The following is a 286,648-nucleotide window of genomic DNA, read 5'->3' as shown; positions in this document are numbered from 1 at the left end:
ATGGGTCTATATTTTACATCAGATAAAACAGTCTTCATCAATCTCGTGCCCTCCGAATGCTTTGAATTACAACTTGCACCACAGTTCTGCCTTCTTGCTAGGATTCAAGAATCCTACTTTGCCTTGGCACTGGTCCAGATCCCTCACGGCCTTTCCTGATCCAAATAGCATGAGAACTGGATGTCATTAACATGCTGGTGGCACCTTCTCCCCAAAGTTCTAATGACTGTTCCCAGTGGCTTCATATAGATATGAAACTGCATTGGGGGGTGAGGAATGCCCTGCAGCAGCCCATAGCATAACTGCCAGGAGGCCCCAAAGCACTCTCCCAGTTCTGCTTTTTGGACTCAGGCCCATAGCTAGGACCAGAACCACTGTAACACAGTGACCTCGGTTCCCATTCTACAGAACCATTCCAGGAAGATGCCATGGTCAATGGAATCAAAGGCTGCATAGCACTCAAGAAGCAGGAGCAAGGTTGCGCTCTCCCTGTCTCGCAATCTGCAAAAGTCACCCATCAGTGCAACCAAGGACATCTCAGACTCGTGGCCAGGGCTGAACCCAGATTGGGATGTGTCAGGGTTTGTTGTGACTACTCTTGAGTAACGACCGTCCACATGCTTGTCTTTCAGACGTTTTTATTGGTGCACATTATTTTCAGTGTAACAGATTGCTCATTTCATGTCTACCCGCTTGAGTCAGATTCCTGCACTAAACTCTTCCGCGTTTTCGACCAGCATAAAAGCCTCGGAACTGAGAAGTGCCTCCCTTTCCTTCTCTTTCTCAGTTCCGGTGTTGGAGGTACGGGTCTTCTGTCTGCCCTATTCCTGTCCACTCTTTCCGCCTCCCTCTCTTCCTGCCTATGGAGCAGGGGCTCTCCAGTGCTGCCAGAGCCTTGGCACTCCCTCTCCGCTTCCTGACTCACCGCTTCAGACCCCTCGCTCTCATGACTGCTTGGAGACGGGCTGCTTCTGATGGGGGGGGGTTTCCTCTGTAATCCCTCCCCCTTACAGGATGGATCTAAAATAATCCCCCTTCTTCACCTCTTGTACTTTATCCTAGCTCACATCCGTTATTGGGGTGGGGGGGGAAGCAAGGGAAGTTCCAACTCCCCCCCCCATGCTTCCCCTTTTGATGGAAACAACACACCCCCGTCCGCCCACTTTAGAAATGAACAGCACAGCAGGCACCTGGCTAAGCGAACACATCTGCTAACATTATGACTAGTTTGATCCTAACTGAGATTCATTAGCTATAAATTTTCTCACGCATGAAGCACATTGATCTGTAAATCTGTTTAATTACAGCTAAAGTGAGGGGTACTAAGCTACAGTGAGGGGGGGGAGTGTATTTGATTCCCTGGCAAATTTGCCCGTTTGCCCTCTGACAAAGAAATGAGAAGTCCATAATTTTAATGGTAGGTTTATTGTAGCTGTGAGAGACAGAATAACAACAGGAAAACCCCCAGAAACCCAGAAGACAAAAGTCAGAGATTGATGTGCATTATAATGAGTGAAGTAAGTATTTGACCCCTTTGCAAAAGATGACTTAGTACATGGTGGCAAAACCATTGTTGGCAATAACAGATATCAGACGTTTCTTGTAGGTAGCCACCAGGTTTGCACACATCTTGGGAGGTATTTTGTCCCACTCCTCTTTGCAAATCCTCTCCAAGTCAGTAAGATTTCGAGGCTGATGTGTAAGCTACTCAAACGTTCAGCTCCCTCCACAGATTTTCTATGGGATTAAGGTCTGGAGACTGGCTAGGCCACTCCAGGACCTTAATGTGCTTCTTCTTGAGCCACTCCATTGTTGCCTTGGCCATGTGTTTTGGGTCATTGCCATGCTGGAATACCATCCTCGATAGATGTATTTTCAAAGCACTGGCTGAGGGAAGGAGTTGCTCACCCAAGATTTGACGATACATGGTCCCGTCTGTCATCCCTTCGATGCGGTGAAGGTGTACTGTCCCCTTAGCAGAAAAACACCCCCAAAGCATACTATGTCCCCCTCCATGTTTGACGGTGGGGATGCTGTTCTTGGGGTCGTAGGCAGCATTCCTCCTCCTCCAAGCACGGCGAGTTAAGTTGATGCCAAAGAGCTCGATTTTGGTCTCATCTGACCACAACACTTTCACCCAGTTCTGCTCTGGGTCATTCAGATGTGCATTGGCAAACTGCAGACAGGCCTTTACATGTGCTGTCTTGAGCAAGGGGACCTTGCGGGCCCTGCAAGATCTCAGTCCTTCACGGCGTAGTGCAGGGGTCCCCAGACTTACCGGCGTTTGGGCCGGTTCCCACCGCGCCGATCGTGCGGCGGGCGGGGGAGTGCGGGCCCGTGCGCGCTTACTGGCGCGGCGGCGCGCTTCCAGGGTGGGAAAAGCGCCGAAAATCCGTTGTGCGCATGCGTATGGGCCTCCCCCGACCCGAAAGTGCACCAAAAATGACCTCTTCCGGGTCGGGAGAGGCCCATACGCATGCGCACAACGGATTTTCGGCGCTTTTTTCCCGACCCGGAAGAGCGCTGCCACGCTGCGCGCCGTAAGAGTGGGCGGCGGGCGGCGGGGGTCGTCGCGGGCCGGATTGGCAGGCCAATTGGGCTGCATCCGGGCCCCGGGCCGTAGTCTGGGGACCCCTGGCGTAGTGTGTTACCAACTGTTTTCATGGTGACTAATGTCCCAGCTGCCCTGAGATCATTGACAAGTACCCCCGTGTAGTTCTGGGCTGCTTCATCACCATTCTCCTGTTCATTGCAACTCCACGAGATGAGATCTTGCATGGAGATGGAGCCCCAGACCGAGGGAGGTTGACAGTTATTTTGTGTTTCTTCCATTTGTGAATTATTGCACCAGCTGTGTCACCTTCTCACCAAGCTGCTTGGCAATAGTCTTGTAGCTCAGTCCAGCCTTGTGCAGGTCTACAATCTTGTCCCTGACATCCTTAGAGAGCTCTTTGGTCTTGGTCATAGTGGCTAGTTTGGAATCTGCTGGATTGATTGCTTCTGTCGATAGGTGTCTTTTGTACGGGTACTGTAACGAGGTGGGATTACAGGTAAGACCTGTAAGTACGCTTACAGCAGGTGCTTCTAATCTCCCTTACAGCAGGTGCTTCTAATCTCAGCTCGTTACATACAGTGAAGATACCAGGTTGCCTGACATCTGGCTGCTTGATAGGGGATCAGATACGTATTTCACTCATTATAATGTACATCAATCTCTGACTTTTGTCTTCTGGGTTTCTGGGGGTTTTCCTGTTGTTATTCTGCCTCTCACAGCTACAATAAACCTACCATTAAAATTATGGAGTGGTCATTTCTTTGTTAGAGGGCAAACGGGCAGGTTTGGCAGGGGATCAAATACAGTGGTACCTCGGTTTAAGTACACAATTGGTTCCAGAAGTGTACTTAACCTGAAGCGAACGTTCCCATTGAAAGTAATGGAAAGTGGATTAATCCGTTCCAGACGGGTCCACGGAGTACTTAAACTGAAGCGTACTTAACCTGAAGCGAACTTTCCCATTGAAAGTAATGGAAAGTGGATTAATCCATTCCAGACGGGTCCACGGAGTACTCAACCTGAAGCGTACTTAACCCGAAGTATGAGTGTAATTGGTTCTGGAAGTCCGTACTTAACCTGAAGTGTACTTAACCTGAAGTGAACTTTCCCATTGAAAGTAATGGAAAGTGGATTAATCCGTTCCACACGGGTCTGCAGAGTACTTAAACTGAAAGTACTCAAACCGATGCGGACTTAAACAGAGGTATGACTTTTCCCTCACTGTAGATGGACCCGTGGTCTGTGCTGATAGAAGGAGCTTCTTATGCTCCTCCAACCAGATTCTGAGATAGCTTTCACCATTCAATTGATTACTGTTGTCAAGAGAATGATGTAATGGGTAGATCTTTGAGTAACCTTTTCAGGATCGGAACTGTCAGGTTGTTAATTATATTAACTGTCCTGTTTTACATAATTTCACGCTGTGGTCAGATGAGACGTGGTTCTTTGCTAAGGGTGTGTGTCTCCTAGACTAACCTTAGACTTTCTTACCAGTATAATTAGATGGGCCTCGTCTCATCTTGGATGGGCTACACATGACTTGTGTCATGCCAGAGGCTCATCTATACCATGTGTCATACGATCAACCTGTGCCACCTCATTATTGGTATCCCTTCTAGGCATTATCGTAGTCCCACAGATGTATAGCCCACTTTCCACCTAAATATAATATATTAACCATGTCATTTCTCAACACACTTCTCCATATCATGCCGTTGTGTCTTAACCCTCACTATTTTTACCATGTTTAAATTAAAGTATGGTTTAACGCGAATGAGCAATTTGCTATTATTGTACACTGCTCTAAAGTCCCCACAGTGCTTCTCCTCTGACTCCTTTCTTCAGCATATTGGGAAGAAACAAATCAGAGGCTGGCTTGCTGTTACTTGCAAACCAGCACTCATAGTTTCTTCATTTGCTCACAGACCTATGATGGTTAGTCAACATCCTTGGCTTACCTCCATGGTTTGTAAAGAGGCAGCACCGGTTCACACAAAATGGCAAGCCAACCTCTCGTTTGTTTACTCTTCGGCGAAGTGAAGTAAGAAGTGTTGCTCATTCATATTAAACCATAGTTTAATTTAAACAAAGGCTTTAAGCAGGGCTTGTGAGCACAGTGCCCATGGGTGAGATGGTGCTCTAGAGATCTTCCCCTGGTGCCCACAAAGCCTCTGAACCCCACTCACCCCACTCATTTTCCCCCTAGTCATGAGGTGTAAGCGCTGTTGCCTTTTTCTCCCTTGAAAAGTACATAGAGCTGGAGGAGGAAGTTTGAAGAGTGATAGTCTTTCTCACGTCCTCTTTCAGGTCTACGGCTCCGATTAATTCCACTGGGTATGATTTTTACCCAGATCCCTTGGAAAAGCAAAGGTTTTTTTGTGTGCACTTTCTTTCTGTCTCCTATGGGCGAAGGGCTGGATCAAAGGAGGGAAAGGAGAAGGGAACAAAGTGGGTGGTTCCTACAGCACTTGCTCAAAAATGCAAAGGCCTAAAAACGTTGGTGACTCCAGTTTTAAAGTGATGTGTAAATCAGGCTGTAGAGTTCAAGTAATATATTTTATTTAGGCAGGTTCTTAAGATGTTGGAAGTTGAGCGGTTTACATTTTTCTTGCGTAATGCTTCCAATTTCTGTGCAGGTGCCTCCTCCCCCACTTCGAGACCCCTCTTGCACCACCACTGGAGAAGAAGGCAGCTCTACAACTTCGGCTTCATGTGAGAAGTTCGTTTCTGTGACCAAAGCCAGCAACACAGACAACCATGTTCCTAGTTTGAAAAGGAAGAGGATTGGTAAGTGGTTGCCTTTTCCTGTTGTGCAAAATAGGCACTGGAGTAATTTCACCTCAGAATCTAAAAGGGCAAGGTGTGCTGAGGTCGTAAAATGTCAGCAAAATGAGCTAGGGAAAGTTGAAACACTGAATATTTGTCTGAAGGCAGTTCTGGCTTGGGGGGAGGGCAAAAAAGCCAAGGCTTGAGAATTGCTGCTGTTAGATAAGACATCTCATGTAGATAGAAGCTTGTAACACGTATGGGTGTTTTCCAGGGCTTGCTACTATCTATGGAACTACATAGGAGTACTTTTAGGAGTACTTTTTACCATCTTCATTTTGTTCAGCAGCAGACCTGGCCTGAATTACACATGCCTTGGTTAAATCTTGGCTATATTAGAGCAAAACTCTTTCGTTGGGCTGCCTCTAAAGACAGTATTTATATCTCACCTTTTAGATTAAAACCCTCACAAGGCAGCTTACAGCAGCCATTAAAGTAGCAACAACTAAAACATGAAGCCAGATAAAGGCACCAGTGAAAAGCAAACTGGAATTATAAAGTTAATTTAGGAACCTTCTTTAATGCCACCAACGAAGGGCCCATAAACAACTCCTAGCGGAGGGAATTCCACAACAGTAGGGCCACCACTGAAAAGACCCTATCCCTTGTACGTGCTAAACTGATGCTATTTAGTGATAGGCTAGAAAGAAGGCCCTTTGAGGCCAATCTCAGGACCCAGTCAGGTATAATATGGGCACAGATTTTCCTTCAGGTAGTCCTATGCCAAATTAAAACAAAATAATTTAAAACAAATCAGAAGTAAATGAGATATCTGGAGCCAAACATAGGAACAGACCATACCAAAATAAAACATAATAAATTAATATCACAAAGTATTAATACCCAAGTAACACAAATGGGTTTACATACTTATGTACTTTATTAGCATTTGAGATCAGTTCCAGCTTAATTATTACTTCCCCCACAGCTGTGGTTTGCTTAAAGGAAGTCAGTATGAACCCACAAAAAATGTTAATCACTTGTGTTCTTACAAAAGGTGGTTTCCATATATTTAAGACAAGCATCAGCATTTATACATTTATACTAAATGCACCAGAATGATTTGAATAGGGAGAGCCTCTAGATTTACCATATTTAACAATGCTCAAAAGTCCTCTATGCAGTCTATTTCATATATTATTCAGCTGTCTCTTTTGAAAACTTCTGCAGGAACATAATCTTTACCCTAATAACAAAACTTTCCCTAAAACTTAATACATACATGCTTTGCTTTTTAGTCCCAGATTTTTGTTTCATTTCCGTGTCCATGGATGGAGAGGGCATCTTTCTGACACTTTTGTGGACTGAATCTTGCTGCCAAGTCCCTCAAACTTCTGCTTTATTGTTTGTTTGTTTAACTTTCAGACTGCCCTTCATCCTAAAGGATCCCAGGGTGGTGCACAAATAAATAAATACATAATAATAATAATAATATAACAACAATGATAATAAACACTTTTGAATATCCCTTAACTGCCCGGTTGATCACTGCACTCTGAAAGTGGGGACTTCCTGCACTTACCATCTTATCAGGAAATCCCTTCTGCACAATTTGGGAATCTGCTCATTAGTGTTATGACATCTGCACTTTGGAATTCCCTCCCCTTGATGATGATGATGATGACTATTATTATTTTCAACTTATACACTGCCCTATACCCGAAGGTCTCAGGGCGGTTCACAACAAGACAACTTATAAAGTCTAACCAAAAGCAGTAACCCAATAAACCGCCCCCCCAAAAAAAATCCACATTCTAAAAGGTTGTTGGATGAATATATTAGGCACCCTCTCTGTTGTTGTTTTCAGTGTCTACTGAAAACCTTCCTCTTTCAATAAGCTTTTAAAGTGGGGGTATTTCCTAGTCTGCAGCTGTATTGGAATTGTTTGTAAGATCTTTTTATTGTTTGCTTGTGGCCCACATGCTCAGAACATTTTGGCCCCAGCTGAATTTGAAAATAGACTTTTCGCTGGTCATGCTTTTAAAGTGGAGGATGCTTACCTTCCAAGGGCAGAAGTTGGTATAAATTTTAGGATTCTTCTCATTTTATTCCAAACATCTAAACTGGATATACTCTTCTTTTTACTACTACTCCTGTCTCAAACTGATCTAACTCTGAGCAGAGAAAAATGAGTAGGGACATTCAGAATCTAGGTACTTACAGGCTATGTATCTTGTCTCAGATAATGGAGTGGCCAGTCTGTGTGTAGAGTATGAGCAAAGGCCGTCTACCTCACAAAGACAACCTGGTAGCCTCTTGGCTGCACTGGAGTGCAATGAAAAGAACTGCAGAGAGGCAGGTGAGGAAGACAGCTTGCCAGGAGAGGAACAGGTATGAGAGCACAGTTTGAGTTTCTAGTCCCTGCTTTCTCCCCACCCTCACCTAAAACAGGTACTAGACTAGCGTGCTTCTGTTAGGCAGATATCTCGGGCTACAGAGGTGTCACTCAAGTGCCGCTTCACACCTTTGACGTTTTTACATGCTACAGTGAACACCCAGAGTACACCTGGGTGTACGGTGTGTGCCTAAGATCCCCATAAGCGAGGGCTTCTCGGTTTTCTTCAAAGCGTGCATGTTTCTTGTTTATTATCTGTTGACAAAGCGTATTTGTTTTGTTTTACTGCCGTAGACAGAGTCATATAACAGCACTATATTGCTGGAATGAGGTGTGTCTATTCAGTTTTCTCAGATTCTTTGATTCTCAGGTCAAAGCCAGCTCTTCTAGACAAGGCACTTGAGGTCCATTTATTGGCTGTCCTGTCCCTTTAATTTGTAAAGGTAAAAAAGCAGACGGGGAGATAATTCACAGCATAGTGCTGTAGGAAGGGTGTTTTCCAGATAAAAATTGCCTGTGTGATTTGACCCACTGGAGAAAACTTAAGCATATCCATGTGTTTTCCCTAAAAGGGTGTTTTCCCACTCAAGGAGTGGGGGGAGCAGGGTGTAAAAAAACCAAAACACTTCCAGTATTATGATTACAATCTGAATCTTCCTCACCACACATCCACTTATTCCTTAGTTACTTAAGGCCCTCGTACCTACAGGACCACCTCTCCTGGTATGCCCCGTGGAGGACCTTAAGGTCCATAAATAACAACACTATGTAGGTCCCAAGCCTCAGGGAGGTTAGATTGGTTTCAACTAGGGCCAGGGCCTTTCCAGCACTGGCCCCGACGTGGTGGAATGCTGTGTCACAAGAGACTAGGACCCTGCGGGATTTGACATCTTTCCGCAGGGCCCGCAAGATGGAGCTGTTCTGCCTGGCCTTCGGCTTAGACTCACTCTGACCCCTTATATGGGATTTGGTATATAAATTTTTCCTTGGCTTTTTTGCTGGCCCATGTAGGACCAGCATGGATAGCTGGCTCGGGTGAATATCTGATGTTTCCTCCCTTTATGGTCTTGATTTATGGGCTACTACTAAAATGAGGCTGCATTTTAAGCTGTATTTTAAGCCGTATTTTAATTAACTGTTTGTTTGTTGTTTTTCCTATTACGTTTTATTGTAATTCATATTTGGTGTTAGCCGCCCTGAGTTTCAAATGTTAGCAGACTATTTTTTATTTCTGTCTGTTGAATTCCCCCCACCTTGAATGTGAGGTTACTAGGAGATGCAGAAGAGATTGACCATAGCTTTGAAGTGCTAGTATTACTTTCCAGTCAGGGAAACCCCACATTTCTAAACATTGGTTGCTTTTCTGCCACATCTCCAGGACAATGACTTCCCTTTGTTCTCTCTCCATTAAGTGAGTGTCTTCCCAGAATTGCGAACATCCTTTCATGCACGGCAGAGCAAAGGTTGCTTTTGTGTTCTTGAGCATTGTTGGGAGGGCAAGCCAGCCTTCAGTGTGGAATTCTTCTGAAAGAGAGGGAGGAGATTGCATTAACACTGTTAACATTTACAGGCAAAACGTTTGTCAACTCTCTCCCTTCGATATGAGAAGAAGCTCATGGATGAGCAGAAAGGAGGCAGGAAGAAAATCAAGATAGTCAGCAATCCGGTATGTTTCAAGGAGTCACCGAGCTTTACGAGAAATCAGATAATAGGAGAAAGATGAAGCCAAACGCAGGTGTTCTCGTGTAGTCCTCAAATGCGTCATTGTTCAAAAAGCACAGGTGCCTTCTTGAAAATGGTGGTCTCTAAAAGCCAAAATGCAGATGAGTTACTTGGGGAAACCTTCGGCATAAAGGTTTAGGTTAGTAGTGGGAAACTATTTCCATCCCAAAAGCCACATTCCTCGGCATCCTTTCAGGGGCCTCATGCCAATGTTAGGTGGGGCCAAGTGCTAAACCAGGCACAGTGATGCATGGAGCTGTTACCTTTGAACAGTAGGTTCCATTCCAGCCATGCAGAAGTCAGAGGAAAAATTGGGGCCAGAGAAGTGTGTGCAAAAAGAGCTTGCTTGTGGATCGTGCTTACTTAAATCTCTTTGTTGTTGTTTTTAAATTTCAGCAGGCTGGCAAAGCCCAAGATCTCTCAGAGACTAAAACTGCCAGGGCTGCAGCTTTCATTGCAACAGTGAAGCAATCTTTGAGCCAGCTGAATTTTAACACATTCTCAAAGGCTCTGCAGCAGTACAAAACCACAAATGACTTCAGTACTATGTTGTGCCAGATGAGCGCACTTTTCGTGGAAGACCAGAAAAAACATGTCCTATTGCGAGGTATGTTGGCCCCTGGACATCTCTTCTGGGCACCTGCCGGTTTTCATGCATAAATTATGATGGTTAATGAAAGGTCTTCTGCAAAGTGCAATCCAGGAGACATCACCCGTGTGCTGGTTGCACCTTTTAATCATCCTTTTATTGTTATTCCTTCTGCTGTGCAGACAGGTAATGTTGGCTGTTTTTATTGTCTTGCTGAAAAAATCCACATGGATTTGTGATTTGCAATTGTGTGAAAAACAAGCAGTTTCCTCGCTTAACCCTAACTCTTTTAGGATGCAGATGCATGTCCTTTCTGCTTGGTTATATGGGGGAGGGGGGAAATAATCCCAGGAGGTTTTATGATCTAAAGCAGACACAAGGAGACATCAGAAGGGGGGAAATGGAGGTACTGGGACAACGCGGATAGACACCTTGGAATAATAATAAAAATAAAATAATCAGGCCAGTGGCCTAACCCTTTTGTCCATGTGTTATTAGAAGATGTAGTGGTGGCCACTGGCTTAGATGCTTTTAAAAGGCGATTGGACAAATTCATGGTTGGAGGAGGGTGGTCTTTCAAAAGCTAGTAGATGTGATAACTAGATGGAAGCTCCAGGTTCAGATGCCTCCAGATACCAAAGCGGGGAGAGGAGGAACGATGAGGGAGCTCTTGCCTTTATGCCCCGCTTATGGGCTTCCCAGAAGCATCTGTCTGGCCACAGCTGGAAATGAAATGCTGGACAAGACAGAGTGACCCTTGGATCTAATCCAGCAGGGCTTTCCTTTTGAAGATGATTTTGAAAGAAATTTGGTATTAGCAGCAGGTTCCACTTGTCAGAACTTGAATAGACTGTAACTTGAGCTTTGGAACATTAATCTCAAGGTGGCAAGCCTTCTTTTGTCAATGTGCTACTGTTGTTCCCTGAAAATACTTTGGAACAGGCAAGTGGGGGTGACAAATTTCTAGGAACGTATTGATGCCTTCCTGAATAAAGCACCTTTTAAGTGTTTGATTCTATGAACTTACCCTTTATTATTTTCTATGCAAGAATTTTACCAGTTTGTTCGGCCGCAGCACAAAAAGCAGTTTGACGAAGCTTGCTGTTCCCTGACGGGAGTGGGCTGTGGCTACAAACCTGAGCACAGCCTGAAGCTAGAGGAGAGGCTGCGGCTGGCCAAGAACCCAGGTGAGAACAGCCTTACTTTTGAGGAGCTGGCAGCCCTCTGAGAGTTCCTGCCTCTCTGTATGTTCTCAATCAGGATCAGGGAGGGATTCTTGTCTTTAGAATGCTTCCACCATTGCTCTGTCATCCCAAGTTGCTGCCTATTTGATCATTAAGCCCCTTAAAGATCCCAGTGACTGAAGGGAAGAGCTGGGGTTGAGGAATAACTTTTAAGCCACAGCCTCTGAGCCTTGGCCATTACCTCCATTGCTGCTAGAGTAGCCCAACAGCTGAAGGGGCAAATCTGTTCTTATTTAATGACCCAGGGCCAGGTCTTCATAAGTTCACTCTCATAGCCATGCATACTGGAGTTGCCAGTTGGAATGCTGTTCAGTTAGGATTGCAGGAAGCTGCCTTACACCTAGTTCACCTAGCTCAGTGTTCCCTGCACTGACTGCCAGCGGCTCTCTGGGGTTTCAGGAATTGAACCTGGAACCCTTTGCAAGCAAAGCATGTGCTCTGCCAATGAGCTATGACAGCTTCTTTGGAAGAAGTGCTAAAGACCCTGAATGCTAGAAGAAGCCTATGCCGGCATGGTTGGTGGATGGTTAACGTAGGAACAAGCTGGCAGCATCGTCCTCCTTGAGTCCTAACCATTTTGTGGAAGCTGTCAATCAGGGACAGGTAAACTGTGATCCTCCCGATCTTGTTGGATTTCCAACTCCTAGCCAGCGTAGCCAGTAGTTTACCTCCTTCCTATAAGTCCGAGAGGAAGCCAAGGATAAAAGCCTTCTTAGTAATGACCCTGGGGGCACCCTGCATATTCCATGTAGGGGCTGTATTCAGTTATTCCCAACCTGGTAGGACCTTACATTGCATCATGGGTTTCTTAACTCTGTGAAAGTTTCTTCATTAACAAAGGACAGGTTTCTAGAGCAGCAACACGGAAATCCTCTCTTCACTTTCTCTGTGCCATGCATAACTTTAAAAACCTTGATTATATCCTCCTTTACTCGCCTTTTTTTAAAAAAACAAAAAAACTGAAAATCCCCAGATGTTGTAACCTGGCCTTTTAAGGGAGTTGCTCCAGCTTGCAAGAGGAAGAAAATCACCCCATGTCAATTTGACTTTAAATGTTTCCCTAAAAGTAATTAAAATATTGTATAAACCCATGGTCCCACTGGTTTCCTACCTGGACCCTGAACTGAGCTTTCCAGTCTCTTACTAAAGCTCCATTTGGCCCATTAGACCAAATTCCCATTGAATTTCCCTCCTAGAATATCATTCTCCACCTAGAACTACCCTCTGCTGGGTGGATAGCACAGTTGGTTAGACTAGAGCAGGCATCCCCAAACTGCGGCCCTCCAGATGTTTTGGCCTACAACTCCCATGATCCCTAGCTAACAGGACCAGTGGTCAGGGATGATGGGAATTGTAGTCCAAAACATCTGGAGGGCCGAAGTTTGGGGATGCCTGGACTAGAGCCTGGTGCTGATAACATCAAGGTTGCAGGTTCGATCCCCGTCAGGGAGAGCTGCATATTCCTGCATTGCAGGGGGTTGGATTACATGATCCTCAGGGTCCCTTCCATCTCCATGATTTATGGTATTTTGGATATGTTTTCAGTGACTTAAGATGCTTTTGTGTTTCATTCCCTAATCTGGCTTTTCTGTGGTGAATTCAGTCTTTCATAGACCACAAGACCTCTCCTTTGCACTGATAGGAAATATTCCCACAAAAAAATCTCTTGCATACTCAATATTATACTGATATCATATGACTCTGCCAGACCATTTCAGCATACTTGTTATATTTTTTGTTCTCTAAATAAGTATGTCTTGCTCAGACCTAATTGAGGAGGCCTACTGCAGCCATGACCAAGTGCCATTTGGGGGCACTGCTACTTCAGCAGCCTAGTGGTGCTGAAAAGTACCTCAAGGGTCATCTAGTCCAGCCTCCTGCAATGCAGGAATCTCAACTAAAACATCCGTGACAGATGACCACCCAACTTCACCTAAAAGCATCCGCCACCTTCCAAGGGAATCCATTCCATTGTTTAACAGCTCTTACCATCAGAAAGTTCTTCTTGATGTTTCATTGAAATCTTTCTTGTAACTTGAGGCCATGGGTTCAGGTCCTACCCTCGGGAGCAAGAAAGAACAGTTGAAGATGGCTATCATGTCTCCTCTTTTCCAGGCCAAACATACACAGCTCCCTCAACCCAGTCCGATAACCTTGCCATGCCACTGGAAAACTACCCTTCAGATAGGCACCAATTGTACTTCTTACTGTACACCACTTCCGTATTGTTTTTAATGAGATACGGTATATATGGCATACAAATATGTGGTATATTTTAAACAAAAATGGTAAGAATTGGCCTCCCTCAGGAAGAAGTTGTTACTCTGTTCATTCTTCCTATCGTTTGGGAAAGTGATTTCCCTGTCATTTTAGGATTAAGAATAAGGATACTGTACATTGCAATGATTCCGTTGGACTTCCTTTCTTTTGTTCTTAACATACTCTCAAGACTTCCCACCTTCATTCAAGCAATGTTTGTATCTTGTCCTCTTTGATATTAGAGAAGAAATGCGAGGAGAAAGCCACCTTTTCGGATGGTTCAACTGGGCAGCTGAACACTGAGCAGCATTTGAATAAAGGAGGTTCCCACCTAATTTTTGGGTCGGACGTTGCAGGTATGCTTCCTGTAAAGAAGAAATGCATAAAGTATGTTAATGGCAGGAGCAATATAACTTGATTTTAGTTCCTATATGTCAATGAAAGTATGTGCAGCTTGTGACCATTTAACAAAGTAAAGAAAGAAAAGTGGTCCCTTGAATCACACCTTCACATGTTCATTGGGCTGATGTTAAAATCACGAGATTGCACTCCCCACCCCATAAAAAAAACCCTATGTTTTTAATTTTATATTGCAATGAGATTTTTTTAAAATTTAATTGTATTTTAATGGCTTCTATCGCAATCGTGAGCTGCTTTGGGTTTGTTGTGAAAGGCAGCAAATAAACCAGGGATGGGGAACTTGTGGTCCTCCAGATGTTGTAGTTCAGCAACTCCCAACATCCCTGACCACTGGCCATGTTGGCAGGATGGATGAGAATTTGAGTCCCACAACTTCTAGAGAATCAGAGGCTCACTAACCCAAATATCAGGGTTAAGATTAAATAAATCTGCGAGTCACTATTGACTCATTGAGTTAGTTTTGACTCACACATGATTTGCTTACCTGGTACCTGTTAAATTTCATTTTTGTTATCGTTTTGAAGCATTGCACATCCATCACTAAGGAGGAAACTTTTCCTATGGCTTACATCAGTGTGTATTAAGAGATGTTGGGCAGTATGCAAATAAATTGCTCTGCTAGCAAAACAGGACCCCACCTCCTCCAAAAAGGGGGAAAACCCCCAAAACCCTAACAAGGAACATTCTTAATTTTGCTTCATTTGTTTCAGACGGCTACATTTAGGATCCTGTCCTACATTTAGGATCCTGTCCTTATGTGCCTTGCCTTGTGCTTTTTAACAGGAGGAAACAGTGCCTGTGTGACTGCTGAGCCCTCCAAAAAAATGCTCAGCTCCCTAAAGGAGAGCCGCAACCAAATAATCCGATCAGCCTACCTTAGTGACCTCAAGGTGGCTCTGGACCAAAGCAGCTTCAGCAGTTTCTTTTCAGCGCTATCAGCATACAAGAAGACTGATGACTACGATGCCATGGTGTCTGGGGTTGCAGCCCTCACCACAGAGAAACCAGAACATTTCCATCTGCTACAAAGCAAGTATCTGCCTGATGGTTTCTCAGAGTGTCTTGCTGCCTGCATAACTCTGCTCTTTCCACCCACACGTTACTAAGCCTGTTCCTCGGTGTGGTGGGCCATAACACTAACAAGCTGTGTGTAACAGCCGTGGCTGAACTTCTTTATGGCACGTCAGTTTCAGATACGGATGGGGGAGAAGTTCAGCCTGGTTTGCATTTTGATCCGAATTTATTTCATTTGCACTTCCTGAAACGGTTTGCAGATTGAAACACATCTAGTCTTTGAAATTCACCTTTCCAACCAAAAGCATGCTGGAAAATACATATGTTAAGGGCATTAGTTCATATACAGTGAAGGCGCCTGCTTTGATATCAACAGGCAGGGAGTTCCAAAGTGTGGGTGCTGCCACACTAAATAATCGAGTTCTTACAAATGCAGGTATTGATTTAGAGAGACAACAGTTCCGCTTATAAGCTCATCAATCTCCAAGGAGGTAAAAGATTAAGTACCATGCGGAAGAGGCACTCTGTCTTTTCATCTCACTAGATTACTTTAGAAGCACCTTTACACTCAGACAAGTTGACACAGCAGGCCAGCTCTGGATCTTGTACAAGTCATCCTTGGCACTAGACATATTTAACCAGAAAATTGCGAGGCTTCAGGCTTGTCCTAGTTCACCTCTGTAGGTCTAAGACAGGCATCCCCAAACTTCGGCCCTCCAGATGTTTTGGACTACAACTCCCATCATCCCCGACCACTGGTCCTGTTAGCTTGGGATCATGGGAGTTGTAGGCCAAAACATCTGGAGGGCTGCAGTTTGGGAATGCCTGGTCTAAGACAATCATGCAATATTCCAAACTGGTTCCCAAGTGGATTTCCCCAGCATGTGCTTTTCAGGGGGCAGACAAGAAAGCAATCCTTTTTGCTGCTCTTTTGTAAATATGACATTCAAAGAGTCTTCCTGACTATTAAAATGACTCAGCCACAGTAGCTGGAAACCAGAACAGGCTGGATTTAGTGATCAGCTAAGAGGGTTTTTTTATTGTTGGTCTTGATCATTTTGAAGTAAAATGTTTCCCCATTCCCCTGGAATTCCCTGGCTTATAACAAGCTGGCTCCAACTGTGTGGGCATGTCATTATTTGTTTATGTTCACAGGGTTCTCCATGTTTGTGCGTCCCCATCACAAAAAACAGTTCAGACAGATGTGTAAAGAGCTGACTGGAATGAGTTGCCCTGAGGAGAGAGAGGAGGCTCTGTTACCAGCACAGGAGGAGGGCTCCCTTGGCTTGAGAGACTCAAACTGCTCGGGGGAAGAGAGTAAAATTCAGGATAAAGCTGCCAGCCCGACCCCAGGTTTGAGTTGCTTGTTTCAGTACAGTTTCCCCTCCTCCCCAAAGAAGTCTGCTCCAGGTTTTCTTCTTTCCATCCACCAATAAGGGAAGTAAAAAGAAGCTGCAGCCTTCTCCTGTTCAATGAATCAGATATATAGCTGTAGCCACAAATCTCACCCAGATTTTTAGATTGTGAGTATACTATTATAAAACGGCCAGAGCAGGCTGATGAAGGCTGAAAGTGTCTGAAGCTGGCAGTTCACACTGCATCTGATGTGTTACATATTTTTGTTACTGCCATAATGGATAACTTAACTTTCAGTGACACATCTAGGCCAAAGTGTTCTTATCCACTGTTGCCCCCCCCCAAAAGTTTCCTGATTACTCCTCCAGAGAATACAGATGCTTTTGCCCCACCTACCAGAAGGAGGCAGAGCAGTTTACAAGTTTGACTCCTCCGTAAGGATGTTTTCATCTTCCCAGACCAGTCCTATCGCTCTCTTCTTTCACACTACAACAGCTACCTAAAAGCAGTTCACAGCCCCAGATCAGTCCTGTCTCATGGTACGAAACAGGTTCTGTGGTAGAACTTTTCCCTTTTCTTGGAAGTGTATGGTGGGCATTCTATCCAACACTGCTTCCTTAGGTAGTATCAGTGTAAATTATATCATTTTGCTTATACAGTGGTACCTTAGTTTAAGAACAGCTTAGTTTAGGAACAACTTGGATTAAGAACGCTGCAAACCTGGAAGTAGGTGTTTTGGTTTGTGAACTTTGCATTGGAATAAGAACATGTTTCACTTCCTGTTGAGTGTGTTCCATTTGTAAAGTCCCCCGATGCTATGGGAAACCACGCCTTGGTTTAAGAACACTTTGGTTTAAGAACGGACTTCCGGAACGGATTAAGTTCTGCTCTTCGTATTAGCATTTGTGTCCCCCTGTGTCTCTCCCAGCAGTGTTTATCCCATTGGACAGCCGAGATAGTTTCCATCCCAAATCCAAAACTGAAGCGCAGTTAAACTGGACCTAAATAATTTTTTCATCTGAGTTAAACTGGAGTCAATTGGCCATCCCTCTCTTGAGTGTCCAGGAAAGGAATGTTGGCCATCAGACCTGTAGTTATTTAAATTGTGGAGCAAGTACCATGTGTCCTAATCCTGGAGGATGGGTGGTATAAATAAGCAATAAATAAATAGAAGAAAAAACTGCCCATACATAGTTACATGTGCTTTTTGAGATGTAATTGTAAGATCTCCTCTGCAGGTTCCTCCAAGAGCGAGATGCTAGAGAAGATCCTAAGTGATGCCACCCCTATAAGTAACTTGGAACCACAGAACTCCAAGGGAGGTCCAAGCAGTGTCCGCACACCCATGGATTCTGACACCGTGCCCATCTCACCATTAAGGGGTATGTAAATATTGGATCAGGTAGAAGCCCTTCTTCCTTCAAAAGAAAGGATACCTCAACTGCATCAGAAATACATTATGAATGCAGTAGCTCAGTGATAGGGCATATGCTTACATGCACCAGATCCCAGTTTCAGTGTGCTGCACCATCAGCTAAAGGACCTCACATTTGAAGGCTGGGAAATATTTGGTTACCTAAAGCTTTGGAGGATGTATAAGTCAAGAGTAGACAGTAACAAACTGGATGGGTTAATGACCTCATTAAGTAAATAAGAGCTTTATATATTCAGTTGTCTAGCTAAAGGCTTTCCAACCTTGCCACTAGCTTCTGTTGCCAAAATTTGAGAAGAAGACAGTTCCATTAGTTAGTTCCCATCTGTGTTCATTCTGGCTTCTTCCCAGAAGAGGCTGTTGGTCAGAGTGTGTTTTCCTTCATCTCTGCAGTCCTCGGGGAACTATAATATCAAACAGCAATAAATCTGACAGCTTCTGTTGTATGTATTTTATCTGTGCAAAAAAGGTCATTACTATGTAGGGGGGCAGTACTTCAGCTGCCAAAAGGAGTCTGTCTCTTAACAGTCACACTCTCTTTCAATTTTCCAGAAGGGTTCCAGTGTGGGAAATGCAAATCTGAGCATGGTGTGCCTTTTAAATGCCAACTGTGCGACTTCACTTGTTGCAAATTATGCTGGGAGAGTCTCCTAAAGGTCGGTTTTGCTTGTCCAAGTTTTGCTTTCTCCTTTCCTCAAAACAACACTGTCTGATTGGTTTCCCTGTTCACTGGTAGAGCAGCTACTTCATAATATTATAATGGAGCCATTTCCCCAGTCATGGCTGGCAGGGTTAGTGCCAGATTGGCAATGTGTCTGCACCACCAGCATCACAGCCTTGTCCCTCCTGGTAAGCCGTAGTAACAGTCTGATAGGAGGTCAGGTAAGCAGCTGCATCCTGGCCCACTGACTACTACTGGCCATTACTTACTTTCCCTGCCTCCAAAGATGTGTGACTTGCACATTTTAAAATCTGTTTTCAACTGTGGAGTTAGATTCAGGTAAGTAGCTGTGTTGGTCTGGCACAGTAGAAATATATATATATATAATTAAAAAATTGTCCAGTAGCAACTTAGAGACCAGCTAAGTTTGTTCTTAGTGGACTTTTTAAAAAAAATTATATATATATATTTCAGCTGTGGAGTTGTTACAGTTTTCCTCTACCAGAAAAAAAAATGGGTGGTTCTTGTGGTCCATTGCATCTGCAGGCATCCTCTCTCTCGTGAGGCAGTGGCACAAACAGGCATGCACAGAGCTTTCAGAAGGTACCAATAGCACCTGGTCATTCAGCTTTACTCAGGGAGGGTGCATTGCAGAGACGGACAATATGTGGTTTTCCATGTTCCTGCTTTGGAGCACATGAGTCCGTCATCTGGTCACGCATTGAAATGGTATGGGTTGCAAGCTTTAAGCTCTTGATCAGTTTAAATTGTATGAAATTACAGTTGAGAAATGTCCCCCATTTCATGGGCCTTAAAGCAAATTAAGTATATGCAAATGCAATTCTTCTTGGAGCTATCATTGTTCCGGTTAAGCTGATTAATTGGGATGACTGAGGGAGCAGCAAGTACAGCGAGTTCCCCCCCCCCTTAATCATGGAATTGCAACAGTTCCAGAGAAAGAAAACCACCAGAGTTTAGTGATCCTTTATGCTTTTTCGAAACAGTGCTTGTTGAGTAGGGGCTCCTGCCAACCTCCCACCCCCCTTGCCAACCCCTGTCCCTCAGAGTGTGAAGCCAACCCCCTTTCTTGTGTCAGGCATGATTGCAGTGTCCTCTGGGTCTTGAACCAGGCAGCCCTGGCAGCCAAAACCTAGCTCTTCTTGTCTCACTAAGGCATGTAGGTCATCAGGAGGTATCGAACCAGCTCTCTGCTCCTTTTGGGCACCAACAAGGTAGTAAGAGAAACACCCCTCCCTCTACCCCTGACCTATCCTCTATTGCCAAACCCCTTTAACAAAGGGGGGTGCTTTAGAGAGTCATTTGCAAAAGTGCTCTCTGAAGTGCCTCCCTCACCCGTTCAACCCCTCTGGGGATGCATGTAATGGGGGGTGGGGTGGGGAGGTGATTCAGAGCAAACTGCTCCCTGAAGCATCTCTCCCCCCCCCCCTCCATTAAACCTTCCTTCCCCAGTCATACATCCTTACCAGATCTTGGAAGCAGAATGAGTGATGTAATTCGGGTTAATCGTGTGTGAGTCAGATGCCACAGTTTGAGCACCAAAAGCTTACATTTTGTTTCACTTGGCCCTTTGTATGAGTTCTTGGCAGAATGGCAAACGTCAAACATCTTTATTGTTCTTAGTGGAGTTGCTCATGTGATAAATAAATGTTGGGCAGGGTTCATTTTTACCTGTTTCCTTCTTCACCCCCACCCCACCCCTCAGGTTGACAAGAAGTGCCCGGAATGCAAAGTTGATACCAAGAAGAGACATCTGTCTATGAATTATTGGCCAGATCCCCAATGAGAGAGTCAAAAATAGCCCAGGACCATGGAAAGGAAGCAAAGTGTACATTTGTTTTAAGCAAGCTGCTCTTTGTTCTCTGGGCTGATGTTGCCACCTCATGTCGCCACGCTCTTGCTGAAGCTCCTGCATCAGAAGAGATTTTCAATGCACAGCAGAAGCTTGGAGAAGAAGCATGGTCTTCACAATGACAAATGGCAGCAGAAGGTGAAAGGACAGAGTAATCTTTAGGATTACAGTTATCCTGATACTCTCAAACATTCTAACACTTTTGCAGCTGTTGGGCTCTTAGAATGACATTTTTACACAAAAGCATAAAATCATTTTTCTTATAACAGTCTCTTGAGTGAGGCAAGATAATTATGGCTTGTCTCCCTATGGACAGTTTGTGGCTTCCGTGCCTGCTTTGTAAAAGCAATCAGTTTGTAGGTGCTAAAAAAACTCTTTGAGGTGTTGGCAGGCCTTGTGATCTACTGTATTTGCCAGCTGCCTACCAAAAGAGTTCAGAGAAACTGACCAAATGAAAACCTCAAATTGAGGTGGATTATCTGCTCATTATGAAGGTTGTGTGTATTGATAGTCAGCTGTCAATTTTGATAGTTGATAGTCAATGTAATTTTGGTGAGTCCTGAGCTGGTGCTCCAGCTAATTAAATAGAAAGCCTCTGAATTTCGCCACTTGTGCCTCATGTCGGAAACTTCTGCTGATAAGAAGGGATTCTGCTCTACTCTGCTTTCTGATGCTTCAGAAGGAAGTCTTCAACAACCAATTGGTTCTGCTGAAAAAAATAGAAAATAGATGGAATAATTTTAAGTATATCAAGTGCTTTTATATTTTTATAAACTGCAAGTATTTTTGTGAATTGAACAATTGCATCAGTTTTCAAAAGTGGGAAATAGTATGTGTTAAACTATGTCAATAAATAAATAAACGCATTCGCCTTGTGGCTTCAACAGCAGCATTCCAAAAATTTTGGGCAGCATCCAGTAATGGCCACCCACTTGCACAATGGATATCTGCTTGTATAATCAGACTCCTGGGTTCTCTTTTCCCCACTCCAGCCCTCCACATAATAAAATTAACAGTTTTTTTGCTTATGGTGTGTCAATTGGCAATAAAGCATGTGAGTTAGTAATCATGGCTTCAGAGGTAAAGCTAAACAAATGGGGTTGCATTCACTGACTGGAAACAATAATGCAGGGTTTTGTGGGAGATACTACATACGGAGGAGAAAAAAATGTGTATGGAACAACTGATGAAAGGAAACACGGAATATTTTAAGACTACTGAATTCTAGGGAAACAATTATTTGAGGAGGGTGAGCACGGATGTGAGGGGGAAAGAGTACAGAGAGCCCCCCCCCCATCCTGAGGAGCAGCTCCTCCACCAGCAGCGGCGCCAGCGGGGAGGGGGAAGAGTCCAGTGAGGAAGGAGGAGGAAGGAGACTGGGCTCCTGCTGCACGTGGGAGAGGGGGGGGAGGGGGAGAAGAAAAACATGGAAAGGAGACCCTTTTTCCCCCCGGTTCCGGAATTACGCAGGAGGAAACGCGGGAGGAGATTTGGGGTGCCCAGACTCTTATGTTGGAAGAAGACGCGGAGCGCGCCATTCCAGGGTTCTGGGTCAGACTGAGAGGATGTATCCTGTATAGCTCTAGCACTGTAAATAGCCTGCACTTAATAAAAGCATGAAAAGGCAAAGGTCTGGAGAGTCGTTACTCTTAGAGCAGGCATGTAAAACCTGCGGCCCTCCAGATGTTTTGGACTACAATTCCCATCTTCCCCAACCACTGGTCCTGCTAGCTAGGGATCATGGGAGTTGTAGGCCAAAACATCTGGAGGGCCACAGGTTTGACATGCCTGCTCTAGAGTAGTTGCAACGCATCCCCTGTGACAACAGCCTTCCAAGGCCTTTGGCATCTCTTACACTAAAATTTAGGACGCCTAGGCATCTGGTGGGCAGGGGATCAGTGCTGGAGTTAAGGCTACAGTGAATGGGGAGCAAGTCTGTGCACCACCTCTGATTCAAAGAAGTCTCTGTATGCAAATAACTGTCCTTAACCATGGGAAAGGCTAGAACAATTAAAGAGTCCTGTGCTTTCTGGCTACAGACCATCTCCTCCACCTCTCCTGACCAAGAGCAGTAGATTCAATTCTGCAGGGTGCTTCTTTGCAAGCGGCTTTCCTGTAGGAGAGGAGGAGCACTTCGCAGGACTAATACCTCCACTCAACAGACGTTGCACCATCAGGCTCCTACCTTCTGGGAAGATGCAGCTAATGGTTAGGCAAGTCTTGACCTTTTCATTGAGTTTTCCCACCTCTTCCCTGCTTTGTGCCCCACTCCTTGACAGTCTCAGATTGCTCTGGGCCGCACATCCCAACTCAGAGCAGCCCATAGGGGTCTCAACCTGACTCTGCTGACAATGGAATCTCTTTATAGGCCCAATTTGGCCCTAGCCAAATCCACTGCGCAGTTCTAATAACTAACTTACAGAACACAAATACCCACACACCTAATTTTGATCCCCTTGGAAATAAGTACCATAGGTTATTCAGTTGCTTTCAGGGAAATGGGAGAATTCTAAGAATTTTCAGGGTGTGGTCTTAACCTTCGCAAAGTAGTAGAGGCTTTTTCTTTGATGCCATTTTGCAACAAAGAGAAAAAAAATTGCTTCCAAGCAGCAGGTTGGCTGGCCTCAAGCAGCATGGCCAGATTCCTGGTGCAGAATGCCTAGTGGGAACTATGCTGCACCATGGCATTGCCCCGTTCCCCAGTGAATTCTTGGGTGGTTTTAAATGGGAACTGGATCAAATCATGGAGGATAGGTGTAGCGATGGCTATATTGTCCATGACAGCTAAATGGAACATCCACATTCAGAGACAATATACTTCCAGTAGAGACTGGTTCATTAGGGCAAAGGGGGCAGTGCCTGACCAACCACAATCTGCCCTCAGCCAGCCCCCTACTATGACCATCCAGGGGTGGCATTGGCAGTCCTCTTCCTCCATAGACTCAACGTTGCACTTGTGCAACTCAGCAGCAGGAAGGATGGGTACAAAACCACAATTTGTTGGCTCTGGCTCCATCTACTGTTGGTCTCCCTACACACTCCATACCTCCCAGGCTCCACTGTGTATCTGAATACAAGCCACCGGGGGCGAGCAACTGGAGAAGACCACTCTTCATACCCTCCTTGTGAGCTTTGCAGAATCACCTGGTTGGCCATCCTTGGAAACAATTTTCTGGACCAAATGAACTGTTGGTTTGCTGCCGCAGGGCTGCCTTATGTTCTTATAGACTTAAAGGGTGCAGATTAGGGGTTAGCATTCTCCTTGACTATCACAAACTGGCATCAGGGAGAAACCCCAGGTTAGGACCTGTCTCCTCAACATACCCATTTTCCGTAAAGGCTGCATTCAATAATGTGATCCGATGATCCGCATTCTGAAGTGAAACAATCCTAGCAAAGTTGTGCATGATTCCTCTGAATGTAGACCAGCTCTCCTCTAAATGTAGACCAGAAGGTGAGAGAACAGAGAACAATGAAATACATTTTAATATTTCTATTTAAATGGAAACCTTGTGAAAAATGATCACACCCTAAGATTTATCATTTATGCACAGAGTGTTCCTCAAACAGAATCCTGGCTTGCTTCGTAGAGTAGCAGCCCAAGTTAAAACAGAATGGCAATATTTTTAGGTATGCCTTTTGAGAGAGCGCTGAGAACTGGCCCCAGAGAATCTGAGAACTGGCCCCAGAATAGAGCACACTTCTCGGGTGATTTGGTTAGGTCAGCTTGGTCCAGAAAGCCTCTCTTAGAAATTAGTTGTATGTCTTATGCCTTTTTCAAATGATAAACAAGCCCCACATCTAAGACCAACTGCAGAGATCAGAAGGACCATTCTATTGCAAAAGAATAATGAAGATGTTGAGGGTTTAAAGCTGTGATATGCATGCATTAGGAATGGGGGGAGGGGGTCATTTTGTTCATATTTAAAGGCCAAACTGCCAAATTCTCACGTTCTGAGAATACATCCATCCTTCACTATTCAAACTTCCTTGAATTTTGTGATGCAGTTCAGCAACCAAGTAATTGTGCAAGGATCCATATGGTGGGATATAAAGTGTGCATAAACATTTGTATGTTAGTGAAAATAATGTTGCATTAGGGGAAATTGCTTTGCAAAAATGTGCATATTGGGCAAAATTGTATGTATTGGGAGAAATGTACACTGCAGTGCTGCTGAATTTTCAAACTGATGTGGAGAACTGAACTTTAGATTGGTTAAAATGAACAATACAGAAACCAAAACTGGCCTATTCATGCATCCATGGCACACACACAACCTTCCACATAAACATAGTCTAGCCTACTGAATGACTGACCCAAAGCAACTCTTCTATGAGGAAAGATTTTGGCGCTGAAAAATTAGTTTGGCGCTGAATAATTAGGGACCCAGGTGGCGCTGTGGTTAAACCACTGAGCCTAGGGCTTGCTGATCAGAAGGTCGGCAGTTCGAATCCCTGTGACAGGGTGAGCTCCTGTTGCTTGGTCCCAGCTCCTGCCAACCTAGCAGTTCGAAAGCACGTCAAAATGCAAGTAGATAAATAGGAACCGCTACAGCGGGAAGGTAAACGGCGTTTCCATGTGCTGCTCTGGTTTGCCAGAAGCGGCTTTGTCATGCTGGCCACATGACCTGGAAGCTATGCGCCGGCTCCCTCGGCCAATAATGCGAGATGAGCGCGCAACCCCAGAGTCGGTCACGACTGGACCTAATGGTCAGGGGTCCCTTTACCTTTACCTTTAATTAGTTTCTAGTAGTGTTTACTTTCCATATTCATGGGAGACTTTGACATATCAGACTTTGAGAAGCTGGTATAACTGGTTAAGTACATCAGTTTTGTTGAATTAACAGCTAAATATTTTAAAATGGATTTTGAATAAATGCACACCATTTTGAAAATTGTGTTATTCTCTTCCTTAGTGGGTCGTGCAAACTGCTTTTCTCATTGCAGGTCTTTGTTGCTTCTTAGCTAGGAGGGTTTTTGCAGTTGACTGAACCAGAAGGGGGAGGGTCTGTTACTGATTCTGCTCTCTCCATGTTGAGCGTGTCCCAAAAGCTTTTCCTACGGCTGACTTTAAGCCTGTCGTGGTCATGTTGATCGCACCACACCCCTGTCTTGGGATCCAGAGAAACAATCACAATTCCTCGAGGAGATTTCCCCACCTGTTGGACATAAACGCCATCAAACCAGTAGCTCGCTCAGAGAGCAAGTCGGGTCTGTTCAATTCTGTCCTTCCACAAAGGAACAGTGACATCAGGGCCATTTTCAACTTGAAAGTGGGTTAAACAAGTGGGTCACCAAGAAACACCTCAAAATACAAGATTTTGAGACAGTGGGTAGAGAAAAGCTTTTCTCTCCCTCTCAACACTAGAGCTCGACCTCCAGTGAAGGTGAATGTTGGGAGATTCAGGACAGATAAAAAGAAAGGACTTCTTCAAGCAGCGCATAGTTAAACCATAGAACTTGCTCCCACAGGAAGTAGTGATGGCCACCAACTCAGATGGTTTTAATTCATCTGACAAATTTCATCTGGACAAAATTCATGGAGGAGACTGATGACTAGCTAGGATGGCTATACTGTACTCTGCCCTCCACAGTTGGAGGCATCGGTGCTTCTGAATGCCAATTGATGGAAACCGCAGGAGAAGAGCTCCGCAGGAGAAGAGTATTGTGCTCAAACTTTTCTTGCGGGTTTTCTGCAGGCATCTGGCTGGCCGCTGTGAGAACAGGATGCTGGACTAGATCCTGCTGGCTTTTCTTATGCTCTTACAGGAGACCCTAATGTCCATAATCGTGGCACAAAGGAAAGTGGCCGTGGGCACATCTAACTCTGTATAGCTGAGCCATTGGTTTGTAGCTAACAATCCTGGGGCACCTTGGCCGTCTCTGAGCCTCAACATGCTTTCTGCTCATTGTGCACCAGAACAGTAAATACCCTGCTCATCTGATGCTGGCTCATAAAAATACCATACTTGTTTTTCGGAATTTAATCCCCCCCCCAAGCTGTGTATTGGAAATAAACATGAGTGTAAAATACCTGCTGAGCCAGGGATAGGCAAAAATTGGGGTTTTGCTCTATGTAATACTGGAAATCTGTTTTAATGTGTGTCTGACTGGCTTCCTCTTTGTGTTGTCTTTCACAGAATCATAGGCTCATAGAGTCATAGAGTGGTAGACTTGGAAAGACCCCAAGGGGCATCTCGTCCAACTCCCTGCAATGCAGGAATCTCAACTAAAGCATCAAAGACAGATGGCCATCCAACTTCTGCTTAAAAACCTCCAAGGAAAGAGAGTCCACAACCTCCTGAAATGTAGAGTTCACACAGATTTTGTGGAATTGTATGGGCTACGTGCCTGCATGTTGTCGTTGTTATATTTATTTATATCCTGCCTTTTCCCTGTACGTCCCTGTTTTATGAGATTTTTTTTAATAGGCTACATTCCTTAGTGAGAATGGACAAGAGAGAGAAAAAGTGGTGGGATAGGTTTTGCAGGCTTCCCACCCTTGTTACTACATATTCCTGCTTCCATTCTGGATCTTAAGTGTGCTCACTGAGTGCTCACATCTGTAGCTTTAAGATCAGTCACAAACAATTTGGTTGGTTCACTTATTGTTAAAATAAAAGGCTGCTTGTTGGACTTCAGCAGTAATAACCACTTGGATCAAGAGATTATCTAGCAAATTTGCCCTGGAACAGTGTCTCTGTGTAGAGAAACCTCTGGCTTTTGTGTGGTTGGAATATAAAGGGTAAAGGTAAAGGACCCCTTGAGGGTTAAGTTCAGTCAAAGGCGACTATGGGGTGCAGTGCTCATCTCGCTTTCAGGCTGAGGGAGCCGGCATTTGTCCACAGACAGCTTTCCAAGTCATGTGGCCAGCATGACTAAACTGCTTCTGGTGCAACGGAACACCTTGACAGAAACCAGAGTCCACAGAAACACCATTTACCTTCCCGCCGCAGTGGGAAAGCACTGGCGTGCTTCCGAACTGCTAGGTTAGCAGGAACTGGGACAGAGCAACAGGAGCTCATCCCATCATGCGGATTTGAACCACCGGCCTTCCGATCCGCAAGCCCAAGAGGCTCAGTGGCTTAGACCACAGCGCCACCCACTTGACAAAGGTATACATTGCACCTGTTGCTCTGCCCACCTTTGCATGTGGAAGGTTGCCTATGAGAGAATTTAAACTGCAAGTTGGAAAAAAGTTCCTGACTCCTGGTGTGCACTGACTGCTGGTGGCTCTATCTGGAGATTCTGGAGATTGAACCCTGGGATCTTCTGTGTGCCATCCAAGTGTGGAAAGCAGGCATGATACAGCCAATCAGAGACTTCTGAAGATCTGCAGGTGTGTTTTGTTGTAGTTGGTGAGCTGCAGCAAAAAATGCCAGGAAACTATAATGTTGTACATCAGGAAAAACCAACACTAGATTAGTGTTAACAATTGCTATACAAAGCTGGATGGAGGAGGCTGGGGGCTGCCACAACTAACATTACACCACAACACATTTCAGTTGAGTCAACTCAGTTTTATTCTAGGAAGACTAATAAAAAATTGGATTTCCATTAAACAGGAAATGTTGACACAGAGAGAACTATGTGTTTTGCATTTTTGCAAATGATCTTCAGGTGTACATCTAATTTGCTATCCATATACTCCAAACACATTCAGGATTTGGAAGAAATGGCAGCATTGCCATTCTCTCCTCTGTTTACCACTGCTTCCTCTTGGGTCACTGACTTGACTTTACATAAAGTTGTTGTATCGTGGGAAGAGGGGGGATCTTTTTAGATTGTGTGATATTTATGTTATTGACAATCTTACCTCTCTGGAACAAATTAAACATAAGTGTCCCGTGATTAAATTGGCTACATATCTACCTGTTTTGACATGACATTGGTGGATCAGGCTTTTAAAGCCCTGGCTGCTACAGCTCTAAGCAAATTCAAAACACTTTGGGGCCACAGAGGAAAAGCATTGGTATTCCTTGTTTAAGCTGAGCTCATAGGATTTACTAAATGTGGGAATAGAGAGACTTTTTCCTACTCATGGTGGGAACGTCCCCATGCTTCATCATGTTGGTGTGGTGTTTATTATTATTATTATTATTATTATTATTATTATTATTATTCCCATTGAAAGATGTGATTAATGAGATTTTTAAAGACAGGCGAAATCCCAGGAACATGGAAAGAAGCATATATAACAGTGATTCCAAAACAAGATTCAGACCTAATGCAAATTGAAAATGCAGCTAATGCAGAACAGCTGGGTTTGTAAAAAGTCCCTTGCTATCAGCACTCCCAGCCAATTGACTTCCTCATCATCACCACCAGAGTTATATATCAACTGTCTCTCTCTTGGATGACAAAGCGGTATTTTAAAGGAAGTTGCTTATAAGGGCCTCTAAATCATAATGTCTCAGTCATGAGACATCTCACTCTAAACGGAATGCCCATGAAACCAGTTAGAATCATTCTGACATGTGTGGCTCCTTTTGAGATAGTGTCTCTTTATTTTTAGACCTCTGACAGGATTGTCACGGTGGCCTAGTTCTCATGAAGTGGTAAATCTCTGTCGCCTTGACTGCAATGCATCAGGTGGATCACATGATTTAATGCTCCCCATTCTGATAATCTGAATGAAAATGATCTTTAAAAATAAAACACGCTTGCACGTAGAAAACCAGTGTGTCAGTGGGAGAAGACAAGCTAGAACCCTTCTCCTAGACATGCTAGTTTTCTATGCAAAAGGACACGGGCAAGTATGGAAGAGCATTACACCACATGCACCCTCACTACGATCTGACGTTGGAGAGCCCTGCCAACACAGGTTGATAGGAAGAACTAGGATTATGAAGGGGTTCCATTTAGTCTGTCTCAACAGAAATCAATAGGTGTCATGGACTTCTATGAGGAAGGAAGCAATAAGGCTGCAATCCAGATGATGGGGGTAGCAAACCTGCAGCTGGGAATGTTGTATGAGCGGGTGGTGTGTTTATTCATTTTTGCAAATACTGTAACTTCAGGAGAGCAATTCAAATTGGGGGAAATTGCATGGCAGGGGAAATGTGTGTGTGTGTACACGCTAAAATAAAAAAGGCACTTCTGCCATGATCCAATTTGAGTCACCCCACATTTAACTAACGGTGGAAAACATCAGGAGACAGATCGATGGCATCTTACCATACTTTGCCCTTCCTAATGGTTACACTATGGAATTACAGTAAAGGGACCCCTGACCATTAGGTCCAGTCGTGACTGACTCTGGGGTTGCACGCTCATCTCGCATTATTGGCCGAGGGAGCCGGCATATAGCTTCCAGGTCATGTGGCCAGCATGACAAAGCTGCTTCTGGCAAACCAGAGCAGCACATGGAAACGCCGTTTACCTTCCCGCTGTAGCGGTTCCTATTTATCTACTTGCATTTTGACGTGCTTTCGAACTGCTAGGTTGGCAGGAGCTGGGACCAAGCAACGGGAGCTCACCCCGTCACAGGGATTCGAACCGCCGACCTTCTGATCAGCAAGCCCTAGGCTCAGTGGTTTAACCACAGCGCCACCTTGGTCCCATAATGGAATTACAGTACACAGCTTCAATTGTTACACTATTTCCATGCAATTGTTACGCTGTGGAAATGCAAAGGTTTCAGGGTGGAACAGTCTCTGCTCTCTAAAGAACCACCTTCCAGTAGACTAAAGGGGCTTCCAGCGACAACTGTCCCAATGGAAGGGCTTCCCTTCAGCCCTGCCAAGCTAGGAGGCAGAAGGCTGCTGGCCAACTTCTGGAATACCAGCTGTTGTGACACCGCTGCTTGACCTTTAACTTCAGCAGTTGGTTTCTTTTTCAAGAGGGGCACTCTTTTGGGCAAGGACTTCATTCTGCCCCACCTCAGAGTCCGAGGGGCGCAGTGTTGTGGAGGATGACAGAGCATTCCTGCAGAGCCACTGGCTCCCTTGCAAGATGGGAAAGCAGCCATCGAAACAAGAAGCATGTGGGCACTGGGCACGAACCTTGTAGCTGTGCACCATCCCCTCAAGGTGGGTAGGGAACTTTGTGGCAGGGCAGAGTTGGTCAGGTCAGAGGGTGGCAAGGTCCAATGGCACCATTAAGGCCTAGCCTTGGAGAAAGAACAAAATGGAGAGGGGCGGTAGCTTCTGGGCTAACCTCTCCTAAGCAGCTGCCTATCAACCCTCTTCCATGGGGAAAGCTGCAGCCCCGTTGCCCAGAAGCTAAGGCAAATATTGGAAATGGATCTGCACTTAAATAAATTCAAGCATGTGGGCTTTAAAGGTAAAGGACCCCTGACAGTTAAGTCCAGTTGCAAATGACTCTGGGGTTGCAGCGCTCGTCTCGCTTTACTGGCTGAGGGAGCCGATGTTTGTACGTTTGTCTGCAGACAGTTTTTCCGGGTCATGTGGCCAGCATGACTAAGCCACTTCTGGCGAAACCAGAGCAGCGCACAGAAACGCCGTTTACCTTCCCGCCGCAGTGGTACCTATTTATCTACTTGCACTTTGACGTGCTTTCGAACTGCTAGGTTGGCAGGAGCTGGGACCGAGCAACGGGAGCTCACCCGTCGCGGGGATTCGAACTGCCGACCCTCCGATCAGCAAACCCTAGGCTCAGTGGTTTAGGCCACAGCTTCATGCAAAAAGGTTTCTCTGCCTTTTCAGGTTTTCAAAACAACTGTTTTGGGTTTTTTGTTTGTTTGTTTGTTTGCATGCAAATAAAGAGTGCATTCCAATAAAAGAATGGGCAGTTAATCCTTCTTCCCTGACATAGGCCTTCATTAATTTACTGCGAAATGGAGGACCAGTCAGAAGCCTGGAGAATTCATGAATTTTTAGACTGGGGAAAAAGGAAAGCTGTCATGTAAAATCAAAACATTCAGCCTATTTGCCCTCAGAGAACTAGAGAATGGCAAGCTCTCCAAATCCAGAAGTTGTTCCAGATGAAAAAAAATTGACGGTGCAGAGCCCTGCTTGCTTTTGAATCTACCCCGGGTGAGGGTTGAAAGTCTTCTCACCACTGAACTCTCAGTGACAATACTGGGCAAAGTTCTTCCCTCTTCTCCTTCTGCCTGAATATAGCTGTTCTTGGAAGGAGTTTACTTTTCTGCTTGTCACTGGGTTTTAAGCCAGAAAGAGTTCCCTCTTGCTTCCTGCTGCATCTCCCACATTGAGGGAACGCTTCACTTTCTCTACTTTTCACACCTATGCTGCTACTTCAGCTGCTCTCTCCTCACAAACTTACCCTCTTCTTTGTAATTTGCAGTGGCAGTAAATGCATCCAACACAACTGTGAGGCTCAGCCCCCCCCCCAAAAAAAAACTTCTGAAAACCACCAGGGGTCATCTAAGGATACATACTCAGATTTCTCCAGAAAAAAAACTGAGCGCTCCAAATCCACACTTTCCCTCTGCAGCATGAGGGTAGATTTGTCACAGAATTGTACAATTTGGCTACTCAGCCAAAATCAATTCCTCAGATCAGCCAGAAAGCCTTTTTCACATTTGTGGTGGATTTCCAGAAAACCAGGAACATTGTTTGGTTCCAGCAATTCCCGTCCTAAGGTTCTATTCACTTAACTCGAAATACTGTGTCAGAGGCTGTCTGCAGCTGGGAATGGTCAGAGGCTTGGCATAGCTAACCTTGTTTCTCTCAGCCTGATTAAATGCTGAGTTGCAAGGGCACAAGTACTTAAAAAAAACCCAACATAATCCCGAAAAATAATTTCCCATGAATTTCCATTTTCAGGGTTTCCAGCATAGGTACAGTCTTTCCGCTCATATTTTAAAAGTGAAAACCTGATATTCAGGAGTACATGCCTGTGGCATGTGGTTTGTCCTTTACCTGAAGATAATAGAATCATAGAATCATAGAGTTGGAAGGGACCCCCAAGGGTCATCTAGTGCAACCCCCTTCAATGCAGGAATCTCAGCTAAAGCAGCCATGACAGATGGCCATCCAACCTCTGCTTAAAAACCTCAAAGGAAGGAGAGTGCACAACCTCCTGAAGGAGACCGTTCCACTGCCAAACAGCTCTTACTGTCAGAAAGTTTTGGTGATGGGTGATATTCCCCATGAGGATGACATGAGGAAGAAGGAAGAGGCAGAGGTCCACTAAAGTCTTTGGCCACCTCTCCAGGAGGAGAACTGATCCCTCTCACTAGATCAACCCTGCCTGTGGTTGGGGATGATTTGGTCCTTGTGTTCCTCTCATGCTAGTTTTCCTCAGTCCCAAATTTCCTTGGATTCCTTTGTCTTCTTGGTCCACATGACGAAGTGCTTTCTGTTCTCTGTCCTGAACCTTCCAACACTCTGCTTCATTGGATGCCCATGTGTCCAGAACCGCCATTTTATTTATTGCCCATCCTAAAATGGCGCCAGCCTTTTGATTCACACAGAAACTGGCGCTTGAGCACTTACCTCCCTAGGCCCTTATCTCCCCCTCCCTTCCCAATTCAGAGGTGGTTTCAATTAGTGCTCAGCGCTTCTTATGTTACCTAACCCACTGAGAATGCAAGCATGTGGCAGTTGAGAGAAGTCCTGCCAGAAGGGAGGGCGCTTGGTGAGTTCCTGCTGTTTCCCGCTCTTTTTCACTATGCAAGGGAGAGCTCCATTTTAACTTCATGGCTTCTTCGTCCATCACCGTTGCCTCTCACCAAGATGGCAGCCTTGAAGGGAAACTTGCTAGGTTGCCTGCCTATGGCTAGGAGCAGGATGAGTTCATCTAGCTCTCTTTAGAGGCTTGTCTTTTGTGATCCCTCACATCCTCTTATTTGTGGGTCTGACCATTCTGACTCTGCGTTTTGAATTTTCCCACACACACATTATATGCCGCCATGTTTTTCTGCCTGCGCCTGCCTGCCTCTCTCTCTGTGTGTGTATTTGTCCTTTTTCTAGGAGGGTATTTGAATGCTTGCAGCTTCTCTTTCTTCAGGGTGGCTTTGAAAGTCACAGTTGAGGTGTGGAGCTTTGTCAGGTCCAGTCAATACAGTTGCTAAGCAGGAATGCCATGGGCATGGCCACGGGGCGGGGGGCAGGGGGCAATTGCCCCCCTAAATCAATCAAAATCAATACAAATCTGCGGTTCTGCCCCCTAATGAAAGCCTGTCCCCCTTCCCAACAAAAACCCTTGCTATGTCCATGAGAAATGCTGTTTTGGCTGGGTAGTGAGGCCCATGGCTCATAATACAAGTGTTTTCCTTCTGCCCCTGAGCTCCATTTTGCACTGGTGGGTCCAGCATGCCTGACATCCCCTGCTCTGTGGCAAGAGCTGCAAGGAGGGACTATCTGAACAATGGAGGGTTATGTGCTGCACCTTACCAATTAACTGGCTCAGCAGAAGCATCATGTAACATGCTGATGTCAAGGCTGATCTTGCCTTCTCTGCTCTATTTCTTTTGGCAAGTTCCATGCTAATAACCCTGTGGGATCGCCTGTTTCCCCTCTCACTGTTGTGTGAGAGACACTTTCTAATGTGCCTGTCTCCTTACTGAGAGAAGGTGATTTTCCTAAGTTTCTATTCTGGCTTGGTGGCTTTATTTCCCAGAAGGTTATTTCCTCCTCATTCATTTAAATCTGACGGGGAGATTTTCTACTCACAAGGCAAAAGGAAACTTAGATGCAAAAGGCACCAGAGATCTCACAGATTGCCTTCAAGTTCTGTGGATTCTCTTCTTTTAATTTCCTCCAGGTATTTACGCGAATCTAATGCACGCCTCGGTATTCAGAACTTTGAAACCCCAAAAAGTATTTGCTATGTCAGCAGTGTTTTTCAACAATCAAAACTAACACGCTATCAAATCTAATGCACACCCTAATTTTCATGACCTGTTGTTGTTTAGTCGTTTAGTCATGTCCGACTCTTCGTGACCCCATGGACCAGAGCACGGCAGGCACTCCTGCCTTCCACTGCCTCCCGCAGTTTGGTCAAACTCATGTTCATAGCTTCGAGAACACTGTCCAACCATCTTGTCCTCTGACGTCCCCTTCTCCTAGTGCCCTCAATCTTTCCCAACATCAGGGTCTTTTCCAGGGAGTCTTCTCTTCTCATGAGGTGGCCAAAGTATTGGAGCCTCAGCTTCACGATCTGTCCTTTCACGACCTAATTCGGCCAAAACAGGTGCGCATTACATTGAGTAAATAAGGTATCTTCCAGTTTACGGGGAACCAACTACCGTAGTAAGGCTGTTTGGGCTGCTTCTGCTACGAGCTTACAGAGGAGCAGTTGGAATCTGCTCTTTCTCAAGGCAGACTTTCACCTTAAGTTTTTTCCTGGCTCTCTGGCAAAGGCCAGATAAATTTTGCAGCTGACAAACAGCCTGTGGCGTCTGTGCTCACATCATAATCCCTGGCTACACATCTAAAAGTTTCCCCCTTCTGCTCCCACCTAGCCACCTACAGTGTTTTCCCTGCAAAACATCAGTAATGTTCTGGAAGTCTGAGTGGACTCTTTCCAACATATCTAAGTGGTCTTGTTTTGCTTTGTTCTTGCCTTGATGGCAGATGTTAGGGATTTTTGCTCAGAGTTTCTCTGCCAGGGCAAAGGGAGCCCACTGGGAGATTATGCATGAAGGATAATCATGAAGGATTAATATAAAGTCAGAAAACACTGGCAAAGTGGCAAAGTATCCCCTTCCTCTTTGTTTTCCACCCCTCAAACACCAGGGGGACAGGTTCAAGGAGGGGGACTATGGATTTACAGTATGTGGAATAATCACTGAGGAAAGGCCACATGGTATATGTTATATTGCGGCTATATGGATTTCCAGTGTGTTCTCTCTGTGTCAAGGGGTTACAAGGAGATGCCCTCAAAACTTGTCAGCCTTTAAGTCAGGGGTGCCCAAACTTTTTTCAAAGAGGGCCAGATTTGATGATGTGAACATGTGAGAGGGCTAACCAAAGTTGAGCTTTTTAAAAAAAGGATTTGACCCCAATAAACAAACTGCCACAGGGACCAGATAAAACCGGCCCCCAGAACGGACTTTGGACATGCCTGCTTTGAGTGATCTGTGTCGCTTATCGCCTCCCTCAGAACGGCATGAGACATTTGGTGAGGAATCTCCTTGAAGTGGCAGTTCTGTGGGATCTCCTCTGGAGTTCCATGTTTATTTCTGCAGAGAAAAGGGAGACACTTTTCTCCTCAGAACAGACAAGGATGTGAGCAATCATGTGGGCAGAGACATGGAGTTGCCCTCCAGCTGAGGAGTTTCCCGCTCTTTTTCTCCCTGAAGGTGCCAGAATATAAGGATTTAATTGCCTCCCTTTAGAGATCCGACTCTCTTTCGTTCTCCCCGCAAGTCCTGAAAGGGTCAGAGGAGCATTTCCAAGGGCAATGCTCCTCAGAGGGCCACAGTCCAACAAACAAACAGACAAATATTCCCTCAGGATTTCCCCCTGAAGATTCAAAAGGGCTTTCTTCCAAGGGAAGACCCCGTAATATATCAATGTGGAAGCATTTACAAAAGCAGTTAACTCTTCTACATAGCTGCAGTTTAAAATAAATTATACAATTATGTCATGAGTCTGTGAGGAGTTTGAAGAGTTACTGGGTGGATGAAACTGAAAGATGGGCTTATCCCTTTTCAATTTTCACGAGGCTTTGACCTTAGCCTCTTAAGAAGACATATCTGCCGGTGTTTTATCAGGTTTTCAATTAATTGGCATAAGGAACTCCTGAATTATGCAGCTTCAGCAGAGTTTAGTTTTCTGTAGAAAAGTGTAACTTGGCTAAGGCTTGCAGAAGACATTAGATAAAAGTTTAGGTGCTAGCCTGTTTTTCTGCCTACATCTCACCAGTCCAGAATTACATGACGTGTTTACAGATGTTTACTTCTTGTAAGCTGCCCTGTGGTCTTTTGATGAAGGGTGGTATATAAATTTAACTAATAATAAAAATAAAAATAATTTCTATATTGGCTAATTAAGAGGAAAAGACACTTCCAAATCTTCTAGTAGTGCATTCTGTCCCTTTTTAAACATTAGTTTAAGTATGAGGATGGCTGGAATATGTCTTACAATAAATTTCTGTTTACCGGGGATTATGGATGACATTCTGCCTAGCTCTCTTTCTTAGCTTTGGGTTATGAAACTTATAGAAGGATTTGCATACATCCCCCCCCCCGAAGATGGAATGCAATGTATTGACTTAGTATGATTCTGCAGGTCAAATACCAGAATTCAGTTAAATTCCTGGTAGACCTGGCCATAGCACTCCCTATACGTGACTTCTGACGTGTCTTGGTGCAATATAATGTTTTACTGGGAAGGGGTAGTCGGGCAGAGAAACGTTGGAGCAGTTCTGCTTTGTGGCAGGAATGACAGCTGAATTTCCCCAGCCAAGTCCCTCAGGGAGGACTTTCACACACATCTTTTGGTCTTCTGAGGTTTGTGCATGGACACAAACAAATATTCTGGCATGGAAACTCCCAAGCTTAATGACTGCAATGGAGAACTAGAAGTCTTTGCCTTCCTCTTCTGCATCCCTGTTGACCCAAGTGGAACAAGAACAGGCAAAATAATAAATCCATCGAGTCTTGCTTGGAAATATACAAATTAACCAAATTGCCGGGAACTGACTAATTTCAACAGCTGCTCCCTTAATTTCTGCAGTGACCTCATTATGCAGCAAAGGCCTCATACCTCAGTGGCAAATCAAATGTTTTGCATACAGTGCACGTCCTGGGTTCAACTCCACCATCTCCTATTAAATGGCTCTGAAGTAGCAAGAGTCAAAGAGACTCTTCTGCCTGACAGCTTTAAGAAGTAAAACCAGTCGGAGGGCACATTCCAGGGTTAGGTGGCCTAATGGTTTGACTTGGTGGTCGGCTTGCAGAAGGCCTAGCTAGGTTCAGATCCTGACATCTGTAGGTTGTACGGTTCTAGCGAACGGCTGTGAAAGACCACTCCCCTATACACTAGAGCTCCATATAAAGGGCTTTGTATAGTGTTCTAATTAAACAGCTTTCTGCTGTGTGTCATTCCCATTTTGCAATACCCACCTTACAAAGGGATTAGAGTTCTTTACAATTCTGTGAGGCAGGGATAATTTGAGAGTGACTCACAAGGAAAAGGAAGAATGTAGCAGAGGTTTAAATCAAAAAGAGTTTGGGTGAATCCCAAAACTTGCTATTGTGCCTCTTTCATTTTTAAAGAACTTCCTACACCTGACAAGTCCCTGTTGCAATGTGCAGCTCTTCATCAGAAGAGATGACAGGCAGTATGTAAAAGAATGTTATTATGGTGCTATTTTTCTGGGGAAAGAGGTGCCAGAACTCCCCATGAACGCCTCCCTTGTTCTCTTATAATGGTGATGGCGCCCACCCGAGAGGTGCTGGAACTGAGTTCTGGTTGAAAAAAAGCCTTGGTTATTATTATGAAAGCAATAACCATAAGATAACTGCGGAGCCTGGAGGCAATCGGTTCGGTCACATATCCATAGCAGTGACCAGAGAAGGAGGAGCGCAGAGAGAAGAGAGAAGCGCAGAGAGAAGGAGGAGCGCCAGAGAAGGAGGAGCGCAGAAGTCTTCCACTGCCCAGCTGCAACAAAACATGTCTCTCTTGCTGGGCTGATGCCTGACTGCTTCTTCACCTTCTCTGCTGCTCTGATGCAGAATGCGTCCCTCTTTCCCTGCTGTTTGGCCTCGTCTAATTTATTTTGTTCTATTGGCTTATTGATGCTTTTAGTCATCCTTCTCCCCCTCCCTTTTAATTTTTTTTAAAAAGGTATCTGAGGGAAAGCAGGATACCATGTTTTTTTAAAAGAAATAAACTACAAATAAGGAAATTAGTAGGCAATTGTTGTATTATTGTATTTATTTATAACCCACCTTGTTCCCTGACGGAGACTCAAAGTGGCCTCCAGATAAAATAGGAGCAGTTTAAAATATTGGAGAGTCCATTTAAAATCCATTAAACACAATCTAGTAAATGCATGTGTGTGTGTGTGGTCAATTAAAACATACATATAATTAACAAAACAAACAGAACAGCACCAACCCTTTCATTAAAAGCAATCAGTTCCCCCCCCCCAAACCTATTGGAACAATAAAGTCTTCAACTGCCAGCAGAAGGACAAGGAGGGAGGCAGTCTGGCTTATCCAGGGAGGGAGTTCCAAAGTCTGGGAGCAGCTACCAAGACGGCCCTGTTCTGCATACCCACCAAGAGTGGGGCAATGCCCCTCTGCCCCTGGTTGTAGGAAGAGCCCTTGTTTGGAATGCTAATTACTACCCTACTCCTATTATTTGTTGTTGTTTAGTCGTTTAGTCGTGTCCGACTCTTCGTGACCCCATGGACCATAGCACGCCAGGCACTCCTGTCTTCCACTGCCTCCCGCAGTTTGGTCAAACTCATGTTGGTAGCTTCGAGAACACTGTTCAACCATCTTGTCCTCTGACGTCCCCTTCTCCTAGTGCCCTCAATCTTTCCCAACATCAGGGTCTTTTCCAAGGATTCTTCTCTTCTCATGAGGTGGCCAAAGTATTGGAGCCTCAGCTTCACGATCTGTCCTTCCAGGGAGCACTCAGGGCTGATTTCCTTCAGAATGGAGAGGTTTGATCTTCTTGCAGTCCATGGGACTCTCAAGAGTCTCCTCCAGCACCATAATTCAAAAGCATCAATTCTTCGGCGATCAGCCTTCTTTATGGTCCAACTCTCACTTCCATACATCACTACTGGGAAAACCATAGCTTTAACTATACGGACCTTTGTCGGCAAGGTGATGTCTCTGCTTTTTAAGATGCTGTCTAGGTTTGTCATTGCTTTTCTCCCAAGAAGCAGGCGTCTTTTAATTTCGTGACTGCTGTCACCATCTGCAGTGATCAAGGAGCCCAAGAAGGTAAAATCTCTCACTGCCTCCATTTCTTCCCCTTCTATTTGCCAGGAGGTGATGGGACCAGTGGCCATGATCTTGGTTTTTTTGATGTTGAGCTTCAGACCATATTTTGCGCTCTCCTCTTTCACCCTCATTAAAAGGTTCTTTAATTCCTCCTCGCTTTCTGCCATCAAGGTTGTGTCATCTGCATATCTGAGGTTGTTGATATTTCTTCCGGCAATCTTAATTCCGGCTTGGGATTCATCTAGTCCAGCCTTTCGCATGATGAATTCTGCATATAAGTTAAATAAGCAGGGAGACAATATACAACCTTGTCGTACTCCTTTCCCAATTTTGAACCACTCAGTTGTTCCATATCCAGTTCTAACTGTAGCTTCTTGTCCCACATAGAGATTTCTCAGGAGACAGATGAGGTGATCAGGCACTCCCATTTCTTTAAGAACTTGCCATAGTTTGCTGTGGTCGACACAGTCAAAGGCTTTTGCATAGTCAATGAAGCAGAAGTAGACGTTTTTCTGGAACTCTCTAGCTTTCTCCATAATCCAGCGCATGTTTGCTATTTGGTCTCTGGTTCCTCTGCCCTTTCGAAATCCAGCTTGCACTTCTGGGAGTTCTCGGTCCACATACTGCTTAAGCCTGCCTTGTAGAATTTTAAGCATAACCTTGCTAGCGTGTGAAATGAGCGCAATTGTGCGGTAGTTGGAGCATTCTTTGGCACTGCCCTTCTTTGGAATTGGGATGTAGACTGATCTTCTCCAATCCTCTGGCCATTGCTGAGTTTTCCAAACTTGCTGGCATATTGGGTGTAGCACCTTAACAGCATCATCTTTTAAAATTTTAAATAGTTCAGCTGGAATATCATCACTTCCACTGGCCTTGTTATTAGCAGTGCTTTCTAAGGCCCATTTGACTTCACTCTCCAAGATGTCTGGCTCAAGGTCAGCAACCACACTACCTGGGGTGTACGAAACCTCCATGTCTTTCTGGTATAATTCCTCTGTGTATTCTTGCCACCTCTTCTTGATGTCTTCTGCTTCTGTTACCGGTAGGTCCTTACCACTTTTGTCCTTGATTATGGTAATCTTTGTACGAAATGTTCCTTTCATATCTCCAATTTTCTTGAACAGATCTCTGGTTTTCCCCATTCTATTGTTTTCCTCTATTTCTTTGCATTGCTCATTTAAGAAGACCCTCTTGTCTCTCCTTGCTGTTTTTTGGAAATCTGCATTCAGTTTCCTGTATCTTTCCCTATCTCCCTTGCATTTTGCTTGCCTCCTCTCCTCCGCTATTTGTAAGGCCTCGTTGGACAGCCATTTTGCTTTCTTGCATTTCCTTTTCCTTGGGATGGTTTTCGTTGCTGCCTCCTGTATAATGTTACGAGCCTCCATCCATAGTTCTTCAGGCACTCTGTCCACCAAATCTAAATCCTTAAACCTGTTCCTCACTTCCACTGTGTATTCATAAGGGATTTGATTCAGATTGTATCTTACTGGCCCAGTGGTTTTTCCTACTTTCTTCAGTTTAAGCTGGAATTTTGCTATAAGAAGCTGATGATCTGAGTTACAGTCAGCTCCAGGTCTTGTTTTTGCTGATTGTATAGAGCTTCTCCATCTCTGGCTGCAGAGAATATAATCAATCTGATTTCGATGCTGCCCATTTGGTGATATCCATGTGTAGAGTCGTCTCTTGTGTTGTTGGAAGAGAGTGTTTGTGATGACCAGCTTGTTCTCTTGACAGAACTCTATTAGCCTTTGCCCTGCTTCATTTTGAACTCCAAGGCCAAACTTGCCAGTTGTTCCTTTTATCTCTTGATTCCCTACTTTAGCATTCCAATCCCCTGTAATGAGAAGAACATCCTTCTTTGGTGTCATTTCTAGAAGGTGTTGTAGGTCTTCATAGAATTGGTCAATTTCACTTTCTTCAGCTCTGGTAGTTGGTGCATAAACTTGGATTACTGTGATGTTAAAAGGTCTGCCTTGGATTCGTATCGAGATCATTCTGTCATTTTTGAGATTGCATCCCATTACAGCTTTTGCCACTCTTTTGTTGACTATGAGGGCCACTCCATTTCTACTACAGGATTCCTGCCCACAGTAGTAGATACGATAGTCACCCGAACTGAATTCGCCCATTCCCTTCCATTTTAGTTCACTGATGCCCAGGATGTCTATATTTATTCTTGTCATCTCATTTTTGACCACATCCAGCTTACCTCCACTCATGGTTCTTACATTCCAGGTTCCTATGCAATATTTTTCTTTACAGCATCGGACTTTCCTTTCGCTTCCAGGCATATCCGCAACTGAGCGTCCTTTCGTCTTTGGCCCAGCCGCTTCATCAGCTCTGAATCTACTTGTACTTGTCCTCCGCTCTTCCTCAGTAGCATGTTGGACGCCTTCCGACCTGAGGGGCTCATCTTCCAGCGTCATAACTTTTATATGCCTGCTGTCTTTGTCCATGGAGTTTTCTTGGCAGGGATACTGGAGTGGCTTGCCAGTTCCTTCTCCAGGTGGATCACGTTTAGTCAAAACTCTCCACTATGACCTGTCCATCTTGGGTGGCCCTGCATGGCATAGCTCATAGCTTCTCTGAGTTATTCAAGCCCCTTCGCCACGACAAGGCATTGATCCATGAAGGGGACTCCTATTATTACCCTACTATTATTACTACCCTACTCCTATTATTACTCCTATTATTACATTTGTATCTCACTTGTTCTCCAAGGAGGCTTACATAGTTCCCATTTCATCCTCACAACAACCCTCTGAGGTAGACTAGGCTGAATAACTGGTCCAAGGTTACCCAGTGAGCTTCCTTCATGGCCAAGTGGGGGATTTGAACCCTGGTCTGCCCGGTTGTAGTCTGACACTCTAACCACTACACCACAGGGGGCTCTCACAGGTTGTCACAGGAGTCCAAGGATTTCTAAAGGAGGTGGCCGCAAGGATTAGTGCTGTGTGTGTTTGTGTGTGTGTGTGTGTGTGTGTGTGTGTGTAAGAATCCTTCCCGATAAAGAGGAAGAGCTGGAGATTAGTGGCAGAGCACCTGGTTTGCATGCAAATGGTCCCAAGGTTCAATTGCTCACATTTCTTAGAATCGTAGGATTGCAGAGTTGAAAGGTGCCTGGAGTGCTGGACAAGATCCACCTGAAACTGGGGAGTCACTTACCAGTTTCAGTAGCACCGAACTAGATGAACCAATGACCCAACATGTTCTAAGACCTTTTCCAAGGAAGAGGAAGTTGGGTCAATGGCTGCATGGCTCCCACTTGCAGGGCACGCACTGGGTTGCCTTAGAAGCGACAACACAATTGGCAGGAAAGGAAGCACAGCACAAATCATTAATATCTGCATTGTGCTATTCTGTACATGTTCCCAATTGGGGTTCCGCTTCTCTTCCTTGTAAGGAAGAAAGCTATCACAGATACATCCCATTTCCCGGTTCTGGTGGTGAAGTTCACTGATAGGCTATCCTGGTACAAGGGTGGTTTTGTAGAGAGGGGTTTCTGGGGAAAGTATTTAAAGTGGGTGGGGAGGGGAGATAGATTGGCCCCTGGGTTGTTTTTGGTTTTGTTTGTAGGGAGGTGTAGAGTTCAAGCATTACTGGGTCCCAAGAGGGGCAGAACTGAGTTCCCAAGTCTTCCTTTGGATTGTAGCAAGCAATTTCTGATGGCGGAGAGCAGGGCCCGGTTTAGGTTTGATGAGGCCCTAAGCTACTGAAGGTAATGGGGCCCTTTATATGTCCTTTGTCAACAACAAATTGTCACTGTTTTTTTGTGTTGAATATATGCTGTGTGGTAATTGATGGACCTAATAGGTATCTCAAGCCATTTGCCCATGTTGCCATGCAACCAGTCCATGCAGAATGTAGGCACCCTATATATAGAAATGAGCAAACCAGTGATATTTTAGGGAGCAGGCTAGCAGGCAGGGCCCATTAATTACATCATAGGAGCCTACACAACACAAAACACTGTTGCTGTATGTAGGTTTTATTTTATTTGTTTTTTTAAAATCTTATACTAGCTGTACCCTGCCATGTGTTGCAGTGGCCCCTCCCCCCCATCGGTTGGCATATCCCTGTGACTGTTTTGATCCCCCTTCCTGTACCCCCTCCTCCCCCCACCCCTCGGTAGACTCCCCCCACCCTGTATCTCCCTGGTTCATCCCTGTCCGGACTACCTCTGATGGGGGTGGTGGGGTTGGTGGTAGGGGAGGAGGCGGGTATCCCGGCCTCCGTTGTGTAGGTGTGGCATTGGCGTCGGGGTCTGACCTGTGGTCTGGCCTGGCCTCCGGGATTTCCTGGGGTATGGGGGCTCTGGGGTGGTCTGGTCTCAGGGCGGCTTGGTCCCTGTTGGCGGCGGAAGGATCTCCGGGATGCGTGTGAGTCCGGCTCGGCCTGGTCTTGGGGTGGACTGTTCTGTGGTGTCGGTGCGATTTCCAGGGTGGGCGGGGGATGGGGATTGGCCTGGTCTTGGGGCAGCCTGCTCCGTGGCACCGGCGTAATCTCCGGGGGGAGGGGGTTGGGGAGGTGGGTGGCCTCAGGTCAGCCTGGTCCTTTGTGGGGACACGATCTCCAGTACGGGCAAGGGCTTTACAGCGGCCTATTCCGTGGACGGTCCGGGATGGGGATTGGCCTGGTCTCGGGGTGGGCATGGTCTATGGGGCAGATTGTGTGTTAGGGTGGTTGGGGTCGATGGGCAGTGGGCGGGATTGTGGAAGTATTTTTGTCGTGTGTGAGTTAGATGTCCACTGGAGGGCGCAATTTATTTTTTACAAAAATCCAGGTTTTTTTACCTGTCCAAGTTGAGTTCTATCCAATGTAAGTGTATGGAAACACTCCCGTAGGGGAATGTGAGGTTGTGGCCAAATTTGAGAATAATCGGGTAAGCGGTTTCGGAGAACATTGTACTATAACAAACATGGACCTTCTACATTTATATATGTATAGATTTTCGAAATGTACATCCAGGGGTTTTTTCCTTTGAATTTTTTGGGGAGCTCCAAGAGAGTGGGGCCCTAAGCTATAGCTTGTTTGGCTTATACGTAAATCCGGCACTGGTGGAGAGCCCAAGCTACTTAGTTACTGCTTCGGTCAGCAGAATTGGCACTTTTGCACGTACTACAAAATACCCGCACCACATCTGTAAGAATGCGATCCTTTAGTGTGGCAGCACCGACACTTTGGAACTCCCCGCCTCTTGACACCAGGCAGGCACCTTCACTGTATTCTTTTCGGCACCTGCTGAAGACATTCTTATTTAGACAAGCCTACCCACATGTTTAGGGACGCGGGTGGCACTGTGGGTTAAACCACAGAGCCTAGGGCTTGCCAATCAGAAGGTCAGCGGTTTGAATCCCCATGACGGGGTGAGCTCCCATTGCTCAGTCCCAGCTCCTGCCAACCTAGCAGTTTGAAAGCACGTCAAAGTGCAAGTAGATAAATAGGGACCGCTCCAGCGGGAAGGTAAAAACGGCGTTTCCGTGTGCTGCTCTGGTTCGTCAGAAGCAGCTTTGTCATGCTGGCCACATGACCCGGAAGCTGTAGGCTGGCTCCCTCGGCCAATAATGCGAGATGAGCGCCACAACCCCAGAGTTGGTAATGACGGGACCTAATGGTCAGGGGTCCCTTTACCTTTACCCACATGTTTAGGAAGCTCGTAGGAGTTTTAATTTGTTTTAGTCTGTTCTACTGTGGTTTTAACGTTCTGCAGCTATAATTTTTTTAGTGGCACTCCCACTTTGCACTATTCTGGGGGTTCTGCCAGAGCCACTTGTAAGGGGGCAGAGGGGGAGGGAGGGAGGAAGCACCATTGTGTAAGCAGCAGTCCTTGCGCAGGGCATAAGAACAGAAGGGGACCCTGCTGGATCAGGCCAATGGTACATGTAGTCCAGCATCCTGTTCTCACAGTGGCCAGCCAGATACCTGTGGGAAACCCGCAAGCAGGATTTGAGCACAAGATCACTCTCGCTTCCTGTGATTTCTAGCAACTGGTATTCCAAAGCGTGAATGCCTCCACACTGTGGTGGCAGAGCACAGCCGTCATTATTGATAGCCATTGAGAGCCATCTCTTCCATGAATTTGTCTAAATCTTCTTTACAAGTCGCCCAAGTTGATGGCCGTCACTGAGTCCTGGGAGAGTGAGCTCCATTGATAAACGATGCGCTCTGTGAATAAGGATCTGCCCTGAATCTCCCATCAACCAGCTTCACTGGATGTCCAGGAGTTCTAGTATTCCGAGGGAAAAGACTTCCCCCAATCCACTTTCTTCATGCTATGCATAATTTTATAAACTTCTATCACCTCTTACTCCCCTTTTCTCCAAAGCGTCTCAAACGCTGCAAACATTGTTCATAGGGGAGTTGGTCCATTATTATTTTTTGAGGTGAGGCTGCCAGAACTGTGCACAGTATTCCAAACACAGTCACACGATAGGTTTTCGCAACAGCATTGGTGGTTTTATTTGCAATTCTTTCTCTAATGCTGCTGGGGCTTCTGAATCCCAGCCTCTGAAGCTACAATTTGGCCAGGCTAGTAAAAACAAGTTAGCTAACTAAAGCTGTAAACCAACTGACAGTTTGCAGGCGAGGTTAATTTGCATATTTTGCTTTTATATTACCAAATGAGACGGGGGATGTTTTAAGGGGAAACCACCACTATTTCAAATGATTATTTATTTTTTGCGGGGTGGGGGTGGGGGAACTGCTCAAATTCTCTAGCACCACAAAACAAAGAGGGGGGGGGGAAGAAATTCCACCCCAGGAAGAAGACACCCCTACAGATTCCTGAATATATTTAAACCCTTTCCCAACCCGCCTGCGCCCAAGGCTGACTCAGTTTTAGTTACGGTACATGCTGTGTCTCAAATACACTGCTGAGGGCAAGTAATTTGAACACTTTACAACCAAAGAAAGTTCCCCCAAGTTCCCCTAATCCATCCCTAGCAATAAACATAACATCTGCCAGCATTTACAACAAAAAAAGGCATAGGATGATGTTCACCTCCAGGTGAGCAGGCAATGTTTCGAGATCGGCATGCTGATCTAGTAAGTTACCTGCTTTTGTATTTCTCAACGGCACATTCTGAGGTCATGCAGTAAGGTTTGGTGACCATGGAATGCCCTGTTATAAAAGTACCGTGTGATGTTACCTCTGGAGCAGCAGTGGCCGTTCAGACATGGGGAAGTGAACATTTCCTGTCATTGTCCTCTGAACAGTCACAATCGCGTCGGATTTTTTTAAAAAAACTTTTATTGTGCCTGAATTTACTCGTGTTTCCTGCTTCTCCAAAACAATCTTTCATTTTGTACTGTCCCAATTAAATTGGGGAGCTGGGGTTGGTTTTTTTTTCTTCAGCCCAAGGTCCACGTTCTCTTGTGGGCTACCTTCCAGAGGTCACATTTCCAGCCATGGCCATGACCATATGGGAAAGTGAGCACTCCAAGGAGGCGACCTTCTAACAAAACTTAAGCCAGAGGTTTCTGCAAACACACACAGATGCAACATTCCCACCTGGGAAGCCAGAGACATTCTGACAGTTCAAGTACATGGTCCAGCCAGGCTAACGCACTCAAGGACGGCTCAGAAGAGGGCCGGCAATGTGTGTGTGTGTGTGTGACCTGGGGAATGCATGGGCGTAGGCAGGGGGGCAGGAGGGGGCAGCTGCCCCCCCTAGAAGCAAAAAAATTAATGTATTTTACAGACCATAACCAGCACTTTTCCCCTCCAAAAACTGAAGTGGAAAGGGCTTTGCTTTAGCAAGAGCAGCTAAGTCTCCGCTTGCTTGGGGGGGGGGGACACAGCAGTAACAAAAACACATCAAATAAATAAAGCAAAGTGGCTACCAGTAGTTAAGCAGTTAAGACAATGGAGCATATATCCCCAGGCAAGATTCGATAGCTGACCATTTCACCCTATTATTCTTAAGTGGGAGTTGTTAATGAGCATTCAGGAGCATTAAGAGTTCTATTGGCGATTTAATGAGGGTGCAGACTCAGAGGATTCAATTTGACTAAGGTGGCTCTGCAAGACTAAAAAGAAGTGAATAAGAAAGAGGGGGCTGTAGCTTTGACAGACACAGTGATGTTTATAAAAAGCATTGGTGTTCCAGTCTGCCCCTCCTCCTGCATCTGTATACTGTAAATCAGGGGTGGCCACCTCCCAAGAGACTCTGATCTACTCAGAGTTTAAAACTGGGGGTGATCTACCCCCTTTTGGGGGGTTCAGGTCAAAGCTGTTTTTTTTAAAGGAAGGGAAGCCCTGTTTTTTGGGGTTTAGGTCAAACTTGTTGAGCTTCTTTTAGGAGGGAGGGAGGCCCATTTTTGTTTAGGACTTCAGGTCATAGTTCAACTTTTTTGAGGGAGGAGGAAAATTTTGGGTGAGCTTTTTTTAGGGGTGCCAGTGACCTACCAGTGATCTACCACAGACATCCAGTGATCTACTGGTAAATCACAATCTACCTGTTGGACGTGCCTGCTGTAAATCAAGCAGAGAGAAAGCTGCTTACAAGGCTCCTGTACATGCAGAGTTCCAGCATCACAGCGTCACCCAGAGGCACCCACAAATATGAGTTATCCCTCTCTCTATTTCTTCCTTCCTTCCCTCCCTCTTCCATCCTTAATAAAATACGGGGGGGGGGGCAGATAAGCCCCACATAGAAAGCCCATCAACATGGGGGGATGACTCTTTCAAATACGGTATTTACCAGTAATTGGGGGGGGGGGAGAGGCACCTAGGCCTCTAGGAGTTGGCTGCTATGCCTAGGAGTAGGACAATTCAAGAAAGCAGAACGATGCATATGGTATGGTAATATATCAATAGAATCGTAGAATTGTAGTCGGAAGGGACCACAAGGGTCATCTAGTCCAACCCGCTGCAATGCAGGATTTTTTTCCTAAGGTGGGGCTTGAACCATGGTTGAAATATTATGCTGATATGCAGCAATGCCTCGGAGCCGTCGTGGCTGCGGCCATGCCTTGCCTCGCCCTCGCCCGCCCTGCCACCCCCTCTCGCCTGCCCGACCCTCCCGTCCTCTTGCTGCAGAGTTCCAGCATCACAGCGTCATCCAGAGACACCCACAAATATGAGTTATCTCTCTCTCTATTTCTTCCTTCCTTCCCTCCCTCTTCCATCCTTAATAAAATATGGGGGGAGGCTGATAAGCCCCACATAGAAAGCCCATCAACATGGGGGGATGACTCTTTCAAATACGGTATTTACCAGTAATTGGGGGGGGGCACCTAGGCCTCTAGGAGTTGGATGCTATGCCTAGGAGTAGGACAATTCAAGAAAGCAGAATGATGCATATGCTATGGTAATATATCAATAGAATCATAGAATTGTAGTCGGAAGGGACCACAAGGGTCATCTAGTCCAACCCCCTGCAATGCAGGATTTTTTTCCTAAGGTGGGGCTTGAACCATGGTTCAAATATTATGCTGATATGCAGCAACGCCTCGGAGCCGTCGTGGCTGCGGCCGTGTCTTGCCTCACCCTCGCCCGCCCTGCCACCCCCTCTCGCCTGCCCGACCCTCCCGTCCTCTCCAGCCAAGCAGGGTAGCCGCCAACGCTACCAGCCCCAGAAGCACAAGGTGGCCGCTGCTGCCACCGCCACGATGTCATCAGGCCCATTGGCCCTTTAGCCCCGCCCACTTTGTGGCCCCTCCCCTTCTGTGCCTTGGCCCCGCCCCTGAACGACCATGGCTTGCCCCCCCCCCCTAGTTTTGATCCTGGTTACGCCCCTGGGGGAATGTACCCTGGACCAGACAGACAGGCCTAGAAGACCACATTCAATCCCTGGGTCTCATGTTCCCCATGCCTACACATCCCCGGCACAAGAGTTTGCACCACCTGAGCTGTCGCCCCCATTTCTCCCCCCCCCACTCCTGTCCACTTTCCCCTCTTTTGCTGCCAGATCAGCAGTGGCAATAGTGCTGAATCTCTGCCTCCCTGCCTATTCTTAGAAAGGGCCATGTGGGTCCTTCCTCAGTTAGGTGATGAGGAGAGTGCCTGTACTGCCACAGAAATGTGTTTTCAACATTTTCACTCTATGTGGGGCTACCTTTGAAGGTGACCCGGAAACTACAACTAATACAGAATGTGGCAGCTAGACTGGTGACTGGGACCGGCCGCCGAGACCACACAACACCGGTCTTGAAAGACCTACATTGGCTCCCAGTACGTTTCTGAGCACAATTCAAAGTGTTGGTGTTGACCTTTAAAGCCCTAAACAGCCTTGGTCCAGTATACCTGAAGGAGCGTCTCCACCCACATTGTTCAGCCTGGACACTGAGGTCCAGCGCCGAGGGCCTTCTGGCGGTTCCCTCACTGTGAGAAGCCAAGTTGCAGGGAACCAGGCAGAGGGTCTTCTCAGTAGTGGTGCCCACCCTGTGGAACTCCCTCCCACCAGATGTCAAAGAGAAAAACAACTATCAGACTTTTAGAAGACATCTGAAGGCAGCCCTGTTTAGGGAAGCTTTTAATGTTTGACGGACTATTGTATTTTAATATTCTGTTGGAAGCCGCCCAGAGTGGCTGGGGAAACCCAGCCAGATGGGTGTATAAATAATAATAAAAATTATTATTATTATTATCACATAGAAGAAAAGCTTAAAAGTAACAAGTAACTGGTGAGGTTCGTTACAGGTAAGCGCGTAGCAGAGGGTCTTGCTGGGTGTGCAGTTATGAGCAGCAGCAGGAACAGGGCAGGGAGAAAATTAAGCAAGTAAACCAGAGGCCTGGAATGGTGGCGTTGCCAATTTTCTGTTGCCTGAGGGAATAGTCCCCACATGCTTCATGGAAGAGGTGGTTCTGTTCTGGTATTAAATTGAAAGCCTGCAAGGAAGGGCTCTGTTGTTTAGTCTTTGGTCATAGCTGCTAGAAAACTTTACAGATGCTTATTAAATGTGTGTGCATTACAAAGAGCCAGTGTGACTTTGCGGTTGGAGAGTTGGACAAGGGTGCTGGAGACCTGGCTTAAAGTTGCCACCCTTACGGAACACGCCTACTCAGAAGTTTCATTGGAAGTGAAGTAATCTGGTGTTTGTATAATGCTAATGTTGGAAGTTCCAGCAATAGAACTAATTTGACCCGGCTACACCAGATGGAAGGACCGTCTCGTTTAGCATCCTGCTTTCCAACTATTTACGTTGTTATCCAGTTCCGAGTAATCAAGGATCCTGTGAAACAGAGTTGGAAGTTTAGAAGATTTGGAGTAGATCGCTTACTGGTACAGAAACAGTCATCAAGTATTATTTAATGGTGACTGACATTCCTGTGGCAAAACAGCTCACAGCTAAAGCAAGATACCTGTGTACACCTATTGCTTAGGGCAGGGGTTGGCAAACTAAGGCCCGGGGGGTCGGATCAGGCCCAGTTGCCTTCAGGATCTGGCCCACGGACTGTCCATGGATTGGCGTGGGGATTCTGTTCATTCAGGCTGTACCATTTTTTCCCGCCCGGGGGGGTGGGGTGGGGTATCTGTCGCGCGTGTTGCGGTGCGCAGCACATGCACACACAGGAGGCATGCAATGCGGCACCACGGCAAACCCCGTGAGCAATCTGCGGAGAGAGGCAGTTGCGCTTGCGCCAGGGCTGCTTCTCCATGGCGGCGCCCCGCCCCGCCCAGCCTGCTGCCCGGGGCAGCACCCCCCTCCCCCTATTACTACCTCCTCCCTCCCTCCTCCTGGTTTTCCCCCGCCCTGCCTAGAGGAGGCTGGGCTGAGCTGGCTGAGTACCATTTTAAGTAGCCCCTCTCTGGAGCCAGCCCTTTTGTGCTGCTCAGCATCCCGCCGCCGCCACTGCCCTGGTGCTCCTGTGGGCCAGAGAGCGGAGCGGAGGAGCTTGCTCTGCCTACCCACAAGAAGAAGAAGCAGCAGCGACAGTGGTGGTGGTAGCCCCTGGGAAGGTAAGCGCAGCAGCTGGGGGTTGGGGGGAAGGACGACCAGCGTCCCTTGCATCTTCTTCCAGCCCCCCCCCGGGTGCCGCTCCTCTGGCCCTCCACAAGGTCTGAGGGACAGTGGACCGGCCCGTGGCTAAAAAAAATTGCCGACCCCTGCCTTAGGAGCACAGCAACATGATGTCTCATGCCACAAACACACACAAGAACTATCATAGATTGTTGTTGTTTAGTCGTTTAGTCGTCTCCGATTCTTCGTGACCCCATGGACCAGAGCACGCCAGGCACTCCTGTCTTCCACTGCCTCCCACAGTTTGGTCAGACTCATGTTGGTAGCTTCGAGAACACTGTCCAACCATCTCATCCTCTGTCGTCCCCTTCTCCTAGTGCCCTCCATCTTTCCCAACATCAGGGTCTTTTCCAGGGAGTCTTCTCTTCTCATGAGGTGGCCAAAGTATTGGAGCCTCAGCTTCACGATCTGTCCTTCCAGTGAGCACTCAGGGCTGATTTCCTTCAGAATGGAGAGGTTTGATCTTCTTGCAGTCCATGGGACTCTCAAGAGTCTCCCCCAGCACCATAATTCAAAAGCATCAATTCTTCGGCGATCAGCCCTCTTTATGGTCTAGCTCTCACTTCCATACATCACTACTGGGAAAACCATAGCTTTAACTATACGGACCTTTGTCGGCAAGGTGATGTCTCTGCTTGAGAACTATCATAGAACTATCTATGAACTATCTAAGAACTATCATAGATTAATCTTAATTAATTAAGAACTATCTAAGAACTATCATAGATATTGGATTAATGTCCAATATCTCAATACTGTTTCAGGAGAGACAGTTCACACAGCCCATACAAACTAAGCTTTATGATGTTTGCTAATGGGAATTGAATGAGTAAAGCAAAATCTTTGCAAAGTGCTTTAGGTAAAGCTGAAGATGGATTTCAGCACGAGAGAATTGAGGGCATGCCTAATTTGATGTGGGCATATTTATTTATGCATATTTATTTGGGAATCTGATCCACAGAGCACAATTCTGAATGAACAGGCATAGCATTGACCTGCAACTCCTGTGCCTGCTTATTGACATATATGCAGGTTGTTATCCTGACCCTTTGAATTAGAGACACTGCCACAGATTAAATCCTAGTACTGGACTTTGTTCTATCTAGCATGAAATTTATACAGTACTCCCTCTTGTGGCTCTTTAGACAACAAAAAACTGTTGTGGGTTGGAGCCAAATTCACCAGAAAGGAGTTCAATGTTTAATAGGCAGCCTGGCTACAGGGGGAGTTGTCAAGATCTCTACACAGTGCACTTCAGACATTGTCATCACAGTACATACTGTGCAGCAGGCTTTTGTAATAATTGACCCTAAGCTATGACTTTCACAGACCATCTGAAAATTGCTGAGGGTTTTGGCAGATCACGTAATAGTTTTTGTGCCTGTCGTAGCAATCATAAACTGCTGTGCTAGATGCTGCATGGTTGTTAAATGCGTTTTTATTGCTTTTAGAAATTTCTTATCTGTTGTATTCTTTTGCATTCAACAGAATTCAAATTGGAAACACAATAAAAACACAATGTAAGAAATAAAAGCTGCAATTTAAATGCAGTATTGATATTTAATGTGACAGATGTGCCGCCTCTTGTCTTCAATCAAGTATCCACAGATACACTGCGGAGCACTTAAACAAAGCAATGGTGGTCCATAGACCGGTTTGGGAATCCCTGCCTTTGGTAAAAAATCACTCTTGCAAAAGGCTTCAGTATTTCTTCTTATTAAAAAGAAATTTTAATAAGAAGTTCACACTTATTATTAATAAGAAGTTCACGCCTGCCCCCACCAACGTCATGGTTAGTAACACTTAAGAACCTAGCCTCATGAAATCAACCCGTTTTACTGCCTACACTGATTGACACAGCATCACTCCAGGGTTTCAGCCAGGTGACCTTCTCCGCTCTACCTGGCAATAGAACCCAGGAGCTTCTCAATGCAAGCTAGACGCTCTACCACCCAGCTACAACCTTACGTTAGCACTTGCTGTCTCACTGGGATTTATTTATTTTTTAAAGTGCTTGAGCACATATGCCAGAATTGAGGCTGGGAGCAGAGAACCAGAGATTTAGGGAAGGGATAATAAGCTCCATCCGGATGAATTTTGCGGAAATGAGAGTGGCGGCAGCAGAGCCATGCAGAGCCATGGCTGAAGAAACCGCAGAATGGGACCTGAACACAGCCATCTAGGGGCGGGGGTCGTCAACTGCCCCTTGGGCGATCGATCACCCAATTGCCGCTGTTTCGAGCGGGTCGCTGGGCTTCTGATCCTCGAACCGAGGCTGCTTTCTGCATTTCACCATTTGTCCTCGTCGCTTTTCCAGGAAACGCGGCGGGGGATCGTCCCTTCCGTTGCGCTTCAGGGTGCCAGATTTTGGGATTTCCCTTGGGGTGGAGCCACCTGGAAACCATATAAGCGGCGGGGAGCAAATGCCGCGCCAAGGCGAGCCCACCAACGAAACCGCAGCAAGCCGAGGTAAAGGGCGGGCAGGGGCGGGGCGGGGCGCCGGCCGAGTCGTCTCCGGCGGCGGAAGAGGCGCGCGAGGCTCGGCGGGTTCTGCCAGCTCGCGTGCGCCTCGGTGTGCGCCTTGGCGCGCAGTGGCGCGCGTTTCTGCCTGGCGTTGCCGTGAATAGAAAGCCGGGTGCGCGCGTACCGGTAGATGCGCCTTCCGTGGGAACGCGGCGTGATGATGATTCGTGTCTCAGGTAGGGTCATCGGATCATCTGCGCTGCTTTCCCAGCGGAGATGACGGTTTCTTGAGGGTTCGCGTGGTCGCGCCGGCTCCATGTGAGTCCGTGTCTGGTGCCAGCCAGGTATGTGTGCAGATACAGGTGTTGACATGATGCTGTCATGTCAGGAGGCCAGGGGCGGACTTTGATAATACGGCGCCCTGAGCGAGGACGAAGTTTGGCGCCGCCCCTGATTATTTATTACCGGTATTTCCACATTTTGGTACAGCTGCTTTTTAATGGATCTTCTCAGTAGGTACCCGTATAAACATAGTTGGTTATCATCATCAACATCACCACCAGGTCTTCTCTGCAGTGGCGCCCTCCCACCAGATGTCAAGGTGACACAACCTTTAGAAGACATCTGAAGGCAGCCTTGTATCAGGAGGTTTTTTAATGTTTGACGTTTTGTTATGTTTTTATATGTGCTGGAAGCCACCCAGAGTGGCTGGGGAAACCCAGCCAGATGAGCAGGGCACAAATAATAAAATTATTATTATTATTATTATTATTAGCATCCTTGGCATGGTGCCCTGTGATGATGTGCATTCCAAGGGAACGTAGGGGTCTTCAGTGCTGTTTTCCTGGCGGAGATGACAATTTCCTGTGTGTTCATGTGCGACTGGTGCATGTGTGTCTATGTCTGGTGTACATGTGATGCTGGACCATGAGGACATGAAGTTTTCATCAGGTGTGTGCGTGCATGTTTGTGTACACAGATGTGCATATGAGGCTGTCGTTAAATGTTCATCAGGTGTACAAAAGAGACTGTTCTTTGTTGAGCAGAATTCTTCCGCTACATTATAGGGTTTATTTAAAGTGCTATAATACTGCAAATCCACATACATTCTAAAGCACATTCAACACATGGTTTCCCCAAAGAATTCTGGGAACTGTAGTTAAGGGTGCTGGCATTGTAGCTCTGTAATGGGAGGTTACAGTTTCCAGGATCCTTTGAGAGAAGTTCCTTAAAATTTGTGTTGAATGTGTGCCGTGGATCAGCCCAAAGAGGCTGATTTGACCACTTCATCAAGTCTCTTTTTCAAAAGAATCCTGTCTTACGGATATAAATGCCTTTCCGTCTAAGCTACCCGCCCAGTCTTGTAACATTATACATTTAAATTGGGAAGTATATAAGCTGGGAAGAAAAGCAGTGTGTAGGTGCATGGCAGTGTTAGAAATTCCCCAGGCACATTTTGCAACCATGTGGAGATGTCTGGATGCCAGGTTGGACTGACATCTCCATCTGGTTGGGCCGTCCAGCTTTCTTAAGCAGAAACGCAGAAGAGCTTATTTATTGCATTCATATACCGGTATCAACTTTTTGTCCAAGGAGTACATGGTTCACCCCCTACCACTCCACAGTTAATCCTTACAATGACCCACAGTGAGCTTCACAACTGAGTGCGGATTTGAACCCTGATCTCCCAGGTCCTGGTCCGACATTCTAACCCACTACACCACATGGGCTTCCTAGAGCACTTCTGCGGTGGGGCAGCTCTATAAATTAAGTATGGGGAAATAAATATGGGGAAAGCAAAATGTCACTTAGAGAAAGGATCTGAAATATTTTCCTTGAAGCTTGAATTTGTTTACTTCTGGATTGCTTTATTTTATGTGTAAAGTGTTGTGAACTGCTTTGAGATTTTTTCCCTTTAAAATATAAAGTGGTATATAAATAATAATAATAATACTCCAATACAAAAGGTGCCTTGGTATTCCATTGTGGCAACTATATTCTTTTTGTTCACAAAGAGTGAGGTTTTCTTCATTCTCTTAAGCCAGCCTTTCGCATCATGCAACCCTGCTCTGGTTTTTTATCTCTCAGTAACCCTGTTACTGGCTGGGGCTGTTGGGAGTTGTAACCCAAAACATTGGAGGGTATCTGAGATGACTTCAGTTGGGCTACTGTGATTAATTTTTTTGGTCCTAGCAGAGATGTCTGGGATTCATTCACATACAGTTTAGCTAAGCAATAAACTTTTATTGGGTGAAGATATATTCTTAATTGAAAAGATCTGTGTGGCTGGATGCTTCCCAGGTCCTTGCGCTATTAGGATATGAGGTCTGTGTCTTGTTTCACATAAGCATAACACACACTTTTCATCTTGTTTCTTGCTTGGTTTAGCATGTGTTTGCAGAAGGGCTGTGGCTCAGGGGCAGAGCATGCCAGATCCTTGGCATCTCCGGGTAGAGAGCCACTGCCAGTTAGTGTAGACATTATTGGACTTGATGGACTCACAGAATCACAGACTTGTAGAATTGGAAGGGACCTCAAAGGTCATCTAGCCCAACCCCCTGCAACGAAGGAATCGCAGCTAAAGCACCCATGGCAGGTGGCCATCCAACTTCTTTTAAAAAACCTGCAGTGAAGGAGAGTCCACCACCTTCCGAGGGGGTCTATTCCACTGTTGAACTGCTCTTACTGTCAGAATGTTCTTCCGAAGTTTAATTGGAATCTCATTTCTTGTCATTTGAAGCCTTTGGTTTGGGTCCATTGATAGATAGGTGGCTAGTTCCTATTTAACATTGTGTATGAGTCGTATGTCAGGGACCCAGGTGGCGCTGTGGGTTAAACCACAGAGTCTAGGGCTTGCTGATCAGAAGGTCGGCGGTTCGAATCCCTGCGACGGGGTGAGCTCCCGTTGCTCTTGTCCCAGCTCCTGCCCACCTAGCAGTTCGAAAGCACATCAAAGTGCAAGTAGATAAATAGGGACCGCTCCGGCGGGAAGGTAAACGGCGTTTCCGTGCGCTGCTCTGGTTCACCAGAAGCAGCTTTGTCATGCTGGCCACATGACCCGGAAGCTGTCTGCGGACAAATGCTGGCTCCCTCGGCCTATAGAGTGAGATGAGTGCCGCAACCCCAGAGTCGGACCAGACTGGACCTGATGGTCAGGGGCCCCTTTACCTTTTGTATGTCAGCTCCAGTCTCTTTGTGTATCTTCTACTTAATGCACCTGTCTTCAAAGAAACCTCATTCTAAGATAAGCAATTTGGCTATGATCCAAGGCTGGGTGGTGGGATCCTTAGGTAGCAAGAAGTTACACGCTTCTTGGGGCAGGGGGATGTAGACTAGGGAGTTCAGAGGGAAATGAATTGAACAGGCAGTGGACAGATTTACACCATAGATTGTTTCGATTGTGTGGAACTAGTTGATGGTCGCTCGAAAGTCCCCAATAAAACCCAGCTATGCCATAATCCTGAAATGCCCAAATGTATTGTCAGAAATAGCAGATAAACAGTTGTCTTGACAGCTTGTACGTGCATGAGTTCATCTGTTTAGCAAATACTGTAAGTGGGGCTACAGCTGGTGTCAGGATAAGGGTCCAATTAAAGAACCTCCTGGTAGTAGTGCCACCTCCCATTGCTTCTCCAAGATACTGAGAACAAAATGCAAGCTCCCTGGGAAATCTCAGAGATTTGTGCATCCCTAAGCAAGGGGCTCTATGCCTGAGGCTTCATCAGCTAGCACAAAATGGAAGAACTTCTTCCCTAGCCTACTCAGTGGCCAAAAGTCTGGGCACTGGACTTAGAAATTGGACCTCCTTCTCTCAATAACTTATGCCAATGCTTTTAAAGCAACAAACTTTTATTTGGAATAAGAACACGGAGAGGATCCTAAGACCCAGTGGAACGCCCTCCCATCAGATGTCAAAGAGAAAAACAACTACCAGATTTTTAGGAGACATCTGAAGGCAGCCCTGTTTAGGGAAGCTTTTAATGTTTAATAGATTATTGTATTTTAATTTTTTGTTGGAAGCTGCCCAGAGTGGCTGGGGAAACCCAGCCAGATGGGTGGGGTATAAATAATAAATTATTACAGTTTAAGAGTATTGGGAGTGCAGGATGTGAAAATAAAAAAGGACTATCTTAGCTTTGCCAGATACCTGCTCACGAACCTGGACTGCCCTGCTTTTGCCTGTCCAACAGGCAAAAGCTGGTTCATGTGCCTTCATTGTAAAAAGAAAAGAAAAGAAAAAGCCTAAAGTGGAACAAGAGGGATAGGACATAGGAGAAAACTAGGGGGAGGTTCTGGGAGCATGAGGTAGATGCTATTTTAGACCCTTGTCCACAGTATCCACCAACCAAGACTCAGGGGCTGAATTCCTCCCTCCCTCCCACTTACAGGTGGGGAGATGATGCTGTGACAGTCCAGCTGTGAGTCATTACACCAATCAGGGCTGGATTAAGACCTTAGAGGCCCTAAGCACTTAAAGGTTTTTGATGCAAAATAAAAACAACAATAATAATAAACCATAAAGTAAAATTTTATTTTTAAAAAATGAAACAAAACCTACAATAAGAGGAAAAATAATGTTTATTTCTGCATGCTTCCGCTTCATTTACATTTGAAAAATGTTCTACTTTTTCTGTTCTTTTTCTTTTTTGAAAATATTAAAACTTTATTTAACAGTCAACATTAACTTACACAACAATACAATATATACATCACCAAACACTAATTTTACACATATCTACTTTACAGAAAAGAAAAGAAAAAGAAGAAAAAAGATTAAAATGAATAAAATTAATGGGGATTATTCCTCATTGTACTATTTCTCATTTTGTTATTTTACACACAGCACCTTCTTATTATTTTTGCTTTCCCAGTTCTTATCAAGAGGACTTTATTATTTATCACCTTAATTTTGCAAGATTCATTCAAGGTCTGCCAGGAGATTTTTGTTGTTACAATATTTTTTTCAAATAGTCTTTAAATATTTTCCATTCTTTATGTACCTTCTGCATTCTTCTACTTTTTCTAATTGCAAAGCCTTTGATCAGATCCTCAAAACTAATCTTACGTAACGCATCTGCTTCTATGCTTAGTCGAGGTAAGGGATCCAGCCTGCCTTGTTGCATAGTTGTTCTGCTGGGATTTTTAATATACTTCAGCTGGGAAAATGAATGCTCAACTGAGCAATTTGTGACCATTTATGTTAAAAATCCAGTGATGGGAAATTTATGTGCCCCCCCCCCTTCCCTTGATGCCCTAAGCATGTGCTTATTTTGCTTAATGGTTAATCCAGCCCTGACACTAATTACATTGTGGATGGATGGATGGGATGCTGCTAGGGCTGAGATAAGGACTCTAAGATAGTCAGACTTCAATTTCCTTAAATGAGGGAGTAACATTCCCAGGGGCTCAGCTCACCATCCTAGACCACACAACCCTCCAAGTACTCAATCAGCTCAGCACAAGACATGGATAGCATCTCTTCACATGACCCTCCACTTGTCTAATCCTGACACCTGTCTGTGGTTTTGAGGAAGGGTCAGGGCAGCTCTGAAAACTAGCCTCCTGTCCTGTGTATTCCCCCCCCAAAAAAGGGAAACAGCCAACATCGGACAAATTAAGAGGGTGCATTCTACTCTCCAAAGAACAGAACGTTCTGTCCCTCTGCATGCCTGCACCCTGTGTTCTTTACGGTCTCTTAACACAAATCTTTTGGCTCCGCGTTTGGATGTGATTTGTAACAAATGGCGCTCAGTTTCCTTTCACTTTTTCTGTCCCAGAACTACATTGTCTGCGAACGCAAGAGAAGGGCGCTTTCCGTAAGCTGAGTCCGCACTGCAGCAGACCCCACTTGATTCCAAGAGAGCGAGGAGGACTGTCAAGACCCTCGGTAGTAGTATGCAACTCTACAGCAAGCTGAACCCTTTCAGGACGCTCTCGGAGGTAGAGTTCTTGACTCCCTTTTGCTTTCGGAGGTCTGGGTTTGCCAAGCATAAATACGCTTGAACAGGGTAGAGCTGGAGTGTCCAACGTGGGAGTTGCAGTCCACATCACCTGGAAGGCCCCACATTGGCTACCCTTGGTGTAGAGCAGGGCTTCCCAAACGTGGGTCTCCAGCTGTTGTTGGACTACAATTCCCATCATCCCTGACCACTGGCCCTGTTAGCTAGGGATGATGGGAGTTGTAGTCCAACAACAGCCGGAGACCCAGGTTTGGGAAACCCTGGTGCAGAGAGAATGGAAGAAGTTTTTCTCATGACTCTAGGCCTTGGCCGAGAGTAGGGGCATCAAGGCCTATTAGCCATGGCAGCTAATGTTCAGAAGCAGCCTGCCTTTAACCCCTGGGGAGGCTGCAGGGGGGTGCGAACTGCAAGGAAGGAGGGCTGTCTTTCTACTTGTCGTATGGATTTCCTGGAAGCAGTTGAAATGGGATGCTGCCAAATCCAGCAGAGTTCTGCATATGTTAAAGAGAAACAAGGAACACAGGAGGTGGCAGAGGGCAGGTGACTCAATATTCTAAGTGAGGGCTGCATGTTTTGCTTTAGGGAAAGGTAGCCTATTCCTAGTCTCAGGATGGTTGTCACTGCAGGGAAGGAGGACTAAGAGCCTGCATTGGCTTTTTGGTCACAGTGGTGGGGATGAACAGTAGAAGAAGACTTTTGTGCTCATGCCCTGCTTGCGGGCTTCCCAGAGGCATCTGGAAAAGAGGGTGCTGGACTGGCCGCCTTATGCTCTTTATAGGAAACTAAGAAGAGCCTAAGAAGGGACGCGGGTGGCGCTGTGGTCTAAACCACAGAGCCTAGGGCTTGCCGATCAGAAGGTCGGCGGTTCGAATCCCCACGACGGGGTGAGCTCCCGTTGCTTGGTCCCAGCTCCTGCCCACCTAGCAGTTTGAAAGCACGTCAAAGTGCAAGTAGATAAATAGGTACCACTCCAGCAGAAAGGTAAACGGTGTTTCCGTGCGCTGCTCTGGTTTCACCAGAAGCAGCTTAGTCATGCTGGCCACATGACCTGGAGCTCTCGGCCTATAGAGCAAGATGAGTGCCACAACTCCAGAGTCATTCGCGACCGGACTTAATTGTCAGGGGTCCTTTACCTTTACCTTTTTTAAGAAGAACCTGCTGGATCAGGGCAGTTGCCCATCTAATCCTGCATCCCATTCTCACTGTGGCCAACCAGATGCCTGGGAGAAAACCCTCAAGCAGGGCCTGACCATGAGCATACTAGCAAAATGTTAGAAATCTCACCCAATGGCAGAAACGTTTGCCAACCTGTTACGGGGAAAGGAACATGGTTGCTGCATCTAGTTCACTTGCTCTCTCCCTTTGCCTTCTAGTGGGTGGTGCTCTATGTCCTGCTCTTGGCCCAGCCATGTTCCAGCAGCTACCTCACCTACAGCAGGCGAGTTCCCCGGACCAATGAGGTGTTTGTGTGCAAGCAGTGCCCGCCAGGGACGTACGTAGCTGAAGAGTGCACCAATGATAAGGACACCCTTTGCCAACCGTGCCCCGCTCTCCACTACACGCAATACTGGAACTTCCTCAAGAAGTGCCTGTACTGCAATGTCTTCTGCAACAGCCTGGAAGAAGAGGTGCGGCCGTGCAATGGCACACACAACCGGGCATGCCAGTGCAAGGCGGGCTACCACTCGGATTTGGATTTCTGCATAAAGCACTCCAGCTGCCCCTTGGGAACCGGAGTTGCTCAGCCTGGTACGTATCGCAAGTGGCACCCTCACTCTTGATCCCAACAGGCACCGCTTTACTGGGGACAGCCTTTGGTTTTGGCTGGCTGTCCCTGGTAAATCACAGAGGTTAGAATAATAGAACTGTAGAGTTGGAAGGGGCTCACCAGGATCATCTAGTCCAGGCATAGGCAAACTCGGCCCTCCAGATGCTTTGGGACTACAATTCCCATCATCCCTGACCACTGGCTTGAGAGCAGTACATGTGAAAAGGATCTAGGAGTCTTGGTAGATTACAAACTTGACATGAGTCAACAGTGTGATGTAGCAGCTAAAAAAGCCAATGCAATTCTGGGCTGCATCAATAGGAGTATAGCATCTATTCTAGACCAAGGGAAGTAATAGTACCACTGTATTCTGCTCTGGTCACCTGGAGTACTGTGCCCAGTTCTGGGCACCACAGTTCAAGAAGGATACTGACAAGCTGGAACGTGTCCAGAGGAGGGCAACCAAAATGGTCAAAGGCCTAGAAACGATGCCTTATGAGGAACGGCTTAGGGAGCTGGGTATGTTTAGCCTGGAGAAGAGAAGGTTAAGGGGTGATATGATAGCCATGTTCAAATATATAAAAGGATGTCGTATAGAGGAGGGAGAAAGGTTGTTTTCTGCTGCTTCAGAGAAGCGGACACGGAGCAATGGATTCAAACTACAAGAAAGAAGATTCCACCTAAACATTAGGAAGAACTTCCTGACAGTAAGAGCTGTTCGGCAGTGGAATTTGCTGCCAAGGAGTGTGGTGGAGTCTCCTTCTTTGGAGGTCTTTAAGCAGAGGCTTGACAGGCATATGCCAAGAATGCTTTGATGGTGTTTCCTGCTTGGCAGGGGATTGGACTGGATGGCCCTTGTGGTCTCTTCCAACTCTATGATTCTATGGATGATGGGAGCTGTAGTCCCGAAACATCTACCATATATCCTCTCAGTCTGCTCTTTTCCAGGCTTAACATACTCAGGTCCTTCAACTGTTCCTCATAAGGCCTGGTTTCCGGACCCTTGATCACCCTGGTTGCCTGCCTCTGCACAAATTCCAGCTTGTCAATACCTTTCATATATTGTGGGAATCCAGTGCTGGGCTGCTGTGAAGAACGGGCTTCTTCTGATATATTTACATATATATATAAAGCTTGGTTTCCAGCTTAGTTTTGCATTTTGATGTTGTCTTGTTACAACATTATTTTCAAATTTGCATCCCTCCCGGAGGAGCCTCTACAACTTGTTGGTCTTACCATTCCCTTCAGGGTGCAGCTGTAGAACCAACCTTCGCCAACCTGGTTGGCGCAGCCTGTCCTGTCACACTCTAACGAGGCTCGTTTTGAGCCGTGGTGCCTAATGAATCGTAGGACGATGTTGGGATTTCCCTCCTAGCATAAAGAGCATACTCTATTCTTGGCTTTTGAAACAGGATGGGAGAGAGTTGGGCAGTTGCTGGAAACTGCAATAAGGGAGAGAGTTCTTGTGCTCAGGTCCTGCTTTTCGACTTCCTATAAGGGGCATCTGGTTGGCCACTGTGAGAACAGGATGCTGGGCTAGATGGGCCATTGGTCTGATCCAGCAGGCTATTCTTATGTTCTTACATGTGCTGTGATTACTCTGTAGGGAGGGAGAAATGGGATTGTGCCCAGAGTCCCCTCTTACAGCTGCTTTTGGTATTGCAAGGCTAAACCTCTGCATTCCAAACAGGTTCCCGTACCAGGCGGAGCTCTCTGCATTGCTAACAGCAAGTGCCCCTGGCCATGATCTAAGTGGTGTCTGAGGTCATGTCTGTCCCAGGATCACCAAGTGACTTGGCAGGAGACCAGCTTTGTTCCACTTTCTCTTTTCTTTCTTAGCCAGGGGGATTCCCTGGCATAATATTTCAGTGAAGGTGAAAGTTGCATATCTTGGAAAGGCAGCCTGGCTTTCATAGACGCAGGGGCTGGGTTCAGCTTTCACAGACAGCTCATTTCCCCTCTTCTTGGTTCCCAATCAAATGACTTTGCAGGTGGAATTAAGACTGATAAAATGTGACGCTCTGTGCTCCATGAACAGTGGCGAATTCTGGGAAGGCTCTGCAAAATAGACAGTTGCCAGCGGGGCTTCGCATGGGTTTGAAACCAGGTGCAGAAGCAAGCATACTGGCCAGAAATGCTCCCTCAATGTGGCATCAGTCTGGCAGCCTTGATTCAGTTGCCTTCCTGTAGCCAGTGTTTCTAGCAAGCACCTGTGTTTTGTGGAATACCGTTCTGGTCATAGACCACATGGCTCAAGTCCTCTGTTTTGCTCAGTGGGAGATGGCATCAAATGACAAGTGTGGATGAGGCCTTTGTCTCTGCCTTGGACTGGGTGTGCTCAATGGGTGGACTCAGTTCAGAGACGGCTTGTGGTTTAGTGGTATTTTGCTGAGATTCTTTTCTATATGTTTTGTAATAAAATGGATTTTGGACTTTAAACAAGTTATATTATTCATATACTTTGTGGGAACCTATACCTGACTTTTATATGCCTGTTGTCTTTGTCCATGGAGTTTTATTGGCAGGGATACTGGAGTGGCTTGCCAGTTCCTTCTCCAGGTGGATCAGGTTTAGTGAAAACTCTCCACTATGACCTGTCCATCTTGGGTGGCCCTGCATGGCATAGCTCATAGCTTCTCTGAGTTATTCAAGCCCCTTCGCCACGACAAGGCATTGATCCATGAAGGGGTCACGAAGAGTCGGACACGACTAAGCGACTAAACAACAACAACAACAACATACCTGACTTAGAAATCTGCCTTTTACTGAATCAGGCTAGCGTAGTGGATTTTTTTCAATTAACCCCTCCAGTTGTGAAGTTTAAGGCCACTTTTGTTTTGGTTGGAACAACTGCGGCCACTGGGGAACACACAACAGTGAAGTCCACCTGATTATAAGTTACACAGGTTCACCTTAGCTTTACGCATGCGTAGAAATTGTGGGAGGAAATGAAACCTTGTGGACCCACGTCCACAAGGTCCGGCCAGAGAGCTTGCGCGCAGAGTATTAAACTCATGAAAATAAACACTACAGATTAAGAACAGACCTAGCCAAGCCATTGCAATATACTGTATGTATTAGACCAGGGAGTTCCATGATGGGAGGCTGTGCATTCAACACATTAAAGATTCATATTGCTTCTAACTGTAGTTTTAATTGCATCTCCTTTGTATATTGCATTTCACTGTATTACAGTTTGAACTGCAGTATAAAAGAGAGAAAAACAGCAACGAAAAGCATGCAATTAAAAATCTAGCACGGCACATTACAATTGCTACAAAATCATTAAGTCGCTGCTTCTCAAACTTTTTTTCTCTTGGCCACACTTTCAGAATAAAAATTTGTTCACTCCACACCTGTCACAGGTGCGGTAGTGGCTACTCTAGAGTAACGACTCCTCACGACGTTGCATTTTCATGCTTTTATTATGTGCAAACTATTTACAGTGCAGAGTCAGTACTATGTACATGTTGTCAGTCTGGGTCAGAACCTCCGAATGGAGATTTCCACGTTTTCTTCCAACAAAGTAGCCTGGGAATACTGAATCTCCGCCCCCGTCGCTTCTTGCGCAATTCCGGGGCTGGCGGGATCGGTCTTCTTGTCGCACTTTGCCTGCTTCCCCCTTCCTTTCCTAAGCGGAGCAGTGGCTCAGCTACCCTGCCTGAGCCCTGCCCTCTACTTCCCGATTCCCCGCTGGAGTCATCCCCCTCCCCGCTCCCACTGGCGCTGGGAGAAGAGCTTGTGCTTAAGATGGGAGGGGGCTGTCTGTAGCTTCTGTCCCTCACAACACCGAATTTTTTATTGATAAGGAATACATTGGAAAACAAAAAGAATCAACAGTGAGCAGTGCCTGGTTTATAACACAGAACACAACTACTTTATAATATGAACACAGGAAAGATACCTATCCATATTCTGCTATATATATATATATATATATATATATATATATATATATATATATGATAGATAGATAGATAGATACTATACTATGCTATACTACACTGAAATGTTTAAATGTTTGTTTTTCCTTGAATCTTCCCGCTACACTTGCCATCCTCTCCTGCCACACCCTTAGAGAACCCCAGCACGAAGTGGTCCTCCAAGACCCTCAGCCATTTTAAAAGTGGTACATGGGGGGGGGGGGTAAATCATTTGGGAGCCTCTGTTCTTAGACAGTGTCCAGCTCCATTTGGAATTTGCATGCAGTGTTTGCTCACAGCTTTTCTTTGCCGTGGTTCTATCTTACAGGCAACCCACAGGAGGACACCACATGTATCCCATGTCCTCAGGGGACCTTTTCCGACTCCGTTTCCAGCACTGAGGTGTGCCAACCCCACCGGGACTGTTCTCAGCAAGGCCTGGCGGTCAACGTCCCTGGGAACCAGTTCCATGACACCCTCTGCACCGCTTGCCAGATGAGCAAAGCCAACAGCACCAAGGACAAAACAGTTGAAGCACCAGGTGAGAAGCTGTATGGGGGCACAGGTATCCCCCTGCCCATTTCAAATGGGCATCAAGCACTTGTGACTTGCCTTCAGCGAAATCCGGGGCCCTGTAATTTAAGAGTTCTTTTGTGCCCTTTCCAGAACTCCCATTTTTGCCGGCTTATGATCTACCCACTCCATGCTTTTAAAGCACTCTTATTCCACTTAAATAATCATGGAGAATCCTGGGAACTGTAGTTTGCTATATGGGTGCTGCGAACTGTAGTTCTGTGAAGTCAGCACCCTTAACGAACTGCAGTTCCCAGAACACTCCATGACTGCTGTAACATATGGTGTGTGGCAGCCCCGTTCTGGATCAGTTGTAGTTTCTGAGTCACACACATAGAGCGCATTGCAGTAGTCATGGCAAGGTTCATACTCAACACTTTAAAGCTGGGCCAGAGAGCCTGGGAATTTCAAAAACGTCACTCTAATGCTGGTCTGTTGAGTTGCCAGTGGATTCTTAAACTATTTTCTGCCCTTGTAACCTTTTTGGATTGAAGCATGGCTTGTCAGGTGCCTAAAAACGACACGTAGAAGTCTACTGAAGAGGTACACCCACTGTAATATGAGCCTGGCACTAGAGGTCTTATACACACCACCTAATACCGAGACCTGTTTTGTTCCCCAACCTGCCTTCTCCAGGAAGTGGGGGTGACTGTCAAGACGCCATAATAGACTATGTGCCTTACCAAGTCGGGTCGCAGAGACGGCTGGAGAGACTGCTGCACAGACTCAACGGAACCACACCTGCTGCAGGTTGTGACGAGAAGAGCCTCTCCGTGCTGCAGGTGGAACTCCATGCCTTCCTCATCCAGCTCAAGGACACTCTTGGGAAGCAGGCCATGGTGCAGAAGCTCTGGAAAGCCCTGGATCACATGAAATTGCAGCATATACAAAAGAAGATCCAAAAGCTTTTCTTGAGTTTATGAGATTGGACTTGGGTTCAAGTTATTAAAAAAAGGATACGCACAAGCACCTCTGAGAAAGATAACCAGTACCATTCTGCAACCGGAACTTGATCTAAGAGGACATTGCCTTCCCTTGGGCTTTGTTTATTAAAAAAAATTCCCCTCTTTGAAAAGAAGCAAAAATTAAGGGACACAATTTTTAATGAATCTGATTTCCCCTCAAGCAGGTAGGGTTGAGCCACGCTGCAATGTATTCCCTGATGAAATTGTGCACCCTGGGGGTCCTGAACTTCCAAGGAATTGTTTTTTTAAAAGCATTTAACTCAGTATTAGATTTTTTTTAAAAAAATGTGCTACTTATTCTCCCCTGGCACCCAAATAGAACACGCAAAACGAGCATAAATATATCAATAATAACTGGTTTATCCTTGCTACAATCCTATCACTGCAGCCCTTTATTCCAGGAAAGAGTTGGTTTATGTTGGATTGGTTACACTTGCATTTTTTTATATATATTTAAATTTATCTTGCCGTTCATAACTCTGGTTTTCTTAGTTGTTAGCGTTTTTATACTGCCCAACAAACAAGAGGTTGGTGACCAGACAGGATTATCAAGAGGCTAAAATCTGTTTGTAAGGCCAGTGTGTGCATTTATGTTTCTGAAATATATACTTAAGCCTAATATTGCCAGATGTATCAACAGCATGTTCCACATGAATGAAACATGGGGAAGGGAGAAACAAGGAACAGTCTATGCAGACAAACTTTCACCGGTCAAAATTAGTTGAAGCTTTACCTTGGCATGGAGCCCAGGAGATGTTCCCACCCGAGCTAAGAGCCCAAAGTGCTGGAAGCTGGTTCTTCAAACGACAGCTGAGATTCTCAGGAAGTTCAACATGACCTCAGGACGAGAGTAGATCCAACATATTTTAAAATCCAGCATCATTTTCCGATGCTTTATTCCATTTGCTAGAAACCACAGGCGGGGAGAGGGCTCTTGTGTTCGAATACTGCTTGTGGATATGATTGGCTACTGTGAGAGCAGGATATTAGACTAGATGGCCCACTGGCCAGATCCAGCAGGTCCTCTTCTTAATATTCTTAACACCATAATTTTTTATTTTTATTTTTTTAAAAAATCCATTGTACCGGTAATTTCATTTCAACTGGTCGAAAAGGCTCTGGAGGCCTGGGTCCAGATTGACAGCCAGTGTGGCATAGTGGTTAGAGTGCCAGACTAAGACCTGGGAGGTCAGGGTTCAACTCCCCACTCTGGCATTAAGCTCACTGTGTGACCTTTGGCCAGTCCCCGTCTCTCTGCCTAACCTACTTCACAGGGTTGTTGTGAAGATCAGATGGGAAGGTGAGAACGATGTATGCCACCTTGAGCTCCTTGGTATATAAAGGTGATGAAAGCATGAATGGATCGTGGAGGTAAGGACCCTCTTAAAGGGTCTTGGGTTGGTGCTTCCGGGTCCAGCCTGCTCAGGTTGGCATGGCTGCTCTCAGATCTGAATGCTTGCCTTGTGTCACACCAATCTGTCAGCTGTAACCAATAAAAGTAGTGGGCATTTTTATCCCATCCCTCACGTGGTGTGATTCTTGCTTTTCTGCTCTGCTCCACTGCAGAGCCTCAGTTGTCATTTCTGGATTAAATGTGACCGACGAAAGTAGCATATTGAGCCAAGCGGTTTGCAAAAGTAGAATGGTGATTTCCACGTGGCATTGTTTGGAATTTACTGCAAGAATGCCTGTCTGGTTGTGGAAATTCTAAGGTTTTCTTAGCACATGGGCTGGAAAGGCAAGTTGAGAGAAGGAATCAGGAACTTCCCTTGAGAGTAAGGTTTGCTGTCTTGATGATGATGAGGATGATGATTACAGTATTACAGTATTGATTTATTAATTCCTCCTAGATAAAGGTCTCAACACAATGTATGACAGAGACAATTAAAAACATAAAAGGGCTAATACATTTAAAACAAAACAAAAATCCCAAGAAGTGGACACTCATCACAATGGCCCACTTAACCAGCTGGGAAAGCCCCTTGGAGCAAAAATGCCTCCTGTTATTTCTGGAAAGTGCAGATAGTGGACTCCTGTCGTATCCCAGCATAACAAGGGCAGCCACACAAATACAATCTCCATTGTTTATAAACCACACGACACAAAATGAATTGTGTGCATTTCCTCCTTTTGACTGGTGCAGGAGATTCCAGATAGACTGGAATCTGATTATTAAAAGTCTCAGTGAGTTAAAAGATTGGTGTTCTTGCTGGTTCCAGCATGGAAGATCCCAATGATTTTATGCCAAGGCACATTTCGCTACCTCTTCATAGAGCCTGTAGTGCCACAGATTCCTCCCACAGATGGGCCAGAGTTTCAAAGTGTTTGTGTTTTCTTTGCTGGACAGAAATAGCAGCAGGAAAGCAGGTGTGTGTGGGGGGGGTGCGTCTTCTCCTCTTTTGCAGCAGCATAGCAAGCAAGCATAGGAATTGTTAGAAAATACCAAGAAAAATAAAATGACGCCCAGTGGATTAAAAAAACAAAACAATTTTTTTACTGTGCCCATGCTTATGCTAAGACTGCAAAAAGGAGTGCAAGACAACAAGTGTTGCAATTCACAAACCTGTGGGTAAAGACAGAATAGCAAATCTGGAGCAAGCATTGGCATTTGTCCCTGAATGGGCAGGAATTTCCAGAGAGTAGGCACTGCAGCGCTGAAGGACTGGTTATTTGCAAGGAGGGTAGGGTTTTATGGGGTTATTTCCATATGTATGTAGCACATTGTTCTGCCAGCATTTTGGTATCAAAATTACTACATCGTTTGCTGGCTGGGTTTCCAGGCAACGCGCCTACAGAAACACATGCTTTGGGATCTTGCTTTCAAGACTTCACACATCTCCCTCTGAGCTGCCTTTGTATACATTTCAACCGCAGACTGAAGCACTCTGGGCAGTTATGCTGAATCACTTGGAAACTAGAGTTGGCAGGCGCAAGCAGGAGCATGACGAGAGGATCCCCAGTTGCACTGAGTGCATGACTGGACACTCAGACTCTTAGAATTTTGAAGTGTCAGGCATAGCTCTAGTGGCTTTAGCCCAAATGTAGCAGAGTTTTCCTGCACAGCGCAGAAGCTAGTTGAGGTGGAAATGACTAGTCGGCTAGACGCAGAATAACTATTTACAGGATTTATTAAAATAAAATAAAACAAGCAGAGTTTCTGCATACAAAGCAAAGCAAAATAAATCCTTACTCTCTCTCTCCAACCATACGCAGCACTCCTACTCCTAACACCCAACAAGAAACAACTGTGCTAGCATTCCTAGATAACAGAGTTCAGTGCTGGTTATTAACCAATCAGAGAGTTGTTGCCAGTTGCCAGGCCAGGCAGACCTTGGCTTTCTGCCAAGAGTAAATTGACACTGCCTTGAGTTAATTGTGTGAAGCAAGATGGTTGGACAGTGTTCTCGAAGCTACCAACATGAGTTTGACCAAACTGCGGAAGGCAGTGGAAGACAGGAGTGCCTGGCGTGTTCTGGTCCATGGGGTCATGACTAAACGACTAAACAACAACAACATTATCTGGGCTGAGTCACAGACCTTCCCTCCAACAATCCTGATGCAAATTCCTACATACACATTGCGTGGGGCCAATCATCCTTAGAATGGCAGGGGGAGGAAGATTTGATCTGCTCATCATCTGATACCCTGGCTGGAGAGAAAGAGTATGAACTACATTTGAACCTGACCACTTTTTAAAAAGTTTTGTAATTTAAAACTTTCCTGTCCCCGCAATCCTCCTTGAGCAACTCAGCTGACTGGGGAACAGCAGGGAATGGCAGAAGAGGGCTGGAGAAAAAGTAGATCTTTATATGGAGACACCCCACCCCTTCTCATTTTTGATTAGGCAGTAGGCCAGAAGCACCCGGGGGGGGGGGGGAACGAGCAAAATAAAAGAAAGGGCCTCTCAGAGATTATGCATTCTGAGCAGAGAATGTCCATATTTCCCAGAGATTACACAAAATGGAGCCAAGATGCGCATATTTTCCCGAGACATGTTAGCGGTTATGCATAATGGCTGGAAGATGTGCACAATTCCCTCTTCATTGAAAGGATTATGTGCACATTCCACATGAGGTCTGGTGAATGTGCACAATAGCCGGTTGCTACTCACATTAACCACTCAGTTTATGAGATTACACACACACACAATTTGCACCCATTTTCACCTCCTCTCCCATGTCCATTTCTCCCCTCCCTCTTCTTTTGTGCAACACCTGCAGCAGACAACCCATCCCCATGCTAGCTTCCTGTATCTTCCTCCTCCTACACTTTGCAGCTACTAGCACCCATTTCACCTTTCACCCAAATAATATGAAGCCACCATAAGAAAAGAAAACTCTAAAGAATCCACACACACACACACACACACACACACACACACACACACACACACACAAAACCCCAGAGCAGTTTAAAAGCGGCTATGTAATAACATTAAAAAATATTTAAAAATATCAAAATCAACAATCAGTTCAAAACACACACCAACATTCTACATATCTGGCTATGCTTGTCTAAACAAAAATGCAGCAGACACCAAAAAGATGCCAATAGGCAGGAAGTTGCAGCTGGTATTCTAAGTTGTCTCTGTTTTAATGATTTGTACTGCTGCTTCTGCACAGGTGTTTAAGCTAAGGTCTCACTCCTGCACTAACTGCAGCTTCTGGAAGAACACTATACCTAAGAAGTTGACCTAGATTTGGAGGGCTGAGTTGCTTGCCAGCATCTAATGGGGCTTTGGTTGTCACCTTTAACCGACATTCATTTGCATTCTGGGTTCCTTCATTTCTTTATCGAAACCACCTACTTCCTCCCTTGGAGGAATATGACTTTCATGCTGGAAACGGTTAGATGTGGCTCAGCAAAAACGTTCATCGCAAGTTGACTAGTATTTTCTATTGAGTTTAGTACCACAAAGGTTGCTTAAGATTAGCGCAGGCATCCCCAAACTGCGGCCCTCCAGATGTTTTGGCCTACAACTCCCATGATCCCTAGCTAACAGGACCAGTGGTCAGGGATGATGGGAACTGTAGTCCAAAACATCTGGAGGGCTGAAGTTTGGGGATGCCTGGATTAGTGCTTAAGAACTGATGGGTTCAATGGGGCTTAGCAGTGATTTGGAGACAGGTCACACTCCTGTGTGACAGGGGACACATTGTGTGAATAATCCACCCCTCCCTTTCCCCAGAGTGAACAGGGCATGTGATAGAGGCCTTTCAGTCACATGACGTATAAAAGCCCACACAGGCACACAGTGTTTATTTCCGCATCAGTACAATGCTACATGCCCTCCATCATTTCTCTGATGAAAATAGGAATGTCCTATTCCGTTGCTGTTGTTATTTATACCCCGTCCATTTGACTGGGTTGCCACAGCCACTCTGGGCGGCTTCCAACATATATTAAAACATATATATATATATATATATATATATATATATATATATATAAACATTTAACATTCAAAAACTTCCCTATACAGGACTGCCTTCAGATGTCTTCTAAAGGTTGCATAGTTACTTATCTCCTCAGCTCGAGGATTGCATAACTCCATACCCTCCAACAGTTCTCCGATGAAAACAGGGACGTCCTAAGGAAAAGCAGGACATTCCAAGGTCAGATCTGAAACTGGGATGGCTTCTGTAAATCTGGGGCTGCCCCTGGAAGATAGGGACACTTGGAGGGTCTGTCAGTGTAGTATTCAGCTAAACAGGGATGGTCAAGCCCCTCTTGGGCCAGTGAGGGGATGCATGAAACCAAAACTAAACCCTGGCCAGGTGGAGGCATTGTGGGTAGGTGGCAGGACTGTGCACTAGATTTGGCCAAAGCTTGAATACCAAAGTGAATCAGGCAAATTTTCCAGCTCGGCAGGGGGTTGGACTGGATGGCCCTCGTGGTCTCTTCCAACTCTTCCAATTCTATGATTCTATGATTCTATGGGTGGGATCTGGCTTGGGTCGAGTCAGATCAAGACAGCCTCAGATTGGCCCTGGTTCTGTAGTTTCATCTGGAGTGATTGGGACATCAGGGCATCTTGTGTGAATGGTGCAGAGGACCAGCTAGTAGTAGTAGTAGTAGTAGTAGTTGTATGCCACCCATCTGTTTTTGGTTTTTTTTTATAATATATTTATTAAGCCTTTTCTCAAACAGCAAAACATACAAAAGTACAAAACACAAAAAGAGATTACAAAAAACAGAAAATGCAACAATGCAAGAAAAATTCAAAAAATACAAAAAACAAAAATTCTAACTTATGACCCTTATTATCAATCTATTGACTTCCTCATTCCTCCTCCTTCTGCAATTCTTTACATATCATCCGTAGTAAACTCTAAATCTTATATAGTTTCTAATTATTACGTTAATATAATCTTATTTCTCTCTTTTACATCTTATCCTTTTATATTGTATCCAAGTCTTACTTCTTAATTAAGTTATCATTTACTTCTAACAATACTTATTTCACAACATTGTATTATCCACAACCTCTATTTTATCTCCCTCACTTCCACTAATTCTAGTCTATTGTATGCCGCCCATCTGACTGGGTTGCCCCAGGCACTCTGCTCCAGCGATGTGCTCACCACAACAAAGCAAACCACAGCTGGGCACCACTGTTTAAGGATAGTGATGGCTATTTAAGGTTCTGCACTTAGGTAAGATTCTGCACAAATATAGGAGGGAGGACACCTTGCTTGACAGCAGTACACGTGAAAAAGATCTAGGGGTCTTAGTAGACCACAAGCTTAACATGATGAGGCAGCAGCAGGAAATAACAAAAGAAGCTATTGCAATTCTAGGTTGTAGCAACAGAAATCTAGTGTCCAGATCAAGGGAAGGTACTGCTTTATTCTGCCTTGGTCAGCCCCCACCTGGAGTGTCTAGTTCTGGGCACCACCTTTTGCAAATATACTCTGGAGGTTTAGAAGAAACCCCAGAGCAGATTTAGGGGTATGCAGCAGGAGGTGTGGGGGAGCAGAAACCCTTGTGCTGATGGAATGAGTTAGTTGGATACCATCTTGATGCTCTGCATTAGCTGAGTTTATTATAACAGGAAGTTTCTCTGCGATGCCGCAACAATTTGCCTTCGTTTACATTTTCCGCTAGACGTTCACCTCTTCCCGACTTTTATTGCTGCAACTCTGAGAAAGTTCATCTTTGCTAAGACAAAGAGCTGCACATTCTGCAGAAAGTGGAACAACGGGCACTCAGTTAATATAGCTGGGATGCATGCTTTGTGGTTTTGAAAGAGGCAGGAAACAGTTATGCAGTTAAGGAAGTTGTTGTTGTTTATTTAAAATACTTGATGCGATTTGAAGTACTTCATTGTGGTGACACAATGAAGGAAGGATGCAGGAAATTCTGAAGGTTTCCACAAGCAGACAGTGCCAGTAAGATACAGGCTATCAAAAGGAGAATCTCAGCAGGTGTCCTGGACTGGCTGGACTCAGAGGAATGGTGGAAGGAACCAGCTGGGGAACCCCCAAAGGGCGAAGGCAGCATAGAGATAAGATCTACCAAGAAGAGTTGCTGCACTCATTAGACCCAGCGCTCCAACTTAACTTACTCCATGTGATTTATTGCTGACCTGCCCTTGACACTCATTCCTGACAGTACTTGACCAAGGAGAATGACTAATTTACTAAAGCTATTTAAAGGATTCCTGGCAGTCATTTGGACTTCAAATGTTTCTGAAGCCATGAACACATTTTTCTTCTATAAAAATTTTTTTAATAAATGCAAACATAAATTGAGATTTGTTATGATGAATCCAAAAACAGCATAAAATAGCAATGGGACAGGAGATGAGTCAGCAAATGACAAGGCAGGTGAGTAAAATAGCAGGAGAAAAAAAAATTAAGTTTCCAACCAAGAAAGAAAAACAGATGTGCTTTTTTTAAAAAAGAAAAAAGAAAGAATCAAAATCAGGACATTAAATAAGGTTTTTGCTTTTGTGCATAAAATGTAGCAATGAGAGAGGTGGTCTTCTCTTGGAGCAGAGCATTTCACTTAAGGGGTTCCACTAGTGGAAAAGGACCACTCCCAGTTGCCTTACCGTACCTCAGAAGATGAGGATTTCTAGAATGATATCTTGGATGAAGATTTAATACTTATGTGAGGGCTGAAACCCTCAGGAGCTTTTGCTAGTCAGTGTAGACAATACTGCACTAAATTGATCAATGTTCTGGCTCAATATAATCCGTAAACAGACCCCTGTGTTGCAATATAGCTGAACAAAATAACACAACACGATGGCCAATAACAATGGCACTAAACACTATTTATAAACAAACACAAATGATCAGAAATTACAACCAAAGTCTCTAAATCTTCTTCACCAGTCATGGTAGAATAATTCAAAAGTTCCATATATAGGTACATAATCTGTCACCAAATATCGCCGGAACAGAGTTTCTGGATAACCAACCTGTTTCGTTCAATGCTTCATCAGCCAATCTTGATCAATTCTTCATCAGCCAGACTTGTAAGAATTAAGATGAGAAGGATGCAGTTCAATTTCTTAACAAGCCAATTTTACATGTAAGTAAATATAAACGCTGTAGAAAATATGCTCTGGATCAGTGCTCATATGATACTGTAGTTTAGTGTCATTGTTATTGGCCATCGTGTTGTGTTATTTTGTTCAGCTGGCTCAATATAAGGCAGCTTCTTATGTTCCTAGGCAGCCCATAATAAGAACATAAGGAGAAAGCTGCAGCATCAGCCCAAAGGTTCCCATTTAGTCCAACATCCTGTTCTCACCCCCAATAGGCCTAAAAGAAGCCTACAAGCAGAATCGAAGCACAACAGCATCCTTCTCTCCCGAGGTCTCCAGCAACTGGGGTTCAGAAGCCTACTGCCTCCTTCAGACCCAGGCAGTGTTCTCAGTGGTCAGGGATAATGAGGATTCATAGATTAATAGAATTGTAGAGTTGGAATGGGGCCCCAAGGGTCATCGGGTTTAACCATCAACATCTGGAGGGTACCACATTGGATACCCATGACTTTGCATGTCTTGATTCCTCTCCTGGGCAGCAGTTTGAGCTCTGGCCTGGATCAGGACTAGGAGTGAAGATTATGGAAGGCTGTCAACACTGTGTCTAGCCAGATCCTGTCCACCAAGACAATTCTGAAAAGGCATCCCTAGAGCCCACAACTCATCTCGGGATGAACGCTCCTCAACACTGGATCGTTTGTGCAGGCAATGAATCAGATTGAATTGGAGAGGAGAGGAGAAGCTAGGTTTTGAGCCAGAGGACCAATCCTTTAACCATCTCTGGAGAGAGGGTGGGTCCTAGGAAGGAAAGTCTGGACTGAGAATAAGAGACCTCATTTGATCTCCAGGCCTTGCTTCACTCGGAGCTCTCCGGGGTCCTGAAACATTTGTAAATGCTTTAATTTAAGCTGCATCACTCTCGTACAAGTCACCCATCAAGGTGACCAAGGCTATTTTGCTTCTAGATCAGAAACCACAATGAAATAAGAATGTCTGGAACTGAGCTTCCCCACCATTACCACCCCATGATGAGCCCTAGAGGGGGACCTGACTTGCGTTCAGTCAGATGTAGCCCATATCTGCCTTTGTTTCCCTATTGCGGTGTGATAAACCCCAGCTCCCTGGTGTATGAATGGTCTGGCAGAGCTGGAATCAGTGGGAGGATGTTGGAAGTGATAAGAGTCCAGCGTCTGGGTCAAACTCAGTGTTTCACAGGGTTTCAACAGGAGCACCAGTCATGTGGAATGGAAATCTCAGAGCCATTCAGAATCCATCTGGATTCATCAGCTTCTTGGGACGGTCTACAAAGGGCATAAACCTCACCAGGAACTGATCCACCCATGACGAATGAATTCTCAAGAATTTTCCCATCAACTCTCTGCCTGGTCCAGAACGTCAGGTCTAGGGCGTGACCCTGAGTCAACATTTGAGCTGCTGACATTGGATTTAGAAAGTGTCACGGCTCTCACAGCAATCATGAACTCCTGAGGGATCTTGTGGTTGTGGTTGATGGCTCCCTGAAGATGTTGACACAGTGTGTGGTTCCTGGGGGCGGGGAGGCTGTCCATGGTGAAAATTAAAGGGTCAGTATGTCACAATGCCTTTGTGCACATCTATCACACAACCACACTTCTGGTTACCTCACCTTGAACAGGATACCACAGAGCTGGGAAAGGTTCAGAAAAGGGCAACCAAACAGATGAAGGCAGTCAGAACAACTCCCTTATGAGGCAAGTTACAAGGTTGGGAGTTTTGGGGAGCTGAAAGTAAGGAGGACCAAAGTGCTTTGAATGAATAGAAATCGAATGAATGAATGAATGAATGAATGAATGAATGAATGAATGAATGAATGATATCCCACCTTTTCCCCTGACAGGAACTCAAGGCAGCCTACAGCTAAAATTTTATTTCCATTTACTGTAGCTGTTGAAGGTTTTTGTACACGATCCCTTCCCTCGCACATTTTTCTCCTCACAACAATCTTGTAATTGTCTCAAGATGGTCATGCAAGGTTTATGGGGAAACTGGGATTTGAACCTGATAGATATCAATGTGTTGCTGTGTTCATTGGTCAAAACAAAAACTGAAATAATGGGCTAATGCTGCCAATTTCTTCAAAAGTCCAATACAATGCAAGCAGCACGCAAGGGCACAAGATTCAATCAAGTTTCAATCGAGTATTATTAGTACAAAAAGAAAACAATAAGAGAACCATATACAAACGCTGACACAGAAGCCAAAACCAAACGTTAAGCAGATAGCATATACAAATAAATACCGAAAGGCAAACCAGTCTTTATTGTCTTTGAGGCTATGTAGCGGTCAGCAAAGTGGCAGCAGGTCGAACAAAGTGTCAATGATAGACAGGCTGCCGGCGTTTTTCACCTGTTTCGCCCATATGACGGGCTTCTTCAGTAGTTTCTCCTTCTGCTTTCTGTTATGTTTAATGCATTCACTGGTGGTATAAACCAGGTCTTATTAGTATTCGAACTAAATTACTAATATACATCTAAAGCACCACAACTTGAATTGAAGCACCACATATACTAATAAACATCTAAAGCACCACAGCTTGAATTTTCTGAGCTTCGTTGTGTGGGGACTACAGAGCAGTGTGTATTGGAGTTGCATTTAGAAGTCTGGTTTTGTACTTTCCCCCCTGTACCATCACCTCAATCTCACTAAACGGGTAGCGAGGCCGTGGTTCACCTCAGGTGCCAAAACGTCTTAGACTGGCACAGAAATACAATCCACCACCACCCCAACCCCCCAATTGCTTAGCACAACACAGAGCTCACCACGTACCTTCCAGGGGACAATGAGCTGCCTATGCTTTGACTGAGCTTTCATCACAGCAGCCAGACCCCACAGAAGCTCCTCAGAAACCGCTCATCGATTCAGGCAGTAGGGGCAGGAAAGATCAGAAAGAGGACATTTCCTCATCCTCAGCCCCCATCTCTGTGTCTTAGTCTAATTATTTGCTCCAGGAAGTAGGCAATAATCATTTGGACCCTGTTGTCTTAAAGTTTGCTCTGAATCACACGATGAACTATTCGCAAGATCTGAAGAGCTTGCCTGACCCTACTTTGAGTTTGCAGTATAGATCCCAGCAAACAGGCTGGTTTCTATGCTGGTATATGAGGAGGAAGTTTCTTCTCTTTCACAGCTAGCATGAACAGCAGGCTGCCTGTGTTTGTTTATTACTGGTCAAATTATTTTATTCCCACCAGGTCTCTCTTTCTCGCTAGCAACAAAGAAAATCCAGGCGAGAGTTATTAAGGAGATTGCAGTCAACTACTTATTTCACCATAATATTTTTGAATAATTGATGTTTTTTAATCTGTATTAAATCTTACCTTTTCAATAGGTAAATTCTATATATGTGGCTGGGGAAATCCAGCCAGATGGGCAGGGTATAAATAATAAAACCATCATTATCATGTGATTTACGTAGTATTTTAAAGATGTAGGTTTTGTGTATGAGTCTCTAGGCAGCGGTGTGATTTTATGAAGTATTTTTAACTGTTGGGTTCTGTACTGTACTTATTTATCTTATATGTGGATGACCTGTGGCCCAAACATTTATAAATTACATGAAACATGAAATTTGCTTCTTCTTTAAACAGATTGTTGTTGAGACATCGAAACCTCTCTGGGGTCACTTCGTAATGAGAAATAAATCACACATGTCTTCCAGAATAGTTTGTGGCTTACTCTTGCTAACATCCTTTCTATAGCAACAAAACAGGAAGCTGTCCAAAAAACCCTGCTTCTATATGGGGTTCGTCTTAGACCAACGTTCCTCTACCTGGCGCCCTCCAGCTCTTTGAACTACAATTCCCACCAGTCTCATCTATCAATGGCTCATCTGACTGAGGCTGGTGTAGTACAAAACAGCTGTATAAAAGCAAGCTTTATGTACAGTTTCGTTTTCTATAACTGTAAGTGGATCGGAGCTTGCTAGACAGATACTTATCATAATGGACATGTCAGACCACCTGGTGAGCAAGGGCACAAGATGATATTACGCATATTTTACACAGAAGCAAGCCCTGCCAAGTTCAGTGGGGTTCACATCAAATTGCAGCCCCAGGTAAATTTACTCCTACATGTTTTGAGATAAGATACGAGGTTAGGTAAAGACATCTGGTGCTGAAACAATTCATTTCCAGGAATACAATACAATACAATAAACTTTATTTGCCTAGCCAACAGCCATAGCAACAAAATACATGCAATATAGAATTAAAAACAACAAGGATAAAAAGATCATATGACTATGGTTGACGTTTAAAAGGTAGCCCTTAGTCTCATTGCACCCTCGATAAATTGGGCAACTTTTGTTGTTCTCAGGTCATTTTGATCTGATAGAAGAACAACGTGGCCTTAGTTGGGCGGCCTGGGATAGTTAGAAGTAGGGGTGTAATGAGATCGAGCCGCAAGTCTTTGTAGAGAGGACATGACAGAAGGATGTGAGCCACCGTTTCTGTGTTGTCGATTCCACAGGGACAGAGTCGTTTTTCTGCTGGAATCTTTTGAAATCTGCCCTCGAGTACGGCGGAGGGCAGCACATCCAATCTGGCTAGTGTAAAAGCATGTCTGAATTTTGGAATGGTTAGTTTATACAGATATCGTGGCAGGGGTTCCAGCTGGGAGGGGGAAAAGAAGGTAAACCAAGGGCAGGATTTCTTTACGATGGCCAGGTTGTTCTGTTGCTCAAGGTCTTTTAGGCGCTGTCCAATTATAATAATAATAATAATAATAATTTATTATTTATACCCCGCCCATCTGGCCGGGTTCCCCCAGCCACTCTGGGCGGCTTCCAACAAAACAGAAATTCTAAAATACAGAAATCCATCAAACATTAAAATACAGAAATCCATTAAACATTAAAAGCTTCCCTAAACAGGGCTGCCTTGAGATGCCTTCTAAAGGTCTGGTAATTGTTGTTCTCTTTGACCTCTAGTGGGAGGGCATTCCACAGGGTGGGTGCCACTACCGAGAAGGCCCTCTGCCTGGTTCCCTGTAACTTGGCTTCTCGTAGTGAGGGAACCGCCAGAAGGCCCTCGGAGCTGGACCTCAGTGTCCAGGCAGAACGATGGAGGTGGAGACGCTCCTTCAGGTATACCGGACCGAGGCCGTTTAGGGCTTTAAAGGTCAACACCAACACTTTGAATTGTGCTCGGAAACGTACTGGGAGCCAATGTAGGTCTTTCAGGACCGGTGTTATGTGGTCTCAGCGGCCGCTCCCAGTCACCAGTCTAGCTGCCGCATTCTGGATTAGTTGTAGTTTCCGGGTCACCTTCAAAGGTAGCCCCACGTAGAGCGCATTGCAGTAGTCCAAGCGAGAGATAACTAGAGCATGCACCACTCTGGAGAGACAGTCAGTGGGCAGGTAGGGACTCAGCCTGCGTACCAGATGGAGCTGATAAACAGCTGCCCTGGACACAGAGTTGACCTGTGCCTCCATGGACAGCTGTGAGTCTAAGATGACTCCCAGGCTGCGCACCTGGTCTTTCAGGGGCACAGTTACCCCATTCAGGACCAGGGAGTCCTCCACACTCTCCCGCCTCCTGTCCCCCACAAACAGTACTTCTGTCTTGTCAGGATTCAATCTCAATCTGTTAGCCGCCATCCATCCTCCAACCGCCTCCAAGCACTCACACAGGACCTTCACCGCCTTCACTGGTTCTGATTTAAAAGAGAGGTAGAGCTGGGTATCATCAGCATACTGATGGACACCCAGCCCAAACCCCCTGATGATCTCTCCCAGCGGCTGCATATAGATGTTAAAAAGCATGGGGGAGAGGACAGAACCCTGAGGCACCCCACAAGTGAGAGCCCAGGGGTCTGAACACTCATCCCCCACCACCACTTTCTGAACACGGCCCAGGAGGAAGGAGCGGAACCACTGCATGACAGTGCCCCCAGCTCCCAAGCCCTCTAGACGGTCCAGAAGGATGTTATGGTCGATGGTGTCAAAAGCCGCTGAGAGATCCAGCAGAACAAGGAAACAGCTCTTACCTTTGTCCCTAGCCCGCCGGAGATCATCGACCAGTGCGACCAAGGCAGTTTCAGTCCCATGATGAGGCCTGAATCCTGACTGGAAGGGATCCAAATGGTCCGCTTCTTCCAGGCGTGCCTGAAGTTGTTCAGCAACCACTCGCTCAATCACCTTGCCCAAGAATGGAAGATTTGAGACTGGGCGATAGTTGGCCATATTGGCCGGATCTAAAGATGGTTTTTTAAGAAGTGGTTTAATAACCGCCTCTTTCAGCGGGTCTGGGAAGGCTCCCTCATGGAGAGAAGCATTTACCAACCCGCGAAGCCCATCGCCCAGCCCTTCCCGGCTAGCTTTTATAAGCCAGGATGGGCAAGGATCAAGGAGACAGGTGGTTGGTTTCACTCGTCGAAGCAGCCTGTCCACATCCTCGGAGGTAACAGATTGAAATTGATCCCACAAAACTTGATTAGACAGGACTCTAGCACTCCCCCGCCCCGGCCCTGCTCCCACGGTGGAGTCTACCTCTTCCCGAATCTGAGCGACTTTATCTGCAAAAAACTTTGCAAAATCATTGCAGGAGATCATGTGGCCCGTACTGGGCCTGGATGGAGCAGGTGGTTCCGCTAAATTGCGAACCACCTGGAAGAGTCTCCTGCTGCTGTTTTCTGCAGATGCGATGGAGACGGTGAAGAAGGTCCTCTTCGCCGTCGCCATTGCCACTTGGTAGGCTCGAAGTTGAGCTCTAGCCCGTGTCCGGTCTGATTCAAAATGAGTTTTCCGCCACCGGCGCTCTAGCCGTCTCAACGACTGTTTCATCGCCCTCAGCGCCGGGGAAAACCACGGGGCTGTCCGGGCTCCATGCAATCTGAGAGGGCGCTTCGGAGCCAGACAGTCAATAGCGCTGGTTAACTCCGCATTCCAGCGGGCCACCAGGGAATCAGCTGAAAGGCCATCGACATGGGATAAAACATCCCCTACCACTCTCTGGAAGCCAATTGGATCCATTAAGTAGCGGGGGCGGACCATCCGAATCGGTCCCACCTCCCTGCAGAGGGGAAGGGTTGTGGAGAAGTCCAGTTGCACCAGAAAGTGATCTGACCATGGCACTTCTTTTGTTTCGCTTTTACTTAATGTCAGATCACCAACATCCATAGAGGTAAACACCAAGTCCAAGGCATGTCCGCGGCTATGAGTTGGGCCAGACTTATTCAGGGACAGCCCCATGGTGGCCATGCTTTCCACGAAGTCCCGAGCGGCACCTTGTAAGGTCGTATCGGCATGGATGTTAAAATCCCCTAAGACAACCAAGCTAGGTGTCTCCAGGAGCACATCCGACACGACCTGAAGCAGCTCGGGCAGGGAATCCTTGGTGCAGCGGGGAGGTCGGTACACCAAAAGGAATCCTGTACTGCCTCTATTGCCCAACTTCCAGAACATGCACTCAGAGAACTGGGTCTTCCCAATAGGACGCCTGGTGCAAACTAATGACTTCCTAAAAATCACTGCAACCCCCCCTCCCCGCCCAGATGGCCTGGGTTGCTGTGCATAAGAGAAACCTGGTGGGCAAGCAGCGCCAAGAACGGGCCCATCGGCTTCCTCCAACCAGGTCTCTGTCACACATGCCAGGTCAAATCCTCCATCCACAATCAGGTCGTGAATGGCGGTGGTCTTATTCATCATCGACCTGGCATTGCACAGCAGCACCTTCAGGTCATGTGGGTATCCCTTGCTGATTCCAATATCCGTCCGGTCAGGACCAGACCCGGAGGCAGGGATAGTCCTCAGACAACGACTAAGTCTGCCTCCTCGGTAATGACATGGTCTGGTCTTAGCGTAACTCCTCCTCCTACCCGTGACCACTGAGATCGGTTGTCCCAGTGCATCACCCCCTGTGGAATCTGCCCCAGCCATTTTGCTTGCTGGGACCCCCTCCCGGGCAGCCCTGACCCCTCCCCTTAAAAACAAAATAAAACCTCTGTAAAAAACAGCAAAGAACAGAACAAAATAAAAACACAAAAAACACAATAAAACAATAAAAATTACAAATACACTAAAATTTAACAGATTCCCACACCCAACTAAAAATCCCTCCCTAAAACCTATGTAAATCAAAAAATACAGTAAAACAATACAAAGACAGAAAATTACAAACTAAAATTGACCCCTCCCCTTAAAATCAAATTTAAAACCAATACAGAAAACAAACTAATACAATAAAACAATACAAAGACAAAAAATTACAAACTAAAATTAACCCCTCCCCTTAAAATCGAATTTAAAACCAATACAGAAAACAAACTAACAAACTAAACGATAAACAACAAAAATAAAAAACAATAAAAGTTACAAACACATCAGAATTACAAGAAAAGCAGCAGCGGCACTGTTTCAGGCCTCCTAGGAGCCTTAAAGCTGTGGTAGAGTATGGGTCCCGCCCCCGGGCCCAAGGTGGAAGTGGGCCTCAGGGGGAGCAGTCCTTCCAGTACTCACAGCAGCAGTGATGTTCCAGGCCTCCCAGGAGCCTCAAAAGCTGTGGTGGAGTGGGGGACCCGCCCCAAGCCCCAGGTGGAAGTGGGCTTCAGGGGGAGCAGTCCTCCCAAACACTCCCTGGCAGAGCAGCAGCAGCAGCAGCAATGTTCCAGGCCTCCCAGGAGCCTTAAAAGCTGTGGTGGAGTGGGGGACCCGCCCCAAGCCCCAGGTGGAAGTGGGCTTCAGGGGGAGCAGTCCTCCCAAACACTCCCTGGCAGAGCAGCAGCAGCAGCAGCAATGTTCCAGGCCTCCCAGGAGCCTTAAAAGCTGTGGTGGAGTGGGGGACCCGCCCCAAGCCCCAGGTGGGAGTGGGCTTCAGGGGGAGCAGTCCTCCCAAACACTCCCTGGCAGAGCAGCAGCCTTTTTGCATTGGTATGGCCAATCATTTCCAGGAATGTGCAAGCCACAAGCTTGCAACACGCACACATTTGCCAACGGAACCAGCAGCAAAATGTTACCGCATACTTGTGCTTTTTTTCGGGGGGGGGGGTAGTATTTCGATATGAATAGGAAAATGAGAGTACCCCTAAACATTTTTGTAGGAAAAAAGCACTGCCGCAAACCCTTAGGCCCTAGAAGACTCACAACAGCAAGGTACAGAAGTCAGGGGGGTTGTTTTCAACTGATACTCTAATCTTCAATGTTCTGCACCTCAGATGCTTAGTCATAGATTTTAGCTGATAAAACTTGCTCTTTTGGTTTCACTGCCATCAGCATTCTGTAGGGGCACAGGCCATTGTTGTGGTTAATTTAATTTTTTTTTAAAAAAAATTGTTTAAGACTTCATTGAGTAACCAAAACATTTTATAGCAAGGCAGATCAAAGAACCAAGGGGCGACTTTGTTGTTGTTTTTGCTCCGTAATGCGTGGTTAGACATGACTTTCGAACGTAAGAAGGTTCAATCCAAGAATAGTCACGAGAATGGGAAGTTGTGGTGGATTTTTTTTTATTTTAAAGAACAGCTACACACTTCTGCAAACCTTGAAAGCCTCCCACCCTAACAGAAACAACTTCCTTGCTTTTGTATAGTTGTTTCACTGTTCGAAAGCTTTCCCCTCCTAGTTAAATAAGTCCAGCTGGACAATATGTTAAACAGGAGAGTGGAAGTTCCTGAGATGACTCAGTTAATTAGAAGGAAGGAATGTAATGGTTCATTTTGTGCCTTCAGGAAATATAAACCTAGTAAAATCCTATTAAAGTGTGGGGTTTTTTGGGGGGGGGCGTTATTGGGTGGTTGTTTTTATTTTGATTATATATTTTGTGGTTTTATATTTTGATTTTCTGTGAACTGCCCTAAGACCTCTGGGTATAGGGTGGCATATAAATTAAATAAATAAATAATGATAATAATGATGATGATGATAATAATAATAATAATAATAATAATAATATAGTAAAATAAAAGGTGCCCTTTCTTCCAACCTGCTTTGCATTTCAAGGAATTACTGGTTTGATTCATCAGATCACTATTAATTATCAACTGAGTCATGAGGACATCCCTCCATGGATTTGGATGGTTGGACTATATTTGGCTATATCTGGCTCGGTTTGGCTTCTAGGGCAGGAAATGGATTGAATACCAAATCTTCTGTATACAAACCATGTGTTCTGTGTAGCAATAAACTAAATCTACCAAAGCAAGAATTCACTAATAAACCAAACACATTAATTAATTTATTATTATTATGTTATTATTATTATTATTACTACTACTACTATTATTATTATTACTATTATTATTATTATTAAGGATGTCCGTATTTTCATCGGAGAAATGTTGTAGAGTATGCAATTTTTAGTAGCTTTAAAAGGAGATTATGTACTCTCATAACAGGAGCTATTAGGTAAACAGCTATAATGAGAGGCAGTGCGGCTGAAAGGAATTCATGGCGAGCAATTCATTGGCACATGACTGGTCCCAGTGGGAACAGGATGCTGGATGAAATCATATCCGTGGCGTGAGCCAGAAGGGGATTTTCTCAAGTTCTTTTAGCATACATATTGCTCTGATGCACACCTACGAAGACCTATTTGTGGACTAGAAAATGAAACAAAGAGCGTCGTGACAGTGTAAACAAGCCCTGCCCGTTTCCTTGAATTCAGGACCGACAGCGTGGGATGGGAAGCAAGCACACCTGTTTTATCAGGACATTGTTGGACAGGCCACCTGAAGAAAGTGAAAGTCTCCCATCTCCTAGTGGGTGTTTGTAGATCTGATTCAAGGCTCAGGGCTGCTTATGATCAGCCAGGCAAAGGAGATGATCTGCCGTCTCCCCAAATGAATGATGCAAGCAGGGGATTAGAAGCACAGACTGGGATGCTTTTCAGGCGTGTTGGGGGCTCATTCATTTCCCTCCCACACCTTCCATGCACTTAATTCCGCTTGCTCACAGCTCAGCAGGTGATTCTTTTCCCCCCTTCCAGCAATGCAGAGAGAGAGCTGCCACCCTTCCTCGCCCCCCAGGCTCCTGTGGTGTGTGCTTCATGCCAATGTCTGCTTATCTTCTCCAGCAACCCCACCCTCTTCCTGTAGGCTCAAAAGTTAAATAAGCACAAGATGCCTTTAGTTTCAAGACAGACCAAAAATAAAAAGGTTTCAGTTATGAGATCTCAAGATTTCAAAAAGATTTGTTCGAAAACAATATAAAATTACTGTCGAAAATGTATAAATTGCTCTTGAAACAGTATACCAAAGACGAACAGGTTAAATCGGTAATGATACACTGGGCAAGGGATTTGGGGCATAATATTCAACTTTCAGATTGGGAAAGGTTATGGAAAACAGACTTGAAATTCTCAGCATGTTGGACGGTGAAAGACAACTATAAGAAAATGGTGTTCCAGTGGTATTTGACTCCTAGTAAGTTAGCAAAGATGTATAAAGCAAGTAAAAATACCAGCTGGAAATGTAAAGAGAGAAAAGATACCTTCTATCATATGTGGTGGTCGTGGAAAGGTAATAAAAGCCTTCTGGGAAATGATATACAGTATAATGAATTGATAAAAATGTTTAAAATAACATGGACTACACCGAAATGGCAAAACTGACTGGAAAGCTCAGGAACCAAGAAGACAAAAACTATAAGTATGGAAAAAAATATTATTTATTTAGGAGACCTGGAGGTCTCGGGGTGGTTCAGTTCTTACAACCCTCCATGGCAAGAATGCTCCATTTATTCCTACTCTCTGCTTCCTGTTCTTTTCCCAATTGTTGATTTCATTAAAAAGGCCACATTTTCCATGTCTGCAAGGTTTATTTGGGAGTTAAGGAGCAACTCTGTCAAAAGCCTTTTTTGAAAGTCCAAATACTGTGCTTCAGGCATAGTGCATAAAACTGTTGCGACTCCCATTAACATTGCCAGATGCTGCACGGCCCCTTCTGATATACCAGAGGTGGGGTTGTTGCTGAACTGCGACTCCCATCCTTGAATTCTGTTAGAGAGGCATCTTGTTCTCCTTCCACTTCCCATTTCTAAAGGAGCAATCTTTGGCGATCCCTCATAGCCAAGTAAGATTGTCTTTCATAAACACAGTTTAACAATGAGTCTGTAAGTGACTGTGGAGGCGAATTCTGGATCCACAAGTCCTTCCACAGTGGGGACATTGGTTCCTGGGCGGGAGTTGATCACGGTGTGGATTTGCCAAGCGTGCCTTCCTCTTAGCACATTTCTCCTTTGCGTTCTGAGTTTGAGTGTCTTCGAAGTCCATGACACCTTTGGTAAAGGCTGTTCTCAAAGAGTGTTTCCCAGTTGTCAGTGTTTATACTACATTTTAAAAGATTTGACTTGAGACAGTCTTTAAACCCCTTTTGTTGACCACCAGCATTACACTTTCCATTTTTAAGTTCGGAATAGAGTACAGTAGGAATCAGGCATCCGCACAACACGATTATCAGGCATCCGCACAACATGACCAGTCCAACGAAGTTGATGTTGAAGAATCATTGCTTCAACCCTGGTGATCTTTGATTCATACATTACACTGATATTAGTTCGCCTGTCTTCCCAAGTGATGTGTAAGATTTTTTTGGAGACACCGTTGATGGAATCTTTCAAGGAGTTGGAGATGGCGTTTGTAAGTGGTCCATACAGTAAGGTTGGTAGTACAATAGCTTTGGAAACGAGCATTTTGGTTTCCCTGCAAATGTCCTGTTCCTCAGACACTCTGCACTTCAGCTTTCTGGGGATAATGGGAGTTGTGGATCAGCAATATCTAGAGGGCCAAAGGTATCCCCTGTGATAAATCGTAAGGATCTAGGAAAGGGCCTTGCATGTTTGCAAGGAAGCACCTAGATTGCCTGGGGAGATATTTCCTTTCTGCTGCACAGAGCCTTGCAGGCTTCCAGTAATTTAAAGGGACCAATAGACCCACATGCTCACTTGATTGGCAGCAGGCAACAAGGCTGCAAACAGCTGCAACTGGGCTCATGTCCTCCTGCATCATCTTCTCTCTCTTTTTTTATTTATACTTTTCAAGTTTATACATTTCACTAATTTTACCATCGTTTTGACATTTCAAAACTTGACTTCCTTCCCCCTTTTTGCAGTTCCTTCAATTTATTTTTTAATATCTTCTGCATATCCAAATTCATTTAATTTGCTCATTTAATTATCTACTTTAAATATATACTCTTATGAAACTGCAGGCTATTACAAAATCATGCCAATGTTCTTATCTGTTTACAATTTATCTGTAAATATGCAATAAACCATTTCCATTCTTTTATTTTAAAAATTGTTATCTTGATTTCTTATTCTTCCAGTAAGTTTCGCCATTTCTGCATATTCTATAAGTTTTTGTATCCATTCCTCCTTTGCTGGGACTTCTTCTTCTTTCCATTTTTGGGCGAGTAGCATTTTTGCTGCTGTAGTAGCATACATGAATAAGTTTCTATACAGTTTAGCTCTGTCTCTATAATTCCCAAAATTCCCAAAAGAAAAGCTTCTGGTTTCTTTTTTACAAAGGTTATTTTAAACATCCTTTTCATTTCATTATATATCATTTCCCAGTAAGCTTTAACCTTACTACAAGGCCACCACATGATAAAAAGAACCTTCTTTCTCTTTACATTTCCAGCACTTATTTGGATTTATACATTTTTGCCATTTTACTTGGTGTTAGATACCAATGATATATCATTTTCATATAATTTTCTTTTAGACCATAACATGCTGTAAATTTTATACCCATATTATACAATCGTTCCCATGCCTCCATGTTTATATTATGACCAATATCTATTACCCAATGTATCACTGATGATTTTACTTGCTCATCCTTTGTCTTCCATTCCAGGAATATTTTAGACATTTTAGACAGCACTTTTACATTACATTCCTGCATCATCTTCTCTTGGGAGCACATAGAATGCTTTCCATCGCCAAGAGCTATTCCTCTCCTGGGCCCTGATCTCACCAATGACTTTCTTTCCCGTCTTGTTCTCCACCAACCTCTTCCCTTACTAAGAATAAATTCCAAAGGTATTTTAAAAGTCAAAACTTGGCAGGGTTTTCAACTATGCATAATTTTCATTAGAGAAAGAAGGGTGTGTAGCGTTGCTGGTAAACCTTACTCAGCCAGTTTCGAGAGAAATCTCGATGAAGAAAAAAAAACAAACTCCTTGCTGCACACCCTCTTCTCACAATCCAGGTCGAAGTCACTCAATTTGGGCTTCTTGCAATACTATAATACTAGAGGAGGGAGAAAGGTTGTAGAGGAGCGAGGAAGGTTGTTTTCTGCTGCTCCAGAGAAGCGGACACGGAGCAATGGATTCAAACTACAAGAAAGAAGATTCCACCTAAACATTAGGAAGAACTTCCTGACAGTAAGAGCTGTTTGGCAGTGGAATTTGCTACCAAGGAGTGTGGTGGAGTCTCCTTCTTTGGAGGTCTTTAAGCAGAGGCTTGACAGGCATATGTCAAGAATGCTTTGATGGTGTTTCCTGCTCGGCAGGGGGTTGGACTGGATGGCCCTTGTGGTCTCTTCCAACTCTACGATTCTATAAAAATGAGGCTCTCTGCAGAACCAAGCCTGGCAAGAAACACTCTTTGTGTTCTAAACATGAATGCTTGTACAAATTGGAACAGCATATATGCTTCAGAGTAGGGTTCAAAAATAGTAAGGTTGAGTCTGAACTGGTTTCAACATCTCATGAGAGGAATATTTATAAAAATATGAATGACACCGTATCCAAATCAGTAATTTGGATCTGAGCAAATAGAATGATGGCAGATGCTTCTTGGATCACCTGGAAAACGTAGCCCACAGCTGACAAAACAGGAGAAGCAGAGAGAGGTCACCGACAGCAGCTTTCCAGCTCAGTAACATCACCAGCTCTGCTGAAGACAAAGCTCTTCCTGCTGCCAGCTATCACATCAGGTTACAGCAGGGATAAAAACCAAAGGAAGCAAGCACTCTGTTGCAGCAGAGACCACCAACTCCTTGGCCCCACCTCTCCTTGAACTCATCCACCCCAGCTGCTTATTAAAGAGCTGGCAATCAGGAGGTTAAACCTGAGTTTGCTTCTTTCCTCTTCCTCCCCAACCCATTTTCCTTGTGTGCGGTGTTTTTTGAAATTTTTATTATTGTTGTTGTAAGCCTGAAGGCAAGGACTTATCTTGTTTGTATTGATATGTAAGCTGCCCTGGGAGCTGTTTCTTTTTGGAAGAAGAGCAGGATAAGGACAATTTAAACACACTTTATTTATAAGGTAACTTCTAGACCCCCCCCTCTCCCTACATCATCTGATGCTCTCAGGGTGGGTTGCAGCAGAGTAAAGCCACAATTTATGACAGCAGATATAGCATTTGGGTGGGTGGGTGGGAGAGGAACAGTCGGAGCTACAATCACAGCTCCTCATTTGCAGACATGATGGAATTTCTTCCCTGCCCCACTCAAAAAGCCTGGACAAATGGACAGGTTCCACCTGACCACAAAATGATGGCAACACTGGCATCAGCCGTGCCTCTGGGGCAGCCTAAGCCAAGCTAGCACCGTCCAGGTGCTTCACACTGACTAAGGCTTCTATCAGGCCGAGCCAGCTTGGCAAAAGCTGCCCTAGAGAGAGGGCATTTCAGAGGCCATTTGCATCACGAATGAACAATCTAGGTAAAGCAGGAGTCAGAAGCTGCAAAGGTTGGGGTGAGCAACTTTCATTCGTAAGAAGGGATACTTGACCAGCTCTGCCAGAGAGAGATAGCCATGAATTCTGCAAAGTTGTACAGAGGAATATGAAACTTTTATTGAAACAACAACCCTTGGACCCCCGGGAAATGCAAAGAGGATCTCAATGCCAGCCAGATACAGAAGAATCACAATTTTCTTCATTTAACTGAGACAAGAGACAAAATGTCTTCCGAAGGGGCAGCTTCCCTCTAGCAAAGACCACTGTGGGAACACAACATCACAGGGCAGGCTTTGGCTTTTGGTCTCTGCAACGCTGCAGAGCAAATCAGCAAAACCAACTGGAAATATAAGACACAAAAAATATATCAATTTTGACCCTACACAGCAGTTTCAGCCAAGCTGGTGCCCTTCAGATATTGTGGACCACAACTCCCCGTTAGCCCCAGCGATGCCACAGTCCCACCTTAGGATTTGTGACATGTTCTCTTTGTTACAAAGGAACCGTCATCTCCCGTGCCAATCCCCTCTTTGTCTTACAAACACCCTTGGGGGCCTCTGCCGTCAATGCAATTCTGGATTTTGGAGGGCAACTTCCAACAGCAAATAGGGATTTGAGTCCCTGCCTCCCCCCCCCCCAATCAAATCCAAACACCGATTTGCATCCGATTAGCCATCGCAAGGACCTTCAGTCAATTCCACAGGTTAAAGCGACACAGAAGGAGCTCAAGGCTTGTGCTCTTACAATGCGCAGGTGCACAAGCACAGCCGGTGATGGCCACACCCCTTAAGAGCTCAGGGTAAAGACTTCAGTCTGACTTCTCACATCAAGGAGTTCTCTTGTGAGCCACCAAAAGAGGACATTCGTGCCTTGAGCCCAGGCCAGATCTCTTTGGGGGGTGGGAGAGAGAGGGTGGGGAGGGAGAAAGAAAGAAAGAGAAAGAGCAGTGAGTCCATGCGGGACATAGGTGCCCAGTGCTCAGTTCCTCAGTGGTCCTTTACGTGATGTCCTTCTGCCTGGGGGGGCGATGGATATTCCTCACCACGCACTTCACCATCCATTCGATCCCTTCGTTCACCCCTTTCCTGAGGACACACACAAAAAGAGCAGGTTCACGCCTTATCATCGCCATCTTTGCAGTGTTCCTTCTGCCCTCAGAAATCCTTCCTATCACCCTCTAGGCAGTGAGGACAAACCTTTTGATGCTACCACCCCCTCGGTTCCATAAACTCATCTCCCCTCACCCTATAAAAAAACATTACTCAGAATAGCAGTTTGCATGACCCCCTAAGGAAGATGACAACACTTTAAAGTTCAAAACAGTAACAACTCATCGCATATTTATTAAAAATCCAATTAAAATTATTTAGTTTTATTCATTTAACAGTAAAACCAAAACCAGTAAACTTGGTACCAGCTTTTCAAAGTCTGGTTGTCATTTACACTTCCCGCACTCCCCTAGAGGAAACCCCCCAAGTACCTCCCAATTTGGGAATCATGGGTCTAGGGTCTCCCCATAGCCCCTTCCCTTTCCCATCTCCTGCTGTCTACATCTATGTGGTGGGAGGGTGCATTTTGAGAGCAAACATGCTATATAAATTCTAATAATAATAATAATAATAATAATAATAATAATAATAATAGGATAACATCACACAGGGGCGCCTGATGCTCCAGGTCATGCAACTTAAAAGGTTGCATAACACAGGCTGGGTCATTTTTATACGAGGTCACCTTGCTGGGTAGCCACAGGTGACCAGGAAGTCAGTGCAGGTGAGGGCATGAGTGGGTGAAGGAGTCCAGGTTTCCCTCTTCCTTCCCTGCCAGCCCTCTAGGTTTCCATTGTGAGCCATGGAGGAAGGGAGGCTTCATATTCCGCAACTAGGACAGAAACACAGCAGGCTGGTGGCGAAGGAGATGGAACCCTGATGGTGCGTCAGTGCTGGCTTTCCCTTCTCTGCAGCCAGCACACAAATACAGACTAGTCAGTATTTTTGTGGGCTTCCCACTTTTGTGGGTGGCGCTGTGGGTTAAACCACAGAGCCTAGGGCTTGCCGATCAGAAGGTCGGTGGTTCAAATCCCCGCGACTGGGTGAGCTCCTGTTGCTCGGTCCCAGCTCCTGCCAACCTATCAGTTTGAAAGCACGTCAAAGTGCAAGTAGATAAATAGGTACTGCTCCGGCAGGAAGGTAAACGGCGTTTCCGTGTGCTGCTCTGGTCCGCCATAAGCGGCTTTGTCATGCTGGCCACATGACCCGGAAGCTGTATGCTGGCTCCACTTACCCTGTCAGAGCAGAGCAGCCTTGGGTCAGGCAGTCTCTCTTCCCAATTTTGTTGATGCAGTCGCTAAAAGCCGTTTTGATGTCAGGGATCGACAGGCAGCTCTGCAGGAGAAAACGAGGGAGCAACTGTCAAGAGATTTGTCCTCTTACAAAGCACCTCCTTTGCTCACCTACAGCGTGTCTCCCTGGAATTGTAAGCCAGGGCAAGATATATTGGATCAGCTTATGCACCGAGCCAAACTCTAAAGACCCTGAAAATCATCTAGCCCAGACTCACTGCCAGACGCAAGCTGCAGAGAGAATTGTGCAACTCGACTTTACTCAGAAGCCTAGCCAAAGCATGAGTCTGCTCATATTTAGGAAGCAATGCAATGCTAAGCTGAGCCCCTTTTAGTCATTAAGGCTATTCTCTGCAGAAACAAGGACATCTGTAAACAAATGTACACGGGGCGCCAGAGCGCCATGCAACTGGGAACTCTGCTTTTTCAGGTTTCCTAATAGCCTAGAACCCTGTCACTGCACATTGCAAACGTGTGCGCCAACTTTTTATTTTTAATGCATATTTTATTTTGGCAAATACCTTAAGATGGGAAAAAACGAAACAATGTCAGCTGTCTTTAACAATAAAAATGTTCCATTGACCCCGAGTTCAAAGTATAGTTTAAAAGACACAGTCCGTATGTTTAAACAGGGATCCAAACGAAACTGATGATTTTAAGCTATAAGTGCAAACGCCAAGTTAAGTTTTCAAAATGCTGCCCAGACGTTATTTCTGCCCTCCTTACAGCAATTCTCACAGTGTTTTATTTGGGCAGGCTCTTGATGGCTGTAGTTAAGCTGCCAGAGATATTACAGGTATCGGTGTCAAACTTTATTTCGGTCACAGACCAGCACAAGATAAAACATGCGGATAAACGGAACACGTAAGACTCAAAACAGGTAAGGGATAAAACCTAGTAATTAAAAGTATCATGCTTTCTTTTGTTCACTTTTAAAAAATGTGTCTGAATTGTACCATCCCACACTTAAACCGCAGCTGCTGGGAGACAAACAGGGATTTACGATTAAGTGGCAAATCTGACATATATTACTAGAGTTGAGCAATAGATAAGGAAATACGAGTAAGATAATAATTAACAATAATAGTAGTAGTAAAATTTATTATTTATACCCCGCTCATCTGGCTGGGTTTCCCCAGCCATTCTGGGCGGCTTCCAACAAAATATTAAAATATAATAGTCAAATATTAAAAGCTTCCCTAAACAGGGCTGCCTTCAGATGTCTTCTAAAAGATGTTTTAAAAGAAACCTCCTCAGCTGTTGTCAGATTGCTGGGATGATAAAGAAGAAGAATGGTCCACATCTGCGCAAAGCTGTGTACCTGCTTGGCCATGTAGGTTAAGTCATTTGTGTTTAAGTGCAATGTCATCAAGGAAAATTCAAAAGTTCCAAAACAGAAGGAAGAGGTCCATGAAGCAATAATTACTGAGAGGGATTTGTACCGAAGGACCTCCAGCGAACTGCCTTAGGACAGAGATAGCTAAGTCCCCTGGGTATTCAGTTAGGACGACATAATAAACATAACGAAGAGAGCAGCCGCCATGCATTCATGGAAGAAAGCAGTGTCTGGAAGAGGCTCAGGAACCAAGACAAAAACCCAGCAGATGGGTTTTGGTGAGATATTTTCCTGAGATTTTGATTGCTCATGGAAAATGCAAAGCACTTTTGCCATTCCTTCATATACACTCTCGGTCTAGCCTAAGCCATCTCGCTGCAACTCGGTGAGGCGGATTGGGTGGAGAGGGCCCAGAGCTGGGGTTTGGGTCTGGCTCTAGGGGCAAACGAGACACCATTTACCAGTACTGTGGCAGAAACTGCTATGGGCTACAGTACAGCTCTACTCATGCTGCCTCTGGAGCCACAGAATTAGTTAATTAACTGCATGTTTGCCCCACCTGCATGCTTCCCCCCTCCCCATTTTATCCTCACCACAACCCTGTGAGGTAGCTCAGGCTGAGATACATTGGCTGATCACTCAGTGAGCTTCATGGTTGAGTGGGGATTTGAATCCTAGTCTCCCAGGTCCTAGTCTCACACTCTAACCACTACATAACACTGCCATCACGAGTAGCAGCCACTGGTGTACTACTCTTTCTCCACAAATCTATCCAATTCCTTTTTAAAGCCTTCCAAGGCCGCAGCCATTGCCAGATTTTATGGAACAATGTTGACAGCAATTAGGAATAAGCCAAAACAATTAATTAGCAGGAAATGGGAATATGTAGAGGATTATTTTAAGAAAAAGGATATTAGAACGGAGCTAAAGATCTGTTTACTTTGAAGCAGCGCGGGGAATAATAGAGAAATGTAATTGGATGGGGGAGAATCGTATGTTAGGGCTGATTTGTAAGGATTAACAACGCAAGTAGTAGGAGTAAGTTATAGCTAAGTGGTGTGGGCAAGTTTGGAAGTTAATTTTTTATGTAATAATAGAGTGGTAAGATTGTAAATGTAAATTTGATTCGTGTAAAATTTTGAAATGTGATTTTATGGCAATAGAGGAATGGTTGTTTGTCTTTTGCTGTAATGTTTCTTTTAAATGTTTCAATAAAGTCTTTTTTAACACACACACACACAAAAAAAGATTTTATGGAACAATGTTGTTTTCCATTAAAAAGGTGCAGAGATGATGGGGGTCAGACAGATCTCCTGAGGCAGGGAGTTCCGAAGTCTGGGGGCACCTCCCTGGCAGTGCATCCAATAACTACAGAATACAGAGCAGCACCTCCATGTGAACAATAGGTATATGGATACTAAAAAGCTTGGCTTTTTTAAAAAGTCAGAACCAGAACTCTGAACGCCAAAGGAGACCGGATAGGCTCCTGTGTCCATCTCTTAAGTCTCTGTGTGTCATTGCAGATATCATCTTTGTAGTGTTTGTGTGCTTGAGGGGCAGGAGGCGGGGTTGACACAGAATGCTTGGAACTAAGTCTAAAACATTCCTTCCCGTAAAAGCCTCCAGGTCATCTAAGGACAAAGGGATGGGAACACTTAGCTAATGGAGCAGCATGACGTTATAACAATAAGTACACAAGAGCACAAAGGTGTCCCTGTAAAAGAACCAGCATGCTGCATTTTAGACGTCGCACAATCCTCAGGAAACACGCCAATGAAACCTTTCCCAGACAGATCCATTAACACAGTCAGTTGTGTGCCTGTGGGTTTCTGGACTCAACAGCACTAAATCTCTAAGCTTGGAAAGTTGTTTGTCCATCTGTTCTCTGTACATTCAGTCAACTCTTAATATATAGTCAGCAAACTTTGCATGATGCGGATCCTGAGATCGAGGAGCAGGTCTAGGTCTATGTTTTGCTCCGATGAGACACCATTTTGAACCAAGATAGCAGATGGAACCTTCCAAAGGAGATGAGCACGTCATTTACAGCATCCTTATCTGCCTGGGGGAACTGTCTTCAGAGGAGGTCCTGGCACTCCCCAAAGCAACTGTTACAGAGGAGTAGGCTTGTCAATTGTTATTGACTGGCTGGACGAAGGGGAGTGGTGGGAGGCAGCAGCTGGGGAACCCCCAATGGAAGAAGGCTCAGAGCCAGGGGATTAGTGGTGGTGGGACGACATTGAGCAGTCACAGGGAGAAGAGGGAGTGGACTAGGAGGAGGAAGTGTCGGAAGCTGAAAAGGTAATAGGATATAGTGAACAGGAGGAGCCTATGCCAAAGGGTAGTCTAGACCAGGCATCCCCAGACTACGGCCTGTGGGCTGGATACGAAGGACCAATTTATCTGGCCAGCAGCAACCGCCACCCGCTCTTACCGGCACGGCTGCCCACTTCCGGTTGCCGGAGCACCGGAAATAGTTTACGCGCATTGCGCAAACGTCATTTCCGGCGCACTTCCAGGTCGGAGGAGGCCCATGCACACAAGCTATTTCCGGTGCTCTGGCGACCCGGAAGTGTGCTGGAAATAGTGTGTGTGCACTTCGGGAACCGGCACGAAGCGCGGTAAGTTTGGGGACCCCTGGTCTGGACCATGGGTAGGCAAACTAATGCCCGGGGGCCAGATCCGTCCCAATCAGGCTTAGCAATTTGGCTGGCACCCCATTGGAAACAGAGATCACTGTGCAAGTCTGTTTGCTGGTGGGAGGGCACATGCTAGTCTGGCACATTCCACAGATGCCGGATTTCATCCCTGGCAAGCACTCATTGCAACACTTTCGCCAATTCATTACAAAAGCGTGCGTAACGTAAACCGGAGTGGAACATTTGACGCAAGCACAAAAGAATGCATAAGCATGACCCAGGCTTTGTTTAATTTTCACTTCCACACTCCAGACTGTGCAAAGCACCTTCTTTGGGCAGCACCCACCTAGTCCTGCTACTGAGTCAAGCTACAACCTTTAGACAAAAGGCATTTGGAAAGTGGAATGCCAGAAAAAAATTGGTGCCAGAAATGTAGCATTTCCTTTGTATGTATGTCAGTAATTGTCACCAGCCTTCTGAGAGGAAATTCCAAAAAGGGTTTGTTCCGTCTGCCAAAGCTGCTGAGAATCTTTGAGCTAAGGTGAATAAGGAGACTGCTGTTCCTTATTTCGAGGATAGATGCTTTTCATCCCGGAGCTTCCGATGTGCATAAACTTCTATATGCATAAAACTTTCTGCAGGGGAACTCTGAAGACCTTCTATATGCATAAAAGTTTCTGCAGGGGAACTCTGAAGACCTTTAGTTGCCACATTAAATTGGGTGACATGTTTATTTGGTTTAAACTCTTGTGGATTGCAAACCACCAAGTGCTTGAAGTCAGAGTCACGGCTGGATTACTGTGCGCATCCTCCTGCAAAAATTATGTGTGCACATGTTCACAGAATCAGATAGGACATTCAAGGTGCAGAGTTTAACGGTACTGTAGGGTCTATCCCATTTTCAATGAGTGACTGGCTCCCCCTAGAGGACAGCATGGGGGTACTGCAGCTGTTGGGATTGAATAAAGCTACTACAGTATGCCAATCTTCTCCCAACCTTCCAGATGCTTCCCCCAACCTTCAGTAAACCTTCAGGTATCAGCAGTAAACTGATACCTATGTCACCAAAAACACACTTGTCAGGCAAACATGTACAATCCCAGCACACCAACTCCTTTCCATGGAAGTAGGAGATAGAAAAAGCTGTATTTGGCCCTACTTTCTGGAGGCAGTGGGCAAGACAGACCGGGAAACCACCTCTCCAATAAAATACATTGTTGTTTTGCACCACAGACCACCTCTCCTGGTTTGAGGTCACCTGACACAAGACCACTACAAACACCCAACAGCCACAGTTTACACAGAATGCATAGGGCAGGACAGAAATATTTCAGGTCACATTTCCCGGAGGTTACTGAAATGTGTAGCTCACAGCAGCTATGTCTGGTAACTAGAAAGTACTGTAACAGAAACAGCCAGAGAGGCACAGGCTGAGATTACTGATTACGTATCAGTGAAAAGACATATGTATCCTTATGGTTTCTGTTCCATTTTTTAGATTTCTTGCTGCCAAGTTCTTACGCCATTCTATTCCCCCTTATTGTTGCTTTTACATTTTAGCTGTGCTCAAATTTGCTAGCTACTTTAGAAAGCAACAGAAAAGTACTAACAGAAAAGAAATACTAATGAGAAATTTTAAAATGCCACTACTGTAACTGGGAACGCTCCAATACTTTGGTGGCTCCAATACTTTGGCCACCTCATGAGAAGAGAAGAATCCTTGGAAAAGACCTTGATGTTGGGAAAGATGGAGGGCACTAGGAGAAGGGGACGACAGAGGACGAGATGGTTGGACAGTGTTCTCGAAGCTACCAACACGAGTTTGACCAAACTGCGGGAGGCAGTGGAAGACAGGAGTGCCTGGCGTGCTATGGTCCATGGGGGTCACGAAGAGTCGGACACGACTAAACGACTAAACAACAACAACTGGGAACGATTTTGAAACAAATAATGATCTCACCTCCACGTCTTGCTTGTTCGCCAGAACCAACAATGGAACACCTTCCAGGACTTCACTAGTTACCATCTTCTCTGTGAGGAAGATGAAAGGGAGAAGAGAACTGGGTTATATCCGTGGCGACAGCTTGTAGTCAAGGAGGAGAGCTTAACCACAAACATACATTTGGATGGCAAGTTAAGCCAAACCTTGGCTTAGCTCAGCTCAGCATGGGAGTAAAAGACCACCAGGGAGGAATAAAATGACAACAAGCTCCTCTCTGGAACAGGCCATTAACAGAGATCCTGTGTATGTCAGAATGAAAACGCTTTTGCACTGAAGACTCAGTGGCAAGAAGACATTTGTAGGGACTGAAAGAGTTAAATCGTTTAGTTGAACTGTCTTGAAGAGAAACTGCTAGGTGGAAAGAAAACAAGGCCATATTTGACAGGGTTGAAAGGGAGCAATCAAGCTATGCTACAGATAAGAAAACATTTGCAGACATCAGGAGATGGGAGAATGCAACAAATCATGTTTTAGAAGCTTCAGTGAAAATGGCAGATTATGCACTTCTGCAAAGCTGATTGTGTAAAATAGGGTAGCAACAAAGGGAAGTAAATGTGCATATAAAAATGTACAAGCTGCTAATTGGTTAGCGTTCCTGAAATAATGCTTTAAGGCTGTTCTTAAAGAGTGGGTTTGATTGTTTTACACTGCTATATCAGTACTTGTATTACATCTGAACCCTTCTTCATTGAGGTTGCCACCTTGCACATGCAAACAAATGCTTATTGATTCACTGCCTTGCTATTATTGGCCTCCAGTAAGGGAACCTAGATATTCCCCTACACATTTATATCACATTTTTGATCCAATTGTCTGCAACTAAACTGTAGCCTATGCTCAGCTGAGGGGAACATCTAGAGTAAAAAAGTTAAACAAGGGGTTCCAGGAAAACTAGCGACTCTGGGAGTTTGCATGCTGTTTCGGCTCTCTGGGAATCCTGCTGCAGATTCTCTCCCCCTCCCCACTATTTTTCATAAAACTGCTGTTAAACAAGTATACCGTTTTATAGTTTCATCAGAAATGAGTAGATAATAACTGAAGTTATTAGACTGTCTTGTTTCACAGGGGGTAAGTTGTGGAATTTATTGTTGGGTTGACTGCTGCTGGGAAGAAGTCAACATAGTGCCAAGCAGACTGGTCTATCAGCACAAGTATTTCTGCTTGTGTCATGGAACAATCTGCCCTCTCCTTCCCCCACATGCTGCTCTAGGTGTTTTCCCACCCCAAGAGCCAATTTTGGGAAGCATGTGCAAGGGAGCAAGTCCTGTTGCAACACAGAAGTCTTTGTGTGGGGTGGTGGGGCTTGCTAGCTGAATCCTACCCTTTGAATTTTATTTATATAACTGCTTTAGGTTTTTGTATTGTACAAATATTACACTATGTGTTTATTAGTTATTTATTACGTGTATTGTAAAGAGCCAGTGACCTTTTGATGAATGGCAATATATACAGATATCTTAAATACTGTAAATAAATGATGGAGAGTCTGCTTATTTGGAAAGCTATGTTGAAAAGGCCAATCATGTAACCAGCTGGCTGCACTGACCTTTAAAATGACGTTGTGCTGCAAGAAGAAAGAGAGAGAGAACACATATCTTTGCTTGGACATCTCTGGACTCAATTGGGGCATTCAACTTTTGCTTTGCAGTTGGCAAAGTCACAGGAATACACTGCTTGTTTCAAGCTGTTTTATGTCCCTCCCACCCTGCACAGATGAATTCCAGGAAAGCGCCCCGCATGCTCACCGAAAGCTCGTTTTGATTCCGAAAGCCTTTCTTCATCGGTGGAGTCGATAATATAGATGACGCCATGGGACTCTGCATAATACTGAAAGCACAACATAGGAGCTAAACAAAGTTGTTCTCCTGATGTATTTCATGGGACTGCAGGGTCAGAAGAAACTAAACCCTCATCCTGCCCAGCTGCTTGTCACTCACAGTTGCCTGCACAATTAACTCCCTGCAAATTAGCAAGCACAGAGTCCTTTCAGAACGCTCTGCGCTACAAGCAGAAGCCAAAGGAGCGCACTAAAGCCCCAGGGTCATATGCCAAAAGAGTGCAACCAAGTGTGTAGCTATAAATGGCTCACAGAAAGAAAACTAGCTGCACATAACAAGCAGATGTTAAATTCCCAGGATTAAACAGTCTATATACAGTCTGTTAAACAAAAATATACATACATACATACATACATACATACATACATACATACATACATACATACCAATGAACACCAACAAGGCTATTGACTCTTTTCAGAGCAAAAACATAAAGCTCTCCTGGGTCATTAAAACAAACCATGGGGACAGTAAAACATTGCTTTTATTAGAAAAAAAAAGCAACATTACATTTTCAATACTTGATAGCCTGGATAAAAGCTATTTATTGTTCTCGCAAAGCTCTTGTCTGATGGTCCCAATACACTTTGGGTTGAGTCCAGACTTTGTGGATCTTCATTCCCCATTAAATCAAAAGTCAAGTCATGATTAACTTGTCCTATTGGACAAACTAAGTTTATATTTTGGTATGAGCTTTCGTGTGCATGCACACTTCTTCAGATACACTAGAAACAGAAGTGTCAGATGGCATACACAATGTTGATGGCATACACAATGTTAGAAGATGAGCAATTAAATAGTCCTGAGATGGTATGTTGGATGTTGTTGGGGCCAGTAATGATGTTGTCCGGGTGTATGTGGTGTATGCCATCAAATGCCAACGGTGCCCTTCAGCTCTCTATATTGGACAAACAGGCCAAACCCTACGCCAAAGGATAAATGGACATAAATCTGACATCAGGAACCATAAGACTGAAAAACCAGTAGGAGAACACTTCAATCTCCCAGGACATTCTATACAAGATCTCAAAGCAGCTGTTTTATTACAGAGAAATTTCAGGAACAGACTGGAAAGGGAAGTTGCTGAATTGGAAATCATTACCAAGCTTAAAACCATGGAAGCACCTGGGATGAATAGAGATATCGGATTCTTATCTCATTATGCATGATCAAGCTTTCTTTAGCACCTCAGCCCAGGACTAATTGCAGCCATCAGCAGCCATTAACACCCATCTACAGGTTTACCACTCCCATCAGCCCATCTCCCATTCCCACCCACCCCCCCACCCTCTGTATATATATAGGGTCTGACACTTCTGTTTCTAGTGTATCTGAAGAAGTGTGCATGCACACGAAAGCTCATACCAAAATATAAACTTAGTTGGTCTTTAAGGTGCTACTGAAGGAATTTTTTTATTGCTTCGACTCAGACCAACACGGCTACCTACCTGTAACTTGTCCTATTGGGTTTCGGTTCAATGAACTTAGTCTGGATCCAACTCCTTGTGTGCTGCCCACACTGACTGGGAAGCGCAATTAACTCTTGCTACAAATTTCAAAGGGACCATTATTAAGATGGCAAGGCATTTCTGAACATACAACCGTCATCCCTACCTTATCCCAGAGAGATTGAAGCTCCTCTTGTCCTCCAAGATCCCAGAACATTAGCCTGGCCTTGCCCACATCTATAGTGCCAACTAGGAGACAGACAATAACCCAGGGGTCAGCAACCTTTTTCAGCCGTGGGCCGGTCCACCGTCCCTCAGACCATGTGGTGGGCCGGGCTATATTTTTGGGGGGGAAATGAACGAATTCCTCTGCCCCACAAACAACCCAGAGATGCATTTTAAATAAAAGGACACATTCTACTCATGTAAAAACACGCTGATCCCCAGACCGTCCGTGGGCCAGATTGAGAAGGCGATTGGGCCACATCCGGCCCACGAGCCTGAGGTTGCCTCCCCCTGCAATAACCCAATATGGGCCTCTTTTTTGTACAAAGAGAAATCCAAAACTCCCCCAGAGGTGATGTTTGTCAAGAACCACCACTAGAAAACTACCCAGAATCCTTCACAATATGCAGAGGTCCCTCAATGGGAGATAGAAGTTTGATTTATTTCCTGAAGAAGAGAGGTTTTGAAAACCACTGCTCCAAAGCCAATGAAAAACACTTGAAACCTGAAGCAGGAATAGGGGGCAAGCAATGAGGGAGAGTTGACAGTGCCCACAATGAATTCTTTTTTCTTTTTCTTTTGTTAAAGTGCAGAGTCATTAGTTAAATCGGATAGGCTAGAGAGAAAAGTCTGTGAATGGACAGCTGTATTCTTTTTCCCCTGGCAATCTTAAGAGAAACACTGTTATCTTCAGAATGCATATATCATGGCCTTGGATACTTCAAGCAGCTGCTTGAACTTCCTTTTTAAACTTTTCTAAATAGCTCCCCACCTCACCCTGTCAAGGTAAACTCTTACCATCTTAAGCCTTATTTTCGCTTCACCAAACTAGATTCACTTACTGTTCAAGCCTACAGTAGTTGTGATTTTGGATAAACTCATTCCTTTGTAGTTCCTGTTAAATCTTGTTTTAGTCTGTTCAAGGAAGGTCTGGAAACAATGGAAGCAGGGAAGGGAGAAGGAAAGCAGGTTGTTAAACTAAGTGCTTTCTGGGACACAGGAAAACTTTATTGTAAAACTGGAATTCCAAGATTTATAACTCTGCAATCAACCAATCAATCAATCAATCAAATCTAGCTGCTGCTAGCCAACAACCAAAAAGTCTGTGACCAAATTAGCAATCTTACGTAATCTCCACTGAAATCAGAATTTCCTTTTTATGGAATATTATGGAGGTTTAACATATAAAGCAGGAATAGAGTGGCAGGGATCCATAACCGAGAACACGGGGACAGAATAAAGCATTAGTAAGACAGAGGTGTGTAGTCTCACAACCCACCCTCACCATCATTCTGCAGCTTCACTGAGCTAAGCCATGGTTTGTCTTAAGTGTTTACAGTTTTGTCTGTAAACCATGAGCCTAGATTCAAATGGCATGCTAAGCCAAACCATGACTGAGCTCAGCGCACAGCAGAACGACCAAGGAGCAAGGCAGCCACAACTTCCTCTCCCAGAGGTTGCGCGAAGCCATTTCCACTTCAAACCAGACCAGAGTTTGGCAGTCCTTAGACACTTCAACACTGCATGAGCAGAAAGCAAGTTCATGCAATGGATCTATCATTTCCCCTCATTTCCCCCTGCATCGCCCCCCCCTGCATCCCCCCTCTTCAGGGGGGTGGTGAAACCTACAAAACATCATGGGCCATGTTGGATGGGACTGCAGTGGGTGGATGGGGAGCAATCACCCAAAATCAGGCATAACAGACTCAATCCAAGTTCAAGCAATTTCCCCCTGCCTTCCACTGCAGTCCTGTATGAAACAGTCCAGAGTGTTCAGTAGCTCTTTCTTGCCTTCTGCTCTTGGAACACTGGATTCCTTTGCTACAGGAATTCTGAGCAAACCTTTACCCAGCAAAACTCATGGAGAGGATTGAGACCCTTAATTTTATATCCGCTTGCAACAAAAATATTACTATGCAAGAAAATTACTAGAAACTCAAACTAATGAAGAGCTGGGGGGGGTTTGAACAGCTGACCTAATGATGCTAATTGTGTGCTCTATGCCTGAAGGATTTATCCTCCTAAAATTAGAATAATTCGGGATTAACTCATCTTACCTAGCACCTTGGAAATTACTATATGTTACATGAAACCAGACAAGGTAGTGAGGAAGAGGAGAGGGTCTCTTTCCTTCTCCACCAAACAAACATTGGAACACACCGTTTTACCAGCATTGTCCAGTCCGAGGATCAAGATGCAGTATTCATCCCTTCGGAACATATACTTGTAAAGCCCGGATAGCAGTGTATACATCCTGACCCTACAAGCAAAAATATCAAATATTAGATTGCTAGAAATGTGCCCTCCCCCTACAAAGCACATTACTCTCCTGACCCATCTCAGGAGGACATGACGTGAGGCTCTATGCATGCCGCCCAAACAACGTAAGAGCTACTTTTCTGCACCTTGGGGAAACATGTTCACTGATGTGAGCAGGGGCCAATCCTGCAGACTGCAGTCAAGTCAGCTGTTACCTGCCTGCTGGAAGGAAGGCAACCAGTCCGGCAGAGAGAGCACCAACTTCATGCTTACAACTACCCGGCCATTTTAACCCCCCAGTTACAGTAAGCCTCATCTGAGTACAACACCAACGTTCTTGTGGTGTAGGTAGGAAGATGTTTCAAAACCACAGTGTTGGCTAGAAAATAAAAGCACGATGAAAAAAGAACCAGCTGCAGGTGGTGCAGTTTCCCCATGAACATATATATAGCCTATTTGAAAAAGATAACATCAGCCTTCTGAACCAAGGCAGATAAGCCTGTGGTCTCTTTCTTACATGTAACTATATTTAGCATCTAGTGAAAAGAGTACATACATTCCTAGATTTGCTTTGCAAGAATTTGTATTTAATTACATACACAGAAGAAGAGGCGTTTGGATTTGATATCCCGCTTTATCCCTAAGGAGTCTCAAAGCGGCTAACAATCTCCTTTCCCTTCCTCCCCCACAACAAACAAACTCTGTGAGGTGAGTTGGGCTGAGAGACTTCAGAGAAGTGTGACTAGCCCAAGGTCACCCAGCAGCTTCATGTGGAGGCGCAGGGGAACCCGGTTCACCAGATTACAAGTCCACTGCTCTTAACCACTACACCACAGAGAAAGCCATTAAATCATTCATTATTTTAGGTGTGAGATCATTTCATGAATACAAGTAGAGTGGACCCTCAGGTTGCAAATGTGATCCGTGCGGGAGGCACGTTCGCAACCCACAGCGCTGCGTCTGCACACACGTGGGTTGCAATTCGGTGGTTCTGCGCATGCGCAAAGCGCGGTTTAGTGCTTCTGTGCATTCGCGAGCGCCGAAGCCCAGAAGTAACCCGTTTGGGTACTTCCGGGTTCGGGAAAAGCCAGAACCTGAAGCGTCTGTAACCCACGGTATGACTGTACATGATTGAGCAGTCACTGAAGTATCATGTTTGAATTACAGGTGCTGACTGCAAACTTGGAACACACAAGTTGCATTGAAAACATTTCTATAAAGTGCAAGTTGTCCACTTTCTATCACAGCCTTGAATCACTAGCTTCAAAGTAAAGGTAAAAGGTAAAGGACCCCTGGACTGTTAAGAGTAGTCAAATTTGACTATGGGTTGCAGCGCTCATCTCCGCTTTCAGGCTGAGGGAGCCAGCGTTGGTCTGCACACAGCTTTCCAGTTATGTGGCTAGCATGACTAAACCGCTTCTGGCACAACGACACACTGTGACAGAACCCAGAGTGCACAGAATTACTGTGGTAGCCGGGGGGGGGGATGTCATGCAATAAGTGAGTGAGTGTGCTTGTGAAGTGTCAGAGCAAGCAAGGAGGTATCTTTTTGCAGGCTAACTTCTGCTGAATTATTTGCAAGGCTGTTCTCTCATTTACATCACAATTGATCATCCCCTGAGGAATAGTGCCCCCAGTGCATAAAGCACTGCTAACTTATAGTCAGTCACCATGATAATACAATCCCTGAACATAATCTTGTTTTTGCAGGTACGGCAGCTGAGCCACACTGCAGGAAACATGCAGTGAAACAGGTGATCCTAAGGAGACTGGAGCTCTATATTGCCTAAACGGGAGGTTACCAGAGCACTTGCAATTGATGCGAAGCTATCTCCATCCGGGTTAAGGTCCCAGGTGGAACAAATATTTAGTGAGGTGGGACAAGGGGCTCTGCACAGCAGAGAAAGTTTCCCTGGTCCATTAAAAAGGGCTGAATTTTCAATTATGTAAAGAATTTGTCACTTAATTTAAGTGATTTATTATAGAAATGCTAATTGGATTGTCTCCCTCTAGGTTCAAGGCATATTGAAGCTTCCCACCTCTGGTCAGCTCCTCTAAGCTCAACCGCAACTTAACTTGATGCAGGACTCAGACCCAGAGTTTGTTTTCCAGCACCACAAAATGAACTGAATTCTGCATGACCATCTACCCTCACCTTTCCTCTTTATCAGCCCTGCAATACATTTTAAGACTGTAAGCTCCTTGGGGCAGGACCTCTCTCTCTCTCATATACACTTTTTATAACGAACGCTCTGTGATCTTCGGATGAATGGTGAAAAATATATTAAATAAAAATCATGGCATTGTAACAAATATGTGAAGCAGCAAAGTGGGGAATGGAGGAATTTACATTACACTTTTTACATACCGGTACTTGTACTTGTGTGATATACATAAAGATGTTGACCCAGTATGCAGTGGTCATGAAAAAGGCAAATTCTATGCTAGGAATAGGAAAAGAACTGAAAATAAAACTGCCAATATCATAATGCTGTTATACAAATTTATAGTGCAGACTTAATTGGAGTACAGTACTGTGTACAGCAGGCATCCCCAAACTGCGGCCCACCAGATGTTTTGGCCTACAACTCCCATGATCCCTAGCTAAGAGGACCAGTGGTCAGGGATGATGGGAATTGTAGTCCAAAACACCTGGAATTTGGCCGAAGTTTGGGGGTGCCTGGTGTACATCTTTGGCCCCCCTAAGCTCAGAAAGGCTATTGTTAGGTTGGAAAAGAACCAGAAAAATGATCAAGGGGATGGAGCAAAAAAAAAAAAGGTTTCAGACTTTTCAGCTTAGAAAGGTGAGCAAGAGGCAACAGGACAGAAGTTTATAAAACTATGAATGGCATGGGCACAGTGGGCAGAGAAAAAAAGGTTTTCTCCCTCTCTCCTGACACTCGAACTAGCAGGCGTCCAGGGAAGCCGTGTGGGAATGTTCAGGGCAGATTTTAAAAAGCATTTCACTAAAGTTAAACCGTGGAACTCACTCCCACAGAGGGGAGGGGGGCACAAAATTGGACGGCTTTTAAAGAGGATTAGATACAGTAAATAGCCATGATGCTCTCTGCCGCCAGGCTTCTGAGTACCAGGTGCTGGAAACCACAGGAGGGGAGAGGGCTGCTCTTGGCCTCGGATCCTGCTTGCTGGTTCCCCATAATGGGCATCTGGCCAACCACCGTGAGAACAGGAGGCTGGAACGAGAGACGGGCCACTGGCCTCATCTTGCAGAGCTCTTCTTATGTCGACAAGGAGAGGAATCTGAGCATGTGCGAAGTGTTTCCCTCTTGAATGGGCCCAAGCATGCGCAGAAGGCGCTTCCCCGCGCCCCCGTTTGAGCAATTCCAGGCAGCTCGGCTGGGGCATGAGCCCCGGCACCTCTTTCCATCCGCTGCCGCCGAAGAGTAACGGTCGACGGGGCGGGGGCGGCTCACCTGCCCAGGTGAGTCGCTGGAAGGCCGTACGACTTACCTGAGCCACCTCAGCCAAGCCGACTTCAACGGCCGTTGCTCGCCTTCCTCATTCCCCCCTCCTCTTCCTCCTCCTCCTCCTGCTGCTGCTGTGGTAAATTCCGCCCCACGCAGGGCACCCTGGGAAATGCAGTCCTCATCTCCCCCGCGCTACGCGGCGGCTTTCGAGGTGGTCTGACAGCCCGGCACTACAATACCCAGCGTGCATCGCGCGCGAAAACGCGCATAAACGCACAAGCCCCGCCTCTTAGGCCGACGTGCGCGTCGGGCACCAGAGAGAGAGAACGGAAATGGAAAGGCTGGATGACCCAAGATGGCGGCGCTCGCCTCTCGTGCGCCTTCCGGCTTCCGGGCATAGAATTGGGTCTTCCCTCCTCTGTGTGGTTGCTGGTGCCTTTGGTCGCGGGGGCTGAGAGGGAGCCTGGCGGGGCCAGGAAGGAGGCGGAATCTGCGCGAGGCCTACCGTCGTCGAACATCCGTAGCGGGGGGGGGGGGAGTGTTCAAGGAGCTGTGCCTTTCGTAATTCCAGCCAACCTTGCAAACAACCCTGCGAGGTAGGCCACCGGGGAGCGGGGTTGCCGGGTCTCTCGGGGAGGTTTTGGCAGGCGCGGGGCCTGGTGAGGGAAGAGAGCGGCTGTCGCAGGGCCAGCTCAGGGATGGAGCCTCCGTCTCCAAAAGTTTTCAGCCTAGGAAGACAAACATACACAACATAATTACTTCACTTCAGGGGAGTGTTTAGATCCTGCTCTCCAAGACGACGCCCCAAAGCAGGTCTAAAGAAAAATGAATAAAACAAAGCAACCGATTTTTAAGAATTTGCCACCGGGGTAAAGATTAAAGTGTGTGTGTGTGTGTGTGAATGTATGTATTTTTTTCCCTGTTTGAAAAGTCCGCCCCCCCCTCCAAAAAAGGAAAGCTTTTTCCTTTTAGCTTGCTTTGATCGTGTGACACAAGGATGTCTTGCTCTGCTTACATACCTACTGAATGTTGCAGCAGTGGCAGGAGGCCCTGGAGAGTGTCAAGAGGTGGCTGGGAGTGCTATGGTTACTATGGGCTCCACGTTAGGGGCCACAAGGCAGGGATGGGGAAAGTTTTGTTTGCTTCATTTCTACAGTCGGGTTGCTATTAACGGCACAGGAGCAAAACCAGTAAAAGAAAGGTGGCAACACTGGCTGCTCTGGTGAATAGTTTCCTTGGCGCAGAGGCTGTAATTGTGGGACATACTTTGCTGCAAGTTTGCACACATTGAAAGAGTGGAATAATGGCTGTCTTTCCTTAAGTGATCTATTGAATTTAAGTGATCTATTGAATTTCCTTAAGTGATCTATTGAATTTCCTTAAGTGATCTATTGAATTTCCTTAAGTGATCTATTGATCTTCCTGCTTGGCAGGGGGTTGGACTGGATGGCCCTTGTGGTCTCTTCCAACTCTATGATTCTATGAATAGCTTCTAGGGGCTGGTTTGTAATATTTTGGTCTTACTTCTAACCCTTTGTAACCTTAACTAACCCACCTTTGCTGCAGAGAGGTGTGCCTGGTTGATAACAAAGAGGGAATTGCTGGACAACTGAGAAGATCTTGCTTTGGGCAAGCATTTGCCTCGAATTTTCCTGCTACCTGTCAAGATGAAGATGTGTTGAAGCCCAAAAGGGGGCAGGGACCTCTTCATTCTGCAGCGATGGATGAGGAGAGTTTGGAAGCAGCAATCCAGACCTATAATGCCCAGCTGCAGCAAGTGGAGCTGGCTTTGGGAGCTGTGCCGGACCCAACACAGGAACCTGACCTGATCCAGCTGCAGGCGGATTTAAAGCAGCTGATAGAACTGACAGAATCCAGCCTGGTTTCTGTGAAAAAGAGCAAGCTCTGTGCAACTTTGGACCCAGGAACGCTCTCCACATCTTCATCCAATCCTCTCCAGCCAGACAAGCCACTGAGCACAGATGATGAATATGCCGCTTTTAAGGAAGCCATTGCTGAAACGGGTGGAGAGGATGAGACCCCAGACGCTCAAGATGTGGAGCAAGAAGGAGAGGAGGAGGAGGAGGAGGAAGATGAGGAGGAGGAGGAGGAAGAAGCCAGTGGGATGAAAGTGAAAGCCCCATACTACAGTTCTTGGGGCACCCTAGAGTACCACAATGCCATGATTGTGGGGAGTGAATCTTTGGAAGATGGAAGCCGTGGGGTCAGAGTGCTCTATCTCTACCCCACCTACAAATCCTTGAAGCCGTGCCCCTTCTTCCTGGATGACAAGTGTCGGTTTAAAGAGAATTGCAGGTAATCAGGATTACTCTTGAGTTGGGTAAGGGGTAGGGACGGGGTACCCAACAGGTCAGGGAAGTCTTCATAATATTGCCCTCACCCTCCTCCCCTCCACCAAGGACCTGGATGCTATGCCAAGCTTTCTCCAACCTGCTGCCCTCTACACCGGGATTTCCCAAACTTGGCTCTCCAGTTTTGGACTACAACTGCCATCATCCCTAGCTGGCAGGGCCCAGTGGTCAGGGATGATGGAAATTGTAGTCCAGAAACAGAGCGAGACCCAAGTTTGGGAAACCCTGCTCTAGGTATCTGGTAGTATAGCTCCCGTGGGCTCCAGCCAGCTAGAGAAGCCAGTTAGAGAAATGGGCTGTGTAGGCCACAATACTTGGAAGGCGCTGGGTCCAATTTGGAGCATCTCTGCAGTTTAATTTTGCAGTATCCTTTGTGCAGCTTGCAGTTCAGGTGCAGGGAACCTTTGGCCCTCCGATCAGCCCCAGCACAAATGGCCAATGGCCAGGGATGAAGGCAGCTGACAGCCCTGAATAAGAATATAAGGAGAGCCCTGCTTGCTCCAACCAGCTAGCCTAGCATCCTTTTCCCACAGTGGCCAGTCAGATCCCACTGGGATGCCTGAAAACAGCACCTAAGTGCAGCAGGCCTCTCCCCATTTGTGATTCCCAGCAGCTGGCGCTTGTGATTCATTGTCCTTGTGTTCCCCCCACCCACCCTCTGGCAGATTCTCCCATGGGCAAGTTGTATCTGTGGAGGAGCTGCGCCCCTTTGAGGAGCCCAACCTCAGCTGCCTTGCTGTGGGCTCAGCTTGTCTGGCAAGGCATCAGGATGGGATCTGGTATGCTGCTAAAATCACAGGTGAGTTTGTTTCGCTTTGCACGTTTGCTGTGAGGTTGGAGGGTGGTTTATGCCTATTTCTAACTTGACTTGTGGGTGCAGTAGGGGTAGGCAAGATACCTGTCTGGCATGAGGGGACCCTAAGGCATACCTGAACTATCAAGTGGCCCCTCTGATGAAGGTGTTTCCATGATGCACTCTTGCAAAGAAATCCAAACATTACCGTAGCTGCCTGCAAACGTTTCAGTTACTACTCCACGTCTAGTAACTAAGCTACATTATTCCAAACATGTTCATTGGTCCATCTAGCTAGTTTATTTTCTCTGATTGGCAACAGCTTTCCAGGATTTCGGGCACAAGCATGTTTCTTTCTTTGGGCTTTATACCCACAGTCCTTTTTAACTGGAGAACCGGGACCTGAACTATTTCGAATGCAGTGTACTTGCTCCACCAAAGTGCTTTCCCCAATGTATATGGGGGTGTGTGGGTGTTTTGTTTTGTTTTGTTTTTTTAAAAAAATGCCTCCTGTACTTTAAGGATGCATTTAATATCATACCTTTTAAAAAGTAAGATAAAGGGACCCCTGACTATTAGGTCACGTCGTGACTGACTCTGGGGTTGCGACGCTCATCTCGCGTTATTGGCCAAGGGAGCCGGCATACAGCTTCTAGGTCATGACAAAGCCGCTTCTGGCGAACCAGAGCAGCACACAGAAACGCCATTTACCTTCCCGCTGTAGCAGTACCGATTTATCTACTTGCACTTTGACGAGCTTTCGAACTGCTAGGTTGGCAGGAGCTGGGACCAAGCAACGGGAGCTCACCCCGTCGCGGGGATTCGAACTGCCGACCTTCTGATCAGCAAGCCCTAGGCTCTGTGGTTAACCCACAGCGCCACCCACGTCCCACTTTTAAAAAGTAATGGGTATTAAAATAGCCCATCAGGAACTGGGGAAACAAAGTCACAATGCTATACCAGTTCATATATACAGTGTATGTATAAATCAATGTAGCACTCAAGATGTACAGCTCAGTCTTGTGCTCGTCTATCCAGAAGCAAGGTCCACTGAGTTCAGTGGAGTTTACTCCCAGATCAATGTTGGCAGCAAGAGGTATTGATCTGAAACCGTTTCTTACACACACCTCTTGCTGAGGAGCTGTGAGAGAAGCGTGTCTTGACATTGGAGCTTTATGAAGAAAAATGCTTCTTCTAATTGCACATGGGTACCCCAGTTGCAGTGGCGGAGGAACCCTCTCCGGCATCCACGGCAGGATGCCGAGGGGCAGGCCGAACTGCCCCGTGACGCATGCACGGCATCCGTACGGACTGTATGTACGGCATCCCCTACAGACTGCGCACATGCAGCGACTTTATAGGCTGCCGCGCATGCGCAGCCTGTACGGGATGCCGCACATGTGCACTCCGTATGGGTTGCTGCGCACGCGCAGCGGCCACACAGACTACCGCTTGCATGGCGGCTGTGTGGGCTTCATCCCGTATGGAGTGTGCATGTGCGGCAGCCCGTACGGTTGCCCGTATGGACGGCGCGCAAGAGTGGCAGCCCGTACAGATGCAGCTCTCCCTTGGCTGCTCTACAGCTGAGGGGAGGCAGGTGCCATCTTGTCACACACACACCTCAGAGTGGCACCCGGGGCAGCCCCCCTCCGCCCCCCCCCCCACTTCACACGCCCCTGCCCAGTTTGCGCATTGAATTGCAGCCTAACCATTTCACTTTCCCTTCCTCAGACATTGACAGCGGTTACTACACAGTGAAATTTGATTCGCTGCTCCTGAAAGAAGCGGTTGTGGAGGGAGACGGCATCATGCCTCCTCTCCGTGGCGAGGAGAGCTCATCCTCCTCGGAGTCGGAAGGTGATGAAGTGGATGATGCCGGATATGCCAAAGGTATAAGGTGTGGGCATTCAAGCCTCCCAAGGCTTCTTGGAGGGGGGGGAGCTTCCCCTTTTGCTCTGAACTTCTGCTTTCACTTAGTGTAACTGCATTCTTTAATCTCTCATCTTGGGCCTGCTACTTGTGGACTTTTTGGAATGCTGGAGATTTGCGTGCTGTTTATATCTGCAAAATGGCTCGCTTTAGCCAAGGTCACCTCCCTCTCAAAAACAGCAAAGGTTTGTTCAGTGCACAGCAAGTCTTTAAAAAGAACCAAAGCAATCTCGGGAGCAAACGAACCCCTGGAAATTTGATTCCTCCAGAGTTGTGACTGCGAAGAAATGACAAAGGGGGTTCAAAAATCATTGGAACGTAGTTTCATGTCTGCGCTGTAAACGTAAACGAACTTTATAAATGCATGTGTCCCAAAGATACCAGGGAACTGTATTTTTATGAAGAGGCTGAAAATGCTCTGCCAGCACACTCATGGAAACAAGTTTGTAAGGGGAAGGAAATATTGTTAAAAGGGGGAATAAAGGAAGCCGTCTTTGTCCATCTAGCTCAGCGACTCTCTAGGATTTCAGAGTTAAGTGTTTTCCCGGTCTTGCTAGGGATTGAGCCTGGGATCTGCTGCATGTAAATTGAAGAGGCAGTCACAGGCAGTAATATAAAAGCTGTCTGCAAGCTGGCCAGAAAGCCAAACCATATACATGTAATCATAAATGCAATTTATGTAAGGAGCTTAAGGTGGAAAACATGGTTCTCCTCTTCCCCATTTTATTCCCCCAAACAGCCCTGTTGGGTAGGCTGAGAGAATGTGACTGGCCCAAGGTCACCCAGTGATGTTCATGGCTGAGTGGGGTTTTGAACCCTGGTCTCCCAGGTCCTAATCTGACATCCTCCTTACTACACCACACTGGCTGGAATGATTAGGGTAGTTAACAAACTCTAGTCATCAAGGCAGCAAAAAGTTGAGAGAGAAGCCAGTTGTTCTTCCTGCTTCCAGGATTCTGCATTCGGTATCCCACCCTGCTTGGTTTTGCCAATGCTGCTGCCCTCCCCCACTTAAAATTCCTCTTGTGCCCTCACAGTTATCGACTCCAGCACCCCTGAGAATGGGGAAGGGACCTCCTCTTGCAGTTCCTCCTTCGGCAGCTGGGAGGCGCATACTCGTGGCATTGGCTCCAAACTCCTTGTTCAAATGGGGTATGAGTTTGGCAAAGGTAAGCATTTGCATGTGCGCAAAAGGTGGTTATCTCTGCAACTTATCCAAGTAATTTATCTGCTTCTGCCAATAATAATAATAACAATAACAATAATACTACAGTGCTACCTTGGTTTACGAACTTAATCGATTCCGGATGTCCGTTCTTAAACCAAAGCGTTCTAAAACCAAGGCGTACTTTCCCATAGCAGTGGAGGACTCAATTTACAAATGGAACACACTCAACAGGAAGCGGAACATGTTCCACTTCCAAAACAAAGTTCACAAACCAAAACACCTACTTCCGGGTTTGCAGCTTTCTTAATCCAAGTTCATAAACGAAGCTGTTCTTAAACCAAGGTACCACTGTAATAATAGTAGTAGTAATAATAATAATAAATAATAAATAATAATTTATTACTTATACCCCGCCCATCTGGCCGGGCCTCCCCAGCCACTCTGGGCGACTCCCAACAGAACACTAAAAACACGATAAAACATCAAACATTAAAAACTTCCCAAAACAGGGCTGCCTTCAGATGTCTTCTAAAAGTCAGATACTGTAGTTGTTTATTTCCTTGACATCTGATGGGAGGGCATTCTACAGGGCGAGCTCCACTACCGAGAAGGCCCTCTGCCTGGTTCCCTGCAACTTGGCTTCTCACAACGAGGGAACCGCCAGAAGGCCCTTGGTGCTGGACCTCAGTGTCCGGGCTGAACAATGGGGGTGGAGACGCTCCTTCAAGTATACTGGACCGAGGCCATTTAGGGCTTTAAAGGTCAGCAGCAACACTTTGAATTGTGCTTGGAAACGTACTGGGAGCCAGTGTAGATCTTTCAAGACAGGTGTTATGTGGTCTCGGCGGCCACTCCCAGTCACCAGTCTAGCTGCCGCATTCTGGATTAAGTGCAGTTTCCAAGTCACCTTCAAAGGTAGCCCCACGTAGAGCGCATTTCAGTAGTCCAAGTGGGAGATAACCAGAGCATGCACCACTCTGGTGAGACAGTCTGTGGGCAGGTAGGGTCTCAGCCTGCGTACCAGATGGAGCTGGTAAACAGCTGCCCTGGACACAGAATTGACCTGCGCCTCCATGGACAGCTGTGAGTCCAAAATGACTCCCAGTAGGGACGCCTGATGCAAGCTACTGACTTCCTAAAAATCACTGCAACCCCCCCCCCCCCAAATATGACCTGGGCTGCTGTGCTTAAGAGAAACCTGGTGGACAAGCAGTGGCAAGGACAGGCCCATCTATTTCATCCAACCAAGTCTCTGTTACACATGCCAGGTCAAGTCCTCCATCCATGACTCTCCTCCTGCTTCAGGTTTGGGGAAGAATTCAGAGGGCAGAGTGGAGCCAGTCTTAGCCGTTGTGCTGCCCAAAGGCAAGTCCTTGGATGAGTGTGCCGAGATCCTCCAGAAGAAGAGGGAGGGGAAGATTGGTCCAGCCAAGCCCAGAAAACGGCGGGCGAAAGGCAACCAAGCTGCCCGGCCTACCCGGCAGGGCCCAAAGCCCTCCCGAAATGTGTTTGACTTCCTGAATGAGAAGCTTCAGGGCCAGGACCTCGGTGAGCAGGAGGCAGGGCTGGCGCCCCTAGAGAGGAGCAGCAAGGAGATCTACCACGCCAGCAAGAGCACGAAGAAGGCTCTGAGTGTCCGCCTCTTCCAGACGGTGGAGAAAATCGACCAAACCCAGAAGGACATCCGAGGGATCCAGGAAGCCCTGGCACGCAACATCGGGAGGTAATGAGACCTTTCGATTCTGCATGTGGCATCTGATCTAGAATGGAGACTGGGGGTTTTGGCTTCCCAATATTTCTGGCTTAGCTGGAAATATTTCAGTAGTACTGGCTGGGGCTGATGGGAGTTGTCGTCCAAAACATCCGGAAGAGCACCAGGCTCTTGCATCACAGAATCATAGAACTCTAGGAGTTAGAGGGTACCCCCAGTGGCCATCTAGTCCAACCCCCTGCAATGCAGGAAACTCAGCTAAAGCTTCCATGACAGATGGCCATCCAACCTCTGCTTAAAAACCTCCAGGGAAGGAGAGTCCGCAATCTCCCAAGGGAGACTGTTTCAAACAGCTCTTACCTTCACAAAGTTGTTCCTGGTGTTTGAATCTCCTTTCTTGTAACTTGAAGCCATTGGTTTGAGTCCTACCCTCCAGAGTAGGAGAAAACCAGTTTGTTCCCTTTTCCATGTGGCAGCCATTGAGATAATTGAAGTTGGCTATCATATCTCCTCCCAGTCGCCTCTTAACCAGGTAAACATACCCAGCTCCTTCAACCGTTCCTCATAAGGCTTGGCTTCTAGACCCTTGATTATCTTGCTTGCCCTCCTCTGCACACATTCCACCTTGTCAATATCCTTAAATTGTGGTGCCCAGAAATTGGTTTGATGTAGGTATGGGGGGGGGAATAGAGTAGGCCCCTCCCTGTGCATGTTCCTTTCCTCTTCTCGGGACATCCTTCTAATTCTCTGGGTTTGGGGCTTTCAGGCACACGGTTGCCGCAGCTCAGCTGGAGGAGAAGCTTGCCGGAGCCCACAAGAGACTGAGCGAGCTGCGGGCTCAGGAGGCCAGTCTCCAGCGAGAGCAGAAGAAAGCCAACACGCACAAGAAAATGACCGAGTTCTAGCCTCTCTTCTTCTCTCCCGCCCTTCATCAGGCTGGGCCATTTTCACTGGTCTGGAAGCAGCCATGCTATTCTACAAGTGTGGAGGGAGGGAGACCTTGCTATCTCTTGAGCTGGCAGACAGGCTAGTCCTGCTCTTCCTTTGTCCTGGCTGCACAGCAGGGCTGAGAAACAGGTGCTGAGGATGAGGTGAGTGGCCCAGAGCCGTGGACACCTTAATGCAAAGGTAGCCAGTGTGGGGTATAATAGGTGTCTCTGGGCTCAAGCTCCTATCATCCCTGACAGGGCCTGATGAGTGTTGGCAGCTTGGCAACATCCAGAGAGTGCCAGGTCATTGCCTCTCTTTTGTTATGCATAATTGGCTTCCTAAAGAGAAAAGCTGCAAGGTGATGCACCTACTTGGAGCTGCAGAGAACGTTAATCAGGCATGGGAGCCGCTAGCAGAATCCTGCCCTTCTCCTGGCCATTTCCCTGTCTGTCTCCGGCTCTCTCCCTCCTTGCCTCCCAGGATTCCATGGCAAACTTCTTGATGGTGAGTGATCTCCCCATCCAACTTGCAGCAAAGAAAAGCACCATGAGAAGAAGGAAGAGAGAGGGTGGTGCTGTGCCGGGTTCTCTGGCACCCGTGCAGTCCTCCTGATTGGCAGAAGGAACTGCTGCAGCATCGTGCGCGGCATCCGCACCAATAGTCAGGTGCTAGAAGTGTGGCAGTGTTGCCTCCCTGTGCAACTCCTGGGCAGAGAGGGTTTAACAGCCATGTGAAAAGAAGCTCGGAGGAAGGCTGGTCGTTCTCGCTGGCCCACACCAGCAGCAGTTCAGTTCTTTGTGGATTCTTGGTCTATAGTCCCTGTGCTCTGTCGCATCCAATCCCGGCAAGTTTGAAGGCAGAACCGCCTCCCATAAGGTCTCCTTAAATCAGAGGTGGGGAAATCTGCGGCCGTCCCCATGTTGCTGGGACTCTAGTTCCCATCATCCTTGACCACTGGCTGCGGCTAATGGGAGTTGGAGTCCCAACAACATGGGGATGGCCACATGCTTTGCAGTCTGAAACGGTGTGCAAAGCTGGTCATGTGTGGCCTCCAGGCGCAGGCTGGGCCTGCATTGCCGCGCTCCCAAATCTAGCCTGAAATCCTATGGACGGGGTGGAGGAAGGAGTGCAAGAGGCTTTCAGGTGATGTCTACCCCCACCCCCGAACTACAACCACCAGGTGGTGAGTTCTTCTGTGTTCATGCAACCCCCTTCTGAAGTATCTGCCTTCCTCCTGTCAGAACTGACAGCAGAGCAGAGAAAAGCCACTCTCATTCTTGCTCACCCCTGCAGCCCCACAGGAGAGATAGCATCAGAGAAGTGGGTAAACTGTTTGGTCTCAGGAAGAATGCTCCGCTGAGCTGTGCGGTGGTGAAGAGCAATGGTGGGTTCTGTGTTTCGGGACAGGCTTAGACATCTGTGTAGCTTCCTGTGCACGTTTCCTTTCAGGTTGGTAAAGATTATTTTGAGTTAAAAGAACAATTGTCATGCTGGCTCCTTTGCTTTCTGGGTCTTGGGAGTTTCCTTTCTGGGTCTTGGGAGTTTTTACGTAGCTCAGGTTCTAGTGTGTGTGTGTGCTTTTGCATGTATGATATACGATGCATCTTCATTTGCAGTCGGGTTTGCAAAATATAATTCCCCAGCAAGGAAGCGGTCTGGTTTTCTTCAGCTGTTGCTGGGCCATCTAATAGAGATAAATCTACCCTGTAAAAAGCACTGGGGGCCAGAAGAAGAGCAGCCACTCGGTTTAAATTCCTGTTACACCCCTCCCCCCACATCCTTGAATTCTGTTAGAGAGGCATCTTGTTCTCTTTCCATTTCCCATCATAGCCCTCATAGCCAAGTAAGATTGTCTTTCATAAACATGGTTTTAACAATGGGTCCGTAAGTGACTATGGAGGCCAATTCTGGATCCACACGTCCTTCCACAGTAGGGACATTGGTTTCCGGGTGGGAGTTGAGCACGGTGTAGAATTGCCAAGCGTGCCTTCCTCTTAGCACGTTTCTCCCTTGCGTCCTGAGTTTGAGTGTTTTCAAAGCCCATGACCCCTTTGATAAAGTAAAGGAGGAATAGTGACATAGAGACAAACGTAAGGAATTCTCTCCTAATCTGCCCATTAAAATGTGCTGTATTTGTGCTAGGTGCCAAATCCCACCCTGCTGGGTACAATACGTTCAGCTCCCTGTTTAAAACAGGGTGGGGTGTTATCCTCAGTAAATCTGAAAAAGCTACTACTTTGCTAGGGTGACTGGGTCTTGTCAGGTTCTTCAACACACCGGCGTTCTTGTTTAAGGCTGCAATGCTTGTTTTGCTTTAAAAATAATAATCTAGGACTAAGAACTACTGAATCCAGTGGTGCTTATTCTAAGTAAATGTGCTCAGGGTCAGGCAGTACAGAGACGCACATGACAGCAGGTTCTGCATCCGGGTCCACGTAAACCACAGGGCACATGCTATGCCTGAAGCATCGTGGAAGGTTGGCAGCACCAGCTTCTCCTGGTCTTAAATGCTGAGCAGGTTTCCAGTTCTCATGGGGGGGGGGGAGGCTAGCCAGACGAAGCTCCCAATTGGGGAAAGGAAGCAAGAGTCCTGATTCCCCAGGTTTTGTGCCAGTCATAATTCACTCCTTAGACCACCCTCACTTGCTACCCTTAGTAAGTGGGAACTAAAGGTTATTTTGTCTGTCTGTTAGTTATCTATTCCTTACCAAAAAAAAAAAGAACCAAGATCTGGAAAGGAACCTCATATTTTGCATCCAAAATAAAGTTTTCAGGCTACATTTATGTGTGGTAGATAACATGTTTTAAAGGGTGGTTAGTGGTTCTCTGATATTACTTGGGGAAAGGTTTTCATGTCGGAGCCTTCTCCTTCCAACCGAATAATACTGGGCCCCTCTTTGGCTCCAGAAAGCATGGGAGTGTTTCTCTTCTCCCGCGAGAACCTCAGTGAAATAAATCTGCTCTTCCTCTGGCCTGAAATAGGATGAGGTTACTTGCACAGAGCTCTTAATTTAACTCACGATTGCTGGGTCAAACCACGTGTCCACATAACACAGCATCTTTTTATATATATATATTGGCCAGCCGCTTCTGGGAAGCACATAGGCAAGGTGGGAAGGAACAACACCCCGCCCCTCACAGCAGCTGACTTTCAGAGATACACAGCTCCTGCAACTGGAAGCTCCATTCAGCTACCTTGGCCGTTGATAAACCTACCCTCCAAGGGGATGAGGCCCTGCTGAGATGTTCCACAAGGGGGGGGGGGAGCGTAGCACACTTCTGGTCGCATCTACCTGCCCCTGGTACTTTTGCTTTTCATTTTTTTGGTTTTGAAAAGCAGCGTGCAGTTGGGCGATGCTGGCAGGAAGCACGCTCTGCCACAGGGTGCATGTGGCCTCTGCTCAGAGGCAGCCACCCACCCTGGGAAAGTCAGCTGTGCGATAGAGCTGCCTGCAGCCACCCAGAAAGCTGGGACCTGACCTTTTATTCTAGAAGACGGGGAGGCCAAGCCGAACGATCAAGGGATTCCGATTGCTGGGGAAGATTTACAGAGATGCTCTATGCCCGGCTCTGTTCCTCCTACCTCCTGCACTGCTAAAGTAAGTAACCTTCACGAGTAACCTCCTGAACTGTGGCGGTTCTCCACGCCTCTAAAAGTTGTCTTAAGGCTGCGATTCTAGGCATGCTCGGCTTGGGATGAGCATCCCAGGGGATTTATTTCCAAGGAAATGTGCTGGACTTGTGGGAAGTGCCTAAAATGCTGCTGCAATTGCCCCAAGCCTCTGTCCAGTTAGGGACCAGGCAATGCCTTTAGCATGTTCATTTTCAGAGGTGGCTCTGTTTTGTAAGCAGGACTTGGCAGCGGAGGGAGGGAAGAGCTCAGCCATTTCAGGAGAGCCAGTGGGGTGTATGTAGGACCTGGGAGGCCAGGGTTCAAATCCCCACTCAGCCATGAAGCTCAGTAGGTGAGCTTTGGGGCGGTCAGTCCTTGCCTCTCAGCCTAGCCTACCTCACAGGGTTGTTGGGACCAAATGAGGAGGGCAGGAGCTATGTAGCCATCTTAAGTTCCTTGTGGGGAGTGAGATATAAATGCCATTGGTATCTGAAGAAGTGTGCATGCACACGAAAGCTCATACCAAAATAAAAACTTAGTTGGTCTTTAAGGTGCTACTGAAGGAATTTTTTTATTTTATAAATGCCATAAATACATCTATTTCCAAATTGGCGGCAATGTTAGAGCATCCTCCAACAACCCCCAGATGTTGTGGGCTTTCAGTGCTCACCAGTCCGAGCCATGACAACCCTATGACAGGATGACGGGCGTTGCAGTCTGAAAACATCTGGAGGGCACCAGGTTGGCGAGAGCTGCTTTAGAGCGAGAGAAGCGCCCTAAATTTATGATCTCCGAAGCTTTAAATCCTGCTGTGAGACCGAAATGAGGGGAAGAATCACATATGCCCCATTAGCTTTTTTTATAAGAGGGGGGGGGACTATCATAGAACTATAGAATTATAGTTGGAAGGGACCCCAAGGCTCATCTAGCCCAACCCCGTGCAGTGCAGGAATCTTTCCCCCAATGCTGGGCTCGAACCCACAGCCTTGCGATTAAGAGCCTCGTGCTCTACTGACTGAGCTATCACACAATTCCAATCAATGTTTCTTGATCTTGAGGTTGGATTATCCAGTCTGTTTTAATGTTAGAATTGTAGAGTTAGAAGGGATTCAAAGAGTCCTCTAGTCCAGCCCCAGCATCTTCACAAGGGGCAGCGACTGTGACTTCGTTTTGTTAGGAGGAGATGAGTCGATGGGAGGCTTGTGTTGGGACCCTGGGCTGCTTCAGGCTCCAGTTTTGGGGCATCCAACATCCTGTGATGCTAACCCTCTTAACTGCATTTTTAAAATTCATTTGACTTCACCATCTTCCTTTCCTTTTACAAAAGTATTTTCAGAGCTGCTAAAAAAAAAGCAAGGTCAAGAAAATAAAAAAAGGCTTCCCAGTGGTTTTCAAAGTGTAAAAACCAGTTACACAAACATTAAATAGAAGCATCTGCAATTAGAACATACAATAAGACAATCCCTTTAAAACGCAGCAATTAAAACAGGAGACTCTGGTTGAGAGAGCAAGGGAATTTCCGTAAGCAGGTAAGTCTTCAAAACCATCAAAACGCCCAAACCGATGGAGCAGGGACTGCATTTTGTAACGCTGGGGGAAGCAATGAAAAATCCCGCCTCTGTGTCACCGCAAGCTGATAACCATCAGGCTGTGGCAAGACTGAGTGGGTTTATTTTCGGTAACAGGGCTCAGGTTAGTTAGGGCAGTGGTTTTCAACCCGTGTGCCGTGGCACCCTGGGGTGCCTTGAATGAAGGTCAGGGGTGCTGTGGGCAACACGGGCCTCTGTCCCTCTTTCTTTCCTTCCCTCCCTCCTCTGATGCCCTCTCGCGTCTCTGCCTCCCAAAGGCTTGCACAGCTGTTTGTTGCAGAAGCCCTGGCTGCAAGCTCCCCAGGCTAATAGTGCCTTTGGGGCTGGCCAGCGGGTGCTGGTTGCCAGGAGCCGAGGCAGCCTCAGAGTAAGCAGGCAAGCGGGTGAGGGAGGCCAGCCGTCTAGTCCGCCAGCCCTTGCTGTTGCGAATGGACAGACAAGTGGGAAGGCAGGCAGGCGATGCGCTGGCCTTTCTTGTGCTTGCTGTGTGCAAGGCCTGCCTGGGAGCTGAGTGCCCAGCGCTGAAAGGGAGCCTTTCTGCCATACTGGCTCTGTGGCCCCCTGCTGCCTCCCAAGGGGAGCCAGTCTCCGTCGGGCTACTAAAGCTGGGGGCAACCTCTTCCCAGGGGTTTGAGGTCAAGGGCGTACCCACCATGCGGCAAGTTAGGGCAGCTGCCCTACTCTAGAAGCAGGGCTGGTGGGCAGAGGCGGAGCACAGCCCGGCGGAGCGCGAGTTCGCCATTCCCACCGCGCCGCACCCTCCCTCCAGCTCCCCGGCGCGCCCTCAGGCAAGGCCAAGCGCGGCGGGGAACCAGGGAGCGCGGCGCGGTGGGCGGGAACGCCGAACTCGCGCTCCGCTGGGCTGGGCTCCGCCTCCGCCCACCAGCCCTGCTGCTAGGGAGGGGCACAGCCCGGCGGAGCGCGAGTTCGCCGTTCCCGCCCGCCGCGCTGCGCCCTCCCTCCAGCTCCCCGTCGCGCCCTCAGGCAAGGCCAAGCGCGGCGGGGAACCAGGGAGCGCGGCGCGGTGGGCGGGAACGCCGAACTCGCGCTCCGCTGGGCTGGGCTCCGCCTCCGCCCACCAGCCCTGCTGCTAGGGAGGGGCACAGCCCGGCGGAGCGCGAGTTCGCTGTTCCCGCCCACTTTGTGGCCCCTCCCCTTCCGTGCCTTGGCCCCTCCCCTTGCCCCCCCCCTAGTTTTGATCCTGGGTACGCCCATGTTTGAGGTGGCACCCTCTTTGGGGCTGGGGAGGGCGGCTCAGAGGCCAGGGGCAGCTGCCTGGAGGACTCCCAAGGAGAGGGGAGGAGGCTGAGGGAACACTCCACAAGGGGAGGGTGTCCAAAAAGGGTGAGGGACTGCCAGATCTGCAGGCAAGGGGGGAATAACTGGGCTCCTGAGGCCCCACAGGGGAGCCGCAGAAAGAATGTAGTTGGTCAAGGGAGCCGTGGACTCAAAAAGGTTAAAAACCTCCGAGTTACAACATTGTATGTAAGGGGGGGGCCTAAAAGATCCTGTTTCTGATACCTTGGAGCATCACTGCCAGTCAGTGTAGACAATATTGAGGTAGGCAAACCGATGACCTGACTCTGTACAAGGTAGTTTTCTATCTTCATTTAGCAGGCCAGGCTATTTGCCCGCCTGGTGTCTGGCACAGGCTCTCCTAAGGTCCCAGGACGAGGAAGGCCTCACAAATCTCTAGCAGAAGAAACCAGGGCTGAAACTCAGCCATTCTGCAAAGCAAAGCAAGTGCTTACCGGTAGGCACTGAGCTTTTTTAGCCCTGCTTAACACGCCGAAAGTGGGAAAGGCTTGGAAGCTGGGGGTTGTAGCCAATGTTAGTTCTGCTCAGAGTTGGCACCCGCCTGTTTTGAGACACAAGGGAGTGCGCCTCAAGGGACGAAGTCAAACAGCACCTTTTCACCAGCCCTAACTCATAACCACCTGGGGTGTTTTTGCCTGGCTGGAATGTGCCCTCGAAGTCTCTCTAGGTTGCCTGGATGGAAGAACAGAGGTAGGTGACCCTGCAAGTGTGTGCATAGAAAGTAGCTTCCCACACGAAGGTATAATTTGCATCGTTTTCAGCCACATTTGCTTCTGGCCCCCGCCCACCGTTGACATATGGCCCCTGGAAGACTCCACAGATGGACACATGGCTGCCAGTCTGAAAACTGATACAGGTGGACCTTCCAACAGGGCTTATGGGTTTACACTATCGTCATTGCTAGGACCATACTCTCCAACATTTCTCCAATGAAAATAGGGATGTCCTATTATTATAATATATTTATACCCTTCCTATCTTACTGGGTTGCCCCAGACACTCTGGGGAGCTTCCAATGTATATCCTATATAGTAATGTCCAAGTTGTCCCTGCGTCCAGTTGTCCCGTGTGTCCCTGGGTCACTGCGCATGTGCCCCAGGGATACAGGGATTGGACAGCAGAGACTGCGCGCGCGCACTCTCCCCCCACTCTGCCTCCTCCAACCGCCGCTCCCGCCGGACACCGCCTCACTGCAGGGCACGTCAGGGAAGCGAGGGTGGAGGCCGGCGAAGGCCGCCTCACAACCTTCCCTGGCCGTGAGGAGCGGCGGTTGGAGGAGGCGGGGGGAGAGCGCGCGTCCTTCCTGTCGGCGGCTGGGGGAGAGGAAGGAAGGAGGAGAAAGCAGCGCTCCGTTCCTGTCCCCCTGCCGCCGACAGCAAGGACAGGTCCCAGGGTTCGGAGAAGCGCTGCGCAAGCTTCCTGTCGGCGGCGGATGTCTGCTTCCTGTCGGCGGCTGGGGGAGAGGAAGGAAGGAGGAGAAAGCGCTGCTTTCTCCTCCTCCGTTCCTGTCCCCCTGCCGCCGACAGCAAGGACAGGTCCCAGGGTTCGGAGAAGCGCTGCGCAAGCGCTTCTCCGAACCCTGGGATGTCTGCTTCCTGTCGGCGGCTGCGGGAGAGAAACGGAGGAGGAGAAAGTTCCTGTCCCCCTGCCGTCGACAGCAAGGACAGGTCCCAGGGTTCGGAGAAGCGCTGCGCAAGCGCTTCTCTGAACCCTGGGATGTCTGCTTCCTGTCGGCGTCTGCGGGAGAGGAACGGAGGAGGAGAAAGCAGCGCTTTCTCCTCCTCCGTTCCTGTCCCCCTGCCACCGACAGCAAGGACAGGTCCCAGGGTTCGGAGACGCGCTGCGCAAGCGCTTCTCCGAACCCCAGGATTCTAGCGCCCGTTATTGAACGGGCTGAAAACCACTAGTAAAACCATAATTAAACATTTTAAAACTTCCCTATAAGAGGGCTGCCTTCAGATGGCTTCGGAGTCTGATAACTCCATCCCCTCCAACATTTCTCCAATGAAAATAGGGACGCCCCTAAGGAAAAGGGGGGGCATTCAGGGATCAAATAAAAAACCTGTGAATCCGGAACCGTCCCTGGAAAATGGGGACACTTGGATGGTCTGTAGGAGTAGGAGAAAAAAGAAGGTAGAAATTTATGAGGTTATAACTGGCATAATCTCACTGGAACTTGTGGACGTTCAATGAAGCTGAATGTTGTAAGATTCAGGACAGATAAAAGAAAGTCCTTCGTGCAGCGCATAGTGAAACTGTGGAACTCCCTCCCACTAGGCAGCAACGGCTGCCAATCAAGATAAGAAAGGAGAGGGCATGGAGGAAGAGGGGGCTCTCAATGGCTCCCTGGCATGATGGCTCTGCTCTGCTTCCACATTTGGAGGCAGCAATGCTTCTGAATACCGCTTTCTGGAAATCGCAGGAGGGGCGAGAGTGCTCCTGGGTTCGAATCCTGCTTGCGAGTTTCCTACAGTCGTCTGGTTGGCCTCTGTGAGAACAGGATGCTGGGCCAGGTGGGCCATTGGCCTGATCCAGCAGGCTCCTCTCATTGTTCTTATCGGGCAGAGCTTGGCAATATGGCGCCCTGTGCAAGGCCAATATTAGGTACCTCTCCTGGTCCTTGTGCCCCCTTCCCAAAACTTGGTAAGGGAGGCCCCGGGATTTAAGGAGGAGGCACAAGGCTCTGGCAGGGATCTAGCACCCTCCTTTGCAAAGCAGGGAACATGATAACTAGGCTTTGGGAAGGTGGCAGGAGGACTCTAGGGCGGGATCTGCACACATATAAAAACTGTTTTGAAAATGCTTCTTATTTAGCTTTTTTTAATAAAAAAAATACATTGAATTTTCCATAAGGCTCTCCATCGCCATCTAGTGTCACATTGTATATTGCACTTAAAACACATTTAGAACATTTTGTTTGCAGCTGTATAGCCCAGCACTTAACTAGACTTTGGGACGGAAGCGGGAAGGTGTGTCCTAGGCCCCCGCGATGCCCTAAATCCGCCTCTGTCCTTATGGTACTGGAAACAAAGAGAGTCATGTTAGGGGGAGCCTGGTGGCGAATGCCGCACTCGGCTTCCTGTGTGCTGTTTGACCTTTGAGCACATGCACATAGCAGGTCGTCCTTGTTTGCAACACGGGGAGCAGCAGAGACCACAGCTCAGTGGTGGCTGGCAGTTTGTCGATGCAGCGAAAGCTCCCTCGGGTTTGCAGGCCCTGTGGCTCAGAGGCACAGGAAACCCACGGCCAAGCAGAGTGCAACCCGCAAAGCTGTGTCTGGGGCCCGTGATATTTTGCATGCTCCGTTAAAAGCCTGCAAGGAGGAGCCTTTCAGCTTCCACTGTTGTGCTGAGGATCCACCGCTCAACCAGCTTGCTTAAAATCCATTTTGCCTGTGGGTTCCACGAGTCGATTGCGAGGGCCATCTTTATGGGGGTAAAACACGAAAACAAAATAAGAAGAGATTTGCTGGATCAGGCCAATGGCCCATCTCTAGTCCAGCATCCTATTTTCCCAGAGACCAACGAGGTGCCTGTGGGGAAACTTGCAAGGAGGATTCAAGCACAAGAGTGCTCTCTCCCCTCCTGTGGTTTCCAGCGACTGGTATTCAGTCTCCAACCACTGAGACCCTCTTCTCGATGAATTTGCCCTCTTTTAAAGCCTTGTAGTCTGGTGGCCATCCCTGCCTCCTGTGGGAGGGAGTTCCGCAGTTTAACGGCGTGCTTCTCTCACGTTGCCTCTTAAACCTGACTTTTGAGTATAGTTTGTTGTTGTTGTTGTTTAGTTGTTTAGTCGTGTCCGACTCTTCGTGACCCCATGGACCATAGCACGCCAGGCACTCCTGTCTTGCAGTGCCTCCCGCAGTTTGGTCAAACTCATGTTCATAGCTTCGAGAACACTGTCCAACCATCTCATCCTCTGTCGTCCCCTTCTCCTAGTGCCCTCAATCTTTCCCAACATCAGGGTCTTTTCCAAGGATTCTTCTCTTCTCATGAGGTGGCCAAAGTATTGGAGCCCCAGCTTCAGGATCTGTCCTTCCAGTGATCTGTCCTTCTTTAATTCCTTCTCACTTTCTGCCATCAAGGTTGTGTCATCTGCATACCTGAGGTTGTTGATATTTCTTCCGGCAATCTTAATTCCGGCTTGGGATTCATCTAGTCCAGCCTTTCGCCTGATGAATTCTGCATAGAAGTTAAATAAGCAGGGAGACAATATACAACCTTGTCGTACTCCTTTCCCAATTTTGAACCAATCAGTTGTTCCATATCCAGTTCTAACTGTAGCTTCTTGTCCCACATAGAGATTTCTCAGGAGACAAATGAGGTGTTCAGGCACTCCCATTTCTTTAAGAACTTGCCATAGTTTGCTGTGGTCGACACAGTCAAAGGCTTTTGCATAGTCAATGAAGCAGAAGTAGACGTTTTTTCTGGAACTCTCTAGCTTTCTCCATAATCCAGCGCATGTTTGCTATTTGGTCTCTGGTTCCTCTGCCCCTTCGAAATCCAGCCTGCACTTCTGGAAGTTCTCGAGTATAGTTTAGGCGCTACATTTTATTGCTCCATCATTGGTGCGTTTGTCTATCTGGGCTGCATGGGAAGGGAGGGGGCATTCTCTCTGGGCAACGGCAAACCCTTGCACCGATGAGATGCAGAATTTGAATGCCACCCTATGTGTTTGGTGGGCAGGGTACAAGTCCTACCGGGAAGGGCCGCCGCTCAGTGGTAGGGCATCTGCTTCGCATTCAGAAGGTCCCTGGTTCAATCCCCACCATCTCCAGTTTGGGCTAGGATGGACCTGGATACTAGCTCAGTTAGGCTCACGTTGGGCAAAAGAGCCCTGCATTGCAGGGGTTTGGACTAGATGACCCTTGGGTCCCTCCCGACCCTAAAATACTATGATTCTACGACCCCCTGCCTGAAACCCTGGAGAGCCACTGCCATTCACTGCAGACAGCACTGAGCCAGATGGAGCAATGGTCTGGTCCTGTATAAGGCTGAATGAATGAATGAATGAATGAATGAATGAATGAATGAATGGGGCCAACCCAAGGCAAAAATAATTATTACTCAGAGACTTCACGATATCGAATTACAACAAGAAGATGCCTTACTCCCGGAGAATTATAGATGTCTAAAATCGTGGCCTAATTTTACAGCTGCCCCTTACTTATCTAACATCACTAACGAAGCTTATAGATGGGCCTGTACGGCAAATTTATGCGGGTACCAAGTCATGAGCGCCTTTGCCCTTGCATGTCTAACAAGGTAGAATCTGTGACTCACATTCTTTTATTTTGCGAATTTCATAGTGAAGAACGAGCTCAACTTATTTTACTCCTTTTATCAAAATTTACACCCTTGCAGTATTATTTGGAATTCCCCCCCCCCCCCGAACTCTTACGAAAATTCCTTCTGGAAGATTCCTCAAGCCCAGTGTCATATGACGTGGCTAAATTCTGCACTTTAGCTATCAAGAAACGCAAATCCCTTCTATTGAATGACACATTGCAAATCCCTTTTGTGTAATTGTTTTATTTCTGGTGATGTTATTGCTGATTTTTTTTTCGTTTGGAATTATGTTATTCTGTATTGCTGGCTTTTGCTGTAATAAAAACTGAACTGAATGGGGCCAACTGCAATCCGGGGAGTCTGATGGTCCTTTGTGCTTCCTCTCCTCCACAGCATCCTATGCCAAGTGCATCTCGCAGGGGAATCCACTGATGGCTCCACCCCTGGAGGAAGTGGGGGCTGGCGGCTTCTTCCCTTCGTTCCTTGTTGTCTCTCTGGTTGGCATAACCGCCTGTCTGTTGGCCCTCTGCACACTTTGCAGGAGGTAAGCATCCGATCTCCTCTCACCCTTAATTGGCAAGCCTTCTCCTGGGGGAGGGGCAGGTTCTGCAACACCCCATTCATTTCATTCATACAATTTACATGCCTCTTGATTGGAAAACAAACAAACCTCAAAGCATATAAAAAAATTGTCCAGTGGCACCTTAAAGACCAACTAAGTTTGTTCTTGGTATAAGCTTTCGTAACAAACTTAGTTGGTCTCTAAGGTTCCACTGACCAGTTTTTTGTTTGTTTGTTTGTTTGTTTATATTTCAACTGCGTCAGACCAACACTGCTACCTACCTGAATCTAAAACCTCAAAGCAGTTTACAAAAATAATCGTTAATAAAAGAGAGTTTAAAACAACAATTTAATAAACAGAGACTCTGTATGCCCTATTGTTAGCCAAGAAAGTCTTAATAAAAACATTTTTTTTTAAAAAAAAACTTAAAGCCTTCAAAAATAACTAAAACTACTGATAAGCTAAACATTAGATTAAGGCACATGTCAGCATTCTGCATGTCTAGGTAGGCTACAAAATTGGTTTTTAGCAAACACCGAAAAGTGTACAGTGAAGACACCTGCCTGATGTCATGAGGCAGGGAGTTCCCAAGTCCAGGTGTTGCCACACAAAGAGATTGGTTTCTTGCACGGGCGGAATATGCAACCCCTTGAACAGTGCCAGTTCCGCCAATTGAAGTGGATAATTAAACAATTTAGTTTAATTAGTTCAACAAAACAGATGGACTTGACCCAGTGATGCCTGCCTTTCAAAGTTTGATAGTCATTTACACCTCCAGCGTCCCTCTGCCAGCCCCTGCTAGATCACCCCCCACCAACAGGGGGCAGTACAGCTCACTCTGGGAGATAAGGGATCAAGGGCTTTAGATACCAATCGTAACCCCTTGAACTTGGCCTATTAGCAAACAGTCAGCCAATGTAGGGTTTCACTCCTGGCAGCAGATGTGCCTCAGCACAGCTGACTTCGAACTATCAGACTTTGATGCTAAAATTTGGCCCCCTGCCTTTTGTGCGCTCTATTCTAAAACACTGCTGCGGCATCCCACGCAGCGAGGTGCATAATGTCTTTCCACCAGTCGTGCCCCCCGAGAACCGCCTCTGAGCTGCAGCACCAAGGGGAGCTCCACGCAGAATGCATTGCAGTAATCCAATCGATGGAATCACGTTGGACCAGTTGGGTTCACAGCTGGGCCAAAAAGGGTCCCCCCCGTCCCCCCGAAACGCCCGTGCAAAGCCCTCTCTGCAGGCTCCCGTGATAGGATTACAACACTCCAACTACTGGCAGAGGCAGCTCTTATCCGGTGAATTTTTAAACGGTTCGTCCTTCAAGGTCTGGACTGCTTGGTATGTTGAACAGTTACTACAACTAGTTGCTAAAGGAGAGGAGCGAGAAAGGAAAATGAACTTATTCGGAGGCAAGGAGCCCCTTTGCTAGACGGAACTCGTGGCAGGAAGGAACCGAGCAGCCAGCAACAGAAATCAGGGCAGTTTGGGCAGGAAGCAGCAGCTTGGTTTGAGGAGGACACCCCCCCCCCGCCCCCGATTTCCCCGCTGAGTCTTTCTAAAGCTACTGAAGCATTTTAGCTGAAAAAGCTGCTGCGAAGAGCTAGCGAAACAATCCTGGGAATTGGGTGTCTTCCTTATGACAAAGAAGCACAAAGGTGGTGGGGAACTGCAGGCTCAGGGTCTGAATGTGGCCCTCGAAACCTCTCCGCATGGCCCTTGGGACACTGCCCAGGCCACACCCCCTCTGCCCAGGCCACACCCCTTTGCATTCCGAGGGTTTTTTGCCTGCTTTTGCTTGGAATGTGGCCTTGAGCATGGAGAATGTCTCTGGGTTGTTGAGTACAAATGTTTAGTGCTTAGGAGCCAACTCATAGCAGCCAAGGGGTCTGGCCCTCCCAAAGTTTGATGGGCATTGCCAAAAATGGTGTCCATTCATAGCATCATGTGATCAGATAAGAGATAAGATATCTTTATGGTCATTGTCCCCTTGCGGGAACAACGAAATTACTCGGTTGCTACATCCACTCCGATAAAGCATTCCGCATAATCCAAAATTTTAAAAACAGTAAATATAATACAAAATAACAAGTAAAATAAGATGACTTCAAAGTCCAGGCTTTCCATTTAAGGCCAAAATCGCTCTAGAGAAGAAACTGTTCCTGAGACGGCTCGTTCTTGCCTGCATATCTATATCTCCGTCCCGATGGGAGGAGCTGAAAGAAATGGTGACCAGGGTGCGTTGGATCTCTTGATATATCTATTGCTTTTCTATGGCACCTGGTGGTGTAGATTTGTTCTAAGGTGGTGAGTGAGCAGTGAGTGATCAGTTATGCAGAGTAGGGCTTACTCCCTCCCCCCTATTTTATTCAAGTTGTCCCCCCTGGTTTAGTGTGCATTGAAATGGAAGGTATATAATGTGTCTGTACTATATGGTGTGAAGCATGTCTGGAAATTTCATGCTAATGAATTTTTTATTCATTTCCCACATTTCTAACACATCAGTGCCAAATTAAAACAAATTCAATACAATCCCCCCCCCCAACTGGCTTCCCACTCTCTCAGATGTTTCCGTTTCTTCCCCTATTACATGCTGCTTGTATTACAAGTTTATTTCCAGTTAACATTGATTTTCAAGAAGTTAGAGAAAAGCTTACCTTAAGCATTTGTGGGGCTGTATTTCTGTGGCTTAGTCACAGGATGATCAACAGCTCATAGCCGCAGGAAAGATAGAGCATTTCAAGTCTATGCATGTGCTAATCTGCAGGCATTCATGTTGGGTGTGGTTCCTTTTTGTTCTAAGGCGCTGAAGAGAATGGATGTGTTTGTCTCTGTCTCCAGCAAAAAGTTAAAAGAGGCTGCAGCGGAGAAGGGTTTTTAGCTCAGAATGCAAGTTATTTGTAAACTAAGTTCAATCAATCAATCAATAAATCATTTATTGTATTTGACTAAAAGCCAAATTGAGGGCACTAGGAGAAGGGGACGTCAGAGGACAAGATGGTTGGACAGTGTTCTCGAAGCTACGAACATGAGTTTGACCAAACTGCGGGAGGCAGTGCAAGACAGGAGTGCCTGGCGTGCTATGGTCCATGGGGTCACGAAGAGTCGGACACGACTAAACGACTAAACAACAACAAAAGCCATTACCAATCCAGTTACAGTACAAAAGCAGCAAATCCAATAAAACCTATTAAGAAAAATCCAGAAATAAGCAACCATTTACAATAAATCAAATTAACTGAGTCCTCTGCATAATCTACAGCATTGTCTTTTACGACTTGCACGACTTGCACGAATTCTTTTGCACCAATGTTGCATAATCTACAGCGTTGTCTTTTACGACTTGCACGAATTCTTTTAGCTGCTTTTGCAAATAAAGCTGTTTTATATGTGACAATATGTAAGCTAAGTTTAGATGCCTTATGCTGGGAGCAGTATGCGAAATATGCAATTGAGTGAATAGAATTTTATTTGTTTTTAAGTTCAGTTCTGTAAGTGAAGCTTTTTGAACCATATTTTTGGACTGGAGAATTTTCATTTCAATACAAGCATCTTGTTCATCCAGAAGTTTTCACATGTGCAAAATTAAGAATCTCAATATTGTTTGCTTGGAGAGGAGTGTGCTTAGAAACAAGCCTGCTATAGAAAGCCAAGATTCACGTCCATTGCTTCTGTTTCACGCAATTACCTCTGCCCCAGCCCCTATTGGCATGTGGCCCTCAGAAAGTTGCCCAAAAGAGAATGTGGCTCTCCGGGTTGGGTTCCCCACTCCTGCACTAAAGCATTTGAAGATTCCGAGTTCAGAAAAAAGATGCTATTTTGGGAGGGGGGAGGTGTAATGGGGAGGCATGAAAATGACAGAAGTTTGTAAGGCTAGCCAAAAAAAAGGAAGGTTTTCTTAGCAGGTAACAAAAGGGGGATGGAGAGAGCATCTGTGTGGTGTTTAAATGGAGAGAGTTCGAAAGAATAGGTGCCACCACAGAAAAGGCCTGATTCCTACATTGTGTGCAATGGGCCTCCTGATCAGATGGCTATCCAGTCCAGCAAAAATACGTGGACCTTCTGTACTCCCACCAGCTGACCAGGGTGTTGCTAAACTGCCCCGTGATATGAATGATTCGTTCCAACTCTCTTTCTGCCATTCAGGAAAGAGAAGAACAGGGCAATTCCACAAGATGGTGTGATGCTGGAGGAAGCAGTGAGTGGACCTCTTTCCTTTCTACATTTGGTTTCCCAATAACAAGTACATTCTTTGCGCACATGGGCGTAGCCAGGATTTGGGAGTGGGGTGGGGGCCAGGACCAAGCTACCTCCGATGTGATGGGTTGGTTTGCAGAAGCCATGCTACTGCTCAGTTGGGTTGCCAGTTGCGTCGCTAGAATGCGCCACAACATCATCCAAGTGACCTCAGCAAGCATTTTGATTTAAAACATTCTGATTACTTCTACTTTTAGTTAAGTATTTTTATTTATTTACTTGATTGGGTGTGTGCGCAGCATTTGCGGCAATTCCAGGGATGCAGACAGCTGCCCACCCAGCGGCCTAGCTAGCCGCACAGGTGCCCGTGGCAGCGTGTGCGCCCTGCAGCTGGGGGCGGAGCAAGCTGTCCAGAGGGGCGGGGCCAACTGCCCATGGGGGCAGGACAAGCCAAGGTAGCCTCGCCGCAGCCTCCCCCTCAGCTGCAGGGCGGCTGAGGCAGTGGGCAGACGCAAACTCTGTGCTGCTCGAAAAAGCAGCATGGAGTTTGCAGGAAGTCTGCCCGCCACCTCCCTCTCAGAAGAGACGTGTGGCTCAGGCACGCTACAGGCCCCGTGGTGTGACGCCCAGTGCCCCCTGTCTCACCTAGCTGTGTCTCTGGATTATGCAGATTCATGGAGGAGAGGGCTGTCAAAGGCTACTAGCCATAAAGGCTGTGCTCTGCCTGCAAAGTTGGAGGCAGCAATATTCCTGGTTTCTGGAAATCCCTTGGGGGGAGGGTGCTCCTGTGGTGGCATAGGAGGGTGGGTGTTGTGGGTGCGGGAGTTATTTTTTCAGAAACACATAAATTTGGCATTTTGTCACCCCCCCTCAGCGATGACACCCGGGGCGACCCGCACCCCCCTTCCTAAGCCACTGTGCCCACCACCCAGACACAACTTCTTGTTTTGCAGGCGGAGCTCTTGACGGTCGTCAACTCGCACCAGCTGTACAGGGCAAATTTCAAGGCAAAAAGTAAGTCGTCGCATGTTTCCCAAAGACTCTGGCATCCAGTTCAAATCTCCGGATTCCAAGTTGAGAGGCATCAAAGGCTGGAGGCAAAGGAGCATTTGCCCAGGCCGCTGCAAATTGCAAATAATATATGAGTCATTTCCCAAGCTTATTTTGGCTATTCATTTATCTGTTTCATAAAATGTATGCACTGCTTGATTGCTAAAAAAAACATCAACAACCCTCAAGCCATTAAAAATAATAATAAATAAAAAACATTCCTAAGAAAAACGAACAATAAAAATTCCAAACATTTGAAAAGTTGCAATAGCAATAGACTAAAAACAGATTAAAACTCACATCACATTAAAACTCTAAGCACCTGGGTAGGCTTGACCAAACAAGAGTGTTTTTAGCAGGCAACCAGAAAGCGTACAGAGAAGACAACCGCCTGATATCAACAGGCAGAACTAGGCACATACAATTTTGACTGTGCACATACAAATCCTAAAGCATCTCCTTTGCAAGGACTCAACACTTTTGTGGTTGCAGGAGCAGGGCGTGGCTGGGGAAAGGGAAACCCAGCTTAGGGTTTGATGCAGCCTAGAATAGCATTATCTTTTTTGCTGCTGCATCACCCTGTTGACTCGCGTTAAGTTTGTGGTCCATCAAGACCCTTTAGATCCTTTTCAGATGTACTGCTAGTAAGCCAGGTGTCCCCCACCCTCTCTTTGTGCACCTGGTTCTTCCTGCCTAAGCGCAGAACCTGACATTTGTCCCTATTTAAATTCATTTTGTCAACTTGCGCTTAGTTCTCCAATCTGTTAAAGTCATTTTGAATTCTGATTCTGGAGTCTCCTCCTCTTATGCTACTTGCATCTAGCTCCTCCTCTAGATCTGAGGTCAACCAGTGGCAACATCCCTTACTCATTGAGCGAAGACGATGGGACGATATCCAGCTGCAGCTTCATCATCCTGCCTCAGAGGGGGCTGCCCCGGATCCCCCCAGAGGACCCGCTGTCTCCAGATCAGACTTACTCAAACCTGAGCTTCCCAAATCGAGTTGAGGATGTGCTGTACGAATCCATGACGGCGTCAGAAGAAGTGACGGAGGAACCGAGCCCTATCACGAAGGAGGAGGAGGAGGAGGAGGAGGATGCTATGGGGCAAGAGGACCGAGCAACAGGAGCCGAGTACGCCTGTGTTCTGAAAGGGAAGAAGATGAAGGCCCACCAGCACGCGAGGATGGAGGCAGGGACCTCTGAAGCATCGCAGCAGGGATCTCTAGCAACGACATTTCACACTTCTCAAGCAGTGCAGGTACAATATAAGAGACCTCCCATTTCTGTGCAATTGAAGTAAACCGCCACCACAGATGGAGGGGGGGGGGTCCTTGCTCTTAATTATACTGGGGTTGGAAGAGGGAAGTGCGAATCTGTCAATTAATGGCTGGATCTACACTGATCTGTAAAATCCCTGTTAAAGGCTATAAAAAAACCATAATATAGCTCTCTATGCAATTTTCCATTCTCAGTGTACTGCTGCTCTGCAGCGCCTTCCAATGCCACATCTTTATAACACATTTTAACGTTATAACCAACCAGTGTAGATTCGCCCCATGTCTCTTTTTCCAGTTTGCAATTTATTTTGTTTTTTTTAAAAAATGAAAGTCATTTTGAAAATCTGTCAGCCTTTTTGAATTATTATTATTATTATTATTATTATTATTATTATTATTATTATTTTATCTATCAAATTCCCCAGTGCCCTGGGGTATCCCGTGTGTGCAGAATCGCAAGAGAAAAGCTGTCCTGCTTTGAGGGCTTTCATAGGATCAAAGGTGCACGAAACTGACCCCCAAAACCATTTTATTGACGCTCCCCTAATGTCCGCTTCTCTTGTAGGTAGAAGAAATGTATTCAGTGGTGCGCAAGGAGAGGAAGAAGGAGAAGAAGAAAATTGAGGGCTCTGATGGGCACAGTGGAGAGAGACCATCCCAAGGGGAGAAAAGCCTAGGAAATGCCCTGGTGGCACCTGTCCATCAGGAATCAGATGGCAGGGCAGGGCACCAGCCCTCATTCTTCCAGTCTCCCGCTATCGAACCCTGCTATGAGTCTGTTGGCTGTGAATCGTGGGTAGGCAATGGCAGGAAGCCAAGCGCAGAGCCTGCTTATGAGGCTGTAGATACTTACTGGAAAAACTCAAGGAGGAAAAGAAAGCCAAAGAGGAACGCCCCAGCAGAAAACCTATACGAAAGCATCGAAAACTTGGCATTTCAGTTTCAGAATCAAAACATGCTGGCCCATTTTGAAATCTGACTCTTTGGTTCGGTTTACCTATTCAGGCGGATGTAAATGAATTAAGTGGACATAGTTACTAAATGCCGTTGCATGTCAGCCCTTGGAAACCATCAAACGCTGACTGCAGTTGCATGTTAACTGGCAGATGCCCCCGAAACGCTGATTTCTGCATGCCAGACACTGAGAAAGGGCACCTCCAGACAACATCTTTTATTGACCACTTCTCTTTATCTGCTTGCACAAAGCTTACACGGAGGTTAGGCTATTTGTTAAGCATTTCTTCTCATTTGTTTGCAGGGAGCTTATATGACAAATGGCATCAATTAATCTGGTAGAATGACAAAGACCAATAAAAAAAGCCTTAAAATATCGTGGTCAGGGGAGGAGAGGAAGGTGTCAGAGCAGAACCTCAGTGCTGGGTGACATTTCAAACTTTACGAAGAGCATCAACGTGTCTGGCTGCAACCCTGAACCTGCTTACTTGGGAGTAAGCTCTAAGAGCCTCAGTGGAACTTCCCCTTCTGATCTGAATTGTCACGCATTGAAAGGATCAGGAATGATAAGAGCTGCAGTCCAACACCCAGAGAGCTGCCATTTCCCTACTTATTGCTGCAAAGCATTCACAGTTGTTTTTCAGAACGGGTGGGGGTGGTGGTGGAAAATGAATAATAGAGGTTCATAAAATTATGAAGAGAGAACAGAGCTCTCATCCTCCCTCCCCTCTTTTAAGCACTGCTAAACTTTCTGCAAAAAATATCCTCCCTCCTTTCCCCACCCCTTGCAAATCCAGGTATTAATTTTTGCAACAAAGGACTTTCTGCCTTCCAGGTCTTTTCTCACGAGGCAGTACCTGCCTCCTTGGCTAAAAGCAACAGGGACACCCAGGAGAACAGGTTACTGGAGACTGGAGAACAGCTGCTGTGTTGCTTTAAGATCAAGTAGCATTCAGGGAAGTTTTGAATGAATGAAAGGTAGCTTAAGGGGCACAAATGGGAATGAAATAGACTCTTGAACTGGTGTTTGTGCCAGCAGTGCCACCTTGAATGGGACTTTAACTGTAAAACTACTAGAGCCCCTTTTTATTATGTGTATATTTTTGTCGCTCCCTGCATTTTGGTCCTTGCATTTCCTCCCCCAATCCTGCCTTTAAAATTTTTGTGTCTGCTAAGTGTGCTGTTACTTTAATCCCCCCTAAACATTTATTTTAGCTGCTCTTCCTTGCATGTGTGCATTATTGACCTGTTGTGGGTTCAGACCAATGATTCCAAAACTGGGACCAGTTGGGGTTCCAGGAGAGCATACCCCCCCCCACAAATTATGAAGAAAGCAGCATAATTAAAAGAAAAAATGGGTAACAGCAAATTAATTACGTATGCTGCTGCTGCAAATACCAGGTAGCTCAATGCCTGTATTTCCAAATGCATTTTGGTCTGCAACAAAATGTTGCAGTTTGAGGTGCTGTCTTCAGTCTTCTTGCCATGTCATGCCACTCCCACCCCCACCTCGGTTTTTTGTCGTCATCATCTCCCAGGCCCAGGAAGACTTCCTTCCTGAGCAGAGGTGGGCAAATCTGTGAATTTTTGTTTCGAATTTTTCAAATCTTAAATTCAGTTCTCCACAGTTCAATATCAGTTAGCTTTTTTTAAGAAACAAAATAAAAAAATTCCTTCCAGTAGCACCTTAGAGACCAACTAAGTTTGTCATTGGTATGAGCTTTCGTGTGCATGCACACTTCTTATCTGAAGAAGTGTGCATGCACATGAAAGCTCATACCAATGACAAACTTAGTTGATCTCTAAGGTGCTACTGGAAGGAATTTTTTTATTTTGTTTTGACTACGTCAGATCAACACGGCTACCTACCTGTAACTTTTTTTTAAAAAAAAGAAGAAAATGTCTCCATGCAAATCAATCAGCATTTCAGTGCCAAATTCTTCTAATATATGCATGCGTATATGCAATTTTGCCTAACACACTCATTTTTGCAAAGCCATGTCCCCAAATAGAATGCATGTCTGTATGTTAATTTTTACTGATCCATACATTTTCAGCTACCTGCATATTTGCAATTTTACATCCATTTCTTCGGCTGTAGAGTGGCATTGCAAAATTCGGAGGCGTGTGAATTTCTCGGGATGGGTGTGCTTCAGTTCGCACAGAGTCTTGGAGAGAGAAAGTTAAGCAGGTTCTCCATTCAATGTGAACGAAATCAAAATCCCCTCCCCCTTACATATCCTGAAGGAGGGAATGAAGACATACCAGGATTCTCGCTAGCCAGGCAATAGGAGAGGTGAGGTGCCAGATCATGTCAATATTAAGTGGGCAGTTCCATAATTGCAAGGCAACGAGGGTACCTGCTCATTGTCTGGGGCAAGGGAAGGAAGTATTTGGGAAAATGCATATATGTTAGGTGGAGGGAGCCTCTGATTCTATCTTCCCCAGCCTTGCGCCCTCCAGATGTTTTGAACTATGACTCCCATCAGCCCCAGCCACCACAGCTGGGCATCAGCTTGGAGAAGGCTGCTACAGTTTTAATAAGCGGCGAAGGGAAACTGTGCCCCGCTCCAAACTTTGAGAAACAAAGCTTCTGTAGCACTTCAGGCTAGCCACCACCAGAGGGTGCTGTGGCATCAGAATCCTGAGAATACTTGCTATCCTTGAGCTGTCCCTGTAATACTAACTCTAATAATGATGCAATTATTAATTAGCATTTATATAAATGGCCATTGAACTTCTTTTTAATTGAGTTTTTGTGCAAATATAAACATGCCATCAGTTCTCAAACAAAGTACTTTCCCTTTTGGAATAGATCTCTTTTGTTATTCTATTTGTTTTCGACTTCCATCTATCTCACCATGATTCATTCTATCTATCTAATACAATTCCCCCCCATATTTCAATTCATGTCCTCATCTTGGTATAAGCAAAAGTGAACAGATCCCTACTAGAGAAGAATGGGAATTAAAGTTAAGCGAGTACAGTACTTGGAACTCGCAAAAATGAACGAATCATTAAGGAATTAAACCCATTGATGTAGTCCAAAAGGAGTGGGAATGCTTTAACACTTATCTAATGAGACAAGGTTCAACAAGAAAAATTCGGTTTTGCCTAGAATAAATCCGTAAATAGAAAAAAGTGGCCATTGAACTTCATGTATGTATATTGTGTTCTTCAATCAGAAATGCTGTAAGGCAGCTGATGCTATCCTGGCACCCTCCAGATGGGAGTTGTAGTTCAGCAACACCCGGAGGGTGCCAGGTTGCTGAAAGGTGTGTTTGTGGAACACTTGGCACTCCATGTATTGCTGAACTACAACTCCCATATTCCTGGGCATTGGCCATGGCCGCCAGGGCTGATGGGAACTGTAGTTCAGTAACATTCCCCACACCGGCCATAAAGTGTATGAGTTTTGCTGGTGGGGGACCAAAGCTGAGAATGAGCACTTGCTTGGCATCACCTCCTAATGAGTTATAGCAGAATTGTCCAGAATCTCAGTTCTGTCTCCCTTAACATCTATGCCCATCCTGCCAGGGTTTCATTGGCGGCTGTGTGTGATTTATTGGGGTGGGGTAGGAGTGGGGTGCCTTCAGCCTCCATGTTTGTTTTTAATAAGCCGTGTTTAAAATTCTGGGTGTTTGTTAAAATATATGCATTCCGTGTTTCTAGCGCTTCTGTGTCAAAGATGCTCAGTCAATAAATGCAGTCCTACAATGGCCTGTTGCTCAGGTGGCTGGATTTAACCTGCAGGTATGTGAACCGCTGCGTCGATTATCTCACATCAAACTCTTTGGTTATGGTGGTGCACCTATGAAGTTGCAAAATAGTAAATAAATAAAGAAGGTAGGAAAAACGATGTGGCTTTTGTCTCCACTCACTCTGTTCCAAAGGAAATGGAGAATGTCATTCTATTCTAATATTCTAACATCCTGGCGGCTGCCGCCTTTTGAGTAAGCAGGGCTACTGTGTCTTTAACAGCTACATGATAGACAGCTATTCATCACATGCAACTGTCCCAGAACCAGGAAAATAAACTTCACTGAATGAATTTCTGCTGGTCGTGCAACTGTTAAAGGCATTGCGACACTGCCAGGGAAAGAATTGGCAACCGTGGCCTGCCAGTAGAAATAGCAAGATTTCTGGTCTTCATATTTTCACATAGGTGTATGGGGAAAATAATAGTCCTGGTACGATAGACTGGATTCACACCTTTTCTTTTAATGCTGAATGCAGCCCTAGAGTGATGACACCTTTGTAGATGAAACAGGCCCACTGGTCAACAAGAGGGGAAGTCCCAGCATGCCTGGGGGGAAACCCAGAGATTTGTAGAAATACTTTTTTTAAAAAAAAATCAAAATTAAAGGCTTTACTCCCTTGCAAAAACAGCCTGTTAAGAAATGAGCAGGCTCAACAGCTGCAAGATATTTTGGGAATGAAAACCAGTGGAATGGAGATGGATGGATGGATTGGGTAGATGGAAGTGGCCCACGAGGGCAGGCAGGGTCCTGGGAGGCTTCAAAACGCCACCAAGCCAGCCCTATCTTTAGATGGAGTGAGGAAACTACATTGGGCGGCAGATTTTGGAAGTGTGGCGGCAGCAACAGCAATAGTGGTGGCAGCTGCCATGGCCAGTCTTCTTGAGTTTCGCCAGCCGCTGTTGGAAGGCAGCAATGCATGTGCCATCTGCACTGCCCTGCATGCCCTTGGGTGTGTGGGAGGAGGATGCGGTCAGGTCACCTGTGATTGACACAAGGAGGGGAGGAGGGTCTGCAGCCAGCCAACAGCCAAGCAGGAGAGGTGAACCAAGAAGCAGAGGATGTAAAAAGGTTAGAGAGAAACCTCTCATTGCCTGGAGAGGTCGTTTCCTGGTTCCCTTGGAAAAGCTATTTTGAAACATCCACAGGGATTAGAGGCCAACTAAGTTTGTTACTGGTATGAGCTTTCGTGTGCATGCACGCTTGTGGTATCTGAAGAAGTGTGCATGCACACGAAAGCTCACACCAATAACAAACTTACGGTAGTTGGAGACATCACCTTGCCGACAAAGGTCCGTATAGTTAAAGCTATGGTTTTCCCAGTAGTGATGTATGGAAGTGAGAGCTGGACCATCAAAAGGCTGATCGCCGAATAATTGATGCTTTTGAATTTTGGTGCTGGAGGAGACTCTTGAGAGTCCCATGGACTGCAAGAAGATCAAACCTCTCCATTCTGGAGGAAATCAGCCCTGAGTGCTCACTGGAAGGACAGATGCTGAAGCTGAGGCTCCAATACTTTGGCCACCTCATGAGAAGAAAAGACTCACTGGAAAACAAAATAAAAAAACTCCTTGCATGCACACGAAAGCTCATACCAAAATAAAAAACTTAGTTGGTCTTTAAGGTGCTGCTGGAAGGAATTTTTTTTTTTTTGTTTCGACTATGTCAGACCAACACGGCTACCTACATGTAACTCCCTGGAAAAGACCCTGATGTTGGGAAAGATTGAGGGCACAAGGAGAAGGGGACGACAGAGGATGAGATGGTTGGACAGTGTTCTCGAAGCTACAAACATGAGTTTGATCAAACTGCAGGAGGCAGTGGAAGACAGCCTGGCGTGCTCTGGTCCATGGGGTCACGAAGAGTCGGACATGACTAAACAACAACAACAATGGTTCTACTGGGAGGATTTTTTAAATTTTGTTTCGACTACGGCAGACCAACACGGTTACCTACCTATATCAGGAATTTGAGGACCATCCTAGACCCTGAGATTGTAGAGCCCAAATCTGAGACCTGGAGGTGCTCTCTAGTGATGCCACAGGGGCAGGTCTTGGAGACAGAGATTAATTGGGAGAAGGGTGTGGAGGAGGACAGATCCCCATCAGAGTGTTTATCTGCAGCCAGTCCCTGCATGCTTGCAAGCTTCATGAAGGCAGTGATGGCCACCAAGCTAGGTGTCTAAAAAAGAGGATTGGGCAAACTAAAGGACAAGAAGGCTATGAATGGCTGCTAGCCATGAAATCTATACTCTGTCTCCACAGTTGGGAGGCACCTATACTTCTGAATACCAATATAAAAAAATTCCTTCAGTAGCACCTTAAAGACCAACTAAGTTTATATTTTGGTATGAGCTTTCGTGTGCATGCACACTTCTTCAGATACACTAGAAACAGAAGTGTCAGACCCTATATATATATACAGAGGGTGGTGGGGGTGGGTGGGAATGGGAGATGGGCTGATGGGAGTGGTAAACCTGTAGATGGCTGTTAACGACTGCTGATGGCTGCAATTCTGAATACCAGTTGCTGGAAATCACAGGAGGGGAGAGCTTCTCTTGTGCTTGGGTCCTGCTTGCAGGTATCCCACAGGTCAACCACTGTGAGAACAGGATGCTAGACTAGATGGGCAAGTGGTCTGATCCAGCAGGCTCCACTGCAGGAGAGGAGAATTCTGCTGTGGATTTAGCATTGCAGGGTTTGCCAAACTTGGGTCTCTGGCTCTTTTTGCATCGCAGCTCTCATCATCCCTGACCACTGGTCCTGCTAGCAAAGGATGATGGGAATTGCCGTTCAAAAACAGTCAGAGACCCAAGTTTGGCAAGCCCTGCCTTAGAGCACCTAGTTGGCCATTTTGAGAACAGGGCATGGGACCGGATGGTCCATCGGCCTGACTGAGCAGCTAGGTTCTTCTTGCAGAGACAAGGAGAACCAAGCAAGACACTTCTCTTTCATGCCCTCGTTGTAATCCACCAAGTCACCGCATGGATGGAAGTCGAGCGGGAGAAGTGCTAGCCGGGTGACTGGAACAAATTGGTGTTGTTCCGAACAACAACTGCGCTTGTGTGTCCCGGAGAGCTGCTGGAACAGAGTTTGAGTCAACCCCTCGTCTTGTGACTCTGAATAACATCTGACATCGTGCCCTGCGAAAGGTCCATGAGGAGGGCATCTCGGGCCCATCACTCAGGCCAGGATGAGGAGGACCAGGAGGCATTGAGACAGGCAGTGGGGAGGGCAGGGAAGCCAAGAAAGTGGGCAAGGAGATTTCAGATACGTCTGGGAAATAGTGGGGAATGGGTGCCACCATCAACCGCCAACATGCAATAGCTTAAAGGATGGGAATACAGTGTTACCTCGGTTTACGAACACAATTGGTTCCGGAAGTCTGTTCATAAACTGAAGCGTTCATAAACTGAAGCGAACTTTCCCATTGAAAGTAATGGAAAGTGGATTAATCTGTTCCAGACGGTCCGCGGGGTACTTAAACTGAAGCGTTCATAAACTGAAGCGAACTTTCCCATTGAAAGTAATGGAAAGTGGATTAATCCATTCCAGACGGGTCCATGGAGTACTCAACCTGAAGCGTACTTAACCTGAAGCATGGGTGTAATTGGTTCCGGAAGTCTGTTCATAAACTGAAGCAAACTTTCCCATTGAAGGTAATGGAAAGTGAATTAATCCGTTCCAGATGGGTCCGGGGCGTTCGTAAACCGAAAATTCGTAAACCGAGGTGTTCATAAACCGAGGTTCCACTGTATGGACACATGAAGCAGCTTTAGGAACATCTGCAGTTGCCTTAATCTGAGCCAGACCATTAGTCTATCAAGCCATATTGTCTACGCCTACTATGCTGCCCTACGCTACTCCAAGGTTTCTGAGCCTTTCCCAGCTCCACCTGGAGATGCTGGGTATTGAGTCTAGGACATCAGAAGTACCTGAAGGATTAGGCCTGTGTGGCCCATCCTGCCTCACAGGGGCCAACCAGATACCCATGGAAAATCTGCAAGCAGGACCCACATTGTTCTCCGCTAGGTGGACCATAACTGTTTGGCTCAGATCAGGGCTGCCCCAATGCATTTTGCTGCCTGAGGCAAGGGACAAGAGGCCCATAATCCCATGTACAGAAGCGGATCAGAGCAGCAACTGGATCTTCTGTCTGCAGAGGTGATGGGAGTTTAGCCGGCTAGCAAGGCAAGCTGCATGGCCTGCCAAATTCTGTCCTCTGATCCGTCCCTGCCACTCTGTGCCTGCCCCCCAACACCTGCCACCTGAGTTGGCCATCTCCCTCTGCCTAACAGCAGGGCCGGCCCTGCAGGATAGGACACCAACAACTGTGGCTTGGCTGTGCTGTGGGAAGAGCACAGGTGAAGCTACGAAGGGCCCTTGCGTGGCTCCAATGTTTGAAGCTAGTGAAGGGTTTGCAATGGAGAAAAATACAGGACCTGCCAGACACACAGAATGACGGGGGTGGGTGGGGGCGGAAATCTGCCAATTTCGTTTTCTCCTTGTTTCTTACTTTCCCAGTCTTCATTTCTGTTCTCCATCGGCTTGTAATTTTTTCACAGAAATTTGTCAGAATTCTGATGAACGCATTTCTGCAGGCAATTTCACCCATCGAACGCATTTATTTTCATTAATATGTGCATTTTCAGCCCTGTTATTCAGTTGGAGAGCGACTTTGTGAAGCGCAGAGAAGCGTGGATTTTGAAGGGTAGCTGTGCTTTTGCTTCAGAAACTGCAAATCGGATAGTTTCCATTAAAATGCCTGCTGAAAGGGGACTCTCTCTCTCTCTCTCTCTCTCCTCTCTCCTCTCTCTCTCTCTCTCTCTCTAGCGTCCACACTCGGACTTCTCAGGCTGGGGTTTGGGGGTGAAAGATGGGGAGGCTGGGGACTGGGGACTGTAGAAACCTTCTGAGCCAGAATGGGAGAGCAACGGCCAGCAAGGTCCAGGCCATTTTGCACTACCCTCTCTTGCAAAATGCCTGTATTTGCTGTGATTGCATAATATGTAAATTGATTTTTAAATAAAATTTTTTTAAAGGCCAGATCAGCATTTTTTTGAGTTAAAGATTAAACACGATTTGGAAGAAAGGAAGAGAAGGAGGAAAAGGAAGGGAAGAAAAGAACCAGCAGCCTGCAAGTTGACACCCTGAGCTGGCTGAAGAACAGCCCAGACTTGTTAGCCTGATAATAATTTAAGGGAAAGGGGAAGAGGAGGTGGAAGGAAGGGGGGGGGGAATAAGCCAGGATCCCAAAGAGGCGGTTGCTTTGCTGGCCAATAACATACCACTGTCCTGTTAACTCTTTCCAGGATGGACCGGTTAGTGATTCCTTGCAGCCTGTTCACCCTTCTCTTCTCCCCACCCCCAAGTCTTTGTTTCGTAATATTAAAAGCTTTTTGATCAGAGCCAGCTGGCAAAAGGGAATGAATGAAGCAAAACTTTACAAAGAGTTGTACAGTCTGCGGGAGGGGGGGGGGGAAATAAACTTGGACTGCACAGAAACTAGAACCAGCAGCCACAGGGGATGAGAAGATGCAGCAGGAGGAGATCTGCCGCCTTGGGACCTTTAAAAGTTGTCCAACAAGAGGGATTTTTGTTGCAGTTGGCACTATTTTTACCACCTTTTCTGCTCCTGGCACTATTAACAGGAATGGGCAAATCTGTCCGTTTCAGTTTCTCATTTCCCCAATCTTCAGTTCTCTACATTTCCACACTCCTTTGCAAATTTTTAAACAGTCCTTATGAAATCGATCTGCATTTTCATGCAAAATTATCCTTATGCACCTTTTTGTATGCAATTGTGCGTAGCAAGCACATTTCCGCAGACCCATTCCCCCGAATGTAATGCATTTTTGTATGCTGTGCCCCCTATTATATGCGCTTTTATGCACGCTTTACCTCGGCGTGTGCGTTTTCGTGCACGTTAATTGGCTGGAGAACCCGCTCTGCAAGAGCCATATAAGTGCAAATTTTGAAAGATATCTGTGCTTTGGATCGCACAAAGTGCAAAATATGTACGTTTGCCTTCAAATGCAAACTGAATCAAGTTTGTCCCCCATCCCTACCCTTGCAGCAAGGTTGCTGCAAAAGGCAGAAGAGACTCTGTTTAATTCTTATGCTGAAATTGTCAGCAATGTGCTGATGACACACAGCTCTGCTTCTCCTTTACATCTGCAGGTATGGCGGTAGATTATATGCCAGATCAATGTCTTGCCTCTGTGATTGGATGAATGCCAATAAACTGAAACTTAATCTGGGCAAGACTGGGCAAGACTGAGGCATGAATGGGTTGTGCCTTGCTCTGGGTAAGGTTACACTCCCTGGGAAGGAGCAGGTATGTGGTTTGGGGGTCCTTCTGGGTTCCTTAAGGTAAAGGGGCCCCTGACCATTAGGTCCAGTCACGGACAACTCTGGGATTGCAGTCCTCATCTCGCTTTACTGGCCAAGGGAGCCGATGTACAGCTTCCAGGTCATGCGGCCAGCATGACTAAGCCGCTTCTGGCGAACCAGAGCAGCACACGGAAACGCCGTTTACCTTCGCGCCGGAGCGGTACCTATTTATCTACTTGCACTTTGATGTGCTTTTGAACTGCTAGGTTGGCAGGAGCAGGGACCGAGCAACGGGAGCTCACCCCATCGCGGGGATTCGAATCGCCGACCTTTTGATTGGCAAGCCCTAGGCTCTGTGTCTCTCAAAGTGCCTTCCATCAGCTTTGACTGGTGGCCCAGGTGTGCAGGGGTATACTAAATTATGGTGTCTATGCTCTGTTAACCTCTAGGTTGGATTGGCGCAATGTGTTGCACAGTGCCGGATTTGTGTAAGCTAAACAAGCTATAGCTTAAGGCCTCACTCTCTTAGGGCCCCCCCCAAAAAATTACAGGGGGGGGGAAACTGGATGTACATTTCCAAAACATAAGATAAAAACAAATAAAATCAAACCTACCTACAGCAACCGTGTTTTGTGTTGTGTAGGCTCCTATGATGTATGTCATGGGCCCTGCCTGCTAGCCTGCTCCCTAAAATATCACGGGTTTCCTCATTTCTATATATAGGGTGCCTACATTCTGCCATTTATAATTATTCGTAGTTTGCATCATATATTTACACCTGTTATGATTTCATATTATAGCAAGTTTCTAAAGATTAGATTATGAGTCTTTGTAAATTGTGTTTCTAAAGGAACTTTTATTATTGCCAAATGCCAATGTGTTTGCACTATTATGTTATGAATTAAAAAATCATTTTAAGTTAGAGGTTAATACTTATTTCACTATTAATATGCTTCTTCTTAATTGTATTTCAGTTCAACAATTACGTTGATAAAATACATACTGGTATTTTGTTATGTGCAAATGGCTTGAGATACCTATTAGGTCCATAAACTACCATATAGCATAAATTCAAGACAAAAAACAGTGACACTTTGTTGTTGACAAAGGACAGCTGGACATATAAAGGGCCCCATTACCTTCAGAAGCTTAGGGCCTCATCAAACCTAAATCCGGCTCTGGTGTTGGACATGGAATAATCTCCCTTGGGAGGTGGTGGGCTTTCCTTCCTTGGAGTTATTTAAGCAGAGGTTGGATGGCCACATATCAGGGGTGCTTTAGTTGAGATTCTTGCATTGAAAGCGGTTATACTAGTCAGAGTGGATAAAAATCAATGATTTTTTTATTTAAAAAAATTAAAAAATGATTTTTAAAAAATTAAAAAATGATTTTTAAAAATTTAAATTTGATTTTTTTAAATTAAAAATTGTTTTTTTTAATTTAAATTTGATTTTTTTAAATTTAAATTTGATTTTTAAAATTAAATGCTTCTGGAAGAAAAACCTTTCTAAAGGTAGTTGTCTATTTAAGTTACATTGTAGTCCGAAGGCTATTCATCAGGAAATAAGATTTGTTTTAAGTTTTTCCTGTGTGCTAAAATTCAGTCTATGTTTGTTTTTTAATGTTGAACCATCAGTTAACAAACATGTATACATATGCTATAATGTTATTGTTTTAGTTCAATAAATTGTTTCAATTGTTATTAAGGAAATGATTATTTTCCTCCTTCCTATAAAGTACAGCAGAAACAGTTAACTTATTAAACCTCACAATAATTTCATAATTATCAGTCTATGTATTTCTAATAGTATAACCAAATCAGTAATTTTTGATGTAACTGTAAAAACTACTCTGAAAATTTATTGTTAAAAAAATGAAACCTTCATCTGGCTGTAAATATTAAGATTATACCAGCAAGAATGAGTTTTTCTGTTAAAATAAATAAAATAAATCAAGGCTTACTGACTAGTGATTTAAATTGATTTGATTTAACTCAGATCCACCCTGGTACTAGCTGACGCCAACTCTGCGATTCTATCATTCTATGGGGCTGCCTTTGAAGACGGTTTGGAAACGCAAGTTTGTGCAGACTTGGGTGGCCAGATTGTTGGTTGTGGCCCGATCTGTGGTGCAAAGTGCTGGTTTTGCTCTACAAAGCCTTAGGCCAGGCATCCCCAAACTGCGGCCCTCCAGATGTTTTGGCCTACAACTTCCATGATCCCTAGCTAACAGGACCAGTGGTCGGGGAGGATGGGAATTGTAGTCCAAAACATCTGGAGGGCCGAAGTTTGGGGATGCCTGCCTTAGGCGGTTCAAGACCGCAATTCCAACCCAAAGGGCATATTCCAGCAAGGCAAAAACATTCAAGGAGGGGGGGAGAGAAACAAGGTGAGAGGTGTGGCTTGGGAAAGACCGGAGGGTTGAAAGAAAGGCTGCATTTGGCCCCTGGGCTTGAGTCTCCACCTCCCTAGGCAAAATGGAGCCTCCAGTTTCAGAGGCAGTCTACCTTTGAAGGCCAGCTGCTGACGGGCAAGCCTTGTGGGAGGGCTTTTTGTGCCCTGCCTGCGTGGAGAGCACGGCTGTTGCCCTTTTGACTTGGGGAACCTGGTTTGCCACCATGAGAGCAATATCATAGAATCATAGAGGGACCCCATGGGTCATCTAGTCCAACCCGCTTCTAGGATGTTGGACTTCCAGGATGCTTGATCCAGCATCCAGACTCTTCTGAAGTTAAGCATTTGGCTGGGTGCTCGTTGGAGCCACTTTTTTGGTGTGATCCCTAAGGATCCATCCTAAGGGAATTAGGAGGCAGCGTTGTCGAAGCTTGCAGCATTCCGCCTAAAGCAAACACAAACTATTCAAATAAGTCCCCTGGCTACAACCAGCAGTTCTTGTACATAAGTCTCTTGATTTTAAAAGAATTTTCTTTTCTTTTTCTTTTTTTACCAGAAGCAGAGTCACGAACCAACGCAGTTCACTGGAGTTTTAACAGGAAGCACGTACAGTACTGCCTTTAAACACAATCATTTTTAGCTCCGGTCTCAGCAGAATTTGTATAATAGGAAGTTAGAGAGACCAAAAAGAACACACAGTAGTTAGATCACTGCCCTGCAGTGATACTGTTCAACAAACGGGTACATTTAGGTGGTTTTTAGTGTGTTTTTAAGTGTCAGTTTTTGATCTGAAGGGTGAGTTTGGGCAAGATCTATTAAGACAGGGTGGGGGATGGGGTGAGGAGCCTTTGATTTTCCAGGTATTGGACTCCAAATCCAAACCAACATGGCCGGAATCTTCAGGGTGTTGTTACCGTGTTTGCAGACCGTAGGGTCCTCCGTGGGACATATCAGGAGAGGTGGTCCTGTAGGTACGAAGGTCCCAGACCATATAGGGTTTTAAAGGTTAAAACCAGCACCTTAAACCTGATCCTGTACTCCACCGGGAGCCAGTGCAGCTGGTATAGCACCGGATGAATGTGATCCCGCGGTGAGAACCCCGTGAGGAGCCACGCCGCGGCATTCTGTACCCGCTGGAGCTTCAGGGTCAGTTTCAAGGGCAGCCCCACTGAAATATACTCGGAGTCAAGAGTGAATTTCATGCTCTTTATTCAGCTCATAGTCATCAAGGAGGAGAAGAGAAGACGAATGGCTCTTTTCCCAAAACCATCTGCTTATATACATTATTTACACAATGGGCCTTGCGTGATTGGCTACTTCAGGGCTACACCTGTGGGCCAATTATATTGTGGATTGACTTTTGCCTGCAGCCTGATTGGCTGCTCCTACAGGCCAATCAGGTAGCAGATTCACTTCTGCCAGCCGCCTGATTGGCTGCTCCAGCAGGCCAATCAGGTTGCGGATTCACTTCCACCTGGAGTTGGATTGGGTAGCTCCCGCTGATTCTGAATCCTATTGTTCTAGGATTCAGCTCAGTACATAACACCCCTCCCCTCTAAGTTCCAGTCCTGCCCGGGAAGTTGCATTCGTAGTCCCCAAGGTCTGCTGGCCGCCTCCGTGTGCGTTGTGGCCTGGGGTGTTCCTTGGTCAGGGGTTCTGGTTCTGGCTCGTGTTCCGAGGCTGCTGGCTGTGCCGGGGCTGTCTGGTCGGGCGCCACTGAACCACTAGGTTGTAGCTCTGGTTCCGGTGTCCTTCCAGCCTCGGGGCGCCCCTCTGTGCCTACTGCTTCTGCTTCCTCTGCCCACCCCTCTCGCTCTACAGGCCTCACTGCCCTGCTGTCCCCTTGGGACCCCTCTGTCCCGCTCTCCTCCCGGGTTCCTCCTGGGAATCGTCGCCGTATCTGGTCGCAGTGGCGGCGCCAACATTGCCCCCCTTCCGTTAGTACCTCGTACGACACGGGACCGGTCACCTTGGTGACTGTGGCGGGTACCCATGCTGGGCCTGCCCCAAAATTCTTTGCATACACTGGGTCCTGGGCCACAAATGTCCGGGGGTTCCTGCCTTTCCCCACCACTACCTCATCCTGAGCTCTGTCGGGGTGAAGTCGGTCCAGTCTAGTTGCAAGGCGCCGGCCCATTAGTAATTCAGCTGGGCTCCGGCCCGTCGTTGTGCTTGGGGTGCTGTGCTGTGCTAGAAGAAATGCGGCAAGGCGGTATTCCCAGTCCCCTTGTGTCATGCGGCGGAGGCTGTCCTTGGTGGTCCGCACCATGCGCTCCGCTTGGCCATTGGTGGCAGGGTGGAATGGTGCTGAGCGGATGTGGCGGATGGCGTTCTGCGCTGTGAAGGTCTGGAACTCCTCTGACGTGAATGCGGTTCCATTGTCCGAGACGAGGGTGTCAGGGAGCCCGTGGGTCGCAAACAGCTTACGTAGTACCCGGATGGCTGCCGCCGTAGAAGTGGACGGTACCAGTGCGACCTCCAGCCATTTGGTGTAGGAATCCACCACTATGAAGAATGTTTTTCCCTGGAAGGGGCCAGCGAAGTCCACGTGCAAGCGTGACCATGGATGTCGGGCGGACTCCCAGGGCTGGACTGGGGCCCTTGGGGGATCCGGGCGGGATTCTTGGCAGGTCTGGCAGTGTTGGACCCAGGCCTCTATCTCTCTGTCAATCCCCGGCCACCACACATAACTCCTGGCAAGGGCCTTCATCCTCACTACCCCTGGGTGTGTCTCGTGTAGGGCTGTGAGGACCCTTTTGCGGAGGGGCTGGGGAACAACAACCCTGCTTCCCCATAACAGGCACCCCTTGTGGGCCGACAGTTCATGTTTGCGGTTTGTGTAGCCAGCGAATTCTGGCCCGGGGCTGCTGCTGGGCCATCCTCGCCACACCCAGTCCAGGACCCGGGAGATGACCCTATCTTTTGTGGAATGGTGCGCAACTTCTTGTGCCTGAATGGGTCGGTCGGGAAGCAGCTCCAGGGTCATAACCTCTTGCGCAGGCGCTGGGTCGGGGCCTGTTTCTGGTAGTGGTAGCCTGCTGAGTGCGTCTGCGTGGCCCATCGCCTTCCCAGGGCGGTGGATTAGTGCATACTGGTAGCCGGCAAGGAAAATTGACCACCTGAGGACACGTGGAGACAACACTTGGGGGGTCTGCTTCTCGGGGGCAAACAGGCCAAGCAACGGCTTGTGGTCAGTCACTATGGTAAAGGGCCGCCCGTACAAGAAATCATGGAATTTTTTTACGCCCTTCACGATTGCCAGACCCTCCTTGTCAATCTGTGAGTAGTTTCGTTCGGCTGCAGCAAGCGTCTGGGAGAAGTATGCCACCGGCACCTCTCTTCCATCCGGGAGTTGGTGTCCCAGGACAGCGCCGATGCCATAGGGAGAGGCGTCGCATGCCAGCACCACTGGCAGCCTCTCGTCGAAGTGTGCTAAGACCGAGTTCGAGACGAGCAAGTCCTTGACTGCCTGGAATGCGGCCCTTTGTCGCTGGCCCCACACCCAAGGGGCCCTTTTATCTAGGAGTCTGTGTAGGGGCTCCGCTACCGCTGCCTTATGGGGAAGGAAGGCATGGTAAAAGTTCAATAGTCCCAAGAATGACTGAAGTTCGGGCTTGCTCTTGGGCGCTGGGGCCTCACAAATGGCCCGTACCTTGTCACCGGTTGGATGGACCCCTTCTGCGTCCACCTTAAATCCCAGAAAGTCCACCTGCGGCACTCCCAGTAAACACTTTTCCCGCTTCACCTTGAGGCCCGCCGTCTGGAAACGGTGCAGGACGGAGCGGAGGCGGTCCTCAAATTCCTCTGGTGTGGGCCCGGCGATCAGTACATCATCGAAGAAGGGGGTGACACCAGGAATCCCTTTAAGGAGAGAGTCCATTAGATTCTGGAATATGCCTGGTGCCACGCTAACGCCAAATTGCAGCCGCTTTACTCTGAATGCCCCTCTGTGCGTCACAATCGTCTGAGCCTCTGCTGTGGCTTCGTCCACAGGCAACTGTTGATACGCTTGGGCCAAGTCCAGTTTGCCAAAGATTTTTGACCCAGCCAGGGTGGCGAGGACATGGCTGACCACTGGCACTGGGTATGCATGGGCCGTGAGAGCCTTGTTTATGGTGCATTTGTAGTCTGCACAGATGCGGACCGAACCGTTAGGCTTGACGGGTGTGACAATTGGAGTTTCCCAGGGGGCGTTGGGCACCGGCTCCAGCACTCCTTGCTCCACGAGCCGGTCCAATTCCTCGTCTATGCGGGGTTTCAGGGCAAACGGGACCCGGCGGGCCTTGTGCCTGATGGGTCGTACAGCGGGGTCTAGCTGTAGGGCAATGGGGGGTCCTGTATATCGTCCCAATGCCCCATCGAAAACCCCTGGAAACTCTTTGCATATGGCGTCCACGTCCACTTGTAAGCTAGTGCGGTTCACCCCGGTAACGGCTAGCCCCAGAGGTCCAAACCATGCCAGTCCCAGTAAGCTAACGTAGGGGCCCTTAACTACCAGCAAGTCCAATTGTTGCTTTCGCCCTCGATATTGCACCCTGAAGGTCCCCACCCCCATAGTAGGGACCTTACGTTTCTGGAAGTCCCGGAGGGTGAATGGGGCCGGCCTTAGTTTGGGACCCCCATTAGGGCACAGTTCCCTTAATGTTCGGGCCGAGATTATGGATAGAGTTGAACCCGTGTCCAGCTCCATGCGGCATGGGGCTCCCTCTATCTGTACCTCTATATAAATTTTCTCTGTGCTGGGATGGGGCAACTGGAATACCTGGTAGTCCGTGATCTCCGTCGAGTTGCCTTGGTGCATGGTGCCGTGTGACCTGGGGCTCCTGGGTCGGTCATCTGATGCTTGTCGACGGGTGAGTCGAGCCCGACACACCCGGGCGATGTGTCCCAATTTTCTGCACTGCCTGCACTCTGCGTTGCGGAAACGACAGGTCCTCCTCTCGTGGTTCTCCCCGCAGCTTGCACAGTTCCCTCCTTCTCGTCGAGGCTGCTGTGGTGTGTGTGCTGCTTGAGTGCGCCGCTGTACTCGGTGTACTTCCTCCCTGTCAGATTCGGATTCGTCGGTGAGGTCTTCGTGGTAGACCCTCGGTTGGGATGGCGGGGCCGGTCGTGCCTCTTGCGTTGACCTCTCGGCGGCTTCGGTTGCCAGGGCTTCCTCCAGAGCAATCTGGAACGTGAGGTCTTTTTTGGCGTAGAGGCGTCGTTGCAACATCTCGTCCCTCAGGCCACCAACGAGGCGGTCACGAAGCATGTTCTCCAACTCTGAGAAGTTGCATAGCCGGGCGGCTTGGCGGAGGGAGGTCACAAACCCAGTTATGGTTTCCCCCGGGGCTTGCCGCTTTGCGTAGAAGGCATTTCGGCAAGCTACCACCGAGGGCTGTGGTGAGAAGTGCTCCTTCAGCCGTTCCATTATTGTTTTGTAAGAGACGGTAGCGACATCTCTAGGTGCAAGGAGAGCCCGGGCGATTTCGAACGTCTCCTCTCCACAGACGCTGAAGAATGTCGCCCTCTTCATGGCATCGTTGGTGACTTCTTTCGCTTGCAGGAGGAAGTTGAAACGGGCGGCGTACCCTTCCCAGTCTCCTGATGCTGGTTTGAATGGCGAGAAGCTGCTGTCGGTTGCCATTCTGGGTTCCTTGGGTCCTGGAGCTGAAGCCTGGATGCACGGTGCGATGCAGCGGTGCAGCAGGTGGCGGTGCTGCGGTGCAGTGCGTGGTGGCGGTCAGCTCAGCAGGATCCCACCTTCGTCGCCAGTGAAATATACTCGGAGTCAAGAGTGAATTTCATGCTCTTTATTCAGCTCATAGTCATCAAGGAGGAGAAGAGAAGACGAATGGCTCTTTTCCCAAAACCATCTGCTTATATACATTATTTACACAATGGGCCTTGCGTGATTGGCTACTTCAGGGCTACACCTGTGGGCCAATTATATTGTGGATTGACTTTTGCCTGCAGCCTGATTGGCTGCTCCTACAGGCCAATCAGGTAGCAGATTCACTTCTGCCAGCCGCCTGATTGGCTGCTCCAGCAGGCCAATCAGGTTGCGGATTCACTTCCACCTGGAGTTGGATTGGGTAGCTCCCGCTGATTCTGAATCCTATTGTTCTAGGATTCAGCTCAGTACATAACACCCACGTAGAGCGAATTACAATAATTGAGCCTGGAGGTGACCGTCGCATGGATCACAGTGGCTAGGTCAGGGCGAGAAAGGTAAGGGACCAACTGCTTAGCTTGGTGGAGATGAAAAAATGCCGCCTTTGTTATTGCTGTAACCTGCGCCTCCTTAGAAAGGGAGGCGTCAAAGGTTACACCCAAACTCTTGACCCTTAGGGTCCCTTCCAACACTGTGATTCTGTCAGAGATCTATGAAAGGCTTTCTATGAGGTTGGCGAGGGCTGCCTTAGACTCAGATCCTTATAGTACGTTTCCGAGCACAATTCAAAGTGTTGGTGTTGATCTTTAAAGCCCTAAACGGCCTCGGTCCAGTATACCTGAAGGAGCGTCTCCACCCCCATCGTTCTGCCTGGACACTGAGGTCCAGCGCTGAGGGCCTTCTGGCGGTTCCCTCGCTACGAGAAGCCAAGTTACAGGGAACCAGGCAGAGGGCCTTCTCGGTAGTGGCACCTGCCCTGTGGAATGCCCTCCCACCAGAGGTCAAGGAGAACAACAATTACCAGACCTTTAGAAGGCATCTCAAGGCAGCCCTGTTTAGGGAAGCTTTTAATGTTTGATTTCTGTATTTTAATGTTTTGTTGGAAGCCGCCCAGAGTGGCTGGGGGAACCCGGCCAGATGGGCGGGGTATAAATAAGAAATTATTATTATTATTATTATTATTATTATTATTATTATTATTATTATTATTTCTTATAGGTTAATTCCAATGTCATGAGTCGTGCCGGAAACTACCTGGAGAGAGGTTGCGTTTGTGAGGGGTACAGTGGTACCTCGGTTTAAGTACTCAATTGGTTCCGGGGAGCCATTCACTCCCTGAAAAGTACTTAAACCGAGTGCCTCTTCCGCACGTGCACAAAGCGCCGATAGAGCACTTCTGCGCCTGCGCGAACCACACAGATCAGAGAGTACTTAAACTGAAAGTAGGCTCCTCATGCCGGAACGTTCTCAAACCGAGGCATGACTACTGATGTCACCTGCTAACCCTGGTGAACAGCTGGACAGCTCCATTTGACCCAACATTAGCGCCTATTAAATATTTCACATCTTTTGTCTTGTATAGCTAGGCCCATTGGTTCCGAGGCAAACTAGAGGACATTAAGAAAGCTATATTCGGATTGCGTTCGATGTATGCATTTTATGGGCGAGTTAAACCGACACAGAGATTGCTCAGCTGTCTAAGTGTTGAGTAATCGTGGCTGTTTATCCTTAAAGAGTTTTTAAATGAACTGAGAAGCAAAACTGGACCCTGGTGCTTCTGTTCCTGGTCAATGCTAACAGAGCATTTCCACATCTGCTCAAAAGTAAGTCCCATTGAATCCAAGGTAAATAATAGTTATAGGTTTTCAGTGTTGGTGGTGCAGCTGAGTCCTCCTAGCGATGACTGTTGGTGGGTGATCGGAACTGTAGTCCGGTGACTACAGCCTCAGTTTCCCTCCAGCGTACGAAGAGCCTGCTGGATGAGGGATCCTGTTATTCCAGGGGCCGGTGAAATGCCGTTCCCTTGGCAAATGTTATCCTTTTGGCTTGGAGTCCCGAAACTGGGTTCCTGGCACTCCACTGCAGAGATGAAGGCAACCGAGATGCACTCTGTTTACCTGCGTAGCTGTCGGTGGGTTAATTCTGGCTGGCTCCCAGGTAAGGTATTGATGGGGGCTCTTCAGCAACATGAAAGCATCATTTCCCGCCGTTGAATCTGAATGCCACTGGGGCCAAGGGGGAATGCACGCGTTGCTCAAACAAGACAAGCCGCCAACTTTGGTCTCCACACGAAGGAACTACCAACAGTACCTAGATAACAATTCTTAATTATTAACCCACTTGATCGTGAAGGAACTGTGGCCTCCAACCTCTTAGCCAGAATGTGCTGCTAGGAATCATGTACATGTAGCGCTGTGTGTGTGTGTGTGTGTGTGTGTGTGTGTGTTGAAAACAACAGCAGCAACCCATGCCAAGTGCTTCCTGATCTTTTTCATTGCGACAGTTTTGGGAAGTAGGTCAGTAATTTGTCCCTTGTCGGGCTACCAGGGCCAGATCCTGATCTTTTGCTTTTAAGAGCGTGCAGGTATGAGAATGTGGTCAGAGGCCAGAGGAGAAGCTGCCTAGGAGCTGTCTCGCCCTCTCCTCCCATCCCTCGCCAGCAATTCTGGGATATTTTGGCAATGGCTCCTTGCACATGTTCAGATATGCCTGTGGCGACTCTGGTGAGAGCTAGAAATCTGATTAATTTTTTTACAGTGATCTTGTCTTTTAAAGTTTTTACTAAGTTTTGCAAACAAACAAAAATAACGACACAGTAACAAATTACAGGTAAGGTGCAAGGCAATTAACGCGAGGTCAAGAGCACGGGATGAAGATATCATCTGGATATCAGTGACAAAGAAGGGAAAATCAAAGAAATAAGACATTCGGACTCAAATAAGAAATGAAGAGAATAAGCCAAGATCACTTATCCATAAAGCACTACAACTTTGAGGTGGAATAAACTTGCTTTCTTTGTTAGTAGTGAATTTAATAAAACGATACATTTCTCCAAATTTGTCTCTTTTGCTTCTCTTAATGCTTTTGGGATTTGATTTTTGTAAAATAATAATAATAATAATAATAATAATAATAATAATAATGTGTCTTATTAATAATGTGTCTTACCACCTGCATCTTACAAGTTTATATATATAAAATATATAAAATAACTTGTGTCACATCCCTTGCTCTGCTCAATTTTATCCCTGGGCCCGCCTGTCCTTGGCATGTGGCCCTGGAAAGCTTCCTATGAGGGAATGTGGCCCTCCGCTGCCAGATCTTCAGTAGACGACCGTGTTGTAACTTAATATAGTCACAATCCCTCTTCCTCTCTGAGAGCTACAACTCTCAAGAGGGATTAAGGGTTAATCCACTCTGTGAAAGGACTAGGGCCATTGCTTTCAACTTGTGTGCCGTGACACCTTGGGGTACCCTGAATGATGGTCACGGATGCCACAGGAAACACTGGCCTCTCTCCTTTTTTCCTTTCCTCCCTCCTCTTGATGCCCTCTTGCTTCTCTTGCTTCTTGCCCAGCTGTTTGTTGCAGCAGCCCTGGCTGCAAGCTCCACAGAAGAAAGGTGCCTCTGGGAGGCAGGCAGCTCTCTTTGGGGCGGGCGGGCGGGGGGGGGGGCAGCTCAGAGACCAGGGGTTAGAGGGGAGGAGAGAGGAGGCTGAGGGAACCCTCCACAAGGGAGGGTGTTCGAAAAAGGGTGAGGGGCTGCCAGCTCTGCAGGCAAGGGGTGACATAACTGCACCCCTGAGCTCCATAATGTACATAGCTGCCAAGTTATCCCTTTTTTACAGGGATTTTCCCTTATGCTGAATAGGCTTCCTCGCGAGAAAAGCGAAAACTTGGCAGCTATGATAATGTAGTTGGTCAAGGGAGCCGTGGACCCAAAAAGGTTGGAAACATCTGGAGTGGGGGGTTCTCCTAGCAACTCTCAGCACCCTGAACAAACTACACTTCCCACGATTCTTTTTTTTTGGGGGGGGGAATCCATGACTCTTTTAAGTTGTATCAGAGTGCTTTAAATGTAAGCTGGCTTTCAGGTCTACAGCAAGGGTTTGTGAACCTTTACTTGAGCTTCCATCGGTGGAGTTTGGTTGCTCTTCAATACAAAACAAACAGCAAGCAGCGCAGAACGCGAGCACGCCAGTGACAAGAAGTCCGGGCCTGACCTGCTGCTTTTCTGCGTGCACGGATTTGGGCGGCGGGGATTCAAGTTGTGGCACCCCCACCCCCACCACCTGCGTGCAGCTATCGCACAGGTTGACAGTCTCTGTAAAAAGCAAGCCGAAGCTGGATCGCAAGGAAGAGACGGGTAAACACTCCGCTCCCCACAATACTGTACCCTTATTAAAAGCGGTGGCGCGTGCCCTCCCCGCTTTTTTATTTTTTTGCAACTTCAAGCAGCAGCAACTGTCTTCTTAATAATCAAAGGCGGTTCTCGGTCGGTCTCCCGGCCGCCGCTCTCTCTCTCTCTCGCTGCCGGGCGCCTCCGCCCCCCTTTCGTCGAAGATGGCCGCTGAAGCGAGCGACTGGAAGTCCGGCTTTCCCCTCCCCGAGACCTCCCCTTTCTGGCTTCACCAGCGCGGCTTAAAAAGAAATAAATTGCACACACACATACGATTTTTTTAAAAAATGTACATAGATAGACCAACAACCAACCAGCCCTTCTTTACTTTTTTTTTTATACTCGCTTGCAAGAGAGGCGGCGGCGGAGGAGGAGGCGTGTCGGATTAGAACACCGCCTCCTCCATCTCCTCCGCCCGGTTTGCAACTGGAAACGCCGGGCCGGCCAATCGGCGCTCGAGCCGGCTCCGGGCACCGTTCCATTTCGGAATGGTGATACAGCGAGTGGGCCAATGGCGTGCGGCGAATAGGGGAGCGGAGAGAAATGTGTGTGTGTGTGTTCGTGTGCGCGCGTGTGTTTTTTTTTTTTAACCCGGCTCCCTTCACTTGCACGAGCTCCGAAAGGGGCGGGGAGGAGGAGGAGGAGGAGGAGGAGAAGCCGAAGGCAGCGCGGGCAGCAGGCGGTGGGGAAGGAGAGGGGGGCGTGGTCCGGGGGGAGCCTCTCTCTCCCTCGCTTGGCTGGCTGGCGGGAGGGAAAGTCTCCGAGGCAGCGCGGGGGGCTTCACCCTGCACAGCTTCTGCGGCGGCCCCCCTCCTCGTCGTCGGCCCCCCCCTCTTCACCCCAATCATGGAGCCCAAGCCGCGTCTTTTCAAACGCTTCGCCTCCTCCGGCGGCAGGATCTGCTCCCCGCCGCCCGGCTTGACGTCCGCGGGACCCTGCTGCCCCGACGGCAGCCCCCCGGCGCCCGGCTTGTGCTGCGGGGTGATCTCCGCCTCTTGCAAACCGCTCGCCTCCCCGTACCCCCCTTCCTCCTCCTCCTCCGAGGCGGCCAGCAACGCTGTCTACACGGTGCTGGTGGAAGATCCGGCGTCGATCCGGAGGAGGTCCCGGCGCCGGAGCTGCGAGGACGGCGCCGGCAGGAGCTCCCCGGCCGGTAGCAAAGGCAGGCTCCAGCTTTTGCAAAAGGTAACAAGCGGGGGAAGGCGGCAACTTCTCTCTCCCGCCCCGTCTGGTCCCGTCCCGTGTTGCTGGCCGCGCTGTCGGATCTGCCGAAGGAGAAGCGGGTGGGTGTGTCCCGCCATGGCGCACAGGAGCACGGAGGGTGGGCGGGCGGCAGGCGACTAGCTGAAGTTGCAAAGACTCGACGGCCGAGTGCTTCGCGGCGCTGCTGCTTCCTTCGTGGACTTTTTGGGGGGGCGGGGGGGGAAAGAGTACGGGGTGTGTCATGTGTAAGGAATATTTTTGCAGAGATCGGAAAAAGGAGAGCCCCCCAACCCGTTTGGCAAAAGACGCTGAGAACCTTTGAGGCGGATTTCGGTTGAGGGGGTGCATTATATTTGCAAACGGAGGGGGAGGGGAACCACCCAGAGCCATGCATGGCAGCTGGAGGGTGGGACCGGGAAGTTGCATAGGAAGGGTGGGCTGGAGGAGCGGCCCTTACACGAAGCAACTGAGAGCCACCGCGGTTGCTTGCAAAAAAAGAAGTCCCGGATGGGTTGGAAAGACCCGGCTTCTTTGCGGACGGCACCCGCGCGCACACCCTTGTTGCCTAGGATCTGCTTGGAGCGGGGAGAGCCGAGACTTAAACGCGCTGTGCGATCCTTGGAGTGCTTAACTCGGCCGTCAATTCTAAATAGTAGAGCTGAGCTGGGGGCTCCGCTAGGCCCCCGAAGCAAAAGGGCGCGTGACAGCGCCGAGCCCCTGCCCCGCTGCGCTTGCAAAGAGCGCGCGATCGGGTCGAGCTGGCAAACCGGAGAGGCGCTCGGCTTTGGCGGCCTTGCAGCAACCCCGGCGAAAAGTTTGATTCCCCTTCGCTAAAAGATGGCGCCTCTTGCTGCTTGCTTTGCTTTCGCTGAAAGTTTTGATCGAGGGGAGGGAATTGCAATGGGCCGGGACGTGGAGGGGAGCTGCAGAGCCGCTTTCTCTCTCTCTTTTTTCCGCCCGAGCCCATCCCCGCCCCATCGGGTCTCCACCCCTGCATGGCGGGGCGCAAGCTGCTCGGAGGGACGGGCCATCAATCACTCTGCGGAACAGGCACCGCGCTGAGCCAGGAGGGGAGGGTCCGCCGGCCGGGGTGGGTGGGATGTGCCTCGATTTGTGGGTGGGGGAACAGCAGCGCCCGCCTCCGGAGCGCTTCGCTGGGGAATCGCACGTGCGCCGTGCAGGGGGCGGGGAGGCGTCGCTTCTGGATCCTGTTGGGAGTCCGAAAGGGCGAGTTGAGTCGGAGGCGTCGGCGGGCAGAATCTGGAGCTCGTGGGAGTTGGAGGCCAAAAGATCTCACCTGCTTGGCAAAGGCTGGTGCAATTTTTGTTAGGCCTTGATTATTCCTGCGTGGCGGGGGGGGGGGGTTGGACTCGATGAGCCTTGGTGGTCCCTTGTAGGAAAAGTTCTGCTGGACTAGGCCGGTGGCCCATCTCATCTCAAAAGGGGTATTGTTGAGTTGGAAAGCGGCAAGTGAAAGGACCGAGCTGGTGGAGTGAGAAAAGGTTGCGGTGCCTGGGACTTTTCTAGTTTAGAGAAAAGGCAAATAAGAAGGGATAAGGTAGAGGTGTGTGGAAGTATGCACTGCATGTAGAAGGTAGAGATAGAAGACGTTCCCCCTCCATTGTTACACTATAAATCATGGCTATAAAAGGAAGCTGAAGGTTGGAAGATTCAGGATAGATAAATGACAGTCCTCCTTTGAATAGCGCATTGTTAAACTGTGGAACTCTCTTCCACAGGAGGCAGATCGGGGGCCAGCACCAAGAATAATAATAATAATTTATTATTTATACCCCGCCCATATCCATATCCAACCGAATATTAAAACAGTACAGCATTAAACATTAAAAACTTCACTAAACAGGGCCAACTTCAGTTGTCTTCTAAAAGTAAAATAGTTACTTATTGCCTTGACATCTGCTGGGAGGGCGTTCCACAGGACGGGTGCCACTACCGAGAAGGCCCTCTGTCTGGTTCCCTGTAACCTCACTTCTTGCAATGAGGGAACCACCAGAAGGCCCTCGGTGCTGGATCTCAGTGTCCGGGCTGAATGGTGGGGGTGGAGACTCTCCTTCAGGTATACAGGACCGAGGCCATTTAGGGCTTTAAAGGTCAGTACCAACACTTTGAATTGTGCTCGGAAACGTACTGGGAGCCAGTGTAGATCTCTCAGGACCAGTGTTATGTGGTCCCGGCGGCCACTCCCAGTCACTAGTCTAGCTGCCGCATTCTGGATTAATTGCAGTTTCCAGGTCACCTTCAAAGGTAGCCCCACGTAGAGCGTATTGCAGTAGTCCAAGCGGGAGATAACCAGAGCATGCACCACTCTGGTGAGACAGTACGCGGGCAGGTAGGATCTCAGCCTGCGTACCAGATGGAGCTGATAAACAGCTGCCCTGCACACAGAATTGACCTGTGCCACCATGGACAGCTGTGAGTCCAAAATGACTCCCAGGCTGCACACCTGGTCCTTCAGGGGCACAGTTACCCCATTCAAGACCAGGGAGCCTTCCACACCTGCCCGCCTCCTGTCCCCCAAAAATAGTACTTCTGTCTTGCCAGTTAGCCGCCATCCATCCTCCAACCGCCTCCAGGCACTCACACAGGACCTTCACTGCCTTCACTGGTTCTGATTTAAAAGAGAGGTAGAGCTGGGTGTCATCTGCATACTGATTAACACCCAGCCCAAACCCCCTGATGATCTCTCCCAGCGGCTTCATATAGATATTAAAAAGCATGGGGGAGAGAACAGAACCCTGAGGCACCCCACAAGTGAGTGCCCAGGGGTCTGAACACTCACCCCCCCCCACTTTCTGAACACGGCCCAGGAGGAAGGAGCGTAACCACTGTATGACAAAGACCTCTCCTTTGTTTCCATCTTCTGAACATCACTTATAGGGGGCATGCGCAAGTCTTAAAACAGGCCTGAAAGTGTCCAGGCAAATTTCAAGAGCCAAAGGGGGCTGGGAGAGATTTTCCCAATGAGCTGGGGCTTCCATGTTGCTTGGGAATCCTTCCTGAACATGTTCCAGGAATCCACTTTATGCAGAGTCAGGTCACTGATCCATTGAGCTCCACGGTGCCCATGCTTCCAGCTGCTGATAGGCCACACATGTCCAATTCCTTGACCTTTGACCCTGCAGGCTGGGGCTGATGGGAGTTGGAGTCCAGTAACATCTGGAGGGCCAGAGGCTCCCCATTCCTGGTCACGATGTGGATTTTGGACTGGACGTTTATTTACCGGTATTTTTATTATGGACATTAATTCATTAAATTTATATACCACACTTCACCACAATTTCTCAGGGCAGTTCACGGAATAAAATTCAAGTTAAAAACAAGTAAATAATTAAACCAAAAAGAAGGAAACAATTTAGCCCCCTGCCCTTCCCACAGACACACTATAGAATATTAATCAGCCAAAGGCTTGGTTGAAGAAGAACATGTTCGTCTGGCGCCTAAAGACATATAATATGTGTTTAGGGAAGTTTTTAAAGACTGATGTTATAATGTATTTTTAATCTTTTGTTGGAAGCCGCCCAGAGTGGCTGGGGAAACTCAGCCAGATGGGCGGGATAGAAATATTATTATTATTATTATTATTATTATTATTATTATTATTATTATTATTATTATGGTCCTATGCAAGCCTCCCTGGGGAGAGCATTCCACAGACGGGGAGCCACTGCAGAAAAGGCCCCGTTCTCATGTCGCCGCCCTCCGGACCTCTCACGGAGGAGGCGCATGAAGAAGGACCTCTCAGATGATGATCGCAGATTCCAGATCGGTTCATATGGGGAGAGGCAGTACTTGAGGCATTGCAATCCTGAGCCGTTTAAGGCTTTATAGGTCAAACCCAGCACTTTGAGTTGGGCCCAGAAACTAATTGGCACACCATGATTCAAAATATATATCCAGGTCAAAAATCATGAAACCAATATCGTAATAATAACAATAACAATAACAATAACAATAATTTATTATTTATACCCCGCCCATCTGGCTGGGTTTCCCCAGCCACTCTGGGCGGCTTCCAACAGAAATATTGAAATACACTAATTTCTTAAAGATTAAAAGCTTCCCTAAGCAGGGCTGCCTTCAGATGTCCTCTAAAAGTCTGGTAGTTGGTTTTCTTTTTGACATCTGGTGGGAGGGTTTGACATCTGCTAGTGCAGATGGAAATGGGATTCTAGCTCCTATTTTAGCAGGTCAGCGGTACCACTGAATGTCCACTAGGTGGATACTGCTCTGTTTCACTCCTGGGACACACATTTTTCTCCCTGGGCTTTTTTTAAAGTGGGAAGATGGTGTGGAATATTTGGCTGCACTTCCTTGGATTTTCACCTTTGTATCCTTTCTCCATCCTTAACCTGACATGCAACATGTTTTGCCAGCTTCGTAGTCATGAGGCCTAGAAACTTGGTGGTGTGCTTTTAATTGTTTTGTTAAAGTTTAGGTTCTTGGAAAGCCGGGGTTCTAGAATTGTACGACCGCCACTTGGAATAGCAAGGGCGCCTGCAATACTGGTCAGAACTTTGGAACTGGTGCTGAGGTCGGTCCAGAGAGGTCCTGTCTGCTGCAGTGGTCGGATTCCATAGACAGATGCAGCCCTGGTCCGCTCTCCTGTTTTTTAAAAAAGAAATCTCCCTGGGAAGCTGACTCCTTGAAGCATTGAGTTCATACCAGCAGATGCCCTCGGTCAACAAGCAAGGGGCTCGTCTGAGTTTGAGCTGCAGGGGGGCAGCGGAGCGCTGGAGGGTTTTCCAGTTTGGTGTCATCTACAAGTAATCTCTTAGTGCGGAATGAGATAAGCTATGAAGGACAGGAATTAAGACCGGGGTGGGGAGAGAAGGTTCATTTATTACAGTATTTGTCGATTTAGAGCATTTGTAACCTGCTCCTCCGCCAATAAAGCTCCCAGAGCTGCTTACAATATTATTACAATATTATTATTATTATTAATTATTAACAAACTTTATACACTGCCCTTCATCTGAAGATCTTGGGACGGTTTGCAAGATAAAAATACAGGATAGAAGCACAAAATAAATAGCAAATTCAATTGCCCTGCGGACCTACAGTCTTAAAAAAACCCAAAAACTCATGACACACAAGGAGAGAGGATCAGGGAGGGAAGAGGAAAACAAAAACTCAGGCAACAGTTTATGAACAGTTGTTCCTATAATAACCAGGTGCAGGATGTGCCTGATGGACCTCTTGCAAAGCAGGCGGAAGGAGCCTGGCTTCCCAGCTCTCCCACAGATGGAGTGGCTGTCCCCAAGTGACACAGCAATAGTTTCTGCAGGTTACAGGAGGGTGTGTGTGTATGTGTGTCCTCCCAGCCCTACTGGGAGACACTGGGAATTGAACCTGGGACCTTCTGCATCTGAGGTGCGTGCTCTTAACGATTTGCTGCAGCCCTTCCCCAGACCAGTGTTGCCGGCTTCTTCCACTGTGTATCATTTCTTGCAGCCTCGCTCTCAGACTGCTGCAATCTAGGGGTTTCCTGGTGACCTGGGTTGGCTGATTTCAGGGATGGGGAATCCCTTTCTGCCCCAGGGCCGCATTCCCTTCCAGACCATGTCTGAGGGCCACATTAAGCAGGGCTTTGGGGGGGGGGAGCGGGTGGTGCATTGAATGCAAATTAAATGCCTAGTTTCTACACATACTGGCCAATGGGATTTTTATATATATAAATTTTTGGGACTCATCCCAGTCACCCTCAATGGCTGATGAGGGGGGGGTGGCCTGTGGAGAGTGTCAAGGGCCGGACAGAGCATCCTGCGGGGCCACATTCAGCTGCAGGGTCTAAGGCAGGGGTCCCCAGACTTACCGGGCTTCGGGCCGGTGCCCGCCGCGCCGACTGCGCGGCGGGCTGGAGGGCAGGGGAGTGCGTGCGCAGCGGGCCGGAGGGCGGGGGAGTGCGCGCCCGTGCGCACACGCACACGGTCAGAAAAAAAACGCCGAAAATCGCTTGTGCGCATGCGTATGGGCCTCCCCCGCCCCGGAAGTTCATCGGAAATGACCTCTTCTGGTTCGGGAGAGGCCCATACGCATGCGCACAAACGATTTTTGGCGATTTTTTGTCGATTTTGAAGATTGTCGCCACGCCGTGCGCCGTAAGAGCGGGCGGCGGCAGTGGGCGGCGGGGGTCGTCGCGGGCCGGATTGGGAGGCCAATTGGACCGCATCCGGCCCGGGGGCCGTAGTTTGGGGACCCCTGGTCTAAGGTTTCCCACTAGGGCTGGGCCATATCTGGTTTTCAACATCATGATATACCACCAGCTGAACATTGCATGGGACGCAGGTGGCACCTTGGTCTAAAGCACTGAGCCTCTTGGGCTTGTCGATCGGAAGGTCGGCAGTTTGAATCCCTGCAACAGAGTGAGCTCCCATTGCTCGGTCCCAGCTCCTGCCAACCTAGCAGTTCGAAAGCACGTCAAAGTGCAAGTAGATAAATAGGTACCGCTCCGGCGGGAAGGTAACGGCGTTTCCATGCGCTGCTCTGGTTTCGCCAGAAGCGGCGTAGTCATGCTGGCCACATGACCTGGAAAAACTGTCTGTGGACAAACGTCGGCTCCCTCGGCCAGTAAAGTGAGATGAGCGCTGCGACCCCAGAGTCATTCGCGACTGGACTTAACTGTCAGGGGTCCTTTGCTTTTGTTTTTTAAACATTGCAATATGTTCATATATCACGATGTCTGAAATAAGGATGGAGCTACCGGTAGACAGAGGCAAAGGATGGCTTCACAGTCCCCCCCCCATCATGATTTTTGCCTCCTCTTGTGATTCGCTGCCTCCTGCAGGAGGGAGGAGAGGAGAGCTGAGCTGGCAGAGTTAACAGGACCTGCAGGAATCTGAGAAGCAAATCTACTCACGGTTTTTCCTACATTGCGATTTTTGCATGCACCCCCCCCCCCAAATGATTCATATAGGATGTAATATAGAGGAGGGTGAAAGGTTGTTTTCTGCTGCTCCAGAGAAGCAGACACGGAACAATGGATTCAAACTACAAGAAAGAAGATTCCACCTAAACATTAGGAAGAACTTCCTGACAGTAAGAGCTGTTTGACAGTGGAATTTGCTGCCAAGAAGTGTGGTGGAGTCTCCTTCTTTGGAGGTCTTTAAGCAGAGGCTTGACAGGCATATGTCAAGAATGCTTTGATGGTGTTTCCTGCTTGGCAGGGGGTTGGACTGGATGGCCCTTGTGGTCTCTTCCAACTCTATGATTCTTGATATATTGCCAGGCCCAAAATTGTGAAACCGATATGGCAATATGGACTTCAAACTGGTTTTGGATGATATATTGATATATCTATCACCCGGCCCTTTCTCCCTCCCACCCAACCAACCGGGATAGATATGTTGGCTTAATCCTGAACTACTTCCTGCAAAAGCAGATTGTCACAGGTTTGCTGGGTTACCTCCTTCTCTCCCCCCCCCCCGGTTCCTTAAAGCAAAGCTACTCAATATTTGTGGCATTTATTAGACCTGCGGGCCGGAACTTAAAAGAAAAGCCACAGCAAAGGGAGCAGTGGGTAGTTTAGCTGACTATGGCTTTCCTGGTTAGCCTCTGCAGAAGTGGATTGGTGCTCTAAAGGATTACTGAGCTCAAAAGCCTATCCGCATAAAGATAGATGGATTGATGGACCCCGGAGGTGCAACTGAACTGCCTGTTCTTGTTTCTGAGCTGTGCTCCTGCTGCCTGGTGCGAGTAGGTTTTTAGCGCGGGTGCAGGAGAGGAATCGGCCTCCATGTTAGAACACGCTTATCAGTTCTGAACGGGCTTTGCTGGCTGGGGTGGCCTGCATTTCAGTCGCAATAAGGCCAAGCTCGCTCGCTGCTTTTGTCTGCACCTGCTCTGTTTATCTAAGATAAAGCCAAGGGCTCCTGAGCTTTAAGAACAGAGCCGAGCCCTTCCTGGCTGTTCACATGCATGACAAAGGGGGGGGGGTGTTCTTTTTTTTTAAAAAAGAACACCAATACAAGCAGAACCACAGAAATAATACAAGGCTACGTGTAAAAGAGAGAGAGAGAAACATACATTTTCATCACAATTACGTTGGGGCCCAGAGCCGGATGTCAAAATAAGGTAGCAACCTTTCACTACCCTGCTGTGCTGTGCTGTGTGACGTTGATCTGCGGAACTCGCCGCCACAGGATGGGATGTGGTGGCAAGCGATGCTATTGGGCTGAAAGGAGCTGGGCAACTCTCTCAAGGGTTATGGCCAGCTGTTGCTGTTGAATTGCTACCTGCGTCCGGCATCAAAAGCCTCTGTGTCCTTTTCCAGAGTCCTGCCCACTGCAGTGGGAAGGGGCTTCCGGTGGAAGCGGAGCCGATCAACGGGAGGCCGAGGCACCTGTCCGATCCCTCGGTGCTGAAGCGGCCGGAGGAAGAGGCGGCGGCGCTCCGACTCCTCGACCAGGGCCCTCTGCATCATTCAGCCTACATCCCAGTACCCAGGCAAAGGTAGGGTCGTGGAGAAAAGTTATTTTGGGGTTCTGGGTTCCTTCCTGAGTCTCATTTACAGGTGAAACTCGGGAAATTAGAATATCGTCGAAAAGTGCATTTATTTCACCAATGCAACTTATGGTATTCTTTTTTATTTTTATTTTTACAAATGCTTTCTTTTGGAAATTCCACAGTAATAAATCAAATAGTTACAATAATACAAAAATAAACATCACTATTACATTTCATTAATTACATTCCATTTATAATTGACATCCCTAATGCCAAATAATTACAACAAATAAAGGCTTGACATATCTTGCTGCATGTCATGCATCTATCTCATATATTGGTTTCACCTGTTAAGTTGCATTACTGAAATAAATGCACTTTTCGACGATATTCTAATTTTCACCTGTATTGCAAAGCTCATTGAATGGTGGGAATTAGAAGGAAAATGCGCCAGGTTAGTGAAGGGCTGGCATCTTACCCATCTCTCGCAGTGGGTTGCTTTGCTGCTTTTAGAAAACTTTCAGGTCATGTTGTTGGCCTTGAGTGCTGGAGATTTCCCTGAAAACTAGTTTGGTGGCCGCAGCGGAGGAGCATAGCTTGTTTTTGCTGTAGGCTTTGCTTTCTCCAACTGCACTGCGAACATATTGACACCTGCTTTTCAGGACGGCTTGCTAGGTGCTGCATTCCTCTGGAGAGTTTTGTCACCCTACTGTTAAACCATGGGTAGGCAAACTAAGGCCCCGGGACCGGATCTGGCCCAATCGCCTTTCAAATCCAGCCCGCAGACAGTCCGGGAATCAGCGTGTTTTTACATGAGTAGAATGTGTCTTTTTCTTTAAAATGCATCTCTGGGTTATTTGTGGGGCATAGGAATTCATTCATCCCCCCCCCCCAAAATAAAATATAGTCCGGTCCCCCAAAAGGTCTGAGGGACAGTGGACTGCCCCCCTGCTGAAAAAGGTTGCTGACCCCTGTGTTAAACGTTGATCAGGATGGGGCCCTGCTGGGCACAGCTGCTGTTCTCAACTTCTTAGTGTCCTTGGTGTGTGCCAGGGCTGCAGCCTCTATCTAATTCAGGGGTCAGCAAACTTTTTCAGCAGGGGGCTGGTCCACTGTCCCTCAGACCTTGTGGGGGGGGGCGGACTATATATTTTGGGGGGGGGGGGAATGAACAAATTCCTATGCCCCACAAATAACCCAGAGATGAATTTTAAATAAAAAGACACATTCTACTCATGTAAAAACACACTGATTCCCGGACCGTTCACGGGTCGGATTGAGAAGGCGATTGGGCTGGATCAGGCCGGATCAGGCCCAATCGCCTTCTCAATCCGACCCCTGGGCCTTAGTTTGCCTACCCCTGCTCTAATTCAACCCCTGGTTGAAGCAGGGACCTGGAAGAGCTGCTGTTTCCTCACACCTGGCAAGAGGTATTGCAACACCGAGTGCTCCATTCCGGAATCCCGGACGGCCTTTTCCCGGACACTCCGTTACGTTCCCCCTCCCTGGTTTTCTATTCCCTCTTCACACTCCTCCCTCCCTCCCTCCCTCCCAGCTCACCAGAACCAAACACACTCGTCAGTGTGTGGTGTCTGAAAAGGAGTTTTCTCTTTGTATTTGTGGTTAAGGTACATAGACGGTTGCTATGATTCGTTGGAAGGCGGTGGTTTTTATTCTGATGGAACGTAGAAGGGTTGCCCTAGCTAGAGATGGCATCTTAGAATCCTGCCTTTGCTTACCTGGAGCTGCTGAGTTTTGCAGAATTGGGGGGGGGCGTGCTCTTCAGCCAAGGTAGGATGAAACAAGCTCTCTGGAGGCCATACCTCTCTCTGTGTTGAAATTTGCCCCCTTATCAATATCTGCCAGTCTCGTGGCCATGCCAAACAGCTTCATGCCACGGCTGGTATTTTTCCTCCGCTGATGTAATAATCTGAAGAAACACCCTTAATGTTCAAAGTGCATCACACACTTAAACATCTGCGGCTTTTTAAACTTGTCAGTGTGTGTGGGGGGGTTGTTTTTGTTTATTAATACGTTACGTATTTTTGTGCTTTTATGTTGTAAACTGCTCTGTGATCCTCTGATTAAGGGTGGTATAGACATTGAATAAATAAATGAAGTAATAGTAAATAATTACCTTGTTGGGTTCTTAGGAAGCACCCTGGAAGGTAGAAGGATATATATTATTTCTGGACATTTGGAAAAAACCCAAGGGGTGGTGTGTGTGGGTGGGAGAATCAGATTTTGGAAGGGAAATTGACTCTGTGCAAATACACCCCTATTAACATTTGGTGTATAGTGAATAACTTAAGCAAGCCTCTATGGTTGTACCGTACAGTATCTTTATGGAATTTTTAAAGGTGCAAATGTTGCATTTATTTATTTAGGAAATTTATATCCTGTCTATTGATGGAATGATCATTGAGACAGCTTGCAATACACTTTAATAGCATACATAAACTCCAGGTATCTATGGAAGAAAGTTAGACTTTCTGGGTTCTGTGGGGCTTATTTCCAGGCAGGTGTGGAAAGAGTTTCATCACATGTCCGACATGAAACTGCAGGTTGCTGCCCTAAGTATATCTTAGTTCAGGCTTCCTCAACCTCAGCCCTCCAGTGTGGTGTAGTGGTTAAGAGTGGTAGACTCGTAATCTGGGGGACCGGGTTCGTGTCTCCACTCCTCCACATGCAGCTGCTGGGTGACCTTGGGCTAGTCACACTTCTCTGAAGTCTCTCAGCCTCACTCACCTCACAGAGTGTTTGTTGTGGGGGAGGAAGGGAAAGGAGAATGTTAACCGCTTTGAGACTCCTTCGGGTAGTGATAAAGCGGGATATCAAATCCAAACTCTTCTTCTTCTTCTTCTTCTATTCCAGGTGTTTTTGGCTTACAACTCCCATGATCCCATCAGGGATGATGGGAATTGTAGTCTCACAACTTCTGGAGGGCCGAGGTTGAGGAAGCCTGTCTTAGTCCTTTGCCAGTAGGAAAAACAGAAATGATGAACGTTTCGGTGAAAACGAAAGAAGAAAGAAAGCGTTACCTGGGCTTAGAAACAGTATGCAAGAATGCAGGAAAATATCTAAGGATGCATTGACACTATACATATAAATAAAAGAATTCTGGGAACTGTAGTTTGTTCAGGGTACTGTGAGATGTTAGGAGGCTTTTATTCCTCTCCCAAAGCTACATTTGCCAGAGTTTGTAGGGAAGAGGGATTGACTGCTAAACCACTCTGAGAATTGTATCTCTGGGAGAGGAATAACAAACTACACTTCCCAGAATTTGGGGGGGGGAGGAGCCATGACTACTTAAAGCAGGCACCCCCAAAACTGCGGCACGAACAGAGTTGAGAAAAAGACCTTAATCCTATTGTTCTACAAACCTATGAATACAGAAACAACCCCTTCAGTGCTAAGTTTCAAGAAGTTCACTGAACAGAATAGAAGCAATATTTTTCTGATGTTTGGAGTAGACAGTTTTTAAGTTTTTCATGTGTAGGCTGTTTTTGTTTAGCTAAATTAGTTAACAAACATGGATGTTTGTTTAAGCCAGGGGTTCCCAACAAAATTTTCTCAAGGACCCCTCATCGAGCCGCTATTGTGACAAGGACCCCCATTAAACCGTAAAACCGATTTCCAAGTAATCAGAGTTATATTTTCTAATTTTTCCAGTAAGCTTAACACTGATCTTGGAAGGGTTAGGTTCAAGGGACGCCGACGATTTAGGTTCAATGGACACTGACAAGATCGGTTCGAGAGTCACTGACTTACTTGCTTGAACATCAAATGCATTATCTTCCTCTTCATCTGTAGGCCTTTGTCGTTTTAACGAACCACTTTTTAACCAACAGTCCATTTTTAACTACGCGAACTGTAGCTTCCGTGAAAAACAACGCTTTGTTTACAAACACTACTGTTTTGCAAAGAGGCAGCGCGCGCCAGGGAGGAGGGAGGGGAATGGAGAAGATAGGGTACCTACGCAGTAGCGCACAAATGAAGCCGACGCGCGCAAAGCATCTTGGGGAGTTGAGCGTTAGTAGAATGCGCACACTGCCTCTTTGCAATACAGTAGTGTTTGTAAAGCGCCACCTAACGGCATACAGCAGAACTACTGCCTCTATCTAATTCTAGTTTTGCGCTAGACACTGCTCATGCAGGAAGCGGCCAAAACAAAAAATCTGTTATCATACGAAATATATTTAATATATTTTTTATTCTAATAGCATCTTGCGGACCCCTCCGGCATAGCTCGCGGACCCCTGGGGGTCCACGGACCACCTGTTGGGAACCACTGGTTTAAGCAAATAACATATGCTATAATGTTATTGTTTCAGTTGAATAAATCTATTTAAATTGTTATTGTTAAGGTAATGATTATTTTCCTCCTTCCTAAGTACAACAGTAAAGTTGTCCAAATATGAATGATTAACCTATTAAACTGGGGATAAAAAACTAATAAGAAAAGTTGTTATTCTAAAAATCTTCATCTACTTGCATATTAAAGTTATACCAGCAAGAATTAGTCTTTATGTAGAAAACTATGATTTAAATCAAGCCTTACTGACTAGTGATTTAAATCGTGATTTAAATCAGTTTGATTTAAATCATTTCCATCCTGATCTGGGCCGAAGTTTGGGGATGCCTGGCTTAAAGTGTTATCACAGGGCTTTAAATGCATGGTGAGAGTGCGATCTACATTCAGAATACAGTGGTACCTCGACTTACGAAGACGATCTGTTCCGCAACCGTCTTCGTAAGTCGAAGTCTTCGGTTGTCAAAGCGCCCGTTCCGCGCATGCGCGATTTCACGCTTCTGCGCATGCGCCGACTGCGTGCGCCGCTTCTGTGCAGGTGCAGAATGTGCGTGCGGCGAAAAGACTTCCGGGGTTGTCGACTTCGGAAGTTGAAACCTCCGGAAGCCGAGTCGTTCGGTTGTTGAGGTACCACTGTAGCTGGTTTTCTCTGCAGTTTCCATGCTGCTCGCTTCTGTGCATGTTTACTCGGGAGCAAGTTCAATGCAGCTCTCTCACAAGTGCAGAGGACTGTCGCCTGTGCATAACGATGAGATGCCACTGAGATGCTAAATGTTATTTGAAAGCTTAGTTGAATATTCGCAGTGCTCCTGCGCTATATGACACAAATGTTTTGCTTTATTTATATTCCACTCCACCTTGGGAAATTACGCGCTGTGTCCCGGGCTTTGCGAGCGAAGTTCCCCTTGCGGAATGGGACTTCCCCCTCCCCTTAGGGACCCTCCCCTTTTGAAGGTGCACAGAAGGGGAAGTTCCTTTGGGCAAGCAGAAGTCCGTTGCACGAGGGGAACAGCAGCTCTGGAAAGGACCAGATTTATCCTTGGAAAAGGTGAGCGCAACTCCGTTAGTCAGCGTCCAAAGTATTTTGATTCTGAACTTTCAGGGGACTGGGGCGCGGCACTTTTATTTGTTCAATTTTGTGGGTATGGGGCAGAGTTTGAGAGAGTGTCTTTCCACGAAAAACAACAATTTATCTAGGGCTTGGCTATGTTGATTTATGGCCGTGAAGCTGCGCTTGAAAGTAAGTGGGTGACATTTCTGTTGAAATCCTGGGTGCCAGAGGATTGGGCAGCGATGCCTGTCTTTTCCTAAGACTAATGGGAACAGGGTTAATTTCTCTCTTGCCATCGAAGGCTTGATTGTCTGGGACCTGGGACAGCGCCTTCACGGCTGTGGCTCCCAAGTTGTAGAACTCCCTGCCTCAATGTGTCCAGTTGGCCCCAGGTCAAATAGCATTCTGGTACATTGTGAAAGCTTTTTTTCCCGGTTTGCCAAGTGTTTTATGAATATTTTTCCTACACACTCCCCCCCCCTCATACTGTGAGTGTGCCAGGCTGTCCTTTTCCTCTTACTGCCACATGGCATTTTGTGTTAACCTGTGATTGTGCGCTGCCTTGAGGAGCTGAAAGGCTGATAGGTAAACATTTTGATTAATTAAATGAAAATTATACGCAGAAGAAGACGTCTTGCAAACTTGTTCAACTTGTGTAATGTTCTGCGGGTTGCAGAATCCCGCTTGTTTTCCGCTTGCAGAATTTTGTTTCCTGAGGGGTGGCTGCTGTGAGCTGCTCTTCTCCCATTTCAATCGAGGCGAGTTCGATTGCTGACATCTCCCAGGGACAAGGCTGTGCCTGAGACCCTGAAGAACCGCCTGCAATTTGAGCAGAGTTAGGTGGATCGCTCAAGAGCTACAGGCCGCAGTTCATCTGTAGAGCACATGCTTTGGGTGCAGGAAACATCGCCTTCAGTCTTTTGTTGAAAGGATGTTGCTTGAGGGCAGGGTGGATTTGATTTAAATCACTAGTCAGTAAGCCTTGGTTTGAATCTTATTTTTTTTTTTAAAAAGACTCATTCTTGCTGGTATAATCTTAATATTTACAACCAGATGAAGGTTTCATTTTTGGAATAATAAATTTTCAGAGCAGTTTTTACAGTTACATCAAAAATTATTGATTTCGTTATACTATTAGAAATACGTAGACCGACAATTAAAGCATTTGACTGTGTCGACCACAGCAAACTATGGCAAGTTCTTAAAGAAATGGGAGTGCCTGATCACCTCATCTGTCTCCTGAGAAATCTCTATGTGGGACAAGAAGCTACAGTTAGAACTGGACATGGAACAACTGATTGGTTCAAAATTGGGAAAGGAGTACGACAGGGTTGTATATTGTCTCCCTGCTTATTTAACTTATGTGCAGAATTCATCATGCAAAAGGCTGGACTGGATGAACCCAAGCCGGAATTAAGATTGCCGGAAGAAATATCAACAACCTCAGATATGCAGATGACACAACCTAGATGGCAGAAAGTGAGGAGGAATTAAAAAACCTTTTAATGAGGGTGAAAGAGGAGAGTGCAAAATATGGTCTGAAGCTCAACATCAAAAAACTGAGATCATGGCCACTGGTCCCATCACCTCCTGGCAAATAGAAGGGGAAGAAATGGAGGCAGTGAGAGATTTTACTTTATTGGGTTCCATGATCACTGCAGATGGTGACAGCAGTCATGAAATTAAAAGACACCTGCTTCTTGGGAGAAAAGCAATGACAAACCTAGACAGCATCTTAAAAAGCAGAGACATCACCTTGCGTACAAAGGTCTGTATAGTTAAAGCTATGGTTTTCCAAGTAGTGATGTATGGAAGTGAGAGCTGGACCATAAAGAAGGGTGATCGCCGAAGAATGGATGCTTTTGAATTATGGTGCTGGAGGAGACTCTTGAGATTCCCATGGACTGCAAGAAGATCAAACCTATCCATTCTGAAGGAAATCAGCCCCGAGTGCTCACTGGAAGGACAGATCCTGAAGCTGAGGCTCCAATACTTTGGCCACCTCATGAGAAGAGAAGACTCCCTGGAAAAGACCCAGTGTTGGGAAAGATGGAGGGCACAAGGAGAAGGACGACAGAGGACGAGATGGTTGGACAGTGTTCTCGAAGCTACAAACATGAGTTTGACCAAACTATGGGAGGCAGTGGAAGACAGGAGTGCCTGGCGTGCTCTGGTCCGTGGGGTCACGAAGAGTCGGACACGACTAAACGACTAAACAACAACAGACCGATAATTATGACATTATAGTGAGGTTTAATAAGTTAACTGTTTATATTTGGACAACCTTTCTGCTGTAATTTATTGAAAGGAGAAAAACCATAATTTCCTTAATAACAATTTAAACAATTTATTTAATTGCAACCATAACATTACAGTGGTACCTCGACTTACGAAGACGATCCGTTCCGCGGCCGTCTTCGTAAGTCGAAGTCTTCGGTTGTCGAAGCGCCGCTTCTGCGCGCGCTGCTCTGTGCAGGCGCAGAATGCGTGCATGGCGAAAAGAGTTCCGGGGTTGTCGACTTCGGAAGTCAAATCGTTCGGATGTCGAGGTATGACTGTATAGCATATGTATACATGTTTGTTAACTGATGTGGTTTAACATTTTTTATATATATAAAAAAGAACTTAGACTGAGTTCTTAGACTGAGTTAGACATGAAAAACTTAAAACAAATCCTTATTCCCTGATGAATAGCCTTTGGACTCTAATGAAACTTGAACAGAAAACTATCTTTAGAAAGATTTAAAGAATTTTTTTAAAAGTCAAATTGAAATTTAAAAATATTTGATTTTATTTATTTTTATCATTGATTTTTATCCACCCTGATCGCCACGTTCAAGTCCCCAAGGCCTCCAGGTATCTGAACTCCCCCTTCCTCTCCCCCTCCTGCACAAGCTGTCAGCCCCACACTTGTGGCGGGCTCTCTCGGCTGCAGCAGGCGTTTGCAGGCTGTGCCCAGCGGTGCCGCTTGTGAGCCTCCGGAGCTGAGCCCGCGTCACTTTCTGTGCCGGGGGAAGCACCTGGGCTAAAAATAAGCCTCAAACCAGGCAGCAATTATGTGTGTGTTTAATCTTCTTGGATTACAGGCGGAGGAGGTGCTGCTTCGCTTTGCTGTCTGCCGGAGCTGAGAGCGGCAGGACGCCACTTCCTCTGCCTGCGGGACACACACACACACACACGCACACACAGCTGCTGTTAAGTGAGGCGGCCATGGCTGGAGCGCCACCTGGTGAGATGGCGATGCCCTGCCTCTGCAGCTGGAGATAAGAGAGTTTAGTTGGAGAATTTTGGAACGGCCAACGGCAGGAATGCACAAACTCCCATGACAACTGATTTTCAAAAAAACAGAAGGGGGGAGGGAGGGACAGAATGTGTAGATGCTGAAGCATATCAATCTGCAATTGGTAGTTTACTGCATTCGACGAATTGCCCACGTCTGGATCTCGGCAACACGTTCCGTATTTTAAGCAGACAGGTAGAAAAGAGAAACCTGGCAAGCTGTGAAGTGAGTTTTCAGGTACCTGCATGGTAGCCAAGATTACTGTCTGTTATTGCCAGCATAGGCTGGACCATAAAGAAGGCTGATCGCCGAAGAATTGATGCTTTTGAATTATGGTGCTGGAGGAGACTCTTGAGATTCCCATGGACTGCAAGAAGATCAAACCTATCCATTCTGAAGGAAATCAGCCCCGAGTGCTCACTGGAAGGACAGATCCTGAAGCTGAGGCTCCAATACTTTGGTCATCTCATGAGCAGAGAAGACTCCCTGGAAAAGACCCTGATGCTGGGAAAGATGGAGGGCACTAGGAGAAGGGGACGACAGAGGACAAGATGGTTGGACAGTGTTCTCGAAGCTATGAACATGAGTTTGACCAAACTGCGGGAGGCAGTGGAAGACAGGAGTGCCTGACGTGCTATGGTCCATGGGGTACCGAAGAGTCGGACACAACTAAACGACTAAACAACAACATTGCCAGCAGCAGGCACCAATGGCTTCGGTTTATGCTGTTGTGTTTAAGGTTGGCTCTCGGCTCCCGCCCCTTGGCCAGAGCATAGCCTGTGTGCTGAAAGGAGGCTGTAACTGAAACTGAATTACGCTGTCACTAAAGCAGCTGTCTCTTCCTACTACAACTGCTTGGCGTTTCTCTGCTCTTTTGGCACACGCTGCTGGCATTGGGATGAGCACTCTGCACATGTTGCACTCGGCAGCAAGCAGTGCTTCCGAATCCCGGTTGCTGGAAAACACAGGAGGGGAGGGCGGGCAATTGTGCCTCAGGTCCTGCTTGCTGGTTCCTGCAGTGGGTCCGTTGCGAGAACACTTCAGCTTTCAAGTAAGAAAGCTGTCTTACCTTACTGTCTTACCTGACAGTAAGAGCTGTTCGACAGTGGAATTTGCTGCCAAGGAGTGTGGTGGAGTCTCCTTCTTTGGGGGTCTTTAAGCAGAGGCTTGACAGCCATATGTCAAGAATGCTTTGACGGTGTTTCCTGCTTGGCAGGGGGTTGGACTGGATGGCCCTTGTGGTCTCTTCCAACTCTATGATTCTAAGTCTTTAAGGAAATGTTTTTTATCTTTCATTACAACTCAGCTTTATAAAGAATAGCACATGGCAATCCAGACCTAAAGCAAGCTTGTTTTCTCCTGCTCTGGAGGGTAGGACTTGAACCCATGGCTTCCAGTTACGAGGAAGGAGATTCCGACTAAACATCAGGAAGTACTTTCTGATGACAGGAGCTGTTCAGCAGTGGAGCGGTCTCCCTTGGAAGGTGGTGGAGCTTTTAAGCAGAGCTTGGGTGGGTGGGTGGGTGTGTCTGTGTTGTCCGGGATGCTTTAGTTGAAAGATTCCTGCATTGCAGGGGGTTGGACTAGATGACCGTTGGGGTCACCTCTGCAGATCTACGATTCTATGAAAGTGATGCCATTCTTATGTTGAATGGTGGAGGCGGTAGAGTTGCGCACCATACAAGCTTTTTGCAGGAGGTAAAGCCGCCTTTGGGCCAAAATTACCCGGTTGCAAAATGTCCTCTGTTCCCCTCCTCCTCCCTGTTCTTTCCTCTCCACCTCCTTCCTGGACTTTGGTTGAGGAGGGCATTTCTGTAGGCTTGTGGCAGCTCCTAAAAGAGGTGTGTGTGTGTGTGTGTACATGTGCACACCAGTGCAGGGCGGAAGGACTGAACCCTCCCTTCCAAGGACTGGATAACTTGATACCCGGCTGTCCCGGAGTGCTGTTCATCCCAGACTGCTGCCTTGGGGCGCCTGCAATGCAGATCGGTCTAGAGAGACCTGTTAAGGCATTGCTGTGTGGTAGTAAACAGCTCGGCTTGGCCCCTGGCCCACTGGGCTTCTCCTGTCAGCCTGGGCTGCCCGAGTGCCTCTCTCTGCCTGCGCTATCCTGGTGCGCTGGGTGTGTTTGTGTGGGTAGAGCAAGCTCATTCTCCTTTTCCTTTTGTGTGCCTGGAGGGTTTGGGGTGGGGAAGGAAGCAATTTATTCTCTCTCTCTCCCTCTCTCTTTCCACCCCGCTGCAAATCCCTCCCCCAAATCCACCTTTTCTATAAATCCTGAACTCCAGAGTTTCTGAATGTTCGCCAGCTTAGCCTAAGCGTGCATAACTAGGGAGGACGAGGGTGTTATGGGTCTGTTTTGTTCCTGTTTTTATTACGTATTTTGTGTTCTTATTTTGTATTTTTATGCTGCGAACCGCCCTGAGTTCTTCGGATGGAAGGCGGTATGCCAATTTAATAAACAAACAACTGCTTTGAACTGTGTCTTCCCCTGTGTCGAATGGAAGACTTGTAAGTTCCTTGGGGCAGAGACCTGTGTGTGCCTTCCAGAAAGTGGCGTGTAGTTGGATGGTGCCCTATTATATATTTTTATATATCTATTCCTTTCAGGTTAAATAAGGGGTGGGCATTAATTCCATGGATACATACCCTGAGCTCCTTAAGGGAAAGTAGATGTGTGTTATAATCCTGGGAGTTATAGTTTTAAGGATGCTGAAAGCTGTTAGGACACCCCGTTTCCAGAGCTACAATTCTCACAAGTGCCTTAACTGTTCATCCCTCCTCCCGGGGAACTCTGGGAACTGTAGTTCTGGGGGGGGGAGAGGGGTCGCTTAACAACTCTCAGCACCCATAGCAAGCTACAGCTCCCATAATTGTTTGGAGCAAACCCTGACTCTTTAAAGTGGTATGCTGCTGCTTTAAATGTATGGTGTAAATGTGGCCTCGCCTTGGTTCAAATGATACGGGACAGCTGCACATTCCTGTATTACAGGGGGTTGGATTAGATGACCGTTAAGGTCCCTTTCAACTCCACAATTCTATGATTATCTCAAAGCTTACTCTGTGACCCATATGAGAGGTTATCTTGGCTTGTCAAGATCTCCTTAGCTTGATCACAGAGTCTGTTGGAAATTCCAATAAATGGTCCCTGCGGTTAGATTGAGATTATATTCCTGTGCACGCTTACCTGGAAGTAAGTTCTGTTGAACTTGCCATAGGATTGGTCTGCATGTTCTGAATCATTTTTGGACAGCTCTTTACCCATGAGAACACTTGCTGTGGAGTTGCAAAGGAGTAGAAATCCCCCCTGTGTCACAGCATATGATCAGGCTTCTAGCTTTCTGCCATTTTCAGTTTTAAGCTGTAGGCTTTTTTTTTTCTCCCTCTCTCGTAACACTAGAATTTGCGGACAGCCAGGGAAGCTGAATGTTGGAACGTTCAGGGCAGATAAAAGAATTTATTCACGGAGCACGTAGTGTGAAACTGCGGAACTCGCTGCCACAGGAGGGCAGTGGTGGCTGCCAACTTGGGAATGCTGTAAAAGATGATAGGGCAAATTCCTGGAGGAGAGGGCTAGCAATGGCTGCTAGCCACAGTCGGAGACAGCAAGGCTTCTGAATGCCAGTTTCTGGAAACCACAAGAGGAGAGGGCTCTTGCGCTCGGATCCTGCTTCTGGGTTCCCATCGAGCAGGGATGTCCAAACTTTTTTCAAAGAGGGCCAGATTTGATGGAAGTGAACATGGGTGAGGGGGCTGACCAAAGTTGACCATTTTTAGGATTGAAGTTGTTGAGCATCTTTTTGGATTTCCCCCCAAAGTTGCTGAGCTTTTTTTAGGGTTAAAATTGTTGACTTTCTTTTAGAATTTTACGCCAGGAAATGAACTGCCACAGGGGCCAGATTAAAACAACCGGCAGGCCGGATTAGGCCCCCGGGCCGGACTTTGGGCATGCCTGCCATAGAGGCATCTGGCTGGCCCCTGTGAGAACAGGATGCTGGACCAGATGGGCCACTGGCCTCATCCAGCAGAGCTGCATAGAATCATAGAACTGTTGCAGACGGGCCCCTCTTTGAAGTGAGAAGCCTGCATGGTTTACTTGCTACTCGATTGCTAAAGGGCTGGTAACAGGAAGCTCCATCTCTGGTCTTTGCTTTCTCCAGCTTGGATGTTTGGCAGCCGCTTCCCGGAGCTTGGAGGGAAGAGAAATGCATTATTTGTTTGTCCTTTTTGGGATCATGAGCTGCTGCTACAGGAAGTCATGTGGGAGTTGAGAGCAGAGGTTCGCCATGGATGGGAGCCCAGATTTCACACTCGGCTGTCAAATCGCTCAGGCACCTTGGTGTGTTCCCATTGGCTCATGTGGCTCAGCAGGAGGGAGGCGATAGGCTGAGTTTGGGAGGGAGGAGCCTTCATGCCATTGTTTACACTTGTGCACTGGTTGGGGTTTTGTGTGTGTGTGTGTGTTTTTTTTTAGAGCCGCAACTTGCTTTTCTGCCATGGGAGTCCTTTGACCCCTTATTTGAGCAAAGCTTCCTTGAACAGGCCTTTCCGCAAGCTCAAGATGGCTTTGACGGCCTCTGCAGGGTGGAATGTGTGAGCACGGTGTTGCCCACTTTTAAAATAAATAAAAAAATCTGCACCCAGGCAATCCAGATTTTGTGCTGAGCACAGCTGAATTCTGCAAGTAGCAGAAATTAGTTTTGCCTAGCTTCTCCAGTTTGCATAATATATTTTTACGGCTTCTAGATTCTCTGTCTCTCTCCAAAATAAGTGTGCTGGGGAGTGTGGCAATGGACTAGCCTTCCTTCCCCCCTCCCCACCCCCATTGAAGTTGCACAGTGACCCCCCCCCTCCACATTTCCTCCTAGCTTTGTGGTTTAGTGGAATACAGTGGTACCTCGGTTTATGGACACAATTGGTTCCGGAAGTCTGTTCATAAACTGAAGTGTTCATAAACTGAAGCAAACTTTCCCATTGAAAGTAATGGAAAGTGAATTAATCCGTTCCAGATGGGTCCGCGGCGGTCATAAACCGAAAATTCATAAACCGAGGTGTTCATAAACCGAGGTCCCGTTTTTCGGTCCTAGTTCCTGCTAACCTAACAGTTCAAAAGCACGCAGTGCAAGTAGATAAATAGGTACCTCTCCGGCAGGAAGGTAAATGTTGTTTCCATGCGCTGCTCTGGTTTTGCCAGAAGCGGCTTAGTCATGCTGGCCACCTGACCCGGAAAAACTGTCTGCGGACAAACGCCGGCTCCCTCGGCCTTCAAAGCGAGATGAGCGCCGCGGCCCCAGATTCATTTGCAACTGGACTTAATTGTCAGGGGTCCCTTTACCTTTACCCCTACTTTAAGGAGCCATTTGGCACCTAACTTATATACCTGAGTTTCTAACACTGGCTTTTAATGCTCTTAAAGCTGAGTGCTATGCCCTCTGTTGCATTCTGCGGCTTGAATTCTCTTTTCCCTTTCCAAAGTCCCCATGAAAATGGGGTCCGGATGTGCATAATGGAAGTTTTGAGTTCAGCCAACCATTTTTCAAATCTCTGTGTGTGCCGTTGCACCACAAGCTAAGCAGTTTGTCAGATGGCACGGCCAGCTCTCGAGCGCGTGTCTCTGCTGCGGCGAGAAAGTGCAGCGACAGAGGCTGAAGTTACAAAGCCAATTGCTGCGTTTCCTGTCTTGTGACAGGAGAAACAGAAGCTTTTCTCTCTCGCTAGTTTGACTTTACGGCTGGTTGGGCAGTTCATACAAGCACCAGAACTGAAATATAGAGCTCCTTTTGCTTCTCCACCCTGTCTCTACCTCCCACCAGCTTAGAATGCGCATTTCACATTATATGGGGTGTTTTTTATGCTTGAATGTTGCAAAGGGGTGGGAATCACATCACGGCCTGCTTGGTGGTAATGTTAGAGCAGGGCTGGGAAGGGGGGTACACAGTGGTGTGCAAAATGCGAGCAGGGGCAAAAAAATGGGCAGAGCACAGTAGTTCTCAAATTTTCTTCTCTGGGCCAACTTTGAGAATGAAAATGGACTCGGGCCACACCAGATTTTTTTACTGATAAGAAATACATTGGAAAATGAAAGGGAAAAAAAACAACTTATAGCAGTACTTGATTTATACCATAGAACACAAAAGACCCAACATTTTAATGAGGAATGGGGGAAATTTATAATTTATCTTAAAAACCATTGTAAACAGTTAAAACTGTTAGCAGGACTGGAATAACACTTGTAGCTTTATGGTGAATTTTGGACATAATGGTAAAAGGTTTGGATTGTCATAGAAGATTGCAGGAGGAAATGATTAACAATAGGACCCACAAAGGGAAGAAGGGAAGTCCAGGAGATTCTTGGGATTCTTGTTTTTATGTTATATATTGGATATGTGATTGTAAAACTTTGATTTGAAAACCAAATCAGCAATTGACAGCCATCTGTCAGGAATGCTTTGATGGTGTTTCCTGCTTGGCAGGGGGTTGGACTGGATGGCCCTTGTGGTCTCTTCCAACTCTATGATTCTATGATTCTATTTTATTTTATTTTAAATATAGCATAGAACACAAACTACCTCATAATATAGTCATGGTACAGCCAGAAAGTATAAAACAATGCAGCTCCATAAGAACATAAACCATTCCCAAAATATAATATTGATGGTCGTTGAATCTACCTGCCATACATCTGGCTTCTGGGCACTGAGGTTTTCTCTTCCTGATGTGGAAGATTGAAGTGTTCTCCTACTGGTTTCTCTGTCTTGTGATTCCCGCTGTCAGATTTAGGTCTATTTATCCTTCATTTCCTCCATTTGCTCTTCTAACATTGTATATGCCATCAAATGCCAACAGTGCCCTTCAGCTCTCTATATTGGACAAACAGGCCAAACCCTATGCCAAAGGATAAATGGACATAAATCTGACATCAGGAATCACAAGACAGAGAAACCAGTAGGAGAACACTTCAGTCTCCCAGGACATTCTATACAAGATCTCAAAGTAGCTGCCTTATTACAAAAGAATTTCAGAAATAGACTGGAAAGAGAAGCTGCTGAATTGCAACTTATTACCAAACTTAAAACCATGGAGAGACCTGGTCTGAATAGAGACATTGGATTCTTATCTCATTATACATGATAGCCATCATGTATAATGGCTATCATGTATAGCCATCATGTATAATGGCTATGTATAATGGCTATATTAGCCATCTCACCCCTTGCTTTTTCCTGTAAGACCAATTGCAGTCGTTAACAGTCGTCCACAGGTTTACCACACCTATCAGCCAATCACCCATTCCCACCACCCTTCTGAGTAATACCCCTCCCCATCCTCTCACTATATATAAGGGTCTGGTGACTTCTGTTTCAGGGTATCCGAAGAAGTGTGCATGCACACGAAAGCTCATACCAAGAACAAACTTAGCTGGTCTCTAAGGTGGAATGCCCTCCCATCAGATGTCAAAGAGATAAACAACTACCTGACATTTAGAAAACATCTGAAGGCTGCCCTGTTTAGGGAAGTTTTTAATGTGTGACATTTGAATGTATTTTAATCTTTGTTGGAAGCCGCCCAGAGTGGCTGCCCCAGCTGGATGGGTGGGGTACAAATAATATATTATTATTATTATTATTATTATTATTATTATTATTATTATTATTATTTACACAGTTTTGGCTTGACTCCTTAATTTGAACCATGACTGCCTGCTATCCATGAACGTACTTAGTAAATCAATTCCCCCTCCCCCCCAGATAACTGTATTTAGATGGTAAGTCTTGGAGAAACAGCCTGGTTGCCAGTGGGATTTAGTCTACGCTAAGCCAAGTGATGCTCTAGAAGCCTTCTTTATCCATGTGATTTATAAAGACACCCCGGGTTCAGTTTCATTTTGTTCTTCAGCTGGGGCTTGTGCAGAACCTGCCTCCCCCCCCCAACCCCCCCTCCTGTTGCACGAGGCACCCTCTCCTTCCGCTTCTCCTCCCCACCCCGGGGCTGTGTTTGTTGCTTCTAGCCTGCCCGATTCCTCACGGTCTCTGCAAAAGTTATTTTAGAGTTCCTTGAGGAAGAGCTGCTTGGTGCTGTTGCTGTTTTTGTGGTCACGGTTGGCTGGCTGGGTGGGCGCCTCGCCAGCCAATTGGCGTGACCTTCAGTTAAGCGAGAACGCTGGAGGGTGGGAGAGGGGCGGGCAAATTTGGCTGCGGCGCCTGTTTATGTTATGTTCGGAGCTCCCTGTACTCTTAGCGGAGGAAGTCCAGCTTCTCCAAGGGAACACACACGCCCTGCTCTCGGCAATTCGGTGACATCACTGCGGGGGTGTGTGTGCTAACATGCACAAATGTGGGTGTTCCATTTCAAGCCTCATGTGGGTCTCTCCTCCTCTGGAGGTGGTGGTTGTTTCTAAAAGCAAATGTGAAATCGGATTGTTTGGGTTGGGTGTTGTGGGAGAGACGGTTCAGAGGAGGCTAAGTCAAAACTGGAAGTCAAGGTTGTGGGGGGGACGGGACATAAAAACAAAGGGATTTTTTTGAGGAGGGGGGGATCTGCAGAGTGCAAAGTCTCCTGAGAACTTAATCCATGGGTAGAATCATAGAGTTGGAAGAGACCACAAGGGCCATCCAGTCCAACCCCCTGCCAAGCAGGAAACACCATCAAAGCATTCTTGACATATGGCTGTCAAGCCTCCACTTAAAGACCTCCAAAGAAGGAGACTCCACCACACTCCTTGGTAGCAAATTCCACTGCCGAACAGCTCTTACTGTCAGGAAGTTCTTTCTAATGTTTAGGTGGAATCTTCTTTCTTGAAGTTTGAATCCATTGCTCCGTAGGCAAGCTACGGCCCGGTGGCCGCATCCGGTACAATCACCTTCTAAATCTGGCCCACAGACAGTCCACGGATCAGCGTGTTATTACATGAGTAGAATGTGTCCTTTTATTTAAAACGCATCTCTGGGTTATTTGTGGGGCCTGCCTGGTGTTTTGACATGAGTAGAATGTATGCTTTTATTTAGAATGCATCTCTGGGTTATTTGTGGGGCATAGGAATTTGTTCATTTTCCCCCTTCAAAATATAGTCCGGCCCCCCACAAGGTCTGAGGGACGGTGGACCCGGCCCCCTACTGGAAAAGTTTGCTGACCCCTGACTTAATCCATTTGCCTGTGCTGTTTGCACATCTCAACATATCTGTGTTTTGTTGAATTTCTGTTTTCAAGTGATTGATCTGTAAGCTGAAACGGAGGACCAGTTAATAAACCGGAGGATAAATATGTGTTGTGTATAAATGATGTTTTGTGATTATTTTTTTTAAAAAACAATAATATAGAAAACATCGTCCTTGAAGGCTAGAAAAGTCTTAATTCCAGGAACAGCAGTTTTTCTTTTGCATGAAGGCCACTCCTAGGAGTGTTCGTAGATGGCTCTAAGGCAGCCTTTGCCCAGCAGTGAGCAGCCACGGCAAGTTCTGTGCAGGGATTAACGCCTGAAGTTGCTCTTCTTGACAATGTGTTGTTGTTGTGTTTCCTCCCCTCTGTCCTGCAGAAAGTTGTCTGAAAAGGCGGGGATTGATGAGGTCATAGCGGCTGCAGTCCTCACGAGCCTGTCCACCAGCCCGGTTGTGCTTAACCACCCATCCAACGGTTTCAGCGCAGGTATAATAATAATAATAATAATAATAATAATAATAATAATAATAATAATAATAATATATTATTTATACCCCGCCCATCTGGCCGGGTTCCCCCAGCCACTCTGGGCGGCTTCCAACAAAACACTAAAATACAGAAATCCATCAAACATTAAAAGCTTCCCTAAACAGGGCTGCCTTGAGATGCCTTCTAAAGGTCTGGTAATTGTTGTTCTCTTTGACCTCTAGTGGGAGGGCATTCCACAGGGTGGGTGCCACTACCAAGAAGGCCCTCTGCCTGGTTCCCTGTAACTTGGCTTCTCGTAGCGAGGGAACCGCCAGAAGGCCCTCGGAGCTGGACCTCAGTGTCCGGGCAGAACGATGGGGGTGGAGACGCTCCTTCAGGTATACCGGACCGAGGCCGTTTAGGGCTTTAAAGGTCAACACCAACACTTTGAATTGTGCTCGGAAACGTACTGGGAGCCAATGTAGGTCTTTCAGGACCGGTGTTATGTGGTCTCGGCGGCCGCTCCCAGTCACCAGTCTAGCTGCCGCATTCTGGATTAGTTGTAGTTTCCAGGTCACCTTCAAAGGTAGTCCCACGTAGAGCGCATTGCAGTAGTCCAAGCGGGAGATAACCAGAGCATGCACCACTCTGGAGAGACAGTCAGTGGGCAGGTAGGGACTCAGCCTGCGTACCAGATGGAGCTGATAAACAGCTGCCCTGGACACAGAGTATTGCAAAGATGTGGGGAGAAGAGGGGAGGTTGGCTTTTGAGATGAGCAATGCCTGCTTCCTAATATTGTCCCAGATAATTTTACAAGGTGTCTCTACCCTGTTTGGGTTTCTGGAACATGTCACGTCTACATTTTACAGCACATGTATGGCCGACTTGCTCTTGATCCACTGTGCCGTGTCTGCCAAATGATTTATATTTAAAATACTATAGATATAGATATATACACTGCTTGATTGTAAATCAACAACAACAACAACAACCCTCAAATCAGTTTGCGACAAAGATGAAACAATAAAATTACAACTAAGAAAAGGTAACAACAGAAGAAAGCTTAAATAGTCTAAAAACACATTAAAAGTCGCATCAACTTTCTGAACATCTAGGTAAAAAGGTAAAGGTAAAGGGACCCCTGACCATTAGGTCCAGTCGTGACCGACTCTGGGGCTGCGCGCTCATCTCGCATTATTGGCCGAGGGAGCCGGCGTACAGCTTCCAGGTCATGTGGCCAGCATAACAAAGCCGCTTCTGGCAAACCAGAGCAGCACATGGAAACGCCGTTTACCTTCCCGCTGTAGCGGTTCCTATTTATCTACTTGCATTTTGACGTGCTTTCGAACTGCTAGGTTGGCAGGAGCTGGGACCAAGCAACAGGAGCTCACCCCGTCACAGGGATTCGAACCGCCGACCTTCTGATCAGCAAGCCCTAGGCTCAGTGGTTTAACCACAGCACCACCTGGGTCCCTTTCTGAACATCTAGGTAGCAGGTGCCAAAAAGGGTACTTGGGGAATCCTAAAGTGTAGGGGCTGCCACACCAAAAGACTGAGTTGTTAAAAATGTACCTGTAACAGTGCCAACTTCGATGCTCAAGTTGTTATTTGTTGACACCCATCTACCTTAAGAGACAATGGAGTGCACCTCTGGGGGTGAAACGACCTCCCTGGAGCGCAAGCCTGAGCAGTGTGTAGGAAGGTCCTGGGCTGCCCTCTTGGCCTTGCTGATGGGGGGTCCAAAGGAATCGCAACAATACAAACCCAACACATAGGCTAATCGTTAGTAGAAAATATATGATAGAATAATGAAACTATTCATATTATAGGAATAAGCTAATCAAAGTTCATATATACAGTATAACAGAGTGGTAGCGAGGACCGTCAAGCCGTGTCTTCGAAACAGATGTCAAAAGTTCCAATGGAAGACGTCTTCATCAGCCGATATTTTTCAACAGAATAGATACCTAGTGAGCAGTGATCCTTAGCGTGAATCTTACATATTCTGTTGAAAACTATCAGCTGATGAAGACTTATTACGAAACAGTAGCATCATTCCGGAGACACTGTCCTTTTGAGGCTTTTGAGACGTCTTCTGTTGATACTTTTGAAAGACTATTGTGAGACTGTCCTTCGACATCTGTTTTGAACACACGGCTTGACGGTTCTCGCTTCCGCTCTGTTGTATTGTATATATGAACTTTGATTGGCTTACTCCTATCATTTGAATGATACTATTATTCTATCATATATTTTCTACTAACTGCTAGCCTACGTGTTGTGTTCGTATTGTTGTGATGAGTTCTTATTGCAACACAGGGGTTTGTTTTGGGGGCCCAGAGGAAAGCAGAGCAAGACGTCTGGCACCTGCTGGGCTGCAGGAGTTGCCAGAAGGAAGCGTACAAGACACAATCCAACCACCTTCGGGACTCCACAATGAATTTGTGTAGGGTTTCCTCCTTAGCCTTTTCTTCTGACGATGTCCTGCTTAGTTGGTCTCTAAGATGCTACTGGAAGAAATTTTTATTATTATTTTGTTTCGACTACGCCAGACCAACACGGCTACCTACCTGTAAGGCAGAGGTGGTTTAGGACCTGAGTTTTCTTTCTCCTAGATGGGCTCCCTTCCCAGGTTGACGATCCCCATGCAGAAACCACCTTCTTGACCGTTGGACCTACTATTGGTCTCGCCCGCTCAATCTGCCGGAGCCTGCCTTCCTTCGCATGCAGTTGAAGTCAAAACAAGTTGTCAAACAAGGCTTTGTATACCTTGAACCTAGCCCGGTGGCAAATCGGCAAGCAGTACAGATCTCTGAGTCCAGGTGTTATATGCTGACAAGGCCTCACCTCTGCCAGCAATTGTGCTGCAGCATTATGCACTACTCGCAGCTTTTGTAGCAATTTTTTTATTTTTATTTTTTACTCTTTAAGCTGCCACGGGACCATTTGGGGTGCCGTGCCCATGCCAAGCTCTTTGCACTCCTAGCTTAGCCTTGTTCACCAGGATCTCCACTTGCATCATCATCATCATCATCATCATATTTTTACCCCACCCATCTGGCTGGGTTTTCCCAGCCACTCTGGGCAGCTTCCAACTGAATATTAAAAACACGATAAACATTAAAAACCTCCCGAAACAGGGCTGCCTTTAGATGTCATCTAAAAGTCAGATAGTTGTTTATTTCCTGTACATCTGGTGGGAGGGTGTTCCACAGGGTGGGTGCCACCACCGAGAAGGCCCTCTGCCTGGTACCCCGTAACCTCACTTCTCACAGGGAGGGAACCGCCAGAAGGCCCTCGGTGCTGGACCTCAGTTTCTGGGCTGGACGATGCGGGTGGAGACGCTCCTTCAGGTATACAGGACTATTTAGGGCTTTAAATGTCACCACCAACACTTTGAAATGTGCTTAGAAACGTACTGGGATGGAGCATGGAAAAAGGTGTGCATAGCTCTGACTTTTTCATGGTTGGAACGAAACCCGCTTCATCAACTGCCCTGCTGGCTCTTCACTCTGGCCCTGCTGGCACCCGGCCCTCGGGCGGTTCCACACAAAGGGATGTGGCCCTCAGAATGAAAATCGTTCTGGCACCTGGTTATTTTTGGTGCTCAAAAGTGTTTTAGGCATGCTTGGGGTGGCCAGCGAGCGATGTGCACTTCTGACGTCTTTTTTTTTCTACCCCGCGGCAGAAACCAACGGTGATGTTTGGAAGGAAGTTCCGGCCATGTCCTCCAGCTGCAGCAGCAGCAGTAACAACAGCGGCGACTGGGGCTGGGACCCTCCCAGTGACCTCTCCACCCCCTCGACGCCGTCTCCACCGCTGTCCACGGAGGCTCCCGCCAGCTTCCTTCCCTCGCTGCAGTCGGAGCTGGAGGAGACCGAGGCGACCCACTTCCTGTTTGGTGACCCCATCCCCAGGAAGAGGAAGGTGAGAGAGTGGGGGCAAGGGTGGCATCTTGGGAAAGAATCGTAGAGTTGGAAGGGACCCCAAGGGTCATCCAATCCAGCCCCCTGCAATGAAGGAATCTCAGCTAAGGAATTCCTGACAGGTGGTCACCCAAGGAAGGAGAGTCCACAACCTCCCGAGGGCGACTGTTCCACTACTGAACATCTCTTACTGTCGGGCTTGTTGAGCTCAACCCCCAATGGAAAATAATATGCCTTTAATCTGTGATTCTACAAGTCTCTGATTGTGGCTGCTTGATAGCCTTTTAGCCCAAACCTTCCAGGGCTAAACAGGTTTCTAGTCCCCAGGATAAGCGTTGAGACTCCGAGGTGGGCCTGAAAATGGTCCTTTCTCCTGTTTCTTACAGAACTCCACCAAGGTGATGTTCAAGTGCTTGTGGAAGAACTGTGGGAAGGTGCTGAGCAGTTCCTCTGGGATGCAGAAACACATCAGGACCATCCATCTGGGGTAGGTTTGGGCCTGGTGGGCCCGTTCAGTTGCTGGCACCATGGGCAGGTTGGGTTTGGAGTGGGGAGAAATGTTTACACATTTGCACGCTTAAAACCCATTTTTGAAAGCGCGAAGATGAAGAGGGAAAAGAGTTATGTGTGTAGGACTCGTGTACAGTGGTACCTCTACTTACGAATTTAATGCGTTCCGAACACACATTTGTAAGTCGAAAAAATTTGTAAGTCGAATCCCATAGGAATGCATTGGGAGAAAAAATTCGTAAGTAGAAGCAACCCTATCTAAAAATTTGTAAGTAGAAAAAATCCTATCTAAACCGCATCCAAGATGGCGGACGGAGCTCCATTCGTAAGTAGAAACATTCGTAAGTAGAGGTACCACTGTATTTGCAACCAGTAACGCATAATCTGTAGAAGCAACTAGAGAATAAGTGCAGAGGCACCGACTGATGGCAGGAGGGAGGGAGCTAAGTATTGGAGGGCTTCAGGCACATGGAAGAGCCAAATTTTGTGGCAGGACACATAGGCTTTGCATAGGGTTCAGCCCCAGCCTCAACCGCTGCTACATAGATTTCAAGCTCCCGTGTTCTTGTGGAAGCCACTAGGCTAGATTACTGTGATGTGCTATACATTGGGGCTGCCCTTGAAGACTGTTGGGAAACTGCAGTTATTACAGTGTGGCTCCTGGATTATTAACTGTGTTATGCCAGCTGTGCTGGCTCTAAGTCTGTTTTTTGGGCCCAATTCAGAGCTCTGGCTTTGACCTATAAAGCCTTTCGTGGTTTGGGGACCAGGATATTTCATGGCTTAGAACAGTGGTTCTCAAAGGGCAATAAAATAAATAATTACACATTTCAGTGTCTTATAGTATAGTTGTTTTTTTTTTGCTGAATAGGGTTAAATATATTTTATAAATGAGAGTGAGAACATCGAAAGATACCGAGGACAATCCTAGTTGTGTTTTCCAATGTATGTATCAATAAAAAAAATCAAGCAAGCAATAAAAACAGTGTGGTGCAAATTTTTATTGTGAAAGTGCTGCCCACAGGGGAAAAAGTTTGAGAACTACTGGCTTTGCAGTCTCAGTTAAAGGTGACAAGACAGCTGAGCTGGGCATTAGGAAATGTCATTTTTGGGGGCCAGTTTTTTGTTTTTTTGCAAATTTCTTCAGTGAGGGATTCTTAAAAAATACATTTTTGGGTGTGAGGAACTCAAATCTATTTTTGTGATTGGACAACATTTAGCTGGGTAAGTCTACGTTTGATGAAGAAGCACAGGAGCTGTTTTCGGAAAGAATTTTAATTTCACCTTCTGAAAAGGTTAGGTTAATGATAAATAAAGTGCTTGGCAATCCTTTTGAATAATTTCTATGCAATTTTACTCACCAAACAAAAACTTAATTGTATTAATTTAACCAAAATATATTTCAAATTCCCCAGTCACGTTATAACTTCTTAGCACCCCTCATCTTTTGAATTTGAAAAAAAGCTGAAAAATTCTTGGCGTATCGGGAACCTTCAGGTAGTGATGATCGGAGAGCCTTTGGCAACCTGGCACCCTCCAGATTTTTTGGACCACAAGTCCCACCAGCCTGTGCTGGATGGGCTGGTGGGATTTGTGGTGCCAGACATCTGGAGGGCACTGGGTTGCTGAAGGCTATGATCGCAGAAGGGAGACGCCATCAGCACCCATCAGTAGAATTATTCCATTGAGCTTTTTTATTATTATTATTCTGGCCCTGCCTCGTGTGCAATCTTTCTTCACCCCTAATTCCAATGGCTGCTGATAGGCCCCCCTCCATTTTTATTTTTCTTCCACCAGAAGGAAAGCTGACCTGGATCAGAGCGACGGGGAGGAAGACTTCTACTACACGGAGCTGGACGTCAACATGGACTCCTTGACGGACGGCCTGTCCAGCCTGACGCCCGTCTCCCCCACCTCCTCCGTGCCCCCGGCCTTTCCCGCCCTGGAGGAGGTGCAGCCAGCGTCAGGGGTTCCTTCGTTCAGTCCGGACATTTCCGCGGCGCCTCAACTGAGCCAGCCGACGCACATGGCTATCCTCAGCCAATCGGCCCCCACGAGTGTCTGCCACATCCAGGCCGACCATGCGTACCAGGTGGGCTCTCCGGATTGGAGCGCTGGCTGGAGCTTGGGGCAAGGGCGAGGAACCTTTTTCAGCTTGAGGGGGCCGCATCACCTCATGCGCAACCTTCCGGGGGCCGCTTGCCCAGAGGCAAAACGGGACAGAGCAATGAATAGGACTCTTACCGTTGCACCATAGATCATTATGTTCCAGCTATGCAAAAGTCAGAGGCTTCTACGCGTAAAACATCTCTCTATCTTGCTTCCAGGCAAGCATTATTATTTATTACACCTGTATCCCACCTTTGCTCAAGGCGGCCTGCATACTCTTCTTGCGTTTTATCCTCAAAACAAAAGCCCTGTGAGGTAGGCTAGGCTGGGAGTGAGTGAATGGCCCAGGGCCACCCAGCAAGCTTCACGGCTGAGCGGGGATTCGAACCCCAACCTCCTAGGGTCCTATCCCAGCACTCTTAACCACTACGCTGCCACCACTGGCTGTCAAGGATGTATTCCAACCGTGCAAAAGTACTCGAACAGTGGCCCCTGGGTAGGGGAAAGGGCTGCAGAGAGAAACCGGGGGTGGGGGACAGCATTTGGCCCACCCAGGCCGGACGTGTCCCACCCCTGGTTTAGTGAGGGTTGGCTATGAATTGCTGGGAGAAATGCTCACCGCATAAGGATGGCTCAGGAGCCCCAATACGGGGCAGAACCTGGTTTTCCTGTGTCCCCCAACCCTCAAAAATTGGTGACCTGCTGGTTTCTTAAAAACAAAACAAGAAATGCCACTTTGCTTTGATTTCCAGGCAACGGGTCCTGCTGGCGTGCTGGCTGATCTGAAAGTGCCACCCACTGGAATGGAAATCAGCATATCATGGCAGCAGCCAACATTTTTCCCACCTCTGCCCCCTGTCCTTTTTAAAAGCCCCCCGGTAAGTAACCCAGAGGGCCACGCTCGTCTCCTCCCCTCCCCTCCGCCAGTGTGGTGCAGCGGTTAGAGTGTTGTACTATAACCTGGGAGACCAGGGTTCAAATCCCCTACTTAGCCACGAAGCTCTCACTGGCCATTGTTACCTTGGGCCAGCCGCCGTCTCTCAGCCTAACCTACCTTTTAGGGTGGTCGTCGCGATGGGCTGGGGGAAACGGTGTACACCGCTTTAAACTCCTTAGAAGAACAGGTGGTATTTGAAGGTAATAAATATACAGTGTTGCCTCGCTAGACGAATTTAATTCGTTCCACGGGTCTTTTCTTATAACGAAAAATTCGTCTAGCGAATCCCATAGAATTTTGAATTTTTGAATTGAATTTTTTTTGAAATTTTTTTTGCCCATAGGAACGCATTAATTGAATTTCAATGCATTCCTATGGGAAACCGCGATTCGCTAGACGAATTTTTCATAAAACGAATTCATCTAGCGAGGCAACCTCCGCTCGAAAAACCCTTTTGTTAAGCGGAAAATTCGTTAAGCAGGGCATTCGTTAAGCGAGGCAACACTGTAAATGGACAGCTATCTGTCCTGGATGCTGCTAAGATTCCTGCACGGCAGGGGGTTGGACTAGGTGACCCTCGGGTGCCCTTCCAACCCCACAATTATTTGAAATAAATAAATGCGGCTGCTGGCTACAGGGATCCATTGGTGTAGTCACTGGCCATCATTGCCTCTAATTAAGATGCCTCTCGTTGGTTGGTTGGTTGGTTGGTTGGTAGGTGGGTGCGTCTTTGGCGGCAAAAGATGTAGCTGTCCCATGTTGGTCATAAGACGAGCGCTGCAGGATGAGGCCAATGGCCCATCTAATCCAGCATCCTCTTCTCACAGTGGCCGACCACAGGCCTGTGGGAAAGCTGCAAGCAGGATTCGAACACAGAAGCCCTCTCCTCCCCCCTGTGGTTTCCTGCAAATGGTATTCGGAAGCATTGCTGTGTCTGACTCTGGAGGCAGAGCATAGCTACCATGCTTAGCAGCCTTTGATAGCCATCTCCTCCCCTGCTGCTGTTTCCCCCCTCCCCCAGGGCCCAGTGTTGTATCGCTGCTGCTCTGATTGCTGCACACTTAGGGCACGATGCAATATTTTTTTCTCCTCCCCCCCCCCAGGGCTGCCTAACCCCTATCCGGCCTGCTGACGTAGGAGAAAAGCGCCCACAGGTCCCTCCTGTGCCCGCTGCCAAGGGGCACCCACCAGTGCCCTCTTCCATGCCAAAGCCTGCCACGGGCACAAGGTGAGTTGGCCATCCGCGTGAATCGCCCCCATCCGCGATTTGGTGTCTCTGTTCTGAAAATAGAACGGAAATTTGCATCTCTCCCCCCTAGCCTCTTAAAAGGTTTTGGTTTCCACACTAGTCTGCCTGAAACTCATGTTAAAATCTAGGGTGGAGGTGCATTTAAGGGGAAAGGAGTTGTTACTTGCATACTGTACATAGAATCTTGCATGTGTGCCACCAGAGTAGAATGAGCACCATTTGACACTTGAGGTGCTTCCAGAGAGAGAGAAAGTTGAGCAATGCCCAATTGAGGTCTGTTCAGCTTTAAGCTGCCCGTGAAATAGCAACTCTCCTTCCAGACTTGCAGGACCCACATAAGCTCCACCTTTTCCTATCCCCAAATGTGCTGGTGATGGTGGGGTGCTGATTGGGGCTATGGGGTGGGAGGAAAGGGTTAAATACTTCTGGACACCCACCCACCCACCCCAACCTCTCTCACTCCATCCTGCGCTTGTGACCACGGACCCTGTGATGCAGTTTGGGTGTGTGTGAAAAGAAACCTGCAATAAAAGCAGCGCTGTTTGGAAAGTGAAGGGTTAAAGGGATGGAGTCGATTCCTAGAGAGAGCAAACAGGCCACTTGCCATCTTCAGCTGGCGAAAGTGCTCAGCTGTTCCATTATGTGTTTTTTAAACTAGAGAGAGTCGCGCGGGGGGGGGGGGAAGGGTCTGATTTTCTGCATTCTGGAGAAAACCAGAAGGCAAAACAGGAGAGGAGCATGCTTCGCCTGCAAGGTCATGCAGATGTCCTGTAAAAGAAAACTTAAAAAGTGAAGAAAGCCAGTCTATTCCACTGTAGATGTCCCTTTTAGAAGCAGCCTTGAATGCTTTTTGGTTTTGCTTCTTGGATAGATAGATCTATAAGGGCTACATTTCACCTTGGCCAAACAGAAGCACATTCCCTTCTCTGTTACGTCCCGCCATCTCTCTCTCTCTGCTTGCCCTGGAATGGAGAGGTATTGGGTATGCACAGGCCAGCCAATCTGTCCATCTCGCTCCAACGGTCTCGGTCCTGTATACTTGAAGGAGCGTCTCCACCCCCATCGTTCAGCCCGGACACTGAGGTCCAGGTCCGAGGGCCTTCTGGCAGTTCTCTCACTGCAAGAAACGAGGTTACAGGTAACCAGGCAGAGGGCCTTCTCGGTAGTGGCACCCACCCTGTGGAACACCCTCCCAACAGATGTCAAGGGAATAAACAACTTATCTGACTTTTAGAAGACATCTGAAGGCAGCCCTGTTTAGGGAAGTTTTTAATGTTTGAAGTTTTATTCTTTTTTTTTAATGTTCTCTTGAAAGCTGCCCAGTGTGGTTGGGGAAACCCAGTCAGATGGGTGTAGTATTAAGCATGCAGCAAGCAGGAGCTACCCAGGTTCTTGGAGTGCGACCTTCCTGCATCACTTGCTAACCGATCCTTCCTCTAAGCTGAAGATGCCTGGGGTTGACCCTGGGGTCTTCTGCCTTAGAGAAGTGGGCATTTTGCCACCGAGGCCCGCCCTCTCCTGCTTCCCGCCCTCTGAACCGGTGGCCGTTCGACTTGTCTGCGCAGGCAGGTCCCCCTCTTGCCCTCTCTCTCAACGGCCTTTTCTGCTCTGCCTCTTTCCAGGAAGCCTCGCGGCGAGGCCAAGAAGTGCCGCAAGGTGTACGGGATGGAGAACCGCAGCATGTGGTGCACGGCCTGTCGCTGGAAGAAGGCCTGCCAGCGGTTTGTCGACTGAGCCGAGTCTCCCTGCAGCCCAGCTCCGGGGAGGCCGCCCGCCCGGGCTCCCCCCCTCCTCGTCGCGCGATTTGCACTTCTGTGCCTTCCAGCCTGGTCGTCCGTCCGCCCCCTTCCTGGCAGCACCTCCCTCTCCCCCACCCTGCCCCCACCCAAGGTGGGGACTCCCATCTGTGCCTTGGCTCAGGAAAAAGGAGAGAGTCTGCCGCGGACGGTGGCATTGTAGCTTTGCAAGGAGGAAGGAAGGTGAACCTCTGCCTTTCCCAAGCTGTGCACGGCCCAGGCAGGCCCTCTCGACGCCCACAATAGGAACACTCTGGTGCTCTTTTATCCTAACCTTTTTTTTAAAAAAAGACCTGCCACCAACCTTTCTCGGCCCAATGGCAGCTTTTTCCACATCCACACATGTGAAGATCGAGCCTTTTTTGGGGGGTGTGTGTTTTCTGTTTGAAATAAGCTATTTCTTTTCCTTCTCCCCATATCCTTACCTCCTCTCCTTCTCGTAGCCTTAAGGTCAGGGGTGGGGAGCCTGTAGCCTTCCAGAAGATGCTCAACTGCAGCTCCCAGCAACCCTGGCCGTTGGCCACGCTGGCTGGGGCTGATGGGAGTTGGAGTCCAGCAACCCTTGGAGAGGGCCCCCCACCCCTGCTCTCTAGGGTCTGAGGCGAGGGGGGCAGCCAGCAGTGCCCTGTGAGAAGGCTGCCGAACCCAAAGAGCCAATTCAAGGCAGGCCGAGCCAATGGTTGCTCTTCCTGCCTTCAGTGGAAAGGAGAGCAAGTTTTTATCCCATGGCTAACAGAGAACACAGACTTTTGCACCTGGGCTTTCCTCCTCTTCTCCTCCTGCATTTTCTTTTTCATTATTTTGCTTTGGTCTGCTTAACAAATGGTGAATCAGGCATTAGACAGAAAGGAAAATGCCCAGACCCAGCCCTTCAGCTGTTTTCACATATTGGTTGCAACACAATTTTCAGAAACACAAAGGTGTTTTTTTGTTTGTTTTTGTATAGATTTTGAAGGTAACGAGTCTAATCTAGGACTCTGATGCAGTTTTTTTTGGGGGGGGGGCCGAATCTGTAGGGTGTCCTTGGAGCCTGAGAAGTTTTATCTCCCCGTCTTCATTCACTACCTGCCTTCTCTCTTCCACCTCCACCTTCCAAGGCACGGAGAAGAAGGCTGCATTATAGGAAACGTCCAGACTTTTGCAACCTGGCTTAAGAATGGTCCCATGGTGGGTTTGAATACCTTGGTCTCTTGCAAGAAATAAGCTATCCACGGGAAAGGCAACCTGCTCTTTTCCCCCCACAAGAGCCGGAATGAATTGCAAGTTGCTCTGACCACACAAAAGAACACTTCAACTTCCGTATGTGCAATCCCAGACTTTCTCGAATTTTGTGTGTGCTGGCAGGAAATCAGGAAATGGATCTGCGGCAGGTTTTGACTTGGGTGCCAGATGTGGGTGGCAAAGTTGAAATCTCAGTGACAAGACTCGCAACTCCCTCCCACCCGACAATTCTGGCTCGAATTTTAATTTTGGAATCAGGATTTTCTGAGTTTCGTATTTGGAGGAACCTTGCCAAATGTCGAACATTGAGGTTTCATTTAGGTCTGTTTTTTCCATCTCCCTTCCACCTTCTTCTGAACTGCTTATTTTGGGGGGAGTAATTGCCATTTTGTAGCTGTTCTTGGGGTGGGGTGGGGTCCGAACCAAGCAGTGGTGAGCTTGCTTGCACTTAAATGCACCAGATGCCAGAATGATGTGCTTTAAATGTAATTAGTCCATTGCACCTGTGTCATTGGACACACTGCAAAGGCATAACCTTTCTGGAGAACTCTACGCAACCTTCCCAGCCAACCACCTCATGCCTTGGGGTCTCCCTTTCATTTGGGGTGGGGAGGGGTCGCTCTTGTGCAGTGGGAGAGTCTACATTGCAGCTGTTTCCTAAACCTTTTTTTTTTAATTTGGGAAAGTGAACATTGATTCCCCATTCCCCTCAAGTATCGCACCTGTGAAACATGTTGGTATTCTTACTCAAATTTCACCCATCTCCATAAATATTTAGCTAGGCTGTTAGAATTTTTTCCTTTTTTTGTTTTAGGAGCCAGGTCTTTATAACCAAACTAATCCCGTTAAGGTTTTAAATTTTTCGCCCTTTGTTTTTTTTTATATTTTCGTGCCACACTTCAACCCCTTAGATGTTTCTTGTAGTAGCTAAAATGGCTACTTGTCTGAAAGACAGACTTTGTAAAGTTTGGTAGCTATTAATGGGAATCCATGGTCCTCAGATAAAATCTGCTTTTAGCCAAAATGTACCCAGAGGGAACCGCGCTGAAACGATAAGCAGCGGCAGGAGTGTGTTTCCATTCTTGCACCGCTGCCTTATTTCAGCGGCATTTGCACATGTGTTGCACATTTCCAAGGTGCCTGCGCCTATCATCCTCATGCTTTGAAAATGAGGGTGATCAGCTTTGGGAACCAGACTGCCGGGAAATGCCTCATTGGATCGCCACTCTTTGCACTATACCAAACTGCACAAGGATTTGAGGGTTTTTTTGGGGGGGGGTATGATGTTCTTTAAGAAATCGAATGGTAGCAAAGTTTGCATTTTTAAGGCCCACCTCCCCGTAATACACAAGGTGAACGTTAGGTGGTTGGGGAGGTTTATCCTGTTAACTTTGGAAAAGTATGGCTTCCATTTTTGTAGAGGGAATGAACCTCGCTCCCCACCTGCAGCTTTCTCTCTCCCTCTCACTTTAAGCAAAACTGCACTGGCTGGTGAGAGAGGTAGTTCTTCTCTCTCCCTGCCGCCCCCGCCCCCCCATTTTTTAAAAAAGCTTTGCTGTGCAGTCTCTTGCCTGCAGTGGAATGGACAAAGTCCTCCCGGGTTGTTAACGTTGGAAGATAATCAGCCCTTTTCCCATCGCCCCTATTCAAAGTGGCCTTTTGGAGACGAAGGCTGCAGTCCTTTGTGTGCTTACATAGCAGGACGCCCTCTTGCGGGACCTGCTTCTGAGTAAGCAGTCAGATTGTGCTGCATGGCAAGCATGTGTGTGTGTGTGCGCAGAGGGAGCTTTATTTTATATATAAATATATATATATAAAAGCAGCTTTGGAATCTGTTAAAAAATTCAGATTATTTTATTGTATGAAATCTCGGGTGCCACACCTTAGAGAGATTAGGGCAGCAGCTCTCCATTGAATGTAGACTTACTCCTGAGTAAGCGTGGGCAGGATTGTGCTCCAAGGGTCTGGAGCTTGCTTGTAAGCACTTGCATGTGAACCCAACTGAAGTGAATGGGACTTACCTCTGAGTAAACGTGGTTAGAACATGAGACCAACCCTAGATGTTCAAGAGAGGCACATGGAACAACAGACTGTACCGTTTCAAGAGTATAAATTGGGGGTGTTGCTGGTACCTCTCCAATATTCATGCACAGTTTTAAAAGCATGGCAGAGTAAATGCGAAGTTGGAATCTTTCTCGCATGCTTGTTTTGTATATCCAGGGGATTTTCTAACCTGGAACAGCAGCAACTTCCACTGCCTGCAGTAGGAAGCCACTATAAGCGCCAGCAGCAGAAGACTGTGAAAACAATCCTAGTCATAGGAACTTGGCTTGTCAAGGGATGAGCCCCCACCCTTCTCTGTTAAATAGACTGCCACCTTGTGGCTGGAGGTCAAGTGGTACTTTTGCCCCAATGGCACTTGACCTAGAGCAGGCACCCCCAAACTTTGGCCCTCCAGATGTTATGGAGTACAATTCCCATTTTCCCCGACCACTGGTCCTGTTAGCTAGGGATCATGGGAGTTGTAGGCCAAAACATCTGGAGGGCCGCAGTTTAGGGATGCCTGCCCTAGAGCAACCTTTTTCAATACTGAGTCCCCAGATATTGGACTGCAACTCCCCATCATCCCCGCCCTCTGGTCCTGCTAGGTAGGAATGAAGTGACACAAAGGATCTGGTGTATACACCATGCCCTCTAGGTCTCAGAAGCTGTAAAGTGGACTGTGGAATTTGAATCTTTCCAGTAGAATCGAAGCTTTTTAAGTTGGCAACCTTACTCCATTTTCTTCCTCCCCCCCCCCCGCCCACTTACTTAAACCAGCAAGCCTCTGCTTTAACTTCAAATGGCAAAAGAAAATACTAAAAGAATATTGACAGCCTTAGAGGCTATTTTCTTATGTTATTGGGTTAAATCAGTGGTTTCCTTGCACTTGTTCCTCCCACAAGAAACCAATTGAGATGAGGGCTTATCTGCACTTCCTCTCGCCCAGTTGCTCCCCTCCCCCTGAAAACCGCCCTCTAGTGTTCAATTGAGCAAACTGCAATCGGGTTTTCTGCAGATTGCTACGGTATTCGTTGTTTGGAGGAAACGGCTCAGAACTGTGCTTCCTAGGCATTGGAGAAGCGCAAGTGTGGACAAGCCCTGACACAGTTGCATGAAATTTGCATATGATGGTTAATATGTATAGGAGCACAAACATGTTGACTTGCAGATTGGGGGATAGATAGGAGTCACATGGTCAGATGCAAAAGGCTTGGGCCTCCTGGGTTTTAACAGCACCCCTGGTGGGAGGGCTTTTTGTCCTCAGAAATTTCAGCAGAAACAAAACACTTTAAAAACGCAGCCCAGACTCCTCGAGCACTCCATGGGTGTTTGCATTTCAACTGGGATGTTCACAGCTTGAAATCTAACCTTAACTGTGCTAAAATACCATCACTTCTAAATCACCGTAAGCCTTAATAAAGAGAGAGAGAGAGAGAGAAACTCAGGCAAGTAATAAAAAGGGAGGTGGGAGAGATACCTTTCCGCAAGTAAAATTTGCAGTGCCCAGTGGTGATCTCCAGCTAACATGTTGTATCTGTGCAAGGATTTGAACTTGTGCAGTAGATTGCCCTCCTCTACACCCCCTCCCTGCACATGATCCTAAATTTTCTCTGGATGGTTGGTGGTGGGAACCCATAGCATATTTAGGAGAGAGCATTGGGGGGGGGGAATCTATTGCACTAGTTTAAATCTGTGTGCTGACAGAACAAGTTCCTTAGTTCTACTTTGTATATACCTCCTGTACTGCAGGCAGTTGGAAAAGTCAGTCAAACATGAATTAGGTTCTGCCCTGTGCATACCTTTTGGACATTTTAACATTTGAGTGGGATTATAGCCATTAACTAAATCCTCAAACAAGGGCGATCAGATAAAACAGAATAAAAGGGTCTTGGGAGTAGGTTGGGGAAAATACCAGGCTTTTCATTGGCATCCTATCTGTTAAAAACTCCCTGCAGGTAAAAAGCTAGCACAACATAGAGCAGAGCTGCGTGAGATCCCTTCTCAATATGCTGAATTTCCACTTCCAGGGAGTTGTTTTATGAAGGGTTTGCATTCAACTCTGGTTTCTACAAGCTGCTGCTGCTGCTGCTGCTCGTGTAGGCTAAAAGCCATTTTAATGGCCAGACTGGTCTGGCCCAAGACCGTGCCAGCCAAGAATGCCCTCTGTTCTTACTGGTCAAGAGCTGTTGGGTTAGATTAGGTCCTTAGTGGGGAGACGAGGATGGCTGGTAGTTTCCAAATGGAGATCAACACAGAGCAATGTTCCCCTACCCTCCTTTTTGTGAGGGACTCTGGCTTCTCTGAGGAAAGGTTGCCATTCCGCAACCTCCCTAAACAGTTTCTTTGCCATTAGCAACTGCAAGCAGCAGAGAATACATGCAAGAATTCCCCAGCGTAAAGATGCTTTCAACTTGATTCATATTTATGGCTTTGTCTTTTCTGTACATTGCTTTGAATATCAATCTAGCAAAGCAAAACAACACATTAAAAAAATAGTGGGACAGCTCACTCTTGGCAGGTGCAACAAAATTGGGGTCAAATTGCCGGCTGCGCCTTGCATCAGTGGAATGTGGAACATGCCTGTTGGTTCTGGGAATCATCCCTGGCAGGACTAGACGGTCTGTAAATGAGGATTGGACAGTGTGTCAACTTGATCATAATCTCAGATCAGAGGCGGCCGGGTTCAGAAGCAGTTTGTGGGCGTTAGGCATTATTGCTGTATTCTGCTTTTCCGAGAATGGTCGGAGGTGAGAAACTGATTTTGCCACAGTATCCCAAACCCTCCTTGGAGGTTGCAAGGCTCTGAGATTAAATTGGCACTTCCTTTTTGTAGCTGGGGCACCTGCAGTTAGGGAGAGCGTGTAGTTTTGACATTGAATGTATCTTCCCCATGTTTTGATGACTATTTTTTTTTAGGGCCACAGGCAGACAAATCCTGTTCTAGATCAAGAATGATCTCCCACCTGTGAGACACAACTCAGCTGGGAGAGCTATTAGCCAAACACAAACACACACTTCTTTTGTGTGTGTGTATAAAAATAGCAAGCGAAAACATTCCTAAGTGCTGCCACAGCAAGAAATGTATTTTGAAAAGCTTTTTTTTAAACAAAAAACAAAAACAAACCAAGAGAAGAGGAAGAAACCAAACTAGGATTTTTGTTTTGCTATGGTTGGAAGGATATTTACACAGCCCAGAATGCGACAAACAGTTCTCTTCTTTCCCTGCAAGCCCCCCCCCCCCTTTAAAGGAACCTTTTCTTTCAGGATGTTACAAGTGTGGAGGTGGCGCTTCTTGTACTGACTGTGTGTTTGCGTGTATGTCTGTATGTGTGTGCTGTGCTGTGCTCAGGTGACCTTTGGTATCGGAGGAAGCGTGCCAATCAAATTGAGACTTTTATCAGATATTCAGAGGGGGAAAAAAGTTGTGTTTTTTTCAAGAAAATGCTTGTGTCTTGGTCTTTCTGGGTTTCAGTGTTATTTGTTGCATTTATAGTCTGCCTTTTTTCTCCAGGGAGCTCAAGGTGATGTATATGGTTTTCTCCCCTTCTTCGTTTAATCCCAACAACAAACCTGCGAGAGGCAGCAATTGGCCCAAGATCACCCAGTGAGCTCTAGACCCTATTCCAACAGTCCAACCACTAAACCACACTGACCCTTTTGAAGTGGGAGACAACGGGGGGGGGGCTCTTGGATGTAGATCACTTTCAAAAGTGTTTGTTCAGACCCAGCGACTTCTGCATCATCTTAGCAGCAGTATTGAGGAGGCATCGATAGCTATCTAATGGGAAAAGAATGGAGTCAGCCTCCAGGTTGACTCTGTAATGGGTGCTGCCTTCTTAAGGGTGGAGTGCTTTGTTTATTCCCAGGTGGACATAGGCTAGACCAGGCATAGGCAACCTTGGCTCTCCAGATGTTTTTGGAACTACAACTCCCATGATCCCTGACCACTGGCCCTGTTAGCTAGGGATCATGGGAGTTGTAGTTCCAAAACATCTGGAGAGCCAAGGTTGCCTATGCCTGGGCTAGACATACCAATTCATTTAATTTCAACACGAAGTTGCTATTATTCATTAAAATCCTGCACTCTTCATCCAAAGACCACAGGGTAAAGGACCCCTGGACAGTTAAGTCCAGTCAAAGGTGGACTTTCAGACCGAGGGAGCCGGCATTTGTCCACAGACAGCTTTCTGGGTCATGTGGCCAGCAGAATTAAACTCCTAGCACAACGGAACACTGTGATGGGAACCAGAGTGCACGGAAATGTTTACCTTCCTGCCACAGCGGTACCTATTTATCTACTTGCACTAGTGTGCATTCGAACTTCAAGGTTGGCAGGAGCTGGGACAGAGCAATGGGAGCTCACTCCGTCGTGGGAATTAAAACTGCCGATTGGCAAGCCTAAGTTGCTCAGTGGTTTAGACCACAGCGCCACTTGCGTCCCTTCATAACAATATGTAGCATAGTAACAAACAATGCACACACCCCCATGCATAGTTTTAAAAGGCCATGGATCGTTTATTTAGGAAAAGGCCTGGGAGGAGGAGAATGATTTTGCCAAGAGCCTCAAGTTATGTAACAAAGGTGCCTGGTGAGCCTCCCTGGGAAGAGCATTCCATAAATGGGGAGCTACAGAAAAGGCCCGTTCTCTTGTTGCCACCCTCTGGACCTCTTGTGGAGGAGGCACACACAGAAGGTCCTCGCATGATGACCACAGGTTGGTTTGTATGTGGAGAGGCTGTCCTTCAGATATTGCAGTCCTGAGCTGCTTTAAGGCTTTTCATAGGTCAAAACCAGCCTTTGCCAACCTGCTGCCCCTCCAGCCATTTTTGGATTACGGTACCCATTTGCCCCAGTCAGCACATCCATGTGCCATGTTACCGAAGGGTGGTGTTGGCCATGCCTCAGCAAGGGCCAACTGGGAGAGATTAGCAGTGTACGGTATCGCCAGCACTCAGGATTGCCTCAATCTGCTTCACCCCTCCTGCGGTTTTGCAGAAGCAAAAAACTGCAGCGCAAGCAGGGCAAATGTTTGCTTACCTTGCACAATCAGCACACGTTGCAGAAGGAAGTTCTGGTGAACATCTGTCTCCCCCTAGCAGCAAAGATGTGCATCTGGAAGCAGACATGGGCTGTATGCATACAGTCAATGAGTTGGCGATTGATAGTGGGTTGGTGCACTTCTCATTGACGTAAACGTACTGGAACTGTTTTAAGAGTATGGGGAGGATGGGAATGATGGGCTGTTGCTCTGGGTCAACAGTGCTCCCTGCCCATCAGGAACAGGGATCCCTTTGAACATGATCTAGCTCCAGATAAATATTTTGGTGTGTGTATCAAATGTATCGAGAGACTGCTAAATCGCACAACAGTTTTCCAATTTTCCACAAATCTACATGGCATATGACCATGTTGATATTTGAGGTTTTATTTTCACCCCTTTTCCAAATGACTTTGAAGATGGAATTCACATTTTTCACAGCTGCTGCAACATGTTCACTGAGTTACCCAGTATGGCACCAAGATCCCTTTTTTGGTTGGTCACCATGAGCTCAAGAAGCAGGTGGTCAAGGGATCATGGCTGCAAGCTTCTACCTGTTGACAGTAGGGGGGGGAAATGTATGTGCACACCTCCATCTGTCAGTTTTGGGGCTTGCAGGGGAATCAAGTATTCATTTTTATCACACTTCCCCCCCCCCCCTTGCTATAGGAGCAGGTGGCCATACACCCCACTCGCCCTATTTGCAAATAGCTCAGGTCAAGAACAGGAAATTGTAAGTGTGTGGACACTTGAAAATAGAAACAGATACTTTTAGCAGCAATATCCCAATTTATTGAAACGGACCGATTTTTGCAAGTATGTCTAAATTAATCTCATGACAAAGTAAATATGATCGGCTCCTAGACAGACAAAAGAAAGTGTGAGATCATCTAGTAAATAAGGTCATAGTTACCTGAACTACACTGAGAGAAAATCAGTACAAACACACACTCCTTTCCCAACTGACTTCTGGGTTCTAAAATCTCCCCATATCCCACCCTCAAAATATTAAACATCGGCAATACAAACACAGGTTTATAATAATATATAAAGTCAGTATAATATAGACTATTCCCAGCAAAAAAAATAATCAACAATGTTCAAACACTGCCCTTGTTTGCTTTAGTTACATTTTAGTAGACAGGTTTAAGCATGCTGAAAAATAAATATATATTTATATATATGAAAGCACACCCCCACACATACACACACACACACACACACACACACACACACACACACACACGGCATCCCTTACTATGAAGGAATCCTTTGAAAATAAACAAGGCAGAAATTCAAACCATACGACAGAGAACCTTTAAAAATAAAATAAAAACCCAGTTCAGTATGGCTTAAGAGTTGCACATGTCACAGAATGAACTAAATGTAGATTATCTTCAATCAGATTGCTATGCTTCCAGTTGCTGAACTTATTAGAGCTTCTCTCTTTTTACTTTAAAAAAAAGGGGGGGGGGTGACGTCGGAAGCATGAGCATGATTGTGAAGCGCCTTATCTGAAGGTAGCCAAGCTTTTTGGCCAGATATGCCAAATACAGAGAGGGAATCAAAATGTACTAATTTTGGGCACAAGTCAGGGGGATCTCTCCTGTGCTTATTAAGAAGGATGGGAGTCACACTCCTGAATAACTCCCATTTAATTCAGACACACGTATGCAGGAGAGCTTCCTGGTATAAACTCAAAACATATTTTAAAAAAATTCACACTACCTAGCCTGCAGAAATTACACTGCCCATTGAGTCGTACGATCGATTGCCTGAGATGAGAAGAGCCCAATCAACCTTTTTGCTTCTCCTGCTATAGGGGGATGTTCTCCTGCACAAGCCCCTTTGAAATGCAGGGCAGTATTCTACAAGGAAGTTAATCCCTAATTAAAATACGGTACACATGTGTGCAGAACAATTCCATTTCTTCTTTTTTGGTAACACAAAACTCCAATCTTAAAATGAGCAGACCACTGCATGTATGTTTTGTTTCAAAGCTCACTTTCTATAAATGCTAGAAACTTGCTCTTTAAAAAAAAGAAAGAAAGAAACATGGTATCTCGGGATCATGGTTCGTCAGGGGTGGGGGAGAAGAATGCTGCTCCCAGTAGAGGCATATATTTTGCTTGCAAAAGTCCTGAGTTCAATTCCTGGTAATGCTAGCTAAACAGAGCCAAAGGGAAGACTGCTGCCCGTGGTCTTGGAGAGCTGCTGCCAGTCAGAGGAAACAATGCTGGACTCAGTGGACCAATAAGACTGACCACCTCAACATCATGATCAAAGCAGCATGACTCAATTAAAAAAGGTACAAGCAAAATAATAACAGGAAGAAGAAATGATTAGGAGTTCAATATGGTTAAAACTATATATATTTTGCAACACTGCTCAGATTGTACATTGCAGCGTGCTTACCACAGAATTTTAAATGCATATGAAATGCTTAAAATCAATGAAATTGATTTCTAGTACTAGGGTGAAAGATCTCTATAGCTGCTTTACGGCTTCCAAGTCACAAACCTACCAAAGTCTAATGCTGGGGATAGAGCACAGAAAAGTAACTGCAGCCCATCACCTCATCTGAGCCACATCCTCTATAGCTGGCATAGGCAAACTGGCCCTCCAGATGTTTAGAACTACAATTCCCATCATCCCTAGCTAACAGGACCAGTGGTCAGGGATGATGGGAATTGTAGTTCCAAACATCTGGAGGGCCAGAGTTAGCCTATGCCTGCTCTATAGGACAGGCATGGCCAAACGTGGCCTTCCAGATATTTTGGGACAACTCCCATCACCCCTTGCTAACAACACCAGTGGTCAGGGATGATGGGAATTGTCCCAAAACATATGGAGGGCCGGAGTTTGGCCATGCCTGCTATAGGCAGTCTAAGAGACACCACCAGACCTATAGTCCCCTCCAATCAGCTGATACCTTGCAGCCTTGCCAGCATCATCTTCACAGTTTACAGTGGTTGCTAGACCCCAAATGGGCTTGCTGTATTTCCTTGGCAAAACGAAGCACTGATCTAATTCATAGAATCATAGAATTGGAAGGGACTCTGAGGGTCATCTAGTCCAACCCCCTGCAATGCAGGGATCTCAACTAAAGCATCCCCGACAGATTGCCTCCAGGGAAGGAGAGTCCACCACCTTCTGCAGGAGTCTGTTACGCTGGCAAGCAGCTCTTTCCCTCAGAAAGGTCTTGATGTTTAATTACACCTAACCAGCATGACCTTGATCCTGTTCTAGCAGCCTACAGGTGAGTGCAGAAACGTGGTTTGGTGAATCACAAGCCATGTAGGCTTTGTTTAAAGACAAGCACACAGCAGACACCCATTTGAGTAATCAAAATTAAGTGCCTACCTGCTGTCCACTTCCAGATAAAACTCCTTGACTAGCAAAGCGACAGAAGAGGGCACAGACCATCAGGAGTCTTGGTAGACCACAAACTTGACATGAGCCAGCAGTGTGATGCAGCAGCTAAAAAAGCCAATGCAATTCTGGGCTGCATCAATAGGAGTATAGCATCTAGATCAAGGGAAGTAATAGTACCACTGTATTCTGCTCTGGTCAGACCTCACCTGGAGTACTGTGTCCAGTTCTGGGCACCACAGTTCAAGAAGGATACTGACAAGCTGGAACGTGTCCAGAAGAGGGGAACCAAAATGGTCAAAGGCCTGGAAACAATGCCTTATGAGGAACGGCTTAGGGAGCTGGGTATGTTTAGCCTGGAGAAGAGAAGGTTAAGGGGTGATATGATAGCCATGTTCAAATATATGAAAGGATGTCATATAGAGGAGGGAGAAAGGTTGTTTTCTGCTGCTCCAGAGAAGCGGACACGGAGCAATGGATTCAAACTACAAGAAAGAAGATTCCACCTAAACATTGGGAAGAACTTCCTGACAGTAAGAGCTGTTCGGCAGTGGAATTGGCTACCAAGGAGTGTGGTGGAGTCTCCTTCTTTGGAGGTCTTTAAGCAGAGGCTTGACAGGCATATGTCAAGAATGCTTTGATGGTGTTTCCTGCTTGGCAGGGGGTTGGACTGGATGGCCCCTGTGGTCTCTTCCAAGTCTATGATTCTAGGAATGGATCCTAAGCAAAACCGAGTGAAGTGAACCAAACTCATACGAGAACACAAAACTGCTCAAGCTTCTTTAAAATCATGTTTAAAAGAAGTTCCCAAGGTGATCTCAACACACACATAGTGTACTTAAGTAACACAGCATCTGCAATGTTGTCACTGAGAAAGCTGAAACATTCACATTTCATGGGTCTGGTCATTGCTTCCACTTAGTCAAAATAGGAGAGAAATGACACTGATAAAATGCATAAAAGACAAGTGGCTCCTATTTAAAGAGAGAAATAAAACCATTTTAAATAAAGCAAGCACTGGGAGAGGAGGAAAATGAATACAAAATCAAGTTTAACCAAGAGGAGGAAAAGGCAACACAGTCAATTCAGGGTGAGTGGTACTTTCGTAACTCCCATGTATTTTAGAGAACCATCTAGGTACGGTATAGATGCACCATCGCTGTAGAAGGACGTGTGGATCCAGAATTGGCCTCCACAGTCACTTACGGACTCGTCGCTTACTTGGCTATGAGTGATCGCCAAAGAAGAAGATGATCCACCATGCATGAAGGCGCTGGTGTTGACTTGCTCCTTTGTCCCTATTCTATCACCACACCACAAATGAACCAATAAAGACAGCAACATGAAACTGGCAGTCTGCACAACCAAAGTTCCCAAGGTAGAGTGGAGAGAAGGAGGGGCCAGGAAGGTTCAAGAGTTAAGTGAAAATTACTCCCCACCACCTCACTTCCATGGAAGGTTTCCTGCACTTTTGGTTTAAGTACTAACAAGCCAAACTGAGTACACAGGGAACCACTTTGCAGATATGGCCAGCAAGGGTTTGTGCGTGCGCGAAATCCAACTTTCAAGTCAAGGTGGGAGGAAAATGGAATGTCTTAAATTCAGGAGTGTGCCCCCCAAACAAAGAAACTTTATTAATGCTAAACACTAGGAGTCCTCGAATCCTGATGTCCTTGGTTCCATACAAGATGATGTCAATAAAAAGGGAGTCAAGAGAAACTCACATCTCCAGCATTTTCTAGAACTCCTATTAATCCATTGGGATTCTGTCATTTGGACAGCCAAGGCCAAGGTCTCCATTGTGCATAGCTTGTTTTCTGCAGCGTTTAGAAAGGTGTTTATGAAAGTCCAGTATTAAAACATTTGTCTTCCAGTTGAAATAGAATGAGGCTTTACAACAAGCTCAAATGCAAGAAGAGTCTTGGATTCTAGCCCCCACCCTGCAATCTCCCTTGAGAATATTAAAGTATTTGGTTATTGGTCATGTCTCCCTGGCTAAATACAAACAATTCTGTACCCTTGTTTAGCAGCAGAGCATTTTCCCATAATAAAACTTTCCTTTGAGCTAGTTAAGCACTAAGAACATGGAGTAACTTCAGCAAGACAGCATGCCTAAAATACTCCAGTGAATGTGGTGTTGCGAAATGGTGGGGAGTGACAACGGATGGAGAGGAAGAAAAGAAGTGCATAGAAAAATAAAATGAGTGAATTCCCCTCTCAGTTCTCTTTATTAACCTGAGATTTATCCAAGTAAAGGAAGCTGAAACATGAACACACTGATATGGCCCATTAATAAAGCAAAGCTCTTTAAAGGAAGATGTTCATTAGTGCAAGACCAGATGGAAATTCTTGCATTAAACACTTCAGTGAAGGGTAAATATCTTCAGTGAAAGGCATTTTAATATTGAAAGGTTGTCACCACTGGGGTTTGTCTTCGTTGGATTCAGAAAAGCTGGCTTTGATGTTCTTCCAGAGGAGAAACACACATGGTGGTGGTTGTTTTTTTGTTTGCATGGTGGTAGGGTTTTTTGGGGGGACTATTATTTTTTGCAAGCTCTGTCCTCAGGCTGTGTACAGATGATAGCCCTGCAGAGAATTTGAAGCCATACTGTATAGGCTTAACAATTGCTGTTCAGCTATATATTTTTTTGTTATTCTTTTTTTTAAAAATGTTTTCTATGAATATGTTTGCAGATTTCTGTAGTACTTCAAGCAGTGTATGTTTGAAGGCCAAAACAAGCACTAAGCAGCATGATTGACAACTGCTGCCATAAGGCATGTGACCTTTCTTAGCACCTAGTGTGATAGTGCCCAGGACAAGGAACACTAGTGATCATCTGTGGAACAGTTCTGAAACCAATTGCAACGTGTTTTTTAAATATATATACATTAAATAATATGCTTATACACTCTCTTTACAAGAAAAGGGGAAAATAAAAAACAGGAAGTGGAATCTGCTCCGTCTTTCACAGCAATGGCCTGCTATTCAAGGTTTTATTTGGGAGTTAACTGATGAAAACCAGGCGCTTTTTCATTCTGATCTAGACGGTTCCATGCCCTTCATTGTCTTATATGGAGAAGTAGCTGCAATTGGAAGTAAATGTTAGGCATTGGTAAGATTCTGCCCCTCCAGTGCAGAGAAGACACTTCCATTGCTCTTTAGAAATGATCATCTGTACACAATCTCAGAAGCCTGTTGTCCTTGCTGCACAAAAAAATAACAATAATAGGACCTTTTATATTCAGTTTCCTTCCTATGAAGGCTGCTTCCTGTGGCAGGTTCCAAGCACAACCGGTAGCACCCACATTATTCTGCATAAAAATCTGTTCCAAAGATAAAATATACAGGCCAGTTTACTATTTAAAGGCTGCACCAGAAAAGCAGCAGTAGCCAACCATGAAACATACAACTCGCCAGTTCTTAGGATCATGACCCTAGACCCTTCTCTGTGGGTGCTGCAGGGTACAAGCCTGCAGCCACAACTGGTAGACAAGATGTGGAAGATCTGCTTGGATGCTTAAATACATAGCCACTTTTCCAGATTCAGGGACATAGATGCACCCACGACAAATGGTCTGGCATTGCACTTGCAAGCACAGAAGCAGTAGCCAAAGAAGGAAGAACTCAGGTTATTTGGGGAGTTTGTGCCATTCTCTCGGGGCTGCCAAAAAAACCTGAAAGACTGAGGTGAGCATTGAAAAGGACGATTGCCCTTGTGCAGTTCCTCTACATTTCAAATGAGGAGAACACAGGGTAACTTCTGGGTGCGTTGTGCCACATCTCCCGTTTCCCACTCTGCTGTCTTTACTGGCACCCAGAGTTCTGCCACTGGTGATGGACAATTTACCTTTCCACCTGGCAGAGCAACCCCCGATTCTTCTGAGGGAACTATGCAGTGCCCTTCAGCTCTCTATATTGGACAAACAGGCCAAACCCTGGATAACTGGACATAAATCTGACATCAGGAATCACAAGACAGAGAAACCAGTAGGAGAACACTTCAATCTCCCAGGACATTCTATACAAGATCTCAAAGTAGCTGCCTTATTACAGAAGAATTTCAGAAATAGACTGGAAAGAGAAGTTGCTGAACTGCAACTTATTACCAAGCTTAAAACCATGGAGAGACCTGGTCTGAATAAAGACATTGGATTCTTATCTCATTATACATGATAAAGCTATCTTTAGCTATCTCACCCCTTGCTTTTTCCTGTAAGACCAATTGCAGTCGTTAACAGTCGTCAACAGCTGTCAGTCAGTCAATCACAATTTCCCACCACCCTTCTGAGTAATACCCCTCCCCACCCTCTCTGGTGACTTCTATTTCAATGTATCTGAAGAAGTGTGCATGCACACAAAAGCTCATACCAATGACAAACTTAGTTGGTCTCTTAAAGGTGCTGCTGGAAGGAATTTTTTTATTTTGTTATGACACGAACGTGTGGCATAGCAGGGATTGGTACACTTGCTGTGAACAATTAATGCGTCCAAGACCTGATAAAAAATACCCCACATGGGTACGTCCTAATAGAGCTTGGCAGAACTTGGCAAAGAAGCTGGTACGCTGAGTATTGCCATATGTCACTGAAGAAGCGAAAAAGACAGCCACACCAGAAGAAAAGTGCATTTATAAGACTTGGCCACTAGGGGACACTTTTGCAGCAAATATTCCTGCACCATAGAGCATCACAAATCAAACCTCAGAGGAGGGTGTCTTTATATTACAAATGCCAATGGACAACTGAATCCTTTGCTCAATTGACCTGAGGGCAAGTGTTCCAGTTCTAGTGAAGGCTACAGACTTGATCTCTCTGGCTTACTGAAAGAGTTGTTGCATTATTAAAGGGGAAAGTCCTGAAATGCTCACACTGCTCTGTTTACCATGGGTAAGCTAAAAAAAAGGTAAAGGACCCCTGGACGGTTAAGTCCAGTCAAAGGTGACTATGGGGTTGCAGCGCTCATCTCGCTTTCAGGCCAAGGGAGCCGGCATTTGTCCGCAGACAGCTTTCCAGGTCATGTGGCCAGCATGACTAAACCACTTGTGGTGCAACAGAGCACCATGTTGGAAATCAGAGCGCATGGAAATGCCATTTACCTTCCTGCCGCAGCGGTACCTATTTACCCACTTGCACTGGTGTGCTTTCGAACTGCTAGGTTGGCAGGAGCTAGGACAGAGCAACGGGAGCTCTGATCGTGGGGATTCGAACCACGGACCTTCCAATTGGCAAGCCCAAGAGGCTCAAGGTTTAGACCACAGCACCACCCGCACCCTGGACTTTACCATGGGTAAGCTTGTCACAAATCCCTTGCTGCTGGAAGCAGAGTTGTTTAAAAATGTTTTGGTAATTATTGTAAGAGTCCTCCCTATTTCAAGCTGACAGTAGAGGGACATTTGAGGGTGGAAGCTCCATGGCGCCTGCATACAATCTAGTTGGCTCTCACTGAAAGACAAGGACATGATTCTAAGCATTTCAGGACCATGTGACGGGCAACAGGTAAGAAAGTGGAAACGTTTCAGGGGAAATGTTTGCTGATACAGTATCTGGAGGGAACAAATGAAAAGCTTGTTTGCTTGGGGGGTAAAAAAATCCTCCACACACATTTTTGTACACAAGGACATTAGCAAGGCTACTTGAGCTTTCCCAACACAACCTTCCTCTTCCCTACCCCATCCCAAACAGATTGAGCAGAACAAAAATCCCTAAGAAATCCAAGTGAAATCCTTGTCGGTATCCTCAGAGTTTTCATTCTCCTGTGGAGAGTCAAGGTCATCTTTGTCATCTTCCAAAATCACGTCGTCTTGTGAAATTTCTATGTCATCTTTCCATTTTATGTCATCGTCACCCCCCATGTCTTCATCTCCTTCTGCTTTGAGGTCGTCAGGATCTTCCATATATGGGCCTTCTTCTGTGCCGTACAATTCATCTGGGGAGCCATCTCCTCCGCTGGCATCCAAGTGGCTGGCCATGCCTTGGCCAGAACAATCTGTGCAAATACCATGACGGCGGGAACCATGCTTAATCCCCACGCTGGCTGCAGACATAAACACTCGGTTGCACACTTTACAGACATATTTTTTGTCTTTGCTGTGGACCTTGATAAGGAGAGTAGGGGGAAAAGACAAAGTTAAGGCAGGTAGGTCAGCAAGTAAGAGACTTTATGGTGCAATGGCAGCTAGATCACATTGCAACAAATAGTGAAGTTTTTTATCTTTCTTTTTAAAACAGCTGTCTCTAATTTCTTCATTTTGTTCTAACATGATTTCGTCTGCCAACAATCAGGAATAGATGCAGGAAACCTTGAAAGTAGAAAAGCAGAACATGCCACTGTGTTGCCTCTAAACAAGGCTATGAGTTTCAGAAGCTATATTTTAGTTACCCTTGCACAGATTAGGATGACCTGTCAATGCTCATTTTAACACTGGAAGGTTCATAACAAAAATTCAAAATCGACAATCTCCTGTCTGTGTGCCCCTTTATACTTATCACTCACAGACCCATACTGCCAAAAGTCACTAAAAAGTGGAGGTTTGATTTTATAATCTTGAAGAAGTACGCTATCTATGTTTGTTTTGAGCTAGGATTTAGACTCTATGGTTAAACTAGGGGAGATTGTTTTAATTTAATTGTATTTTGTTTTCAAATGTAATGGTTATTATTTGCCCTGAGCCTTGTAAGGCAATTCAATCTACGGGCCAGAGAGAGAGAGAGAGAGAGAGAGAGAGAGAGAGAGAGAGAGAGAGAGAGAAGGAATGAAAGAAAGAGAGGGAGGGAGGGAGGGAGGGAGAAGGAATGAAAGAGAGAGAGAGAGGGAGAAGGAATGAAAGAAAGAGAGGAAGAGTAGCTGGATGAAGCTCTGGGGCTACTGAGTGGCATATGACTAACTTCACCCCAAAGGATGCAAATCAAGGGGCATCTCAGGGAGCAACCAGTCCCACGACCAGATGGCTGGGCACTCATCCGAATGGACAAGCATTCACGGAAGGAAGGAGAAGACAGTGGGGTTTTGGGTACTATGGCAACAGATATCAGAAGCCCCTTCAATATTGCTGCTTCAGCAGTGCAGGCTAGCTGCCCATCTTGTCTATAAATGCTGCCATTTGGCAAACTAAGGTGCAGCACTGGCACCTACCTGCCTTAGGCAGACAGTGGTGTATCAGCTGACTATATAACAAACTTTCCCCTCAAAGGGGAAAAGAAAGTCCTATCAGGGGGCAGCTGGGAGAAAGACATGTTGTCTGCAGAAAGTACGGCCTGATGTACATTTTGGACACTACACAGAAGGAAGCAGGTACGGTATTTCCCCTTCACAACCAAAAGCTTAGTTACTCAAGTACATGGCTTCTATCTTTCAATTCTCCTACCAAAAGGTGTAAAAAATGTTTAAAGACCAGCTCTACAAAAGAGACATTTGGTCTGTATTTCTTATAATAAGAGAACTCAAATTTCACCTGGACTTCAGACAGCAAATTATGGAACTACTAACTTGACCGGAGCCCATATTGGCCAATGCCTTTCTAGAAGGTGGGGAAATCTGCTGAATGTTAAGGTGGCATTAGTGCAGCTGAGGATAATAGTACAATATCTTGTACCCAAATAATAGAAGTGGGCGTGTGAGTGTGTTAACTTCTAGTCCTAACACAGGAGATGTGCAGTTCAGCTGTGGGAGGGGCAGGAGCGCACAGCATTGAACTAAATTAAGAGCAAGAATAAGGTCCACACAGAAATATATGAAGTCGCCTTCTTGTTTTTTAGGGTATGTGGACGCTCCAGAGCATGCAGCCTCTTAAAATGCATTTTGATTGCCAGCTGATCAATACGTAGCTTGACAATGATGTTTCTTTACATCCTTACAGACTTTTAACAAACATCACTGTCATCTGTCATGACAATTTGTTGGGCCCAACAGCCCATAAGAAAAAGCAGGACAACATATACATACACCTCCCTTCAAGACACCTCATAGTGAGAAAATCCATCATGCATTTGGTTCAAGGGTTAACAAGCACAACAGCAACGCAACGAGAAAGATCTGGCTTACACAGGGGTCCCCAAACTACGGCCCCCGGGCCGGATGTGGCCCAATTGGCCTCCCAATCCGGCCCGCTACGACCCCCGCCGCCCGCTGCCCGCTCTTACGGCGCACGGCGCGGCGGCGATCTTCAAAATCGGCAAACAATCGCCAAAAATCCTTTGTGCGCATGCGTATGGGCCTCTCCCGACCCAGAAGAGGTCATTTCCGATGCACTTTTGGGGCGGGGGAGGCCCATATGCATGCGCACAAGTGATTTTCAGCAATTTTTTTCCGACTGTGTGCGTGTGCGCACGGGCACGCACTCCCCTGCCCTCCGGCCCGCTGCGCGCGCACTCCCCTGCCCTCTGGCCCGACGCGCGGTCGGCGCGGCGGGCACCGGCCCGAAGCCCGGTAAGTCTGGGGACCCCTGGGCTTACATTTCATATGGACAGCGTCCAAACACAGAATTGTTATAAGAGACCCAGTGTCAACTGACCCATTCCATCTCCCTGATTTAAAACATGTCTTCTTCCTTAGAACCATATGGGCTCCCCAAGCAGCTGATTCTTTCTTTCCATGCAATGACCACAAAATGGGAGGAACAAAGCCTTGAAAGTTCACTTTCACTTTCTCTCCCTTTCACAGACAGACAAAGGAACATGTGCACGTAAAACACCAGAGTTTCATTTTCTCAATCACAAACCACGCCTGCGTTTTCCAGCTGCCTCCTGCCCTTCGGAGCAACTCCAAAGGCTCCAAACTTACCAAGGTATGCCGTTTCATGTGCTCCCGGCGGGTGAATTTCTTCCCACAAATTTCACAAGGGTAGGGTCGTTCTCCAGTGTGGGATCGCATATGCCTCTTCAGGATGCACTGGTGCATGGCTGAGAAACTGCAGTAGGGGCATTTGAACTTCTTTCTGATCACCGTGAATTCGTTTACTGGAAGAGAAACACAACACAGTGCAGGTTACAACTCTAGCACAGTCCTGTTCTTCAGCAGACACACAACTAACTGCTTATCCAACAGACCAATAGAAAAGCTCTGTTCTAATGGGAATCAAGGGCACCAAGGGCAAAGCTTCAGAAACTTCTTTTGTAGCAGGGTTTTTGGTATACTTGCTGTAATTTTATAGATTTACACACCAGTCCCATATTTAAGGCCCATATTTATAGGACCATTCCCATCATTAACTAGAATTCCATTTATTTATTAATTTATAAGATTTCTTACCCACCCTTCACCATAATGTCCCATGGTAGGTTACAACAATAAAATATACAATTATAAGGACAGATACAACTATTACAATGATGAATCACAGAAAAACTGCTTCACATAATAAATAATAAAACAACAACAACAACAACAACAACAACAATACCCCACTCATCTGGCTGGGCTTCCCCAGTCACTCTGGGCGGCTTCCAACCAAATATTAAAAACAATACAGCATCAAACATTAAAAACTTCCCTAAACAGAGCAGCTTTCAGTTGTCTTTTAAAAGTAACAGAGCAGGAAGTATGCACTGGGCATCTTAATGGTTGTTCCTTTTGTTGTATACCACTGAAGTGTTCTTATAGAGACGTAACCCTTTATAGACTAAGTTAAGGTTCATTGTCTTTCCTCATGGAAAGTTGGCCAACTCTTATAAAGACAAGCTGTGCTCTTCTGTTTAATGGGTGTGTATTTCGTGGGTACAGGAAGGCTCTCACAAATATAGTACTCAGAGAATCATAGAAAGGAAGAGTTGGAAGCGACCCCAAGGGTGATCTAGTCCAACCCCCTGCAATACAGGAATTCTGCCCACAACCATCCTTGGGCAGCATTAGAAACTGAGATATAAAAGCTAGGAGCTAAATGGCACATTAAACCTAGGTTATGGGAACAACAATTGAATGTCTAGGTGCGCTTTTTATAACAAAAGTACAAAGCTGAAAATGAATGAACTGCAGCTAAAATATTATGCTCATTTTTCACATGGTATAGTCCTTCCCCTGCCTACTTCCCTAATATTCTTAAAAGGGTATCTTTTCTAGTCTTCAGAGAGTAGCTGGAAGTAGGGAGGCAGAAAAAGGTCCTCCTTTCTTTCTACTCTGCAGTTTTAATCTGAAATCTTAGGCACAGTACTGTGCCCAGAGCTCAGAAACTGCTTGCACTAATGAAATTTCCGGTCGCAAAATGCGCCTAGAATAATGGAGGTTTCGAACACTGTCCCTGGGTGGGCTCCAACCACCAACCTTCTTGGTTAACAGCCAGATGCATTGACCCATTGCGCCACAGAGATTCATCTCAATCAATCTGCACAGTTTCACAACACAATATTTTGGGAACCCCAATAAGCTTCCAAGATTTACCAGGGAAAAGACTGTTGGCTTGAAATGACACTAATTCAAAGAGAGGGCATACTGTTTTTAAAAATATGAATAACTGCCAGTGGGAGCAGATGAATTCCCCCCCCGGGGGGGGGGGAACCACCCGAATCAATCTTTACCTACATTACTGATATTCCCCTGTAACATACAACCACAGAAAAATACTGGGTGTGTTCTAGCCTAGGTTGCACTCTCAGTGCATGCTAGGCTATAGTGAAGCCCAGAAGGCCTGGCCAGTTCCAAGCATGAAGTAAGCATATACCCAATATTATTTTGCTGTGGTGTGTACTGTGGCGTGCTCTGGTCCATGGGGTCACGAAGAGTCGGACACGACTAAACGACAAAACAACAACAACAAGTACTACCGTAACACCCGGTAGCAGGAATAAGCAAACAAATTTCAACAGCACATGCTTCCTATTAGGACAGGATAGTCTCAAGATCTGAAATTCTGTACAAGCAAATGTATTGATTTAAGCTGCAACAGCTTCGTACTGGTTAGAGACCCATACAGCTATCACCGTGTCAGTGCAGAAACAAGAAGTAGCTTCATCAGAAAGGTTTTTCTGGCGGGACTGTCGGATACTTTGCTGTAGCTGAAGATTGTCAGTACTATATCTCCAAGGTCTGATGAAACACCAAGAAAAAGAAGTAGCTATTTGCTAAAGCACATCCTCTATTACTTGTCCTTTGTGCAGGTGTCTGGTGTTCAGGCAGAGCTCGCCTTAGCAACAATGACCTGATGCTTGGAATCAGGCCAGAAACAACTTGCTGTGAGCCAGTGAACCGCAAATGCAACACACCAACGACTGCATGCAGGACCTCATTTTACAATCCTGGATTAGCCCCAAAGTGAAATAGCGCTTGTGGGGTAACATCGCTATTAACCTTTCGAATGCAGAATCACGCGTTGACCAAAAAACAACAAAAGGGTACCACACTTATCTAATAGCAGCCACCTATAAATCATTTTCACTGCTGCAAACGGAGAAAGCATATCAGCAATAGCAAACAATATATTATGTTAAATTATTTTTCTATATACAATATAGCTCACAATCCCAATTAAATATTGGGACTGTAGTACCTCCCTTTGTGACTTTTGGAATATTTTGGATGAAAAATTAACATAATTTTTTGGACTATCAGTAGTGCTTCTCCTTGTTGTCCTGCTTTTAGAGGAGATGAGCACTCAGATACACTCTAGGGAAACCGCAGTAATGAGAGCCTCGGGGTCTAATTTGCCAACAGACTCTACAGAGCAGCTGGGTAAATGCTTCCCCGTCCAAATAAGGTTGGAAGTGGAATAGGCACTAACTAAACAGGTGAAAACAGCAGCTTGGATCTCTATTTAAATTAACAACTTCCAGAGGGATAGCCATGTAAGTCTGCAACAGCAAAAACAACAAAGTCCTTAAAGACTAATTTTTTTTATGGCTTAATGCCATAATAAATTTATTAGTCTTGAAGATATCACAATATTCTTTTTATCTAAATATTCACTCTCTTTTGTACTGCTTTATCTTAAAATATCATATATTAAATCTTGATGGTAAACCTTGATTAAACCCAGATGGCCTTCTCCAGAATAGCACCCCTGCAGTGGAACATGCTCCCCTCTAGAGGTTTAGTTGGAACCAATATTATCCAGCTCTAGGCACCAGCTGAAGACTTGTCTTTTCATCAGGCTTTTTAAGGTAGTGGGACACTTAAAATTCAGGAAAGTGAAAGGCTGATTTTATTCTATTATTTGTGTTACTTATGATTTTGTTCTTAACATTTATTACTTTATGAAAGTATTGTTTTAACCTGGTCACAGGACAAAGAGCAGTGTAAGGTGTTGTTTTTTTTACAAAATAAATAAATAAATTTCACGAAACCAATTTTGCTAGTACCAAATATTTGGGCTCTAATGGTCAAGTTTGGGAGTCTGCAGGAAAAATCAAGGTGGCAAATAAAATAAAATAAAAATAAATTATTTATATCCCGCCCATCTGGCTGAGTTTCCCCAGCCACTCTGGGCGGCTCCCAATCGAGTGTTAAAAACAATACAGCATTAAATATTAAAAACTTCCCTAAACAGGGCTGCCTTCAGATGTCTTTTAAAAATAGGATAGCTGCTTATTTCCTTGACATCTGATGGGAGGGTGTTCCACAGGGCGGGCCCCACTACCAATAAGGCCCTCTTTCTGGTTCCCTGTAACCTCACTTCTCGGAATGAGGGAACTGCCAGAAGGCCCTTGACGCTGGATCTCAGTGTCCAGGAAGAATGATGGGGGTGGAGACGCTCCTTCAGGTATACAGGACCGAGGCCGTTTAGGGCTTTCAAGGTCAGCACCAACACTTTGAATTGTGCTTGGAAACATACTGGGAGCCAATGCAGATCTCTCAGGACCGGTGTTATATGGTCCCAGCGGTCACTCCCAGTGACCAGTCTAGCTGCCGCATTCTGGATTACTGTAATTGCAGTTTCCTGGTCACCTTCAAAGATAGCCCCACATAGAGCGCATTGCAGTAGTCCAAGCGGGAGATAACTAGAGCATGCACCACTCTGGCAAGACAGTCCGTGGGCAGGTAGGGTCTCAGCCTGTGTACCAGATGGAGCTGGTAGACAGCCGCCCTGGACACAGAATTAACCTGCACCTCCATGGACAGTTGTGAGTCCAAAATGATTCCCAGGCTGCGCACCTGGTCCTTCAGGGGCACAGTTACCCCATTCAGGACCAGGGAGTCCCCCACACCTGCCCGCCTCCTGTCCCCCAAAAACAGTACTTCTGTCTTGTCAGGATTCAACCCCAATCTGTTAGCCGCCATCCATCCTCCAACCGCCTCCAGGCACTCACACAGGGAATTCACCACCTTCACTGGTTCTAATTTAAAAGAGAGGTAGAGCTGGGTATCATCCGCATACTGATGAACACCGAGCCCAAACCCCCTGATGATCTCTCCCAGTGGCTTCATATAGATATTAAAAAGCATGGGGGAGAGGATGGAACCCTGAGCCTCCCCACAAGTGGGAGCCCAGGGCTCTGAACACTCATCCCCCAACACCACTTTCTGGACACGGCCCATAGAATGATTACACTACAGATAATGGGAGGGAAAATGCATTTTACACAGAAGAAACAAACAATATTGTGATCAATATGCAGACTGTATGCTTTCTGCTGATTCCCTTTTATAAAAAGGAATCCCAATTAAAGACTTATACAAAGAATGTAAATTTGCATATACTGTACAATTGCAAATAGTCCACCTTACAAGAGGTGGGAGTTTCTTGGCAAAAGAAGGGAGGCGAGAGAGAATGAAGATAAAAGGTACGGATGAGCAGTTGCAACAGGGGAACAAGAGAACAGTCACCATGGGAGAGTCTCAGGGCTGCTACACACAATACACACCGAATGGCATACAGAGATCATCTTCAAGCGGAATGCCTTCATGATTGGCACATATACCTACTTCAAATACTAATGTTCATGTTTTCTTATCTTGTGCTCCCAATAGTTTCATTCTATTCAAATAATGTGTGAACAGAGGTGCCATGTGTCAGGAAGGTGATGTGGTTACTGTTCATGCCAACTCTGTAGGCTACAAGGAAGTTCATTAGCATCAAACATGGACCTGAGAGATGTGAGTTCACAGGGAGCAACACATTTAATGTCAAATTTTGCCCTAAACCAACCATTTGCTAATTCTCAAATTAAGTGAGTCACCACAAGCTTCAGATGGAAAAAAGTGAAACTAAACTAGGTAGAAACTAAAGAGTCATGATTTAAAAAAGAGAGAGAGAAAGAGAGAGCAGAACTGACACTTTTAGCACCTTGGCTGTTAAATCTCAAGTAAATTGAATAAAATAATACTGAATGATCATACACTTCCTTTCAGAGGTTTGCTTGGTTTTTCTTAATTTATATACACTTGAGATCCACTATATTGCAGCCTAGTTGAGTAAATCAGTTTTTGCAACAGCAGCCCATTCACACAACAGAGGGAGAATAAAGTTAAGATTGTATTCTTTCATCAAGCAGTACTGCAAGCACAATTTGAAAGAGATGTACGATATTATCACACCTAAACGCACGTTATCAGTCAAAATAAATACTTTAAGGATTCATAATTCTATACCAAAGTTTAAGAGTTAATCTAACTGTGCGTTCTAATTCTTAGCCTGCTCTTATTTAATGTTTAAGAGATTCATCTCGCTACACCCAATACAACCTGTCTTCTTAATATCCAAACACCACTGAAATAATTCACTCTTATAAGGTAGATCAGCAAACGGGATCAAGTTATAGTGATAGCCCCTCTCCAGTTGCCCCTCTTCACTAGCAGTGGACTAGGCAAAATAAATGGCTTGTATTAGATAGGTTCATAATAAACCAGTTACTAAAGTCTAAACAAAATGAGCAAACTATAAGCCATTCAAGTAAAGGTCACCGAGGGTTACCTACAGCCTGCACTTCAACCTCACTGCTATTTTTAAAACTATTCAGACACAGACACAGAACAAACAACTTTACAAAGAAAGTGACAGTCATGTAATTGGTTAATTTCTCAAAGCTTCATTAAGACAACCGAGAGCAGAAGGTAGTATAACAGAGCTATGGCTGCTAAGACTGTGGATATCTCATCCGATTATAATCTCTATTAGTAGGATTTTCAGGTTTTCGTAGTCTTTCAAAAAACTTGAGTGAGTGAGTGAACACACCATGTGCAAGTGAATCATTCTAATGGCCACTGAAATCATACCATCTTCAATAACTCTCAAAGCTACTGTTTATATATTTGTTTTATTTATTAAATTTGCATACTGTCCTTCATTCAAAGATCTCAGGGTGGTTCACAGCATAAAAATAAAATAAAAACACAAAATACTTAATAAAAACAAGAACACAATAACCACCTTGTTTCCACAACACATTTAAAAGGACACAATGTTAATTGGGAAAAGGCCTGGTTGAAGAGGAACATTTTTGCCTGGCACCTAAAGATGTACAGTGAAGGCGCTAGGCAAGCCTCCTTGGGGAGGGCATTCCACTGCAGAAAAGGCCCATTCTCGTGTTGCTACCCTCCGGATTTCTCGTGGAGGCACATGACGAAGGGCCTCAGGTGGTGGGTGATCTCGGGGTCTGGGTCAGTTCATATGAGTAGAGGCGGTCCTTGAGCTATTGAGGTCCTGAGATGTTTAAGGCTTTATAGGTCAAATTCAGCACTTTGAATTGGGCCTAGAAACTAATTGGCAGCCAGTGCAGTTGGGCCAGGATCAGTATAATATGCTCAAACTGTCTTGCTCCATTGAGCAACCTGGCCGCTGAATTCTGCAACAGCTGAAGTTTCCGAACCTTCTTCAGAGGCAGCCCTACGTATAATGCATTGCAGTAATCTAACCTAGAGGTCACCAGTGTATAGACGACAGAAGTTTGACTATCCCTGTCCAGATAGGGGCACAGCTGGACCACCAGCCGAGCTGATGGAAAGCACTCCATGCCACCAAGGCCACCTGAGCCTCAAGCAACAGCAAAAGATCCAGGAGCACCCCCAAGCAATGTACCCACTCCTTCAGATGGAGTGTTACCCCATCAACAGCAAACAAGCTCCCACCCATCTGGTCTAGGGAACCACCCACTAACAGTGCCTAGTCTTATATGAACTGAGCTTCAGTTTGTTGGCTCTCATCCAGTTCATTACTGAAGCAAGACAATGGTCCAACACATCCACTGCCTCACCTGCAGATGTAAAGGAGAATTAGAGTTGTGTGTTATCAGCATATTGCTGACAACGGTTTAACATCTACGGTTTCCTGTAGATGTTAAACACCAAAGGGGATAACATTGAACCCTGAGGAACTCCACACTGAAGGCTCTAGGGGCCAAAGACCACTTGCCAAGCATCACCCTCTGGAAACGATCATCCAAGTAGGGCAAAGCAGTATCACCTACCCCTAACTGGGACAGCTGCTCCAGAAGGATAGCATAGTCCAGGCATCCCCAAACTGCGGCCCTCCAGATGTTTTGGCCTACAACTCCCATGATCCCTAGCTAGCAGGACCAGTGGTCAGGCATGATGGGAATTGTAGTCCAAAACATCTGGAGGGCCGAAGTTTGTGGATGCCTGGCATAGTCAGTGGTATCAAAAGCTGTTGAAAGATTAAGGAGAATAGCGACACATTTCCCATTTCTCTTCTAACTGAGGGCAACCAAGGCAGTTTCTGTGCTGAAACTGGGCCAAAATTCTGATTGAAATAGAATCTGTGTATGTGTACCCTACATTTCTAAAGCTGGAGCTGTTTTTTTAAAAGTTAACTATCCTAGGATATAATTCTTGTTGGAACTATGAAGATAGTGCTTGCTTTTAATTCTGCTCATAGCCTCCATATACCATAGAAATGAGCTTGGTCAAAAAGCTTTCTCCCTTGGCTGGTTTAATGTTGCAGAGCAGGTACTGTATAGGGAACCTGTGGATCTTTATATTTTGCTGGATTACAACTCCCATCATCCCTAACCACTGGCCTTGTGGGCTGAGACTGATAGGAGTTGAAGGCCAACAACTCCTGGAGAGAACCATGCTGGACATCCATGCTAAGCTAGACATGGTGAAAATGTATCACAAGTCAGATGCACCAACCATCACCTATTTATTTATTTATTTATTTACTTACTTACTTACTTTATTTGCATGTCTGTGAGATGGCTCACAGAAAATAGAAATACACAAGACATTACATTTCATGGGAAGTTAATCTTGCCATTGGGAGCAGCTTGCATGCAGTTGCATTTCAAGTGGGCATTATTAGACATGGTTGTTGTCGTTGTTTAGTCGTTTAGTCGTGTCCGACTCTTCGTGACCCCATGGACCATAGCACGCCAGGCACTCCTGTCTTCCACTGCCTCCCGTAGTTTGGTCAAACTCATGTTCGTAGCTTCGAGAACACTGTCCAACCATCTTGTCCTCTGTCGTCCCCTTCTCCTAGTGCCCTCAATCTTTCCCAACATCAGGGTCTTTTCCAAGGATTCTTCTCTTCTCATGAGGGGCCAAAGTATTGGAGCCTCAGCTTCACGATCTGTCCTTCCAGGGAGCACTCAGGGCTGATTTCCTTAAGAATGGATAGGTTTGATCTTATAGCAGTCCATGGGACTCTCAAGAGTCTCCTCCAGCACCATAATTCAAAAGCATCAATTCTTCGGCGATCAGCCTTCTTTATGGTCCAGCTCTCACTTCCATACATCACTACTGGGAAAACCATAGCTTTAACTATACGGACCTTTGTCGGCAAGGTGATGTCTCTGCTTTTTAAGATGCTGTCTAGGTTTGTCATTGCTTTTCTCCCAAGAAGCAGGCGTCTTTTAATTTCGTGACTGCTGTCACCATCTGCAGTGATCAAGGAGCCCAAGAAAGTAAAATCTCTCACTGCCTCCATTTCTTCCCCTTCTATTTGCCAGGAGGTGATGGGACCAGTGGCCATGATCTTGGTTTTTTTGATGTTGAGCTTCAGACCATATTTTGCGCTCTCCTCTTTCACCCTCATTAAAAGGTTCTTTAATTCCTCCTCCCTTTCTGCCATCAAGGTTGTGTCATCTGCATATCTGAGGTTGTTGATATTTCTTCCGGCAATCTTAATTCCTGCTTGGGATTCATCTAGTCCAGCCTTTCGCATGATGAATTCTGCATATAAGTTAAATAAGCAGGGAGACAATATACAACCTTGTCGTACTCCTTTCCCAATTTTGAACCAATCCGTTGTTCCATATCCAGTTCTAACTGTAGCTTCTTGTCCCACATAGAGATTTCTCATAGACATGGTTGTAGTGCAATGCTATACATGTCTACTCAGAAGTTATAAATGCAATGAGACTTACTGTCAGGTAAGTGTGCATACAACTGCAGCCTGAACTGACTAGTTAAAATTCAAAGCAGAGTTCTTCTCCACAATGCAGCACAGCACAGCAGAAAGTTCAGTTTGCTGTACTGTATTAATTTATTTACAAATCTTGTTTTTATCTTTTCTATTAAACAAAGATATGCAGAACCAAATGAAAAATACAATATAGCAATTTACATTTTTGAAAGGCAGATGGGACCTTATGTGCCTTAAGAAATTACATTACTGTATTCAGGTTATCAGGACCAGCAAACTAGACGAGAGAATTCTTTACTATGTACTACTGGTATTTTACTGGTCTAGGTGCTTAAAGTTTTGGATTACTTATAATTAATTTCTTTGTCAGCAAAAAGAACTTTCCTCCTCAAGCAAACTTTGGCAATGCATTGGTCAAGGAGAGGCAAAAGTTAATACATTTTTCAATTAAATTTTTATTTAAAACAATCCCCACTTCAAATATGCACATATTTCTAGCTCTGTAAAACAGAGCATCACTAGAAATTATATTCATCCCACAGCTTATTTCTTAATTTCACAGTACAGTGGTACCTCGGGTTACAAACGCTTCAGGTTACAAATGCTTCAGGTTACAGACTCTGCTAACCCAGAAATAGTACCTCGGGTTAAGAACTTTGCTTCAGGATGAGAACAGAAATTGTGCGGCACGGCAGCAGCAGGAGGCCCCATTAGCTAAAGTGGTCTTCAGGTTAAGAACAGCTTCAGGTTAAGAACGGACCTCCGGAACGAATTAAGTTCTTAACCCGAGGTACCACTGTAGTGACAATAAACATATCTGGAAGTACCGTATTTAATAGTTTAGTAAAGGTGCTAAAGTACAGGCATTTATAGCATACATTTTGTCTAATAAACACAATTAAAATATACAAGAGATTTGCAAGAGAAGCAATCTGTAAACAGCATTGACTGACTGGTGTCCTTCATGTCACCAAGAAATACCACTTCTATCCCCTGACCAGTTTTGTGCTCCAATAAAAGCTATTTAAAAAATGTTTAAAATGATGGATGGTCAGATGCATCCAGTGCTTTAGAAAATAAAAATGGGTGTCGTCGTGTAAAACAGGAATGAATGGTAGAAGAGGCAAGATTCACTGTTGAAGCAGTGTTTGATTTGCTAGTAGGTACGTACTTGTCTTTCTAACTTTCAAAAAATAAATCGGGCTCACCCCTCAGCTGAATGGGGGTGTCAAGAACTCCTCCACCCACTCCACCTTTCTTTTATCCAGTTACCTTTGCAAGCACTGGATTTGTACAAAAGAATAATTCATTTCATTTGGGTTTGTGTTAAGAAAAGATGCTGCTGCACTGCATCCCAATTAGATTATAAGTCATTATCAGTGTCACCAAGGACAAAATAATGATAGAGCAATACTCTGTAAATAGCACCATAATAATGAACATTTATTTACAAGTAGTGCTGTTAACCTTTAAAGGTTTCAGAAATCATTCACTTTGCAAATACATACATACATACATACAAAATGCATACTTTTGCATCTTAAAAGTGTTATTGTTATCAAAACATAGTGTTCTTATAAGTTCAAGTATTGTTTCTGAGGTACTTTTTATGGCTTTACTTTTTTAAAAATAGAAAACCTCTTTGGTAGAATAATTGTAGCACACTGGATTGAAGCTTTATTACAATTTAAAGTACAAACCTACTGTGGCTGATTCTCAGGTAAATGGATTAGGACTGAAGCCTTACTCACTACTCATGCAAGTTTCTTACTACCAGTAATAATAAACTTTTATTTCATTTGCAACATGATGACCACTCTCAGAAGGTTAAAATTGCCTCCTTTATCCTCAAGAGGGCCTAACAGCACAGCCCATATCAATTAAATTTGATTTGCACAATCAGGACCATAGCAGAACTAAAAGTTAAGATGTTTTAAAATACACATAAATTATAATGCATAATAGAGCAGGAATGTTCACAAGGCTGCTGCCCTTAATGCACACCTGCTTAACTGACTGAGCAAAGCATGTGCTAAATTTCATTGGATTTACTGCTGTGAAATAGCACTTTTTTCTATAATTTCAAGGATACAGTGGAAAGACAAGGAAACAATTCCGGGGTGGTGGTATACTCAAATTACTTGTACTTGTTCAATGACTCCCCTTAGCTAACTCTTTCCAATAGAGCAGGCATAGGCAAACTCGGCCCTCCAGATGTTTTGGGACTACAATTCCCATCGTCCCTGACCACTGATCCTGTTAGCTAGGGATTATGGGAGTTGTAGTCCCAAAACACCTGGAGGGCTGAGTTTGCCTATGCCTGCAATAGAGTAATCCCTACAATCACATACATCATAAAAATTCACCCAATCTTCTAGTTTAAAATGAACACACCCAGCATCAAACATGAATCAACAAGTCTACTGTATCAATACACTGTCTGCTATACACTGAATATTTTTCATGAACGGGATTATAAATTCAAGCAATGGATTCAGTTTATAACATGACAGTCTTTAAGAGGAATCAGGATGGCTAGTGATTATTTGGTTCACTATAGATAGGCAGAGTTTTATTATACACATAAAAACAGGCCTTACAGAATTCTCTCCCCAGGGAGGCATGCCTGGCACCATCATTATCTGTCTTTAGGTGCCAGGCAAAAACATTCCTTTTCTCCCAGGCTTTTAAATCATAATTTCCTGCTTATCTTTTAGTGGGGAAGGGATTGAGTTCGATCTGCACATATATAATGCTTATGCATTTAAGATTGTTTTATTCTGTTTTTATACTTGTTATTTGGAAGTCACTTTGAGTTCTTTTTTTCTGAGAAAAGTGACTAATAAATAACGACAACAAAATCGTGTTAATCTAAATGGAACAGTATCTTAATACCCTTCTTAAAGGTAAAGGGACCCCTGACCATTAGGTCCAGTCGTGACCGACTCTGGGGTTGCGCGCTCATCTCGCATTATTGGCTTCCAGGTCATGTGGCCAGCATGACAAACCCGCTTCTGGCAAACCAGAGCAGCACATGGAAACGCCGTTTACCTTCCCGCTGTAGCGGTTCCTATTTATCTACTTGCATTTTGATGTGCTTTCGAACTGCTAGGTTGGCAGGAGCTGGGACCGAGCAACAGGAGCTCACCCTGTCACAGGGATTCGAACCGCCGACCTTCTGATCAGCAAGCCCTAGGCTCAGTGGTTTAACCACAGCGCCACCTGGGTCCCAATACCCTTCTTAGAATTAATGAAAAACTGACCTAGCTTCTGAATTTCAGCTTTTTCCTTCCAGCTTAATGCTTAAAAAAAAAACTAGTTGGCCGGGGTGTGTGTGTGGCTGTTAGCGAGTCATAATCCAGTATGTAGCGTCTGAATGGTCATCAATCAGGGCATTGTTAGACAAGATGATGTTTGCCACTTTCCAAAAGTTTCTACCTTTTGATGCCACCTGAAGTCTTTTATTCAGGTAAAGACTATGCTGAATCTTTAGGCAGCAACCTGCCATTTCTGCATCTTTGTTTTGTTTAATATTGTTTAACACTGAACCACAGAAAGCCATCTCACGGATTTAAGCTTTTTTTTTGTTGGTGGTGGTCATAATGCAAATATTATGATACTGCTCCTGTCTGGACTGAATACATGGAATGGCCACCGAGTCTTTTGAGGACACTAAATCCTAGTAGGAACTACCTATTAGGAACATTTTACACACAGCCAAGATGTGCTGCATTCAGTGGGATACACGCAGGAGACTTTCATGGATAGCTGCTCTGTTTTAGCCTCAACACCTTATCCGTTGTCTCCTTACTAGCAAAAAATAAGAATCATGCAATCAAATAAAGAAGAGCTATTCCTTCAGAGACAGAGAGCTTTCCCTTTTTTTCTCTCAACTCCTGTGTGCTGATCTCTGTCTGCCCTGCTGAGCTTTCTTCTCTTATGACCTACTGTTTGTCAAAGAGCAAAGTAAATTATTCAGCAGTTGCCAGACGGTAAAATGGCAGGCTAGTTCTGCTAATTGGAAGAGAAAAAGTATTTGCTTGCACGCTCATGCCCTGCCAAACACAAATTTTTGCTAGTCAAGAAAGAGATGGCAAGAGAGTTTAGAGGGGTTTTGCTATTCAAAAGGCAAAAGGTCCAAATGCAGTCCCCCCCCCAAAAAAAAACTGGCTTTGGATCCTGACCCCCACCCCCAGCAAGAAATTGTATTTCTAGTGCCACCCAACATAATCTCTGGACTGGAGAGATTAAGGAAGCTCTAGAAACCAATTTTGAGGAATCAGTAGTAACTTATCTCCTTGGTAATCAATTTGCACCTGAAGCTAAGACTAAGGTAGGTGAAACTAGAAGTCACTTTTACCAGTCATTGGGACTTCTATGCACATATCACATACTTTTGCTCAATATTCTACAAATGATAGGGATTTGGTTCTTAACATATCGGTAGGTCTGTTCTCCTAGAGGAGAAGCAAAAGAGGAAGACGTGGGCTGACAGGCAGCAAGAAAGAAAATTATGACTTTCCCCAAGAGTGGAACTTCCTAACAAGACTAGGGTGTGAAAAGTACTTTTAAAATTATTTTACTAGAGGACATTTTTACAGGACCAACAAAAAAATGAAAAGCAAAAACAACAAAAACAATAACAGCATAACAAAAAAAACATTAAGGGGGAGAGGCCTCTACAGTTGTTCAAAGCAAAGTCAGTAAGCTAATAATCAAGCAGGGAACAGGCAATAATTTTAAGTGAAAAAATTTCCAGAATTGTAATTGGAAATAACATAGCCTAAGGAGGACAGGATTCTTATTATCCTGAGAAATGAATGCCTGCCTCCCTTTGAACACTGAACAAAAAAAATATTGAAGCACCTTGAAATATTTTATACAGCCATTAAAGGAGAACTGCTTGCAACAATGCACAAAGATGGGAAACTAGTTTAATAAATTCTAAATACCTTTGGCCTGAAGGCTAAAAATCTGATATTGTGGAGCAAGTTGTAGTTCTTTTCACAAGGAGAATGGGAATATATACTGGTAGATAAGTAATGTTCAAAATCATTTTTTCCTTTGGGGGCTTCCCTTTTCTATCCACCAGTTATTCACTATTAGCCTTCATGCCTTTTCTGGATACCCCTCTAAGCTTCTACATAATATTCCTCTCAAGCAGCTATTAATGGGAAACATTTCTCCTTGAATCATAACACCTGCTGGCAAGTTTTCAGTTTTAGGTATGCTAGATGGCCAAAGATTTGTGCTTGTTATCACAAGGTGGTTCTGTACCCAGGTCCATCTTTTAGCTACACCAAAAACAAGTTAGTATTTTCATGGCTGTCTCTCATTTATACTGTCCTGATTTCTAGGATTCAAAAGAAGTGTAGCCTACCCGATTGATGAAACAACAGATTTTAGAGAAATTGGGTGGTTGTTTTTACATTTTTGAAATAATTCTATGGGAACTAACTGTCCAAATCCACTTTCATCTAGCTGCAGCTGCATACAATTCGCAGAGGGTGAAGGTATTGAAAATATTGTGGCCCATTTAGTACAGGGGTGGGGAAGATCACTATCTTCTTGACCCCTGGCAGGCCAAAGATGACACCTATCAATCACCTGACATCACAGTTAATTTCAGGGGATGCTGTTGTTTGATTTTGGTCTCCTCAATTTACTCTTTCTAGCATTCCACCCCTCATATACATCCTCATATATACAGGTGTGAAGCTAGGAGTCAAGAAAAGGGATACTCCTTTAAGTCCTGCTTCTCTAAGTTATGCAAATGAGATAACTGGGTTTTTCTTAAAGGCATAATGCATTCTTAATCTGCTACAATAAACATGAAATTTCCATATCACAAAACATTTACTCTTGATCACTGCATGACACATCATTTGAATGTGATATTCATTTGCAGATATTTGAATTGTGCAACCAATCCAGCAGGCTTCAACAGCAGGTGACTTCAATCCTGCTTTTTTAAAAAGGCATTTAAAAGATGCCTTTTAAAAACATAGGAAACTGCCTCACATTGTCACATCTTTGGTCCATCTAGCTCAGTGTTGTCTAAACAGACTAGCAGCAGTTCTCCAGGGTCTCAGGCATGGGTTTCATCCAGCCCTACCCAGAGATACTGCAGATTGAACCAGGGGCCTTCTGCATGCAAGGCAGATGTTCTACCACATCTGTGCTGCCAGAACTCTGCTGGTGGTCGATCCAAGTATTGTACATTATAACTCTATCCTACTAATTCAGTTGCATTTTCTCCCTGTATTTTTGATATATATTTTAATATTGCTGTATACTGCATTCAGATAATGTGGGGAGGAGGTAGAGAAATGGTTTTAATAAATAATGTGCTGAGAAAATGAATGGAAAACCTTTTGATCCTTTGAACCTACTGTTAAAATATAAAAGTGAATATCTACCCAGAAGACACTGCAACTCAGGCAGAACTACCCTGGGACTATGGGATGCTGTCTGTAAGAATAATCTTGTTCAGACTACAAAAATGTTTTCTTTAGCATTTTCTCTTAAGATTATTACTGCTGAATAACAAAATTATATTTGTTCTTGAAGTCTGAAGCATCTCATAGATAGATGTCTCTCTGAATCCTGACCATAGAACCTGGGGATGAAGAGGTTTACAACTTTCTTTCATTACCTGGCCATTGATTCAGCATTCACACTGTACTGAGCATTGAGACTGCTGACAAAGCAGAATGCACTACCCAGTCAAGTAGCTAAGAAATACACTTCTAAGAGTTCAATCTCACTCTCTCCATTGCCCAACAGTTTTCTTACTCATCATCAGATTCCTGATTTTGATCAATACGATTCAGAAACTCTTCAGCTACTGGCTGTGTGCAACCCAGATAGCAAACTTTCATATGAGTACTGAGGTTTTTCTGGGTACCAAAGCCCTTGCCACAAAAAAGACACATAAACGAACGTTCGCTGGAGTGCACAGACATAAGATGCCGGTTTAAGTCTGTCTTGTCTCGGAACAATTTCAGGCAGTGAGGGCATTGCATCTTCTTCCTGTTGAAGTGGATTGTTTTTTCATGACGATCCATGTTGGATTTTAGTGTGAAGCTAGCAGGACACTTTGGACACTGGAAACGGGCAAATTGCCCTGGAGATATGTGCTCAGAAAGGCTAGCAAGTATTGGCCTGGAATAGTCCACTACATCAAAAGGGACAATCATGGGGAAAGTGTGTTCCTTAATGTGTTCCTTCAGCTTTTCCACACATTCAAAAAATCTTCTGCAGAAAGCACAGCTCAGCTTCTTGTGGCCAGAAGAATCCAAGAACAAACCCTCATGGACTAAGTCCATATCTTCAGACTGTGACGCATTTATATCTAAAAAAGGAAATGCAAAAAAATTAAATTTTAAGTTTTATACTTTGAATCATTAATATACAGTCTTCCTTCTTTCCATTTACCTGTTTCAGAGCTATCTAACTGCCACAGTGTTAGAAATCCATCATAGGTGACCTGCAAAAGAAAAGTGCAATTATGTTAATGAATACTCAGAGAACATCAAATATCTCTACTTTAACACCTGTAAAGGACTAAATCTGGCTGTAATTCTGCTCCTTCAGCAAATGTTCATTACAAATATTTAGTTACTCAAATCAATGTTTCATTTGGGTACCTAAAAGTATACTCAAAATATACAGTATAACCAATATATACCCAAACTGCTAAGTATCTGTATATTTGTTCATTTTGTGATCTCAAAAAATCTGTGTTCAGTACATTCTGTACAGAAATGAGAGCTTCACAAGCATGCCATGTCATCATCATTATTATTTATTAAATTTATTGGTTGCTTTTTCTTGCCAAAGGCAACTCAAAGCAATTTACAAACAAAAACCCACTTAGATGCACAAAAAAGCATTAAAACACCCCACCCACTCTAAGAGGCCAAAGATAGTTAGAGGTAAAAGACCTGGTTAAAGAGGAAAGTTACTGCTTGGTGCTTAATGATATAGAATGATGGTGCCAGGCGAACATATACTTTTCTATTTCGAAGCACTTCCATGAAGGCTATGAAGCCTAGAAGTAGGCCATAATATGTTATGAGAGAACACTGTACACTACAATTTCATATAAAGTGTTCAATGCAGGAAAATCCTGCCACACAGACTGGAAATCTCATTTTACACAAAACAGGGGGACATAAAATAGTTATCTTAAGCACTAAAAAGCAGTTGCCGACTAGGCCAAATGGTTACCATCATTTGCTCAATTTCACTTATAGATTTATATCTCACAATTCCTCTAAGGAACGCTAGGTGGTGTATAATGGACTCTGGTTTGACATAGCTGAGAAATAGTGATCCAGTCACCCAGTGAGCTTCATGGCTGAGTGCAGATTTGAACCTGGAACTCCCTAGTCTGACATTCCAAGTACAGTGGTGCCTCGCTAGACGAATTTAATTCGTTCCACGGGTCTTTTCTTATAACGAAAAATTCATCTAGCGAATCCCATAGGAATGCATTGATTTTTTTGATTTTTTTGATTTGCCCATAGGAACGCATTAATTGAATTTCAATGCATTCCTATGGGAAACCGCGATTCGCTAGACGAATTTTTTGTAAAACGCATTCGTCTAGCGAGGCAACCTCTGCTAGAAAAAACCTTTCATTAAGCGGAAATTTCGTTAAGCATGGCATTCGTTAAGCGAGGCACCACTGTAATATACCACAGTGGCTCTTGATTTGCCCTTGTTAAGTGAGAGCCAGGAGGGCAGGAAGAGAAACTAATTCATTCATACCTTCTCTCTCCAGCTGCTGCTCAGAATATGAAAATGAGCCCTCAGATACCTTTATTTTTATACAAGGGAAGTTTTCAGGGTCTCTCTTTACGCAATTTGTATACCAACATTTTTGGGTCCTTAGTACCAAACTGTTAAATTCTGGCATTTCCAAAAAAATATGTGTAACTATCCCCGACCCTGCTCCAGTTTCCTTTATCCACCCGCACCCTTAACTACATTTTAATATTTTCTAATTTAAAATGATTAATTAATGGATATTTTCAAGTTTTGGGTTATTTGCATCATATTAATTGTATGCTACACAGGACTTCCCTATGAGACATAATGGGTGATTTAGTTGAGGTGGGGTGGAGATGTAATCTTCACTGAATACTTTCATCAAGTTGTCTGTGATGATGATAATTTCATTTCATTTTTTCAAAATCAGGGAAACAGTTGTTTAACTAATAATAATAATAATATATGATACATTTTACAAGACCAGATACATTTACAGGAAGAAAAAGTATTCCTGCCACGCTCTTTGATATTTAGAATAATTATTGCCCAAGTTTTTAAACAATGGATAAATGGTCTTTAGGAAGCTCTCAATTCTGTACATGCTTGATTCAGGTTGCTAGGACTCTGAAGTATTTTTCTAGTCCAGCATTTATGTTTCCTTTAAAAAGTTCAGGAAAGTATTTCTATAATATAGGGGCCTGAAGATCAAAACCAATAAGTGTGTTGCAAGAGTTAGCATTACATATTTCCATAAACACACTGCTGTTTGGAACAGAAGGAACAAATTACTATGTGCATTTTTTGTACTTTGATAGAATTTCACAAAACAGAAAAGGTAAATGAGACTGCCACATTATGGACAATACAAATAGCCTAGGTCTGTTAAAAATTTGAATAATTCCAGATTCTAAGATACAGTGGTACCTTGCAAGACGAATGCCCTGCAAGACGAATTTTTCGCAATATGGTGACTCGCAAGATGAATTTAATTAATGCCTTCCTATGGGAAAAAAAAGAAATTTCAATGCATTCCTATGGGAAACTGCGATTCGCAGGACGAATTTTTCGCAAAACGAATTGACTTGCGGAACGAATTAAATTCGTCTTGCAAGGCACCACTGTACATTAAGAATAGCAAACTGAGCATGACGACACAATTTCAGTTGTAAGTTTTATAACACTTAAAAACTAGCATTACCCACAGATAACTATAATATTACCTGAGTTGAAGGCATCACTCTTTTCACAGTATCTGGTGATATTTCACCAGAAGAGGGGATGATGGTAGTGGGGCTCTGAGTGGCAAGGTGTGATGAAGGCAGCAGAGGAGGAGTTGATGCTTCCACTTTGCCATCACATTCACCCCTTGAACGATTCAAGTTGGTGCCAGACCCTGAGGAACACAGGAAACGAGTCTCACCCACATGAACTAGCACCAGCTGGTGGTTTTAACAAAAGGCAGGGAATGAACAGCTGTAGCTTAATCTTCTGTCAGTGGGAGTGAACGAAGTGCCACAGAGATTCCAGGCCCATTGACTGTTTTAAATAGCCTCCCCACCCAAAAATGTGGTGGGAATTATATCACACAGCAGCATAATGGTCACTAAAGGAAGTCAAAACAAGAAAAAGAACACAAGGCAGCACAAAAATGAGAGCAACTTTCAAAAGATACAATGATCCAATATTTGTATGTGACTAATTCATTGCCATTTCTTCAAAACTTCTTTTAAACATAAAAAGGATTAGATTGTTCTTACTGTCATAACAGTTATCTCATTAGCAATTGTGCGATCAGCAAAGGAATTTCTGGAGCTCTGCTGCAGCCAGCAGTGGGAGACCCATGCACACATCAGACTCTAATAATCACTAGCATGTTTAAGTTAGTCATAAATAGCATTGTTGCTATTAGGGAAAATAATACAAAAACAACACACATCAAGCTTAAACATAGCCCACAAAAATAATGCATTATGGTATGAAGAGTCTTATTTTTTCTGAGTTAATTCACAGAGTTCTGGGAACGCTAGTGAAATACAGCATCAAACATAATCTCACAATCAAATACACAAGGTGCAAATACTGTATATTTTTGTGTTGAGTGCACTGTAGTACAATATGCTGGGGACACAAGACATCACTATTCACAAAAAAGTGTAGCAATTTATTTTCAAATATTTGCAGAATTTAAGTTAAACATACATGATAGAACACTGATAATTATGAAATAATAGACTTAACAGCCTAATCCCAAGACTTGAAATGGTAGCAATAAGGTGAGTAACACAGAGGAACCAGTGTTAGGCACACTCTGAACCTGTGTTAGGCTACCAGACCAGTAGCTTTTCTTACTAATAATGTATTTAGAAAACTGTGTATGTATCAAAATAAATTGTTGTGTGATGATTAAGCTATCAGATAGCATTATACACACACCACAAAACTACCGTATTTAAATTCTGATTATAAATGGTGGTTATAAAGAACTTTTATCCTGAACTGCAAAAGCAAGAAAGAAGCACAATCCTATTGAAGGCATAGAATGAAATAGCAGTATCATAGCAACAGAATATATGGGTTCTAAATCTTGATAAAATTAATGTATAGCAAGAAACATGTTCTATGAAAAGTACTTTTGAAAAATGACCACAACATATTTTTCTTTAGCTTTTGAAGGTTTTTATGCATTGACTGTCACTTGATTTATAAAACCTAAGGTCAAATATACATGTAACCAGTTGCATAAGATGCTACTATAAATAGTTTGAGATGACATAAAAAAATAACATGAGGTACTAAACTTAAGACATATCAAAAAGCTATCATAAATAATGAGAGAAAATGTTTAAGAGCACATCTGAGCCAAAGGATTAGCAACAGTGTTTCCATATCACGTTCATCCAAACACCCAATTCATACACAAGATTATTCAGTCCACTGAAAAGCCACTCAGCAAGGATGAAGTAACAAAAGTTTCAAGTCTTTCACTCTATTCCTTGGGTTCACAGCAGATGATATATATTATTTCAAAAAGTTTCCAGACATGTAATTTCCACATGTTTTAATATTGAATAGTGTACTGTATTGCAAATACATTGATTTGAAAGCAATTTGACACATCTCACTTTCAGCCTCATATAAAGAACTTATTTTGGTGCTTTTAATTTATTTGCTTATTTTAATAATGCTTTTTTCATATCATGTTATCAAATACTGGGCCCACTGCTGACTTCCCATAAAGTCACAATGATATTTTTAATATTAAAAGGATTGATAAATACCTAAATATCATTACACAGATTCCACTATAAAATAAAACAATGACACCATTAAAGTTTAATATTTTGAAGTCCCTCAAGTGTTTCATTGCCCTAGTTAGTATAAACCTATTCAAAATACAAGCCTTTTGTTTGCAAAAGCCCCAAAACTGTTGGACCTCCTACTAGAGAAGGTAAGGAAAGCTTATTTTAAAGTACATACTTCCTTCCAAACAGAATCTGACTTACAAAAATACACAATACGGCAAAAATAAATGCAGGAGGTAATGGCAACATCAGATCAAATCAGTTAGGGCTGAAATAGTTTTTAAAGCCTGGGAAATTAAACTGACACTAAAAAGGTGTAGGTGAAGGGTAAGCCTCACTCCGTCGAGGTGCTATCCCTGAGAAGGCTCTCCCTGGTCACCACCCACTGTACCTCAATTGGTGGACACATCTGGAGAGGAGTCTCCAAAGACTACCTCAACTGATAAATAACAAAGTATTTTTGAAATAGTTCAAAGCCTCCTCTCTATTGCCCTCTTATAAGGACCGTTAAAAATAATAATCAGGTTTTTGGGTAGTGGAGGTGCTAATTTACTGTTTCAAAGTTTTGGAAAGTTTCTATAAAATACATACCAGTAAATAAAAATAAATCTTAAAAAATACAAGAGATGAGCTTGGATTCACCGCATATGGAAGCAAGTTTCACTGAGTTACTCCTAGTTACTTGTGATTGCAACCTTAATGTGTTCCAGTGGATTAAATTATCAAAATATATACAATTCAATTTCAGCATATTAAATTTGAGGAAATAAGCAAAACTCAAACTCAAGATATCACCCAAAGCTACATTGCGTTAAGTTTACCTGTTTTCATGAATATACAGAGAACCCTGCTAGATCAGGCCAAGGGCCTATCTATCCATTCTAGAAGTCTTTGCTCACAGTGGCCAATCAGATGTCTATAGAAAAGCCACATGCAAGACATGAGTGCAACAGTACCCATCAGAGACCATGAATCAATAAAATAAAAACCACCCAACTCTTTTTCTTCTTCTAAAATTAAACAAAAATATCTGCCAAATACCTTCTTAGTTTATTTGTGGCGCCAATATCAATAAACCCATATATTTATCCCTTCTATGTCAAAGGGTCATGTTCTACATTTTGCTTTCCACTGTGTCACAAACTGAAGCACTGCCATGGCATCCCTTCCACATCAAGTTCCTGACTGATCATATCAAAGCAGCAAGAAGCATTTAAAATGTTGGGATTGCAAGAGAAATACAAATAAAAAGTTGCTCAGCATACTGTATGAATCTACGATGCAATAAACACTTGAGAAACACTTCAAATGACACGAGGAGATCATAGTGTTATTCTGCTTGCCACAAGGTAGTCTCAAAGCTACTAAACAAAAACGGACAGTTTGACACTATTTGTGCTAGGCAACAGTTCTTGCTGAATATATATTAGTGTGGGGCTTAGTTGCTTAGAAGCTTAGTTGCATTTGATATCCCATTTAGGTTACCTCATCTCTCTCCCCATTCCCCATGGTAACGACAGAACATGCTATTCAGCAGAAGTGAAATTCAGGGAGCAGAACTATACAATCAATACAGTGAAGTTGTTTCATGACTGAGTGTGACTTAGCTGGATAACAAACACCCTGTGTTTTTGGCCCACACATACTGTCTTCTTTGCCACCTCCAAACTTGTACCATAGTGAAATGTTTACTTAAGACCTTGTGTTTCTGTCATTTAGGAAATACTGAACACACAACCATCTTAATTGTGTCTTTAGCCCCATCTGTTAGTTTTTGATCCTATATCAAGAGGATTTATTATGGAGCAAGGCTTTAAAAAGGGATGCCTTTTCCTATCTGCTTGGTAAACAAGTATGCATTTGATTGGCTAACAAGATGAGCAGCAACACACCAATAAAAACTGCCAACCATCCTAGATTCATAGCCTAGATTATGGATTCACATTATTAAGTAAAAACAAATAGCATTGTGGCACCTTAACCACTACAAATTTATTAAGGCACAAGCTTTAATATATGTCATTTATTGTCAGCACTGCCCTTCTGCATTCTATGTAGATCAGTGGCTACACAAATCAAATAAATGGACATAACTGTGCTCAGAATGTTAATATCCCAAAATTAATAGGAGAACATTTCAACCAATCAGAGCACTCTGTAAGTGATCTTAAGGTGGCCATACTTCAACAAGGGAACTAACGAAAACTCCAGTGGGATGTGTGAATCAGTTTACCAATTCTTCACCAGTGTTGCCTTATTGTCTGTTCTGCTTTCAGGTTCTGCTTTCAACTGTTCTGCTTCTTATTTCTTCTTCTTGCATTTCACTTTCCTCTCACCTCACCCCTCTACGAATCATGTGTATATATACTTGCCAATTTAAAATTACCCTTCATGAGGCTGATAGGGAGCAGATTCCAATTATCATCTACTTACGAAAGCCACTATCTGACCAGCAACCTCTGACAGACCAAGGGCCACCTGACACAAATCTGCTGGTAGCATAGTAAAAACCTGTGTCTAGCTACCTTTTCAGATCAGGATCTTGCATGACTGAATTACTCTGCCTCACATAAAAAAGAAACCTAAGCATAGAAAGCAAACATTTCAGGAGGAAGGCAAGGCTATAACTCTTCTATGTGTAGGGTATTTTTCTGTATGAAGCATCACTTAATTGTGCAAACCCATCATCTGCAATATGAAATGGTATAATTAAGACATAGGTTTTCCACTTATCTGCTGTATGTGGGAACTAGGCCCAAGTATCACCTTGTTAAGACTCTACATGCATAGCACTCCAAATAATTAAGGTTGCATTACTCTGGGATGCACCATACAACTAGAACTGTTTTTTTAAATAACCCCTTTATGCTTTTAACTTTTAATAATATTTTTTTATTTATACCCCGCCCATCTGGCCGGGTTCCCCCAGCCACTCTGGGCGGCTTCCAACAAAACAGAAATTCTAAAATACAGAAATCCATCAAACATTAAAATACAGAAATCCATCACACATTACACATTTTAAGTAGTGTACAAAGGAACAGCAACTTACAAGACAGTGAATGTGTGCCTTTGGGTAAGTATTCGAAGAGCAGAGAACTTTCCTCTCCCAGCATGTCAGCTTTCAGGGACAACAAGCTGTTCTTGCTCATAAGGGCTGCCCGCAGATTAGCAACTGCTACAGCCTGGAGCGCATCTTCCTTCTCTGGAGTAAGAGGCTGAGAGAGATAACCAGCTTCACCTCCTAGGAGTGCTTCCTCGACATTTGCATAAAGGTCCACTCTCTCTATTCGGCTGTCAGAGTTGCTGGATTCTGCCCCTGTCAGATCCACACCTAAGTGGAGGAAAAACCCAACATTAGTAAACATATCAGAATAGAGTCCTCTCAGCCACATGTACATTTGTAGCACTTCATCTATCCAACATTTCACAGCATCAGAATCAATATGCCTGCTTAAAATGAAGCAGCTGATATTACTTTGTCTTTCCCCCAGTTTTATGATGCCTTCATCTGATGCTATAATACAACTGTTGCTATATTTGTGCAGTACACACTTTTGCAAAGTTATGCACTCATTTTGCAGAATATACACTCTTGCTGCTAAAATAGTAGCGGTAACATCTAGGAAATGTGGCTGCTGCTGAAGACACACTATACCAGCACTAAATAGTGCAATATCATTATGGACAAACAGAACCTTAATGCCCCCTTTATACTTGCTCAGTTGCAGTTTATTCAAACAACATATTGCAACTTCACAACATTAGGAATACAGTATTGTCCTTTGAACATATTAATATTTTCCCAATGACATGCATCTCTACAGAAAGAGGTGGAGCTATAACCTGTATGTTCTCACAAGCTTGTTACTCCATTCTTTCACATAAGGATTACAATTACATAGAATGGCAACATGCCTTCGGTCTTGCAACAACTTTCAAAAATCAAGAATCAAAATGTTAAAGATTGTTTAATTCAGTGTTTCTCAACCTTTTTTGGGCCACGGCACACTTGTTCTATGAAAAAAAATCCCGCGGCACACCAACTCTGTGCCGCCCTCTCTGGCCTCCGGCTGGATGCCGACTCGACGTGCGGCGACGAGAAGGGCGATTTGCATTGTCATAGAAGGAACAAAAATGAAGTCTCCCCTGATTAACTGTGAATGTGGGTAGGCTCAAATGGGAGGAGGTGATATTTTAGAAACGTCAGCTCAGCGTTTCTCAACCGGTGTTCTGCGGCACACTACTGTGCTGCGAGACGCTGGCTGGTGTGCCGCGACGAGAAGGGCGATTTGCATTGTCACGTCGCTGACCCGCCGGAAAGGCGTGACCCGGCCGGCTTCCTTTCCGGCGGGTCAGCGCTGTTTATTGGCGGCCACCAGGCACGTGACAATGCAAATCACCCTTCTTGTCGCCGCACGTCGCGGCAAAATTTAGAGTCGGCATCCAGCCGGAGGCCAGAGAGGGCGCCGCCGCCGCTTGGGGAGGAGGAGGCAGGCGGGGAAGGCTGCGCAGGGCTTCCCTTCGCTGGGCCAGAGCGGCGGCGGCTGCCTGTGGCGGCTGGGAGGGAGGCAGCGGCAGCTGCGCGCCCGTGTCTGCCCGCCTGGGGTCTGTGCGTGCCGTCTAACGTGTCCCCGCTCGCTCCGCAGGCTCTGCGCCTGGTGGGTCCGCCTGGCTACCGCGCAGCAGTTCTTCAGTTGGTGTGCCGCGGGATTTTTTTTCATAGAACAAGTGTGCCATGGCCCAAAAAAGGTTGAGAAACACTGCGTTAGCTTAGCCCCAAACAGCTTCAAGGTCAAAGATAGTACTGTGAACTGGGCCTGGAAACAAACTGTGAGACAGTGAAGTTGTACAATAGTGATTTTGTAAGATTATACTCTGAATGTAGCCAAAGCTTTGCCTACAATCCTGGCCACAGTCACCTTAAGAGATATCCAGGAGTAATGTCAGATTTGGAAGCACTCCCAAGCTACACACACACCTCGTTCAGCACACTCATTCAGAAGAGCTTGGGCAACAATTCTGACATCATCATGCTAACCAACAGAATATCCATCTCTTCCGATTTATGTTTCACTTTATTAGTACCATAGAATCAAAGAATTGTATTATTTTTAAGTATTTTTATTCATTTTGTAAAATTAATAACAGAAACAAAAACAATAATCAATAACAAAAAACAACACAAAACGAAACAAAGAACATAATTATGAATCTTATCTTATTTCTATTTCAATCATTGTTAAGTGGACTTTCCCAAGTCCCCCCAATCTGATTTTCATTTCCAAATTCTCTTTAGCAATTTCATATATCATATTCTTAAACATTATATACATCTTAACCATTCTTATGAATTCCTCACATTCCTACCCCTCCCCTCCGCCCCCAAGCCTCCCCCTGCCACCAGAAGGCCCCCGCGAAGAAAGATAGAAGAGGCAGTCCTTTTTAAAATCAAACTTCTCCCCACCTCCCCCCAAAACCTCCTCTGCCACCGGAGGTTCCAGGATAGAAGAGAAGGACAGAGGTGGGTGGCTATCCAACTAGCCCCAAATATCATATTTAACCTAATCTAATTTATACCACATAATTTATATCCATCTTTAAAACTTAAAATGTTTTCCACCCTTAGCCTATAAACTCCTTCCAAATATCTCCATAAATTCCAATATTTAATATTAATTTCACAATAAATTTAAATTAATCATAATTTTCCCCACCCCCTTCATTACTGCCTCAATTCCCCTACCTCAACATATTAATAACAATTTCTTTGCTCTACATCAAAAAACAGCAAACTCTTAACCTATCCATTCCAGATTCTAACCAAAATTATCTGTCCATCTGAGAAAACAATTTAATTTTTTCACCCCACTCCCAATCTCCAATGAGTCGATACCCCAACATCAAATTTCTCTCCCTGCCACCTCCCAAACCATCCTTTAATTTTGCCCTTGACAATGTCCTTTCCCATTTCAAAGTCCTCTTCCCATCTCAGCTGCAATTCAGATTCTCTTCTGAATAAATGCACAATCCTTCCATGCATCTTCAGTACTTAGCTTCACGCTGTCAAAGGGAACGTTCTTTGTCCGTTGTGCCTGCTGCTTCCACCCCCTCGCTCTCGGGGGCTCAAAACAGAGCCTTGCTGGGGAGGGAGGAGCATGCTTTCAGCACCCGCCGGACGGCTATGCAATGCTCGATTTGGCATTCTTCTGGGGGTCCGCTGCGCTGGAGCGGCTCCCCCTGCCTTTGACGCGCCGAGGTCCACTCCGCTGAATGGACCTCCAACGGTCAACCGGAAGTCTATAATCATAGAATTGTAGAGTTGGAAGGGACCATGAAGGTCATCTGGTTTAACCCCCTGCAGTGCAGGAATCTTTTGCCCAACTTGAGGCTCAAACTCCAAAACCTGAGATTAAGAGTCACATGATCTACCAACTGAACTATCGTCAGGTCTCATCCTACAATCACCTAGAAAATGAGTCAGGATCTCAACAGCTTTCCTAGAATCAGAAGAAGCTGGAAGTACCGGCAATCAGCACACCTAATGACTGCCCAGCTCAAATCTCCAGACAAAGTTTCCTCGTGTTTCCATTTGGATTATAACAGCATTGGGACAAACTGGAACCCTGCAAGCTGCATGCCATGGAGACAAGAAGCAGCTTGTCAGCACCACTGTATCCTAAAAAAACGATCAGACCCAACATAAAACATTGTTGGCAAGCCCTGTATCTATCGGACAGACCAGAATAACATCATGTTCAATATTACCAAAAGTCACTGAGGTCTAACAAAACTCTTGCCTGCCCTGGTTCCAAGAGGTGATAGTCATTCAGCAGGAAAGCAAGGCCACCTCAGCCCTAGAACCAGGCTGGGAAACAAGGGAGGAATCCAACATCAAATCATGATCTTCTGATTGTTCTGTTAGTGATTGCATTTCTACTTGCCAGATGAAACAATTCCCCTACTCCCTCCAAGCAGAGTTCTGAGTCTCCTGACCATCCAGAATGAATTTGGGGGAGCTGTGGGGGCGTATGGTGGGGGAGAGCCTCCCTGCACTAGCAGGAGTCCTTGTACTGGTTGCCACTAGTGTGCCAGGCTAACTGAATCCGGGCCCAGATATTTTAAAGGATCTAGGTTAGGGAAGCAGAACCTTGTTCAGCACAAGATCCTCATGGCCAACCTTCTAAGACCCACATAGCAGTGGTAGGCAGGGTCAGATGCAAAAATGGGCTGAGTAATGGATGAGAATCCTACCTTTTTACAAGCGATTCCATTCCAGCTATGCAAAAGTTTGAGGCCTCTACGCATACACATATACCACATCTCCACCATCCTTCCAGGTATGCAAGAGGCATTATCACAGTTCACAAACACACTGGACCAGACAAATGCACTCAATCAAAGTGTGGCCTATAGAGTATGGTTACCCGACGTCCCTGTTTCCCGGGGACAATCCCCGGATTTACAAATTTGTCCCTGAACAGAATCCATCCCCGGAATGTCCCCAGATTTCATTTAATGTCCTGGGATTTATATTTTAAGTGTTGTAGATATTTTGTTAGGGAATGAATGTTGCATGATTGGTTCAACAGCACAAGACACATCATATGGGGACTTCTGGCGAGGCAAAATGGCAGGCGCCACGGCAGCGAGCAGCTCCTGAAGTCAGCCAGAGCCAACTGTGCTACCAGGCTGGCTCTGGGTTGCTGAGGCTGCCGCCGCTACTGCTAAGGGGGAACCGGGGAATCCTGGCACATCAACTGGGGGAAACTGCTGATCCCCCCACCCCACGCCTTGACCCAAATCAAGCCGGGCACAAGAGCGCCCGGCCACCCAGCCAACTGCCAGGAAAACCCTGGAGCCGACGCAGGAAGGAGGAGGAGAGGAGAGAAGGAGAAGGAAGAGAGAGAAAGAGGAAGGAGCCCCAACCTTGTCGCACCACTACTGCCACCGCCACTGAGGAAAAACGTAGGAGAGCACCGGCAGGGCAAGGACATATGGCAGAGCCCAGGGACGACCCGAGCCTACTCCACGGTAGCTAGTGCTCCAAGAGAGCAGGGCAGGGCCCACAGAAAGATTGAACAACAGAGAAGACCACAGAAGAGAAAATAATACTTTTTTCAAAAAAAAAGAGGTGTCCCTGGATTTTTTGAAAAAAATCTGGTAACCTTACTATAGATGGGCATAGCCTAAGGAGAGTCCTGAAGGCAAAACAGAGAGGCCTCTAGGCCTGAGATTCCACATTCCAGATCTAAGAAATCAGTTTCATTCAATCATCCCTGAACCACCCCACTACTATTCTCGCAACCTCCTTACTTAGCAGGTGGAAGACAAACAGTTTTCAAGTACAGTACATAGTAAACAGCAACCTATCATGGTGGTTGGGCAGAAAAAATGTTTTTAGTTTTTAGTTATCCTGCCTCAGCATTCTTCTTCCACACCCACATCATGGAGCTGATGAACCAAGAACTGTACTGTCCAAGATTAAATTTACTGCTGCAATATGAAGAAGGGCAAGTCCATGAACTATGATACAATGCTGATAGAAGTTGACACAGATAAATGAAAAACTTAATTAAATTGTGGGAGCTGTACCTGAGACATGGCAGGAATACGAATTGAAAACCCTCCTCCATCTGGTACTGTAAGGAGTCAGGGCACTTATTAACTGGAAACTCCGATTTAATAACCTTAAAATAAAGCTCTCTTTTTAAGATGGGCCATTCTGAAAATTATATTTCTGCTTAGTGCCATCAAATTAAAAAGAAAAATTAATACTGCAACATAAACTTAAACTAAACTAAAAAGAGGATAGTGTAATATATAAGAGATTTCACTCTGGCCTATGTGTGCAGCAGGTTTGAGGAAGGCAGAATGTTGCTTTGCACATTTGGCTCGATATGTGGAAGGGACAGCCATGTAGTGGGTTAATAAACCTTTAAAGAGCATCCGAATCAGCCCCAAGAATGTTCCCTTGATAATATCACCAATGCATCATCCATATGACAAGGGCATTCAGAGAACGTTCTGTTTGTGTGGTAAGAATTAGCCAACTGTATTATACTAAAATACAGCCCTGTGCAGGGGTTGATTTTTTAAAAATAAACTAACAAAATGTTTCCTTCAATAAACCTTATTATCTGAAATAAAGTATGTTTTCTGTCCTAACTAGGACAACTACATTTTGTTTCCTTTAGAGCCCAGCTCACATTACTCTTCCTTCAATACTAACAGCGTGACAGGACAACAAAGTAAAGCCACAATCCCTGCGCAAAAGGAACATCTGCATCCACACTAAAATCTGCCCAGGAAGCCCAGCTAAGAACACAGCGTGTGTATGAACTTCCATCCATAGGCACATCAAAGTAGGGTCTTCCTTTTTGTGGATTAACAATCACAGACTTCCTGGGTGATGTTTAACTAAGTCATATGCTGAACAGGGCATTGAAATCAAGTGACGTCCTCTGATTTCAGTAGATCTACTTCTGTGATAACTTAGTCAGATACCATCTAATGTCATCTGAAAATCAATATTGCATAAGCTTATAGATAGGTACAAAAACATTTCAAAAAAGGTGCAGGTGGGAGTGTTTGTAGATGTCAATTCCCACAGCAATCTACTTCCTTTTTACTGTAATAATACATTTCTTAGGTAATGTTTGAGTATTCAAAGGAAAGGAAAGAAAGGAACATGCCAGAAAAAAGCAGAATATTTAACACTATATTTCAACTTTCAGGTAGGTAGCCGTGTTGGTCTGACACAGTTGAAATAAATAAAAAAATGTCCAGTAGCACCTTAGAGACCAACTAAGTTTGTTCTGGATATAAGATTTCATGTGCATGCACACTTCTTCAGATTTCAACTGTTCCCATTCTTCCTGTGAAGGTAATTGACCTCTACAGTGCCAAACTTTAATACCACAAAATCCTACAGCCCAGTGGTTTAGTTTTTACTTAATCCTATAAAACTATATCCCTAATATATGTGAATGACCCATTAGGAAAATAATAATGCTACTCTTTCAGCAATTCAAAAAAATCCTTGTTTTTATGCATATCAATAATTTAGAAAGTGTTTTCTGCCTGTATTAGCACTGAAAAGCAGACAGAAAAGATTAAAAATGAGCCAGCTAAATCCTTCATTTGATTCAACTACAGTACTGATATGAAGAAAATCTGCACTATGCATTGGCTTACAAATTTTGTTAAGGAGACCAACAAAAACAATGTATTTTTCAGTACTTCTTAATTTATTTCTATATTTTTATATGGTTACCTTTTGGGGCCCAGCTCTCTGAAGGAAGCTTACACCATAATAAAACACCAATCTAAACTGATATGACAAAGGTATAACCACCAAAGGTGTTGTTGTTGTTGTTGTTTAGTCGTTTAGTCGTGTCCGACTCTTCGTGACCCCATGAACCAGAGCACGCCAGCACTCCTGTCTTCCACTGCCTCCCACAGTTTGGTCAAACTCATGTTTGTAGCTTCGAGAACACTGTCCAACCATCTCGTCCTCTGTCGTCCCCTTCTCCTTGTGCCCTCCATCTTTCCCAACATCAGGGTCTTTTCCAGGGAGTCTTCTCTTCTCATGAGGGGCCAAAGTATTGGAGCCTCAGCTTCACGATCTGTCCTTCCAGTGAGCACTCAGGGCTGATTTCCTTCAGAATGGATAGGTTTGATCTTCTTGCAGTCCATGGGACTCTCAAGAGTCTCCTCCAGCACCATAATTCAAAAGCATCCATTCTTCGGCGATCAGCCTTCTTTATGGTCCAGCTCTCACTTCCATACATCACTACTGGGAATACCATAGCTTTAACTATATGGACCTTTGTTGGCAAGGTGATGTCTCTGCTTTTTAAGATGCTGTCTAGGTTTGTCATTGCTTTTCTCCCAAGAAGCAGGTGTCTTTTAATTTCGTGGCTGCTGTCACCATCTGCAGTGATCAAGGAGCCCAAGAAAGTAAAATCTCTCACTGCCTCCATTTCTTCCCCTTCTATTTGCCAGGAGGTGATGGGACCAGTGGCCATGATCTTGGTTTTATAATGTTGAGCTTCAGACCATATTTTGCGCTCTCCTCTTTCACCCTCATTAAAAGGTTCTTTAATTCCTCCTCACTTTCTGCCATCAAGGTTGTGTCATCAGCATATCTAAGGTTGTTGATATTTCTTCCAGCAATATCAATACCAAAGGTACCCACCAGCAAAAAACAAATTAAAAAATATAGGCCAGTTAAAAAAATCATGGAGAGGTAACAACAGTAACAGCAGCTAATGTTATCCTTACTCATATATCCCCAAGAATGATGTTCAGTTGTCTCTATACTAATGCACAGAGCATGGGAAATAAGATGAACTTGAGCTCTTAATACAGGATGGTAAATATGGTATAAAAGGCATTGTGGAAATGTGGTGGAATGAGACTCATGACTGGGATGCAGTAACTGAGGGGCATAACCCATTCAAAAGAAATAGACCAAACAGGAAGAGAGGAGAAGGAGCATTATATGTAAAGGATGTGTACACCAGTGAGGAGAGCCATGATTTGAAGCATGAAAGGTAGGTTGAGACTATTTGGGTAAAAACTGTATGAGAGGCAAACGGCAGTAACTTCACTGTGGGAGTCTATCACCCACATTTTATGAAATTGCGGTTCATCCTGATTAAGTGATAACCCTTCTGTGGCTTTTAGATTAATCTGTATGAAATCTATTCAAACAGGATCAAAACTGTGCAAAATGGCAGGATTGTTTATTGAATCTTTAACTGGTGCTCCATATATTGCACCACTTACAGTGCAGACTGTCATTATACAACACAGAGTTCTGGCCCCAAAAGTACGTATGCAGGTAGTCTTTTGTCAACTGCTGGTGTGTGCAATGCTCAGTGTGCACTAGTTTATAGCACACTACCACATAGGCTTGCCTTACACCTGGTTGTAGCTAATACACACTGAGCTTGGAAACAGTCTCATACTTCCTTAATGTAAACTGCTGCAGCTGGCTGGCTATTTTTCATCAGCCACCAAGACTGAAGGAGGTTGACAGAGACCTAAAATTTGAACTGAGCTGATATTCCAAGGTTAATTGACAACACAGTCAGTAATTCCACTGTAGGTATGTCGTGCTTTGATGTGACTGATTTTGGCAGTAATGCAGGCCCTAGCTCATAATAATTGAAGAAAACTCATCTTCCACCTGCCACCCCCACCCTCCAGCTGTTAATCACATATTTCAGTAGTATTGTACTAACTACATTGTGCTGAAGAAGTAACTCTTTCCTAGTTAACTGCAGCACAACAGAACTATTTTCTATTTAAAAACAACTTGGAAATAAAGGTGCGTGTTTGCACACTCCCACAATAGCACCCAGGACAGCCCAAATGCTAAAGGGTCTGTTCATTTGAGAGAAGGTAGTCATTACAATAAAAAAGGTAAAGGATCCCTGACAGTTAAGTACAGTCGCGAATGACTCTGGGGTTGCGGTGCTTATCTCACTTTACTGGCCGAGGGAGCCGACGTTTATCCGCAGACAATTTTTCCGGGTCATGTGGCCAGCATGACTAAGCCGCTTCTGGCGAACCAGAGCAGTGCATGGAAACACCGTTTACCTTCCCACTTGAGCGGTACCTTGCACTTTGACGTGCTTTCGAACTGCTAGGTTGGCAGGAGCTGGGACCGAGCAATGGGAGCTCACCCCATTGCGGGATGTGAACCACCAACCTTCCGATCAGCAAGCCCTAGGCTCAGTGGTTTAGACCACAGCGCCACCCGTGTCCCTATAGTCATTACAATACCTTGGTCCAAACCCAAGATGACTTTAAAAAGATAAACCACATTTTGAATTGGTCTTTGAAATCAAGGGAAACCAAAGTTGAGACAAAAACATTTATGTGCAGTATGTTCTTACTTTCAGTTCTGTACTTGTAGTTTCCAAACACTTTAAAAACGGTAGCCCATTTTAGAATGCATTGCTGGAGTCTAATGTGGATGATCCTCCCTTTTGTCCAGGACAGAATATAACTGATGTACTGGCATAAAATGGCCAAAGGTATCCCTGGCCACTGCCAATGAACTAGCAAAATCTGGATTAAGTAGATTGGAACATAGTTCTGTAGAGAAGCAATCACATGAAATTATTATATTATAGCAGTCCCTTTCAACTGATACAGAAGAAATAATCCTTGTGTGATTCTTCCACTGGTCAACTGGAAATCTAACTAGGGTTGCCATATGTCCAGAATTGCCTGGAGATATAAGGAATACTGCAGTTGCCAGCAGCTGGCAGGAGTGTCCAGGTGGAAAAGCTCAAGTGTCTGGATTTTCTGTCTGGATTTTCACCATTTGGAATATGGCAACCCCTATCTGAAGGCCTCCCTTGGTGGCATTTGTACTATTCTAACCAACTTAGAAGAGAAACATCTAGAAACATCTGAAGGCAGCCCTGTTTAGGGAGGCTTTTAATGTTTAATAGATTATTTTATTTCATTTTTCTGTTGTAAGCCACCCAGAGTGGCGGGGTATAAATAATAAATTATTATTATTATAGAATATTTTCTGTGATGAAAAGACGAGGGAGCTTTTGAAAAGCTTCAATCACAATTAAAGTAAAATTCAGAGCAAGAGGAGCTGAATTGTTGTTGTAATGGAATTACACACATACAGCTATTATCAGAAGGAACAGAATGTTCAAGATAAAAACTTGCATGCACTTTTAAATAAAATTACACCTTCCTGGCTGCGTCGTTTTCATTAGTATGTCTTCGAATCACCAACTCATTCATCATTAAAAGAACCCATGTTACACTGACTACACACAACCCTGGACAGTTACCAAAGGGGTTACATCTACCTTATTCAAAATTCAGACTGGAAGAAAGCATTCTGGTAAGTAACCATTTTATATTCTAAGAGCCTGTGTAAAGCCACAGGAAAAAAATTAACACATAATTTACATGGTTATGTTTCATGTTGTATATGAAACAACATTTTTAAGCTTGAAAGTTTCCCAAGATGACACTGCTGCATAAAAAGACACAAGTACAATACACAGAATTTGAATAAAATCTTCAAGAAACTGAGATGTTGACTATTACCGTGTTTCTCATATTTTAAGGCATCCCTACAAAATAAGGCATGGCAGGATTTTCAAGACCTAACGAAATATAAGGCGTACCCCGAAAATAAGACATGCTGGTATGGCAGGGCATGCCATGCCAAGTCCCAACCCAGCGGGACCCGGCAAAGGTCTGAGAGGGCGGCTCCAGGAAGCGAGGAAGGAGCAGGCAGCGGCCGACAGCAAGAACCTTCCGCGAGGGAAAATGGGACGACATGCCCAGGCGAGAGACAGGAGGAGGAAGAGGGCAGCGGCGGCGGCAGCAGCTGCAAGCAGGGGCCCAGACAAGGAGGCAGCCGGGAGCGCGAGAGGGAGCGCAGCCGGAGCCGGAGGGCGAGGAGGAGCCTCTGGCGTGGGGAAGCCGGAGGGCGGGCAGGCAGGCAGGCCGGGCGGCTGTGGCGGGGCAGAGGATCCGCCGGTGGGAGCTGGGAAGGAGGAGGAAGTGATGCGTGTTCCGGCTCCTCGTGTACTGCAGCGCGGTAGCTCCGCCCGGCCTGGCTCCTCCTTCCCTGGTGTGCGCTGTGCTCGCGCTGTGCTGCTCTCCCGCCGTCTCTTCCGGCTCAGCCAGAGCCGAGACAAGGACACGGGGAAGGAGGAGGAAGAGGAGGCGGGGCCTCGGCACCCATGGCAGCCTCCTCCGGATGGGAGCAGCACTACATGGCGGGGAGCCCACCCTTTGCCGGCTCGAGCAGCAAGCCGGCGGTGGGCTGCTGCCTTTGCTGGTTCCCGCTCAGTCGGGGCTCGGCAAAGCACGCACTTTGCCAAGCCCCAACGGAGCGGGAGCCGGCAAAGGCAGCAGCGCGCGCTTTGCCAAGCTCCAAGCCGGCGGCGGGACGCAGCAAGAGCTGCAGCGCGCACAGCTTGGAGCCCCAACCCGGCAGGACCCAGCAGCGTGCCCTGCTGAAGCGCCAACAAAGTGCACAGCAGCCAGTTCCGGGCGCCGAGCCACAGCAGGAAGAGGAGGTACCATAATTTTTTTAAAAAAATAAGACACCCCCGAAAATAAGCCACAGGCTTATTTTCTTGAGTAAAAATGAATATAAGACATGACTTATAATATGAGAAACACGGTATATAACAAGAAATGTGTTCATTCTTTTACATAAATGGACTTCCATTTTCTAAGATACTTTGTACCACTGCTACTTTAGAGAACATGATACAGTAATACCGCCGTGAATGCCCGCCTTATCCAACATCCATTCCGGTGAACGAGCGCGGCAAACCCAGAAGTACCGGAATGGGTTACTTCCGGGTTTGCCACTTGCGCATGCACAAAAGCGTTAAATCGCGCTTCTCGCATGCGCAGAAGCACAAACTGTTCAGTGCGCGTGCGCAGACATGGGGCTTTGCCCTACGTCCTTTTCGGCTAGCGACCAGGGTTCCGGAACGGACCCCGGCTGCAAAATGAGGTACTGTACGACTGTATGCAGCATTTAAAGCTTTTTTTCTGGTATAGAAATATTTGTGTTTCTCTTGTTAATTTATCTATTTAAGACCTAATATAATTATTTTTCACAAGTTTTCATTAATAAATTCAGCTATTATCACATTAAGATATATAGCAGCTTGGGGTGGGGGTGGGGGCTGCCTTCAGATGTCTTCTAAAAGTAAAAAAGTTGTTATTTACTTAGCATCTGATGGGAGAGCATTCCACAGGAAGGGTGTAGCTACCGAGAAGACCCCCTGCCTGGTTCCCTGTAATCTCACTTCTTGCAATGAGGGAACTGCCAGAAGGCCCTCGGAGCTGGATCTCAAGTGAAAAGCAAGACATATCCTTTACCCTACTATACATGTAATCGAACCATTAAAGTTTATGGCCTTTTAACTAGCATACCACGAATGATTATGCATTCACATGAATGATTATACATATCACATATGATTCTACAGAGACAGAAAGGAAAAAAAAAACTTACTTGCTTCACGACTACTGTATGGCCATCCTGGGGCAGATAGAAAAGGTGGTACTGGAGAGCTTGTTCTGCTGTCATCTCCCAGTTGCTGTGTAATATGGCGCACAGTATCTTTGTTTTTTCTGTTCTTTCTGCGCCCAGTGGGCTGCCATCCATCTGCAGCGCCTTGTTCTGAAAAAGTATTCTGCATTGTACTATCTTTGGCAGACTGCAACTCATTTCCTCCATAATGAGAAGGAGAGCTCTGTTCCTCTTTGATACGCAAGGATCCATACCCCATATCACTAGACCACAGAGACTGGGATGAAACGTCATCATGACTATCCATTTTTTGTTCTTGATCCTCTTTTCCATATGTGCTTCCTCCTTCATGACAACTAGCAATGGCTGAATCACCAGAGGAGTTTGCAGGACTTGTCCGCCGAGCTAGCCAGGGAGATATGCTCCTACCAGCTACCACTGCTGAAATCAAAGCATCTGTACTACTGCTGGAGGTTGCTCCAAGTTCATAATCAATAAAATCATCTGATGCATCAGACTTAATGCTTATGTCAAGAGCAGCCTTTATGAAATTGTGACAAGCTTGAACAATATCAGTCATCTGGAGATAGCTAGCAGCTGACATCACCTCAATAACATTCCTGCTGGTCAATGCAAGGTGTGCAGAGTACATGAAGTCAATGATTGCTTTAAACCCCTGGGCTGTTACAATGTCTAAATGAGTGACCGTTGCCTGGTCAGAAGTCTTCTGCACCTGGCAGTACAGTGTCTTGAAGTAGCGACTGCTCCCAAGTAAAATGTTTTTGTGAGCCTTGAAAATCTTTCCCTCCACTATAATGCAAACATCACAGAGGATGCCATGCTGTCTTTGTTCATTGAGTTCTTGAAGCAGATGACGATAATGGGAGGCAATTTCCATGTCTTCCTTTCGATTATTCATTTAGAAATATTTGTGCTACTGCTTCCACACAGGTCTGTAAGGGAGAAATAGAGGCATTACCACATTAAAGGGGCTGTCATACTATTTAAATCACCACAAAAATTCAGAGAGGCATTTAGCTATCTTTCCAAGTTTGAAGACAATAATAATTAAGGCATTATACTTAGAACAGAGAGTTCATTGCTTGACTTTAATATTGGATTTGCATTTAATAGGCAGGTTTTTAGAAATGCTAATGTCAGGTGGGGGGGAGTTGGTAATTATTGGGATTACAGCAGCTGGGAGGAATAATTTAACTCATCCTTCCACTACTGAAATCCTGAGGAAAATCCCTCATTTTAGCAGCAATGGGGGGATTTTCTGGCCATGCAAATACCAGCTTCAGATAATGGATTTTCTCAGGCACACAGCAAGGGAATAAAGAGTTAAATTCCCCCTACCAGCTTGCTGTAAACACAATAATTATTACCCCTTCAACTAATGCTATTTGTGCTTTTAAATACCTGTACATTAAATATAAAGAAGCACTTGGGGTCAATATCTGGCTTGGCCCAAGAGAGCCTGCACTGAATATGTAAACTTGGACCATCAATATTCAATAGCTTTGAATATTCTTGAAGCTTTGAAGATAGCATGCCAGGATATTAACCTTTCAAAACTAATCAAGAGAAAGTATGATGTATTTACCAAAACTACATCAAGAGAGACTGAGGTAAGTTCCCTGTGCAAATGTATCAAAGTTTAAGATCCTAGCAAGCTAGTTTTGATAACCGTTTGTAGAGGCAAAGCATCCTATAGCAGAAACTCCTCAGGAAAGAAGTTACTAGATCCTGAGAAACAGCTGAATTCACGTCAACCTCAGCTAGTTTACATATTTAATATGAGAATAGTAGGGGGTACATATCCACAATAGCTAAGGAAAGCAGCCAACTTCCCTTTGCGTCTTTCATCCCTAATCAGCCAACATCATTCACATCTATTTCCAATTTTCAGGCATGAAAACTGTTGCTTGTTTAACAAAAATGGCACCATGTGCACACAAGAGGTGTCAGCAAGCTTAAAGAAACCCCAAGGTTTACAGAAGTACAACATATCTTTAGGGGAACCCTAAGAAAAATCCTCCCCAAAGAGGACTAAGGGTGGTCAGTGTTGGTGCTGACCTTTAAAGCCCTAAACGGCCTCGGACCAGTATACCTGAAGGAGCGTCTCCACCCCCATTGTTCTGCCCAGACACTGAGGTCCAGAGCCAAGGCCTTCTGGAGTTTCCCTCGTTGTGAGAAGCCAAGTTACAGGGAACCAGGCAGAGGGCCTTCTTGGTAGTGGCACCTGCCCTGTGGAATGCCCTCCCATCAGATGTCAAAGAGAGAAACAACTACAGTCAAACCTCGGTTTGCGACCACCTGTGTTTGCGACCGCTTCGGTTTCCGACCACCACGGACCCGGAAGTGTTTACATCCAGGTTCCGCGGCACTCGGATGCGCAGAAGTCATCTGTGCAGTGCATGCGTGCGCAGAAGCGCTCTATTGGCACTTCGCACACACGCAGAAGCGTGCCTTTAGCGACTGACCGATTCGGAGAGCGACCGGCTCCGCGGAACAGATTGTGGTCGCAAATCGAGGTACCACTGTACCAGACTTTTAGAAGACATCTGAAGGCAGCCCTGTTTAGGGAAGCTTTTAATATTTAATAGATTATTTTAATATTCTGTTGGCTGGGGAAACCCAGCCAGATGGGCAGGGTATAAATAATAAATTTTTATTAGTATTAGTATTATTAATACATACTATTATTATCTTCTCACTCAGTTCCTGTTGGCCTCTCCTACATTGAACATGTCCCTCCAAACAGTACCACATTTCATTAGATGTCAACAACTAGACAGCCACTGCCCTTCCATTCTGAACTGAGGAAATGTAAAAATCACTTTTCTGTGTGAGCAAATATTGTGGTGGCTGATAACAGATGTCTTTTCTCCATTGATTTGGAGAAGGCTGATGGGAGTAGGCCCACTTTTTGTGAGCCTCTCTCTTTTTCTACTCTTTCAGATGTGGCAGCCATTTTTTGTTGTGCCATGCGCCCACAGCTGCCATTTCTGACTGGTGCCCACAGCACTTCAAAATTCCAGATGTGTTCATCAGCCCCAAAAGGTTGGAGTGTACAGATTAATTATAGCTTTGTAAGACATTAGTCATTCCATTTTCTTTTAAATTTATCATCAAGTTACTTACAGTACCATTTTATATCATGTACTTTCTGTGCTCAATTGATATCTGCTGTTTATACTTTTCCATTGTTTTAAAAAGCTACAGTACTAAAATGCACCCATTCTAATGAATTTCCTTCAATGAAATTTTACATTCTCCTTTTCCTACCTGTACTATGCCTTGTAGATTTTAAACTTTTGGATAAACTGTCTACAGAAATATCTAGCCAAAACCATGCCCATAGTAAATGTAAATAATTATGTGGGCCATATTCCACTGGCACAACAGACTCCCATGCACGCAACAGAACTTCAGTTCCCACATGCTCTCAAAATCAGCTGAGGAGATTTTTAGGGGCCCACAGGGGGAGCACAGGAAACAGAAATTCCACCGCAACAGCAGAACCCCACTGGTGGACCACTGTATAAGAATGTCTGACTAAAATGCATTATCTGCTGAAGTTATTATCTATTCTGTATACGGTACTTCTTAGGAATAAGAGTACAGTACATGCACAAGCAAGCACATTGCTGCCAACTTTCCAACATCTAATCACACATGTGAATGCAGTTAAGTAGCTTCCACACAATATGACTTTATGATCCAATTTATTTTTCTATTACACTGTCATGAGTTAAGCTTGTTATTAATTCAGCTTCCATGCAAGAAGTGTCCTTCCAATGTCTTCAGATAATTCTTTGTTGACATTATACTCATTATCTTAGTCTCCCTCTCCTTCCCTAGTGAAAGATAATTTCTCTAGGAAACACAAAGTCAGCTAATCACACAATGCAATCGTCCACCCCCAGGTATTTACCAGCATTAACCACATCTGGCTCACAGTTACTGGTAAATGCCTTCGAGGGTATTTAAGCAACATGAGATCACTTCTATCAATCTATCTATTAACTTTTTAAGTAAACACCCATTAGAAAAATATCAATTTAGTAATCTAATGTATAGAATATTCCCAACTACAATCACTTCACAAAGGAATAAATTCAAATTCCATCAGTTCTGTGGACAGTCCAGATTTTACAAACTGTGGACAGTCCAGATTTTACAAACTGTATATACATAGATTACAAATGAGCACAGTTAAATGTGATTCAGAGATGAGGAAGCAAGCATTTCTGTGCAGCTAGAAAGGTGGCAGACCTTCCAGAATCCGGAATCCCCGAGTTTTTGCTTAGTGTCAACCCCACAGATTAGGCAACAATTTTTAATCTGCAGACTAAAGCTTAAAATGTGTCCCATTGACATCTTCATAGACAGTAGCAGCACACTGTTCTTCATACTATTGCTTCCCAGACAGATGAAGTCCTAAAGGAAAACATCTACCCATAAATGGCCACTTTGAATTTTCAAAGAAATGAGGTTCAGCAAGTGAGCTTTTCACCATGCTTGGTAACTAAGCACACTTCTCACAGTGAGACCTTAATGAACTGCATGTTATGTTTTACAGTGATAATAGATAGTGGCCTTCAAGTGAATTGTCCCATTTTCTGCAAAAGTGCAGAAAAGTGTAAAAATGCAACTGGAAACAAAAGATCTCTCTCACCACAATCAAGAACATAATCTATGTGGGAATACCAAACAGAAGTCTAGACTGCCACCACTTAGCAGAAGTTTCTAAATACAGTATGAGAAAAACAGCAGGCCGGCTGAAAAAGAGGAATGTTTTAACAGGAGTTCTGTGTCCCATTCAATAGTATTTGCTGATATCAGTAGCCAATGTACATCAAGAGTCAGGCTTTTTGTGAAATCAGAATCCACAGCAATGACTTCCAGTGTGGTAATGAGAGAATGTAGGACTTCCACTTCACGCCAACATTCTATTCAAACACAGCTCATCTTTTTGTGAATTCCTTTCTCTTCAATATGCTTCACTCCATGCTACAAAATGTCATAATAACAAAACTACTGAATTGTGCAGTGTGGTGCACACAAAAGAACTACATAGAGTCAATCAAACGTGAGAAACAACTTCAACTCTATAGAACTGAAGAGATATGGTTACAATTTGATTACAGTTCTGCAATAAATTAATGAAGAGAAAGAACAGGTCTTGAAAAATACAATCCAAAAAAATTCTCAGGCATGGACTATCAACTTCTGCAGGTTCTTACCCCTAATATGAAAGAGGCATCTTACTTTTAGGTCATTCAATCTTAATACTAGCTGATACCACAAGGAGGAACCTTTAACAAGGTACAGTACAGTTGTTACTCATACGGCTAAAAACACAACTAGGAAACTCCATAGAGTTATTTATTATTTCATTTTAAAACATTGACAGTGATTAACTGCATCACAAACCAAGAACTTAACAATGTATCTATGGATTTAAAGAGGATATGCACCTTTAAGGGAATTATGATGGCAAAAGTATGTATCATAAAGTGGGTTGTATGAATTTCCTAGAGTGAAGAAGGGTACAATTTAAAACAAGCAAGCAGAAAGGGTTGTCCTGAACCCTTTCAACATATATACTTCCTCCCCCACCCCTAAAAAATTTGCTTCTTCCCCTACAGGTGGGTTAAAAGGTAAAGGGTAACGGTTAGGTCTCGTCAAAAACCCATACTGTGAGGATGGAGAACAAAACATGGGTGGAAGTTTCAGCACTATTCCCCCACCCATGCTTTACTTTCAATACCCCTACATTTTAAAACAGGGAAATCAGTTATTGGATTTTGACACAAATGTTTGCTGCAGTAACATCTAATTTGCCTGGCCAAGCTAGCAATAGTTCATCAAAATTTATTTCAAGTTCAGTTATTCCATTTTGTATATTCCAGTTTTAGAAACACAGCTTCGTTTTTCATCACAAATCTAATTTATCTCTAGTAGAAATATGATATGTTTAAACAGATCAATTGGCAATGTGTGAAAATTTTAAAGCCAGAGCAACAATAGAGCATGATATAACTGCAGTATAGATGTCTGTAGTCAGAAAATTTCTACCGCTCTGGTTTGATCATCTTTCATTTTTCTCCATCCACGTCTACAAGTGTACCTTCTACAGTTTCTGGATATGTAAAAAGCAGGCAGACCCCCGGATAGATGGATGGATATCACACAATAAAACTGTAACAGTGAATTTTGTTAATGAATTTATGTGCAAAAGCTATTCTGCAACAATCCTTCAGAAAGAGAAGTGGGGGGAGAGGAAGAGAGATCACAAGATGTCCAGATACAATCAACCCACATCTTCTAAGTTCCATTAGACATCTGGACAAAGCACAACAACATTCAATTATGGAAGTCAATGCTCCTTTCTTCTCCATCTCCCCCCGATATTTGAGATGAATTAGATTTGTTAAACCATTACTAAAAATTAAAAATAGAAGCTAGCCAAAGATACTAGCTTACTTTAAGCTATGTGATTATTTGGCAGTATGCACTCCATCAAAGTGAGTATGGTTAGGTTTGCAGCAGGGGAACTAACATTGCATGCAAAAGCTTCCAAGTTCAACTCCCTTGTGTCTTCAGATAGAACTGGGAAGGGCTCCTGTCTGAAACTCTGAAGAAAGGCTGCCAGTCATTGTGAACAATACTAAGCCAGATGGATTAAGGATCTGACTTCATATAAAGCAGCTTTCCAAATTCCTACACTTCACAGAAATGAGACTTAAAATGGGAAGTATTTGGATTTTTTATCTTCCTTGCACTTTAATAAAGAATATTACCATAAAACAAAACAAAAAAGTTAAGATACTACAGAACCAGCAAAAGAGTTCTGGTATCATCCCTACTCATTAAATACCTAGTCCACCTACAATTTTATACAGGTGAAACTCGGAAAATTAGAATATTGTCGAAAAGTGCATTTATTTCAGTAATGCAACTTAAAAGGTGAAACCAATATATGAGCTAGATGCATGACATGCAAAGCAAGATAGGTCAAGCCTTTATTTGTTGTAATTGTAATTATTTGTCGTTAGGCGGGTCAATTATAAATGGAATGTAATTAATGAAATGTAATAGCGATGTTTATTTTTGTATTATTTGCAACTATTTGTTTTATTACTGTGGAATTTCCAAAAGAAAGCATTTGTAAAAATAAAAAAAATAAAAAATAAGTTGCATTACTGAAATAAATGCACTTTTCGATATTATAATTTTCCGAGTTTCACCTGTATGTACTGTATAAGGAAAAAATTACAACCAAAACTTAACAATGTAGAAACAAAATAAATTCATCAATACAATTCACAGTAAAAAATTGCAGGCAGCAGCAACAGCAAAAAAATGAAAACAAAAACCCTACACCCAGTTCTACAGTGAATCTCAACACTACCCCTGCCCCACTAGACAAAGAAGTACATCTTCAACTACCAGTGGAAAGCAAGTAAGGCTGAGGTATGGAAGGATAGTTCATTCCATAGGTGTGGATCCACTTCAGAGAATGTCCTGCCACAAGCATCTACACCAAAAGAATTTGATCTGCAAATCATAGAACCGGGGTATAGGAGGAGGTTGTTTTCAGATATTTGGGACCCAGGCCATTCAGGGCTTTAAATGTCATCACAAGCACCTGAAAGACAACTGGCAGCTAGTGCAAGTATTTCAAAACAGATGTGAACAACCAGTGGCACTCCCCAGTTGCAAATTGCAGACCACTGAAGGCCCACCCCACATAAGAGTGTTTTGCAATATAATAGTCCAATCAGAAAACTATCAAAGCTATCCCTGTCCAGGAAAGGCTATGCCTGGTGAACCATAAAGAACTGGGAACAATCACTTCTAATCATGAAGCCACCTGACTTTCAAGTGACAAAGATGGCTCCAGAAGTGTACACATAGCCAGGCTTCAGACCTGTTCCTTCAAGGGACAATCCGATCTAGGCCAGGCTGTCTTACCAAACTCCATAAAAGCCCACCCATAGCATCTCCATCATGTCTGGATTCAGTTTACTGACCCATACCTAGCCCATTATCACCTTGAAATATCAGGTCAGCACCTGCACTATCTCTCCTGATTCAGACAGGACTGAATGGGACTGAAATTGGTTATGCACCACCACCAATTTGTTAAGCACCTTGCCCAAGGAGGGGTATTTATTTAACAACTACAGGTTTGAAGAAAGTGCCTCTTTTAAAGCCACTGGCACCTTCTCAGCCCTCAATGAGACATTAGCTTTTACAGTGGTACCTCTACTTACGAATAACTCTACTTACGAATTTTTCTACTTACGAATGGAGCTCCGTCCGCCATCTTGGATGCGGCTTAGATAGGATTTTTTCTAGTTACGAATTTTTAGATAGGGTTGCTTCAACTTACGAATTTTTTCTCCCAATGCATTCCTATGGGATTCGACTTACAATTTTTTTCGACTTACAAATGTGCGTTCGGAATGCATTAAATTCGTAAGTAGAGGTACCACTGTATTAGCAAAAGAAGACATGCAGTAGGCTGAATCCCTTTAAGCTTGCCCACATCCAAAGGTCATAATAACTGAAACTGATTCAATAAAACTTATCCAGATGGTGTTCCGGACACATCCACAAGACTAGTGCTAACTGCAGCATCTAATTCTGTATGGATTCAAGCAATTTTATCTTCAAAGTGCTTAGCGAATTTGTCACAGAATGCCTCCAATCATCCCCTTCATCAGGACAGATACAAATGGCCCCTTCACTGTGTGTATAAGCTGTTGGATGCCTACTGCAAGCTGCAATGGTGGCAGAGGTGAAGCTCTTCATTGCCATCACTGCCACATAGTGAGCACAACTATATGCTCATTAGCTGTGTTCAGTCATATTTGTTTCAGGATTTACCCAATTTGTGCTACACCATAGTCCACCCTGTTTCATTGCCCACAACTCCCCAGAAGACTATGGAGATCTTTAAGCTCCATAGTGTCTATCTGAGAAGGCACTTGGGAACAATTGTGTTGAGATCCCTTTCCACTTCAAATACTGTTTTGCAACCAGCTGTGAATCTGACAGTAACATTGTGCAGTTTTCACTGAACCAATGTGCTAACCAAAATATCATAGAGAACTTTTGTTGAGTGCTTTGCTGAAATCAAGCTAAACAGCATCCACATAATTCCAACAGTCTGCTATGTTTTCTAGTAAAGTGATACAAGATAGAGATAATACCGGTATTAGTTATTATTGGCAAATCTATTATGTGAATTCTGTGAATTACTACATACTTCCTTTAAAAATTTAATTTTGCATTCTTTCTATTTGGGAAAAAATTGATCAATTGATTGGGAAGCCTACTATGTCTTACCTTTAAACTCCCTAGTTTAAGGTAAGACAACAACCATTTGAGTACACAACAAATATTTAGCTAATCCTATTGTGCAGGGTGTCAAAGTTTTCTGGCATAGGTACAAAGCTTCCGAGTTCAGGGAATTATAAGTGTAAAGGATAACTATTTGAATTTCAGGGAGCCTTTTGAGATTTAAACTAAGCCCCTTTTATCCTTTTATTTACCAATTAAATTAAGAATATGGTAACAAGGATTAGTTCACACTACAAATAATGCAGGAAAGCCATGTTGCTAAAAGAAGCAAACAGAACTCAGTTGAAAAAAGGATCACTGCTCAGGAGATGTGGGCTGTTCATGAAAATAATTTAAGAAGCTGGAAAAGCAAAAAGTTATGAATCAAAAACTATGCATACTTGTATTAATAAAACTTTGAAGGAATGGTGAATATTGCAATGAAAAGCAAAAGCTTTCATGAGGAAGGAAAGACAAGAAGAAATGTATTTTAGAGTATGTCCAGCCAATATCAAAACAGTACCAGATCAAGCAGGCACCTACAATTTGTCATTAAGGCTGCAATCCTAGAAGTGCCTACTCAAAAGTAAGTCTCATTCAATTCAATGAGGTTTATTCCCAGGTACCCAGGTAAGTAGGTTAGGTTTGAAGCCTCACTTCACTTAGGCTATCCACCCAATAAAGTATGCCAAGGTTGTTTCTGTAAGTTACTCAGAAAGCTTTTCTAATATACAACCTGGAAGAGAAGGACATAGGCTCTACTGTATGGATGTCCTAGAAAACACAAGCCATAGGGACAATGTGGCCCATTTCCTCTGTTCTCTGAAATTCCAAAATCTGACCTGTATATTGCCATACAATATATTAAAATAGTTATTATGTCTGTTTAATTAGCAAATAATGTCATATGAAAGAGAAGAAACAGATCCAATTAATTTACAATGCATAATTGTATCATTCTCACTTATTTAGATATGGCTTCATGGAGTAAACGGGACATCATAGCCTGATCAAAAGCCATAACAATATGATTCCAATAAGTAGTCTACCAACAACAAAATTAGCTTTTCATCATCCATTTAAATAACAATCAACACTAGTATCTCATACTGCAAGTCTAAACACTTACTAAGAAGTAAGCTTAACTTAACACAGCAAAACTTACTTCCAAGTAAACATGCAGTAGGATTTCACTGTCAAATTTGCTCATTATTTTCAGGATGGAGAAATGCTAGTTCTAGTTAATCAAGACCTGGATACTGTTTTGTAGATCCAGCCTGTCCCACAAGACTCTCCTTTGTTAACCTGTAGTACACCAGAGGATAATTTTTCACTATGTGGAAAACTCTGGTTAACAGTAAGCTCTAAAGTCTAAGAATCTAAATGCATACACACCCCACATCATGAAAGGACTACAAGACTGAGAACTTAACAAGCAATAGCTGCATTCAACTGCTATTAATTCAGTTCAGCACAGCCAATCAATAAAACAGAATTGGCTGTCAAATGCTACGAGTGGTTCCCTTTATTCTTGAAATACTACTGTATTTAAAGTGACACAGTATAAACTGCCAAACTTTAGTTCACCGAGCTTGGGGGGGGGGGGTATCATGCAATTTCCAAAGTTTGTGTAAAACTGCAGCTTTTGTCTGTCTCGTGGCAAGAAAGCCGTGTCTAGCTTTCCCTTTTACCAAAATAGAATACTGTACTCTTCTGGAAGAAAACCCCTTAAATAGAAGCAGTAAAAGTAGGGAACCAAGTTACAGTATATATACTTAAAATGCTAGTGCACAACATATATTTAGAAAATGCAACTAAACATTTGAAACGACTCAAGTATTAAAATGCATACAACAACTTCAGTACAGGTGCCTGCAAAACACTGTTTGCAAAACACACTTCCTTATTAGCATATATATAAACACTGCTGATAATAACCTTGTCTCTAATCCATGCTAAATAAATACTGTACCTTGACTGAATACAGAGAAAGCTAATTTTAAGAAGTATCTCCTAGTTAAACTGCCCTTTGTTTCTATATTTCTTGACACATCAAAAAATACATTACTGCACACAATAGTTCTATTATATCTATTTCTGGCTCCCCAGCAGTACAGTAAGCAATAAGGAGCTGTCTTTAAATTGAAGGAATCCTCCCACTGTTAACAGTCCTGGAAATCTGGTTCATTCCTTATTTGTCGTCTGGGATTGAGTTATCAGTTGCTACTTGCATGACTTTTACGGAACTGACAACCTATTTACAGACACAAAAAGGCAATCTACAACCTAAAAACTTCTACCATCACCTCTGGTTGTTTTTTTTTAAGGAGACATTTAACTCTTCCTACAAATTATTCTTTTGAGGTGTTGACACCCCCTTCATAAAATGTTCCCTACCTGTATGCAACATTTTCAAATCAATTCCCTTACTTATCACAAGCATATTATGTAGTTCTCCAGCTTTAGGCGGGGAAAGCATTATTCTGAAGACCGGGTTTTTAAAAATATACAGGGTCACTACCAATATTTCAGCTTGCAATTAAAATGGAGGAAAGGCCAGCCGATCGGTGCCTGACTTCAGGGGGAGACAATAACCCCAAACAGGCCTGGCTTTAGAGAGGCAGAAAGAGAAAGCAAGCGAATGAGAAATATACAACACGTTTCACCAGTATTATTACCTCATCCCTTTCTTCCAAGCAGTTTTGAGCCACTCTCTCTTGACAAGCTCTTGGGTCCAACTTGCACAGATGCTTATTTTTAAACGCTGTGGGGTGGTTTTTGTTTGCTTTTCAAATAAAACTATCAAACCAGAATGGAAAGGCTTGCTATTTCACGAAGTGGAGCTGCTGTTAAAATGCACCCTTGTCTCCTCTCCACTCCCTTGAGCTGGGTGTTGACGCAGCAGAAATTACCAGCTGGAAAATTCCCCTTTTGGAGGTTAGAGGGAGGGGTGGGGTGGGGTGGGGTGGGGGGAGAAGAGGAGGAGAGAGGGGGTGGGAGAGAAGCAGGGAGGGGGGTTAAACCCTGCCAGTCACCAGAGCTGTCCCCATCTATCCACCCACCTAGCCCCAAATAAGGCATCATGTCCTGAGGTGAAGGAAGATCAGAGGAGCTCCATGCCCCTTCCACACACAGGGGGGTGGGAAAGTCATCTCAGCAAACCGCCCCCCAACCACGTCCCACCCTCCAGCTGGGATTTTACCCAGCTGCCCTTCCAGCATATCTCAGGGAACAGGCACAGCGTGCGTGCGCCGCGCAAGGAGGACGCGCAGCCCCCACGAACCTCCCATTGGGCAGGCGAGCGAGGGGTTGGGGGCGGCGGCGGCGGAGGGGGCTAAAATCCATGACAGAGAGGGAGGGGGGCGAAACGAGTATCCTTTGCCTTCAATTAGGAGAGGTGAGGCAGGAAGCGGGGGGAGGAGGGAACCCGACGCCCTCATTCAACTGCCCCCCCCCAAAGGTCAATTTCTCTTCTCTGCTGTGAAATAGGAATTTAGCTGTCCCCCAAAGGAAACCCATCCATAGTGTGTGTGTGTGTGTATCACGCACCCCACACTATCTAGAGAGAAGGGGTGTGTGGTGGTGGTGGGACAAGTCCCCCCCCCCCAAGAAAAACGCAAAAATCTCCCTACTGGGAACTAGGTTAAAGAGAGACTTTTAAAATGCACCGCTGCGCGCCATAAATAAATACATACAGAGATCCGAAGAGACCGAGTTGCCAGGTCTTTTAAAACATACTTTTCCTAGAAATAAAGAGAAGAAAAAGTATCGCGAGCGGGAGCGCAACCCAATGCGGTTAAGAAGTGGGGACGGCGCGTTTTTTAAAAGAAATTAAAAAATAAAAAAGCAAGTTTTGCAGAGCGCTTAAGGCTATTAGGAAACAACCACCTACCCCCCCCCCCCCCATTACAGACACCATCGCCTAAGGGCAGAGAAAGTGGTCGCAATCGACCACGGGGGAAGAAGTAAATAAAGGGGCGATTATATTATTGATAACCATGTAAGATATATAAATGAAAAGCGATTTTTTTAAAATGTTTTGTTTGCTGGTTCTGCCTGCCTGCCCATCTCTCTCTCTCTCTTACCTGCGCTTACCTGCGCTCGTGAGGCTCCACACGGTCACACTCCGCGTCTTTCTCTTCATGAGTTGTGGGAAGGGGGGGAAGGGGGGTCGGCTAAGAGAAAGAGAGGGGGGCGATTGTGGGGGGGGATATGTGGGAAGGAAAAGAGAGAGCGCTGGTGCGCGCTCCCGCCTAGCTTTCTTCCCTCCCCCCTCCTGAGGGAAAGGAGGCGCGCGCGCTCCACTTCCCCTCACAACTTGGCCCAAGAAGGGGAGGGGGGAGGGGCCGCCGTGCTCGAGCCGGCAAAAACACACACACACACACTATAAATGGGCGTGACCAAGCGAAGGGTGGGCGGGGCTCCCGTGGAAAAGGAAGAGCGGAGGGGAAGGAGCCGCGTTGCTGATTGGGTGTAGCCTTCCTAAGCCACACCCACGCGGACTCTCTATCTTTTCTCTCCTCCTCTCTTTCTTTCTCTCGGTTGCGGCCCCGCCCACCCGGCCTCCCCTCGCGCCGGCAGGGGATTGAGAGAGCGCGCGAGGTGGGAGCGCAACTGTCAAGCTGCCGGACACGAGGGTTGGTTGAGCGCGGGCGCGGGGTAGAAGGGGGGTGAGGAGGAGGCCGCTGAGCATCATGGGACACAGCCGAGCCTGACAAGACTGTTGCCAAGGGCAAGTTGGGGCTTCTGTCTCCCTGGCAACGGTCAGGGCCTTTCCTCCCCTCCTGCTACCGCTGTCCTTCACGCCCTCTAACATTGCGGCGAGGGCTTAATGTAGGGGGACAGTTAAGCGAAGTCAGGGTGGATTCGCACATCTTGTAGCTGCTTTCCTCCTCGACGTGAGGGGCTTTGCGAAAGTAAAATGAAACGCATGTTGTAAGAAGGGAGCCAACAGATGCTCAGTAACTCACAAGCCACCACAAAAATCAAAGGCAGAGTGAGAAGAGAGGATCTGGATATATAGCAATTGCCTGTTTAAAATAACAGTTTGGAAGCAAGCTGAGTTTCATAGAATTCACCCACCCGAGCAAATGCACATGTAATTTATTTAACAAACAAATAAATTGGGGGAAATCCCTCCCAGAAATGTGAGTTTTTCAAAGATGTCTAATAACTTGTGTGCATAAATTCCACGACATGGTGGAATTACCTGACGTGTCGCAAAACAAGATAATTTTCAGCTTTATATTAACTTTATATATTAATCAGCTTCGAGCTGATATAACAACGCAAGTCAACATATTCCAAAGAACACCAACTCTCAGTCTCAGAAGACTTTTTCTTTAAAAAAAAAAAACCCTTTCCATGCAACTTTGAAAACTTTGTGACCTATAAAAAAGTGTGTGTGTGTTTGCAAAATAAAATAATTTTGGTATCTCCCAGATCCTAGCTGTGTTTTGTTTTTTAATTTCAAAATTCAGTCCGTGCAACCAAAGCTGAACCAAAATGCTGAAGTCAAACAGCTGGCTACTCCAGATGCTGAGATGGCTAAAACCCCTGTCTACAGGACAGGAAATCAAGTTTTGGATTTTAAAAAGAAGTGAAAAAAGTAGTAATATGGCTTCCTGTCTATTATGCAAATACATCAGGTAAAAGGTAAAGGGACCCCTGACCATTAGGTCCAGTCGTGACCGACTCTGGGGTTGCGCGCTCATCTCACATTATTGGCCGAGGGAGCCGGCGTATAGCTTCCAGGTCATGTGGCCAGCATGACAAAGCCGCTTCTGGCAAACCAGAGCAGCACATGGAAATGCCGTTTACCTTCCCGCTGTAGCGGTTCCTATTTATCTACTTGCATTTTGATGTACTTTCGAACTGCTAGATTGGCAGGAGCTGGGACCAAGCAACGGGAGCTCACCCCGTCACAGGGATTCGAACCGCCAACCTTCTGATCAGCAAGCCCTAGGCTCAGTGGTTTAACCACAGTGCCACCTGGGTCCCTTAAATACATCAGAGAATAAGCATATAATAGAATTCTGAAGTTTAATAAAATATGCTTCAGTCTTTCAATTGCCTCTTTTTCAATCATATTCACCTTTCACATCTATACAGTACTGTACTCTAACTTATGCCACCGTGGTTAAGAGCAGGGGTGGCCAACTTCCAAGAGACAGTGATCTACTCACAGAGTTAAAAATTGGCAGTGATCTACCCCCTTTTGGGGGGTTCAGGTCAAAGTTGAGCTTTTTTAGGAAGGAAAGCCCTGTTTTGGGGGTTCACGTAAAAGTTGAGCTTTAGGAAGGAGGAAAGCGACATTGAGCTTTTTTTTTAGGAAGGAAAGCCCTGTTTTTGGTGGTTCAGGTCATTTAAAGGGTACAGGGCAAAGGTGTTGAGTTTTTTTAGGGGAGCCAAAGTTTTTTAGCTTCTTTGGGGGGGGAGCCACTGATCTACCAGTGATCTACCACAGACGTCCAGTGATCTACCGGTAGATCACGATCTACCTGTTGGACATGCCTGGTTAAGAGTGTCAGGAGTGGAATATACTGGTGCCAAATCCCGCTACACCACCCCTAAAACCAGCCACAAGAGATAATTGTTCCTGCTCTTTCTAACTTAGTTCTAACTAGCTCACTATAAACCTGCTGCAGCAAATTCTAAAACAAATGCAGTCTATTGTCCAAACAGCAGGGTGGAGGAGTCTGTGGGTTGCAGAAAAGGTCAATTTACTCAAATTGCCTCATCAACTTCCTCCAAATCACGCAGTCCAGTTGCATTCAGAAGCTTTGTGCTCATTTGACATGCATGCAGTTAGTTTTAAAATGTTCAGAAACTAAATTCCGCGCATGAAGTTAAAGCCTAGACTCCTCTCATTCATGCTGACTAAGCTCCTCAGCCACAGGGCTCATCAGCGATGCAGAGCAACATTTTGTTACAGGGCCCACTTGTTTATGCCAATAGCGATCTCAGTTCTCTGAGTGACAGCCCTTATGTAGCCAAAACAGTACCATCCATGCAGAAGAGGGAGATACCAGCATGCTCAGGGGAACCCAGAGGTTTGCAGAAGTTCTCTCTCTCTCTCTCTCTCTCTCTCTCTCTCTCTCTCACACACACACACACTATAGAGGAAAATAAACTAATGGGATGACACCCCAGAAACTGCCAATAAAAGCTGAGCATGCTCAGTGGGCATGGGGGAATCCTGAGTGAAAGTCTGGGGAATTGGTTGAAAACTGGGGTGGTGGCAGTATGGAGTATTCTAGAAAGGGCTGGCTGGAACTCTGACCAGGAACACATTTTGTTGCAGGTCCTACTTCTGCTTCAGCCAGTACTGTAGCTCAGTTAGTACTAGAGCATAAGACACTTCATCTCAGGGTCGTGGATTTGAGCCCCACATTGGGAAAACATTTACTGCATTGCATGGAGTTGGAATAGATGGTCCCTGTGGTTTCTTGAACCTGAGCCCTTCACTGAAAGCATTTTCTTTCTTTCTTTTTCTTTTAATCTGAAAGCGTATTCTTATGCTAGACCCTGATACCAAATCCTGGTGTTACTCTGCCTGAGTGAGTAGAGCCATTCACTGTCCGTGGCATCCATATGTATGGATTGTAACTTTTGGCAGGCATGGCCCCAGTGAAAACAGATATTGGATCAATATCTGTGCAAGAGTGAAGAAACATCGTTTCACGCATGCAAAAGACACCGCAGCTTCGCTTGAAAGCCTGAGTGAATTTTGTTAACCGTCCTTCAGATCCGCTCATTCATTGCACTCTGAAAGTCTTTATTTTAAGAAAAGAAGATCAATACAAATTGATTAATGCAACAAAGCTGTCTTTCAAGGCTGACATGGATTTTTCTCAGCAGCCTTTTCTGTCAGGTGGCTGAAGGCAAGGCTTGCTAGGAAGAGTTCTGTTGTCAGTCAGACAAATCATGGTTTGCCCGTTGCAATAGCCCATGTACTTGTGCAAATTTAAAAGCGCGATTGAGGACAAGAAAAAGCCAATTTATCACTTCATGGCATTTCAGCCAACAGCTCTTTGAAGTTGCCCAGTACCGGTATCAAGAGCTGTGATGTGGTCTGGATCAATTGCTTGCTTCATTGTAAGACTATTTAGGAGGCATTTTATGGCCCAGCTTCCAACACTGACTGAGTGCAGGGTGCAGGGCCCATGTTCTGCCATGCTTCTGCCCAGTGGCTGCTGCTGCCACCGAACATTTATTCACACAAAAGTCCTGTCCACTCCTCTGTGTGCCTCCTCTGTGTGCCTCCTCCCCTCCCTGCCTCCTGCTTGCACGCTTTGCGGCTGTATGGTCCATGCAGATCAGCCTTCTCCAACCTGGTGCCCTCCAGGGGTTGTTGGACTACAACTCACATCAGCTGGCTGATGGGAGTTGTAGTTCAACAACCCCTGGAGAGCACCAAGCTGGAGAAGGCTGGTGTAGATGAAGTGTGATTTCTATTAAAAAAATAAAATATTACAAATTATGATGAATAATATAATTTTACCAAACCAAGCATAGCTTCAGTGAGAACACTTGCAAGTAAGTGGTTTATGAATTGCATTCTTAAGGTCTTCTCATTCCAGCTGCTTATGACTATATTTTCTCTGTAGACTCCTCCACTTCTGGGAACGAATTCCTCTATCGCCCTTGCATGTCTTTGATTTCAGGCATGCATGCCCTAGTTCCCCCCCTACAACCCCCAGGATTTTCTATTCCTGCCCCCCACCCCCACCCCAGAAGAAGGTATGTACTGTATTTATTTAGCTCTGTGTGTCAAGGAAGCATCACTCCCCTGTGAGCTGCAGCAGCTGCAAGCAACCTGACTTCTGCCTTGGGGAATGAGATGGAAAGTGGAGTTCCGGGAAGAATCTCCCTCAAAGGGACTAGGAAAAGCTGGAAGGGTCAATACCCTATTCCCCACCCCAGTTCTTCTAGGTTGTTCCAAATTTGCTCATCCTTTATTTTCATTCTGGCTCTTTTAAATTTGGGTATTGCTGGCTTTTGAACAGATCACTTTTGCAAATAACAGCAGGGGAGCAAAGAGTTGTGCATTGTGCCCTTACATGTGCAAATGTGATCTACATTCAAGGCATCTCCTGGCATGACTTTCAGCGCTTGCAGGATTATGATGAATTGATTAATGAATTAACTGTAAGTTTGGGGAGGAAGAACTAGGCTCAAAGGCACGGCGTCCTCCAAAGCCCAACCCCACATTCATTGAATGTCAAAGGGTAAGACCCCCTCAGTGCTGAAACAATCTTTTGGAAGGGAGAAATTATTCTCCAGACAAATCCTTTAAAGCTGCAAAGTGGTTGTCTTCTTGCCACTTGGAGGATTCACAAGCAGTCTATGTGCATCCTCAAAGCCTTTTGAGCCCTAGGCTTAAAGCAGGAGGGTAAAGGCCCCTGCTTCTTTTCATCTGTACTCCAGCCAAGGATTCACAACCACACAGTGGCTTCTATTGCTAGGAGTGTGCTCTAGCAGCAACAACGGTGTGGTGCGCGATCGACCAGTGGCTAGTGCAAGTTGTAGAGATTTAAGGGAAGACAGGATTATTTCCCGACTAGCTTCCCCACACAGTTAGTCTAAGGAGATATTTATGTACAGTATATGTACTTTTGATGTGTGGGAACAACCACCTAGTTTCAGGTAATCCCCTTTTGGGGGAAAGTGATTGAGAGGATTGTGTCAGGACAATTGAAAGTTCTCTTGGATGAAATGGATTACCTTGACCCATTTCAGTTTGGGTTCAGGCCTGGCTATGGGACTGCCCTAATGGATTACCTTTATTGGGAAAAGAACATGGGGCGGGGGTTATGTTTTCTCAGTGCCTTTTGAGATCATTGACAACAGATCCTCCAAGTGCCCCCATTTTCCAGGGACAGTAACGGATTCACAGAAGCCGTCCTGGTTTCTGATTTGATCCCAGAACATAATGCTTTTCCTTAGGATGTCCCTATTTTCATCTCAAGTATGTTGGAGGGTAAGGTAGGACATGCCTATTTTCATTGGAGAAATGTTGGAGGGTATGGAGTTGTGTGACCCCCCGAGGCAAGGAGATAAGTAACTATAAAGAGTGTCTCCATCCCCATCATTCTGCCCGGACACTGAGGTCCAGTGCCGAGGGCCTTCTGGCGGTTCCCTCGCTGCGAGAAGCCAAGTTAGAGGGAACCAGGCAGAGGGCCTTCTCAATAGTGGCACCCACCCTGTGGAATGCCCTCCCACCAGATGTCAAAGAGAAAAACAACTACCAGACTTTTAGAAGACATCTGAAGGCAGCCCTGTTTAGGGAAGCTTTTAATGTTTAATAGATTATTGTATTTTAATGTTCTATTGGAAGCCGCCCAAAGTGGCTGGGGAAACCCAGCCAGATGGGCAGGGTATTATTATTATTATTATTATTTAAACCTTTAGAGGACATCTGAAGGCAGCCCTGCATAGGGAAGTTCTGGCTCAGGCAACCAAGTCAGATGGGTGGGGTATAAGTAATAAAATCATCATCATCATCATCATCATCAAGTAGGTTGTCCTTATTTTCATTGAAAAAATGTTGGAGGGTATGTGACAATGGCATTCTCTTGAACCAACTCAGTGAGACAGTGAGACAATGTGTAGATACAATTCTATCCCTATCCTATGGAATGGGAAGGAACTAGTTTTTATGTTATTGTGACACAACACTATAAGATTTTGCCTTCGGTGGCCCCACTCTATGCAAGAAGCTGACCTCAACTGCAAGAGTTAAGGACTCCACTTTCCTAGTTCATATTACACTGGGGCAAAGGTTTCTTTATCAGGCGCTCCTGGAGGGGAGAGAGGAGGAAGGAATGGGGGTGCTGATGGGGAACAACTAGCAAGGTCATATGAGGAGCATATTGTTAAAGCAAGCTATTAAAAAAACAAAAACCCTTCTTGTATCTTGCTTCCCCATCATAGACATACTCCCAGCCCTGAGGTCGGTGAATTATAATGCTTTCAATGGTGGGAGTTGACAAGTTGACTGTAACTTTTTCCATGATGTGAAACAAGGCATTTGTTAGGTTGTGGGAGGGAGAACTCTAGGGAATTCTCTCCTGAGATGTCTCCAGGAGAAGAAAATAAATGGTGCTCTGTGTGTGTGTGTGTGTGTGTGTGTGTGTGTACGCGCGCCCTTTGCAGCCAAATCCTAAACTTGTGTATTCTGAAGTATATCCCACTGAGTTCAATGGAACTTATATCCCAGTAAGTATTCTTAAAACAGGAGCCGTTGTGAGCTTCCCATGCCATTTTGTGAAAGAAATAACCACTTTGCATTGCATTACTAAGCTCATCACATTGCTGCACAGCAGCTCTCTTGAGGACCAAAATGTGGCATCTCCAGATGTCCCTTTTAATGTGCATTCACGATCATTATACTCATGATGGTATCAAGGAAGTTATATGCAATCCCGCTTTCAGTTCAGTTTGGGGGCAAACATACTACTATTTTCCCGGTCGTTGCATGCCCTGCAGTTTCCTGCTGAAATCCTGTAACCTTTAATACTACCAATGTTCCACAAGACGAAGGGTTATCCCTCTTTAGTTGCCCTATAGTGCCCAAGAGCCCCAGATGGCAACACTGGGGAAGCTAATATGGCAGAATGATTTGTGGAGGGTCCACTGTATATTCAGAAAAGGTAAAGGGGCCCCTGACCACCAGGTCCAGTCGTGTCCGACTCTGGGGTTGCGGCGCTCATCTCGCTCTATAGGCCGAGGGAGCCAGCGTTTGTCCGCAGACAGCTTCCGGGTCATGTGGCCAGCATGACAAAGCTGCTTCTGACGAACCAGAGCAGCACACAGAAATGCCGTTTACCTTCCCGCCGGAGCGGTCCCTATTTATCTACTTGCACTTTGATGTGCTTTTGAACTGCTAGGTGGGCAGGAGCTGGGACCGAGCAACGGCAGCTCACCCTGTTGCAGGGATTCGAACCGCCGACCTTCTGATCAGCAAGCCCTAGACTCTGTGGTTTAACCTACAGCGCCATCAGAAGTAATGTGCTATTATGATGTCATGACATGTTGCGGAAGAAACCTGCAAAAACAAACAAACCCACCATTGTTGAGGGGGCCTGCAGTAGACGACAGAGTGATAACCAATGCCTGACATATTCGGAGTAAACCCACAGAAATGGATGACTTAAATGCATTCATTTCAGTAGATCAGCTCTACTGAGTACAGTTTAGTTGGATACTACCCTCAGTTCATTCACCTGCTATAAAGTTCTAATGGGAAATATAATGCAGCAACACTGGGGAAGTATCACAGGACAACTAATAACGCAGAATGATGTGTGAACAGGCCAGTATAAATCTAGAACGAATGCACTATTATTGTGTCAGTGACGTGTCGCAGAAGATACCTGCCCCCCAAAAAATAAAACCAGAGGCCCCAACTCACATCAGACGATGTTCATTTAGTTTTTGAATTAAAACAGCATACAGTATCTTTAACCCTAAAGGCCAACAGGAATACTTTCCCAGTTGGTAAATGCCACTAGAGGTGGAGGAAGGATAATGGGATTTGTGAAATTGCTTCATGCTCTAAAGACAAGCAGGAAGTTCCAGGGCAATTTGACAGAGTCCGTTTCATTTGGAGGAAAGCAGAGTTTGGGGCTTGCAGGGGACTTTTAACAATCGGCACCAGGCCTCACCCTGCTTACCAAATTTGGACACCGCACAAATGTACTCTCCCATGTTCCTTATCAACCAATAAGGACTATTTTGTTGTTGTTTAGTCGTCTTAGTGGTGTTCGATTCTCCGTGACCCCATGAACCAGAACATGCCTTGGAAACTCTCACTTTCTTCTCAAAGCTTCTCCATTTTTATGTCCGTGGAGTTTTCTTGGCAAAATACTGGATTGCCAGTTCCTTCTCCAGGTGAATCACATTTAGTGTAAACTCTCAGCTATGACCTGTCCGCCTTGGGTAGCCCTGCATGGCATAGCTCGTAGCTTATTGGAGTTATTCAAGCCCCTTTGCCACAACAAGGCAGTGATCCATGAAGGGGAATAAGTACTATATACCCTGCCTTTAGGGACCCAGGTGGTGCTGTGGGTTAAACCACTGAGCCTAGGGCTTGCTGATCAGAAGGTCGGCGGTTCGAATCCCTGTGATGGGGTGAGCTCCCGTTGCTTGGTCCCAGCTCCTGCCAACCTAGCAGTTCGAAAGCATGTCAAAATGCAAGTAGATAAATAGGAACCGCTACAGCGGGAAGGTAAACGGCATTTCCATGTGCTGCTCTGGTTTGCCAGAAGCGGCTTTGTCATGCTGGCCACATGACCTGGAAGCTATACGCTGGCTCCCTTGGCCAATAATGCGAGATGAGCGCGCAACCCCAGAGTTGGTCACGACTGGACCTAATGGTCAGGGGTCCCTTTACCTTTACCTTTACCCTGCTTTTGTATTGTGCTAGAATCAGCAGTCATAAACCCCAAAGCTTTCGAATGAGATTGGCGGAGCGCGGACAAACACTTAGGACGGAAGTGATCTTTCATATTTAAAGTGCAGTTCTACGATTCCAGTAATTGTGGCAAAACCGGCCTATCTGGGCAACGCTAGGCTCACTCCTTCCACTGCCCAAAGAAGAGGCAATTGCAGGGAGCTCTTCCCCCCTTCCTTGCCCCTCTGCTGCAACAGAGTGACTGGGGAAACCCAGCCAGATGGGCGGGGTATACAGTAAATAATAAAAATGATAACTGCTACAGTAGTTACCTTGTGGCTGCAACCGCAAGGGGAAAGAATATCCTGGCCCCATTCTTGGCCAAAAGAACAAGCACCACCAATTGCTATTCAAGCAAGGAGATCAGCCTGGCCTGCCCTGAACAGGATATACTGTAACTTCTGACTTAGAGCTCATTGCTTCATTCTCACCTTTTTCCTCCGCTTCCCTTGTGGGTTTTTGTAAGCCAGGCGGCAGGCAGGTGCCTCTCTTTCTCTCTGCTTTTAAAACTGATGTGAGCTGCATTGAAAGGCAGCCCTTGTCTGAAAAGACAGAAAACAAGATAGGATATAAATCTATGGATACTATTTCCAAACCTGTCATATTTTGCACACCATCTGAAAGGGGGCATTGGCCCTTCTTTCAAATACTGGAAGAATGATTCTGTTACAATGATGCATGCTGCCGCAGTTGCATACATAGTCTACCAGAAAGGGGGGAAATCCTTGCACTAAAACTCTTGGTATTAGCTCTGTGCATATGTTGGCAAATTTAATCATCAAATGAATTGGCTCGGAGTTTCTTAACCAAGCGACAGACCCACTGAAGCACTGACCCTGTAATGAGAGAGGGGAGGAGGAGGAGCATGCAGAAACTGAACTGGTGATCATGAAATGACTAGTCTTTCACATACATTTCAGTGCATTGACAAGTTAAACTTCTAACAAGGGCTCTCTTTGAGCAGACGTCAAACAAGAGCTGCATCAGTGTTATCTCTGTGTTTTGAGATTGGGGGCAAACCACGTTACGTTCCCCCTCCCAACCTCATCAAACCTTTTCCTCTCTGAGGTTTTTATTTCATGTGCACTCAGTACATCTGGAGAGAACAAGTGCCTTGGGCAATTTTTCCCCCCTCCCTAAGCCTCTCAGTGAAATGTTGACATGCTCAGAATAAATTTCTGATCCCTCATTTCTTTCTACCCCCGTGAAGACTTTAAAAATCTGGTTGGCTTTGACAGAGTTGCCTATGTTGGCTTGCAATTCTATACATGCTTGCTTGGAAGAAAGCACCAATGAAATAACAAAGAAGACTTAGTTTTTGAGTAAATATATTTCGGGTCGGCATGATCAAAATTTAGGGAGCGTTCAAATATACAAATCATTTCTGGGGTTCATGTGTTGAGTATCGTTGCTTATATGGTGAAAAATGGCACCATTCACATGCACAATAGGAATGTTATCAGCAGAGTCAGGGGAACACTGGGTTTTGAAGAAGTATCCTTCCCCCGAAAAGATACCGGTATTTAGGGGAGAAACCTCTAAAGGCAGGGCCAGATTAAGGCCTTTAAGTGCCCTAAGACTCCTGTCTTTCACTGCCTCCCGCAGTGTGGTCAGGCTCACGTTGGTAGCTTCGAGAACACTGTCCAACCATCTCGTCCTCTGTCGTCCCCTTCTCCTTGTGCCCTCCTTCTTTCCCAACATCAGCGTCTTTTCCAGGGATGGTGCCCCAGATATAATTCAAAAATATGAACAATAACATCATGTAAACCACTGAGCCTCTGGGCTTGCCAATCAGAAGGTCGGCAGTTCGAATCCCCATGACGGGGTGAGCTCCCATTGCTTGGCCCCAGCTCCTGCCAACCTAGCAGTTCAAAAGTACACCAAAAGTGTGAGTAGATAAATACAGTAGGTACCGCTGCAGTGGGAAGGTAAATGGCATTTCTGTGCGCTGCTTTGATTTCACCAGAAGCAGCTTAGTCATGCTTGGCTACATGACCTGGAAAAACTGTCTGCGGACAAACGCTGGCTCCCTCCGCCAGTAAAGCGAGATGAGTGCCACAACCCCAGATTCGTTCACGACTGGACTTAATTGTCAGGGGTCCTTTACCTTTACTTTTTAATAAACTATAAAATAAAAATGTATTTTTCAAAATGAAACAAAACCTACAGTAAGATGGAAATTATGACTTGCATAATTCCATAAACCTCTGACATGTCACCTCTTACTCTACTTTTTTAAAAAATTAAAAAGTCCCAGACGCTGCGACCTTTCTTTGTAACGGAGTGACTCCACCCCCTTGATCATCCTGGTTGGCCGTTTTTGAACCCCATAATATCCAGAACTGCATGCAGTATTCCAGTTGCAGTTGCGCCATCATTACAATATCAATGGTTTCATTTTCAGTTCCTTTCCCAACGACACCTAGCATGGATTTTCTCTTTTTCACAGCTGCCGCACACAGTCGACAGCTTCATGAGGACTCGCTGTTGCCGGTGGAGGGGGGGGAGCAGAAAAAACAGGTGGGAAAAGGAATGGAACTGAATATTTGGAGAAGGACATGGTTGGGTGGGTGGGTGGCTGGCTGCCTGGAAGAGTGAGTAGGAGTATTCCATAGTGCAACACTTTTATTGCAAATCCCACTCGTGGATTAGTGCCTTCCTGCACTAATCAGGGAACCCACAGGAACTGAGTTCCGGCACCTCTCCGGTGGGTGCCATTGCCATTCCAAAAGTATGAGGGAGGTGTTCATGGTGAGTTCCAGCACCTCTTTTTTCTAGAAAAATAGCAGTAAGGCCGTCATCCTTAGCAAGCATGCAGTGTGTGTGTGTTTGTGTGTCTTCCTTCTGATTGAACATGCATAAAATCGGATTATCTGTCAGCCTAACCCTGGGGTTGGCAAAGATTTTGTGGCTTGGGCTGGTTCACGGTCCTGCAGACGCCACGGTGGGCTGGAGTGCGTGCACGCATGCATGTGCAAACGCTATTTCCAGCGTGGAGGAGGTGTGCACAGCTTCCTGCAACCAATGGGAAGCTGGCCAGCATCGTGGAAGGTGGTCCCTGCTCTGCTCCGCACCGGTTTAGTGCAGCACACGGGAGCTGACCGAGCAGGCGGCGGGGGTCCATGGACCAGTTAAACAACTCCCATGGGCCGCTTGTGGCCCATGGGCCTTAAACATTAGAAAGAACTTCCTGACAGTAAGAGCTGTTCGGCAGTGGAATTTGCTACCAAGGAGTGTGGTGGAGTCTCCTTCTTTGGAGGTCTTTAAGCAGAGGCTTGACAGGCATATGTCAAGAATGCTTTGATGGTGTTTCCTGCTCGGCAGGGGGTTGGACTGGATGGCCCTTGTGGTCTCTTCCAACTCTACGATTCTATTCTATGATTCTAGGTTGCCGACCCCTGACCTAACCCTACAAGGGTTGTTGGGGATATATAATGAGATTCCTGATATAGGTCACCCATCACTCCTGGGTGGCAGGCTAGCACACATGGATGCATCAGGCGGACACTAAATGCATAGATGACCAGAGAACAAAAAACGTTATCTTTGGCTTCCTCCAGCCCAGCCCAGCCCAATTGTTCAAGGCTGCTCCCACTGGCTGATCTCACACTGGAAAAATGTTCACTGGGGGACACTCCTTATAGCCAAACACTTCTGCAGAGGAATCTCTGGCCCTTTTACTGGGGGGGGGATTGTTTTTAAAACAACCCTGGACTTCTCAGGGGGTCAGGGAGCGGCCTGCATCCAGAGGAGCGCCTTTGCTCTACTCTTCAGGGTGTTCCTGAGTCACATTGCCAAATTCCACGGGGAGCTGGACTCCTTTGCCCCCAGCAGCTGTGCAGGGGGGGGGATCTTGGCAGCTGCAGCTTCTCCCTTCACAGTGCAGCAGTTGGTGAAATTCTCCCCTTTGCATATTAGTGTCCTTGGTGTTTAATAAGTGCCATCAGGTCCTGAGGTGCTGGATGATGAAGGCTTTCAGAGTTGGGAGATTGAGCCCACAAGCAACTGGCCCGAGCCTCTCTGTTCTGCTAGGCATTGGGGCACACACAGTATGCATGGCAAGAAGAAAGCACCTCTTTTAGGCAGCCGGTTTATCAGAGCACATAGAAGCACATAATTGTAGAGTTGGGACCCTCAGGGTCATCTAGCCCAACCCCTTGTAATGCAGGAATTGCAACATGCAGCTCCCATCTAATTTGAAACCATACCAGACCCTACTTAGCTTTCCAAATGGGCCAATAGTTTTATTGCTGCACCATGTGAGTAATAACACAAGCTAGCTTTTGATAGCGATCTTATAATATACAACGGGTAACGTGCAAATGATCTTATAATTCTTGCTATAACCCTATAAGGTAGGCCAGCATTATTATCCTCATAATGGTTTGTGATGACACGGGAGAGGGCCTTTTCTGTGCCTGCTCCCAAATTGTGGAATTTGTGGAGCTTGAATTGGCTCCTTTGTTATCTTTCGGCCAACAGCGTAAGACCTTCCTGTTCAGACAGACCTTTGAAAACTAAGAATCAGATGATGCTATCTGGGCAAAATATATTTTAATTACTGCTTCTAAATGTGTTTGGATGTGTTTAAATTATTTTGTGTGGGTTCTTTAAAAAAATATTGTTTTAAACTAGTTGTTTTTATAAGCTGGGATGCGGGTAGCGCTGTGGGTTAAACCACAGAGCCTAGGGCTTGCCGATAAGAAGGTCGGTGGTTCGAATCCCTGCGACGGGGTGAGCTCTCGTTGCTCGGTCCCAGCTCCTGCCATCCTAGCGGTTCGAAAGCACATCAAAGTGCAAGTAGATAAATAGGTACCACTCCGGCGGGAAGGTAAACGGCGTTTCCGTGTGCTGCTCTGGTTTGCCAGAAGCGGCTTAGTCATGCTGGCCACATGATCTGGAAGCTGTATGCCAGCTCCCTTGGCCAATAACGCGAGATGAGCGCTACAACCCCAGAGTCGGTCACGACTGGACCCTTTACCTTTAAACCACCTTGAATGCCAAGGAGAAGAAGTGCCCATCTCCAGGCCAGGACTTTGGCCCTTTAAGCGTCTCCATGGCTGGATGGGCTGGAGCCAGAGGCTCAGAAGGTATCAGGACACTTCCAGGCCTTCCTGGAGCAAGGCGCCCACCTGGCGCTTTCCATGGTGCTAAAGCCCCTGACCTGCCTCCTTCCTTTGTCTCAGGGGTACAAGAAACGGCTGACAGTTATAGAACTTCTACCCTGCAGGGTTGTTCAGAGGTTAAAATGTGGGAAGACAGGGTGAGCTCCCATTGCTTGGTCCCCGCTCCTGCCAACCTAGCAGTTCGAAAGCATGTCAAAATGCAAATAGATAAATAGGAACCGCTACAGCGGGAAGGTAAACGGCATTTCCGTGCGCTGCTCTGGTTTGCCAGAAGCAGCTTTGTCATGCTGGCCACATGACCTGGAATCTGTACGCCGGGTCCCTCAGCCAATAATGCGAGGTGAGCGCGCAACCCCAGAGTCGGTCACGACTGGACCTAATGGTCAGGGGTCCCTTTACCTTTTAAAGCAGGCATCCCCAAACTTCGGCCCTCCATATGTTTTGGACTACAATTCCCATCTTCCCTGACCACTGGTCCTGCTAGCTAGGGATCATGGGCATTGTAGGCCAAAACATCTGGAGGGCCGCAGTTTGGGGACGCCTGTTTTAAAGCATTTTTAAAAATAGATTTGGAGACAGGGGGAAACAGGGGCAGGAGACCTATTTCCTACACAGGCTCAACACTGTTAAGAAGCCTCTCTCCTTACTTTGGGGGCCGTCCAGAGCTACCCAGACAGGCTCCACTGGGTCACTTTTCCTCCAGCTACCTCGAGATTCGAAACCAGCCCTGTATCTGAACTCCCTGTCAACTCACACAAGCAGTGGGGGCGGTGGTGGTGCAGAGAGGCCTTTTGCACAGGAAATGCTGACTCCCACATGGGCGGCAATGTGCATGGGTGGGAGGGTGGGGGTGAGCTGTCACACGATGTCCTGATGGAAACAGGAGGCGGATGCTGGCCTGCGTTTGAGACCAGGCCCCCGTGGGCAGCCGTTTCCCCCACAGACGTCCAGAGCCAGGAACTGTCACAGGGATCCAAGTGATGGAATTCCAGTTCGCCCCATGCATCACCTGAGCCGGGGAACAGCCGGGAGGTTTTCCCCATAAAACATCCATCAAACAGACAGCAGGAAAATCCCTGCCTGACCTCATTATGGGCCTCTGAAAGATGCATTTCCTGTCCCCCCCCCCAGAAGAAAGAAGCATTGCAGGTGAATTCGGGGTTGTAGCCTGAAGTGAGGATCCACGCAGACCGGAAAAAGGAAGGGAGGGAGGGCAGTGGGTGCCTGCCAATGCCTGCCATGCCAGGAAGTGTGGACTCTCCCCATTGTACAGACTTGGGTCTGTGAACTCTTGGCTATTGGGTGGGGTGGTTTTCACACGGAGGCACGTGGCTCGGTTATCCGTTGCAAACCTGCCTTGACTTTGAGCTATTTAAAAGGAAACTCCTGGGGGGGGGAATCTAGCCGGGACTTTGTCTTGTCGGGATCCTGTGGGGCCCAGACCCCACAATGAAACCCTTGGCAGAAAGAGCATTGGGACCCCGTGGAAAACCCCAGTGCACTTAAGGGCCGTGGGCAGGGAGGGGGGCTTGCAAGAGACTGACCGCAGAACATGCCCACTCGACCGCTTTGCTCAGTGGAACTGGCATCGTTACAGGTGCCATGTAATGTATTTCCCCCAACATTTCTCCTAAGGAAAAGCAGGACATTCCGGGATCATATCAGAAACTGGGACGGCTTCTGTAAATCCGGGACTGTCCCCGGAAAATAGGGACACTTGGAGGGCCTGCATAATGTCTATTCCACATTTTAGTGGAACTTTGGAACTCCCTGCCTATTGATATCAGACAGGCACCTTCACGGTACAGTAGTCATTTTAGTGCCTGCTAGAAAGATTTTTGTTTAGGCAAGTCTAAACAAAAATTTAGAAAGTTGATGCGAGTTTTAATCTGCTTTCGGTCTATTGTTAATTTTGACATTCCCAAAGTCTTAAATTATTGTTGTTCACTTTTCTTACTATTCTATTGTTTTATCTTTTTTGTAAGCCGCTTTTACAATCGAGCTGTGTATAAATTGTCCGCAACAAACAAAGAAACAAACAAACACATAGCCAGGTAGCTTGAGGTTCCCCATCTCATGAATGGAGACTGACAGAGACTGTCACATGCGACGGGCAAATGGAGATATATTGCTCCTGAACATGGAGGCTCCATTCTCAGCTGGCCCTCAAAACACAGGATTGATTAGCCAGCGTGAGAACAGAGTACAGTGCTACCTTGGTTCTCAAACGCCTTGGTACTCAAACAACTTTGAACCCAAAAACTGCAAACCCGAAAGTAAGTGTTCTGGTTTACAAACACTTTTCGGAAGCAAACATGCTCCGTTTTGAGTGCCACACTTCCGTTTTGAGTGTTACGCTGAGGTCTGTCTGTTTTTGCTATTTATTTTGCGTTTTTGTTTTTGTGGCTCTTTTGTTTTTTGTGACTGTGTGGAACCCAATTCAGCTACTGATTGATGGATTGTGTGACTGCAGTACATTGTTTATTGCTTTCATTTTATGGATC

General features: G+C 45.7%; 7 protein-coding genes and 1 long non-coding RNA gene across 19 annotated transcripts in view; 6 read left to right on the top strand and 2 right to left on the bottom strand.

Moving 5' to 3' along the window:
- Positions 1-21,171, top strand: part of RTEL1 (regulator of telomere elongation helicase 1) — a 112,662-nt gene extending 91,491 nt beyond the window's left edge. For 5 of the 8 annotated variants that reach the window (XM_035124213.3, XM_035124212.3, XM_035124211.3 and 2 more), the window contains 11 exons: positions 5,191-5,341; positions 7,563-7,711; positions 9,286-9,381; positions 9,834-10,044; positions 11,076-11,213; positions 13,772-13,885; positions 14,733-14,978; positions 16,119-16,316; positions 17,558-17,701; positions 18,304-18,407; positions 20,136-21,171. In XM_035124213.3, coding sequence (XP_034980104.3) covers positions 5,191-5,341; positions 7,563-7,711; positions 9,286-9,381; positions 9,834-10,044; positions 11,076-11,213; positions 13,772-13,885; positions 14,733-14,978; positions 16,119-16,316; positions 17,558-17,701; positions 18,304-18,407; positions 20,136-20,216 — 1,632 coding nt within the window. In that variant the 3' untranslated portion in view covers positions 20,217-21,171. The remainder of the gene's footprint in view (positions 1-5,190; positions 5,342-7,562; positions 7,712-9,285; positions 9,382-9,833; positions 10,045-11,075; positions 11,214-13,771; positions 13,886-14,732; positions 14,979-16,118; positions 16,317-17,557; positions 17,702-18,303; positions 18,408-20,135) is intronic. The other 3 variants (XM_060277360.2, XM_088674760.1, XM_060277361.2) reach the window with 3 other exon arrangements.
- Positions 21,172-53,089: 31,918 nt separating this feature from the next.
- Positions 53,090-68,252, top strand: TNFRSF6B (TNF receptor superfamily member 6b). Of its 3 annotated transcripts, none has more exons than XM_035122833.3 (5): positions 53,090-53,550; positions 59,322-59,484; positions 60,878-61,253; positions 65,524-65,736; positions 66,405-68,252. In XM_035122833.3, the coding sequence occupies exons 2-5, from the start codon at positions 59,440-59,442 to the stop codon at positions 66,689-66,691; spliced, it is 921 nt and encodes a 306-aa protein (XP_034978724.3). In that variant the 5' UTR covers positions 53,090-53,550; positions 59,322-59,439; the 3' UTR covers positions 66,692-68,252. The 3 variants fall into 3 exon arrangements, with proteins under 3 accessions (XP_034978724.3, XP_088530884.1, XP_034978726.3); XM_088674758.1 differs by having other exon boundaries at positions 53,510-53,888; XM_035122835.3 differs by lacking the exon at positions 53,090-53,550 and adding an exon at positions 53,575-53,780.
- Positions 68,253-90,982: 22,730 nt separating this feature from the next.
- ARFRP1 (ARF related protein 1) lies at positions 90,983-108,511 on the bottom strand. Its single transcript, XM_035123293.3, has 8 exons — positions 108,447-108,511; positions 104,877-104,976; positions 103,559-103,646; positions 102,658-102,740; positions 100,951-101,032; positions 99,164-99,234; positions 93,171-93,271; positions 90,983-91,972 (listed from the first exon to the last, which is right to left on the bottom strand). Exons 2-8 carry the CDS (start codon positions 104,967-104,969, stop codon positions 91,885-91,887), a joined length of 606 nt encoding a protein of 201 aa, XP_034979184.1. The 5' UTR covers positions 104,970-104,976; positions 108,447-108,511; the 3' UTR covers positions 90,983-91,884.
- Positions 108,512-108,704: 193 nt separating this feature from the next.
- On the top strand, positions 108,705-120,086 carry ZGPAT (zinc finger CCCH-type and G-patch domain containing). Its single transcript, XM_035123284.3, has 7 exons — positions 108,705-108,999; positions 109,970-110,719; positions 111,441-111,574; positions 113,300-113,458; positions 114,535-114,666; positions 115,971-116,388; positions 117,143-120,086. Exons 1-7 carry the CDS (start codon positions 108,749-108,751, stop codon positions 117,279-117,281), a joined length of 1,983 nt encoding a protein of 660 aa, XP_034979175.3. The 5' UTR covers positions 108,705-108,748; the 3' UTR covers positions 117,282-120,086.
- A 642-nt stretch (positions 120,087-120,728) lies between these two features.
- Positions 120,729-141,016, top strand: LOC118088993 (uncharacterized). The gene is made up of 6 exons (XM_035123286.3): positions 120,729-120,905; positions 129,507-129,657; positions 133,824-133,875; positions 134,828-134,888; positions 135,748-136,184; positions 136,769-141,016. The coding sequence occupies exons 2-6, from the start codon at positions 129,545-129,547 to the stop codon at positions 137,180-137,182; spliced, it is 1,077 nt and encodes a 358-aa protein (XP_034979177.3). The 5' UTR covers positions 120,729-120,905; positions 129,507-129,544; the 3' UTR covers positions 137,183-141,016.
- A 19,030-nt stretch (positions 141,017-160,046) lies between these two features.
- SLC2A4RG (SLC2A4 regulator) lies at positions 160,047-200,161 on the top strand. 2 transcript variants are annotated; one of them, XM_035122367.3, is made up of 9 exons: positions 160,047-160,876; positions 169,185-169,363; positions 187,533-187,642; positions 191,314-191,552; positions 191,938-192,038; positions 193,859-194,153; positions 194,923-195,048; positions 196,211-196,335; positions 197,979-200,161. In XM_035122367.3, exons 1-9 carry the CDS (start codon positions 160,235-160,237, stop codon positions 198,088-198,090), a joined length of 1,929 nt encoding a protein of 642 aa, XP_034978258.2. In that variant the 5' UTR covers positions 160,047-160,234; the 3' UTR covers positions 198,091-200,161. The 2 variants fall into 2 exon arrangements, with proteins under 2 accessions (XP_034978258.2, XP_034978259.2); XM_035122368.3 differs by lacking the exon at positions 194,923-195,048.
- Positions 200,162-207,223: 7,062 nt separating this feature from the next.
- ZBTB46 (zinc finger and BTB domain containing 46) lies at positions 207,224-269,043 on the bottom strand. 2 transcript variants are annotated; one of them, XM_088674757.1, is made up of 6 exons: positions 268,241-269,043; positions 256,185-257,155; positions 243,204-243,485; positions 238,070-238,242; positions 235,509-235,560; positions 228,509-235,425 (listed from the first exon to the last, which is right to left on the bottom strand). In XM_088674757.1, the coding sequence occupies exons 2-6, from the start codon at positions 257,119-257,121 to the stop codon at positions 234,863-234,865; spliced, it is 2,007 nt and encodes a 668-aa protein (XP_088530883.1). In that variant the 5' UTR covers positions 257,122-257,155; positions 268,241-269,043; the 3' UTR covers positions 228,509-234,862. The 2 variants fall into 2 exon arrangements, with proteins under 2 accessions (XP_034978721.1, XP_088530883.1); XM_035122830.3 differs by lacking the exons at positions 228,509-235,425; positions 235,509-235,560; positions 238,070-238,242 and adding exons at positions 207,224-215,921; positions 218,606-218,781 and having other exon boundaries at positions 268,241-268,856.
- On the top strand, positions 253,907-256,724 carry LOC148685182 (uncharacterized). Its single transcript, XR_015951205.1, has 2 exons — positions 253,907-254,036; positions 256,563-256,724. It is a non-coding gene; the product is annotated as an uncharacterized LOC148685182 (long non-coding RNA).
- Positions 269,044-286,648: the final 17,605 nt, after the last annotated feature.

This window comes from Zootoca vivipara, chromosome 7 (assembly GCF_965207765.1).
Source record: "Zootoca vivipara chromosome 7, rZooViv2.hap1.1, whole genome shotgun sequence".
Taxonomy (NCBI): domain Eukaryota; kingdom Metazoa; phylum Chordata; class Lepidosauria; order Squamata; family Lacertidae; genus Zootoca; species Zootoca vivipara.
The sequence above is the reverse complement of the archived record's forward strand: the minus strand, read 5'-3'. Positions and strand labels throughout refer to the sequence as shown.

Excerpts from the sequence above, each read along its gene's own strand:
- ARFRP1 (XM_035123293.3), bottom strand. The coding sequence starts at position 104,969 with ATGTATACACTGCTATCCGGGCTTTACAAGTATATGTTCCGAAGGGAT. Across the intron at positions 99,235-100,950 it reads GGAATCAAAACGAGCTTTCG|AGAAGATGGTAACTAGTGAA; the intron begins GTGAGCATGCGG and ends TCTTCCTCACAG. Across the intron at positions 93,272-99,163 it reads CGAACAAGCAAGACGTGGAG|AGCTGCCTGTCGATCCCTGA; the intron begins GTGAGATCATTA and ends TTTCTCCTGCAG.
- SLC2A4RG (XM_035122367.3), top strand. The coding sequence starts at position 160,235 with ATGTGTGTGTGTGTGTTCGTGTGCGCGCGTGTGTTTTTTTTTTTTAAC. Across the intron at positions 160,877-169,184 it reads GGCTCCAGCTTTTGCAAAAG|AGTCCTGCCCACTGCAGTGG; the intron begins GTAACAAGCGGG and ends GTCCTTTTCCAG. Across the intron at positions 194,154-194,922 it reads AGGCCGACCATGCGTACCAG|GCAACGGGTCCTGCTGGCGT; the intron begins GTGGGCTCTCCG and ends TTTGATTTCCAG.
- LOC118088993 (XM_035123286.3), top strand. The coding sequence starts at position 129,545 with ATGGCTCCACCCCTGGAGGAAGTGGGGGCTGGCGGCTTCTTCCCTTCG. Across the intron at positions 134,889-135,747 it reads GGCAAATTTCAAGGCAAAAA|CTCCTCCTCTAGATCTGAGG; the intron begins GTAAGTCGTCGC and ends ACTTGCATCTAG. Across the intron at positions 136,185-136,768 it reads ACACTTCTCAAGCAGTGCAG|GTAGAAGAAATGTATTCAGT; the intron begins GTACAATATAAG and ends CTTCTCTTGTAG.
- ZBTB46 (XM_088674757.1), bottom strand. The coding sequence starts at position 257,121 with ATGAATAATCGAAAGGAAGACATGGAAATTGCCTCCCATTATCGTCAT. Across the intron at positions 243,486-256,184 it reads ATACAGTAGTCGTGAAGCAA|GTGTGGATCTGACAGGGGCA; the intron begins GTAAGTTTTTTT and ends TCCTCCACTTAG. Across the intron at positions 235,561-238,069 it reads GAGTGATGCCTTCAACTCAG|GTCACCTATGATGGATTTCT; the intron begins GTAATATTATAG and ends TTTCTTTTGCAG.
- ZGPAT (XM_035123284.3), top strand. The coding sequence starts at position 108,749 with ATGACCCAAGATGGCGGCGCTCGCCTCTCGTGCGCCTTCCGGCTTCCG. Across the intron at positions 110,720-111,440 it reads CGGTTTAAAGAGAATTGCAG|ATTCTCCCATGGGCAAGTTG; the intron begins GTAATCAGGATT and ends ACCCTCTGGCAG. Across the intron at positions 114,667-115,970 it reads GGGGTATGAGTTTGGCAAAG|GTTTGGGGAAGAATTCAGAG; the intron begins GTAAGCATTTGC and ends CTCCTGCTTCAG.
- TNFRSF6B (XM_035122833.3), top strand. The coding sequence starts at position 59,440 with ATGCAACTCTACAGCAAGCTGAACCCTTTCAGGACGCTCTCGGAG. Across the intron at positions 59,485-60,877 it reads CTTTCAGGACGCTCTCGGAG|TGGGTGGTGCTCTATGTCCT; the intron begins GTAGAGTTCTTG and ends TTTGCCTTCTAG. Across the intron at positions 65,737-66,404 it reads CAAAACAGTTGAAGCACCAG|GAAGTGGGGGTGACTGTCAA; the intron begins GTGAGAAGCTGT and ends TGCCTTCTCCAG.